At 43.9% G+C, this 243,793-nt stretch overlaps 1 protein-coding gene across 1 annotated transcript; it reads left to right on the plus strand.

Annotated features, from left to right (window-relative positions):
• The first annotated feature begins 20,886 nt into the window (after positions 1–20,886).
• BICD2 (BICD cargo adaptor 2) lies at positions 20,887–240,829 on the plus strand. Its single transcript, XM_030208392.1, is given in 9 exon segments — positions 20,887–21,383; positions 138,964–139,066; positions 139,069–139,175; positions 189,957–190,109; positions 193,313–193,765; positions 194,744–195,751; positions 197,366–197,517; positions 235,564–235,774; positions 238,488–240,829. Coding segments are annotated over 9 exon segments (2,433 nt in total). The 5' UTR covers positions 20,887–21,143; the 3' UTR covers positions 238,494–240,829.
• The last annotated feature ends 2,964 nt before the right edge of the window (positions 240,830–243,793 follow it).

Below are 243,793 nucleotides of genomic sequence, written 5' to 3' on the forward strand. Positions count from 1 at the left end.
GGGCCTAAGTTCCGGACGACTGGTAATGATATATTATGTGTTAAGAGAACTATTTTAGCAGTCTATATCACTAGGAAACATATCAAGATATCGGTATTTTGGGAAGGGAAGGCAGAGGGTAGGTCAGGGGATAGGCGATCTACACGTGACACTCTCTAGAAGAGAATGGGGTGGAAGGGGGGGTAAGGTGGGGGGAGGAAGGGGGAAGGGATGGGGGAGAGTATGTTCGGATGAGAGAATGGGGAGGAATTTAGGGGGAGATCTTTGGAGGAAAGAGAATGGTGATAATGCTGCATACATGGGAAAAGAGTTGACCTTGATGGAGAAGTGGGAGTTCCCGCAAGCGTGTTGGTGGCTCGGAAGACATGCTCAGAAACTTTGGAAATTTGATCATTCATTATTGGCACCTCAGAATGACATTACGTGATGACATGGAAGGTTTATTCATGGAATGTGGGAGGTATTAGTTCACCAATCAAGAGGAAAAAATATTGCATAACTTGAACTGTAAGGGTGCTACTATAGCACTTTTACAAGATACCCATTTAACCTCCATTGAACATCAGAAGTTATGTACTTAGTGGGTGGGTGACTATATTGAGGCTCCTACACAAGAGAAGTAAGCGGGGGTTCTTATGTTATTTCATAAGAAATTACATGTAGAGAAAAAAAGGGTGGAAGTGGACTCTGCAGGTCGCTATGTTTTGGCTGAGTTGGTAATTGATGGATCCCCATATGTGATAGGCAATATCTATGCTCCCAATGTGTATGATAAAAAGTTTTTTAGCAATATAATTCATCTTTTGCAACCATTTGCAGGATCCTTGATTATAATTGGTGGGGATTTTAATACTGTAGTGGATCCCGATTTGGTTAAATTGCACGCGCCCCAGGGAGCTCGGATTGATAGAACTGAGGGGATACCATTGCTCTGTGTGGCTTTGGGAGTGGTGGATGTATGGCGGGTTCTTCACCCAGGTGAAAGAGATTATACTCATCTGTCCAGAGCACATCAAACACAATCCCGCATAGATTATATACTGGTGGCGGAAGAGCTTTTTTCAAAAGTCCAGACAGCAAATATTGAACCCACACAAATATCAGATCATGCAGCGGTATGGGTGGAACTAGGAGGGGATAACAATGCTTCTTCCTTTAGCCGATGGAGTTTTCCCTTAAACTTGTATCAGGATACGGAGTTTTTGGAATATATTGGAGGAAAATGGCGAGATTATAGAAGTTTTAATGACCAACATAGCTCGAATATAGTATTGTATTGGGAAGCAGCCAAAGCGGTATTGAGGGGAGATATTATAGCATATTGTAGTTGGAGGAAAAAACGCAGGGACGCTGCAATATTGCGGTTAGAGAGACAAATTCCACATTACCAACAACAATATGGGAAGTTCCCAATGGCTGAAAATAAGGATAGGTTTTTAGCGGCCCAGAATACCCTCAATGAGCTACTTCATCAAAGAGCAAAAAAATTGGCTCTCTATTACCAATATCAACTTTATAAGCTTGGTAATAAAGGTGGGAAATTATTAGCGAGATTAGTGAAACAGAGGAAAGGGATACAGCGAGTTCTGGTCATGCATAACAATTCGGGACGATTGGTGCACTCTGATATGGAGATTGTGCAGGTGTTCTGGGCTTATTATGAGAAACTCTATACTCCTGATGGGACGCAAGAATTAGATCCCAAAACTTATTTACACTGTGTGGAGCTGCTGAAATTGTCGATGGCTCAATTAGAAGGACTTAACACACCAATAAGTTTGGATGAAGTGGTTTGGGCGGTGGGGAGAAGTTCTTTGTATAAAACTCCGGGGCTGGATGGGTATAGAGCTGAATTCTACAAATTAATGTTGCCAGATATACATTATATCTTGGTAGATTTGTTTGGGACAGTAATAGGAAATAGAGAATTACCGGAATCACTCCACATAGCTGAGATTGTGGTGATCCTTAAGCAGGGTAAAGATCCTAGTTATCCTGAATCTTACAGGCCCATAACCTTGATTAGCTATGAAGCGAAACGCTTGGCATCTATATTAGCAAATCATTTAGCACATGTATTACCACTGATTATTGCAGAACCCCAAGTGGGATTTATCCGGGTGAGACAAGCGGTCAAGAATATCCGTACTGTGTTAGCTACACTGGAAGAAGTACAGGAAGCCAAGTTACCTACACTTCTTATCAGCTTTGATGCTGAAAAGGCTTTCAACAGGGTTAAATGGAATTTTCTGTTTGCTCTGTTGCGTGCCTATGGAATAGAGGGTTTTTTTGAGCAGACAATTCGGACTTTATATGCGGAACCGAATGCTAGAATTCTAGTCAATGGATATGTATCAGAGAAGTTTTTGATACTGAGCGGAACTAGGCAGGGTTGCCCGTTGTCCCCACTGCTATTCGCACTTACCTTGGACCCTTTAATAAGGGAAGTTATGGGGAATCCTGAAATAATGGGGGTGTCGGTGGGAAATTATGAGTTTAAGATTTCGGCCTTTGCTGACGATTTATTAGTGCATTTGTCGTCACCGGCTAGCTCTCTCAGGGCTTTGCTGGAAAGTTTTGCAGAATATGGGTCTTTCTCTGGGTTCCGTTTGAATATGAATAAATCGGAGGGATTACCGACTGTTCTGGAGCTCAGAGAGCAATGGGAGGGAGAGTTCCCTTTAAAATGGGCCACAGGGAGTTTTCGGTATTTGGGAATTATACTACCGGCTAACCCTAGAAAGATATATAAAGTCAACATTGATAATTTATTAGGTGACACGCGGCAGCAATTGGTTGCTTGGCAGGCTGTTCCAGTAACGCTAAGTGGGAAAATCCGTTTATATCGAATGATTTTGTTTCCCCGTTGGCTATATGTGCTGAGGCAGTTACCTTTGTGTATTTTACAATGAGATCATAAACTCCTATGAAAGGCTCTTACTCAATTCTGTTGGGGAGGGAAAAAACAAAAGTTAAATTAGAACAATTATATGGTAACTGGGCACGGGGAGGAATGGGGCTTCTGAATATGAGACTTTATAATTTGGCATGTTTATGGAGACACTTGGCAGATTGGATTCTGGGGACGGAATACTATACTTGTTGGTCTTTGGAGAGAGACATATTTCTTCCGCTACACCCACATTACCTATTACACATGCCCCAAGAGAGGCTCCCCCCCACGATGGAAATCACATGCGTTGTTGAAGCCTATGCGTCACGCTTGGAAATGCTTGTTGAAATACTTAGGTAAGAGCCCTATACGTACTGATTTCCTACCGTTGGTGGGGAATTTAGATTTTGGACCAGGTCAGACAAAAGGAATATTTCATAAATGGGCACTTCAGGGGATATTTTATGTAGCTGATCTTTTGAGGGAGATGGAACAATAACGCCCTATGCATCCATTTCACAAGTTTTACAACCCCACCCATTGAACTACTATGCATACCTTCAGGTCTCTCATTATGTTAAATCAATTTTGGGTAACTGTTCTCACGGAGTGATTCCGGTGTTGGAGAATTGTTTTTCAACCACTATATCAACCCTGAACTTCGATTAATAGTATACATCAGAAGTTACTTTCGGGGGTTCCAGGCAAGAATTATGTAGCATTGATACACAGTTGGCGCAAGAATAATAGATTATGTATTCGAGAAGAAACACTGCAGAGATTGATTCAAGTGATCCCACGTTATATTCATAGTGCAATCTATAGAGAATGTTAATTTCGTATCCTCACCAGAGCGTACTTTTCTCCTAAGCAAGCTTTCTATGCCAGATGTCTGACTGTGGGAACGTGTGCTAAATGTGGAGGGACAGATGCAACATTACTTCATGCTTTGTGGTATTGCCCCCCCTATTTATCGTTTTTGGACTCAGCTGATTAAATACTAGGAACACTTATTTCATAAACCAATTAAAGCCTCCCCGGCAGGTATTATCCTAGGTCAAATGGGTCACTGTGGATTGCTTCTGCTGAAAGAGTGTATTTTTCTCTATAAAGCAGGGGTGGTGGGGAAAAAATGCATTCTCCAGTGCTGGACTCAGAATATGGCTCCTGATTTTTGGCAATGGAGGAATGCGCTTCATAATCTATTAATTATGGAAACACATGATGTGCATGTCACCATGAAAAGAAAGAAAATATTTTGGGCTATATGGGAACCCTATACATTGACACTATCTCCCAAGGTCCGTAGTCTTTTGTTGAATCAATTCTCGTTGTAAGATGTGGTAGGTGGTTGTTGGAGGGGAGTTGAGAGGGAATGGGGGGGAAGCAGGGAGGAGAGGAAAGGAGGTATATAGGGGGAAGGAGGAGAGGATGGAAGGGGGAGGGGCGGGGGGAAGGATTAGGGGATGACGGCTACCTTAATATGAGGAGGAGGGGATTGGTTGGGATTATTGATACTTTGACTATCAATGTTTGGTTGGAGATAATTCCTGTGTTTTGCAATCAATACGATGTTGTCTGTTACTAGTTAATTAGGGGAAGATGGGGGAAGGAGATGTCGAACTTGCTGATACTTATGTATGTACATTGATACCCCTTGGTTGGAAAATTTCAATGAACATATTTACAATAAAGATCACTGGAGTATGAATGAATGTGAAAGATGTGTGACTTGAAAATAGCCTGGTCTGAATCCTTGATGTCTCACAAATTTCAAGGCGGTGCTAATTTGACCCCTGCTTAGCCCATGTGCGTATGTATATCTCAATAAATAATAAGCAAATCAAGGCAACAATTTCTCTTTTCCTGCATTCAGTTTGGTGCCTCGTTTGGTTCTGTTTCCATTCGGATGTTTTATGCACTGCTATTTTTTGAGGTTTTTTTTTTGTTCTGTATTTAATTCTGGCCATGATGCCTGTGAATGGCAGTATACCAAACAATGCTGATGTTTATGTTTATTGCAGACTTGATATACCGCCTTTCACAAACAATCAAGGTGGTGTACAATACCTAGAAATAAAAGAAGTAAAAAGGAACACCGATATCAAAATAGGACAGAAGAAGTCTAGGAAAGAAAAGGAAAGAATAACAAGAAGGGATGGGGAAAAAGAGACAACCAATCGCCTACTAGCCATCCCACCTCCAATCAAAAATGAATAGATTAGGGAAATGACTGAGAAAACAGATGGGCTTTCAGAAGGGCACGAAAACACTGAAAAGAGAGCTCTGACTTCAGAGAGAGTGATGGAGCATTCCAGAGAGACAGAGCTAAACAGAAAAAAAGCAGAGGCACATATAGTGCTAAGTCGAGAACAATGAATAGAAGGCAGTGATAAGCGATAATCCAATGCGGAACGGAGCTCGCGGGTAGGACAGCAAGGTGTAATAAGATTGCCTAGGTACAGAAGTGAACCCAGACGTAATGCTTTGAAAACAATGGTAATATTCAAATAAATACATAAGACACAATAGAAAATTGTTCCCTATTCTGGCCTAAAAAAATATTTTCTACAGAAAACAGCAACCTGAAGGTAGGGGACGATGACTACCACCACCCCAAAATCTTTGGTAATGGGAAAACATAATAATGTGCTGGGAGCTTAGGGAAAGAAAGAGAACCAGCTGAGCTGTAGCTCAGAAATGTGGACTGATTTGTCAGAGGCACTGGTGTTCCTCAGCACATGGCTACCCCCGGGATGAATAGCAAACCTGATAATGACCTGGCTGATTTCCAGAGTGAGGAAATATGAAACAACTGGAGGCATGAATGGCTTCTGGCACACCATCTGCCAGGCATAGCACGATACAGACGCTTGATAGACTCCTTCTGTAGCATGCTGGACGCGCGTCCTCGGATCTGCTAGGGTGATCCTGGAAAGGTTTATCACTCCAGCTCATACTGCTCAGTTACCAGAGTAGTCCGTGATTTTTCAAAAGGTGAAGGAACTGCCTACTGGTTACAGCAGCAGATGAAGGACCAGCATAAACCAGGGTTCAGAGCCTGCTAACGCCCCCTGTGACCTTGGGCAAGTCACTTAGGGGCCCTTTTACTAAACTGCATTAAAAAGGGACCTGCGCTAGTGGCGGGGACTGATTTTGCCGCTTGCTGAGGACCTTTTTGCTGCAGCAGGTAAAAAGGCCAAAAAAAAAAAGACATGGCCATGCAGTAAGATTGATCTTGAGGTGGTGGTGAGGGCTCCCACACTAACCGGGTAGTGCATGGCGCTGCCCGATTACCACCGGGTAACCCCCTGCAGAAATATTTTTTCAGTATTTCCGCAGGTGCCGGAAATGCCGCACGCTGGGGTTGGAACTACTGCCGGTGCCAGCTCCAGATTGGTGCGCGGTAAGCCCATGGTCGGCTTACTGCCACTTAGTAAAAGAAGCCCTTAACTCTCTATTGTACAGGTAAAACTTAAGGGCCCTTTTACCAAACTCTTTTAAGTGCTAATACAAGTTTCACATGAGAAAAAAATGGCTTAAGGCAAAACGCATTAAAGCGTTTTGCTTAACGCTAACCACACGCTATTATTTTTCCTTCTCGCACTCTCTGACCTCCTTCTCTCACACACTAACGGGTCTTTTACTAAGGTGCACTAGCATTTTTAGCCCATGTTAAAGACACCCAAAGGAATATTATGGGAGTCTCAGCGTTTAGCGCCAGCTGATTTTTAGCGTGAGCTAAAAATGCTAGAACACCTTAGTTTAAAAAAAAAACTCCTTACGTGTGCGTCACACTCTTTTGAAGGTTTTCTCCATCTCAGACTCTCTGAGCCCCTATTCTGGCTCATTATGAATGTGTCACATTCATTTGAAGGCTGCCTCACTCTCACACTGTATGATCCCCTTGTCTCACTCATTAGAAGTTAGTGCCAGTGCACTGTTCCTAAGCACTGCTTTCATGAAAGGTAGTTTACAGTTATAATTTATTAAATTTAGTATACCACAGTACATAATAAAATATCAACGCAGTTTATAATTTAAAAATAGAAGTACAACATGGCTGGACCAACAACATGGAATGAATTGCCAAGATATCTGAAAAATGAACGACATGCACTGACATTTAAACGCCAGCTGAAAAGACAATTGTTATGTCTGGCATATTACACATCTGATGATGCTTCTTTTTGATTACCCAAGGGACCTGGATGATACCTTTTGTGTGGTCTGGTTTACTATGTATTTGATGATACGACTTCCTTAGATCACCTAAAGGGCCTGGATGTTATTGTGTGTTTACTAGATTTTATGTATGTGTTTACATGATTTTACATGTGCACTTTTGTAAGCCTCCTTGGACAAAGGCGGATTAAAAATAATAAATCCAAATGCAAATTACACATTTCCCCATAGCCACAAAGCAGAAAGCCAGGGTACACATGACCCTTAATGGCCAAAGAACACATGCAGGATGGGACCTCTCGGGAAATGCTGACCTTGCCATCTCCATAGGGCGTGGAAGCGTTGTTGCATTAAGGCCCCAAATGCATAAATTATTTATAAGAGATCTTGGGACATTTAGAAATTATACACCAGTAATTATCTGACTTTAAAATATTGTCGACAATGTTTACTATTCTTCAGCCCAGGGCAAGCTTGGGTAAAGATGAGAAACAGGGTGTTGCTACACGTTTCACATGATACGTCAGAGCCATGTCAATTAAGGGCTTTAAATAATAAAATACTTATTATGTTTACAGAAATGGAGTGAATATATAATTCTAGATGGAGTCTACCTACAGAGTGGTATCAACCAAACTATGATCCAATTTAAACCTGCGTAGGACAGATATAGAGGACAAAGGTGAGAGATGCCAAGTGGGTGAACGCTAGGTTAATATCACATTTAGATTACAGAAGAAGATATGAAGGGAAGGATTTTTCTCTAGCTGCCGTGACCCTCTGGAGTGCAGTAGGGATGGGGACCATATATTATCCATAGAGCGGTGCTATTTGGCTGCTGGAAGGATGACCTAGATGTTTCCTTTAGGTCTGCTGAATAGACTACTGACTAGCAATCCTACCTAGGCTCTCCGTGGAGTGGCTAAATATTGCTACCATGCAGATAGGGGACAATTCAATAAAAGGGCATCTCCATTTATGGGTACGGATCATGAATTTGATATCCTGCATTTCTGTGGTACAAACATTTATGCACCTGGAGTCCATGCTGTATGTGCCTATTTTATAATGGAACCTAGGCATCTAGATTCGGTTCCAGAATACATGCGTAACTTGGCGTAAGCACCTGCACTTACACTGGCCAAAGAGTTGGGCACCGAAATGCAGCAGGAATGCAGGTAACTTACAGCATTCTGTAAGTTACGCAGGAAAGCAGGGCCACCGAGAGACTTGGCCGGGCCCGGGGCAAGGCCGCCCCCCCCCCGTCGCTCCCCCCGCCACTGCAGTCCACGTTCTCACCCCCCTGCCTCCAGGCCCCCTGCATGCAAGGCAGCAGTCGCAGATCGCTTCTTTTCTGGCCTTCCCTCCCTGTGTCCCGCCCCTGGGTGGGACACAGGGAGGGAAGGCCGGAAGGGAGGCGATCTGTGACTGCCACTTCGAATGCAGGGGGCCCAGAGCCGAGGAGGCAGGCAGGTGAGACCGGGAACTGCAGCGCCGGTGGCCTGACCCCGGTGCCGCTGGGGAATTTTGTCCCCCCCCTCTCGGCGGCCCTGCAGGAAAGTGGGAACCCCGCCAGTGTCCTGCCCATTCTCCACCTCTGTATACCCTCCCCCTTGCAAATATGCATTATGCAGGTTAAACGGAAATGTCCACATTGGCAAGTGGATCACTTACCGCACAGCCATTTCTTTTCCAGAACAACAGACAACCTTTTACCCGCTGAGGTAAAAGGGGGTTTCAGCATGCATCAATAACATATGCTGATGCTAGTGCAAACTCCCTTTTATTGCAGCTTAGTAAAAGGACCTCCAAATCTCTGAACTTGTGGATCATCATGCACTGGAGATCACATTTCACTCAAATTTACTCACAAATCTAATCATCGGCCCATTAGCTTGATTTATCTTCCCGTATTTCATTATTTACTACTACTATTTATCATTTCTAAAGCGCTACTAGACTTACGCAACACTGTACACTTGAAGAGACAGTCCCTGTTTGACAGAGCTTACAATCTAATTAGGACAGACAAACAGGACAAATAAGAGATAAGGGAATATTAAAGTGAGGATGATAAAATCAGGGTTCTGAACAAGTGAATAAGGGTTAAGAGTTAAAAGCAGCATCAAAAAGGTGGGCTTTTAACTTAGATTTGAAGACGGTCAGAGATGGAGCTTGACGTACTGACTCAGGAAGTCTATTCCAGGCATATGGTGCAGCAAGATAAAAGGAAGAGTCTGGAGTTAGCAGTGGAGGAGAAGGGTGCAGATAAGAGAGATTTACCCAGTGAACTGAGTTCCCGGGGAGGAATGTAGGGAGAGATTGGAGGAGTGGCCTAGTGATTAGGGTAGTGGACTCTGGTCCTAGGGAACTGAGGAACTGAGTTCAATTCCCACTTCAGGCACAGGCAGCTCCTTGTGACTCTGGGCAAGTCACTTAACCCTTCATTGCCCCAGTTACAAATATAAGTACCTGTATATAATATGTAAGCTGCATTGAGCCTGCCATGAGTTGGAAAGCGGGGTACAAATGTAACAAAAATAAAATAAATAAATAAATTAGAGTGGAGAGGTACTGAGGAGCTGCAGAGTGAATGCACTTATAGGTCAATAAGAGGAGTTTGAACTGTATGCGGAAACGGATAGAAAGCCAGTGAAGTGACTTGAGGAGAGGGCTAATATGAGCATAATGACACTGGTGGAATATTAGTCATGCAGCAGAATTTTGAACAGATTGAAGAGGAGAGAGATGGCTAAGTGGGAGACCTGTGAGAAACAAGTTGCAATAGTCTAAGCGAGAGGTGATAAGAGTGTGGATGAGGGTTCTGGTAGTGTGCTCAGAAAGGAAAGGGTGAATTTTGCTGATATTATAGAGAAAGAAACGACAGGTTTTAGCAGTCTGCTGAATATGTGCAGAAAAGGAGAGGGAGGAGTCGAAGAAACTTCACTGAGAAAACCTACCACTCAGCAAAAATACCACTGCAGTGTCAATAATCCACTTCTTAACTGGTGTGACAGAAAATGGTGACAGTCCCTTCTGCTGATATTGCTCACTCGCAAAACATTATTACCATGACTGAGTTTAATAAAGAATGCATTTGACACATTTTCTGTCTCAACAGTTAAGAAGTGGATTATTGACACTGCAGTGATATTTTTGCTGAGTGGTAGGTTTTCTCAGTGAAGTTTTAAATAATGAAATAAGAGAAGATAAATCAAGTTACTGGGCCGATGATTAGATGCTTTTAGTTCACTTGAATGAAAGTATACTAACATTTTGGGGAAAACAATTTAGATAGATATATGTGGGGACTGTTACTGGTAAACAATGAATAAATTCAAAACAGGGACCTTCTATTCCACAACTTGCCCAGAATGAATTTAATAGAAAAGAGAGGGGACAATCTTCCCTGATTATTCACATCTTATATAATAATTCTCACCTCCAACGTTCTGTCTTGCTGCCTGGGACCGTGGCTCCTTCCAAGTTGGTCTGCTAGGCTCCGTAGATCAGGCTGACATCACTGTAGCCATTATGATGTCAACTTCAGAACCCGGGAAAAAAAAAACATGCCTCACAGCTGCAGGGGGGGCAGGGGAGAGAGGAGGTTCGCTGGACATGGGTGGCTGCAGGGGGAGAGGAGGGTCGCTGGACATGGGTGGCTGCAGGGGAGCCGAAGAAAACCTTGCTAGCGCCCGTTTAATTTGTGTCAGAAACGGGCCTTTTTTACTAGTTTTACATAAACAGACAGAGCTGCTTCGCTAGTTAAACTTAAGGTTTTAAAGTTTTTAAAATAAGTATCTAAGGGGCCTTTTTACTAAGCCTCGCTACAAGGTAGCCTGCGCTATTACTAGCATATGGATTTCTCCATGCGCTGACCCTACCTTTTAACGTGGGGGTAAAATGGCTGATTGTTTTATATCAGCAATAATGGCCACACGCTAATTTTTCCATTAGCGTGTGGCCATTAACGCATGAGCCTTTAACTACATTTATTTTCTAAGCAGTAAGTGTTCACATGTTAATCATGCGCCAATGGGTTAGAGCAAGGCAATGCCCACCTGCTAATTCATTAGTACTGAACATGCCCACTCTCCACCCCCAAACAGGCACAGCGCTAAAAAAAATACAAATGATTTTTTTAGCGCATGGGAAGCATTCGTAAATGTCAAACTACCATGTGAAGCCTCAGTGCACCCCTAAGTGGATGTTCTTGACCTGCAGTAAGCATACATTAGTGCTTTATCGCCAGGGGCGTAGCCAGACTTCGGCGGGAGGGGGGTCCAGAGCCCGAGGTGAGGGAGCACATTTTAGCCCCCCCCCCAGCGCCGCCGACACCACCCGCCCGCCAGTCATTGTTGACCCTGTCACTACCAACTTTGCCCCCCCTCCCGCCGCCAACCCGCCGTCGCCTACCTTTGCTGGCGGGGGACCCCAACCCCTCGCCAGCCGAGGTCCTCCTCGCAAAAGGCTTCCTTCTGTTTCTGACGTCCTGCGCGTTGTACGTGCAGGACGGCAGACTCACAGAATGAAGCCTTGCCCTAGGTCGATCTTCAGCCTTGAGGCTTAAAACTGATTTGGGGAGGGAAGTTCTACACCGCACCCCAAGATCGTGATTACTGAATTCATCAAAGCCTCATTTCAATGTCACCCTTCCCAAGACAATCCTGTAAAAATAAGTTATATCAAACATTTAAAATATTCAACTTTTAGTATATACCTAATGAGAGCAATTTTCCAAAGACATTTACCTGGATAAATGGGTTGTTTGAAAATTCCCACTACACCTACGAATAAAAGTACAAGTTTGTGTGGTTGTCGACATTTTTGCTTTGCTTTAACTGCAGCTCTTTGCAGAATACAGAGGGAGTTGGGTCGGCCCTGCTTCCAGTTCTCAGTCCCTCTGTGGTCTGTTTCTCACCTGATTTTCCACTTTGGGGTGCGTTCAATTGTACTTGACCCGGATTCTGTGATCCATTTCGCTGCACTTCAGTACGATATGATCCGGCCTTGAACTCGTGAAAACAAGGAATCTTTTCTACGTTCCTGCCTAAGTTTTTAGTAGTCCCATTCATACACCTCACGCCCAAAGGCTTTTTCTCCAAAAATACTTTAGGTTCTTCCACCAAGGAACAGGCAGTTTTGGGCTTTTGAGACAACTCTGCAGGTAGCGAACAACTGCGACCCAAGCCAACTACAGCCATAGAACAGAACACTAGCCTCAGAACGCTACACACTGTTCCAAACTTTCTCTTCTTCATACAAAGCCCCGGAGTATAGAACACACTAAAGCTAAGGCTGCTGCGCTGCTCCCTCTTTTTTGAATGGCGAGCCTCTTTTCTTATGTCAGAGCTAATAGGCATAGTACAGGAGGATCAATGGCTGAGGGCTTGGGCTTTCCCCGCTGATTGGCTTCAGTTTCTAGTTAATTCAGTTTGATTTTAGGAGTGCAGTGCAGTAGATGTGTAGCAGCCGATTTCTGTGAGTCTGACGTCCTGCACGTTGTACGTGCAGGACGTCAGAAACAGAAGGAAGCCTTTGCGAGGAGGACCTTGGTTGGCAGGGGGTTGGGGTCCCCCACCAGCAAAGGTAGGCGATGGTGGGTTGGCGGCGGGAGGGGGGGGGGTCGAGCGGGTCGTCGGCAGGGGGGTCCAGGGCAAAATCTACGGGGGCCCAGGCCCCACATAGTTACGCCACTGCTTATTGCAGCTTAGGAAAAGGGCCCTAAACCTCAAATAAGAGGGTTAAATTCTTAATAGCAAAGACAGAGAGTGCCAAAACTTTACCACTTGATAAGCAAAAGAAGCAACAAAAAAATTCTTTTAAATCATATTTTGTCGGTAGCAAATTATGTTTTAATCGAGGGCCTTTGGATAGAGAGAAAACAGGTAAGTAACTTGGAGCTAACCCATGTATTAATCTGAAAGTGATGGTGCATAGTTTAAATAGGCTACGAGCATGGACAAGAAGCCAATAAAGCTGAATTAAAAGAGGAGTTGCCCTTTCCACAAGGCATTTTGGCTGCAGCATTTGGAGATGATCAAAAAAGCCTTCAGAGCAGCCAATATACAAAAGGTTGCAATAGGGATGAGACCTTGAAACAGGTCTGACTGGGAAAATAATAAACTCAGTATTTTAACTAATGTGACTGGAAAGCCGGTGAAGTTGAAATGCTGCTTGAATTTAATAGCTTTTGAATATCAAAGATGAAGAGCACCACAGGACATCCAAATTACACAAATCACAGTTTCTTATGCTCTACCCAAGATACATTCAAGACGGGTTAACCCTCCAGGCCATCCTCTCAATGTGGCCAAAGGGGCATTGTCTGACTCATTATCTATACAACACAGTTGGGATTCCCCCCTTTTTTTATATACCTGAATTTAATAGGTGGCAGGATAGGCGTGTGAAAACATTTCTCCTTTCACATTTCTGGATATCTTCCACTGCAAAACCTCTTACTCATCCAGCTTTTCTCTCAGGTGTATCATCAATCCTACAGTTTGTTTTTTCCTCTTGTTGCTTCTTAAACGAGGTCAAACCTTCCTGTGGTGAAGAAAGTTGATAACAACTCACTCACAAGATATTACCATAGTTGAGTTTCATCTGCACCTTTCGAAATAGATAAATAAATGGGTAACCCCACTGACCTGAAACAGTTTTCTTGAATGTACCAGGCACAGGTGGGCAGCAGTTTTCACAATAATGCCTCTGCCACAGTGATTCACTATGTTCTTTGTTTTCAATTAACAGAACAATTCTGTGAAGGGTCCAAAACTGAGGCTTCACATCTGAGTGAAGGAGGCAGGAAAAAAATCTTGGGAGTCCTTTTACTAAGGCGTGCCGAAAAATGGCCTGCACTGGTGTAGACGTGTGTATTGGACGCGCGCAGGTCCATTTTTCAGCACACCTGCAAAAACGCTTTTTTTTTTGGCTGAAAATGGACATGCTGCAAAATGAAAATTGGCGTGCATCCATTTTGGGCCTGAGACCTTACCGATACCCTTTGACTTAGTGATAAGGTCTCACGTGTTAACTGGACGGTAATTGTCAGTGCACGTACAATGCTGGTTACCGCCCGGTTAGCGCGCGTGTAGCAGTGCACGTAAAAAATGAAATTACTGCCCGAGCCATGTGGTAGCCGGGCAGTAGTTCAAAATTGACGCACATAGGACGTGCGTATGCAGCTTAGTAAAAGGACCCCTTGGTTGGTAAGGCACCCTCCATGCCCCCTTTGTGTGGACCATCTTGCAGTTGCAACTTGGGAAGCAGGAATGATTTCTCATGCCCTTCCCTTTAAGCAAAATTACAACTCTTTTGTTTCAGGTTCAGGAAAAGGATGAAGCCATGAAGGATTTAAACAATACAATAATAATTCTTCACGAATAACATATGATGCATTTGCGTAGTGACTAGAGCAGTAGGCTGAGAACCATGGAAGATATGGTTCAAATCCCACTTATGCTCCTTGTGAGCTTGGGCAAGTAACTTCACCCACTGTTGTCTCTGGTACAAACAGATTGTAAGCCATCTGATGGGAGGCACACTTGAATGTTATAAAAAAATAAAAATAAAAACCCAAATAAACAAGCCTGCTGGACTCCCTGTCTCCTAACCCAGCCCCACAAGATTACCCTGGTGTTCCATCCCTGGGACCCCTCACCTTCTACTCACACCTCATTTATTTATTTAGATTTTGCTCACACCTTTTTTCAGTAGTAGCTCAAGGTGAGTTACATTCAGGTACACTGGATATTTCTCTGTCCTTGGAGGGCTCACAATCTAAGTTTGTACCTGAGGCAGTGGAGGGTTAAGTGACTTGCCCAAGATCACAAGGCGTAGCAGTGGGATTTGAACCAGCCACCTCTGGATTGCAAGACCAGTGCTCTAACCACTAGGTCACTCTTCCATTACCTTGCATCAACGTCAGTTAGCACTTTGCATGTCCACTGTGATTATTTTCTCTTTCAAAAAGTACAAAGACCAGGGGACACTCAATGAAGTTATATGGAAATACTTTTAAAACAAATAGGGGAAAATATTTTTTCACTCAATGAATAGTTAAGCACTGGAGCTCTTTGCCAGAAGATGTAGGAACAGTAGTTAACGAATCTGGGTTTCAAAAATGTTTGGACAAGTTCCTGGAGGAAATGTCCAAAGTCTGCTATTGAGACAGACATGGGGAAGCAACTGCTTGCCCTGGGATTACTATTTGGGTTTCTGCCAGGTACTTGGGACCTACATTGGCCACTGTTGGAAACAGGATAGTGGGCTAGATGGACCAACGGTCTGACCCAGTATGGTTATTCTTATGTTGATAGTGCAATGAATTTACACTCATTTTCCATACTAACATTTCTTGCTGCATTGGGAGTAAGATAAGAGTAGGAAAAGTTTGAATAGCACAGTTTACTGCATCTGGGCCAAAATGTTACAACTGGAAATAAATGTTACAAGGTCATTTCAGAGATGTACTAAATGTTAACACTTATGGTTTAGAGGAAGTGGAAATATTAAGAGGCAACACATCTAATTCCTTTTAAACTGCCATTGGATTTAAGTATTCAAAATAGTGAAACCCAGGACATATTCAGAAGAGGCAGAAACCAAAGTGATTTGCAGTATAAATAACACTCATTTTGTGCTTGATATCCTGCACATCACACAGCCTGTACTACCATTAGCACTACCCATTATGCAAGTGGTAAGGGGCTCATACGCTAAGCACGTGTTAATCAGTTAGGGCGTGGAAATACATCTGTGCAAACCAATTAGCACAGAATACGCCCACTTTCTGTCCTCAGACCCACCCAGTGCTAAAATCTTTTTTTTTTTTAATGCATGAGTAGCGTGTGGACACGCAAAAATTACTGCAAGATGTCTGAGCACACCCTGCAGTAAGGCATTTTTTTGCTGTGATATGCAAGTCTTGCCCCATCCTTGGCCACCTTTAAATCTAGACTGAAAGCCCACCTCTTTAACATTGCTTTTGACTCGTAACCACTCGCCTCCACCTACCCTCCTCTCCTCCTTCCTGTACACATTAATTGATTTGATTTGCTTACTTTATTTTTTGTCTATTAGATTGTAAGCTCTTTGAGCAGGGACTGTCTTTCTTCTATGTTTGTGCAGCGCTGTGTATGCCTTGTAGCGCTATAGAAATGCTAAATAGTAGTAGTAGTAGGGGTGCTTTTACAAGGTGCGCTAACATATTTAGCGGGGGGGGGGGGGTGGTCTTTTACTACGCCACACTAGTGTTTTAGCACGCACTGCCAAATGCTAAAGACGCCCATAGGAATATATGGACATCTCTAGCATTTAGCATACACTTATTTTTTGCTTGTGCCAAAAACGCTAGTGTGGCTTAATAAAAGATCCCCTTAGTTTTACACGTGTTAATCATTAGCATGCACTATTAGCACATCTTAGTAAAAGGTCCCCCAAAGGGGTCCTTTTAATAAGGTGCCCTAGAGGGGCATAATTGAACGCGAACACCCATCTCCATGGGCGACTATCTCCGAAGACGGGTACGCGAAGGGGCGGGACAGCCCGTATTTTTGAAAAAGATGGGTGTCCATCTTTTGTTTCGATAATACGGTTGGTGCCGGGCAAATGCATCGGATTTGGGCGGATTTGAGCTGGGCGGTATCGGTTTTCAGCAATAATGGAAACCGAAGGTGCCCAGCTCAAAAACAAACAACTCCAAGGCATTTGGTCGTGGGAGGGGCCAGGATTCATGAAAAAAAGGGTCCAAAAAAAGCGGCCCAAATTCTTGCTTCTGCCGCCCTTCTTTTTTCCATTATCGGCCGATAAACACGCCCCAGTCCTTTCACCATGCCTCCGACACCCCCCCCCCCCCCGTCAACTTTGTTCGTTCCCGCGACAGACTGCAGTTGGAGGCACCCAAAATCGGCTTTCGATTGTACCGATTTGGGTGCCCACGGGAGAAAGGCACCCATCTCCCGATTTGGGTTGAAATATGGGCGTCTTTCTCTTTCGAAAATAAGCCTGCTAGCGTTTTTAGCTCATTCTAAAAATCAGCTAGTGCTAAACATGCATCTCAGCATTTATCACCAGCTGATTAGCAACATGAGCAAAAAAAACGCTAGCGCACCTTAGTAAAAGATCCCCTTAGCGTTTACCACAGCTTAATAAAAGGACCCCTTAAATAATGGAAACATTTGTGGACCTTTTACCAAGCTGCAGGAAAAAGGGCCCTGAACAACCAACGGGGACTCTCTTTCTCGCGCGCCAGGACCCTTTTTACTGCAGCGGGTAAAAAGACGCCAGGCACACATGGTGATGCGGTAAGGGCTCCTACGCTAACCTGGCGGTAACTGAGCAGCAAGCAGCGATGCCCCATTACCACTGTACAAGCCATTTCCGGGGTTTTCTTTTTCCCCTGGAAATGGCGCACGCTCTGGGCTGGCTGCGTTGGGTCGGCAGTAGTTCCGGAAGAGCGAGTGAGAAACCCATGTTGGGATTACCGCCACTCTGTAAAACGGCCCCTGTATTTGCTTCCTCCTTCTAGAAATGCTAAATAGTAGTAGTAGTAGTAGTAATTATCCTTCCTAATCATAAATGCTGCAATAGAGAATATCATTTCAGCCACAGATACAAATATCTTCAGAAAATGTAAAGCAATGGCTAAAATATTATCAAAACGCAGCTGAATTAAAGGTGATAAAGCTGGGCTTTACATGCACTGAATCAGCCAATTTTACTTTTTAAGCTGTGCTTGTGGAGATGTCACTGGAAACTTCTGGCCTACACCTACTGGTCACATAAATTATTTAGGGATGCTGTCACTAAGCTGCATTAAAAAGTAGCCTTAGCATGCCCTTGAGCAGGTTTTTGCTGTGCACTAAGGCCATTTTTTACAGCAGTTGTAAAAATGGTATTTTTCTCATTTTCATATTAATGGCCATCTGCTAATGTTGCCCTTATTGTACTGTTATTTGAATATTTTTACCGCTGCAATTTATTCTTGCTGTACACCGCCTTGAGTGAATTCCTTCAAAAAGGTGGTAAATAAATCCTAATAAAGAAATTACATAAGTACATAAGCACCGCCATACTGGGAAAAGACCAAGGGTCTATCAAGCCCAGCATCCTGACTCCGACAGTGGCCAATCCAGGCTTCAAGAACCCGGCAACCCCCCCCCCAAAAAAAAAAAAAAAAAATTTAATAATGTTCAATGGACTTTTCCCTCAGGAATCTGTCCAAACCCCCTTTAAATTCTTTAAGGCCAGCTGCTGTTACTACATTCTCGGGCAACGAGTTCCAGAGTCTAACTACACGCTGAGTAAAGAAAAACTTTCTCCTATTTGTTTTAAATCTACCACATTCTAGCTTTCCACCACCCATTGTGTAGGTGTTCCAGGCTCATGTGCTAACCAGCTAGTGCACAGTAAGGGGTCATTTTTTCTAAGCTGGGGGGGCCTGTGCTAGCATCAGTGAGTGATTTTGACACACACTGAGGCAGAGGAGTAGCCTAGTGCTTAGTGCAGTGGACTTAGATCCTGGGGAACTGAGTTTAATTCCCACTGTAGCTCCTTGTGATGCTGGGCAAGTCACTTAACCCTCCATTGCCCCTGGTACAAAATAAGTACCTGAATATATGTAAACCGCTTTGACTGTAGTTGCAAAAACCTCAGAAAACTGGTATATCAAGTCCCATTTCCCTTTTCCTAGTTGAGATTCTGGAATGTTGCTACTATTTGAAGATTCTACAGGGCATGTTGCTAGTGGAGGAGTAGCCTAGTGGTTAATGCAATGCACTTTGATCCTGGGGAACTGAGTTCAATTCTCACTGCAGCTCCATGAGACTCTGGGCAAGTCACTTAACCCTCCATTGCCCCTGGTACAAAATAAATACCTGAATATATGTAAACCGCTTTGAATGTAGTTGCAAAAACTTCAGAAACACAGTATATCAAGTCCCTTTTTACTGCAGCAGGTGAAAGGCTGACCATTTCTGGGCAAAAGAAATGGCCATGTGGTAAGTGAACCACAGGACTACTTAATGGTGAACCACTTAATGCACGGCCATTTTGGTGGGGAGCCCTTACCACCACCCATTGAGAAGGAGGTAAGGGCTCCTGCACTAACCCGGTGGTAATCGGGCAGCACCGCCCAGTGCTACAAAAATCTAAAAACTTACTGTAGCACGGGAAATAGCGCACACTGGGCTCCTGTGGTACTTCTCGAGTGGCATGTGGAAAGCTCGTTGGCAAGCACCAATCCTTCAGTAAAAGGCCCACTAATGTAGTTGCACTAATTAGTGTAGAAACATTCACTCTCCACCTCCCAGACATGCCCCTCAAAACAAAAAAAATGTAGCATGTGATTACTGAATGCACATTTGGCACTTACCACAGTACACCATTTTATGCTGTATTAGGGGAGTAGCCTAGTGGTTAGTGCAGCAGCCTGAGAGCCTGGGGAACTGGATTCAATTCCCACTGCAGCTCCTTGTAACTCTGGGTAAGTCACGTAACCCTCCATTGCCCCAGGCACAAATAAGTAGCTGAATATACCATGTAAACTGCTTTGAATGTAGTTGCAAAAACCACAGAAAGGCAGTATATCAAGTCCCATTTCCCTTTCGAGATTCTAGATGGAACATTGCTAGTGGAGGAGTAGTCTAGTGGCTAGTGCAGCGGACTTTGATCCTGGGGAACTAGATTTAATTCCCACAGCAGCTCCTTGTGACTCTGGGTAAGTCACTTAACCCTCCATTGCCCCTGGTACAAAATAAGTACCTGAATATATGTAAACCACTTTGAATGTAGTTGCAAAAACCTCTGAAAAGCAGTATATCATTTCCCTTTCCCCTCATTTAAAAAAATAGTATTTTTAAATTAGAAATTTAGGGCCCCTTTTACAAAGCTGGGGTAATAGGGGCCCTGCAGTAGCATTGGTGTATGGATTTTGCCACATGCTGAGGCCCCCTTTAACTGCAGCAGGTAAAAGATTGTTTTTATTTTTTTTTTAAAGGAAATGGCCATGTAGTAAGTGAACCACTTGCCCTGTGGCCGTTTTCCGGGGGGGGGGGGGGGAGCCCTTACTGCACCTATTTGGCAGGCGTCAAAGGCTCCAGCACTAACCCAGTGGCAACCTGGCAGTGCGCAGGGCTGATCGATTACTGCCCAGGTAAGCCTTCACAGTGATAAGAAAATATTTTTTAAGCACTGGAAATAGCATGCGCTGGGGGCAGGCATTACCGCCGGGCTCCTGCGGTTCTATCGAAATGACGCACAGCAAAGGTTCCGGCTTTTGTAAAAGGGGGCCCTTTGAGTTATTTTATGATTCTGTGTTTATATTTTTGGATTTGACCAGAAGGGAATGTTTGGATATACAAGAAAACTATTTCTCTCTATTACGCATAGAACAGGGTATACATTTTTGATTTGGTTCACAGAAATCAGTGGGGCATTTTTATGGACCTATCTGTAACAACCTTAACATTTCCGTTTGAAGCAGTCCTTAAAACCAAACCGTCCTTGCACGATCCGGAAAGGATTCACTGTATAACTTTTCCTGCAGGCGTCAGTATAAGAAGTTAAAGTTGCAAACGAACGAAACATTGAATTAGCCACACAGCAGACTGCCAGACAGACTCTGCTTTGAATTCCTGCAGGAGGGTAGGGCTAGGTCCGCCCCGGCATGAGTGCATGTTGGGATTTGTAGTATCACTTCCGGTAGGCAAACCTGGCTAATTCCCTCGAGTAAACTACAACTCCCAGGTTGCCATCGGTGCGAGTTGTCACAGCCCTTGCAGGATTTCTCTGCGGTCTGCATTCCTAGCCAGTTTTTTTAGCTGCTGCTGCTGACAGTGAAGAGCAATGATGGTGAGGAGGCTGACTTGAAGTGAGGGACAGGGGCTCTCCGGATTTCATGGGCAGTAGAAAAGTCGCGGCAGGAGGCGCCGGTGGGAGGCTGTGAATAATGCAACTTCGGCGCCTCAGCTGTTTATAAGGTTGGGAAGGATTTGTGCCGCAGTGCTGCCCGGTCCTCTCCTCCTCCAGGCTGCAAGAAAGGACGGATTGCTCTCCCAAGATGTCCCTGGCGATGGAAGAGGAGGAGTACCATAAGCTGGTGATGCGGTCAGGTTCGGAATGGCTTCGGACCGAGATTAAACGGCTGTTCCAGGAACTAAGCGAGACTACCCGGGAGAAGATCCAGGCGGCCGAGTACGGACTGGTGGTACTGGATGAGAAGCAGCAGCTGAAGCAGCAGTACGATGAGCTGGAGTTGGAATACGAGACCATCCGGCAGGAAATGGAGCAGCTCAAAGAGGTAAGAACTAGAAGCAGCTGCAAGAAACAGTAACTCCGTCCCGGGATACCCGATCGCTGAGAGTAGCGTGGCACTGCAGCACATTGCAGTAATCTTTTAGCGCTGCCCTCAGGAAGTAACGCGGCACTGCCTGCAGTAAAGCTATGAACGTGTCTTAGCCTTGATGCAATTTCTGACAGCTCTGCCCAATCGGTCCCATGTCCTCTCAGATCACTTATTTTTGATGCTTTAGTAATCGTTAGCGTGGCACACACTTTGGCATGAGGGTCGTGCAGTGACTTTATTGTTAACTGTAATTGCTTTAGAGTTGTTTTGCTAAACACGAAGTTTGCAGTGAAAGGTGACCATTGTACATTGTGCAGTGTATTCTAATGAGTGCGGTGTAGCCACCAGCCCCTCCCCCGACGCAGTCTGCTGCTGCGGTGACTGTAAGTCATCTTCCCTTCTTCGCCCGGAAGCTGCAACCTCTGGGCTTCCAGCAGAAGTGAAGCGCATCAAGCGTACAGCACTCGCAGCAGCTTCGGTTGGAGAGTCCGCGCCGGCGCAGTAGGCGGCTGCTTAAAAGAGGCTGCGTTCCAGCCTTTCCCTCTTCTTCTCTGACTGGAGGTCTTTTATGTCATCACAGTGACGTGTGCATGCGTGGTGAAGGGTACTGAGGTCATAATTATAGAGGGACTCCAGTTCTGGAGAAGAGAAAAGACTTATTCAGGGAATTCAGATTGAAGACTGGGGGAATCTGAGTAGTAAAAAACCAAAATAAAACCAGCTGGGGCTAGTGGCGGTTTCTACCTACAAGTTACGCTGTAGTGGTGAAAGGAGACAAGTTCAGTAAGTTAGGTAGGGCTGGTGATAGACATGCTGATGCTCAGGCCAGAAATTGAGAAGAGGGTCCTAAACCCACCAGCAGGTTGTGTTTCCAGCTTTGGGCAAGTTTGAAAGGTTCCTGTGGCACCCGAGCACAGGTAGTTGCCCTGGGTGCACCAGAACCAGAGTTACAAATGCTGAAGCCCAAGGCAAAAATTTGGAAAGGTGTTTCCAAGTCTACTGGCAGGCAGGCAGTAGTCCTTCAGCCTCAGCAGGTTTGGAGCCCCGCAACATGGGGGCTCAGTGCAGTTGCCCCAGGTTTCCACTCTAATGTTGGTCTTGGTTCTGGACCAGTGATAAAATATTTCTAGCAGAATATCACTGTTGAAGTTAGACCTTTTAAAGTTAGGTGATTGAAGTTTCTTATGCACAGGCAAAGAGAATCTCGCAAGTCATTGTTGGCCTGTTTTGTTGATATTTTGGAGATACTCCTAAACAGAGCCTTTTTCTAACAGATTGCTGTGTTGCAAAATCAATAGGTAATTTTCAAATGGAAAATTCATAGTAATTTTCCGTATGAAAAGTGTTCAAAAGCAATGCACCAGCAAACTTTTCCACCTGCATTTTCTGAGAGCATTTTTTTTGTCTGTATAAGAGTGCTGATCAAGGTTATGGCAATTATCTTTTTGATCCTGTCAAAAACATGTTTCTGGGAATGCTTCCCCTTAATCAAGCTAAAGGTGTGCACTCCATGAAGCCCCCCCCCCCCGCATATTTTTAGTCTCAGCTGAACTGATTTAACCATTAATTAAATGAGAAAGATAAAATCGTCCTGCACTTAATATCTTAAAAAAATGTATTATAAGTTGAAAATATACGTGAAATCATCTTTATTATAATAGTGATGAAGGGGACTGCTTGCATTTTAAACAGCCCGGTGACTATAAAAAATATTTTCTCCTATGTTATGTCTGGAAGCATTTCATAAACTGAGTCCAGAGTATTTGGAGTAAATAACATTTACTAATTATGTGGAAGGGAGGTTCTAAAGGGTGATGTCCATTTAGTGTTTCTGGGAAAAATGTTTAGTGCTTAGGCCCCCATCCAGTTCCTCACTAGTTTGCCTTTTCTTCTGCTTGTGAATCATGATTTTGTTCATCCTCCCAAAGTGAGTAGTCTATGAGTCTATCTGTGACCATTGAGATTCCTCACATATTTTATGCCTTTGCTGTATATATGTTTGGTGTGAAGATGCACCCATGGCATTATGGGATGTATGGGTACTCCTTGCAGACAAAATGCCAGATTTGAATAAGTTACATATGGCCATGATAATACTAGAACTTATTGCTGAAGATTCTTTTTTTAATGAGCATTCTGTGCCTTTCTTGCATAAGGTTTATCTCTTCCTGCTGTATTGTAGAGTGGTTTTATCTAAATTTGTGCAGCTGAAGTAAATACCTTTGATAAGAATGTTAATTGTTTGTGCACATCACTTCAGTATTATGGGAAAATAGTTGGATCACTAATAGTGGATGTAGGAACTTGAGACTAATCATGGTTGATCCAGAGAAATATTTTAATAACGGTTAAACCTCATTTGTTCTTGTTGTTTCATGAAAAAGGGATATATATATACTGCATGGTAACAGAACACCTCTCCTGTTGCAAAAACACATTTTTTGCCATTTCTCAAGAATGCAGGCTTCCTGTGTGGGTCGTCAAAGGCCTGACACCATGTTCCTGCTTTCTTGTCTGCTCTGTTGGCATTGTACTGCTGCTTCCAAAGCCTGCCACCCTAGGTGGGTATTCAGTCTAACTAGTAAGAGGGCTATTTTTAATTCCTGTCAGTTTCAGGAAAGATCCTGCTATCTGGACATATCTGTTGGAGCCCCATTCCTTGTCAGAATTTGGCAGCCATACTGGTACATTGTGAGAGACTTTCTAGCTCGATTCAGGCACTCAGCAGAGTTTATTTCTAGAGAAAATACCTGCACCTGGAGTAATAATGGATGGAGAATGACAGTGAGAACAACAAATTTTGCATTTATGAAGCATGCTTAGAAGGTAGAAATAGAAAACAAAACAGGAATATTCTCTGTGTGGTCCCAGAATCTGGAATTTGCTAGATCAGCAGTTCCTTGTCAGTGTTCATTTCTGTGTGCTAGCCTTGCTGTCTGTTAACTGGCATTCAGCTCATCTTGTTCTACTAGTTCATATTTAAACAAAATATCTTTAGAATATCTGCTGAACAGAGTGCCACTTCAGAAAAGTACTTTGTTTTGAATGTTTCACTTGGCAGTGTGGTTTGTGAGTGCTAAGAAGGTCACACCATGAAACTCCCTGGTGTTTTGCTCCACAATCTCAGGAGCAAGTTGACTGTCTGGAGACTGATTAGATGATTAATATAAACCCTCATGGTTGCTGAAGTAGAAGGCAGCAGCATGATGAAACTACTTGGAAAATTTAAAGTTAGGGCTTCTTGACTTGGGGTTGCATAGGAGTAAATGGACTAGTCAGAAATGCTCCTTTCCTGTAATGGAAGCAGTGTCGTACATCATCCTAGGGAAATTCTGCATACACATTTTGAAAATTGTTTGCACAGTATTTTAAATTTCAGGAAAATGCTGCATATTTGTAAAAAAAAAAATTGTACAGAATTTCTCCTATTGTAAGGCCTGACAGTGTTAATTAAACTCTGGAATTCGTTGCCAGTGAATGTAGTAAAAGCAGTTCGCTTAGGGTTTAAAAAAGGTTTGGATGGCTTCCTAAAGGAAAAGTCCATAGACCATTGTTAAAATGGACTTGGGGAAAATCAACTGCTTAGATAAGCAGCATAAAATTTTGGGATCTTGCCAGATACTTGTAAACTGGATTGGCTACTGTTAGAAACAGATTGCTGAGCTTAATGGACCTTCAGTCTGTCCCAGTATGGCAACACTTAACGTACTTATGACAACTCCCGCCCCACACACCCTTTCCTTCTTCAGGCTTCATCCTCCTCAACATTCTTTTGCTCCAACCACAGTTCTCTGTCCCCCCACTCTTGAAGAGCCCCCTTCAGTTCTTTCTCCCTTTGATTTCCAATCCTGTGTTCCTAAGGTTCTCCCCAATGCATGTACCTCATGCCTTTTTCACCCTTCCCACTCCACATCTCTGTCTTTCTCTCCCCTAGCACATACTGTTATCTTGCCTTCTTCTTTCTCTTCGCATCACATGCACAAACCCACATATTTAGCTTGCTCCACTAACTTGTAGCCTCCTCCAGCTTTCTCCAGTGACCCCCCCCCCCCCCCACACACACACCATGTGATACAGATGCTCCTAGTTTGCTCCAGCAGCTTCCGACCCCCATGGCACACAGACTCCAGCTATCTCTTGCAAACCTATCCCTTTATGACATGTGCTCCTACCTTTTTCCAATGAGTCCTACCCATGTAGCACCCCTCCCCCACTTTGTACTAGCTGCTGCCACCTCCCTGTGGCATCTACCTCTGCTGGCTTCGTCTTTCCTCCCTGCCTGCATTGCTGAACAAGAGGAGGTGAACAGTTGGGCCTTGGGCTTTATCCTCCACTGCTGTTCTGGGCCTGACCAATTAAATTGTGTGACTGTACTGAGGCCCACATGGTTCAAATTTATTTATTTATTTATTGCATTTGTATCCCACATTTTCCCACCTTTTTGCGGGTTCAGTGTGGCTTACAATATGAGTTGAATGTTGGAAATACAACTTGTTACAGATTGGTTATGGATTACATTGTGCAGAGTTATGCGAAACAATTGAGGCGTCGTTAAGGAATGTAACAATGGAACATAAACATTGAAGCTTTGGAAATTAAAAGTGGAGCCTAGGACTTGGCCAATGTGTGCTGGTCTTGCTGCTGCAATCACTGCAGAGGAGGGAGAGTTGGAGGAGAGCTGCTGGTACTGGGGCCTGCATAGAATCCTGTACAAATTCTTCATTGTGCAGAACTAGAATTTTTTTTAAATGTGACAAGTAATACTAACCATCTTTATAAAATGTTTTCTAGATGTAAAAATTATCAAATCTATAGTCTTGCAGTTATTTCAGAGGCCTTCCCAGGGCCATCCTATTCCTAAGGGCTGTGTGAGCAATTCAGCCAAATAGGGCACAAGGGAGACTGGACCAAAAAAATCACTGCCTGTCCATTGTCTCCCCTGCACTGCCTGTGGTGCAGTGGGCAGGGGCATTAGGGGGTATGTTGCACGGGGTGTGATTCCAGCTTGGGATGCTCCTGGTGTACGTGTAAGAGCAAAGCACCATCTAGTGTGAAATATTCCAGTAACTGTATTGGTTCTGTAGGCTGTGGTGTACAGGAGGGTGACTGAAGGCTGATGACTGGGCTAATCCTTACCTTGATGCAGGAAAATGGTATTGCACCCTGCAGAGTGCAGTTCATGTATATTCACTTTGCCCTAGCAAGAAATCCAGAAAATAGAAAAGGGCTAACCACGTCCATGACAGCAAAGACCTTTATGTCCTCTGGGAGCCTATTGCTTGAAAATACATTTACTGTGTATAATGCAAGGCGGCTTTTTTTGAAGTGCTGATATCTGTGTCAGCATCTCCATTATTTTATTTATTTAGATTTTGCTCACACCTTTTTCAGTAATAGCTCAAGGTGAGTTACATTCAGGTACTCTGGATATTTGTCTGTCCCAGGAGGGCTCACAATCTAAGTTTGTAACTGAGGCAATGGAGGGTTAAATGACTTGCCGAAGATCACAAGGAGCAGCAGTGGGATTTGAACCTGCCACCTCTGGAGTGCAAGACCCGTGCTCTAACCACTAGGCCACTCCTCCACTCCATTATCACTGCCCCTCTCTCTCATATTCCCTTCTTTATATATCTTTCTATATCTCCCCTCCCCTGCTGGTTTCCCACGAAAGATTTTTTTAATATATTTTTAATGGAGGGGGGGCGGGGTAATGGATAGGGTTGCGGAACCCACCGGCTAGTCACTTGCTCCTGGGGGGAGCCTTGGTTGAAGCACGCTTAAAAAAAAAAAGTTTTACGATGAACCAGAGGCTGGAGCGGCTGCTCTCCAAAACACCATCATGGATTGACATTTATTTTTTAGGATTTATTTACCACCTTTTTGAAGGAATTCACTCAAGGCGGTGTACAGCAAGAATAAATCAAACATAGCAGCAGGGTTCAATGCACAGGTTAGCTCTGGCAATGATAACACAAAGGTTTCATACTTGTGTGCAAATAAAACAGGCTGCAAAATACTGGTATGATTTTCAGAATCATTTTCCATTATCGTTTATTCATTTTACTATACTGTTACTTATTGCGAATAAATCATAACAGTTTACATACAAATAATAAATGACAAACAAATGAATTAACTAACGCCTGTGTTTACTAAGGTGCGCTATGGGCATGTTAGCGTAAATGGTTTACACACTGGAGTGGAGGAGGAGTGGCCTAGTGGTTAGAGCACCAGTCTTGCAATCCAGAGGTGGCTGGTTCAAATCCCACTCCTGCTCCTTGTGATCTTGGGCAAGTCACTTAACCCTCCATTGCCTCAGGTACAGACTTAAATTGTGAGCCCTCCTGGGACAGAGAAATATCCAGAGTACCTGCATGTAACTCACCTTGAGCTACTACTGAAAAAGGTGTGAGCAAAATCTAAATAAATAAATGCTAACACACCCATAGAAATGTATAGGCACATTAGCATTTAATGCACCTTAAATTTAAGGGCGCTTTAGAAACGCTAACACACCTTAGTAAATATACCCCCTAAGGGGTCCTTTTACTAAGGTGCACTGAAAAATAGCTTGCGGTAGTGTAGGCGCAGGTTTTGGGCGCGCTCCAATCCATTTTTCAGCGCACCTGTAAAGACCTTTTTTTAAAATTTTTGCTGAAAGTGGACGTGCAGCAACATCAAAATTGCCGCAACTCCGTTTTGGGTCTGCGCTTTTGTTGCAGCACTAATTCAGCACAAGGGAGTTGGACCTTGATGCTTAGATGTGGGCAGATAGGCAGCCTTTTGTTATTCCAGGAATGTTTAACAGTTTACCTTGAGGGGTCAAATAAAGAGGCAGAGTGAAAACCATTACCTTCCTGCATTCTTGGTGCCAAAGGCAGGAGCAATGTGGTGAAGTAGTTTACTGTCACTTGAAACAAGATCAGGCTTAAGAGAATGAAAGTGCAGCTTTATTCCCGGTTCAGGTTATTTTCATAATGTGTGAGGGTATTTTCTCATGAATTTAGAATAGAGCGTGAGGCAGTGGTGCAGTTGAAGTGGGAATGAATAATTGAATATTGAATTGAATTGTCTGCTCTCAGCCCCTTGGTGAGAGAAGAGAATTGGGATCGCTTTTTGGGATGCCACCCTTGCTGTTCTCTCAGCCTCTTCACTATGGAGCAGTTAGACACATTTTTAGCCCAACATTCAGTCCACTTTTTCAAAATCTACAGTTATTGAAGTTTGTACATGTATTGGCCAGTGGTAAATGCATAATGTCCTTTGAAAATTGATCCCTAGGTGTCTCGTGATAGAATTTGATCATTTTATCAATAACACATGTTTAAAGGGTTTGTTTTTAAAAGGAACATCTTCATTGTTAAATATGTTTTTGTTAAACTCCTGGCAGTTTGCATTTTGAGAAGGAAGATCCTGTCTTACTCTTTGGCTTCATTATCATCTTCCTGGGTGCTGGAGGTGGAGCTTTGCTTTGAATTGAATGAGCTACAGAAATTACCTGCACTACCAGTGTTTTCTGGCTTCTGTTTTCCATTTTGTTTCCCCAAGCTCAAGGATTCTGACCTCTGATTGCCATAACATATCTCTTAATATTTTGCCTTTAGTACTGTCGATCTTGACATTTTAGTTTGGGTAATGGTTGTCCTTCTTGCACTTTTGGCTTTTTTTTTTTTGGTTACATTTTGTACGCCGCACTTTCCCACTCATGGCAGGCTCAATGCGGCTTAGGTACTTATTTGTACCTGGGGCAATGGAGGGTTAAGTGACTTGCCCAGAGTCACAAGGAGCTGCCTGTGCCTGAAGTGGGAATCGAACTCAGTTCCTCAGGACCAAAGTCCACCACCCTAACCACTAGGCCACTCCTCCACTCTTTTGCATTATAATGTCCTAGGTCAGTAGTTCCCAAGTCCTGTCCTGGAGGCACCCCAGCCAGTCAGGTTTTCAGGATACCTACAATGAATATTCATGAGACAAATTTGCATGCAGTGCATTCACGGCATTCAAATCTCCTCATAAATCAGTCAACTGGGGGGGGGGGGGGGCTCAATGGGCTGCTAAGGCCATAAAAGATTTTCATTACTTATGGCCCTATTTAAAGTGCTGCGGAAAGGGGAGAGCATTCCACATAAAGAAAGCATCAGTGCACACATATCACCTTCTGGAAAGTTAACATTACGCATTCTTTGGAGCGGCAGAATGCTTATTTGGGCTTCTCTTGCCATAATAAAATGTTTCAGATATCACCCTGCTCCATCCTAGATCACTTTGTTGCTTAGTTACAAGCACTGAGCAAACAATTCTGGATAGGCTGCCAAAGGAGAGAGCATAAATGCTTGGGAAATGAATCACATGCCGAAAGAGGGGAACGATGACCCAGTGGTATGGTGTAAAAGGAAATTCTGAACACATGATCCAGAGCTCACCATGTTTTAACTCACACTTTTCAAAATATAAAATGCTATCCAATGAGCTCAACACCCCAATACAGGCAGGATTATGGAAGTTTAAGTGATTTTAAAATGAGCCCTAGCTATCCTAAACAAACCTTCAGCCCAGCACCTCCCACCAGTTAACTCACTCCCCCCCCCCCCCCAATTTACTAATTAAACAATCGTGACCACCCTGACAGCACTCCTCCCAGAACAACCCTGCAAAAACACATAATACTTAACCATTACTTAACCTGTATGTGAAAGTAGTTTTCAGAAGTTATTTACCAAGGTAATGGATTATTTGTAAACTGCCCACCCTCCCTGAAGGGAAAAATGCGTATAGTGTGGTTCTTTAAGTTTGTGTGGTTGTCAGGACTTATTTTGCTTTGACTATAGCTGCTCTTTACCTAGTCTAATCAGGGGACTCACAATGAACATGCATGAGAAAAATATGCATACAACAGAGGCAATGAAGATATCTTAAAACCTAACTGGATGTGGGATCTGCAGAATAGAACACGCAGTCCCCTAGGGCTATCGTGATCTATTTATTAAATTGGTCCAATGAAGTATAACCTTATTTTATTTTTGTTTGTTTTTATTCAAGTAGACTTGCATGATAGCTACACTAATTTATCCAGTATAAGGTTTGGGAAACCTTGGCCTAATAAGTAGGTAGGTCTTTGATACAGAGACCATTGCACGTGTTTCTTTAAATCATTATTTGAAAGGAAATGATACGAAGCTGGATTCTCTACTCCTCATGATATCAAAATACCAAACCTCGAACTAAATTCTCAACTCTCTCCTGATTACAATGAATATGCATGAGATATATTTGCATACAATTTTTATTTTATTTTTGTTACATTTGTACCCCGCGCTTTCCCACTCATAGCAGGTTCAATGCAGCTTACATATTATATACAGGTACTTATTTGTACCTGGGGCAATGGAGGGTTAAGTGACTTGCCTGCAGTGGGAATCGAATCCAGTTCCCCAGGACCAAAGTCCACCACTCTAACCACTAGGCCACTCCTCCGATGGGTCTCCAGTCTCATATACACGTTCATCGTGGTAATTCTGAAAATCCAACTGCTTAGCTGTGTCATCAGGAGAGGGTTGGGAAACACTACTTTAGTTACCTTATATCATATCATCAATAGTCATATTCCGCAAATTTCTTAAAGATTCTAAGCAGATTGCAAAAGAAAAAAAACCTCAATAGGGGGAAATACAAAATATAGTTAACACTACCAGTAAGTGAACAGATCAATTTAATTTCAGTACATATATGCATTAAGAAATTTCTGAAAAAGGGAATAAGAAGATAATTCTGTAATCTGCCTTAGAAGAAGGCTCTGCTCATACCACAAATCGCAATAACAGATGAAAAACAGCAAAGATAAAAATTCATATTATATAATCTATATAAATAATTCTCACCTCAAACATTCTGAAGCTCACTCTGTGGCAGGGAAACACTGGAGCCCTGCACTTAGGCTGTCACCACTCACCACTCACTGTCACTCAGGCACCACTCACTCTCACGGATAGACCCGCCCCCGCAGCCACGCCCCTTCCGCACATAATTCGCTACCTCAACGTTCTAATGAAGCTGCAACTTCCAGTTTGTGAGGCGGCAGAGATTGGAATTTATCCCCACTTCACCAATCGCATCGCTGCGCCCTCGATGTCATCACGTTTGACGCGAGGGCGGGGCATACATCGATCTACTACGTGAGGACGAACGGAGGGAGTGTGAGGCAGGCAGGCTGTAGGTCACACGCAGCGAAGCCACTCTCTACATCGTGGGGCGAGGCGCCCACGACCACCCTCAAGCACGGAGGGGAAGTCCAGCAACAAGGGGAGGGGGATGGTAACGAAAGCGCCTTGCTACCACCCGTTTCATTGGCCTCAGAAATGGGCCTTTCTTACTAGTATAATATAAAAGATCTGCATGGTCATCTAAAGCACAACAGCAAGAAGGACAAACATTGCATCAACCTAGACCAGTGGTTCCCAAACGTGGTCCTGGAGGCACTCCAGCCACTCATGTTTTTAGGATATTCACAATGAATATTCGTACTGGGAATGTATTTTTTTTTTGTCTAAATGTTTTTGTTTATTTTCCCCAAAAGTTCCTTCTCCAATCCATCAGCTTCTGCATTGACAGTATCGTAACTCAAGGATTTGTCCTTTTATTTTCATTTCTTTTTTTCATATTTGGATCTGATCATTTCTTCCTGCTCCTTTGTATTTCTAGCTCAGTCAGAACCAACATTTGGATCTGGCACTATGAGCCTTTGTTCACAGCTATCGAGGGACTTTTCACTACCTTTTTAATATCCAGTCCCTTCCTCTGGCTCCAAATCCACCTAGACTGCTGACTGTGGTGATGGTCCTGGTCTGGAGCCATGCACCAGAGATCTTTCCAGGATGTAGCAAATCATGAGCCCTGAGTTTGGTAACCAGGAGTCGCCCTTAAGTGATGAACATGACTCCTTGTGCCAGGTTGGCTCTGATTGCTGGGGCCATACACCAGAGATCTTTCCAGGATGCAGCAAATCATGAACGTGCAGTGTTATAGAATAATGGGTCTCCACGCCCAACTTGGGTGCCAGGATGTACATGAGGTTTCAGCGGGCGTAAGTCTGGCACCTATAGTTGGGGGTGGGAACTGGCACTAATGCTATTCTATAAGGGACATACACCCTTTATAGAATAGCATTTATTGTCAAACTTTTCTGCTTCCCATTTTTAGTGCCATTATAGAGTTATCCCCATAGTGTTCTTTCTTCTCAGCCTCGTGGTAAGCTAGTTTAGACATCATAGCAAGGATCCAGGTATTGATGCATGTGCTGCCTCTTGGGTTTTTTTTTTTTTTGGTAGAAGGAGAGACTGATGTCTAAGGAGATGATTGTTTAATCAGGTGAGTGTGACGTATGGCAGTCATACACAGGGAAGCACTTATATTCTGCAAGGTGAAATTTTAATTTAGTTTTTTAAGCACTGTTCTAATGGCTGATGAAAAAGGTGATTCAAAGGTTTTGGTAAGTGTAAATCTACAGACTGAAAAACAGAAGGACCTCTGAAGCTGCCCAGTGGTAGAAACTGGACAGACAGTGAGAGAGAGAGAGGTTTTTTGATCGATTTTGAGCAACTAGTCTGAATGGGATTCTGATCAAATCTCCTCCTCCTCCTCCTCCTCCTCCTCCTCCTCCTCTTGTCTGCAGAGTGGCTGCATCACAGCTAAATCCATTTCTCAAGAGGAAGGATAGTCTGCTTCTGGGCCTCATGGTACAACATCCATCTGGTCTTCTCCGAGCAGAAAATGTTGCATCTTTAGATAAAGACAGTCCTAAGGGCCCTCTTCTTATGTTGCACATGTATGCAAACACATTAGTCATTGTTTTGTTTGTCATTCCTTTCTTTATGCTTAATGAGCCAATCTGACCCAGACAGTCAGAACCACATGGATACCTTTTGCAGATATCTCTTGTTCAGTAATAAAGAGGATGAGAGTATATATATGAAAATCACAGAAAATACTGGGATCAGTGGCATGAAGACGGTTTGTGCTCGAAGGAACTGATTGGTTGATCACGCCTTGAGACAGCTGATTATAGCAAAACTCAGTTGGTGTGGTTGACTTTATATACACTTTTGAATCTTCAGTTACGTTAAAATCGAAGTGTTTACTTTTTATGTTTTTTTCTTTTGTTTGCCATGTTTTTGGGTGGATCCATTTACATTGAATATTCTGTGGAGTTTTAACAATATTTTGTATGAAAGGGAGTTTTATGCAAATAAAGAGATCTGACCTTATTAAAGTCCTTTCCACCCACTAAGCGTTTTGTCGGGTGGAGGCGTGGGTGCTGTTTCCCTTTCGTACTTTTTTGTACTCCACAGGAATATGGTGATTAAATAGTACTTTGCACATTGTATGAGAGAGGTATTTACTGTGATTTACCTTGGGCAGATATGCCATTGGATCTTATGCTTATGGATAAGAGCCACAAATGCGAATGATCCAGTTTAACAATTAGGGAAGAAGTATTACTACTTTGAAATGGAGCACACCCTGAGGTGGAGACATGTAGAACTGAGCCCTTTAATCCTTCTGGCTCCGTACCTGTTCATTACCTGTACCAGTAAACAGCCTAAATAAAGTATTTTGTTTGTACTGCATGATGCATATTCCTGACTTAACCAACTTTTGGAAATCATTGAAGACCTTCCTCTTCATCAAAGCATACCGCAACAATCCATCATATAAATACTAATGCAATACCACTTTGTCTCTGGTCCCAAATTGTGATCACTTCATACTTGTTTGATTAATTTTACTGTTATTCATGTTCTCTATGTATCACCACTTGTATCTCTAATTCTGGAATGGCGATAGCCATGACGGAGCAATGTAAGCCACATTGAGCCTGCAAATAGGTGGGAAAATGTGGGATATAAATGCAGCAAATAAATAAATAAATATTGCATTTTCCTAAGTGGTGTGATCCTTGGAATGGCAAGTGTAGTGACTGTATTGGGTCCATAACTGACCACTTGCCCATTTCTGATGCCTAGCCTTTTTGGAATATTCTTCCTTAACCTCTAAGGGTTTTCTGTGGGACAATATTGGAAATTATTTACCTCAATAACAGCAGATTTGGTAGAAGTGTAAATGGGGGTTTAATTAAATTAAAGAAAAATACCTGTGTGGCCCATCAGGAACATTGGTGATTGGTGTTGGACCCTTTCCAGCAGTCTGGGGAGTGTCTGGGGCTGGAGTCGTGGCAACTGCAACCTGCCACAATATGGCTCTAGCAAAGAATGAGGCCCCCAGGCAGATGGCTGGTCTGGTCCTGGAACTTCAGATTGTGCACAGTTTTTTGCCCATGTGCAATTGAGCTCCAGAGCTGGGACTAAGCTGCTGTTGAAGCCAGGGCCTCAATTTTAAACAGTGCCAAACAGGCACAGAGAGATATTGAATAATGAAGGAAGATCTGTGTTCAGTGGAAAATAGATCTGTTGGCTCAGGCTGCCTGCTGTGTGAATATTCCATCATTGTGTCGTCATTTCTATCACGTATTACATATTATGGGAACTTGCTTTAAATGTTGATTGTTTTAATTTGTTTATCCAGACCTTACATGCACATGGTTTGGGTTTAAAAAGCAAAACCATGTGCATGTAAGGTCTGGATAAACAAATTAAAACAATCAACGTTTAAAGCAAGTTCCCATAAGGGTGGTTGAACAATTAGGTATAAACTGTGTTGTTTCTGACTTTACTTGTTTTGGGGTGCTTTGGGTCTTGCTGATCAGTACATCTGCTGTCTGGAATTTTGGAAGATGGAAATAAAATAAAAATTAAATTTTGGATGTAATCTTTCAATAACTGCCTATATTTATGGCTATGATTTCTGAACATGCAGCATCATTAAAGGACAGACTTTTAAATGACCAGTTGGGTATATATCCTAATCTCAACTTTGTTAAATGTTTCAGACATATCCATCTTCTTGCTGCCATGAGTAACTGAATTCTATTATTCTTTCTCACTGTATTTTCATATGTAAACCACATTGAACCCAAGTTTGCTTGGGATAATATGGGATATAGATGTAAAAAAAAAAATCCATTATCCTCCACCTTTAAGACACTTCCTATCCAGCTGGATGGTGATGGCACAGAAAGCAAGTTTGGTCCAGTGAAGACTAAATCAAAATAACCTGTTCCTTAGCTGGGCTCTAGTATTACCAAAGTGAAAATGCGACCATTCCATGCTTCTGTGGTTATGTTCCACTAATAACTTAAATGATTAACTGGCTTTCTTGAAAGGATTATATAAGCTTTGGATGCATGACTAGGAACGAAAACATATACACTTATTTATTCAATATCACAATCCGTAATGTATAGCCACAAAACAACCTTTTAGAGTGGACAGTCTTCACAGTGAGCTCCTTTTTATTATCGACCAGATAGAGATACAGTTTTCAGTTTTGGCACAGTATATAAGTCATCACAAGAACAAAATATAAGAAAACCAATGACCTGCATTAGGGGCTTGTAGCTGATTTAGTTATGTTTTTAAACAAAAGAGATCTGCATGAAACAAAATATTTATTTTTGTTTTGACTTATAAAACCACTTGTCCCTGAAACATGTTCAAAACAGAATAATCCATTTGTGCAGAATCAGATGTGATTCCATGCGCCCTAATGAAAGAAGAGTTTCATTTTACCCCCATTTAATTTTAGTATATTCCATCTTTATAACACCAGGCTTCCCAATGCAGATTACAACAGTTAAGATGAACCCGTCAGGAAACAGGATATCCTCATTGAAATTTGGCCATCTGTATTGTATAGAACAGTGTAGAAAAATGAGCACAAAATACAGGCTATTAATGCTGTTTCTACCAGCAGCAATAATTTTTTTAAGCTGTTTTAGGAGTCCTTTTACAACGGCACGCTAGAGATTTTAGCACGCGCTAAATGTTAGTCGCCCATATATTTCTGTGGGTGTTGCTAGCATTTAGCATGCCCTAAAACCACTAGTGCTCCTTTGTAGAAGGACCCTTTAGTGATATTCAATTGTTATTTTATGATATTTATATCTACACATGGGAAGCTTTCAAATAAATTAAAAAGCTGCCCAAATAAGTTAAAAAAAAAAATTAAAAATATATTTTGCTCTCCACCTTTTAAAGGCATTGCCTATCCAACTGGAACAGCTTTTGCCTTTTTGCAGATGGACCACACATAGGCAGTCCCTTCTTTTATTTATTTATTCATTCATTCATTCATTCATTCAGTTTATCATTACATTTATGTCATATACATTGGAATTAAAGAAATATACAATATTGAAATACACAGTCAGGTAAAATGTAAATTTTGTTAGTCCACATTAAAGTGATCCAAGAACTAGGAACTCAAATTAAAGTAATATGGCTGAGGCGACTTCCCACCTCAGTCTGCTCAAATTCAACAGGAAGGGCAAGAAATCAAGTCAGGGCAGCCGATTAGCGTACAATCCAAACAAACAGTACATTACTCTTTACTAACTATAAATTCTGCAAGTTTTCCCGGTTCAAAAAAATATAATTAGTGGATTCTAAAGAAATATAACATTTACAGGGAAATTTAAGTATAAAGGTCCCACCTAATTGTAGGACCCTTGCTTTCAATAATAAAAAGTCTTTTCTTTTTCTCTGTGCTGTTGTTTTGGGTGAACCAGTGTCTTGGCAATCTCCGCCTACTGGCTTCTTCAGCCCATGTAATGGGCTAGATAGCTTCACCCCATCTCCTATTTTATCTAACCTCCGTGGGTGTGTCCCAAGGATTGGGTTGAGTACCAATGGTCTAGTGGCTAGAGCAGCGGACTGAGAACCAGGAAAGCCAGGTCTTAAATCCCACGGTCACAAAGAGCTACTGTAGGAATTGAACCTGATTCGCCAGTTCTTAGCCCACTGCAAACCATTAGGCTACTTCATGGCAATATAAAATAGCCATTGGTAAACACAGTTGGGTAGTACAACTTTATCTTGCAGGTAGGTTTCTCTATGCTATATCCCTTTCCTGTAATACTGAAGTTGTCAACTGTGTATACCACAGCATCAATGAACCCTGAAAGTTAAGCAGTTCCTTTTCTTTTATAGAAGAATATTGAGAATAGGGTTACATTTCTGAAGTAGGCTGTGACAACTGAAAGACTATGCATAGCTATTCTGCATGCTGTTTTAGATTCTTTAATTTGTGATTTTGTAAATTTTGTACTTATGTTTTCATTACTTTTTGTTCTTTATTTAGGGCTGCATTTTAATTAAAACTAGTAAAAAAGGCCCGTTTCTGACACAAATGAAACGGGCGCTAGCAAGGTTTTCCTCGGAGTGTGTATGTTTGGGAGAGTGTATGTGAGAGTGAGTGTTGAGAGTCAGAGTGAAAGTGTGAGTCCAATCCATGCTCCTCTGTCACCTGGCCCCTCCATTCATCCCTATCCAGCAATTCCCCTCTCTCCCTGAGGCCTGCCCTGCAATCCATATGCATCCATGGCCATCTGTCCCCTCCATTCATCCCTATCCAGCAATTCCCCTCTCCCTGAGTCCTGCCCTTCCAATCCATGCCCATCCATGCTCCTTTGTCACCTGGCCCCTCTATTCATCCCTATCCAGCAATTCCCCTCTCTCCCTGAGGCCTGCCCTGCAATCCATATTCATCCATGCCCATCTGTCCCCTCCATTCATCCCTATCCAGCAATTCCCCTCTCTCCCTGAGTCCTGGCCTCCCAATCCATGCCTATCCATGCTCCTCTGTCCCCTGCCCCCTCCATTCATCCCTTTCCAGCAATTGCCCTCTCTCCCTGAGCCCTGCCCTCCCAATCCATGGCCATCCATGCTCCTCTGTCCCCTGCCGCCTCCATTCATCCTTTTCCAGCAAGTCCCCTCTCTCCCTTCCATGACCCCCCCTCGCATCCATGCTCTTCTCTCTCCCCTGTCCCAGCCTGGCCCGCCCTCTTCTTCCCCCCCCCTTCGCATCCATGCTGTCGTTTCTCCCCTGCCCTCCCGCTCCCATTGTTGTACTTTACTGGCCACCCTCTTCTCTCCCCCCAACATGCGTGTTTTTTTTTTTCTTCTTGTTTTTAAATTTACCTCCGTGGCGGTTCCGGCAGCGAAGCGTCAGGGAAGGAGGCGGTGCTCCCGACGTCTAGGTTTCCCTTCGCTGTGTTCCGCCTTCTTTTGACGTCATCCTTGACGTCAGAAGAAGGCGGAACACAGCGAAGGGAAGGCTAGACGTTGAGAGCGCCGCCTCCTTCCCTGACGCTTCGCTGCCGAGCGATGCGATTGGTTGAGTGTCATTGCTCCGCCCTCGACGTCATTACGTTTGACGCGTGGGCGGGGCAGACACAATGCGATCTCACCCCCTTCACTTTTAGAATGTTGGCTAAGAGAGGCTTCATTAGAACGTTGGAGGTGCGTTTTATATAGAGAGATTTGTAATTGTGATTAATCACACAGTTAAAGGTATGTTACTTATTTATGTTTTTCCTCACTGCATCTCCTTGTGACTCTGGGCCATAAAATTTGTAATTGTGATTAATCGCATGCTGTTAGTTTACGTTTTCTCCATTGTAGGTGCTTGCGACTCTGGGCAAGCCCACTGCAGCTCCTTGTGACTTTGGGCAATGGAGGGTTAAGTGACTTGCCTAGAGTCACAAAGAGCTGCAATGGTAAAATAAATAACAAATTTAATCATGTGATTAACCACAATTATTCTTGCCCAGAGTCACAAGGAGCTGCAGTGTGGAAAAATAAATAACACCTTTTATTCACACGATTAATCGCAGTTACAAATTTTAATCAAACTGGAGCCCTAATTGAGAAATCTCCTTTATTTTACCTTGCTCAAACCTGAGCAAAGAGAACAGCAGTGGGTAGAAGGGTGATTAATTTGGCCTTTGCCATTATCACACTGAAGTGTGTGTGCGTATATTTGCAGAGTTATATTTGCCGATCATTTTGAAAGACTATTCTGAGCCCGCTTCTCTTTATTAAACATCTATAAATATAGTTCTGTTCAGAGGCTGTGAGTACTAAATCTATAAAAAGTGCTTTGAAGGGTCCAGAATCTCTACATTCAAGAGAAATCCATTGAAGAATTGCCTAATTGCTATAAAAGTTTGTCCTTAAATCCACCCTGCTTAGTTTGTGGTACAATGTTGGTGATTAAGCAGAGAATAGATGAGCTTAACTAATTAGCTTGGCCATGTTGAACTGCATGTGGCAGTTTATTTGAATGGGTCAGAGGTAAGTGCCCTAAAGGGTGTTTCTTTTCCCTACCTTTCTCCCCAGGGGTTGACTTAAATAACAGCCATCCAATAACAGGCTCAACACGGCACCGAGATGTAACATAAATTTAGGAAGGTTAAACAAAAAAACAAGCAATCTTAAAAATGTTAAAAACATACCATAAATTTAAGATAGCATTCATTTCTTAAGACATTATGATCCCTATATGAAAACATTAGAAAAAAGTAAAATCTTATCTTGTCTTACTAATACATTACTGCAAAATATTTCAAATATAGCAGTCAAAACAAGAGGAGTGGGCCTAGTGGTTAGGGTGGTGGACTTTGGTCCTGGGGAGCTGAGGAACTGAGTTCGATTCCCACTTCAGGCACAGGCAGCTCCTTGTGACTCTGGGCAAGTCACTTAACCCTCCATTGCCCCATGTAAGCCGCATTGAGCCTGCCATCAGTGGGAAAGCGCGGGGTACAAATGTAACAAAAAAAAAAAAGCAGGCAATAAGAAGCACGGAGAGAATTCCCCTGAAGAATTGAGGGTGAAATGGGGTCTCCATTGGGATTGTCTGTACATATGTAAAAAAATAAATAAAAAATGAATACAAATTAATAATGAGATTACTCTGGGAGGTTTTTGGCTGATGATAGAGAGAACCTGGAAGCGATTCAAATCAAACATTGAAAGAGTTTCCGAATCAAAAGTGTGTAATTCCAGTTAAAACCGAGGTTTTTTCTTCCAATGTAGACAAATCAAATGGTTCTCATCATAACAGAGCAATACATATACCAAATAAGAAAAACAAATCTCAATGTCATCAGAAATCATATCTAGAAAATAGGGGATGGGGATCCAAGCTTCAAGAGTACAAACAAAACCCATCATCATCAATAAGTTGCAAACCGTGGAGGAGCAGCTAAATGGATGAAGTAGTGGTCTGAGAACCAGGGAAGAAGGTTCAAAATCCCACTGACAGTTCTTGTGACCTTGGGTCAGTCTTTTCAACTTCCATTGCCACAAACATAGGGCTAAATTTACTGAAAGGCATTTCGATGTGTTGTGTTATTTACTGCTGGTCCTATTTTATGCAGTGGGACCTATAGATTGTAAGCTCTTTGAGCAGGGACTGTCTTTCTTCTATGTTTGTGCAGTGCTGCGTACGCCTTGCAGCGCTATAGAAATGCTAAATAGTAGTAGTAGTCTAAGCATGCACTAATGTCATTCATTAGCATATGTTCTAATGTGGTAATGCATTAGTAAATCTAGCGCTTAGAATGTAAGCCCTTTGGGGATAGGGATAGGTGCAGCAGTTAAATTGCCTTGAACTACTGCTGAAAAGGGATGAGGTAAATCCAAAAGTTTTGTCATTCTAAGAACAGACAACTGAGATTCTTTTAGAGTATACTTAGATTTCTTTTTCAAAGTTAGTCCCATAAAGCATTCTCTGGTCATGAACCAAATATGATAACATTGTCCTTAAGCACATTTTAAGATCAGGTCTTATTCACCCTGCCCTTCTGTTTTCCCTTTAGTCAGAAAGAACCACTGAAAGTCTTGTGTGGAGAATGCCTGGAATATATATAGACCAAAAGTTGAAATTTTTTTTTAAAGCTGGTTACCACTTCCTGTATTTGTGTAGTGTTTTCCTGTCTGTGCCAGCACAGCGTGAACTGATGTCATCTTCCTTCCATACTTGATGCTGCTGTTAACGTTTTGCTTTTCATGTTGTAGATTAGTGTGGCTGTTTTCTGTTCCTTATAAAACAGCTGTGCTAGCTGGATTCCTTCAAATATCAGCGTGCCAATTTCTTGCCTTTGTCTGCCTATTCAAGTTTATTCCTTGGTCACCTTTTCAAGCGTTCTTTCTTGTACAAAATTTAGCAAGAACCACGTATGACAGGGTTTCCTAAACTGTTCCTGCGGACCTCAAAGTCAGTCTAGTTTTCAGTATGCCTATAATGAATATGCATGAGATCAGCTTATATGTACTGAGCCTCTAATGCATGCAAATTGATCTTTGGACAGGTTTGAGAAGCCCTATCGTATAGGGTGTTCATATCTTGTCTGTCTGTAATCTTGTATCACAGGCAAAACCATGGGAGGTAGGAGCTTAAGCTTTGGTGTGATTCAAGAGTGGGGCGTACTAGCTACCACTTCCACATTTCATGCTGGTCTGCTCAGTAACCATAGAATACCAAGAACACCATCATACGGTGTATGTGTCCTCAATACTGTTCTGCAGCTGTTCATGCAGTATTTGTATTGCCATGTCTCAGCTTGGATGCTCACTTAAGATTGCAATCCTCTTATTAGACTCAGATTATTAGGAGTGGTTCAGCAAAACTTTAACTACTAATTAGAAGTAAGTACTAATGTATTTTAAAATGAGTTTAAGTGCCTATGGAAAAGGCTAGGACATTTCTCATTTACTTATAAGCATTGGTGTCAGAAACTGGATAAGTATTTTCTTAAGAGTAAGTTAACTCCCTTCAATGATGGTGGCACTGATTGAATCCAAAAGGTTGTGCTGAGGTTCCTACTGGGAAGTACAGAATTTCAGGTTCTTGTCTCTCTTGAATTGTTGGCTTCCATCTTTGAGTTGATGCTGAATCTGAAGGCACTGATTAATCTGTTTTTGGGTATAAACAAAGGCATTGATTTCTCCCTTGTGTACTCATACTATCAGGGTATGCTTGGATTCCTTGGAACTAACAGGGAGAGTTTTGCCTCCATCCTTGGCGAGAATTGCTATAGATTAGTTTCCCATCATTACCATCTTGGCTCACTTCTGAGGTTGAGTCAAACATGATCTCATGTCCTTTGTGTGTAGGAAACTCTTTGCCAGAAACTTCCTTTATACTGACTTTGATTCTGCAATTCTGAATGCAGTCATGTATTTGTCTTTACAGTGTAGTGTGGTGTGAAAGGAAGGACATAACGACTACTATACTTAGGGTATTTGTAATGATATACATACCAGAGGTATTTACATCGTTTTGTGTCTCACTGGAGTTGCGGAGAAGTAGATGGCATGGATGAAGTTTCATTCTCCTAGATTCTAAATACTCTGGGTGAAATGATCCTAAGTAACAGGTGTTCAGGTCCTAAAGCAGGTGTGTTTTTATTTTTGTTTTACGCATGATACAAACTTTAGAAAAATTAATTCTCTGATTTTTTTATTTTTTTTATTTTTGTTACATTTGTAGCTCAATGCGGCTCAAATATTGTATACAGGTACTTATTTGTACCTGGGGCAATGGAGGGTTAAGTGACTTCAATTTGAAAAGTGAAATAATTTTTTCTGAAAGTTGGTCATCATTTACTTTTCATTTGTAGAAGTGAATCCCTCCCTACTCCCCTAACGTCAAATTTGAAGGCCATTGGCCCAAAGATTTGGATGTGGTATTTAATCATTCAAAGTCTTAACCAAATTTACATCCTAATTTTTGGTTACATCTCCATGGTGACAAAATATGTTTGTACTTGTAATTTGGCTCCCTTTAGCTGCATAAGGAGTCAGAAAAGGTACATGAAATTATCTCGGCTAAAGTAAGTCCTGCTACAGTAAATGCAGTTGGTGTTGGTTCTCGTGTCTGTGATTAGCTAGTTGCTTCTTCCATTAAAGGCTTGGGAGAAGAGGCAAAGACTTGACTGTTCTTGCTTCCTGAAGTAGAGATTGTCTTGCGTTAATCTAAGCTTTTCTGGCAGTGCATTTAATAGTGTGGGGTCTACTTCAGAGAAATATGTTGGTGGGCATCACATTGCATGATTTCCTTTGGAGAGAGTGTGGTTATGGCTATCTTGAGGGAAAGACTTAGTAACCTTGGAGGTGTTTTCTTACGTACTTGGCTTATTTCTTATAAAGGCCTTGAAGATCAGGCATAGTTTTAAATTTAGCCCTTTATTTTACTTTTTGCTGGAATGGTGTGATGTGATCATGTCACTTAACAACCTTCTATTAGTCATACTGCAGCATTTTGCATCAGTTGTCACCGTGCAGACTGTTTGTGATTTAAGGGGGGATTTGTAATTCCAGAAAAGGATTTTGATACCAGGTTAGGTGACTGCTTGGGTCAGGGACACACTGGAGCTTAGATTTACTTGGATTCTGGCAGAGTTTGTTGTTTTTTTAGCCCATTCTTGAATTGCTGTTAAAGCAGGCAGTCAGTTTATTCAGGGCTGTAAGTAAATCTGGTTCAACAGATATGAGTAACTGCACATCATCCATGTAGTTGTAGAACTAGCCATTGACCGAATCAGCTTGGCAAATGGCTGAGGTAGGTATTAAACAAAAATAGGTGACAGTATTGATGTTTGTGGTACCTCGCAGGTCAGCACCCACAGTGGCGATGAGGTACTCCCAAACACTATGGACTGTTGCTTATCAGATAGATAGGATCCGAACCAGGATAATACTGTGCCACTGATTTCTTGTTTCTGCTAGTTGTTCTGTCATGATATTATGGTCCTATAGTGTCAAACACAGCTGAGAAATCCAGTGGAATCCAGAGCAAATCCTCTGTTTTGGTTTCTGTGAAGATCTCTTTATAGTATTTACAAGTGTTTTAATATATGCCAAATCACACTGGGGTGTAGCAAGGAAGTTAACATAGTGATACAAAGACTGTCTCTGTTTCATAACCATTTCTGAATCATACTAACGAATTTAGCTGGTCTCTTCTAGCCAATCGTTGAGCTGAACAAACTGTTGTATACGTTTTCCTGCAAATGCTTCTGTTAGAGTTGAGATTGCTATTTTTGTGGCCCCTTCTATGAGACCCCCTACTTGACGGCTGCCCTATCTTGGATGGGCAGGGCGTGAGGGAGCAGGTGGTTGGTCAAAGGCCTCTTAGCATTTAATAAAACAAAAAAAGCAATTTTAATAATCTAGCATAAAAGTTCGTTGTACATCTGAGATAAGGAATGGCAATTGTGGCTCACAGACACGACATGGCCGTGTTCGGTGAAGATGCCTGTGTCAGGAGTCCCAATCCAATTGCTAGGACTAGTGCTAGGGCAGCTCCAGTAACAGCAACAGTCCACCACCACAGCGCGCCGGTGGTTGGAAGCTGGTTGAGAAAGAAACCTGAACCTGTGGATCTATTTTTTGACCCCTAGGCCTTAATGTCCCTTTTGTCTCATTCGGCTGTGTCCTAGCCATCTTTGATGCATGGCCTATCAAGCTTGTTTTGATTGTTACCTTTTATTTTCTTTTACTCCTTCTGATTACTGTCCTATCGATTTATTGTAATTCTTTTCTTATTCAGACTCATATACTGTGCACCGCTATGATTATACTCTCCTTAGCAGTATATCAAATACAGATAATCTTTGAGGACACCGATTCACGTCTGCTCTGAGCACATCTGGAACAACAACCTGGCCGTACCGGAGTGTCTGCAGGACATGAGTGAGAAGGCATCTTTGCCAAAACACAGGCATGTTGAGTCTTTGATTCACAATTGCTTTTCCTTATCTCAGATGCACAACTAACTTTTATGTGTTGTATTATTAAAACTGTTATTTTTTTGAAAGTGACCCTTGGCAATTTCTTCCTTTGCTCTTTTTTGTCATCCTCGCTGTTCTGCGGGTTTATCTGTGCCTTAAGGACCTTGCTCTTCCCCTTTTGTTTGACCTTTGTGTTGGATTATTAAGGTGGGTTATTATAACCACAGGAAAAAGGACAATATGTAACAAGAGATTTGGGCTCCCTGTGAAAGGTAAACCCGAATGCCAGGTTGAGGAATCGTATAATAAAACCAAATGTTGTTTGTGGACACAGACTGTTTTCTGTTGCTAGATGGAAAGGCCTGTCGTAAAATGATGGGCTAAAATAGCTTCCACTGTTCTATCACTTCCCTACTCTGTCTCTGTCCCCATTTATTGCCTGTGGTACTTTTCTTCATTTTTATCCTCAGGGCTCTCCCTCTTTCAGCAATATGGACAGCTGTGCTCTGCCATTCTCTTTAGCCCCACTGCCATCGACAATCACAAATAAAGCAGGTTCATTTTTCATGTAATTTTTCTCCACTCTGTATCATTAATGGGTGTCATAGGGTGCCATGCACTAAAGTGCTTTTATGCCTTCCCCAGCACACAGGGCAGCAAACCTCACTTGAACAGACAGGCTCCCTATAGAGTTAAAGATGCAGCTACTGGCTGTTAAGGTACCTTTTTGATGTTTTCTTGGGGCCTGAGGAGAGGTTAAACTGCAGGCATCTGTGTGATCACACGTCTGGATAAAATGAAAACATTGGATTTGGCAAGTTGCTGAGGTTTACAGCTGTTTCCAGTCTACCAGGGGCAATCCAAACTAGGTTGCAAAGAACAACTTAGCATGATCACCTGTCCTTAATATCTGCTTCTTAGTTTTACTTAGTGAAACTTTCAAGGCTGCTTTATTTATATCCAGCAAAAGATGAATTGAATTTACAATACCAATACCATTTTGGAAGTAGGAAGTTTCTTAGGTCGTCTGCCACAGGCCAGATGTTCTAACACACAAATGATTTATTGGAGTCTTCAGCAAATGGACTTTGTGTTACTGTGTCAAAAAGCCTGTGACCATAGAGATGGGTCTGGCATTCTCCTGACCTTGCTATTGTTCCCCTTAGCTGGAAACATAGTGAAAGCATTCATTCCTTCCATTGCCATCAGCCCATCCAGCTGCAGCTGGAGAATGGAGATTGGAATCTTGCCAATCTGCTTTTTCTCTTGGTAATATGCCTACATACATTATCGGCACAAATTCAAATTCTGTGAATTACGTATTGACCCTGTGGCATGCTGTTCTATTGTGGCATGGACAAAGTCCATTTGGCCTCTTTTTTATTTCTTTTAGTTTTTTCTTCCCACCATCTCCAGGTATATTTTCACGCACTAGTCTAGCGGATCCCGTACTGTTAGGGTTTACATTTATTTCAGTGTCTGTGTTTCTCCGATAAATGTATTTTCTATTGTTTCAGTTTGTACTTATTCTATAGCAAAATCAATTTCCAGGTTGCATGGAATTTGCAAATTCTGGACTAAGGAAATACATAGAAATAAAGGTCAACCAATTGGTTGTAGATCTTTTTTTTAAAATTGGATTAACATATGAATACATTTAAAAAAATAATCTTCGTGGTTGAAAAGTTATCTCTTGAACCATTGCATCCAGTATCTCAGTAATGATAGTATCACAGAGACCTGTAGCTTTATTCAGCTGCCCAAGTTCACCAAAAGAAGTCGATACGGCTTTCTTTCCTATACCACATAAACACAATTTTTGAAACCAGTAGAACTAGATCAAAAATGTCAGTTTAATACTGTTGGAAGACTTGAATTTCTTGGAACAGGCAGGGCTGGACATCCTAGGTGAATGGTCAGTGTTTTTCACCTTCAATTAACTTTCAGGCCACTAGGACCTTCTTGCCCCCCCCCCCCCCCCACAAAGATTATGGTAATTCAACTTAATGTCCATACTACTCTATACTACCCCTCCCAGAACAATCATGCACGAATAAATAATTGAACCTCATAAATTTCCAAAAACAAATTTTCTGGGTGAATGGACTTTCACCGAGTTTCCCGGTTGTTGGGAGCTGTTTTGCTGCTGCTCTGTTTCACTCTTCCTGAAGCTGCTGCTCTAGGCAACTGCCTGGTCTGCAGAATAGTTAATCTGGTTCTGTATACGATGATATCAGAATATTGTGTACTCTAATGCCACTGACATTTTGATTTTGTACATAGCACAGAGAGGAAGGCATTGAACTCCTTTTATCTGGGATAGGATACTCCCTTTATTTTTCTTATCCTCCACTATCTGATTTATTGAGGTATAGGTCATACCTACAGAGGATGGTCTGCTGCTGATTTTCCCAATACTGTATTTGGTTTCATTCCCAAAGAAAAATATGACTGTAGTAGATAGATGGATGTCCTCCTTATGTTCAGATTAGGCACTTTACTATTATGGATGATAGGAAAATTTATTTTTATATCAATATGTGGGAATCTTGCAATTTGGAATTTGGTTTCATGGTTATATAGTTTTGATTTGCTCTCGTATTTAAGAAGATGGGGTGGATGGTGAGCATGTCTGGGATGATCAGCATTGTATGTTGGATGTATTATGAAATTGTTTAATTTATATTTGTACATAAGTAATGCCACACTGGGAAAGACCAAGGGTCCATCGAGCCCAGCATCCTGTCCACAACAGCGGTCAATCCAGGCCAAGGGCACTTGGCAAGCTTCCTAAACGTACAAATATTCTATACATGTTATTCCTGGAATTGTGGATTTTTCCCAAGTCCATTTAGTAGTGGTTTATGGACTTGTCCTTTAGGAAACCGTCTAACCCCTTTTTAAACTCTGCTAAGCTAACTACCTTCACCACGTTCTCTGGCAACGAATTCCAGAGTTTAATTATGCATTGGGTGAAGAAATATTTTCTCCGATTTGTTTTAAATTTACTACACTATAGTTTCATCGCATGCCCCTTAGTCCTAGTATTTTTGGAAAGCGTGAACAGACGCTTCACATCCACCTGTTCCATTCCACTCATTATTTTATATGTGCTAACAAAGTTTTTTTATATATTGTACCTCACCTCAAAATTTGTTTTCTTTTTAGAGGCATGTAACTAGGTGCAGATACATAAATATACATGTATGTGCATACTGGGATACAGATAAGCTCCTCATTTACATCACTTAGGGGGTCTTTCACTTAAGATTAGTGCAAGATATTTGCAGCAGGGGAGAGAGGGCTCTGATAAATCAAGGGACCTGAAAAATCACCCTGTATGATGTCTGAGGGCCCCTCTGAAAGCCTTGTGGTCAACTTTTCTTCCCTGTGTACCCCCCCTCCCTTGTCCATTCCACGCCCCTTTTTAACTATGCAACCTAAAGGTTATATGCATGTTATAGAATACGCTAAGACAGTTCGTGTGAATTCTAATCAGTGTCAATTAGTGTCAATTGCTTGTTAAGTGGTAATTATCGGTGCTGATTGGCCTGTTAAGTTGCATGTGCAAATCTAGAATACGACTGGATTAGTGAGCGCCAGTTAAGTCTTGCTGTGTAGAATCTGGGGGTATATGTTCGTTTATAGGAAGCTAGTGTAATTTTGCCATATGGCTCAAAATGCTAGTGAACTAATTAACTCTAAATATTAATCTCGCTGCAGATTTCTGACTAAGTTGAAGCCTCCTAAGATATCTAGATCATAACCCTAAAGTACAGTAGTCCAAATGAGGAAGAGTCATCATCTGGACCAGAAGTGTAAATGCCTCCAAGATTAAAAAAAAAAATCATATTAACCGTAGCTGTCTCAGCTTAAAAATTGTTTTTTGCCACAACTGATTAACCTGACGACCATATGTCAATGAGGAATCAAGATAATCCCTAATACTTGAGATTCTACTCAAGATTTTATCTCAACTCCTTATCAGTGAATACTAGAGAACTAGAGAAGGTGACACTGTAATGTCTGGATTCTTGAAACAAAGATCCTTAGTCTTATTTGGATTCAGCTTCAACTTATTGACAAATGCCCAATCCTGAACCCTCTTGAGGAAACAATATCAGGTAAATCTATAATACTAAGAGAAACTGATAAAAGAAGCAGAATATCATCTGCATTGGACAGTAGCAGTTCTCCAGGGTTCAACCCTAATCTTTCCCAGTGAGGTCATAATTTTTTTTATTTATTGTGAACCCTGGGGAACACCACAGGTCGGGGTCCATTAATTAGAGCAATTTATTTTGCCGTACACAAGAGCTGCGATTTAACCAAAAATTAATGGAACCTATTGCGGACAAAACCTCAGTTCTCCGAGGACAAGCAGGCTGCTTGTTCTCACGACTGGGTGACGTCCGCGGCAGCCCCCACCAACCGGAAAAAAGCTTCGCGGGACGGTCGGCACGCAGGGCATGCCCACCGCGCATGCGCGGCCGTCTTCCCGCCCGTGCGCGACCGCTCCCGCCAGTTCCTTTTTTTCCGTGCCTGGAGAGAGTCGTGCTTTGCCGCTCTCTCTACTTCAGCCGCCGGATTCTTGCGATCGCGTATACGCGGATCGCGCTTCGTTAATTTAATTTAATTTCCTTTTATTATCTTTTCTTTTTACAAAAAAAAAAAAAAAAAAAAAGACTGCGCGTGTGGAGCACGCGCTCCCCTTTTCCCTCGCTTCCAGCGGGGACGCTACATTGCGGCCTAGTGGTCGCTCGGTCGTTTATTTTTTCGTGGTGTGATTTTAGCCACCATTGACGACTTTGACTTCGCGATTTTTCCGTCGATGTCCTCGAAGGTCCCGAGTGGATTTAAAAAGTGTGGTCGCTGCGGCCGGCCGATCTCGCAGACCGACACCCACGCTTGGTGCCTCCAGTGCCTCGGGCCGGAGCACAATCTCAAGTCGTGTGCTTTGTGTCTCGGTCTCCGGAAACGGACTCAGGTTGCGAGGCAAGTTCTGCGGGACCGTCTTTTTGGAACTTGCGCCGGCCCCTCGACGTCGACCTCGACGGCATCGGTATCGAAGGCCGGTTCTTCGGTACCGGTATCGATGCCCGAGACATCGGCACCGATGGCAGCGACCCCAGGAGAACAGGTCCCGTCGGCCCGCCGGTGAGAGTGGGGTTGAGAGGCCGCGTGGGCAGTCGGCCCCGGTCACTCCCTCAGCTCGTGAGCCACGGGACCGAACCCTGTCTGACCCGGTGCCTCGAGACCGAGGGGGATCGACCTCCTCCTCTTCCATGCCCTCCGGCGCCGGTGACGTGCATCGAAAGAAGGACAAAAAGCGTCGTCACCGGACGCCCTCGGTGCATCCTGAAGAGGAGTCGACGCCGAAGCGTCATCGTCGAGAGGAGAGGTCCCTGTCGGTTGTGGAGGTACCGACGCGTCGGGGTTCCGGCACCTCGGTGCCGTCTCCTGGCTCCCAGCAGCTTCCGGCACCGACACCCTTACCGGCCCCACCGCCTTTCCCGGCAGCGGGCCTGGACGAGTGCCTCAGAGCCATCCTTCCGGGGATCCTGGAAGGGCTGATGCGCCAGGCTGTGCCGGCGCCGGGGGTGCTTGCGCCCTCGGCGCCGATGACTGTGGCGCCGGCGAGCTGTAGCCCGGCGCCGGAGCTGTCGACACCGCCGCCGCTTGCGGTGCCGGTCTCGACTGCTACGCAGGTGGAGTCCCCGTCGACGTCGATGGAGGGAGCTCCGTCCCCGCCGGCGCGGGAGTCCACCGCTCGACGACACCGAGACCTCGGTGCCTCGACGTCGAGCCGGGCCCGGTACAGGACTCAGCTACATGAGCTAATGTCCGATACCGAGGATGAGGACTCGTGGGGGGAAGAGGAGGACCCTAGATATTTCTCCTCAGAGGAGTCTACGGGCCTTCCCTCGGACCCCACGCCTTCACCGGAGAGGAAGCTCTCACCTCCTGAGAGCCTCTCCTTTGCCTCCTTTGTGCGGGATATGTCGATCACCATTCCCTTCCCCGTGGTCTCTGTGGAAGAGCCGAGGGCCGAGATGCTCGAGGTCCTCGACTATCCATCACCACCTAGAGAGTCCTCCACGGTGCCGCTGCACAATGTCCTGAAGGAGACGCTGCTCCGGAACTGGGTGAGACCGTTAACTAACCCCACCATTCCCAAGAAAGCAGAGTCCCAGTACAGGATCCACTCCGACCCAGAGCTCATGCGGCCCCAATTGCCCCATGACTCAGCGGTCGTGGATTCTGCTCTCAAGAGGGCACGGAGTTCGAGGGATACCGCCTCGGCGCCCCCGGGGCGGGAGTCTCGCACTCTGGACTCGTTTGGGAGGAAGGCCTACCAATCCTCCATGCTCGTGACCCGCATCCAGTCATACCTGCTCTATATGAGCATCCACATGCGGACCAATGTGCAACAGCTGGCGGACCTGGTCGAGAAGCTCCCGCCGGAGCAGTCCAGGCCTTATCAGGAGGTGGTCAGGCAGCTGAAGGCATGCAGAAAGTTCCTGTCCAGGGGTATTTTTGACACCTGTGACGTGGCATCTCGTGCTGCGGCCCAAGGTATAGTGATGCGCAGGCTCTCATGGCTGCGCGCCTCTGACCTGGACAACCGCACCCAGCAGAGACTGGCCGACGTCCCTTGCCGGGGGGATAACATTTTCGGTGAGAAGGTCGAGCAGATGGTGGACCAACTGCATCAGCGGGAAACCGCTCTCGACAAGCTCTCCCACCGGGCGCCTTCAGCATCCGCCCCCACTGGTGGGCGTTTTTCCCGGGCACGGCAGGCTGCACCCTATTCTTTTGCAAAGCGTAGGTACAACCAGCCGGCCCGAAGGCCTCGTCAGGCACAGGGACAGCCCCAGCGCGCTCGTTCCCGTCAACAGCGTGCGCCTAAGCAGCCCCCTGCGCCTCCACAGCAAAAGCCGGGGACGGGCTTTTGACTGGATCCACGGGAACATAGCCGCCCTACAAGTGTCCGTACCGGACGATCTGCCGGTCGGAGGGAGGTTAAAATTTTTTCACCAAAGGTGGCCTCTCATAACCTCCGACCAGTGGGTTCTCCAAATAGTGCGGTGCGGATACGCCCTGAATTTGGCCTCCCTGCCTCCAAATTGTCCTCCGGGAGCTCAGTCTTTCAGCTCCCATCACAAGCAGGTACTTGCAGAGGAACTCTCCGCCCTTCTCAGCGCCAATGCGGTCGAGCCCGTACCACCCGGGCAGGAAGGGCAGGGATTCTATTCCAGGTACTTCCTTGTGGAAAAGAAAACAGGGGGGATGCGTCCCATCCTAGACCTGAGAGGCCTGAACAAATTCCTGGTCAAAGAAAAGTTCAGGATGCTTTCCTTGGGCACCCTTCTGCCAATGATTCAGAAAAACGATTGGCTATGTTCCCTGGATTTAAAGGACGCATATACTCACATACCGATACTGCCAGCTCACAGACAGTATCTCAGATTCCGCCTGGGCGCACGCCACTTTCAGTATTGTGTGCTGCCATTTGGGCTCGCCTCTGCCCCACGAGTGTTTACCAAGTGCCTCGTGGTGGTAGCGGCCTACCTACGCAAGCTGGGAGTGCACGTGTTCCCATATCTCGACGATTGGCTGGTCAAGAACACCTCGGAGGCAGGAGCCCTCCGGTCCATGCAGTGCACTATTCAACTTCTGGAGCTGCTGGGGTTTGTGATAAATTACCCAAAGTCCCATCTCCAACCGTCCCAGTCTCTGGAATTCATAGGAGCGCTGCTGAATACCCAGACGGCTCGGGCCTTTCTTCCCGAAGCGAGGGCCGCCAATCTCCTGGCCCTGGCTTCGCAGACCAGAGCGTCCCAGCAGATCACAGCTCGGCAGACGTTGAGACTTCTGGGTCATATGGCCTCCACAGTTCATGTGACTCCCATGGCTCGTCTTCACATGAGATCTGCTCAATGGACCCTAGCTTCCCAGTGGTTCCAAGCCACCGGGAATCTAGAAGATGTCATCCGCCTCTCCACCAGCTGCCGCACTTCACTGCTCTGGTGGACCATTCGGACCAATTTGACACTGGGACGTCCATTTCAAATTCCACAGCCCACGAAAGTGCTGACGACGGATGCCTCTCGCCTGGGGTGGGGAGCTCATGTCGATGGGCTGCACACCCAGGGTATGTGGTCCCTCCAGGAAAAGGATCTGCAGATCAACCTCCTGGAGCTCCGAGCGATCTGGAACGCACTGAAGGCTTTCAGAGATCGGCTGTCCTACCAAATTATCCAAATTCGGACAGACAATCAGGTTGCAATGTTTTACGTCAACAAGCAGGGGGGCACCGGATCTCGCCCCCTGTGTCAGGAAGCCGTCGGGATGTGGCGCTGGGCATGCCAGCACAGCATGCTTCTCCAAGCCACATACCTGGCAGGCGTAAACAACAGTCTGGCCGACAGACTGAGCAGAGTTATGCAACCGCACGAGTGGTCGCTCCATTCCAGAGTGGTACGCAAGATCTTCCGAGAGTGGGGCACCCCCTCGGTGGATCTTTTCGCCTCTCAGACCAACCACAAGCTGCCTCTGTTCTGTTCCAGACTTCAGACACACGGCAGGCTAGCGTCAGATGCCTTTCTCCTTCATTGGGGGACCGGCCTCCTGTATGCTTATCCTCCCATACCTTTGGTGGGGAAGACCTTACTGAAGCTCAAGCAAGACCGCGGCACCATGATTCTGATAGCGCCTTTTTGGCCCCGTCAGATCTGGTTCCCTCTTCTTCTGGAGTTGTCCTCAGAAGAACCGTGGAGATTGGAGTGTTTTCCGACTCTCATTTCGCAGAACGACGGAGCGTTGCTGCACCCCAACCTTCAATCCCTGGCTCTCACGGCCTGGATGTTGAGGGCGTAGACTTCGCTGCGTTGGGTCTGTCTGAGGGTGTCTCCCGGGTCTTGCTTGCCTCTAGGAAGGATTCCACTAAGAAGAGTTACTTTTTCAAGTGGAGGAGGTTTGTCGTTTGGTGTGAGAGCAAGGCCCTAGAACCTCGTTCTTGCCCTGCACAGAACCTGCTTGAATACCTTCTACACTTATCAGAGTCTGGCCTCAAGACCAACTCCGTAAGGAATCACCTTAGTGCGATTAGTGCTTACCATTATCGTGTGGAAGGTAAAGCCATCTCTGGAGAGCCTTTAGTCGTTCGATTCATGAGAGGCTTGCTTTTGTCAAAGCCCCCTATCAAGCCTCCTACAGTGTCATGGGATCTCAACGTCGTCCTCACCCAGCTGATGAAACCTCCTTTTGAGCCACTGAATACCTGCCATCTGAAGTACTTGACCTGGAAGGTCATTTTCTTGGTGGCAGTTACTTCCGCTCGTAGGGTCAGTGAGCTTCAAGCCCTAGTAGCTCATGCTCCATATACCAAATTTCATCACAACAGAGTAGTGCTCCGCACCCACCCAAAGTTCCTGCCGAAGGTGGTGTCGGAGTTCCATCTTAACCAGTCAATTGTCTTGCCAACATTCTTCCCCAGGCCGCATACCCGCCCTGCTGAACGTCAGTTGCACACATTGGACTGCAAGAGAGCATTGGCCTTCTACTTGGAGCGGACACAGCCCCACAGACAGTCCGCCCAATTGTTTGTTTCTTTCGACCCTAACAGGCTAGGGGTCGCTGTCGGGAAACGCACCATCTCCAATTGGCTAGCAGATTGCATTTCCTTCACTTACGCCCAGGCTGGGCTGACTCTTGAGGGTCATGTCACGGCTCATAGTGTTAGAGCCATGGCAGCGTCAGTGGCCCACTTGAAGTCAGCCACTATTGAAGAGATTTGCAAGGCTGCGACGTGGTCATCTGTCCACACATTCACATCACATTACTGCCTCCAGCAGGATACCCGACGCGACAGTCGGTTCGGGCAGTCGGTGCTGCAGAATCTGTTTGGGGTGTAAATCCAACTCCACCCTCCAGGACCCGAATTTATTCTGGTCAGGCTGCACTCTCAGTTAGTTGTTCTTCGTAGGTCAATTTCTGTTGTAAACTCGCCGTTGCGAGGTTCAATTGACCTGGGTTCTTGTTTTGAGTGAGCCTGAGAGCTAGGGATACCCCAGTCGTGAGAACAAGCAGCCTGCTTGTCCTCGGAGAAAGGGTATGATACATACCTGTAGCAGTTGTTCTCCGAGGACAGCAGGCTGATTGTTCTCACCTACCCTCCCTCCTCCCCTTTGGAGTTGTGTGTTTCATCTTTTGCTAGTTATTCAACTGGCGGGAGCGGTCGCGCACGGGCGGGAAGACGGCCGCGCATGCGCGGTGGGCGTGCCCTGCGTGCCGACCGTCCCGCGAAGCTTTTTTCCGGTTGGTGGGGGCTGCCGCGGACGTCACCCAGTCGTGAGAACAATCAGCCTGCTGTCCTCGGAGAACAACTGCTACAGGTATGTATCATACCCTATACCAGTATTGCATAGGCTAGAGGGCTGTTGTCCTGAAACTCAACCCCCAGACTCAACGTTTGGGCTCAATGAATAAAAAATTGTCCTGGTCAGTCCTCTCCCCACCTCCTTTAAAATTTAAGGTAGTGGATTCTGCTTCCCCTCTCCCTTTGAGCCTCAACTTAAAGAAGTACTAATGGTTGGAGGGTACAGAAGTGACCTCCCCTCATGCCTCCCCTAGGGCTGCCATCTTGCCTCTAGTGCAGGGGTTCTCAACTTATAAGGGGTTCCTTAGGACACACCTAGCTAGTCAGGTTTTCAGGATACCCGCAATGAATATACATGAGGTTGCATACAATAGAGGTAGTCATTTAAATAAAATTTATCTCATGCATATTCATTGTGGATATCCTAAAAAAACCTGACTGGGTTGAGAACCCCTGCTCTAGTGGTTTTGGAACCTCTTGTATTTTGTTAATGGTAATATCTGATGTTGTTGTCAATGAGCCATAACAGATATTTGAACAAAGAGTATGGGTCAGGGTATTAACCAATCAGGAATTCTCTCTTATCCTCTGTGTCCCTTGGTTTCATAATCTGTACCCACAGAAAAGTATTGGAGAAAGGCCTCATATTCCTAAACGTCAGTAACAGCAAACAACAACAGGAAATAGTTAAGCATTTCTGAATGAGTAAAAACTAGGCAAAATTATGAGAAATCACACTGACTTGTGATGTGCTGACTTTTGTCCTCTGTTCTGTTTCTGTATAGTACATCTGTGTATTGAATTATATTGTGAAGCAGGATTTGGTTTTTGATTCTTGTTACCCTTTCTGATACCTTTTAACATTTTTAGAGAGCTGGATTCAGGGAAGGAGAATGCTGATCTTCCTGCATGATTTCATGTTTGTTTGAATATATTTTTAGAAAGGCCAGAGAATAGCAGCTGCTAACCATAATGAATAGAGCTGTGCAGAAATTCCAGCTGTGAACGGTGTGAGCAGTCCTTAAATAGTCACATGGGGCAGCTTTCCCCTACAGCCAGGTTCCATGATTTTCTCCATCTGTTCATATGCTGAAGTCCTGCCCATAGGACAGTACGGCTCCTGACCAGGGACATTAATTCAGAGATTTAGTTACAACTTTCTAGTGCAGTGATCTTCACTGTTTTTCTAGCAGAATGAGAGCCATGATTGTTGCTGGACCCGTGTGTATGTGGGGGAGGGGGGACGTCCTCCATTGACATAGCTGTCCTCAAGGGTTTCCCTTTTGATATGGCCAGTCTCACATTCTGAGTCATTTGTGTAACTAAGAGAGTCTACCCACTCCCACACATTTTGCCTCTCCCTAAGCCGCATGTCGCACCACCCACCACATTTCCATATCCCTGTTCCTCACTTCTTTCCCCAAACCGTATCCCAGCTAATCTCAATCCTCATTCAGCCTTCTCTACTCCTGACACCTATAAACTGGCTCTCCTTCCAGTTTCTTAATCCTCTCTTTGTTCTAGAGGCCTGTTGGCAGTGCCACCTCTGGAACAGCTGGTACCACATGACTCTCGGTAAATTTGACCTGCTCTGTGCCCAATCTCCCCCACTGCTCTCAGTCTGAAAATAATGAAGGAGTTTGGGCACACATGACTCAACCTTAGAGAGCTGGTGGAAAATGGAGCAATTTATACGGCAGTTTATCGAATCCATGACCTTTATTCCTTACCCTTTAGTGCTGATAGCAAGACTTTGGTGGGGGGGGGGGGGGGGGGGGGGGAAGCAGGTGAGGGGACAGAGTCAAGAGGGCCACACTGAGAGTTGATGGGGTCTGCCACTGGTTTCTGGGCCTTGCAATGAAGAACACTGTCTTTAATGGGTCAGAATCACCATTTTGACATTATCTGGGAAAGAAAGAAGTTGTATATAATGAACATTATGAAAAGCAGATAAATACATTTTTTTCAGCTATATAATGTTTAAAAGATCAGCTCCATACCAGCAGATTTCTAGTGAAATAGTGGTCTTTTGCAGCTTGCAGCTTTCTCTTCCTCGTTTATACTCTTAATTCAGTCAGAACCAGGGATGGGCAACCACAGTCCTTGAAGGCCACAACCCAGTCAGGTTTTCAACATTTCCACAATTAATATTCATGAGATTGATTTGCATGTTCTGCTTCTGTTGTATGCAGATAGATCTTGTTCATGTTCATTGTAGAAATTTTGAAAACCCTGACTGGGTTGTGGCCCTGAAGGACCGCAGTTGCCCACCCCTGCCTTACACCATGAATCTTCCTTCACAGCTACCTAGGGATTTGTTCTCCTCTTTTTATAATACCCCTTCTTCCAGTCTGCATAGTTTCTGGCTCCAAATAGTGGCTTCCTCTAGAATCTGGCTAAGGTTTTCCTCTGCGTCTGTTGTAGTGTTGCCATTGAGCAATGGCCCTACATGGCTGTAAATGCTGCCTCTGCAGCAACTCTAGCCTGAGAAACTGAAGATCAGACCCAAGAAATGAACCACTGCTTGATAGGACACAGCGTAAAGCCACTGGATCTGTCCTGTTTATTTTTATAGTTTGCATTGATTCTATCATCCAGTACAGACATTGTTCAGTGAACACATGACTCAAACCAGCATTGTGATACACAGGGACTAGATCCCATCCATTGAAAGGGCAAAAGAGGGTTAAAAGTAGGTGAGATGTTTCTGAATGAGGCCTTGCAGTTAATGAACATAAGAAAAGGATGGAAGCTATAGAGGCTATGAAAACATAGACCATACAGAGCTTTTGAGACCACATGGGGTTTTGTACTCTCAAAAGGTTCTGTAGTCCATCATTGGATAGTCCTTAGGTTGGTCCCATATCAGATATTGAAGTCAGCAGAGATCCTGCCTTCCATTTACATATGAACCTTGTAGATGGTAAAGACCGGTTATCATTTTGGCTACTTCTCTTGCCTGCCTTATCTGATTTGCATTCTAATGAATGAGGCCTCTGTCTTTCCTTGATGTTGTGTTGGATATTCAAAGGAGCCAGCAGCTGAGTCTGAATTGCTTTTTCTTTTTTCCCTGCTCTTGAAATTCACACGTGAGAAGGGCTGTTGAGTGTGGAGGTCCATCAAAGCATCTGTTTTCAGCTGTCAGGTTCTGAGCTTAATTCAGTTGTTAACTTTGCATTTCTGGTCTGCAGTTGTTTCTCTGGTTATCCTGAGCTTTGCAGGACAATAGCTCACACTCTCTCCCCAAGTCTGCAGGCTTCTGTTGCAGTTAGGGTGTAAATTGTTCCTAAATGATGCTAAATTAAATTTAAATACCTTCTTCAGGCCACATAAGGTGAAACCCTGTTTTGTGGCAGTGTCCAATCCAACAATATTATGGCATAGTGGTTTGGGAAACATGTTCTGTAGTTCAACATCATGAGGGTAATTTTAGTCCAGGATGCCTAGGTTAATGGAGCTGGAAGGCAAATGTTGTGTATACATATAGGCATCTGTGTCTTTATAAAATACCAGTGTAAATCCTACAGAACTTGTGCTTAGATTGAATATGTGGACATTGTGCCTGCCTGAAAGCAGGTGCAAATGTATGCATGTACAATCTTTGTGATTATGCATATTTTTATAAAATAAACCCTAAAATTATGGCTTACTAGTAAAAAAGGCCTGTTTCTCACACAAATGAAATGGGCGATAGCAAGGTTATCATGTAATGGCGATTGTGTTTTTAAGGAAACCGTTAGGATAAATGTTCTGTCATGATAAGTAATAATTGTGAAGGGTGTATAATGAGTAATATACTCCAGGGGTATGAGATACGGATTATTTTATCTATGTTTTTTTTTGTTTTAATCTTTCTGTTTTTGTGATTTTTATTTATAGTATTTTTTAAAAGATAAAGAGTACGCAGACTCCATCCATGCCCAGCATGTCTCCTCCCCTCCATCCATCCATGTCCAGCATTTCTCCTCTCTTCCCTCCCCTCCCCTCCATCCATCCATGTCCAGCGATTCCCCCTGCCGTACCTCAGCTCCTCCCCCCCCCCCCCACGTTTAACCCTTTTTTACTTTCAGGTGCAGCAACGGCAGTGAAGAGGACAACACAGCTTCTCCCTTCCCTCACGCAGTGTACCACCCTCACGGAAACAGGAAATGCATCATCGCAGAAGGCGGGACACTGTGTGAGGGAAGGGAGAAGATGGAGGCGAGCCTGCTGTGTTGTCCTCTTCACTGCTGTCGCTGCGCCTGAAAGTAAAAGGGTTAAACATGCGCAAGGGGAGGAGGAACGGAGAAGGAGGGCTGTCGGTTAGGGAGCAGAGGGGACCGTCCGAGAGCTGCCTGGCTGCAGCGCTGCTGCACCAGGCAGCCCTGCGTTTGGGGGGGGCAGCAGCCAGGGGACGGTCACAGTTGGGCTGGGGAGGCTTAGCCTCCCTGCCTCTTATATGGGGTGCCCATGACTGTCCTCTCATCCCATCTATGTCCATCAATTCTCCCCTGCCCTCCCCTTCCCTTCCTCCCCTCGATGTCCCGCGATTCTCTTCTCCTGACATCTCGCCTCCAGTGTTCCCTTCCCCCTCCATTGTTCCACCCTCTGATGTCATTTTGTTTTGACGCGAGGGCGGGGCAGTGAGTGGGAATGGATGTTACAAACCCAGACATCCAGACATAGAATGTTGGAGGTGCAAATTATTATATAGGATAATTTTACTGTGTTTTTCCAACAATATAACTTATCCAATAAAGATCCACAGTATTTGAAACAGATCAGATGTTCTCAATGGTGTGACTTTACACTGGAAGATTTATGACAACCTTACTCAGCAATGGCATTGTATCACACTCGGAATATATCTTGGGCACCTCCTCAGTGGATCTCTTTGCCACTCAGTTCAATTGCAAAGTCCCTCAGTACTGTTCCAGGCTCCAGGCCTATGGCAGACTAGCGTCAGATGCCTTCCTCCTTCATCGGTGGACCGATCTTCTGTATGCGTATCCTTCCATCCCTCTTGTGGGGAAGACTTTGCTGAAGCTCACGCAAGACCGAGGAATCATGATCCTGATTGCTCCATACTGTGGCCCAGGCAGATCTGGTCCCCTCTTCTTCTGGAGTTGTCCTTCTAAGAACTTTGGAGATTGGAGTGTTTTCTGACCCCGCCTCATCACGCAGAATGAGGAATCTTTTCTACAGCTCAACCTCCAGTCTTTGGCTCTCACAGCCTGGATGTTGAGAACTTAGAATTTGCTTCCTTGCGTCTTCCCGAGGGTGTCTCCAAGGTCTTGCTGGCTTCCTGGAAAGATTCCACTAAGAGGTGTTACTCTTTCAAATGGAGGAGGTTTGCCGTCTGGTGTAAGGGCAAAGCCCTAGATCCCTTTCCTTGCCCTACATAGACCCTGCTTGAATACCTTCTACATCTTTATGAGTTTGGTCTCAAGACCATCTCTATATAAGGGTTCACGTTAGCGTGATTATCTCTCATCATTATCGTGGAGGGTAAGCCCATCTCTGGACAGTCTCTAGTTGTTCACTTCATGAGAGGTCCAATTGATCGATGGTGGTTGTTTTTGGTGAGCCTGATAGCTAGCGATTCCCATGTGTGAGAATATGGCCTGCTTGTCCTCAGAGAAAGTGAAGATACTTACTTGTAGCAGGTATTCTCAGAGCACAGCAGGCCATTCATTCTCACATACCCTTCCACCTCTCCTTGGAGTTGATTCCATGCTATAGTATTGTACTGCTGGTCCTGTGCTCTCACAGCGGGTGGGAAGGCACGTGTAGTGCACGGTAGGGGCGTTGCATGTGCTCTTACATGGATGATGTCACCCACATGTGAGAATGAATGGTCTGCTGTCCTCGGAGAATACCATTTTTGCTTTTTCTGGAATGGTTTTGGTCTTGAGCATTCTTTAGTGTATTTGTGTTTCTGTGTTACACATTTGGCTAAGGGGTTTTAAAAAATGATAATTATCATGGGTTGTTTCCTAATTTTACATACATTTTTTTCCATGGGTCACTGCTTTCAATAAATGCACCATGTAAAATGTAGGTTCTGTTTGTAGACATCTAGAGAGTGTCAGAGCTGCCATGTTAGTTTGCTGTTTGATTAAGCCACTGTATTGATCCCTGGATAAAGCAATGACATGGACCTTGCATAGTACATATGCATAAGTCTGACACAGGAGCAGTTACTTTTATTATAACCAAGGGACTTGGACCTGGCATTTTCCCCTTTTAGGACAGGGGTTCTCAATCCAGTCCTCGGGACACACTCAGCCAGTCAGGTTTTCAGGATACCCACAATGAACATGCATGAGATACATTTGCATACAGTTGAGGACTGGGTTGAGATCCCTTGCTTTTAGGATGATCTTTACTGACAAGTCAATACATATTTCTTATACATTGCTATAGTTTTTTATATTGTCTTCTACTCTGTTTTCCGGCTTAGGACAATATTTGATATTACTGTGATAAAATGACCTATGTACTGACTAGTGGTCAGTGAGTAGGTATTCATTTAGTTAGTCTGTCCCTGAGTCACTCTAAAGTGAGTTCCCAGTTCTCCACTTATTTTTTATTCTGCCAAGTGCATCGGATCAGTTCAAACTCTGATTCAAGCCTTCTTCCTTCCTGCCGAATTTCCTGCAGTCCCTCAATTTGTGGTTTCAACTATGTCTTCTATTCCATTGTTAAGCCAGTCCTGTTTTTCAGGATAACCATAATGAATGTGCCTAAAAGATTTGCATGCAGTATCGCCATTACATGTAAATCTTCATCTCCTATTTATTTGGATTCATTGTTCTCCTGAAAACCAAACTGGCTGGGTGTTTGAGGGGGGGGGGGGTACTCCTAGGACTGGCTTAAATGCTGCTCTAGTCCTTTCCTCTCCAGCCTCTGCTCTTCTTCCAGTAGCCTTATGGAATTTCTTCCCCATCCCATCCTCCCGTATACCTTAAACCTGATACTTCTGCTATTGATACAGAGTACCACGAGGAGCAGTAGACCTCTGGCAATGTCTGCATTCCATGAGCCAAAGGCGGTGCCTAGACAGAAACCAAGGTTTGGCAATTAAAATTCAATGCGAAGACATGCAAAGTGATGCACTTAGGGAGTAGAAATCCACGGGAGACGTATGTGTTAGGCGGTGAGAGTCTGATATGTATGGATGGGGAGAGAGACTTGGGGTGATAGTATCTGAGGATCTGAAGGCAGTGTGACAAGGCGGTGGCCGTAGCTAGAAAGCTGCTAGGCTGTATAGAGAGAGGTGTGACCAGCAGAAGAGGTTTTAATGCCCCTGTATAAGTCATTGGTGAGGCCCCACCTGGAGTATTGTGTTCAGTTTTGGAGGCTGTATCTTGCTAAGGATGTAAAAAGAATTGAAGCGGTGCAAAGAAAAGCTACAAAAATGGTATGGGATTTGCGTTACAAGACGTATGAGGAGAGACTTGCAGACCTGAACATGTATACCCTGGAGGAAAGGAGAAACATGGGTGATATGATACAGACGTTCAAATATTTGAAAGTTATTAATCCGCAAATGAACCTTTTCCGTAGATGGGAAGGCAGTAGAACTAGAGGACATGAAATGAGATTGAAGGGGGGCAGACTCAAGAAAAATGTCAGGAAGTATTTTTTCACCGAGAGAGAGGTGGATGCTTGGAATGCCCTCCAGCGGGAGGTGGTGGAGATGAAAACAGTAACAGAATTAAAAAATGTGTGGGATAAACATAAAGGAATCCTGTTCAGAAGGAATGGATCCTCAGAAGCTTAGCGGAGATTGGGTGGCAGATCTGATGGGGGAGGCGGGGCTAGTGCTGGGCACACTTCTACGGTCTTTGCCCTGAAAATGGGAGATACAAATCAAAGTCAGGTATACACATAAAGTAGCACATATGAATTTATCTTGTTGGGCAGACTGGATGGACTGTCTTAAAAAATATGAATGTATTAGTCTGCTGAGTGTTACTATCATTCTTTTGGATATTAGCCATTTCATTGTGTTTTCTGGAGGAAGATGTACACTTCATTGTGGCCTCTGAGCTTAATCTGGAAGTTGAGCTCATTGCACATGCCGCGGCTTCTTCCTGTATGCAAGGAGGTTGGACATTTTTATGGTTAGGTAACCCCAGACTGCATCAGCATTGTTTTAACATCTAGACTTTGTGCAGAGTAAAAAAAAATCTCGGTGTTTGTGGAAAGAAATTATTTCAGTAAGTAATATAATAATGTTTCTGGTAAAAACTGCATTTATAACTGGATACAGAACATGTCCTTACTAAGGTGGTATATGGATTCCAGAATACTGTGTCTGTGATTCTCAAGCGTTTCCTTTTCCCATTTTCAAGTTTTTTGCAAACTGGGACGTACTACAGAATAAAAAGTCCTCAAAGACCAAGTCGGAGTATGCTCTTTTGTCCTAGTGTGTAATGCTGTACACGTGTTGCTGTGATTTTGAGCTTGGTGGAGTTCTTTGCAATTTGCTCATCGAGTGACTGCGAAAGTACTTCATTGGCACTCCATATCCCCCCTATCGTTCAGTCAGGTATTTAAGAAATTCCTAATGAATATTTATGAGCTGTTTGTATTTATTTTTTAACATTTTAAAATTATTTGTACGTTGCTCTGTTTTATAATGAAGGGATGGTTAATCAAATTTTAATAAACCTTAAACCTATATTTGCATACGTTAGAGCAGGGGTTTTTAAACTTTTTGGTTCCTATACCACTTTAACCAATCAATGAAACCTTGTGTCCACTAGTGAGTACTGATAGTTATGTCACTAAGAGGCCCTTTTACAAAGGCGTGTAAGGGACTATAAAATAGTATAGAGCCTTTATTTATGGTGCACTGTGTCACTCCAGCACTGCTCAGGCATACATTCTTAATCCTATATAATAAAACGCACTTCCAACATTCTGAAGCTGACTGTATGGCTGAGGCATTCCTGCTCTCTGTATCCATCTCCTGAATTGACATCACGTACTTCCGGGTTCGTCACAAGCAGAAGTGACCAACCACACGAGGTTTCTTGGCTTCAGAATGTTGTAGGTGCATTCTATTAAATAGGATTGGTCAGTTCCTTGAAGCGCAGCCAGAGCTCAGCGTCCTGCACAGTAACGCTCAGACACCAGAGAGAGAGAGGGAGGGCCTGAGGGGAGGTATCTCTGTCACACACACACTCTCTCTCACAGTCAATGTCTTTCTCCCTCTCACTCTCACACACTCTATGTCTCACTCTGTATCACATTCACTCACTATGTGTGACACAGTCACTCACACACTCTCTTGGTCTCATACACTCAGTCTCACAGAGAGTCTGTGTCTCATACACACTCTCTCGCACACACACAATGTATCTGTGTGAAACACACTCTCTCTCACACTGTGTCTCACATACGCACTTGCACATACACTCATTCTCACACACACACTCTCTCTCTCACAGACACACTCGCACATTCACTCTCTCTCTCGCACACACACACAGTCACTCTCACATACACTCTCTCAAACATACACACTCCGAGGAAAACCTTGCTAGCGTCCATTTCATTTGTGTCAGAAACGGGCCTTTTTTACCAGTTTATTTGCTTTATTGGTTTTTGTCTCTATGCTATTCCTCCAGGTCATCCTGGATGCTCTGTTTTACTACCAGGGTTAAGTCTGGTCTGTCCCTGGTTATGTATGTCAATTTTGGTTTTATTTGAACACTAGTAAAAAAAGGCCCGTTTCTGTGAGAAATGAAACGGGCTCTAGCAAGGTTTTCCTCGGAGTGTATGTTTCAGAAAGACTGTGTGCGAGAGATGGAGTGTGTGTGTGTGAGAGAGAGAGAAAGAGTGTCAGTGTTTGTGTGTGAGAGAGAGTGTGTATGTAATGAAACAGGTGCTAGGAAGTGTGTGTGTTTGTGACACAGAGAGAGAGAGAGAGAGAGAGAGTGTGTGTGCCAGGTTGCCCCCTTCCCTCCCTCTTGCCTGCGTGCCAGATGCAAGTGTGTATTTGTGACAGACAGAGAGAGTTAGTGTGTGTGTGAGAGACAGTGTGTTTGTGAGAGAGAGTGGGTGTGTGTGTGTGGCAATGACTGCGTGCCTGCCTGGCTGCCTGCCAAGGGGCTTCCATCCCTCTGGCTCTCTCCCCACCTCTAGTTCTCCTGCAGCCCTCCCTGGCACTTGAGGCGTTATTTGGTACTCCTTCCCCTGGCTGCTAGCACTGACATGTTTTCCAGCGTGCCTGCCTGCCTGCCAAGGGGCCTCCCCCCTCTGCCTCTCTCCCCACCTCGTACTCCTCCTGCACCCCTGCCTGCCACTTGATCGGCGTGATTCCGAACTCCTCCCCCTGCCTGCTAGCAGTGACAGGTTTTACCTCCTGCTCCTCCAGGCTTCCGTGCCTCTTGATCTGCGATCGTGGTTATTTGTTCCCCTGCCTGCTACACATCCACCTTCTCCGACCCTTCCTGTGTGTGGATCGTTGAGCCTCGTTACTCCTCCCCCTGCCTGCTACACACTGACCTTTAGCTCCAGGCAGTTCATTTGTTTTTGGAGGGTGGCAGCTTCGGGATTGCGGCATTGTGGTGAGCTGTTTCCACGGCAGAGTCGGGAGGGCGGAGGATGGCAGCGTCGGGAGGGTGGAGGTGCCTTGTTGTTTTTTGGAGGGCGGGAGCTTCGGGGTCCCGGCGGATCAGCTTTTTGGACGGCACTCTACCCCCTGCGTTGGTCGCTGTTTGTCGCTGTGCGTCCAGGGAGGGTGGAGGCCCTGCGTAGGTCGCTGTTTCTCGTGCGTCAGGGGGGGAGCATTGGAGGGCGGTGGAAGTGGCGATTTGCTGAGTGTGATAGCCCCGCCCGCAACATCATCATGTTGTGACGCGAGGGCGGGGCAGACACTCATGAGATCTTGCAACTACAAATTTACATTTAGAATGTTGGGGTTGTGAATTATGTATGGATGGGGCGTGGCTGAGGGCGGGTCTATGAGTGAGAGTGAGTGGTGCTGACAGCCTGGACCACTACAGGGCTTCAGTGTTTCCCTGGCACACAGTGAGCTTCAGAACGTTGGAGGTGAGCTTCAGAACGTTGGAGGTGAGAATTATTTATATAGATATGTTTGATTTATGTTGCACTGGACACCTTTTACCTTTTTATATGTCATATATAAATGTTGTTTTTAATTAAGTTCCTTTTATTTATTAAAGATTCCTGATTCATTTAAGATTATTTTTATAGATGTTTTTACTCTGTAAACAAAAATTTGATATGTATGTTCTAATTGTTTTGTATATATATTTTTTGTTTTATATGTTCTACCCCTGTTGCAGCCTATTTGGCGAAACGTGGCCAGGTCAGGTTTGTTTGAATAAAGACCCTTTGGACTTTACAGTGTTTCTTGTCTCCATTGCTGCACGACACTCGGTGCCTCTTTTTTTGATCTGGCTTATACACTCTATGACTTACACAGGCTGTCACTTGCTGAAAACCTCCAGGCAACTATTTAATCCTCAGCTTACCTCCATCATTCTTCTTGATCCCAGATTGAAACAGCACTCTCATTCCTCCATTCATCCCTCCTATTATCCTATATAATAAAACTCACCCTCAACGTTCTGAGGACACTGACATCACTGTCAGGTCCTCCGAGCACTTCCTTCGGGTTCGAAGCCTTCGTTGTTGGTGACGCCACCAAAAACACTGTGTTGGGGCCCTGACGTCGAGGGCAGAGCAATGGTGTCAGTGGCTTCACAACCAACGAAACAGCAGATTGACGGTGGCGTGCCGAGGACTGCAACAATGGTGGACAGTGCCTTCAGAACGCCGAAGGGGTGAGTAGGGAGGGTGGGAGGTTCGGAAAGAAACCATGCTAGCGCCTGTTTCATTTCCGCAAGAAACGGGCATGTTTTACTAGTTTATTTATAAAAATCATATACCACTTCCTCACTGCAATAAGCTGTTTAAAGCATTTTACAATAAAAAGATGGAGATAAAAACTGATAAATACATATAAAAATAACCAAAGTAGAATACAAAGAAAAAGACTTCTCCAAATCTATTTCCTCCAAAATAAGAACTAATATTTCTCTATTCGACTATTCCTAGCATCCACTCAGGCAGATCTGACTCAACATCTCCCACCTACCTCTGGAGTGTCAGCCTTCTCCTCCTTGCTGCCGTGGTGAAAGACAGTCAGTTGTTTTGTCCAGCTGTGTGTGTTTTCTGCAACCCCATGGCTTTGTAATGTGTAGTGTGCCCCCTCATGGCCACTGAAGTAAGATTGGGACCCAGCAGAGATGCCACCGCCAAGAGCTATACTTGTTTTAAATATAGATTATTATGTTTATTAAAATTGTTATAGTGCCCTATCTGAACAGACAGATCAGGGAGGTTTGAGCAGTGAGGAGATAAGTGGAATTCCATTAAAATAGGAAAGCTATCGTACAAACAAGAGCAAACAAAACTAAAATTAATAACCACCAAACTGGAAACCCTAGTGAAGAAAAAAACATCAGTGATAATCAGTGCCAAAAGCAAAAGGAAAAATAAATCTGCTTTTGAGTGAAGTCTTAAATTTCTTACAAGAATATTCAGAGCGAATAGTGGGGCAGCAGATCATTCTAGAACTTAGGACTGAGAAAGTAGAAGGCAGAGTGACGTGTAGATTCCAAATGAGCCGATCTTGGTGCAGGGAGGACTAAATGGTGAGAGTCAAGTGAACGCAAAGATCTTGCAGGAGTGTAAGGAATAATTGGGGAAAGAAAGAAAAGAGGGGAAACCAGTTTGGTAAATTTTATGAGACTCTTAGACTGATACGGAAAGGGCAACCAGTGAAGTCGAATAATCAGGGAAGTGATGTGATCAGAGTGTTATTAAAAACTAGTGTATCCATTTTCAGTTTTGTAGCTAGTATGAGAGTCTAATGTTTAGTCAGTTATCTTTGTGCATCATCGGTGGAATTTGTTTCCAGGTGATTGGATGTTTTATAGTTTTCACTATTGACAAAACTTACATGCATTTCTGCTTATGGTTATGAGAATGAATCTTCCGTGTATCCTAGAACATAGAAAGATTAGACTCTGCAGTGAATGCAATGTCTGCCTTCAGTTGAGCATGGATTTTACATTGTATTCTTGTAGGTTCCTTTTGCAGACCATGTCCATTAGGCTCTGATTTCAGTCTGCATACAATTAACGTTTTTGGAATGAATCCAACTCTTTCTTCTGATTAATAAAATCCCAGTATACAAAAGTCCCTTTCCTAAAGACTGCATTGTTTAAAATGAATCTGTGAATATTGTGACAATTGCTTTTGAGAACATAAACACTTATCCATTGCGAACTGGATGGAGACCACCCACTTATTTCATGCAGGCCCTAGCACACCAATTAAGTGGTGATGACTGAGACGCTCTGGCATTCACGCTGCATTTACAGTTGGTGCCACATACTCAAGAGATTGCGCATTAGCTCTGAACAGTGGCAGAATCAAAAGATGATTTGGGACAAATCCACAGTTTTCAGGAGTTATTCAGTATGAGCAAATTCAAAATTCTGCCTAGTAGAGTGTTTCCAGGATGTGCTGTGAATAAAATGGAGTTGATGCTCAAAAACCTGTGTGTTTACACAAGTTGGTGCTTTTATCTGTGCAGAAGGCTAAACACTGTGTCTTTCCAGTGAAATAGAATCCTGTTGGGAAAGGGTCATTCAAGGACATATTGGCAATACCTCTTATAAGAAAGTTTATACTGTTGCTGCCTGGCTTGTTCCGGTTCAGATGCATGCAGGGCTTTAATATTCCAGAGTATTACCTAGCAGCATTGAGAAGCATGGCCACTAATTAACAAATCAGCTTAATAAATAGCATAGTGAATATATGGCAATTTTGCAAGCCTTGCATAAACTTGTTATGCTCAACTGAGTATTTAGTAAGCATTTTTGAAACCATTTATACACAGATTTCTTTTGTCTGGGCGAATAATATAGATACTTCATTCGGGTAACTCAAGAGGAGTCACATAAGTGAGCAAAGTGCAACTTAGAAGAAAGTAAGCATCTAAGTCATACTTGTCAGAGCAGGGGGGGCTCAGGGAAGGAGTGGGGCCATATAGCCACTCATTCCTATATCTTCTGAGATGGAAAGGACCCCAACAGCAGGAGAAGTCCAATATTTTTTGCAGTGGGCCATGGAGCTATAACAGCAAAGTGCTTTCTGGTTAAAAAAAAAATCTGTACTGTCTTGTTTTTCGCTGAACAACTTGATGTGGGGCCAAAATTTATCCACGTAAAACTGAGGTGAGGGGAAGGTCAGGGCATTCTGGGGCAAGACCACAATTTATCCTGAGCTGCTATCTGGATAAAATGTATTAATTTAGGTGGGCCACACAAATAGCAGCCCTGATTTAAGGTATCTATTCAGATTTAGGGCTACATATTTATAGGGTAGCTAAATAGCATAAATCATCTATTTTTATGTGGTAATATTCTTTCTAAACATGACTCCATCACTTCTGTGTATTTCAAATGTACATTCTGCTTTTCTGAAAGGGATGGCAACAATGTGTAAATCATGATAGAATATAATTTCTGTGAAAGTTAATAAATAACGAATACAATTAACATAATGTAGTAAAACTTTGAAGAATGCATTCCAGTTAAAATGTTATGTATTTATTGGGATTTTGTTTTTAGCTGCCTAATCCTAAATTCATAGAGAAGATATAAACCTTCCCTTGTTGGAAAGAGGGAGGAATCAATTACAACATTTAACACCCCGAATGCTGACACAGCCCACTCACACACATGATAGCAGCTGCTATCATGTGTGTGATACACTGAACACTAAAATTCACAGCTCAACAAAAATAAAATCCTGAATATTTCATTATTAAAAATTATGCAAGGAAAATGTAAACTATTCTTAAATAGAATGTATTTTTAATAAACTGCTAAAATTGTCAAATTGTATTTTTTCTTAAAGAAATACAGGTTGTGTGCTAACTTGGGCCTATATATGAATTTCAATATAGAGTTGAATGGTAGAATGGTGGTCTTTTACTAATGGTACTAAATGCCAGATTTTGTACAGTTACACAAAACCCTGCAAATATGCTATCCAGAAGCCACGTGAAAAACAGGACCTATGAACAGAAGATCCGCAACATTTCAAGTTGGGGCCCATAGCAGTAGTTGTCACTGGGGGTAGTGGGGAAGTAGAAATGGCGCGTGTTCGGCATGTAAATTCTAATTGGTACCAGTTATTCTCCGAGGACAAGCAGGCTGCTTGTTCTCACGACTGGGTGATGTCCGCGGCAGCCCCCACCAACCGGAAAAAAGCTTCGCGGGACGGTCGGCACGCAGGGCACGCCCACCGCGCATGCGCGGCCGTCTTCCCGCCCGTGCGCGACCGCTCCCGCCAGTTCCTTTTTTTCCGCGCCTGGAGAGAGTCGTGCCTTGCCGCTCTCTCTACTTCAGCCGCCGGATTCTTGCGATCGCGTATACGCGGATCGCGCTTCGTTAATTTAATTTAATTTCCTTTTATCTTTTCTTTTTACAAAAAAAAAAAAAGACTGCGCGTGTGGAGCACGCGCTCCCCTTTTCCCTCGCTTCCAGCGGGGACGCTACATTGCGGCCTAGTGGTCGCTCGGTCGTTTATTTTTTCGTGGTGTGATTTTAGCCACCATTGACGACTTTGACTTCGCCGACGCGATTTTTCCGTCGATGTCCTCGAAGGTCCCGAGTGGATTTAAAAAGTGTGGTCGCTGCGGCCGGCCGATCTCGCAGACCGACACCCACGCTTGGTGCCTCCAGTGCCTCGGGCCGGAGCACAATCTCAAGTCGTGTGCTTTGTGTCTCGGTCTCCGGAAACGGACTCAGGTTGCGAGGCAAGTTCTGCGGGACCGTCTTTTTGGAACTTGCGCTGGCCCCTCGACGTCGACCTCGACGGCATCGGTATCGAAGGCCGGTTCTTCGGTACCGGTATCGATGCCCGAGACATCGGCACCGATGGCAGCGACCCCAGGAGAACAGGTCCCGTCGGCCCGCCGGTCCGCCGGTGAGAGTGGGGTTGAGAGGCCGCGTGGGCAGTCGGCCCCGGTCACTCCCTCAGCTCGTGAGCCACGGGACCGAACCCTGTCTGACCCGGTGCCTCGAGACCGAGGGGGATCGACCTCCTCCTCCTCCATGCCCTCCGGCGCCGGTGACGTGCATCGAAAGAAGGACAAAAAGCGTCGTCACCGGACGCCCTCGGTGCATCCTGAAGAGGAGTCGACGCCGAAGCGTCATCGTCGAGAGGAGAGGTCCCCGTCGGTTGTGGAGGTACCGACGCGTCGGGGTTCCGGCACCTCGGTGCCGTCTCCTGGCTCCCAGCAGCTTCCGGCACCGACACCCTTACCGGCCCCACCGCCTTTCCCGGCAGCGGGCCTGGACGAGTGCCTCAGAGCCATCCTTCCGGGGATCCTGGAAGGGCTGATGCGCCAGGCTGTGCCGGCGCCGGGGGTGCTTGCGCCCTCGGCGCCGATGACTGTGGCGCCGGCGAGCTCTAGCCCGGCGCCGGAGCTGTCGACACCGCCGCCGCTTGCGGTGCCGGTCTCGACTGCTACGCAGGTGGAGTCCCCGTCGACGTCGATGGAGGGAGCTCCGTCCCCGCCGGCGCGGGAGTCCACCGCTCGACGACACCGAGACCTCGGTGCCTCGACGTCGAGCCGGGCCCGGTACAGGACTCAGCTACATGAGCTAATGTCCGATACCGAGGATGAGGACTCGTGGGGGGAAGAGGAGGACCCTAGATATTTCTCCTCAGAGGAGTCTACGGGCCTTCCCTCGGACCCCACGCCTTCACCGGAGAGGAAGCTCTCACCTCCTGAGAGCCTCTCCTTTGCCTCCTTTGTGCGGGATATGTCGATCACCATTCCCTTCCCCGTGGTCTCTGTGGAAGAGCCGAGGGCCGAGATGCTCGAGGTCCTCGACTATCCATCACCACCTAGAGAGTCCTCCACGGTGCCGCTGCACAATGTCCTGAAGGAGACGCTGCTCCGGAACTGGGTGAGACCGTTAACTAACCCCACCATTCCCAAGAAAGCAGAGTCCCAGTACAGGATCCACTCCGACCCAGAGCTCATGCGGCCCCAATTGCCCCATGACTCAGCGGTCGTGGATTCTGCTCTCAAGAGGGCACGGAGTTCGAGGGATACCGCCTCGGCGCCCCCGGGGTGGGAGTCTCGCACTCTGGACTCGTTTGGGAGGAAGGCCTACCAATCCTCCATGCTCGTGACCCGCATCCAGTCATACCTGCTCTATATGAGCATCCACATGCGGACCAATGTGCAACAGCTGGCGGACCTGGTCGAGAAGCTCCCGCCGGAGCAGTCCAGGCCTTATCAGGAGGTGGTCAGGCAGCTGAAGGCATGCAGAAAGTTCCTGTCCAGGGGTATTTTTGACACCTGTGACGTGGCATCTCGTGCTGCGGCCCAAGGTATAGTGATGCGCAGGCTCTCATGGCTGCGCGCCTCTGACCTGGACAACCGCACCCAGCAGAGACTGGCCGACGTCCCTTGCCGGGGGGATAACATTTTCGGTGAGAAGGTCGAGCAGATGGTGGACCAACTGCATCAGCGGGAAACCGCTCTCGACAAGCTCTCCCACCGGGCGCCTTCAGCATCCGCCCCCACTGGTGGGCGTTTTTCCCGGGCACGGCAGGCTGCACCCTATTCTTTTGCAAAGCGTAGGTACAACCAGCCGGCCCGAAGGCCTCGTCAGACACAGGGACAGCCCCAGCGCGCTCGTTCTCGTCAACAGCGTGCGCCTAAGCAGCCCCCTGCGCCTCCACAGCAAAAGCCGGGGACGGGCTTTTGACTGGATCCACGGGAACATAGCCGCCCTACAAGTGTCCGTACCGGACGATCTGCCGGTCGGAGGGAGGTTAAAATTTTTTCACCGAAGGTGGCCTCTCATAACCTCCGACCAGTGGGTTCTCCAAATAGTGCGGTGCGGATACGCCCTGAATTTGGCCTCCCTGCCTCCAAATTGTCCTCCGGGAGCTCAGTCTTTCAGCTCCCATCACAAGCAGGTACTTGCAGAGGAACTCTCCGCCCTTCTCAGCGCCAATGCGGTCGCGCCCGTACCACCCGGGCAGGAAGGGCAGGGATTCTATTCCAGGTACTTCCTTGTGGAAAAGAAAACAGGGGGGATGCGTCCCATCCTAGACCTGAGAGGCCTGAACAAATTCCTGGTCAAAGAAAAGTTCAGGATGCTTTCCTTGGGCACCCTTCTGCCAATGATTCAGAAAAACGATTGGCTATGTTCCCTGGATTTAAAGGACGCATATACTCACATACCGATACTGCCAGCTCACAGACAGTATCTCAGATTCCGCCTGGGCGCACGCCACTTTCAGTATTGTGTGCTGCCATTTGGGCTCGCCTCTGCCCCACGAGTGTTTACCAAGTGCCTCGTGGTGGTAGCGGCCTACCTACGCAAGCTGGGAGTGCACGTGTTCCCATATCTCGACGATTGGCTTGTCAAGAACACCTCGGAGGCAGGAGCCCTCCGGTCCATGCAGTGCACTATTCAACTTCTGGAGCTGCTGGGGTTTGTGATAAATTACCCAAAGTCCCATCTCCAACCGTCCCAGTCTCTGGAATTCATAGGAGCGCTGCTGAATACCCAGACGGCTCAGGCCTATCTTCCCGAAGCGAGGGCCGCCAATCTCCTGGCCCTGGCTTCGCAGACCAGAGCGTCCCAGCAGATCACAGCTCGGCAGACGTTGAGACTTCTGGGTCATATGGCCTCCACAGTTCATGTGACTCCCATGGCTCGTCTTCACATGAGATCTGCTCAATGGACCCTAGCTTCCCAGTGGTTCCAAGCCACCGGGAATCTAGAAGATGTCATCCGCCTCTCCACCAGCTGCCGCACTTCACTGCGCTGGTGGACCATTCGGACCAATTTGACACTGGGACGTCCATTTCAAATTCCACAGCCCACGAAAGTGCTGACGACGGATGCCTCTCGCCTGGGGTGGGGAGCTCATGTCGATGGGCTGCACACCCAGGGTATGTGGTCCCTCCAGGAAAAGGATCTGCAGATCAACCTCCTGGAGCTCCGAGCGATCTGGAACGCACTGAAGGCTTTCAGAGATCGGCTGTCCTACCAAATTATCCAAATTCGGACAGACAATCAGGTTGCAATGTTTTACGTCAACAAGCAGGGGGGCACCGGATCTCGCCCCCTGTGTCAGGAAGCCGTCGGGATGTGGCGCTGGGCATGCCAGCACAGCATGCTTCTCCAAGCCACATACCTGGCAGGCGTAAACAACAGTCTGGCCGACAGACTGAGCAGAGTCATGCAACCGCACGAGTGGTCGCTCCATTCCAGAGTGGTACGCAAGATCTTCCGAGAGTGGGGCACCCCCTCGGTGGATCTTTTCGCCTCTCAGACCAACCACAAGCTGCCTCTGTTCTGTTCCAGACTTCAGACACACGGCAGGCTAGCGTCAGATGCCTTTCTCCTTCATTGGGGGACCGGCCTCCTGTATGCTTATCCTCCCATACCTTTGGTGGGGAAGACCTTACTGAAGCTCAAGCAAGACCGCGGCACCATGATTCTGATAGCGCCCTTTTGGCCCCGTCAGATCTGGTTCCCTCTTCTTCTGGAGTTGTCCTCCGAAGAACCGTGGAGATTGGAGTGTTTTCCGACTCTCATTTCGCAGAACGACGGAGCGTTGCTGCACCCCAACCTTCAATCCCTGGCTCTCACGGCCTGGATGTTGAGGGCGTAGACTTCGCTGCGTTGGGTCTGTCTGAGGGTGTCTCCCGGGTCTTGCTTGCCTCTAGGAAGGATTCCACTAAGAAGAGTTACTTTTTCAAGTGGAGGAGGTTTGTCGTTTGGTGTGAGAGCAAGGCCCTAGAACCTCGTTCTTGTCCTGCACAAAACCTGCTTGAATACCTTCTGCACTTATCGGAGTCTGGCCTCAAGACCAACTCAGTAAGGAATCACCTTAGTGCGATTAGTGCTTACCATTATCGTGTGGAAGGTAAAGCCATCTCTGGAGAGCCTTTAGTCGTTCGATTCATGAGAGGTTTGCTTTTGTCAAAGCCCCCTATCAAGCCTCCTACTGTGTCGTGGGATCTCAACGTCGTCCTCACCCAGCTGATGAAACCTCCTTTTGAGCCACTGAATACCTGCCATCTGAAGTACTTGACCTGGAAGGTCATTTTCTTGGTGGCAGTTACTTCAGCTCGTAGGGTCAGTGAGCTTCAAGCCCTAGTAGCTCATGCTCCATATACCAAATTTCATCACAACAGAGTAGTGCTCCGCACTCACCCAAAGTTCCTGCCGAAGGTGGTGTCGGAGTTCCATCTTAACCAGTCAATTGTCTTGCCAACATTCTTCCCCAGGCCGCATACCCGCCCTGCTGAACGTCAGTTGCACACATTGGACTGCAAGAGAGCATTGGCCTTCTACTTGGAGCGGACACAGCCCCACAGACAGTCCGCCCAATTGTTTATTTCTTTCGACCCTAACAGGCTAGGGGTCGCTGTCGGGAAACGCACCATCTCCAATTGGCTAGCAGATTGCATTTCCTTCACTTACGCCCAGGCTGGGCTGGCTCTTGAGGGTCATGTCACGGCTCATAGTGTTAGAGCCATGGCAGCGTCAGTGGCCCACTTGAAGTCAGCCACTATTGAAGAGATTTGCAAGGCTGCGACGTGGTCATCTGTCCACACATTCACATCACATTACTGCCTCCAGCAGGATACCCGACGCGACAGTCGGTTCGGGCAGTCGGTGCTGCAGAATCTGTTTGGGGTGTAAATCCAACTCCACCCTCCAGGACCCGAATTTATTCTGGTCAGGCTGCACTCTCAGTTAGTTGTTCTTCGTAGGTCAATTTCTGTTGTACCCTCGCCGTTGCGAGCTTCAATTGACCTGGGTTCTTGTTTTGAGTGAGCCTGAGAGCTAGGGATACCCCAGTCGTGAGAACAAGCAGCCTGCTTGTCCTCGGAGAAAGGGTATGATACATACCTGTAGCAGTTGTTCTCCGAGGACAGCAGGCTGATTGTTCTCACCTACCCTCCCTCCTCCCCTTTGGAGTTGTGTGTTTCATCTTTTGCTAGTTATTCAACTGGCGGGAGCGGTCGCGCACGGGCGGGAAGACGGCCGCGCATGCGCGGTGGGCGTGCCCTGCGTGCCGACCGTCCCGCGAAGCTTTTTTCCGGTTGGTGGGGGCTGCCGCGGACGTCACCCAGTCGTGAGAACAATCAGCCTGCTGTCCTCGGAGAACAACTGCTACAGGTATGTATCATACCCTGTTTCATTATTGCTTGTTAAGAGCTGTTATCAACTCAGATTAACTTATTAAGCCAATTAAGTTATGTGCATTGTAGAATCCGTTCCGATTTCGGTGCAGAACTCTTGGCACACTATATAGAATCTGGGGGTGAGAGTTGTTAATTTCATTTATGTAAATATTGAGGAAGCACATTATTTTTGACCAATGTCTGCTTCAATCATTGAGGTTGCTCTAGACCTTTGGTTTGGGCGTATAAACTGAGTTCTCCCTTTCACACAAATAACTTCAATATATTGTAGTCAAGTTGGTTCCTCCCTCTTTCCAGTAAGGGCAGATTTATATCTTTATGTATTTTTTACCTCCCCTTTGGATTTGGGATTGGGAGTTGAAGGAAGTCCTAAATTCAGACGAAGAAAACCAAGTCCAGTGCCAAATATCCTGTACTTTATCAATATAAAACAAGGAAACACTAGAATAAGGAATTTTGTTTTATCTTTCCATATTCAAAGTCTCTGCTGCTGTGCTAACGTAATTACAAGGCGGTTAGTAGCATAATTGAAAATATATTGTGATATCTTTTTATGTAAACTTCCTTTAAATTACAGCTCATCCATGAGCTTAGAAGCCTTCTGAGGTACCAGGTGGACCATGGCTTTATTACTAAAACACCCACTGGGAGGGATGTGTGTGTAAAATCAAAGGGAAAGAAGGTTGTTTACAAAATGTAAAAAACAGATTGAGTGGCCCAGTTCAGCCAAAGGCTTTTCCGTTAGGCACAGAATGGAAGCTAAGGCTCAATAGGTTAGATCCAGTGAGTCAAGGCACAGCCCTTTCCTTTTCTTCTCTGATTCTACATTACTCTTACCGGTAACAAACTGTGGATGCTGCATCTGGATTTCATCATGCATAGTTAGTGATCTCCCACTTCCTTAAAACTGAAAGCAGCTGTGTTGGGCTTGAAGGGGACTGGATACTTTGTAGCTTGTGATACCTTTCAGTGGACCAATCTGGAGCAAGAGGTCATAGGGTGAAGGCGAAAGAAGGTAGACTTGGGAGTAATCAAAAGAAATGTTTCTCTACTGAAATGCTGGTCGGTACATGGAACAAACTCTGAGGAGGTGGTAGAAATGAGGACTATATCTGAATTCAAGAAGGCATGAGACAAGCACAGAGGACCACTAAGGGAAAGGGAGGGATTGCAGAGCTTTTAGTGGTTATGGATAGACAGACTGGATAGGCCATATGGTCTTTATCTGCTGTCATTTTCTCTTTCTGTGATCTAATTTTGCAGATTTTTTTTTTATATGTGAGCAGTTGCGACCTTTGAAGAAAGGACCTATGGGTTCTAAAAAGCTGATGTGCAAGAACATCTTTAGATAGTTTTTAAGGCTGCTTTAATCTTTGCAGGCTCTGGTGATTTTTATGTGTTTTTTTTTCTTCTTCATTAAAAGCGTTAAATGAAAGTTGGGGGATAACGGCCAGCTGCTTTTCCTTTCTCACCTGACATATTTCTTAGGTTAGCTTGATTTATACAGGCAACCATTTATCTAAGGTCGGGAAAATCATCCCCCTCAGAAGCTGTAAAAATAGCTGACAGCTTGTCTGTAGAGTCACATGACTCTGCTTTCTTCTCTCTTTGTATGAATGATATGTGGTGAAAACCTAGCCATGGAGGGAGGAGGATGGGAAACAAGCCTTTCTTCTTATTTTTCCCTGTGAGAATGTAATTTTAATGCCTGAAAATGTGTGTTCTAGGCTGTTTTATTTTATCCAGAACCTGTCCTGAAAGACTGGCAGTGGTCATGCTTCATTGAGTAACTAGCGGTGGGTGGGTGTGATAGTAGAAGCAGCAGAGCTGCAAGGGATGTTAGCCTAGAGAGTTAGTGAGTGACTCCCTCCCCCCCAGCCCCCCTTAGATTGGTGCCCTTATTTGAGCCTGCCATTTTTTTTTCCTGAAACCGAAAACAAAAGGAAATGTAAAACTAGCACAGAGTATTTTGGCCTTTTTCCTCTTTCCCCTGTCTTTGCAGCCCATCTGTTCCTTTATTTGTTTATTTATTTATTTAGATTTTGCTCACACCTTTTCCAGTAGTAGCTCAAGGTGAGTTACATTCAGGTACTCTGGATATTTCTCTGTCCCAGGAGGGCTCACAATCTAAGTTTGTACTTGAGGCAATGGAGGGTTAAATGACTTGCCCAAGATCACAAGGAGTAGCAGTGGGATTTGAACCGGCCACCTCTGGATTGCAAGACGGGTGCTCTAACCACTAGGCCACTTCTCCACTTATTTGGGAAGATATCTTTATGAACTGTTCAAAATATAAGTCCTTCACATCCCCACATTTCTGTCACCTGCTTGCCTCCCTGGTTATGTAAGAGCAGCAGAACTAATCTGGACCGTCACTTATTTATTAAAAAGCTCTTCTGTACCTTTACTGCAGATCAGTGTTCTCCAATTTCCTCAACATAGCAGGATAGTGCAGTGGCGTATTTACTCAAGGTGCGTTTGTTGTGTTTGCATCCCCATAAGACTGGGCCCCCTACTCTTCCCCCCCCCCCCCCCCCCCGCCCATGCCTTAAAATCATCTATGCTCAAGTCTGCCTGGTCAGCGAAAGTCATAGGCTGCCTGCCGCCTGCACTGGGACTTTCTGAACCATCCTACCCCTTCTGATGCAACTTCTGTTTTGTGAAGAGTGGGACGCTTCTGAGAGAAAATCCCAGTGCAGGCCGCAGGCAGCCTATGACTGCCAGTGCTGCTGCTGCCCGGGCAAAGACTGGTATGGAGGTGATTTTAGGAGGTGGTGGGGGGGGGGGGGGGGGGGAGATGAATCCCCTGTTTACAACTCCTAGCTATCCCACTGGGGAATAGTGACAGATCACAATTCCTCTTTCATAATAGTCTTGCTTCTGGGTTTTCCTCCTCTTTGGAGGCAGAGCAGGATTAACACTTGGGTTCTAGGTAGGTCCATACCATAAGCTCCCATTCACTCTCCCCTCCCCACATTCTACATCCTGTAGAGCCCCAGCCACTCTTTCCTTGGTACTCCCACCCTTCAGGACCCTCCCTTTGTGACCTTTCTCCCCAGATTTCTTCTATAACTCATCTCTCCTGAAGTGACTTGGGATGGAGGGAAGAGCCTTGTGGTTAGAACAGCAGCATGACAACCAAGGAAGTCGGACTGAAATGCCTGCTTCTCCAACTGCCACTTCTTGTACCCTTGGACAGTCATGGCCGGCTTAATCTGTGGATCAGGTGGTGCTCTGGCCCATAGATAAAGGGTGCCACTGGCCTGTGCTGGCCCAGAGCTTACTTTTTAAATCTGTATAATTATTGATTGTTTTTATTTTGTACACTGTTTCAATCTTTTTATATAAAAAGCCAAAATGTTATAACAAGTATAGTAAACTGTAACTTACCTGGCAGCGTTGTACGTGCAGGGAAAAAAAAAGAAGAGCTGGCAACCCTCTTTCTGTTTTAGGCCACCTTTACCGCCTGTCCCCTCCCAAACACAGTTTCACCTAACATCTTCCTTCTGCCATGCCCCAGCCACTCCTTTGACATAACTTCCTGTTTCCACAGGGGCGGCACAGGGGAGATGAAGGGGCCAATGCGGATGTTATGATTCTGCCGGTTTGGCTGAGGGGGAGGGGGGACGTCTCTTCTGATTGGCTGCCAGGGGTTGTGCTGACGTCAGGGGATAGTACTTTAGCCTGCAGCTGAAGAGTTTCTCTGCTTTTGCGTTACTTATGTGGTGGTAACAGGAAAGCCTGATAGGTTTCTCTCAGAACGTGCTCTAGGTTCTGACAGGGATCTGTGTTGATTTAGAGTATTCTTTTCCTTCCCTCTGGGTTAGCTGCTGCTGTGTGCGTAGCTCTGTAATCAGGGTCAGCTGCTCATTTGTTTAGTGGGGGCTGGGCATTGCTCAGTCTCCGGGGCTCTGGGCTGAGTGAGAGGTTCTCCTTTGTTTGTTTGTTTTAAGGATTTCTCTTCCCAGTGTCCTGGCCTGCTGGCTCAGTGAGTTTAACCCTTTGTGTACTGTGTGTATTGTATTCCTGCCTCTGCCAGTGTGTTTGTTTGGATGGGCCCCACTCCCTCTCGGGAGGGGAAGCATTCTCTCTGATTGTTTGTTGATTTATGGCACTCTCTCTCTGCTGGCTCTACAAGCTTAACCCTTTATGTTCTGTGTGCCTCTGTCTACAGTGGGTTTGAGGCAAAGGCTTTCTGCCTTCCTTTGTGTTTGGTTCCTCTGGCTTCTGCCTGGGGCTCCTACCCTGGTGGGGAGGGGGTTGCTGTGTTAGTTCCCCTGTCCTGCGCTAGTCCCCTGCGTGGGCGTGGCCCGCTCTGGTCCTTTGTTTCCCCCTCCGCCCTATTGCTGGTGTTCAGCGCGTGTCTGGCATCTTGGGGCCCTCTGGGTTCTTTCACCCCTCCCTGTGTGTGATTGGGTTCCAGTTCAGCCGTGAGGCTCGCACGAGTGGCTCTGTCTGCGTGGGTTCCGGTTCGGCCGCGAGGCCCGCCTGTATGCCTATTTCCCTTCTTCCTGAGGGACTGGGGGGAGGGGTAGCTTAGGGGGTATTGTGTAGCTGGGGTGTGCGGTGGTGGGTCGGTCTCCCCTTGGCCTGGGTCGGCGCCCTGCTGGCCTCGGCCAGGGCCCAAGGGCTCACGACCAACCCAACGGATTACAGCGGATAACATTCGGTGAAATGCTGTTGGTATTCAGGAGGGGGAAACTGCCTTTAAAGATAGACTGGGGGGGGTGGCGGCATACCAATGGATGGCGTACCAACCAAAAGTTGGCTCAGGTGCCACAGTCCCTTGAGCCTGCCCTGTTCGTTGTCCATTATCTGTAAAAACAAAAAAAACAAAATTAGGGGTTAAGCCCTGTGGGAATGTACCTACCAACTATAGCTGAGTTTGTTACTTGTCTTGAATATTTAAAAAGGCACAAATAATTTGAATACAGATAAATATTTCCAGGGCCCCACTATTTGCATAGGACCCAGGAGCAGGAGGGGCACCTAGGTGACCAGTGATGCATATTGATTGCCCTCCCACCCGCACATAACCTTCTGCCAAACTCAAGGAGCACCTGTATCTCCTCTGGGCTGCTTTTGAGGGGGGTGGTGGTTGGGGAGGCAGAGTAAATGCAGACAGGTAGAAAAGGAGATGTGGATTTAGGGGATCTGGGCAGGGATTGGAGCCATGCAGGGGAGTAGGGCATGTTTATGGTAGGGGATTCAAGCAGATTGCTGGGCGCCCTTAATTAAAACCACTGGTTGAAAATCCTGCTCTGGCCTCAGGTCTTCTGTGAAGAGTTTATTGCTTTCATGTGTGAGACTTGGCAGGTCTGTGCCCCACCCCCACCCCTACTTAACTGTGAGCTGTAGGTGTATGCCCTGTATGGAGTCTCTTGTTCTTAACAGCACTTTGATGTGATTTCAGCTTTAGTACACATGTTTTTAAAAGGCTAGTGTTTCCTTCATTTCCATGACAAACTTGGCAGAAGTCTCACATTTTTGGACATATGATCCAAAACTGGTTATTGTGTTGCCCAGGTGGAACATTTAATTCTTTGGCTGGCCTGAGGTTAGTGAGCAATAGTCTTCGGAGTTCTGCCAGATTGGACAGCAAAAGGTGTCTTGAGCCAGCCGATGACTCCTCTGATTCACTCTCCTTGGTGGCCCTGGAATTCAGCAAGGTTCTTGCCTTGGTTTCAGTTCTGGTTCTGTACTTTAGCCGTGCACAATTATGCTAGGTTGACAAGAACAGCAAGCAGTAGAAGTTATTGTCCTTTTCCAATTAGAAAAGGTGTAGAGAAGGGTGATGAAAATGATAAAGGGGATGGGACGACTTCTATGAGGAAAGTCTAAAGTGGCTAGGGCTCTTCAGCTTAGAGAAAAGACGGCTGAGGGGAGGATATGATAGAGGTCTATAAAATAATGAGTGGAGCAGAAAGGGGGTAGACATGAAGCATCTGTTTACTCTTTTAAAAAATACTAGGACTAGGGGGCATTCAATGAAGCTCAATGTGTAATTAAACTCTGGAATTATTTGCTAGAGAATGTGGTAAAGGCAGTTTAGCAGGGTTTAAAAAAAGGTTTGGACGGCTTCCTAAAGGAAAAGTCCATAGACCATTATTAAAATGGACTTGGGGAAAATCCACTGCTTATTTCTTGGATAAGCAGCTTAAAATGTTTTGTACTTTTTTGGGATCTTGCCAGGTATTTGTGACCTGGATTGGCCACTGTTGGGAACAGTATACTGATCTTTGGTCTGTCCCAGTATGGCAGTACTTATGTAATGTATGGTACCCTTGCTTCATAATGCTATCAGCAGTTGTAAAGTTCTTGCCAGGAAGAAACTGTTACTTGCTTTAGGGTACCACAATAAGTAATAAAATGGCATTTACATATGGGCAAGTATTGAAAATGGATGTTCTTACCATTAGCTCAAGTATTGAGTAGAAAAGTTGAGAACCAATATATTAGACACTAGTTGCAGAGTTCGGCAGATAGGATGTATGTACTGCTCATATCCCAGTACAAATAGTTTGAAAACCATTCCAAAGTGAAAGGAAACATAACTACAGAAAGTCTTGGTATTATTAGGAAAGGAATGGAACACAAAAATGAGGACTTTATAATGCCTTTGTATCGCTCCATGGTTCGACTGCACCTCGAATATTGTGCTCAATTCTGGTCATCGCATCTAAAAAAAAAAGCTATAGTGGAATTAGAAAAGGTACAGAGAAGTGCGATTAAAATGATAAAGGGGATGGGATGTCTTCTCTATGAGGAAAGGCTAAAGTGGCTAGGGCTCTTCAGCTTGGAGAAAAGACAGCTGAGGGGAGATATGATAAAGGTCTATTAAATAATGAGTGGAGTGGAACTGGTAGACATAAATTGTTTGTTTACTCTTTCCAAAAATACTAGGACTAGGGGGCACACAATGAAGCTAGAAAGTAGTAAATTTAAAATGAATCGGAGAAAATATTCTCAATTAAACTCTAGAATGTGTTGCCAGAGAATGTAGTAAATGCAGTTAGCTTAGTGGGGTTTAAAAAAGGGTTGGATGGCTTCCTAAAGGAAAAGTCCATAGATCATTATTAAAATGGACTTGGGGAAAATGTATTGCACTGTCTTGGGATCTTGCCAGGTACTTGTGACCTGGATTGGCCACTGTTGGAAACAGGATGCTGGGCTTGATGGGCCTTCGGTCTGTCCCAGTATGGCAATACTTATGTACTTGTCCATGTCAGTTTTATGTGCAGCTGTTAAAAATGAATGTAGTTTTTAACTGTATGCCAAAATAATAATGCAGTCGAGTGTGCGCTCAGTAAATGGAGTGTATAGTTAATAATGGGAAAAGCTTGTAAGAATTAACCTCCTAATAAAATGAATAATTAGTGGCAAGTAGGTTTCACTGTGCTCTCCCATCTTTCTAAAGTGCAGGGGAATAACCAATATACATGTACGAGTAGGGACAGAGGGGAAGAGTTGTTGTGCCACAGAGGACGGCTGAGGGGAGACATGATAGAGGTATATAAAATAATGAATGGAGTGGAACAGGTGGATGTGAAGCGTCTGTTCACGCTTTCCAAAAATACTAGGACTAGGGGGCATGCGATGAAACTACAGTGTAGTAAATTTAAAACAAATCGGAGAAAAGTTTTCTCCACCCAACGTATAAACTCTGGAATTCGTTGCCGGAGAAAGTTGTGAAGGCGGTTAGCTTAGCAGAGTTTAAAAAGGGGTTGGACGGTTTCCTAAAGGACAAGTCCATAAACCGCTGCTAAATGGACTTGGGAAAAATCCACAATTCCGGGAATAACATGTATAGAATGTTTGTACGTTGGGAAGCTTGCCAGGTGCCCTTGGCCTGGATTGGCCGCTGTCGTGGACAGGATGCTGGGCTCGATGGACCCTTGGTCTTTTCCCAGTATGGCATTACTTATGTACTTAAGCAATGGTGAATGTATTCCCTATGTCCTGTGGGCAGTGGGCCCAGTTTTGTTGGCAGTGTGCTACTAACACTGCACAGGCTCTCACAGGACGGTGCTCAGGTTTGTGACCTTACAGAAAAAAACAGTTCTGCTTCCACTCCTTTGTCTGACCAAGACATAGAGCTCAATTCATGTGCTTTTCCCAAGCGCTAAAAAAACAAACAAACAAACAAACAAAAAAAAACGGCAAAACAAAAAGAAAAAAAAATACTTTTTCCCTTGAAAGGCAGGATAACTTCTGTGTGAGTGCGCAACAGAGTAAATCTACGACTGCATCAGCTTGTTGACGGTGAGGATCTGGGGCTGGAGACCATTGCTGATCATATTGGCAACCAACTTACATAATTATCTAGAGCTCGTGTTGTACAGTATGTATTTGTACTGTGTGATTGTTCTTTCCACAATTGCTTTTTAGAATAACCCAGTAACCTAAGAGAATGCGGTCTTACAATTTAGTGAAAAAGATGTGGCATTAAGATTTCATATGGTATGAAAGTCCTCAGGTGAGATGGGAGGGAGCACATTACTTCAGACTAGGCTGAACTATGAATTATGGCAAATTACTTACCCCCCCCCCCCCCCCAATTAAGAGTGCATTGTCTTCTTCCTCAGCATGACTAGCCTAAGATACAGTTCACAACCCACTCAACAAATAGCTAATTTTCTTACCAACTGCAGTGCTGCTGTTTTATAGCTAGTTTTGAGATATATAATTATTTTAGAGGGGTTCATTCCTCCCTTCCATTTATGATAATGAACTTTGCACGTATTTCTCGGTGGCTGTCTGTCAAGAGGCTTGATGCTGTGTACATCAAGCAGGGCTCGTAGGACCCTAGTTCATTACATTCACCTGCTGTGTTCTCCTGTGCTGGAAATGTCCACATAAATGAGAGCGTACCACGTTCTTGCAAAATACATCAATTCTTGCTGTCTAATCTTGATGGCAAATTACAGACCCCAAGGCAAGCAAAAAAGGAGAAGCAAACCTCACGTAACCGTGAGCAGTAAACAAAATAGTGAGGTGGACCCAAAGAGGATAACAAGTCATAAGTTTTTTAAACAGCTTAAAGACGACCTGACATGGCTGTGTTTCAGCACATAGACCTGCCTCAGGGGTCAAGTAGATCTCTAATGTTATGACAAAACGTTTAACAAAAAAGTATTGTCAAAGTCCAGGCTGTAGAATCTTCAATTGGTAAAAACGCTGAAATGCAGTAGCCGCCGGCAAATGTTATTTGTGCTTTTTGGTATGCAGTGGCATGAGTCCTTTAAGGTAAATAGAGGCCAGTCCAAATTTTGGTTTCAGCTTCAGCTCTGAGTGGTTATTGCAGCTTAAAAGGCTTATTTTGGGACACACTGAGGCGTCCTGCAGTAAGTTTCAAATGTGCGTGTTCACAAACCATGCGCTGAAAATCATTTAGGGACCTTTTTACTAAGCTGCGGTAAAATGTGGCGTGTGGTAGTGTAGGCGCATGTATTGGGCGTGCGCTGGGCCAGTTTTTACCGAATCAACAAAAAAAGACTTTTTTTAATGGGATGGGAAAAGGGCCTGGGGTAAAAATGAAACCAGCGCTTGCCCAAAACTGGCCTGAGCCCTTAATGCTACCCATTGATCCAGCGGTAAAGGCTCATGCACTATATGCTTGGTGACCGGTCAGCATGCGCCAACTTTCAATTACCGCTAGAACCGGTGTGCGTAGGAGGAAATAAATAATTCATCCACGCGTTATGGGCGCACGCCAAATCTGAAATTATTACCAGGAGGGCACACTGGCCTGGTGGTAGTCTCATTTGGGCGTTCGCTGCACACGCATAGAGCCTTCCATGGCTTAGTAAAAGGGCCACTTAAATTTTTTTATGGAGGGGGCATGTCTGGGGGTGAAGAGTGGATGTTTCTGTGCTAATCAGTTAGCATGTGGTAATGCTAACACGCTAACTGATTAGCATGTGAGCCCTTACTGACTACAAAAAAAGGTGACTGTAAGGGCTCACATGCTAATCGTTTTTTTAATGGCCAATCGCAACATTAACACATGGCATTCGGTTCTGGTTGCCATATCTGAAAAAAAGATATATCGGAATTAGAAAAGGTTCAAAGAAGAGCGATCAAAATGATAAAGAGGATGGAACTCCTCTCATATGAGGAAAGGCTAGAGTTTAGGGCTCTTCAGCTTGGAAGAAAGACTGCTAAAGAGGGATATGATAAGAGGGCTACAAAATCCTGAGTGTGTTGTAGAATGAGTAGAAGTGAATCAAAAAAAAATTTTTTTTTTGTTTACTGTTTCAAAAAGTAGAAAGACCAGGGGGACACTCAAGGAAGTATAGAAATACTTTCGAAATGGAGGAACTCCAGGCAGTGCGTGCCTGCTCGCTGTCTAAATGGGAAGTGATATGGGCGCCCTTCTTGAAAAACTGCTCCTGTTAGTAGGGTTTTGGAAGGGGGGAGGGGGTTGGGTGAGGGGGTCTGGGGGGGGGGTAGGGGTGGAATTAGATAGTAGCTGGTAGGGGGGTTCGGATGGGGTGGAGGTTTTCATATAAAACTTAAAAAGTTGTTGTCGAGCTGCATGCAATCTTGAGCATTACAAATTAATGTGTTACAGGGAAACGTTCCTGATATATCTGTTTATTTGTTTAAATGGTCAATAAAGACATAAGTACATAAGTACATAAGTAGTGCCATACTGGGAAAGACCAAAGGTCCATCTAGCCCAGCATCCTGTCACCGACAGTGGCCAATCCAGGTCAAGGGCACCTGGCACGCTCCCCAAACGTAAAAACATTCCAGACAAGTTATACCTAAAAATGCGGAATTTTTCCAAGTCCATTTAATAGCGGTCTATGGACTTGTCCTTTAGGAATCTATCTAACCCCTTTTTAAACTCCGTCAAGCTAACCGCCCGTACCACGTTCTCCGGCAACGAATTCCAGAGTCTAATTACACGTTGGGTGAAGAAAAATTTTCTCCGATTCGTTTTAAATTTACCACACTGTAGCTTCAACTCATGCCCTCTAGTCCTAGTATTTTTGGATAGCGTGAACAGTCGCTTCACATCCACCCGATCCATTCCACTCATTATTTTATACACTTCTATCATATCTCCCCTCAGCCGTCTCTTCTCCAAGCTGAAAAGCCCTAGCCTTCTCAGCCTCTCTTCGTAGGAAAGTCGTCCCATCCCCACTATCATTTTCGTCGCCCTTCGCTGTACCTTTTCCAATTCTACTATATCTTTTTTGAGATGGGAGGAAATATTTTTTCACTCAATGAATAGTTAAGCTCTGGAACTTTGCTGGAGAATGTGGTAACAGCAGTTAACTTATCTGGGTTTAAAATAGTAGCAACATTCCATACAAACCTATTTGATTTTCTGCCAGGTACTTGTGACCTGGATTGGCCACTGTTGGAAACAGGATACTGTACTAGATGGACCATTGGTCTGACCCAGTATGGCTATTCTTATGTTCTTAGTGCTGCAATAAAAGTGGCTTTAGCGCGTGGGAAAGACCTGCCTAAGGCCATTTTTTAATGTAGCTTCATAAAAGGAGCTCTTCATTTTTATCTGTATTAATCATTCTGAGCAATGATTTTCTTAGTGAAGGCCTGCATTTGCACTAACAAGATGTTAACTATTGAATTTTTGAGAAGACATATTGGGGGGAGGGGGGATGTAATTCTATAAGAGGATACCAATGTGTAGACATGACCAGAATACTGTGTGGTTTGCAGGTGGGGCGTTCACATGGGTGGAGTCAGAGCAGAATGTGTGTAGGTTCTATATATCACACCTAAAAATCCATGCCAAAATGAAATACGCTTAAGTGTATTTCTATAAGTACGCATTAATTTAGGCATACTTAGACTTAAGATTAAATTTCTACGCAGTTTATAGAATACACTGAGCGTCCATCCAAACAACTAAATTTAGTCGCGGACAGTAATGCCAAATAAAACTTTAGTGTAAAACCAGATGCCAAAATTACGTGTGAACCAGGTATATTCTATAACAACGTGCATTGATTTTTGAAACACCCACAACCTGTCCATTCCATGCCCGTGACCACACCCGCTTTTCAACTCACATGTATCACGTTATAGAATACACTTACAGTTCTGTGGGTAAATTTTAATTGCCTATTAGTGTCAATTGCTTGTTAACTGTCAATTATCAGCACTGATTGGCTTGTTAACTAATTAAGTTGCTCGTCCAAATATAGACTACGACTGTAGTTGTGCGCAGGACCTAAGCTACGCAATATAGAATCTGGGGGACAGCATAGTATTTTGTATCTCCTGAATCTAGGTGCAAACATCTACTCCAGCTCTGTGGCTGGCCTAAGTGCTCACAGCAGGGGCGTAGCTATGGGTGGGCCTGGGTGGGCCCAGGCCCGCCCACCCAGCTGATCTCTCCAGACTAGCAGCAGTGGCGAACTGGCGGGCGGTGGCACTAAAAGCATAAAGCAGCGAAGCTCTTCGATTCCGTCCTTCGCTTTCCGTTTCCTGCCCTCTCAGCATCCCGCCCGAAAGGAAATGACATCAAAGGAAGGCGGGACGCTGAGAGGGCAGGAAACGGAAAGCAAAGGACGGAATCGAAGAGCTTCGCTGCTTTATGCTTTTAGTGCCGCTGCCCGCCAGTTCGCTGCTCTGACTACAGAAGGAAGCCATTTAAAATCTGTTTCTACTCCCCTGCGCATCCGTCGCCATTCACTTAAAGCACAGCAAGCAAACCTAGTGAGTTGTTGTGCTGCCTGCATCCACGTTGTCTTCTTTATTCAGCAGAGGGTGGTGAGCAGAGGGAAGGATGGGACTGGGAGGGGTGGTGAGCAGAAGGAAGGAGCAGGAGATAGATGGGACTGGGAGGGGTGGTAAGTACAGAGTATGGGGAATGGGGGACTAATGAACTGGGTGAAAAATGGGGGAGGAATTTAGGAGACTGGGTAAGGGAGAGACAGAGGGGGGAATGGGAGTGCTGGAGAGGGAATGAGAGGGAGATGGTCAAAGGGGAGAGAGGAGCATCGATGGACATGGATGGGAGGACAAGGACCAGGGAGAGAGGAGAAATTGCTGGACATGGAGGGGAGGGCAGGTGAGAGAGGAGGATTTCTGGATATGGATGGATGAGGCGGGCAGGGGAGAGAGGAGAATTGCTGGATATGGATGGATAGATGGATGGAGGGCAGGGGAGTTGCTGGACATAGGTGGATGGAGGGGAGGGTAGAAGAGAGTTGCTGGACATGGATGGAGGGAAGGGCAGTGGAGAGAGGATGGTTGCTGGACATGGGTGGGTGGATGGAGGGGAGGGCAGGGAGGGAATTGTTGGACATGGATGGAGGGGAAGGAAGGGAAGACAGGAAGGAGATAGAAGAAATTCTGGACATGGATGGAGAGGAGGCAAGACAGAGGAAGGAGATGCACATGGATGGAGGGGAAGGGAGAGAGAAGAAATGCTGACATGGATGGAGGGGAGGGAAGAGAGAGGAAGGATATATGAGGGAAAAGGAAGAGAGGAGAAAAACAGCACATGGATGGAGAAAATAGGCAGAAGCTGGATCCACTGGACAGTCAAGTCTGCAGAGGACCCAGCTTTTACTTACGGATGTAGAGCAAGAAATGAAGAAGAAAGGAGGAAAGTAAAGAAATAAATGGAAAGGAAGCCCTGGAAAAGGAGTTAAGAGGACAGATAGCAGCAGAATCAGATACTGGGCCAGCATGGTCAGAAAAACAAAGTCACCAGACAACAAAGGTAGAAAAAAATCATTTTATTTTCATTATAGTGTTTGGAATATGTCCACTTTGAGAATCAGGTGCTCAACATTAAAAGTTTATATTTATTTATTTACTTATTTATGGCATATTATCCCACATTAAACATGAATTAGATTGGAACCTGGGATCATTTAATTTATTTTTTTCCTGGAGAGAGTAATGCATTGCCTCCCCCCCCCCCCCCAGGCTCTCTCCCCGGCTATAGCCAGCTCTGCAATTTTGAGGGGAGGTGGACGGGGGGGGGGGGGGGGCGCAGAGGTGGACTGGGGAGAGAGCCTGTTGTTAAACATTTACCAGCAAACCACTGTCTAGTGCCCACCCATCCATCCTGTTGGCCCACTCAAAAATTGACTTCTGGCTACGCCACTGGCTCACACCTAACCTCATGTGGTTAATTGTCTGAACACTTTTGTTCTGGCTTCATCCAAAGGGGATCACAATAAAACACACATAGTAACACAATCACAGACATATACATATATACCTGGTTACACTAATAGTCTATAGATGAAAGTTGAATTTGCCTTCATTGAGGGTAGCTGGGTGTGTTTGGGTGTCTGACGATGCATGCGATTCACATTGTTTTCTCTCCGCCTTCCTTCTGTTGCGGTGATCACCAATCTTTTTGTGGTGCAGGACTATGATGTCCTCTGAGGGCATCACAAAAATCACAACCCTAAACATGGATTTCATGACCCCATTTGGATCTCTACTCACCGTTTGGGAAGCTCTGTCCTATATTTAATTTGATTTGTACACCGCTTTAAATTTTGAAACATAAACGTAATTTTCAAAACTTGTCAGGAGCTTGTAGTACTTTGAACCCATGGAGGCCGATTTTCAGCCTGCGGGAGGCAGCCTGCATAAGTGCCGTGATTGGCGCTGACCCCAGATATTCAGTGCCAGGCTGTTTGCAACATTTAATATATATCTGAGGTTTTTTGGCCAACTCAAACTTAACTGGCTACTAAACTTAGCTGGTCAGTGCTGAATATTGCTGGTTATCGCGCGATATAGCCGGTTATCTTTTCAGGGCTAACCCTTGATACTAGAACTTTCTGCTTGTAAGGCCATCACAAGTTGATTAAAAATGTTCTAATCAGAAGGGTTTATTAACATTTATGACTGTAAAAATACCATCATAATCATAAAAGTATAATTCTTCTTGATAATATTGACAATAGTAATCAGGTTTATTGTTTGTTCATGAGTTCCTAATTTCAATTTCTCTTTTATATCCTGACCATCTTAATGGAATTTGTTTATTTTTTTTATCAACTTTTGAAGATTACACAGAAACATAGAAACAGGCAGCAGATAAAGCCCATATGGCCTATCCTTTCTGCCCATCTACACCAGCTGCTCATCTCCAGTTATATCTCTTCATGCTACCTTGAGGTCCCAAATCTGGAACGGGGAAGGACTCCTACACATGCCTCATGTTGGTTAATCTGCTGGCCACAATTAGATTCATAGATCTTTTTACACAGTGGTGAAAAGGGCAGCTTGACATTTAAGACTCTTACCCCTTCCCCCTCCCCCTTGTTCCTTGACATTTTCAACACTGGAGGTCATGGAAAGACCCATAAGTGGTTTTTAAAAGACAATAAGCTGTGTTTTTGGGACCTGTCTTACTGAAAATTTGCTGAACTTCAAAGGAAAATATTAGGTGTATAACTGCTATAAAAAAATATTTTGTATCCTTTTTGGGTTTTGCTGATGTGAATTTTCCAAACAGGAAAACGGGGCTAGTAGCCAGCTAAACATGTTTAATTGTCAATGTTTAATTAGTACATGCCGTTAGGGGTCTGGCTGATTGGTGAGGTCTGAAATCAGCAGACAGTAGGTTGCTGGTACCCTGGACTGAAGCTGTCAACCTTTAAGTTTTGTTATGCTCGAACTGCTCTTTAAATGTGAATTTTTTTTTCTTCCAAAAAAACTAGAATTTGCTAACTTTAGAAAAATGGATTAATTGGTCTAATTTATTTTTTTCTCAAACTTTCTCACATTAAGGGGTCCTTTTACTAAACTGCGTTAGGTACTGAAATGTGCCGGGGATGTGCTCAGGCTTTCTGCAGTAACTTTGAAATGTACACATGCTAACTGTGTGCTAAAAATTAATATTTCCATTTATTTTTTGAGGGGGTGTGTTAGGGGCACAAAAATATACAAAAGTGGATCCAGGAAAACAATAAGGTTTACAGTCCACAAAAACAAAATAAAGTAATAGCAAAATGTATAAAACTTGCTCAAATTGTTTAACAGTCCTTGATGACCTCTGAGATGTTCTCTTTCTTCTCCTGCAACTCCTGAGCTCCATCACTGTTTGAAGGGATTTTGAAGCCTCTTTGTTCCTTGTAAGTGCCTTTTCACTTCAAGACTTTTAGGGCCCCTTTTACTAAGCCGCGTAAGCGTCTACGTGCACCCAACTTGCGCCAAAATAAACTTACCGCAAAATATTTTTTATTTTGGGACGCACGCCAAGTGGCATCTGACGCGTGTAGGTCGTTACCATGCAGATTCTTTACTGCTATGTCTATAGCTGGCGATAAGGTCAGACATCCAAAATAGACACGCGGCAATTTTGATTTTGCTGCACGTCCATTTTCTCAAAAATATTTTAAAAAGGTATTTTTGGTACATGTGCTGAAAAAAAATTCTGCGCGGGCCCAAAACCCGCGCCTACACTACCACAAGCCACTTTTTACTGCGGCTTAGTAAAAGGACCCCTTAGTAAGCATCAAGATATCCCATGCGTTAAAAACAGGACTATAACCTAGTCTCCAGTCTTTCGTTCCTTGCCCTCATTAATCTGACTGGCACTACTCTGGAGCAGAAACCCAGAATGTTCCTCCTGTTACTGCACATGACGACACATTGCGCCATTCTACTACACAAGGTTGAGCAAAGAAAATGAGGTTTCCTAGTTGACCATGATAATCATTGACTGGGCCAACATGTAAATAATAAAGTTGCAGTTCAGGAGCGTTCAAGGTCATGTGGGCCCCGTTTTTAGATTTGTTCCTGTTTATGATCTACATCATCTGTTGGTTAATCTTTGGTGGCCTAATTAAAAATTGAACAGAGAAGTAGGAGCAACAGCAGCAAATAAACAGTTACGTATCCTGAAGAAGGACCCGAAACTCTGGCCACAGTTGGCCGTGGACAGTACTAGACTGGATGACTGCTAAGATGACAAACAATTGAACTTACTGAAAACAGAGATAGTATACTCTGACAAGAAATGTAATTTCAAAATTGGATTTGTTAGGAAAACTCGCTGTGTGATTTCTGCTATTCAAAAAGACCCGACATGGCCACGTTTTGCCACTGTGGGAGAGAGGAGAGAAGCTGCTGCCCTGCCTCTAACTGCCTTCATGTTCTCCAAGAGCTGCTGATTGCAGTCTTAGATACACGTTCAACAACTGGGGAAGCACAGTTCTTGCCCCTGTTTAGTGTTTTACCCCCTGATGCAGACATTTTGGTGAAACGTGGCCACAAAGGGTCTTTTTGAATAAAGGATTTTGTGGATTCCTGGTCTGCTTTGTGTTTTACTTCTTGCTGTGTGCTGCAGACCTGAAAAAGCCTCTTCTTTGATATTGTTTTCTGCTCTGCAATTTGAAAAAGGTAATTTTTCAGTATGGAGAATTTCTCTGGGTATAATGAATAGTTGCGAGTTATTATTCAATTTGTGGCGATGTGCTGCAGTCTTTTGCTCATGTGTGTTCCCCTTGTACACAACAGTTATTCTGTCATAGACAGAGCTTTAATTCTAGAATCCTGCTAAATTTTATTTTTTGTTACATTTGTACCCCGCACTTTCCCACTCATGGCAGGCTAAATGAAAAAATTTTAAGGAAAAGAAATAATCGGAAGGTAATGGCAGATGATGATCTAAAGGCCCATCTAGCCTGCTCAGTCACATTTTCTGTTGTAGTACTGGTACCCTGCTCGATGGGTGGCTTTATGGTCTCCTGCATTCCCTTAAGGATTCCGTGTGCATGTCTCGCATGTTGTTCTATTTTGTTGTGTCTGCTACATTTGTAAGCTTGCTGTTTCCCCAAAGAATAGATCTGGCGTGTGCAGCCGCACCTTGAAATCTGGCATTTTCAGCCACAAGCGCTTAACCCTAGTCAGGCTTAATTTGATTTCCATCCGTGTTAACTGTTTACTACTTTCAAAAGTTCAGACAAATCAGATCAAGTGTGACTAGTCTTTTTACCCCTGCATTATAAATTGCTTGTTGGGACTGAAAGGGGGTCTGGCCATGCATTGAGTCCAGGCCTGGATACTCAGCAGAGTTCCAGAAAGCTTCATGAATGAGAAATGACTCCTTGTTGGTATTTGAACATATGTTTTTTTTTCTCCAGAGCTTGAGAGATGGACTACAGATGTCCAGATGTATGATTTAGGGGCCAATTAGTTTGAAATTCTTGTTGTGAAGCAGACAGGTTTTCTTGAGGACTCTTTGACGCGGTGAGCCTTACAGAAGGGCAACTTGAAATTATATTAGCATTTAGGGCGTGGGGGGTAGTTACTAAGCTATCTTAAGGGACTTGTGCATGATATTTACCTCTTAGCATGTGTTAAGTGGCAAATAATGCATTATTTTTACCATTATGCATGTTTGTCTAAGTCAACAGGAGCTACATAATGGGATGTGAAACATGCAAATACATGCAAAGTACTTAATTATGCAAATCAAGTAACACATCTTACAGAGTTCAACACAAGTCTTCCTAATTGTGAAGTTGAAATTATTTCTTAGGCCTGGGAGAATCGGACTGCTTAACATGCTGTTGGGTACCATCTTTTAGGAGCTGTAGCTATCAAACCTATAAATGGCAAGTGACCGACTCACCTGCAAATGCGCAGTAGAGACTTCCCTCTCTGTCCCGCCCCCGCGTCAAGACGTGATGACGGGGAAGGGGGGCGGGACAGAGAGGGAAACTGCGCTGAAGGGGAGGGAGGGAACCGCTGACGTCGCTACCGCTCCCCCCCCCCCCCAAGGTAGCCGCTACCGCCCCCCCACCCCCGGAGTCGCCACCACCCCCCCTTCACCCGGCCCGGGCCCTCTCTTCGTTATTGAACTTACAGCAGCGCCGAAACAGCAGCAAGCAGCCCAGCTTCAGCTCCCGTCGGCCTTCCTTCCCTGCCTGTGCCCCGCCCTCGCCGACGTGACGTCACACGAGGGCGAGGCACAGGCAGTGAAGGAAGGCCAACGGGAGCTACTGCTTGCTGCTGTTTCGGCGCTGCTGTAAGTTGAATAACGAAGAGAGGGCCCGGGCCGGGTGAAGGGGGGGGTGGTGGCGACTCCGGCGTGGGGGGGGGGGGCGGTAGCGGCTACCTTGGGGGGGGGAGGGGACATGGGACGTCTCAGAAGGAGGGGGGCCTTGGAGCTGGGAGGGAGGGAGGGAAGGAAGGGGGCCTGGGGAGCTGGGGGGGCCTGGGCCTTGGAACTGGGAGGGAGGGAAGGGGGCCTTGGGAGCTGGGGGGGCCTTGGGAGCTGGGGGGGCCTGGGGCCTTGGAACTGGGTGGGAGGGAGGGCGGGGGGACTTGCAGCTGGGAAGGGGGGAGGACTGGAGCCTTGGAGCTGGGAGGGAGGGCAGGGGGGCCCTTACAGTTGTGAGGGAGAGCAGGGGGCCTTGGAACTGGGAGGGAGGGAGGGAGCTGGGGGGGCCTGGGGCCTTGGAACTGGGAGGGAGGGCGGGGGGCCTTGCAGCTGAGAAGGGGGGAGGACTGGAGCCTTGGAGCTGGAGGGCAGGGGGGCTGTTACAGTTGTGAGGGAGAGCAGGGGGCCTTGGAACTGGGAGGGCGGGAGGGCAGGGGGCCTTGGGAGCTGGGGGGGAGGGCCGGGGGCCTTGGAACTGGGAGGGAGGGAGGGCAGGGGGCCTTGGGAGCTGGGGAGAGGGCCTGGGGCCTTGGAACTGGGAGGGAGGGCGGGCAGGCAGGGGGCCTTGCAGCTGGGAAGGGGGGAGGACTGGAGCCTTGGAGCTGGGAGGGAGGGCAGGGGGGCCCTTACAGTTGTGAGGGAATGGGGCCCCTTACAGTTGTGAGGGAGAGCAGGGGGCCTTGGAACTGGGAGGGAGGGAAGGGGGCCTTGGGAGCTGGGGGGGAGGGCCTTGGAACTGGGAGGGAGGGAGGGCAGGGGGCCTTGCAGCTGGGAAGGGGGGAGGACTGGAGCCTTGGAGCTGGGAGGGAGGGACAGAGGGGGCCTTGGAGCTGGCAGGGAAGGAGGATGGCAAGGGCTTTGCAGCTGCAACGGGAGGGGGGCCTTGGGGAAAAAAACATTCCAATACCCGCCCGTTTTTACGGGCTTAACGGCTAGTATAAATATAAAATATTGGACCCCCTTCTGAGAACCCATATCCCCAGGGACACTTTTTTAACCAAACCCACAGTCCAAGCCTGCTCCACTCTTCCCACCCCCTATAGGACCCCTCAGGCCTATGTTAAGGGAATCCCTGGTAGTTTGGTGGAATGAGGAGAGAGTGATCTCCAGGGGCTGACTGACCATACAGGCAACCAGGCAATACCCGAGGGCCCAGTGCCTTTCCCTCCTCCCCTGCACACTACAGCCCCCCTGAGCCTCAGTGGTCCATCCCTGGGCCTACTTTGAAGAGCCCTAGTGGTCTAGTGGTCTTTTCGGGGGCAGGGAAGAAGAACCCCAGTCTTCCCATTGCTGCTGCTCTGTCTGCTGCCACCGCATCTTCAAAATGGCTGCTGAGACTACCGAAACCCATGAGACTGCTGTAGGAAGTCTCAGCAGCTATTAAGAAGAAGCGGTGACACTGGGTAGAGCATCAGTGGGCAGGAAAGAGTGGTGCTCTTTTCTGCCCCTGAAGAGGCCGCAAGATCACCAGGGCTCTTCAAGGTAGACCCAGGGAGCTGTAGAGTGTAGGGGGAGTGCTGGAAACAAAGGTGGGGGTGGGTTCCAGGGATGTCCACAGTGACCTTTTCTGCTCAGGGGCCCAGTTCACTGTCATCCCGCCCCTGGTGATCCCCATGCAGTTCTGAGTTCAAAATGGCACCTCTCAACCCTAGCAGTAGCCTTGCAGTACTACCTCCAGAGTCAAGCTGTCGTATAAGGCCTTGATATTTATATAGCTCCGGCCCCTTCGGTCCATATGTTAGTGGCCCAATGTTCCCTGGGCTTACAAGGTTGGCTTCAAGTTGTGGTGTTCATTTACCCCAGGAGATTTTACTGTAGCTTAGAGTGGAGGAGTAGTCTAATGGTTAAGGCAGCGGGCTTTGATCCTGGCAACCTGGGTTCAATTCCCACTGCAGCTGCTTGTGATCTTGGGCAAGTCACTTAACCCTCCATTGCTCCAGGTACAAAAACTTAGATTGTGAGCCCTCTAGGGACAGAAAAAAATACCTGCATATAATGTGTACAGCGCTGCGTACATCTAGTAATGCCATAGAAATGATTAGTAGTAGTAGCTTAGTAACTAGTCCCCTTAGTGTGTGAAACAACACATCTCGCACTTAGCATGCTTCCTGTCTTAGAAGGGGAGACACTACTTTTCATAGCTTGGAATTGGTGTTAGATGCAAAATAGTGAAGACAAAACAGATTGAGGCAAAACGTTTTAACAGAAATAACTTTGAAATATGTGGATGATGCATATTTCAAACCAGATTTATCAGAAGTTATTCCTCCTCTCTCAAAATGTTTGTCCCTTTGTGATGCTCTTAACCAGCATTTAATCCTTAGGCTGGAATTAAATGATCTTCTGTGTGCACAATCTTTGTTTCCCCCAACGTAATCTATACTGTAACAAGACACTAAGCTCTAGCAAGATTAAATGAATCAAAAATAATTAAAAGCCAGAAATTAATTAAGGCATGCAGTGATCTATTTGAGTTAAGCTGAAAAAAATATGTATTGATCTGTAGCAGCCTCTCTGTAGGCTTTCTTAACTATAAATAGAAAAAAGAAAAATGTGAAGGAGTGTTGGGAATCTAAAATGAATTTGCATAGTTGCCTGCCTATGCAAGAACTTTGTCCTTGGCTAAGTTAATGTATCTTGCTAACCTAATAACTTCTATTACTGAGATTTGTTTATTTATTTTGGATTTAGCTCGCATCTTTTCAGTAGTAGCTCAAGTTATGCTCAGGTACATGAGGTATTTTTATGTCCCCCAGAAGGCTTACAATCTAAGTGGCCCTTTTATTAAAAGGCGTTAAGCCATTAACATATGGTTAATGTTCAGAAAGGGACTACTGTGTGACTGTGTTAAGGGGTTTTGTAGTACAGTCCATTCTCACTGTTCGTGTGTTCAGGTTCGCTTATTCACACAAAATAAAGTGTGACCCAGTTTCTCTATTCACGGGCATTTTCGCTTATTCACAGCCATGCACAGGGTAGTGCAAGTGCAAATGAAAGGGTGTTCCCATGAGAAGTGGAGGAGTGGCCTAGTGGTTAGGGTGGTGGACTTTGGTCCTGGGGAACTGAGGAACTGAGTTCGATTCCCACTTCAGGCACAGGCAGCTCCTTGTGACTCTGGGCAAGTCACTTAACCCTCCATTGCCCCATGTAAGCCGCATTGAGCCTGCCATGAGTGGGAAAGCGCGGGGTACAAATGTAACAAAAATAAAAAATGAAGATGTTCACAGGCTTAAAAAGTTACAACATCTAAGTGCTTTGAAAATATGCCTCATGCATTTTTACAAAAAAAAAAAAAAAGTATATAAATTACATTTATAAAATGCACAATACAATAAGGAAGCTGTTCTTTCTAAGAAGAGTACAAAAATGATGAGTTTATGGTGATAGCAACAGGGTCGCAAAGGAACTTAACCCCCGTTTTTCCCATTTGATCAGTGGTTCCATATTCACGTTTTCTATTTTCATGAGGTTTCTTAGAAACCCAACCCCAGCGAATAGCGAGAACAGATTGTAGTTTGCCTGTTTCTGCTTTTTACTGCATTTTTTCAGATTTCTTTTTTTTTTTCCCCTAAGGGGCATGGCATGGGCAGAGTGGGTGTGGAAGCATGAGCCAGCTATTGTATTACTCTTATGCACATTGACTGGCTAACGCTGGTTCGGCTACTGCTGCAGAGCCGCAAAGTTACCCAGCTTCAGGAGGGAGACTTATTTTTGGCCAGGCCTGTTTTTGAACTTGTATCTCAATTCAGTGCTCTATTTAATTTAATTTTGGCATTTATATTCCGCTTAGCCTTATAGTTAAAGTCGGAGTACAAAGCATTGTAAAAAGGAGTTCTATATTGAGATACCGAGTACATAATATCAAGTAAACAATTGTGGGTACAATGTAATGCGAGTAAAAAGTTATAATTATCCAAGAAATGTGAAGTTATGATATCCAAGAATGCAAAGTTTTATAATATATTCAGGAAATACATAGGTGCAAAGTTATATCATATCTAAGATGTAAATACAAAGGTATAACATATCCAAAATACAGTGAGAAATTTAGAACCGTATATTATATAAACAGGTGAGAGTGCAGTGAAGTAAGAGTAAGAGGTCTAACGTTTTCCTCATAAAAGGCCCAGTTAATGTTTTTAGCTCACCTACACTTAGCGTGCATGCTAACCATGTAGGCACCTATAGGGATATTGTAGACATGTACATTGTTAACGAGTGTTGAAAACGTTAACGCGCCTAAAACGCTGCTTAGTAATCGGAGCCCAAAGTTTGCTCAGCATAACTTGTCAACAGATGGGTGTATCTTATAGTGTGTTATAAGAGTCTGGCATATCTTATTGATTTATTTGTAGTACTTGATACCACCAATTGAAATCAGCACTTCCGGTCCCATAATGTACCAGGATAGGGTTGCAGCAATCCAGGACTGGCTCAGAATTTCCCTCCTGGAACTGGTTAACTTGGCAGCTCACTATCTCCAACCATGAAGCCGCTCCAGTCAAAGCATGTGCTTGCATAGCCCCCTTGCTCAACAAACTATTACCGCTAACATACCCACAGCTAGGCTCTGCAGTTTTCCCTGCTACTTCTGGAGAGGTGAAATGATGGTGAGGGAGGGGCCCTATTGTTACCATACGTCCGGATTTCCCCGGACATGTCCTCTTTTTGAGGGCATGTCCGGGGTGTCCGGCGGATTTTGCCCGCGCCCACGTTTGTCCGGATTTCTGGACAAACGTGGGCGCGGGTGCGGGCAGGCGCGTGCGTGCGGTGGGCGTGTGGGCGGGCAATCGGCGCCGTGGGTCTGGTCTCCCGTCCCCTCCCCTTCCTTACCATGTTCCCTGGTGGTCTAGTGACGTCTTCAGGGCAGGAAAGAGCCCCCTCTTTCCTGCCCGGAGCGCTGCCTCCCCTGTCTATCATCTTTCTCGGTCTGGCTGGGGATTCAAAATGGCCGCCGAGAGTTGAACTCTCGCGAGGCCGCTTCAACTCTCGGTGGCCATTTTGAATCCCCAGCCAGACCGAGGAGGATGCAGCAGGCAAGGGCAGGCAGCGCTCCGGGCAGGAAAGAGGGGGCTCTTTCCTGCCCCGAAGAGAAGACGCTACTAGACCACCAGGGCTAGATAGTAAGTGAGTGGGGGGTATGTGATGGGGGGGAGGGGACTATGTGACGGGGGGAGCGGCGAATAGGGGCGGAACGAGGACATGAAGGGGGCGTGGCGGGGGCGGGGTAGGGGCGTGACATGTGCCCTCTTTTTCAGAGGACACAAAATGTTAACCCTAAGGGGCCCCCACAAATATATGTTTGCCTAGGGCACAATATAGTGTTAATTTGGCCCTGGCTCCCATTCCTCCAGGATATTCTGCTACAACTTATTAGCATCTCGCCAGTAATATCAATTTAAGTTTCTTCAGTCCACCAAGTGACCGTTGCTTTCAGGAAACATTTTAAGAAAATGTTTATGCTCGATAACATTTTGTTTGTCTCAGAAATTTTATGTGCTTACCTTCTATTGAAAAATCCATGTCGACCAACTGTAAATAATATCAGAATTATATCATGATTTGCAAAACATATCACACTATATATTTGTTTCATGATCATTTTATGGCTCTATCATAAGCCTATTTGTGAGCCAAGTTCATAAGAACATAAGAATAGCCATCCTGGGTCAGACTAATGGTCCATCCAGCCCAGTATCCTGCTTCCAAAAGTGGCTAATCCAGGTCACAAGTACCTGGCAGAAACCCAGCAATTTATTATAGAGGAAAAATAGCAGAAGGAAACTACCCAGTTCACCCTGGTCCATTTCCTTATCCACAATTACTTTGTGACCTTCAGCAACTTATTTAACCTTCCTTTGCTTAGATTCGTCTGCTGTTAGAGAAGGAACTTTGTAAACAGGACCTTCCTTCTATAGAAATTTTGAGTTCTATAAATTATCATGCACATGTATAAATCTCCTTAGGACAGAGCTGGCCTGGGAACATTTGATGCAGTGTGAGAGAAAAACTGTTGGTCAGACAGCAGCAGATTTTTTTCTCATTTCATTTAATGTTTATAATTTGCTTATCCATATTTTAGTAATTTATTTAGCTCATAAAGGGGCCTTTTTACTAAGCAGTGTTAAAAAGTGGCCAGTGCTATCTCCAGCGTGGATCTTCCTATGCGCTGAGGCCACTTTTAGTGTGTCAGTAAAATGGCTCCATTTTCCATGTTTTTAAACTAATGGCCATATGCTAAATTCCCTATTAACATGTGGCCATTATTGTGTGTGTGTGTCACAAAACACCTAACCAACCGCCTGGGGCTACCCTGCTTACAAATCTAATACCCCTGATATTATATCTTGAAAAAAAAATGGTTCCTGATGAAGCCCTGTTGTGGGTGAAACGAATCGGGCCCCGTTGAAGAAACTTAGCAGTCATACTGTGGGGTTTTCAAGCCAGCATTTATTGAGCTAAGTGTAAACAGAGTATGCTGTTGCTTGAAATGTTTTTGACTCAGTTATTCTTTTGAAGTAATGCTTCAGCATTGAAAATTTGAATTTAAAACAATATATAACAATAAGGAATATATGCCCCATGAAAGAAATCAAATCACAGACACACAATCTTTTCTTAGATAATAGTGTTCTGTTGATTAGACCTCAGCGGGAGCCTTGGTTTCTGAGGGCTTTTTCTATTGTTTTATTTTGTATTCTTTCCATATGCTAAATTCCCTATTAACATGTGGCCATTATTGTGTGTGTGTCACAAAACACCTAACCAACCGCCTGGGGCTACCCTGTATCCACTTAGAGGGTCTGTCCCTAGTACAGCTGAGGTCCGCCTGCACCCTACCGCTTGTTCTCTACACTAGCACCCTCCTCCCACTGACTGGGTCCCAAACATCTCTGTGCGGTCAAATTATCTCCAGTGATTACTAGGTTACTGGAGGCCACACTCCCAGTGGTCCCACAGTTCCCAGAAAGCATTGACAGAGCCAACACACAGACCACCAGGATTCTTAATCAGTCCAGACAAGCAGAGTCAATAAACTAATAGTGTTTATTGTGTGAAAACTTGAACAGTGAAACAGAAAAAGTGCAATCAGTAAAACAATAACGGTAACTGAGACATGGATCAACTATAAAACTAACTAAACTTTTGTTTACTATCTAAATAGTACCTGGGAAAATCAGGACATATAGCTGCTTATAAGTTATCAAATATAACTTTTCACTTAGCCTCGGCAAAGAGATCCTGCTTTCTTTTCCTCCTGGCTAACACTGAAGGCAAAAGCCAGTAGCTCCTGGGTTACTTCAAACTCCAGGCCAATCAGAACCCAGAACAACAACATTTGAAAATAGCTGGCTACTTCACTGCAGGCAAACTTCCCCTTTCTCTCTGTTAACTAAAGTTGGAAAGATCAGTTCTCTGTAATAGTTTTAAGCATAAACATGCACCGCCTGCTGGCCAAACTAGAGAAATACATTGCAGGAAAATATCAAAATAATTATCACAGGCTTAATAAACACTGTTCTGTCACAGTGAGCACTTACTGACACTTTTTTTTTCTAGGTGCTAAGGGCTCTCACTAACTACGTGCAAATTGGTTAGTGTAAAACTTGCCAACTGTCCGCTCCCATACGTGCCCCCAGCGCTAAAAAAATAAATTCTGTTTTTTTAGGTCACGCTGATCCCCAAACTACCAAGTGACGCCTGAGCACACCCCACAGTAGTGCTTTTTAACCTGCGGTAAGCACGCATTAGTGCTTACCACAGCTTAGTAAAAGGAGCCCTTAGTGTCGCGAAGAACCAGCCCAGGGAAGTTATTCTGTGCATTGCTGTGCCACTCGTATCACAATAAACATAAAAATGAATAAAACCTATAAAGTCTGTGTACTAGCTGGGTCTATTTATTTTTCTCAAGCACCAATTTCCACTAAAAACAATCAAGTGTTAAGTTCTACAGTGTGAAACCTTATCTTATATTTATAGAGAAGCAAAAAGCCTCAGACCCCCAGTCCAAAATGTATAGCTATTAGACTTCCACGGGTAATAACCTTATTGGCTAAAAAAACAAACAAACCTTCCCTTAATCTCTGTGTGTAACAAAGATTATAACAAAGCTTGTGCAAAACAACTATTCCTTAGCGTCCCTCTGGACCGGCCCAGGATTGGAGTGATGGGTTGTGCAAATTAGCAGGTAAGGTCTAATTTCCCCTTTGTATCAAAATTCAAAAAAGCTTATCTGTATTCTTAGAAATATTATGAACAGCGAGGTCCCCACCCACTGTGGCCAGTGTTTTTGCTAAAAAAGCTGCATCAGGGTAAACAGGAACAAGCATTGATTCTGGTAGTAGTAAATATGTTTACATCAGAGATAGGTTGAATGGATAGAAGCTTGATTTATTCAGCCAAGGCGATGTGCCGCATGTATAACTTGATCTGAGAATGTATCTTAACCTTCTTCCTGCACCAATTTTAAACTAAGGGTTCTTCTACCAGCTAGAAACGGATCAAAATCCTCTCAAACATATCTCAATCTACACCTTTCCAACTGCAAAGGTCTCAAGTACAAAACGTACTACGCATCCAACTTCTCCGTTATAGGCAGCCAACTCTGGAATGCCTTACCAAGACCCATTCGAACAGTTAGCGACCATCTACCCATCCGGAAGTTGCTAAAAACTTACCTCTTCAAGCAAGCCTACCCAAATGACCAGACTTAACCTATGAACCCACTCTACACCACTCCTACCTCTCCTACCCCTACATCCCCTGCCGATTTCACCTATCTCAACCTATTTCCTAACAACCACATCATACCTCTACTATTGCTACAGCTGTGTTGTTTCTGTGATACTATGAAGTTCCATACTATGTAAGCCGCACTGAGCCTGCTACCGAGCGGGAAAGAGCGGGGTATAAATGCAACAAATACATTTATTTTTACTAAAGTATGTTAAGCTGTAATGCACTCTTAATGCAGGAAAATGGCTTAACGCAGGATGCACTAAAGCAGTCTACATTAGTTTTGCTAGTTGAGTGTGCTAAGCATATTCCCCCCTCCCCCCTCCGATTTTGTAAAGGTTGCCAAAAATCGTGTGTGCAAATTTAGGCACGTTTCCAATTTACATGCATAATTTAATTAAATAGCCAATTAGTGCCAATTGGCTTTTTAACAAGCAATTATTGGCACTAATTAAGTTTAACTGGGAGCAGCGTTTGTAAAGTTAGGCACGGGATCCGTGCGTAAAATTTACATGCGTTCCAAGAAAAGGGGTGCAGAAATGGGAGGGTCATGGGTGTTATGGGGTAGAATGGGGGCGTGTGTTTCAGTTACACGCGTAATTACAGAAAAATGGTGCTCCACATGTAAATTGAGTTGCAGGCGTTTGCACCACGTCTTTGTTGGTGCAAATGGCTGCGCCTAAATTTACACGTGACTCTCCACCTAAGCGTGTTTTCTGTAAACCGTTCTGAACTGTAGGCACGGTTTATAGAATACCGCTTAAGCGGGGTTTTTTTTATTGTTTAAGAGCCATTTATAGAATTTTATTTTGGAAGGGGCATGCCAGGGACAGAGAACAGGCATGGAAGGTCTGTTCAACTAGCGCGCTGATGTTACTGCCACACTCAGGGGGTCTTTTACTAAGCCGTGGCAACATTTTTAGCTCACAGTAGAAATCAGCTGGCAGTAAACGCGGAGACACCCATTATATTCCTATGGGCGTCTTGGCGTTTACCACCAGCTAATTTGTACCTTGAGCTAAAAACGCTACCCAGCTTAGTAAAAGACCCCCTTACTGTTTAGCACGTCTATTTCAACTTGGGAGCCCTTAGTGCTAATTAGAGAATGACATGGGAACAAAATTTGTCCCCATCCCTGCGGGTTCTGTCCCCGTCTCGTCTTGTCCCTGCAGGCCCTGTCTCTGTCCCCACAGGTTCTGTCCCTGCCCTATCCCCGTGAGCTCTGTTCACATCTGCAGAAGCCTCAAACACTTATTTTATATTTAAATCCTTTTATTAAAGTATAAAAAGGAACAAGATGCTGTGCAACTGTTGTGTATAAATTACAAACAGAAAACAATAATAACAACTAGCAGCTATAATAATCCTCCAACTACCATCACCCTCTACCTTTCCAACCCCAACAATAGCTGACTTCTACTACCCCAAGGAATCTTAATCCACCCTGTTAAATTGTCCAGGGGTACAAAATACAACTTGTTCTGTATGCCTTAGAGGGGAGATTTTTAAATTTGTGGACAAATAAGAAGTCATCAACAATCTCATGATTCAGTCTAGCTCTCCTGTCTTCCACAGTCCCTCCTGCAATAGAAGATGTCTTTTTAGAAGATGTGCTGGTAGCAGGATGTACAGGATCTCCCCATGCAAATTTTGCTGTGGCTTGCATGTTTGCTTGTTTTTCCAAAAAATAAAAATATTGTCGTCTGCATCAATCAAACATAAATAACAGTCCACTTCATTAACAGCTTCAAAGTAGAAAGTGACACGGGGACAAAGTTTATCCACGTCCTCATGGGCTCTGTCCCCGCCCTGTCCCTGTGAACTCTGTCCCCATCCCCGGGTTACTGGAGGTGCCCGTCCCCGTGTCATTCTCTACTGCTAATAGGAGGTGGTAAGTGCTCCTGTGTTAACTTTATTAAAGAATATAAGTTGAATAAGTTTCTAAAATTAAAAAAAATACATTAAAAATGAAATGAGGAGGTTTTTATGACCAGTGATGAACACCACGCCTCCAGTTAAAGCTGCCGAAAATTGAAAGTAAGCGGTAGGGCGTTTTGAGGTCTTTTCCTCGTCTTCTTTAAGATAAACAATACATAAGAGAATTATATATTACCAGAGCACTGGACTCTTCAACATTAGCGCACAGGCAGAAATTCCATAAATAGCCTAGTTCACAGCCACACTAGAAATGGTGTTAGTGTGTGGGAAAGTCCCACGTTAGGACTTGCTAAATGTGGCTTAGTGAAAGGGCTCCTAAAAGCTTGTCTAATGAAACTGTTTTTTTTTTCCAGTTGCTAGTCTTAATTGATGATCTCTTAGATTCTAGTGGTTGATATGCTCCCTGATGTACCTGTGTATTGATCTGTCATGTATCTGTACTGAGCAGTGGTGTTATTTTCCTGGTGCTATGGACACTTCCTCCAACCAGTTAATGTTTCTTAGACTTCAGTTCTTCACGCTTATAATTGATTTGCTGGTTCTAATTTTGTTTTCTCTTTAACATATGTTGAGGCCATGGTGAAAACCATCTGTTTAGAAGGCAGATTGCGACATCATCTGATTTTTAAACTTTGATGATTTTTTAGCAAACTCCAGGTCAAAAGAGGGGCTAAAATTAGCAGAGGAAAAAAACCCCCTGCATCATAGTTTAAAAGAGGGGTTACAGACACAAAGCTTTGTGTTGAATTGGGGTAAACGTCACTCATCTTCCTGCATAAACTGGGAAGTAAATGCATAAGCGAAAACCATTTTCTTTAAAATCCTAGTCTTGTGTAAAGGCACTTAGGGGCTTTTTTTTAATGAAAGTACATTAAATGCAAAACTTAAGGTGTGATAAATGTAAATACAGAGGAGTGCCAAGCATTTGTCCTGCATTTATGTTTCAATGATTTTTATTGAAGACTACAAGGACAAAAAAATATATAATGAACAAACTCAATAAACATCATATGGGTTAGTATTACAACACAATATTTCAGTTTCAATAAGTCTTCATGGTTTTATGATTTAACCCCTCCACCCCTTCCCCCCCTTTTCCCACCCTCACTACTCCTCAGTAACATCCATCCAGATCATATTATTAGCAGCTGAAAGTTCACATGTTTAATAAGTAGCTTCTTGCTGTAGGGGTTAAGCTGGCCCAAAGCAGTGTCCATCTCCGTTTAAATTTCCAAAGTTATTTGTCTCTAGTCGTTCAAAACGCATTAGTTCTAGCATTCCTCCCCACCAACAGTGGGCCGTGGGGCCTCCAGAGGACAACCATGCACTATAATGGTCCTGAGTGCAAACTCCCGCAGGCCTAGTGGTATAGGGGATCTAATTTGTAACTTTCCGAATAAGAGCTCCGGCTCAGGTCTCCACGATGTTCACCAAATCGTTGATATCCACTGTAACAAATGAGTCCAAAAATTCCGGATTATTGGGCATTTCCAAAACGTGGCCCAGATCAGCTCCCTCTGCCCCACACTTTGGGCAAGCCCCATCTAGCGACAATCCCATGTGATGCCCTGCATTTATTACACAAGGCAGACACTCACTGCATGAACACCACATTATATGCATTGGCCCCCTCACTATCTGCTAATGCATTTATAGTGATGCCAGCCTAAAATTAATATAAGAAAATGATGTGCTGCAGTGGCTCACCAACCCCACCCCATTTTGATCAAGGCCTTCCTCTAGTCAAAACCTCCCTCAAAATCTGCCCCCCCCCCCCACTTATCCGCACTTTCCCTGGTGTCTAGTATAAGGTGATGAGCTCCGGGTCCAAAATGGCTGATCCGATCCACAGTGGTAGTCTCGCAATACTATCTCTAGGGGGTCAATCTGCTATATAAGGATAGATTGAGATTGGGGGACTATGGGGCGTCATCCTTTCCCAGGGATGTGGCCATGCTATTGGGCTGCTGGTAGTGAAACTGAACTTAATGTCCCCTCAAGGGTGGCCTTGGGTGCAGCTGCACTATCGGCAGTACTGACAACTAGCATGCACCACCAATTAGCGTGCTGTCGCAGCCATTTACACCTCCGCTCTGCCCACATCAGCTTTTTTTTTTTTTTTACTGCGCTGGCTGGTTTTTAATGTACTGTAGCCCGGTGTTTCCCAAGTCTGTCCTGGAGTACCCCCTTGTCAGTCAGGTTTTCAGAATATCCACAATGAATGATTTGCATACAGTAGAGGCAGTATATGCAAATCAATCTCATGCATATTCATTGTGGATATCCTGAAAACCTGACTGGCAAGGGGGTACTCCAGGACAGACTTGGGAAACACTGCTGTAGCTATTAGTCACTAACGTCCACCATGCAGCGAAACTCATGCTAGTTGCCTGCTTAATAAATGGGTCCCTTAGTTTTGAGACTCAGAATACTGATCTTTAATTCCAAAAGTCTTTTTCTGCAGAATAATTCAGATTTCACTGGGTTGAGCCCTGTTTTTCTAACCATCTGGATTATGCAGGGTGAGGGGGAGAGTTCCTTTTTTTTTTTTTTTTTGCAGTATTGTGGAGATGTGTAAATCAGTAGCAAGCAGCATTTTGATCATCATGACTTCACCAGAATGCTCCTTGCCGGTAGTGTGAGCTGTTATTCCCAGGAAGTCACAGCGAAGTGCCTATGAATTATGTATGTTGGACAGACCCATTTGCAAACAGATCTGTTCTGGATGTAAAGGCAGGTCACGTGCGGTCTGTGGGGCCGTTTCTGGGCAGCTGAAAGGCCTGCTGTACTCATGAATGGTTCAACCACCCCGAGACAGTCTCACTAATGTTTGGTGATGTCAGGAATGCCAAGAGAGATGCTATAATACTGAAGTGAAGAAGCTTTCCTATGAGGCTTTGATTGATTGTGTGCAGGATTCCCTATAACCTAGTTTGAGTATAAAATTACCTTTTTATTATGGGATGATGCTCAAAGAGTAGACTGGTAACCAGTTCAAACCATGTGTGTTGAAGGCCAAATTGCTATGACTGACTGGTAGAGAGATTCTTTTTCCCTTCACTTATTCTGGCATTGCAGGATTAATTGTTTTGCATTGCTTTTCAGAGTAATTAAAATCTGCATTTGACTCTGGGAATGCTTCTAGAATTGTTTTCTTTTGAAGACCATCAAGATACTTTTTTTTCTCTCTAGTTTCTTCAGGTATTAATTTTAGAGCTGGTTTCACAGTTTGTAGTACAGCGGCTCTGAAAGTCAGTGCCTAGGATCCTTGACCAGGTTTAGTTTTTTCAGGCTGGCCAGGGTAAATATTCAGGGAATTCATTTGCATGCGTTTGCAAGACAAGTTCACATGTTCTTGGTTACCCTGAAAACCAGACCTGTTTGGGGATAAAATGTGGGAACTAGTGATGGTGCTGAATGGATTTCAAGGGAGCTGCTGCCTATTAAAGATGCAATGTCTGCACTGTGTCTGTATTTGAATTTGTAAAAAGGAGTTTTACAGTATTAATCAGATCAGTTCAAGGAAAATAAGGCTTTTGGTGATAGCTTTGTCAGACAGTCCAGAGCAATGAAAATTACTGAAAAATATGGAATGTCTCTTCCACGGTTTTCTTCAGTTTCTATGGGAGATATTTGCAGGCGGTACACATATGAGGGAATGCAGAAAAGTCACAGAAACAAAATCTTATTGACCTGCTGTTCTCCAGTTTATAAATAAGCAACTTCTGTTTTTAAAGACGTTAGTGTGTGGTGCAAAGTTTGTTGCTTGTGGTTTGTTGGGAGATGATTTCTGACTTCCTCTTGTTTTTCCTTCCTCACATGTTGGGTACACTATGGCTTAACTCCATGCATATGATCTGCATGGCTGCTTGCTTTGCTCTGGGTCAGGTCTCTTATACATAGTAACATAGTAGATGACGGCAGAAAAAGACCTGCACGGTCCACACAGTCTGCCCAACAAGATAAACTCACATGTGCCATTTTTTTTTGTGTATACCTTACCTTGATTTGTTATGTAAGCATCTGTGCAGCTGAACTCCTAATTGGACATTTTTTTGGGCATGCAATGAAGCTACAAGGTAATAAATTTAAAACGATTCAGAGAAAAGTTTTCTTCACTCAACATGTAATTAAACTCTGGAATTCATTGCCAGAGAATGTGGTAAAGGTGGTTAGCTTAGCAGGGTTTAAAAAAGGTTTGGGCGGCTTCCTAAAGGAAAAGTCCAAAGACCATTATTAATTGGACTTGGGGAAAATCCACTGCTTATTTCTGGGATAAGCAGCTTGAAATGCTTTGTACGTTTTTGGGATCTTGCCAGGTATTTTTGACCTGGATTGGCCACTGTTGGAAACAGGATGCTGGACTTGATGGACCTTTTGTCTGTCCCAGTATGGCAATACTTATGTACTTATGGCTTTTTTTAAAAACCTTTGGTCAATAACATTCTGCAGGACAATGAAGCTAAATGGACCCAGAAACAAGCAAAGAAAAAAAAGCAGCAGCAGGGTATTTACCTTTAAAAACAAACACTTCCAAACAACCAGGGTCTATATAGACTGCTGTTTACATTGGTAGCAGTCTATCACTGTTTACCTGTGCATTGACTGACAGCTAAATTGGGGTATAATAGAAAATTTAAAAAAGCATTTCTTTTGCTTTGAGGTTTATGAAAAATGGTCTGTATTTTAAATGGGGGGGGGAATACCTCTTAATTGCATAACTCATTTCATAAACAGTAAATGAAGGAAAAAGTAAATTAAAAAGTTGGACAGAGAGGGGAAATAGTTTTAAGGAAAAACTGACATGGGTACTGAGCAAGTGATTATGGGTTAGGAGTTAAAAGTTGCATCAAAAAGGTGGGCTTTTAGCCTAGATTTGAAGACGGCCAGAGATGGAGCTTGACACAGTAGATCAGGAAGTCTATTCCAGACATATGATGCAGCAAGATAAAAGGAACAGAGTCTGGAGTTAGTGGTGGAGGAGAAGGGTAAAGATAAGAGAGATTTACCTGATGAACAGAGTTCCCTGGGAGGGGTGTAGAGAGAGATAAGAGTGGAGAGGTACTGAGGAGCTGCAGAGTGAATGCACTAGTAAGTCAATAAGAGGAATTTGAATTGTATGCAGAAACGGATAGGGATCGGGCTAATGTGAGCATAGTGACACTGGCGGAATATCCATCGTGCCACAAAAATAAGGAGAGGCTCAAAAAAAACACTGTATATAACATAAAACAGTACACAAATCTATAAATACATAAAAGGTACACATCTAAAACAAGAAAGTACAAACTGACCAGAAACCAACCATTTAGAGGATCAAAGTAGTAGAATAAAAGTAGGAAAACCCTTATGGTTAGTCTGCTCAGCACAAGCCATTAGGATGGGCAAACTACAAATGATTTTAAATAAAAAGGTAGTATCAAATGAAGACTAATTGTAGCCCTGTGAGCCAAAGGAAACCTCCAGCTCCAAAAGAAGATAGACATTAATTTACCCATTTCTCTACCTACTGCCATATCACTTTATATTTGCTTTCTTACCCCCTAAGGATATCCAGTCTGGAATTTCAATGCAGCGTTTACTGCTGTCTCTTCTTCTATTTGATGGTCTATCCATCCATCATGTTCTTATGCTGTGCTTCTGTGTACTCTCTTCCATTTTTCTGTGATTGCTCCCTTGTCCCAGAGACCTTTTGAAAGATAAATCTGTTGCTGCTTTCATTATAATCCCAGTTGATCATTTTTGTAAAGGTGCACAGTTTAGCAATTTTTGATTTGGCATGCTGACCCATAACATTTTGACTGAATGATCTTCAGACTTCTGTGGCGAAAAGCCCAGACAATAAAACCTTAAAAAGCACCTTCATGTGCAGAGCCAAGAAATATTTTGTCAGAATTCTCTCCGCAGTTGTAATCATTAGTTCAGATAACAAAGAGAAATTAGTGGTGCTGTGGGAAGTATATGGACCTCATTGAATCTTGGAGGACATGTTGGGTTGACTGTTTTCTTCTCGGCAGTTTATCAACTTGGACTTTTCTGTGAAATTTAGTTCACTTGCATTTCATAAATACATATAAACATGTTTAAAACATTTTTTATCCCTTCATTGAAGAGTGACTGGACTTGTAATCAAAATTCCCTCTATTGTAATTATAAGCTAATTGTTGATACCGCATATATGAAGATACGTTTGGCGAAATCTTTAATACATCAAGAAAATCATCCCCTACTAATATTTAATAACTAGTAAAACATGCCCGTTTCTGGAGCAAATGAAACGGGTGCTAGCAAGGTTTTCCTCCCGAACCCCCCCTCCCTACCCACCCCTTCGGCGTTGTGAAGCCACTGACCGCCATTGCTCCGCACCTCGTCAACGCACGCCACCTTCATCTCCTGAGTCGTGAAGCCACTGACTTCATTGCTCCGCCCTCGCTCTGTGATGCCATTGCTCCGCCCTCGACGTCATCACGTTTGACGCGAGGGCGGGGCCCAGAGACAGTGATTTCGTTGGCTTCACCACCACGAACCCTTCGAGCCCGAAGGAAGTGACACTGACGTCAGTGTCCTCAGAACGTTGAGGGTGAGTTTTATTATATAGGATTTCTTCCCTTGTTGAATCAGTTTTGGGATTTTTATTTTTTATAGATTAATCTTGAGACCTGCCGCAATAAAATCTGGTAAACAGGGCATGCAGTGTCAAGCTGGTGAGGTCTGGGTCCTACAGTTGTACCATATGATTTGAGCCTGGTTGGCATAGAATCAGCAAGAAGGTGGAATAAATTGCATTCAAACTATGGTAATCTGATGCTAACGGGGATTTATAACTGGAGTTGAGAGCTCTAGAATCTTGTAAGGACCAATTGAGGCATATTTTCAAAGCACTTAGCCTTCCAAAGTTCCATAGAAACCTATGGAACTTTGGAAGGCTAAGTGCTTTGAAAGTATGCCTATTAGTGTAATAGTAGTTGTGACAAATACATTTCATCCAGATGAAGCAATGATATTTATGCAAGTTGGTTTTTCTCATTAAGGGACCCTTTTGTTAAACTACGTTAAGAAATGGGTTTAGCGCAGCCTTACACTGGACTGTCCTGTGTGCTAAGCCCATTTTTAACGTAGCTGTCAAGAAGGGAGTTTTTTTTCCATTTATTGAATATATTGCAGTGTGGTAATGTTCTTCAAATCCTAAATTTTGGGCTTGTGGTATATGAATCTCAATTTTTGTTTAGAAGACCTCAACTTGTCGGAGTCATGGGGCATTTACCGATTTTTAGCCACCATTTTCCTGTCGTCACCGGTCTTTGTGTATTTTTTTCTTTTATTTTTTTGTTTTATGTGTAATCTTATATTGTATTTAAATACACCGCTTAACACAAGTCCAAAAGGCAATAACTCTTCAAACCCTAAATTTTAGGTTTGTGGTATATGAATCTTAGTTTTGTTTAGAAGACCTCGGCTTGTCGGAGTCATAGGGCATTTACCGATTTTAGCCACCACTTTCCTATTGTCACTGGTCTTCATGTGTATTTTTTGATTTTTGGGGGTTTTTATATGTAATCTTATATTGTATTTAAATACAATATTTGTTTTATTTTATGTGTAATCAGTAGTGTGTTGTTAATGAAAAAATTACTGTGGGAGCACTTAACTTGGGGGCAGACTCAGGACTAATGTCAGGAAGTATTTTTTCACGGAAAGGGTGGTGGATATGTGAAATGCCCTCCCACAGGAGGTGGTGGAGATGAAAACGGTAATGGAATTCAAACGTGCGTGGGATAAACACAAAGGAATCCTGTTTAGTAGGAGTGGTTCCGTGGAATCTTAGCGGAGATTGGGTGGCGATGCCGGTAATTGGGAAACAAAACGGGAGCTGGGCAGACTTCTACGGTCTATACCCTGATTATGACTGAATAGATAGGGATGGGCTGGAGTGTAAATTTTAAGGGGCTTTGACGTTAGCTTCAGAACTTAGTACAAGAACAGTGCTGGTTAGACTTCTACGGTCTGTGCCTTGAGAAAGGCAAGGACAAATCAAACTCTGGTATACGTATAAAGTATCTTGTTGGGCAGACTGGATGGACCATACAGGTCTTTATCTGTCGTCATTTACTATATGCTAATTAGGAGGCTCCCACATTATGCATCCATGCACAATCTCTGCCCCCAACATGCCTCCTCCCCCAAAATTTAAAAACCAAATGCACACTTGGAGGTAAATTCTATAAGTGGCGCCTAAACGTCAGCACAGAATATTTTACGTGCTGAGCGCTAGTCTTTAAAGAGTATGCATCCTTTATAGAATAGCACTTAAGGTATAAACCGCACTTAACTTTAGGCACCATCAATTATGCCTGCTAAAAGCAGGCGTAAATGCCGACACCTAAATTAAGCGCCGTTCAGCTGAAATTCTGTATTTTTGAGTGTGAAATTTTGGAATGTCCCCATAACATGCCTGAAATGCCCCTAGCCCCCCCCCCCCCCCAAATGTACGTGCGTTAGGATTTATGCGAGGATCGTTATAGAATACGATCAGCATGTAAATCCTAATTAAGGCCAATTATTGGTGCTGATTGGCTTGTTAAGCAATTATGTGCACAAATAAGCTGTACATTCAACTTTAGTCGCTGTTTATACAATCTGGGGGTTAGTGTGCACCGGTGGCAATACTAATGTGAAGTGGAGGAGTGGCCTAGTGGTTAGAGCACCAGTCTTGCAATCCAGAGGTGGCCGGTTCAAATCCCACTGCTGCTCCTTGTGATCTCGGACAAGTCACTTAACGCTCCACTGCCTCAGGTCCAAACTTAGATTGTGAGCCCTCCTGGAATAGAGAAATATCCAGAGTACCTGAATATAACTCATCTTGAGCTACCACTAAAAAAGCTGTGAGCAAAATCTAAATAAATAAATAATACAGAATGCTTTAGCACATCCTGCATCAGGCCATTTTTGCTGCATTAGATTACTGTTAGCGCATAATGGGGCCCTTTTACTAAGGCACATAGGTACCTATGTGCGTCCAACATGTGCCAAATTGTAACTACCGCCCTGCTACCTGGGCAGTAATTCCATTTTTGACACGTGCCCAAAACAAGCGGTGGAAAACATTTTCTATTTTCTACCGCATGGCGTTTACCCGGTGGTAATCGGCTGTTTACATGCGCTGGCTGCTTAGTGTCCAGTTAGCGCATGAGACCTTACCGCTAAGTCAGTGGGTGGCAGTAAGGTCTCAGGCTGAAAATGGACATTCGCTGGTTTAATTTTGCCACATGTCCGTTTTCGGCCACAAAACAAAAATGCCTTTTTTCCAGGCGTGCTGAGAAAACGGACCTGCGCACATCCAAAACACATGCCTACACCAGCACAGGCCACTTTTAGGCGCACATTAGTAAAAGGGGCCTTTAATTCCACATTTGGGCATATAAAACTTTTGACACTGAAATTAAGGTTATCATTCTTGTCTTCAATACAATCTGTGTGATCACAGTGAATGTTCTTAGTAAGGTGAATATACTGATATGACAGAACAGCAGTTAGTGACTGAAAGGTTGTATTGTGTCTCTTCTGTTGGACGCATGATTTATTTAGTTATTTATTTTATTAGGATTTATTTACCGCCTTTTTGAAGGAATTCACTCAAGTCGGTGTACAGTAAGAATAGATCAAACATGAGCAGGAGGCAATGATGAATTTTAAAGGTTTCCTGTGGTGCAGTAAAGAGTTTGCAGATGATTTAGGTGATTAATACATGAATTACTGCAATCAAGGAACAAATAAATTCCAGTGTTCAATCCAGAAAAAAAAATTCATGTACAAACATGACACAATGAAAACCTGAGAAGAAAGATGTATTGATAGAATTTTATTAAATCTGGAAGCCTGACAGTATTTAAATCTTGGAGGTGCAATAAAAATTCCAGTATGGTTTAGTGCTAATTAGCCTTCCAGCAGTTATTATCACATCCTAATTCATATAGTAACGCTGATGAGCCAAGTTGATAATTAAAATGCAGTGGTATTAAGGCAGCTGCAGAGAGAGAGAGAGAGAGAGAGAGAGACATTGTTTAAAAAAAAAACAATAAGCCATTGAAGTCATCCTAAATTCAGATACTCTTGTTAAAACGTCAGCCTTGAATGGAAAGTCTTTCCCATTTTTGCATCTATGGTCTACTGTACTATTTTTCATAGATTGCATCTTTATTCAAGCAGCTTAGACAGTGCTGTTAAGTATTCAAGAAAAATAGTGAATGGCAAAAAAAGAAACGTGCTTTCTCATGTAGGTCAGCTTATTTAAGGATCAGATCTAAAAGTCATTCCTGAAAGAGCAATTTCAGACCTGGATTAAAATGAATAAAAGCTGGAAACAAACCAATTTGAGTACTATTCTTTTCAAGAACAGCTGCTTGGCGCAGCCTCTCATTTTCTATGATTTATATAAATAAGGTAGGCAGCAGTTTTTAAAATTTGATCCATAAACTGAATTTGCACTGGTTTCACTCACCTGGCTTTTATATATTTGGGAAAATATAAAAATTCAAGTGGATCTGCTCATTTTATATCGGATCTAGCGGTTCTTGAGTAGACCTAAGGAGTGGTTTAAAAAAAAAAAAGTACCCTGTTGTGGACAGCAGGGAGGTTCCACCTTTCCCTCCAATTGCAGTGGAGAAGGGAAGGGCAGCTCGAAGGTTTCCGAATGTTGACATGGAAGAAAATCTCTCCTGGTTCCAGGTCATTGAAGGCAGACCTGATTCTTCCCCCATTGCACTTCACGAAGAGGAGAAGACATAGAGGGGCATAATTGAACGTCGCCAGCGAAATAGGTCGCCGGCGATCTATTTTGGCGGCGGCGCAACAGCTGGCCGGAACCGTATTTTTGAAAAAGATGACCGGCCATCTTTTTTTTTTGATAATACGGTTTAGCACGGCCAAATGCCAGAGTTCGCTGGGTTTGTTTTTCAGCGATAATGGAAAAAAACTGCCAGCCATCTCAAACTCGGCGAAATCCAAGGCATGTGGTCATGGGAGGAGCCAGCATTTGTAGTGCACTGGTCCCCCTGACATGCCAGGACACCAACCGGGCACCCTAGGGGGCACTTCTAAAAATGTTCAAAAAATATACAAATAGCTCCCAGGTGCATAGCTCCCTTCCCTTGGGTGCTGAGCCCCCCCAATCCCCCCCAAACCCACTCCCCACAACTCTACACCATTACCATAGCCCTTATGGGTGAAGGGGAGCACCTACATGTGGGTACAGTGGGTTTTGGGGGGGTTTGGAGGGCTCAACACTTAGCACCACAAGTGTAACAGGTAGGGAGGGGATGGACCTGGGTCTGCCTGCCTGAAGTGCACTGCACCCATTAAAAACTGCTCCAGGGACTTGCATACTGCTGTTAGGGAGCTGGGTATGACATTTGAGGCTGGCATACAAGCTGGTAAAAAAAGGTTTTTATTTGTATTTTTTTAGTGTGGGAGGGGGTTGGTGACCACTGGGGGACTATGGGGAGGTCATCCCCCATTCCCTCCAGTGGTCATCTGGTCAGTTGGGGCACCTTTTTGAGGCTTGGTCATGAAAGTAAAAGGACCAAGTAAACCTGGCGAAATACTGATGAATGCCGCTTTTTTTCCATTATGCGCTGAAGCCGGCCATCCGGTAGCTACGCCCATGCCCGCCCATGTCCCGCCTTCACTACGCCGACGACACGCCCCCTTGAACTTTCGCCGGCGCGGCAACGGGAAAGCGGCGATGGTGTAATAAACGCCGCTTTCGATTATACCGATTTCGCCGCTTTTGAGAGATCACTGGCGATCTCCTGATTTATGTCGGAAGATCGTCGGCGATCACTTTCAAAAATAAGCCTGATAGACTCCATGAGCAGGGCATGGAATTGATTGGCTAATGGGTTGACTCCTGAAGAAGCTGATACTGAAACGGAGGCTCTCTGTAGAGTGAGCCAAGACGTATGAGCCACATCTGAGATAAGTGCCCTCTTATAAACTACACCAAAATTGTATATGAGCACTAGTATTGCACTAAATATGAGACATAGTTGCTACTGCTTCTACTAGCTCATATCTATACCAAAGGTTTTTTGACTAGTGAGGAAGCTTACACAGCGTTCATCTCGAAAACATTCAAAGGGTGAAAGCCGAGCATCTGAAATCTTTCCTCCGGTTATACTTGCTCATATATAGAATTGAATGTACTCAGCAAGTACCATTAAACTTCACGAAGAAAGCAAGAGTAGAAATTTGTACATGCTGTAGCACGAAGCCAGGACTCTGTTAGCACAACTCTGATGACTTGGCCTCATCTGTCAAGTGCCTCTGTATAAACTGTAAGCACCTTGAGCTTGGCACAAGGTCTTAAGTACAGAAGAAATATGGCTGCTCTTTGTCAGCTTCAGTCTATCATCAGGTTTCTGCCAAGCTGATGCTGAGCTACTACTGGTGCCTCCACATTGTATTTGCAGATGTGTTTTCCACTTTCCCTAAACAACACAGAAATAGAATACAGAAGGTTATAGAGAAGGTGAAAAAATGATAAAGGGGATGGGACGACTTCCCTATGATGAACAGCTGAAGAGGGCTAGGACTCTTTAGTTTGAAGAGGAGATAATAGGGGAAATGTGATAGAGGTCTATAAAATACTGAATGGGGTGGAATGGATAGACGTGAATTGCTTGTTTGCTCTTTTCAAAAATACAAGGATTTGGAGACACACAATAAAGTCACTAAGTAGTGAATTTAAAACAAAATGGAGAAAATATTTCTTCCCTCAACATGTAATTAAGCTTTGGAATTCATTGGTTACCAGTCAGTTTTCAAGTGCGGTATATGATTCTCGTTTTAACTTTTATTATTATTAGGATTTATTTACTGCCTTTTGAAGGAATTCACTCAAGGTGGCATACAGTAAGAATAGATCCAAAATGAGCAATAGGGAATTATAGCAGTAAAAATATTCAACTAACAATACAAAGTATGGCATGGTATACTACTTGCAATGTCAACACAATACGTAATGGAACATTATAATTGATAGTGAAGGGTAAGGCAAAGTTGTAACATACAGATAGATGGGTAAGAAAGTAGGAAGAGTTAGAAAGTAAGGTGATTGATTTGAAGAAAGCTCTATGCTTTGGCACCCCCACTTACCTAGCTACTTTAACCATTCCGTATATCTCTTATGAGATCCTTCAGTCATTGAACGATCATAGACTAGTCCAATCTGGCCCTAGAATGGCACATCAAGAACAAACCAGGAAGTATGTGCTCTTCTTTATTGCTCCTGCTGTTTGGAACAATCTTCCTCTCTTAATTCGCAGTGAATCTTCGTTCCCCAAATTTAAATCGTTCATCAAAACCTGGCTTTTCTCCCAGTCATTCGATGCCCTCTCTTGATAAGGTCTGGGTTCAATACCTTCCTTAGGTTTCTCCTTCCTTTCTACCCCATCTCCTGACCTTCCCTGTTGCTTCCAGTTACTTCTACATCTGGTATATCTTTTTTATTTTAATATCAAAAATTGTAGTTCCTTTCTTATTTGTGTTTTAATCTGTACACTACCTTGTATTTCTTGTCAGATTTGTACGGTATAGCAAATGCCAATAAAGAATTGTCAGAGAATATGTAAAAGCACATAGCTTAGCATAGTAACATAGTAGATGACGGCAGAAAAAGACCTGCACGGTTCATCCAGTCTGCCCAACAAGACAACTCATGTGTGCTACTTTTTGTGTATACCCTACTTTGATTTGTACCTGTGCTCTTCAGGGCACAGACCGTATAAGTCTGCCCAGCACTATCCCTGCCTCCCAACCACCAGCCCCGCCTCCCAACCACCAGCCCCGCCTCCCAACCACCGGCTCTGGCACAGACCGTATAAGTCTGCCCAGCACTATCCCCGCCTCCCAACCTCTAGCCCCGCCTCTCACTAATGGCTCTGCTATCCAATCTCGGTTAAGCTCCTGAGGATCCTTTCCTTCTGAACAGGATTCCTTTATGTTTATCCCACGCATGTTTGAATTCCATTACCGTTTTCATCTCCACCACCTCCCGCAGGAGGGCATTCCAAGCATCCACCATTTTTCTTGAGTCTGCCCTCTTCAATCTCATTTCTACCGCCTTCGTTCTACCGCCTTCGTATCTCCAGAAAAGGTTCGTTTGCGGATTAATACCTTTCAAATATTTGAACGTCTGTATCATATCACCCCTGTTTCTCCTTTCCTCCAGGGTATACATGTTCAGCAGGGTTTAGAAAAGATTTGAACTGGTTCCTATAAGAAAAGTCCATAAACCATTATTAAAATGGGAAAAATCCACTGCTTATTCCTTGGATCTTTTTTTTTTTTTTTTTTTTATTCTGCCAAGTTCTTGTGACCAGCACTGACCACAATTGGAAACAGGATGCTGGGCTTGGTGGACTTCAGTTTATCCCAGTATGATGATACTTAAGTACTTAAATCTTTCTGTTGGACTAAATACTAGCTTCTGAATGCTTTTTATTCCCTTCATCAGGTCAGTGCAGAATGATGGTGTTGTGATGTAGTGAAATGAGATTACTTTCACTGTCAAGACTAATGAAGGTGCTACATGGTGATGCAGGAAGGAGCATTTTTCCATTGCAAGTCCTTACAATGGAATAAGTTACTGGAACATTCTGAGATTTTGATCTGAGATTTTTAACAGTTTTAAAAAGCAATTGAAAAACACTTTTTGTGATCAGGCATGTTGCAGTTGATGTGGAAAACTACTACTACTACTACTAAACATTTCTAAAGCGCTACTAGGGTTACGCAGCGCTGTACAATTTAACATAGAGGGACAGTCCCTGCTCAAAGAGCTTACACTCTAAAAGACAAGTGAACAGTCAGTCCGATAGGGGCAGTCAAATTGGGGCAGTCTGGATTTACTGAACAGTAAGAGTTAGGTGCCGAACGCAGCATTGAAGAGGTGGGCTTTAAGCAAAGACTTGAAGATGGGCAGAGAGGGGGCTTGGCGTAAGGGCTCAGGAAGGTTATTCCAAGCATAGGGTGAGGCGAGGCAGAATGAGCGGAGCCTGGAGTTGGCGGTGGTGGAGAAGGGTACTGAGAGGAGGGATTTGTCCTGTGAACGGAGGTTTCGGGCGGGAACGTAAGGGGAGATGAGGGTAGAAAGGTAGTGAGGGGCAGCAGACTGAGTGCATTTGTAGGTAAGAAGGAGAAGCTCGAATTGAATGCGGTATCTGATTGGAAGCCAGTAAAGTGACCTGAGGAGAGGGGTGATATGAGTATATCGGTTCTGGCGGAATATAAGAGGTGCAGCAGAGTTCTGAACAGATTGAAGGGGGGATAGATGGCTAAGTGGGAGGCCGGTGAGGAGTAAGTTGCAGTAGTCAAGGCGAGCGGTAATGAGAGCGTGGACGAGAGTTCGGGTGGTGTGTTCAGAGAGGAAACATTTTAGAGATTAGACTAGTGCAGGTAGAGCAGATTGTTTATCTCTGATATTATGTGTGTTTTTCCTGTAACCTGCCTACGTAATAAATGCTGGCGTCATTTTATATGCAAATATTTAGTGCTGCTATCCAGGTACAGCTCAGTACTGACAGCTGTATGCTAAATATTGGGGAGGGGGAGTTTAAAAATCTGCTAGGTTCTTGTGTCCTGGATTGGTAACTGTTGGAAGCAAGATACTGGGCTGGATGGACCATCGGTTTGACCCAGTATGGCAGTTCTTATATTCTTACCTTAAATTATCTATACGCTTTCAGCTTTATATGAAATCGGTTTTCTGGTAGAATTCAATAAATACATTTCACATCACTAGTGCATATATTTAAGTAAATCTGTACTATTATATGGCTTACTGCATTTTGTTTTATTTTTTTATTTTTATAAATATCTATCCATGATCTAAAATAGGAAACGTAGAATCTGTCAGGAAATTGGAATTGACATTCCCCCGTGGCTAGATAATTACAGCAGGCTTTCAGGCAGCTGCAGGGAGAATAAAAGTCAGATATCATGACATTTTGTGCTGCATTATACACCCCTGGCACTTCCTGCCACTCCCCTCCCCTCCCCCCTCTTCTGTCTAGCAGTGTCAATTTACTAGAGTCTGCAGTACTAGCCTGCCACACAGAGAACCAGCTGAGTCCCTGGAGTCCAGTCATCTGGTAATGCAGCAAAGAAGCCTGTCTGGGTCATCTCACTGGAGCTACTTGTAACCTTAGTCTGACAGAGAGAAAGGGCTAGTGGGTTACAAACTGGGAAGATGAAACTATTTTGCTATCTAGGCTCATACCAAAAGAGCATTGTAACGTGAGCAAACAAAATCAAACTCCCTGAAGTAGAAGGTGTATTATCCATTATGACTGTATGTGTACCAGTGGCGTAGCTACGTGGGGCCTGGGCCCCTGTAGATTGGGCCCTGGACCCCCCTGCTGACGACCCTCCCCTGCCGCCGCCGTCGCCTACCTTTGCTGTCGGGGGACCCCAACCCCCGCCAGCCGAGGTCCTCTTCTTCTGGCGCAAGGCTTTGTTCTGTTTCTGTGAGTCTGACATCCTGCACGTACAACATCTACACGGCTAGTGAGCCCTAATTTTTAGCACGCGCTAAAACCGCTCTTAGTAAACAGGGCCCTAAATTTGTTTAAAGATTGCTCCACTTAGGCAACTTAGCCAAATGTAGAACTTTGAGCTTTTTGTGAAAGTGAATCCTGAAATGTATTACATTAATCCAATAAAAGATTTGATCTTCATTTTTTTTTTAGCTTTGTTTTTCTATCTATTCATCCAATGAAAAGAAAATTAAAATAAAAATTACAGGGACCCTAGTCTTCCACAATACCATGGTGAGGGCCACAAAGTCTGGTCCTTTCTATGTAATTTCCCCAGTTCCCAAGGAATTGCTTTGGAAATAGCATCGGCTGCAAATACCGATACTGGCTTGGTGGTAGGGGACGAGCCACAGAGAACTCTTTAGAAAGGGGCTTAAATCATATTTCTTTCAGTTGGCCTGTGCTGTATAGGTTCATTAAATGATTTAAGATTTTATTGGTCTAAGTTTTTTTTCTTTTGTTTTTGTATTGGTACCATATTAATTTTTAGTTTGTTAGCTGTGAATCGCTAGCAACAGCGTGATTAATGGTATATAAAATTTTTAAATAAATTCAGGCCATGTCTCCTGCCTCTCCTCTGCAGTTTGGGGCCTGAATGTTGGGACACTGTTCTGACACCTGGTTGAAAACACATTTTTCTGGCCCTGACCTACCTAGGCCTAGGCAGCACTGCTGTCTGTCCCTTCTGCAGTGGACGAGTATCCTAATGGTTAGTGTAGTGGCCTGAGAACCAGGGGACCCAGTTTAAATTCCCATTGCAGCTCCTTGTGACTCTGAGCAGGTCACTTAACCCTTCATTGCCCCAGGTACAAATTAAGTACCTGTATGTAACCGCAGAAAGGAGGGGGAGGGACCACAGGAGGAGGTGGTGTACAAGTGAGGTATTTTGGAGATGTAATATGTGAAGGAGGGGACTGGAGAGGCTTTGTGGAAGGGGGACTGGAGAGTATGAGGAGAGTTGACAGATTAAAAAGGGATCAGCACTGGAAGGAGGGTTGTGCAACTGCAGGAAACTGGGGGCTGTACTAATACTGTATTTTGGCATGCCTGCCATCTCCATTATATATGGTTTTCTGTCATGCATATTCATTAGGAATATCTTGAAAACTTAACTAGTTGGTGGTCCCCCAGGACTGGTTTGACAACCACTGCTCTAGAGCATTCCTCAAGCTTCACTAGATACCTCCTCGTGTTCTCCACACCTTCCCTGTTGCAGATTTTGATATCTTCCACAAAAGGTCAAACAATTTAAGACTCATAATTCTGAGAAAAGCTGCTGCCTTTTCTTCTTATGAAAAAGAGCACTTCAAAATATGCCAAAACTCATTAAAATAGCAACAGCCACCCACAGCTGAGCAGTTGAAGACGTACTTCTGGCCAGCTTGTGCTGAAATGTTATTTTCAAGTGTTCTGGTAACTATTAGGGCTGTTTACATGGGAACGGCAACAAATATTGAATAAAAAGTGTAATCTGGCCTATGGAGTCCAGAAAGTGGTGCGCATACGAATGCTGGTTCTTTATCTGAATGTGAAAGCTTTTAGGAATTCTGAGAGCAGTTGAGAGCTGCAAGATGTGCTTCTCCTGAATGAGAAACACACTTAAAGCAAGGCCGATGCTGACTGAATGTCTCAGTAGTCTGCTGAGGCCCTGTCCAAACTGCAGACTCTTCCATGGGGGCAAGTTGAAGCTTGATTTTTTTTTTTTTTTAACAGTATCTCTTAAGGGATAAATTAGCAACAGGCAGGAAAGTTTGAAATGTAAACTTAGTGCTGTTATTTGTCAAATCTTCTTTTCCGTTATACAACATGTAAAATATCAGGGTGGGGCTGTTAACATACTTGAAGGGGCATTTTCAATATAACAGACGTTTATTGAACATTTTGCTCAAAACGTGTAGAAACTGAATAGGAATATAGCGATCTTCGAAACAGCAAAACATCAATTTTTTTTTGATAATGGCCACTTGCTAGATGTTTTTGTGTTCTGTGCATATCTCTTTTTGGTTCATTTTTGAAAAAGAAAAAAAAAATCCAAATGAGAAATGCACAAAATCAAGCCATTGATGTAGGAGGAGCCAGCATTCTTAGTAGACTGGCCACATAGACATCCCAGCAGAGCAGTGAGGCACCCTAGGGAGGGCACTCCAGTGGACTTCACCTAAAAGCTCCTAGGTAACAGCTCACCGTTATGCCCTTATATAGTGATCCCTCCAAAACACACCAAAAAAACCTATTGTACCCAGCTGTACACTGCTACAGTAGCCCTTGTAGAATTGTAAAAGGTGCAGCGAAGGGCGACTAAAATGATAGCGGGGATGGGACGACTTCCCTATGAAGAAAGACTAAGGAGGCTAGGGCTATACAGCTTGGAGAAGAGACGGCTGAGGGGAGACATGATAGAGGTATATAAAATAATGAGTGGAGTGGAACAGGTGGATGTGAAGCTTCTGTTCACGCTTTCCAAAAATACTAGGACTAGGGGGCATGCGATGAAACTACAGTGTAGTAAATTTAAAACAAATCGGAGAAAATTTTTCTTCACCCAACGTGTAATTAAACTCTGGAATTCGTTGCCGGAGAAAGTGGTGAAGGCGGTTAGCTTAGCAGAGTTTAAAAAGTGGTTGGATGGTTTCCTAAAGGACAAGTCCATAAACCGCTACTAAACGGACTTGGAAAAATCCAAAATTCCAGGAATAACATGTATAGAATGTTTGTACGTTTGGGAAACTTGCCAGGTGCCCTTGGCCTGGATTGGCCGCTGTCGTGGACAGGATGCTGGGCTCGATGGACCCTTGGTCTTTTCCCAGTATGGCATTACTTATGTACTTATGTACTTATGTACTTATATGTGGGTACTATAGGTTTTTGGTGGGTTTTGGAGGACTCACACTTTCCACCACAAGTGTATCAGAGTGGATTGTCCTGTTTGTCCTAATTAGATTGTAAGCTGTATCAAGCAGGGACTGTCTCTTTATGTCCAGTGTATAGTGCTGTGTACATCTAGTAGCGCTATAAAAACGATAAGTAGTAGTAGTAGGATTATTAGCCTGGGTCCCCTTCTCTACAGTGCACTGCACCGACCACTAGGCTACTCCAGGGACCTGTTTGCAGCTGTAATAACATCTGAGGCTGTCATAGGGGGGGTCAGTGGTTATCTGATCATTTAGGACTCTCCTTTGTGGCTTAGTCATTATTAAAATAGGCCTAGACCATGAGGTCTTAGTTTTAGTCCTGGACATTTTTGTTTTGTTTCATTATGGCTGAAAAACATCTAAGTCTTGGGGAGATAAGATGGCAACGGGGTGGGAGTGTTGAAGAGATGCTCCAAACCACGTACCTTACATTTCCTTTGAAGCAGTTTATTTTTCTCTCTCTGATGCCTAAGAGAAGGGGAAGGCAGAGAACCAGTCCTGTGGTCTCTGCTACACCGGCACCTGGTACTCTGTAGCATTTCTTCGGTCCGGGAATGGCATCGGGTGCGGGAACTCTATTGACGGAGAGTGCGTGGAAAGGTGAGATGCTCTCGCGTCCAGAGAATGAAACATCGCTAAGCCCCGAACAGCGGTTAGCTCCTCCCACGCTGGCAGACAAGCCGAGGAGGGACCGGGAAACCCCTAGTTCCCAAGAGATGAAGGGACCCCCTGGCGCGGGACCTAACTTGGAGGAAAGTCTGCCGAAGGTAACCGCACGAGGAGTGCTGGAATCAGAGGATGGAGGAGAAGTCTTGACTGGGGACCAACTAATGCAGGAAGCGAAGCCGGCAGGAACAATATTAAAAGCACATTTAGCAAGTAAGTCTGTTTTGGGGCAAAAACCAGACAATATTACCTTGGAAGCTATCTGAGAAGCCTTATAGAACCTAGAAACCTCATTATCTCAAAAAATTTCCTTATTGGTGGACCAAACTCAAACTTCCTTGAATAAAATACCAGTAATAGAAACTAAAGTACAAACTTTGGATAAATCTATGGAAAACAACTTGAAGGAAGTACAAAAGCTTCAACAGGTTCGAGTCAATTTAATCAAAGAAAACTTATATCTTCAGAATAAAATAGAAACACTGGAGAACGCTCAGCGCTCAAATACATTAAGATTGATTAACTTTCCAAAGCAGGTTTCGATACCTCCAGTAATAACTTTAAAAAAAATATTTGAATGAGGTTTTGAAAATACCAGAAAATGCATACCCTCCGATATAAAACATTTACTGTCTATTACCATATAAAAAAAAAAAGGAGAAGGAACAGTTGGAGGGTCAAAGAACTGAACTATCATTTGATGTTTTGAACTTCAACCTAACACAAACTCTAGAAGATGACAATATAGGATTAGTACCATTGACTTTAATAGTTTCTTTTGTCCTACAGCTGGATAGAGATTGGATCCTCAAGCAATTTTTCCTTCATAGAGACCAGCTCTTAATGAACTATAAAATAAGAATGTTTCCAGATGTCTCTAGAGCAACCCAGAGAAGGCGAAAAGAATTTCTTAAATTACGTCCCAAGGTGTCTTAATTGGGAGCACTTTTCTGGTTAAATTTCCCGTGCAAATGTGTAGTAAAATTGAATTCTGTTAAATATGTTTTTTTTTTACTCCAAACAATTTAATCTCTTTTTGGATTCCAAAATAGCTTTGTTACCTTCAGATCAATCAAGACTAATTGTAACATCTAGTCTGTGAGAAAATTATAAATTCCTGGATCTTCCCCACCCCCCCCCCCCCTCCCCATAACCTTAATTTTTCCTTTTTTTTTTGAAAATTTGTATCTGTTTCCTGGATATTGTGATAGGCCTCCTAAGTTGTGGACTATAGATGAATAATATGGATATATTTTCATTATCATACTGTTAAGGATTAGTATAATTGATTTGAATCTTTTTTTCCTTTTATTATTGCCTATGACATGTTATCTTTAAATGCGGGATGGAAAAATGTTTAAAATTATTATTAATCCTTTTCTTTTCCTGTAAATCATCTTTACCAATTCAAGATGTTCTTGAAATTATTGTAAAACTTTAAAAAATAAAAAACAAACAAACATCTAAGTCTTAAGAATGCCGAAATCCTGCCCTTAACACATCCCAACACGTCCCCTTGAGATTTGGATGAACTGCAGATGAACAGCACAGAAAAACATCGGGAAAACTGGTTTCAAAAATACCGATTTGGACATTTTGGCAAGAAAAACATCCATCTGCCGGTTTATGCCACCTTTTAAAGTTTTACTCTTTTGAAAATGAGCCCCAGAGCATACAGTATCATTCAGAGTACATGTAAAGGTCTGCTTGATGCTGGTATTGCGTCTGACCAGCCTTTGGTTAAAAAAATAATTGTTGCCCCAAATCATTTTAGCTTCTAGAAATTGCATTAGTTGAAAGCAAACTTTCAGTTGTGTAGAATTGATGTGATGGGTTGTTTCACAATGTGCATGTGTTTCGCTGTAGTTGTGGGCAGGCATTCCCAGGGACATGTTTAGGTTGGAGAAATATAAGGGCTGACCCGACCACTAGGCAGTCACCTAGGGCGTCATAATTTGCAGGTAGGGAAGAATGGAGGTAGCAGAACAAGAGAGTAAAGCCAGCTGGGTGGAGCAGCATGGCTGAAAGGGATCTTCACACCCCGCCGGCTGAACAGAGACTCAAATTAGCCAGGTGTGGCAAGGGGAACTTGTGCTGCAACTCCTCTCCCCCCCCCCCCCCCCGGTTCTTCCTTTAACATTAACAACACTACTTGTATTCCGCGATATACCTTGTGATTCAATGTGGATCACACAATGATGAAACTGGACATTTCCAGGAAATACATCATAATGGGGTCCTTTTATAAAGGCGCACTTGCGTTTTTAGTGCACACTAAAAATAAGGATGCACTAAACGCTAGAGACACCCATAGGAAAATATGGGTGTGTCTAGCATTTAGCACCCGCTAAAACTTAGTTTGCACTAAAAACACTAGCGTAGCTTTGTAAAAGACCCCCTTAGTTGCCTGTACATTTTCTATCTTAAACTGACAGATATATAAACCACTATCTTAATCAGAAGAATTCAAGACCTACTTCCTGAATAAATAGGTTTTAACTTGTTTTCGAAAAGATAATAAATTTGTAGCGGAAAGTAGAGAAGATTGAACCTCTTTATCAAGACAAGCAGCTTGAAATGAAAAAAGATTATCTAATAACCTTAGTCTTTTCAAAGTCTTAAAAAAAAAAGGGTAGCTAAATAAAAGTCATGGTTCTAGTATTCCTAGATTTTTGTGAAAAAATAAAATAATAAAATATTGTCGGGCTAATCCAAAAAGAACCATATAAGATAAGGCAAAAATGAAACAAAACTTAAAACATAACTCTGGCATATACTGGAAGCCAGTGGCTTTTTCTGAAATATAATGTAATACTGATATCTCTTCAATGAGTCTATCAGACGGAGCGTAGTATTCTGGATGGACAGTAACTTTTTCAATAATTATTTAGAAGACCCCAAATGAATGATGTTACAACAGTCTAACAAAATAACAGAGATTGAACTATAAGACAAAAGTAGTCTTGCTCGAAGTATTTGCGCACCCTCCGGAGATAGTACATAATAAAAAACGCCTTTTTTGAATGAGGGTATTTACCTGAGTTTCAAAAGATAACCTAGTATCCAATAAAACTCCCAACACTCTAATAGTGGATGAAAATTGATATATAACCTGATTGATCCTTACACTATTTTCCTCTTCACCTGCAGAGTGACTAATCAAAAGAAATTGTGTTTTTCTGAATTCAGTTTAAGCTTATGTATTTTCACCATGATTCCAAAGTATTATGAAGGTTATGAAGTAAAACTGCACTGTTATGTCATCTGCATAACTATAGAAATACCCAACTTTTCTAGAGCATGTCCTAATAAATACATATAAGCATTAAAGAGTAGTGGAGGTAATGGTGAACCTTGTGGGACACAGATAGAGTTACTCTGTCTGATAGTTTACCATCCATCTTTACACTATAGGTACGATATTTTAGGAATCCAGTTACACTTAGCTCTCCCAATATCCGAAGAAGAATATTATGATCTACCGAATCAGAAGCACTAGATAGGTCAAATTGTTTTGGGCTTTCTTCCCTTCACAAAGAAGTTTGGGGATGTTATCAATAAGTGACCCAATTACCATCTCAGTGCTCAAGTTTGACCTAAATCCTGATTGTATGGGATGCCCAGGCACAATCCTCCCACTTTACTTCCTAATGCTCAAAGCTAATAGCATATATCTTTTGCATACTATTAGCTTTGAGCACGAGGAAGTTGTTCCAGTGGTAAACTCTGGCGTTGTTCCGTACAGTGCCGGAGTTTTGAGCATCGGTGCTGAACTGCACTTTGCAACTGCAACCAGGCAAAACACTTTGAGTCTGGCAGAGCAAACACCTCCTGCAGCATTTGAAAGGTTTTAAAATTCTCATAATAATTGTCCCAAGAGCCATATCTGCTGCCTCTGCCAAACCGGCCAATGAACTGGATTACCCTGTATCTTTGGATTATTCCAAATAACCAACGTAGAATTCCCATCAGCATTTCCCCCTTCCTCCCCTCCTCCTCAAGCCTCTGGAAAGCAGTCACAGTAGCCATAATCACTTTCCCTTAGAATAGGTGCTCATCCCTGCCAGATAGGACAAAAGAGTGGGTGACACTATGGAGTCTTCCATCACTAGCCAAATTGGCTTCTTCTGCAGGCAGTGCTCTAAAAACCAATATCCAACCTGCTGTCAACCCTACGCCAGCCCAAACGCATGACCCTGTATTTTTTAGCATTAAACCTTAGTTGCCAAATTCTGGATCACTCTTTGAGTTTAGCTATGTCCCTTCTCATGTTATCCACACCGTCAAGGGTGGCTACCCTGTTGCAGATTTTGGCATCTAGTTATGTTTTCTTGCTGCAGGAAAAGTGGGAATGCATGGTACTGCCCCTTATTGTGATGTAGTATTTCAAGTTATTGGTCCAGTATATGCTAATTTTCTTTGCACAGTTCAAAACAAATATTCCCTGGAGCCTCAGATGCTAATTAGATTTTCCATTTAATGGCAGTTTAATTAGAATAAAACTTCTCGTTTGTCATTGTCTGTTATCATCATTTAAATTGTTTGGTTTGGCATGACCATCTGGGGCTTACAGAACTGACAGAAGGAAGACTGTGTCCATTGTGTTCTTATGTTCTACATCTTAAGTGTTGTGTGCTGTTCTGGTCACCCTATCTGAAAAGAGGTACTAGAAAGGGGGGAAGGGAAGAGATTTTCAGTTTTGCGTGTGCCTTTTTTCAGCAGTAGCTCAGTGAGTTTTGTTCAAGTTCACTAGGTATTTTCCTGTCCTTACAAGGCTTAAATCTGTTAGTGAACAGTTAAGTGACTTGCCCAAGGTCATAAGATGCTGCAGTGGGATTTGAACTTGGCTTCCCCTGGTTCTCTCTGCCCGCTGTTCTAACCATTAGGCTTTTCTTCCACTCAGAGGAGAGTAACAGAAATTATGATGAAAGAGAAACAGATTAGGGCTCGTCAGCATAGTGAAAGACAATTGAGATGGGATATAATAGTTTTTTTAAATCATGAGTGGGGCAGAATAGTTACGTTGGGAATAGTTGTTTTAACCTTTCAAATAACTCAAAGGGGGAGGCAAAAATGATCAAGGGGATGAAACTCCTCTCATATGAGGAAAGGCTTAAGAGGTTCAGACCCTTCATCTTGGAGAAGAGAAGGCTGAGGAGGCGGGGGGGGGGGGGGGTATGATAGCGGTTACAAAATCTTGAGTGGAATAGAAAGGGATAGTTATCTGGATACTGGCACTGGAGGAGTGGCCTAGTGGTTAGGGTGGTGGACTTTGGTCCTGGGGAACTGAGGAACCGAGTTCAATTCCCACTTCAGGCACAGGCAGCTCCTTGTGACTCTGGGCAAGTCATTTAACCCTCCATTGCCCCATGTAAGCCGCATTGAGCCTGCCATGAGTGGGAAAGCGCGGGGTACAAATGTAACCAAAAAAAAAAACCCTCCAGCTCCACCCCTGAACCACTGTGACAGTATCTGGATAGCGCCAAGGCAATCAGTAACGATTTTTAGTAGAATTATCCGAGTAATGTTGCTGAAAACCAGTGGTTGCCCCAGTGAGTATCACTTAATATCGGTAGGAGCTGCCTCTACCTGGATAAGCCCCCCCTAATATCAGACACTAAATTTTTAGGAGTAATTAAGTTCGTGCAGTTTTCTGTCCCCCCCCCCCCCCCCCCCGATTAACCTGCTGAAATCTTCCTATGCCCCTCATTTTATGTAGTCTGTGGAATGAATTAAACATGTGCTCATCGTTGGGTTAAGCTCATCTTCCTAGGCTTTGGATGGCCTATTGTCTAAACTTTAATACTTAACCTACTTAACCCAAGTCTCTTGTGTTGCATTTAAGGTTTGAAAACAGAGGAAAACATTCAAAATGCTGAACAATGAAAGTTTGAGGCCAGGTTTACGGATTTTTGCAAGATGTTAAATATTGTTAGGAATTGAATCTGATTGTGTTCAGCTGAAACTCCTTCGCTGGAGACTTGCTTGCACAGATGGTGCTTTCCTTTCTGTCTGAAATGTGATGCTTTTTAATTTCCCTGGGGTGGGCTTAGTGAATGTAGTCAGGGCTTTCTTTGTGGGCATTTGTCTTCTGTTAGTCTGATTTTGCTTATCTGAAATTGAGTTCGAATGGATAAGAGCAGTAAGTGACCACCTTTAATACCAGATGGGAGCAAGCACGTTCAATCATAGGTGTCAGTCACTCTGTAGCAGGTAATTGCAGTATTGTTGGATATTTCTCGTCTAATAGACAGAAATAATGAAAGCTAATCAGGGATGCTGGGGGGGGGGGGGGGGTTGGAAATAATGGGGAGTTTTTAGAAATAAATGAGTTTCCGGAAGGTAGAGATGGAACGATAGCCTTTGTTTGACCCTTGTGCTTTCTTGAAACTAATCTTCATCAGACATTGAGTTTGGATAGAAGAAACCTAGAGGTGCACTGATTTGCCCTTGACATAGCTTTCAGTGTGGCATTGGCCACTATCCGTCCTCCTTCTTAGCTTCACAAAACACAGCTGTGGAAACTTTTTCATAGCAATACTTCCAACCATTTTGTAAGCAATTAAACTAAAACAAATTAAGAACATAAGAATAGCCATCCTGATTCAGACCAATGGTCCGTCTAGCTCAGTATCCTGTTCCCAACAGTGGCCAATCCGTTCACAGGTACCTAGCAGAGATGTGTGGTAGCCGTGTTAGTCCACTCTTAAAGGTTATCAATAGAAATCAAACAAAATAAAACATGGAAAAGAAAATAAGATGATACCTTTTTTATTGGACATAACTTACCGTATTTATCGGACTATAAGACGCACTTTTTTCCCCCAAAATTTGGGAGGAAAATGGGGGGTGCGTCTTATAGTCCGAATGTAGCGATTTCCCTCCCTCCCGCCCTCCCCCCGATTTCGGGATCGCCCGCCCGCCCTCCCCCCGAGTTCGGGATCGCCCTCCCCCCGGCCCTGTCACCACTTCTCCCTACTCACGTCACGCGATCTTCCCTGGTGGTCTAGTGACGTCGGGGCAGGAAAGTGCCCCCTCTTTCCTGCCCAGCGCGCAGCTCTCCGTCCTCCTGTATGCAGCCTGATGGTCTCGGCGAGATTCAAAATGGCCGCCGAGACTTCAATTCTCGGCGGCCATTTTGAATCTCGCCGAGACCGTCAGGCAGCATATAGGAGGACAGAGAGCAGCGCGCTGGGCAGGAAAGAGGGGGCTCTTTCCTGCCCCGACGTCACTAGACCACCAGGGAAGATCGCGTGATGTGAGTAGGGAGAAATGGTGACAGGGCCGGGGGGAGGGTGATCCCGAACTCGGACAAGACGCACCGGAGCACCTAGGTTTTAGAGGAGGGAAAAAGGAACATTTTTTTTCCCTATTTCCCTCCTCTAAAACCTAGGTGCATCTTATGGTCCGGTGCGTCTTATAGTCCGAAAAATACGGTAATACATTTCTTGATTAGCTTTCGAAGGTTGCCCTTCTTCCTCAGATCGGAAATAAGCAAATGTGGTAGCAGATAGTATATATGAGAGAAACATCAAAGCATTACTTTGACAGTCTGACAGAGTCCTGTTTGTTGGGTGTCAAAATATTCAATCATTCTTATTTCAAAGGTCTTACGTTCCTGTATTGTTTTAAAATTACCTTTCAGTATTCTTACTGTGAAATCACTGGTGCAGTGTTCTAGTCTTGTGAAGTGTTGGCCCACAGAGGTGGGGGCCTGACTGGCACCGGCTATTTTCATGTGATGTCTGTGCAGATTGAATCTTGTCTTAAGCATCTGGCCTGTTTCTCCAATATAGCATCCTTCGTTACATATCTTACACTGAATGATATATACCACATTGGAAGATGAGCATGTAAAATAGTCCTTTATATTGAATATTTTTCCTTTGTGAATGACTGTGGGGTCTTGTGAAATGTTTTGGCATAGTTTGCAGCTGGCCAACACTTTACAAGACCAGAACACTGCACCAGTGATTTCACAGTAAGAATACTGAAAGGTAATTTTAAAACAATACAGGAACGTAAGACCTTTGAAATAAGAATGATTGAATATTTTGACACCCAACAAACAGGACTTAATAAGGATCTGGGTTTTCTAACTCATTATAAAACATAAAGCTGTATTTCTCTGTTTATTACCCTCCTTTCACCTACCAACACCCATTCTGTTAGAATATCAATGAAATGCTTTGATGTCCCCATGCATACCCTCACCCTCCCACTCTGTCAGACTGTCAAAGTAATGCTTTGATGTTTCTCTCATATATACTATCTGCTACCACATTTGCTTATTTCTGATCTGAGGAAGAAGGGCAACCTTCGAAAGCTAATCAAGAAATGTATTAAGTTATGTCCAATAAAAAAAGGTATCATCTTATTTTCTTTTCCATGTTTTATTTTGTTTGATTTCTATTGAGGTACCTAGCACAAACCCAAATAGTAGCGATATTCCATGCTACCAATTCCAGGGCAAAAAGTGGCTTCCCCATGTCTGTCTCAGCAGACTATGGACTTTTTCTTCAGGAAGTTGTCCAAACCTTTTTTAAACCCAGATACGCTAACCGCTGTTACCACATCTTCTGGCAACGAGTTCCAGAGCTTAACTATTCATTGAGTGATAAAACAGCAGCTGCCTTTAGATTGCTCATAGTTTCAGCTTCTCTCTGTTTCTTTTTAGATTTTCTTTCTTTTATCTTTGTCCCAATGTCATATAATTTTCTATGCTTTCTTTTTAATAAATGCAAGGGAGGAATCCCCTCAGTGTAGCATGGCAGGCAGTGTAGTACATGTTTGTTTTCCACTTGATACACGGCCATTTCTAGCTTGATACACAGCGGTTTACAGCAATAACATCATGATAGAAAAGAACGCTGTTACATCATAGGACAGAATAACATTCAGACAAGACTATTTGTACAAAGGGTTTCTAACCATAGAAACAGTGGTTATTTTCATTTGTCGAGATTGGAGCCTCAAGCTGGAGCACTAGGAGGGGGAAATATTAGAAGCTGACGAAAAATAATATATTTTCAGTAGAACTTTAAACTGACAGAAAGAAAGTTCTGACCTTAATGGGGGGGGGGGGGGGGGTTGGTTTGAGAAGGTGCAAATAAGGGAATTGGAGAAGGAATGGGGCAGGGGGGGTTGGTTTGAGAAGGTACAAATAAGGGAATTGGAGAAGGAGTGGGGCAAGAGTGGGTGACAGAATCAGTGGATGGAAGAGAGTGAGTGGCAGGAGGTACCTAAGTAAATGACAGAGAGAAGGAATCAGTTTTGGAAGGAGTGTACACAAGTCTTGCATCTCCTTTCCTCTCCTCATCCTGGATACCTTCTTTCTCCCTCCTCTCCTCAATTCTGCTCTCTCTCTGTTTACTTCAAATCTCCCTTCTCCATCTCCTACCTTCTTTCACAGCATTAATCACAGTCTTCTCCCTTTCTACTCTCAAAAACAAGAACCAAATTGGGCATGTAATAAGTGCAAGAAAATGACTTTATATAAAGTGAAATACAAATTTGTTCTTTAAATATGCAAGTTTTTATGCAAATGTACCACAGAATCTTCTAATTCTTACCACAAAATCTACCTTTGAGCTGCCTCAGGAAACTGGCAGATAATGGTAATGGTTGGTGGATTTTCTTGTTCTGAAGAAAGAAAGATCTGAAGTTTTAGTACAACTAAACAGAATAGTCTGAGTACATTGTGAAGCATAATGTGTTGTTGTTTTTTTTTTTTAATCATAATGGATTAATTCAGTAAAATCTCTGTCTCTCTCTCAAAACCATGCTATATGGCCAGAGCATGCTTAATCGCTGGTTGTCAAGTCTCTACCATGCCAACATATAGGCAGTAAACATGATGGAGTCTTTGGTTATAACCATATATCAACTCTTACTGACAGTATTCAATTTACCAGTCAAGATGTCTTTCCCTCTCCCCTGAGCTTCACAGCACTCTCACTCACAAGTGACAAACAGGCTCATTTTCATAAGAGAAGGACACCCATCTTTCTACACAAATTTGAATATGGGCATCCTTCTCACAGGGTTGCCCAAATCGGTATAATCGAAAGCCAATTTTGGCCGTCTCCATTGTGGGGATGACCAAAGTTCACGGGGGCCTGTTGGAGGCGTAGCGAAGGCGGGACTTGGGCGTGCCTAACACATGGAGTCCTCGACCCATAATGGAAAAAAAAGGGCGTCCCTGATGAGCATTTGGACGACTTTACCTAGTCCTGTTTTTTTAACGACCAAGGCACAAAAAGGTGCCCGAACTGACCAGATGACCACCAGAAAGAATCAGGGTGATCTCCCCTTATTCCCCCAGTGGTCACTAACCCCCTCCCACCCTCAAAAAAGATCTTTAATAGTATTTTTTGCCAGCCTCAAATGTCATACTCAGGTCCATTACAGAAGTATGCAGGTCCCTGGAGCAATTTTAGTGGGTGCAGTGTACTTCAGGCAGGCATACCCAGCCCCCCCCCCCCCCCCACCTGTTGCACTTGTGGTGGTAAATGTGAGCCCTCCAAAACCCACCACAAACTCACTGTATCCACATCTAGGTGCCCCCTTCAACTGTAAGGGCTATGGTAGTGGTGTACAGTTGTGGTAGTGGGTTTTGTGGGGGATTTGGGGGGCTCAGCGCACAAGGTAAGGGAGCTATGTACCTGGGAGCAATTTCTGAAGTCCGCTGCAGTGCCCCCTAGGGTGTCCAGTTGATGTCCTGGCATGCAAGGGGGACCAGTGCACTACAAATACTGGCTCCTCCCACGACCAAAAGACTTGCATTTGGTCGTTTCTGAGATGGGCGTCCTTGGTTTCCATTATCGCTGAAAATCAGAAACGACCAAGTCTAGGGACGACCATCTCTAAGGATGACCTAAATTTCAGGATTTGGGCGTCCCCGACCGTATTATGGAAATGAAAGGTGCATGTCCATCTTGTTTCGATAATACGGGTTTCCCCGCCCCTCCACCAGGACGTTTTGCGAGTCCATCCTCAGCAAAACTTGGCCGTCCCTTTCGATTATGCCCCTCCACGTGATCTATAACGGTGCAGTTGCCGAAGCTTCACCTCTGTTTTGCCATTTGCGGGACAAAGACCATAGAAGTCTGTTTGGCTTTGGCCATAGTTACCGAAGCACAAAATAACATACAATCCCATACATTTTTTTAATTCACTCACTGTTTTTTTGACTCTACCTTATCTCCCTCCTGGATGTGTTTTCACAAACTGAGAAGTTGGTGCTTCTGTAACAGTGGGTCTTCAGCCCCAAACTCCACCCAGCCTCCAAGGAGGGCAGATGGCCTTGTTGGTCTGATCTTTGGGGAGATTTTTGGTTTGGGATTGGAAAGCTCATCGTGGTTTCATGTGGGAAGGTGCTTGGGATTATCTTGAGTTTATTGGGGGGGGGGGGGGGGGGATGGGTTGAAATCTCAGAAGGGCCATTCATGTTTGTTTTTTGGTTCCTGGAAGGTCAGTTGTGTTTGTTTTTTAATTTTTAACATCAAAACCATTTAGCCAAAGACATTAGGATTGTACATTCTTTAGCACACATTTGGCCTTAAATTTAGTGCATGCTAAATTGATTTAGTGTGTGTTAACCTACAATTTAGAGTGCAATAAGTTGATATCGTGCTTTAAAGCTTTTTAATTCATTGTAAAAAAAAATGTTTGAAAAGATGCCATAAAAAGGTCTTAAAATTGGGAGGACTGCCAAATTTAAAAAACGAACCATAAATTTGTATTCTGCACATATCCATAACTTAGTGTAACTTTTTCCACCCTCTTCCCCCCCCCCCCCCCCCCCCACACAGGTATCCAGTGTTCTCCCTAAGACCGTTTGATGGGCATACCAGTACTCCCCTGCCCCCACCTAGCTTCTCCTTCCTGCTACCCAGATTGCAAAAATTTCTGGGGAGAACACTAATATCTATCCTGTTTTAGAAAATCTGAATTTAATAAATCCCGGAAAATTCCAGATGAATATGAATTTTTGCAATTCTGTTCAATTTGCCATTTCCGGATTTTATGCCACCTGGTCACTTCCTAACAAATGTACTTGAGAAAGTCAAAGTAATAACAGGTCATTGTTCTTGGCTGGGTTGATATGAAGGGGAAGGGAAGTACAGCTGCCTGTGTTTATTTATAGCTACTGCTTGTAGTGATTCCAGCCTTTTTTAAAGCAAGTTCTATTTGTAATGTTTTAGGCTTTCGGACAGGCTCATACCAACCACAAGAAAGTTGCAGCTGATGGGGAGAGCCGAGAGGAGACCCTGATTCAAGAGTCTGCCACCAAGGAAGAGTACTACATGAAAAGGTGCTGGAACTGCAGACAGAGCTGAAACAGTCACGGAACGTCCTTACCAACACTTTGTCTGAGAACGAACGCTTGAATTCTGTAGCGCAAGAACTGAGAGAGGTAAGGGGACGATAGATGCATGAGCAAGAAGTTCTTCTGCTGCCCAGACTTGTGCCTCTAGAAAGCTAAATAGTAATGTGTTTCCAATAGCTGTCAACCCTAATCCCCTAACAAGGCAGTATTAGTGCTTGCACTCAGCAAGTAATACTAGATAGGAATTGCAAGCAGAAGAAGTAGCCTTGAAGTACCTATGTTCCCGTTATCTTCCAGCACCATGCGATAGCTGTTCTTCCTTACAATGGCATCTAGCAGTCATCATGTTCCAATGATTAGTCATCAGCAGGTAGGGGCAGAATGACCATATGGGTAGCTGGGCAGTACCTGAGGGGCCCAGTGCCTCCCCCTCTGCACACTAGGGCTCTTCTCACTGGGCCTACTTTGAAGGGCTCTGGTGGTCTAGTGGCCTCTTCAGGGAGGGGGACAGGAAAGAACCCCACTCTTTCCTGCCCACTGTGCTGCTCTGTCCAGCACCACAGCATCTTCAAAATGGCTGCCGAGAATTCCTGTGGTAGTTTTACGAGACTACTGAGACCCGCAAGACTACTGCAGGAAGTCTCAGCAGCCATTAAGAAGAAGCAGTAGTGGCAGGAAGGAGTGGGGCAGGAAATGACCCCACTCCTTCCTACCATTAAGAAGAAGCAGTAGCGGCAGGAAGGAATGGGGTCCTTTTCTGCCCCACCTCAAAGCGGTCGCTAGACCACCAGGGTTCTTCAAGGTAGGCCTGGGGGGCTGTAGTATGCAAGTGGGGTGCTGGAAACAAAGGGGGATGGTGGGGGGGCCCAATGACCTTTTCTGCCTGGGGACCCAATGACCCTTTCTGCCTGGGGGCCCAGATCACTGTCAGTCTGGCCCAGTCAGCAGGAGTGGTATTGCCAAGCTGAAAGAGTTCATGGTAGGGGGGAGGTGGGTGGCAAGTTGGCTGTGTACTTGAGCAATACTGAGGGAGTGAAATGGTAAGTGTTTTGGTTAGTGGTAAGGCGAACACATATCTGTACGTAAATATACAGATGTGTTTGCTTTAGTTGTACATAAGTAATGCCACACTGGGAAAGACCAAGGGTCCATCGAGCCCAGCATCCTGTCCACGACAGCGGCCAATCCAGGCCAAGGGCACCTGGCAAGCTTCCCAAACGTACAAACATTCTATACATGTTATTCCTGGAATTGTGGATTTTTCCCCAAGTCCATTTAGTAGTGGTTTATGGACTTGTCCTATAGGAAACTGTCTAACCCCGTTTTAAACTCTGCTAAGCTAACTGCCTTCACCACGTTCTCCGGCAACAAATTCCAGAGTTTAATTATGCGTTGAGTGAAGAAATATTTTCTCCGATTTGTTTTAAATTTACTACACTGTAGTTTCATCGCATGCCCCCTAGTCCTAGTATTTTTGGAAAGCGTGAACAGACGCTTCACATCCACCTGTTCCATTACACTCATTATTTTATATACCTCTATCATGTCTCCCCTCAGCCGTCTCTTCTCCAAGCTGAAAAGCCCTAGCCTCCTTAGTCTTTCTTCATAGGGAAGTCGTCCCATCCCCGCTATCATTTTAGTCGCCCTTCGCTGCACCTTTTTCAATTCTACTATATCTTTCTTGAGATGCGGTGAGAATTGAACACAATACTCAAGGTGCGGTCACACCATGGAGCGATACAACGGCATTATAGCATCCTCACACCTGTTTTCCATACCTTTCCTAATAATCCCCAACATTCTATTCGCTTTCCTAGCCGCAGCAGCACACTGAGCAGAAGGTTTCAGTGTATTATCGACGACGACGACACCCAGATCCCTTTCTTGGTCCGTAACTCCTAACGTGGAACCTTGCATGACGTAGCTATAATTCGGGTTCTTTTTTCCCCATATGCATCACCTTGCACTTGCTCACATTAAACGTCATCTGCCATTTAGCCTCCCAGTCTCGTAAGGTCCTTCTGTAATTTTTCACAATCCTGTCGCGAGTTAACAACTTTGAATAACTTTGTGTCATCAGCAAATTTAATTACCTCGCTAGTTACTCCCATCTCTAAATCATTTATAAATATATTAAAAAGCAGCGGTCCTAGCACAGACCCCTGAGGAACCCCACTAACTACCTTTCTCCATTGTGAATACTGCCCATTTAACCCCACTCTCTGTTTCCTATCCTTCAACCAGTTTTTAATCCACAATAGGACATTTCCTCCTATCCCATGACCCTCCAATTTCCTCTGTAGCCTTTCATGATGTACCTTGTCAAATGCCTTTTGAAAATCCAGATACACAATATCAACCGGCTCCCCTTTGTCCACATGTTTGTTTACTCCTTCAAAGAATTGAAGTAAATTGGTCAGGCAAGATTTCCCCACACATAAGCCGTGCTTATTTCTATTTGTTTTGAGTGCGTGTTTCTGTTGGTTCTACTTGTATGCCACCTAGAATGCTTTTATTGATAAATAGGCATGAGTAAAACTTCATTTAAACAAATAAAATACAGTGAGTGTGATGGACCGTTCTTCTCTACCTTGGCATATGGTCTGTCAGCAAACCTAACAATAGCATACGTATATCCTTGGAGCTATGGAATGAAAATTTTGAACCAAAAGACTTGTCTTGCACTCAGAGAGCATAATGCAGCTTAAAAAAAAACAAACAAACTATTAAAACTGCCAGTTCTTCACTGAACAGATTTTTTTATTTTTTTTTTGTAAGAACCAGTTTTATTGCACTTGAAACATTTTGGTAGAAAACACAGTAGTCAGAAACACTAATTGTGACCAGCCTTGCACAGCTTTATCTGGTCGGGCAGTGGCCATAGAGGACCGGCCACGGTCATCCTTTTCATTACACCCTGTTTCAATGCTACTTGGAGTTAATTTTGCATCATGTTAGCTTTCACTCAGAGATACAGCATGCAAATGCAATCATCATCAATACAGCGAGGAAAGGGGAAAACCGAGAGGTTACATCATTTTTTCCTCTCAGTAGAAAAGTAGAAACACTTCTGCAATTGGCAGTCATGCACTGGTGTAGTTGTGTATCCTGTTGGACAACTGAGAAAAAGATTAGCCCAACGTATTAACTGAATGGAAGTTTGCATGGCAATGCTTTACAAATGGGAAACATCAGGAAAACATGAGAACATATTTTGCTCTTCTTCCTCCCTTCTCTCTCTCTCTCGCACTCTCTCTCGCACTCTTTCTCTCTCGCTCTCTCATTTTAGAATTCTTGTTTACTTGCCCTGTTCTTTTAAAATCTAAATTGAAGGCCAGCTGTTGACATGGTTTGAAACTTACATAATGGGTGTGTTTTAATGTTGTTTTCTTCTGTTGTGTCTTTTTTTTTTCTCTGCTCTCTATTGGCTGAGTCACAGTTGTTTCTGTATAAGATCCAGCATTAAAATAAAAACATCTGGGCTGACTCCATCTTGAAGAACTAGTTTGCAAGTAAAGGTACACTGCCGGGGTTGTCAAGATGAAAATTTGAAAGGTTCTAAAAAGAGGTGGGAATTGGTTTGTTTTGTTTTTTTTCATTCAGTGCATAATTAAGCTCTGGATTTTTGTGGTAAGAAGGTTTGATAAGAGTTAACATAGCTAGGTTTTGAAAGGTTTTAGACAAGTTCCTGGAGGAAAGGTCCATAAACTATTAATGGCCAAGTAGACTTGGAAAGCCAGTGCTTATTCCTGGGCATAAGCAGTGTGCTTTTTGTTTTCTAGCAAAAGAGGTGCCGGTACTCGAATGCTAGGCAACCCTTCAGGAGTGGGGTGATCACTGAGGGACCCACTCCATAATAGCCAGGCCCCCTGCAACCAGTCACAGAATCTATTACAAGACAGAATTGGTATATAGATCCTGAGCTCTATCATTAAAACTTGGGATCCAACCCTTACAGTGGGCACAGGAGGAGGTGACTTACTTGGGGGTAAGGATTCCTGTGGATTTGCACTCATTATATTCACGAAATATGGTACACCTGAAGAGGCGGGTGGCCCGGTCCCTCCAGGGTTGGCAGGACCTTCCAGTCTCATTGATGGGCAGAGTAGCACTCTATAACATGGTCCTATTCCCTGTGTGGATATATGCTTTCCAAACCTTGCCTATGTTTCTGACCGCTAGGGATGAAAAATGGTTGAAGGCAAAGTTAAACTTATTTTTGTGGCAGGGGAAACGGGCGCGCATGACCATAAACAGAGCCATCCTCCCAAGAGTTAAGGGGGGACTGGGATTGTTGGATCTTCGCTTGTTCTCTGTGGCAAGTAACATGCGCCACATATCGGACTGGTTTAGATCCACTGACCACTTCTCCCTCGCAACGGCAGAGACTAGCTGGTTGGGTTCCCTACATTTTTCAAATTGGCTACATCAGGGTCAGAGACCATCCTCGAGTTTGGGAATGGCGGGCCCAGTGCTTTGTCCATTACGACAGGCTTGGAGATGGTTATGTAAGTTTTTTAGTCTTAACAAATCGACCTCTCCCTTGCTATCGCTACGGGGCAACCCGGAGTTCCCAGTGGGAGACACCTCTAGAACATTCCTTGAATGGGAGGCCAAGGGAATTTCCTTTCTGCATCAGGTGCTAACAGATAAGGGCGAGATTAAACTGCTTCCTGAAATCAGTAGAGAGTTTCATTTACACAGGCAAGATACATTTGCATTTTTACAACTCCAACACTACGTGCACTCTTTGCCCAAGAAAGACTTATCCATGGAAGTGTATGAATGCTTTAATTTAATGTTTGGACTTGACGCACGACTACGGATCCCCTTGAAATACTTTCATGCGCACTTGAGAGACCATCTGCACTCTTCGGATTTCGACCGGGTGGCACAGCAGTGGACAGTGGAATTGTCTACACAAATAACCCCGGAGATCATTAAGACTATCTTGGCTGGAACATATAAATTGACTGAAAATGTAAGCTGGTGGGAAATTCAGTACAAGTTTATTTTTCGCCTGCACATCTCTCCCAGGAGAGCATTCCGGGCCACTTTGTGTGAATCAGATTGCTGTCGCAAATGTGGGAAAGAAAATGCCCATTTAGGTCACATGTTCTGGTCTTGCCCTGTTATTCAACAATTCTGGATAGCCTTGGCGTCACACGTCTCGTCTATGTGGCAGGTGAGATGGCGACATACTCCCACTCAATTATTTGGAGACTATACTATACAAGGACAATCTAAGCCAGGCTTGCGTGCCTTCTTACATAGATCTCTATTGATGGGGAAAAAAACAATCTTACAGCACTGGATGACATCGGACACCCCCAATATAGCCCAATGGCGTTCATTCATGATTTATATGTGCTCATTCGAACGCAGTGGGATTGCAGACTTGGCAGGGACTAAGGGAGACCTTTTTTGTACAGCCTGGGCACCCTTTTGGGACACATTGACTTCAGTAGCCCGCAGCAGAATCTTAAATTCCTGAAGATGAAGATGGGGAGGGGGGAGGATGGGGTAGAAATGGGAGGGGGGGGGAGAAAATGTTGAAAATGTTGAAATCTTGGTACTTGTATAAGAAAAGACGGGCCAATTTCGTACTTGTAATTTTTCTTTTTTCATGACTTGTGTCCTGTTATTGAACTTTATGTTAATAAAGATGAGTTATAAAAAACTTGGGATCCATGGGTCAATTTTAGCAGACAAGTAGAAAAGGTGCCGGTACTCAGTAGCCCCAAGTACCCCCTCAAAAAATGCCCTGGGCATAAGTAACCAGAAATAGATTTGTGACTGATCTCATTAGTAGAAGGGACCCAAAGACAGTACGAAGGCCAAGGTTGCAGGTCAAGTGAATTATACTAAGCAATTATGGGCCTAGGAAGGTAGAAGCATGAGCTTTTCCTGTAGTAGCTCCCTTCCCTTTTGGCTTGAGCCCTAGGATGGGGTGCTGGATACATAAAAGAAACTGGTAAGAAGACAGAAACAGAACACTCTGACCGAGACCTCCCAACACAGGAGCAAGGCTGATTGACAGCAGGGAACTTGGCTCAGAACTGAGGAAAATGTGACAGCCAAAATCAAGATGAGGAACACAGTAGAATTGCAGCAAGGAATGAAATAGCACAAGGCATCACTAGACCCAAGACCAAGCTGTAGCAAGGAAGCCAGGCGAATTTGATATGTGTATATATTCAGTCAAGAGCAAGATAGCTACCAAGAGAAAGCAGTAATCATAAATTGAATAGTAGTGGCCAAACCAACTAGGTAGAACACATTGACACCTACTGGTAGGAGGACAGAAAATCACCCCAGTTAGGTTTACTTAGTCTGAGCCACCCATAATATCTGCTCTTTGGGATCCTGCTGGGTACTGGTTATCTGCATTGTCCACTATTGGAAACAGGGTACTGGACTTGATGGACATTTTGGTCTGATCCTTTATGGCATTCAAAGGTTCTTTTTTTGTTTTGTTTTAATTTTTTACGCCATGTAATTAGTAATAGCTTGTGTCTTTTAGCTTCCTCTTAATGAAAATTGCAAAAACTTTAGCACCAGTGTGTGCCTCCTGCAGGAACATGCGTGTCTTGATTCCAGTGGTGCAACAGCAAAAAGATGCAGAACAGGCTTTGCCCCCGATACAGGAGCAGACGAATTACAGCAACATCTGTCACTTCATCTATGAATTTGGCAATGTCAGGAGTAAGCATAAAGACTGATGACTTTGAATTAGTCGTGTGCATTTTGTGAGATTCATTTTAGTGCGCCTTATTTCATTCAGCATGCACTAAGTATGTGCTAAGAGACAGCAGGCTAGTAGTTAAAGTAGTAGTTGAGAACCAGGGCAGCCAGAATTTGGATAATTTTGGCATCATTGTCTGAATACAACTTAGACTGTAAGCCCCATGTAGCTGACTGTAACTTACCTTGAGCTTGGATTTGGGGGCTGTGAGTAACTAACTGTTAAAACACCAAATCCCAAACAAAATAAATCATGCTAACCAATTGGAAAACATCTTCAGTGTTAAATGAACATTTTTGGTGGCAATCTGTTTTAATTGATCACAAGCTTGAGCTGGCTTCTACCACTTTCACAGGATCAATAATTAAAACAAATATTATATTACTACTACTACTACTATTTAGCATTTCTATAGCGCTACAAAGCTTACGCAGCGCTGCACAAACATAACACAGTAACATAGTAGATGACGGCAGAAAAAGACCTGCACGGTCCATCCAGTCTGCCCAACAAGATAAACTCATATGTGCTACTTTTTGTGTATATCTTACCTTGATTTGTAACTGTCATTTTCAGGGCACAGACCGTACAAGTCTGCCCAGCACTATCCCCGCCTCCCAACCACCAGCCCTGCCTCCCACCACCATAGAAGAAAGACAGTCCCTGCTCAAAGAGCTTACAATCTAGTAGACAAAAAATAAAGCAAACAAATCAATTAATGTGTAGAGGAAAGAGGAGAGGAGGGTAGGTGGAGGCAAGTGGATACAAGTGGTTATGAGTCAAAAGCAATGTTAAAGAGGTGGGCTTTCAATCTAGATTTAAAGATGGTCAAGGATGGGGCAAGATGTAGGGGCTTCCTATCTTGCATCCAATACCTATGAAACTACATAAATGATAATAAATATATGTTTTGAAAATATAATTATAACTAAACCTGTATAATACCTTGGTACAGCTTACTCTATTTGTATTTCCATAAGTAGTCTTTTTTTGGTTATTGTTATGTACTATATACATTTCACTAAAACCAATAAAAAAATTAAAAAAAAACACCAAATCCCAACCAAAATAAATCATGCTAAAATGAAATAGTTTAGTTTATTCTTGATATTTCAAAGTTGCTTTTCTTTTTGTAAGGAAGGGGGTGGAAGTACAGAAGGCTTTGAGAAGGTTCAGAACGGTTTCAGTGGGCCAAGTTCCATGTCCCTAAGGGAGGGTGGGAGTTCATTTCAAGCAAAGACACTCGCAGCTAAAGGCAGGGTCCGAATTGCAACCCAACCAACCGGACAACGGAGAAGGCAAAGTTAGTTGATTCATGTATTTTGAGCTCTGAGGGTGACTCAAGTGAGGAGGAACAAGAAGATTTGCTAAGTAAGCAGGAATACCAAGGAAAAAAAAAAAGGATTCAGAAAGAAATTGGGAGTCAGTGTAGTGGTTTCAGGACAGGAGTGAGCAATCTGGCAGCTGTATTTAAGATTAACAGGTATTGTTTTTCTTCATTTCAATTTGTGCTATTTCATGTAAGCACACACTAAAAGCTTAAAAAAAAAAGCCCACAAAAGCAAATGTAAATACTACTACTACTACTATTTAACATATCTAAAGCGCTACTAGGGTTACACAGCGCTGTACAATGTAACATAGAAGGACAGTCCCTGCTCAAAGAGCTTACAATCTAATGGACAAATGTACAGTCAGTCAAGTAGGGGCAGTCAAATTGGGGCAGTATAGATTTCCTGCAAGGTATAAAGGTTAGGTGCCGAAGGCAACATTGAAGAGGTGGGCTTTGAGCAAGGATTTGAAGATGGGTAGGGAGGGGGCTTGGCGTAGGGGCTCAGGAAGTTGATTCCACCTTCCTATACTCTTACTTTGCTTATGGTAAGTGGATACTCATAAGTCATATGTGCATTGGGGATCACATTGACTCATCCACCTACTCAGTATCAGAAGTTGGCTGGAAAAGGAGAACTGTTTTGTTTTTCTCGTCATTGAGAAAATAGAAACTTCCAAGTTTGAGGATGTCATGAAGGGCATTGAACACCCACCCAGAGCAATACATTCTTCTGCTGTGTAATCAGCACATCCTGTTGGAAACCAACAGAAGCTGTGTCCAGATGAAGACCTTTTGAAAGTGCTGGGTTTATATTCTGTAATGGTCAGTAGGTTTTATAATTAGCAAAATGAACTGCAGTAACCTGGTGTGCCTAAGAGTGAGGAGATGAACTTAGCAGTTTGCTCATGCCTGTTCAGACAGGTTGGTAGGGTGGCTACCACTTACAGATATACTTAATTGCAGCAATTAGCTGTCTCAGCAAATCCAGCAGTCTGTGGATGCTATCGGGGTAGCAATTGCTCATAGTTGCTTTCTTTCATCTTACCTCTAGCAGGATTTTACATCTCTTAGAAGAATTGCCACACTAACTAGAAACAGAAGAACCAAAGATATATCCTTATTTTCTTCCCATGTACAATGCAAAGCAAAGGGCTCATAAGAAATGCACATAACCCCATATTCTACCCAGCCAAGATTCAGTGCAATTTTAATTCATATGGTATCTTTTTTTTTAATGCAGAAATTTATTTTATTTTATTACATTTGTACCCTGCGCTTTCCCACTCATGGCAGGCTCAATGCAGCTTACATGGGGCAACGGAGGGTTAAGTGACTTGCCCAGAGTCACAAGGAACTGCCTGTGCCTGAAGCGGGAATCAAACTCAGTTCCCCAGGACCAAAGTCCACCACCCTAACCACTAGGCCACTCCTCCACTGTTCTAAAATCCTGAAATCTAATAGGTAAGATAGTACAAACTCACAATACAAGAAACTCTTAGAAGCAGTATTTTAATGAAGGCAGCAAAATGAGAGTGGATTTGAAGAGACAATAGTATTATAAGATGAGACGCTTCATAATATGAGAGGGAGAGCTCTACTAGTGATATGCAGGCATTGCCTTGTGTAAATAACAGTATCTTGGGGTATTGACATTAAGACAACTTGCTACTATTGGTGGTGAAGTCAGTTTTATATTAAATATTTAAATACCAACGCTGCTGTTATTGAATTAATCTTGAGAAGCAGAAAAAGCACAGAGGTGAACCCCCCCCCCCCCCCTGCTTCAGACGGCAGCTACTTTCCAAGGTTGCCTCACAAGGAAGGTGCTTTGTTCTGCCCTATCAATCATCTCTTCTGTGCTATTATGTGCAGAGAAAATGCTGGAGAAACCACAGGCTATTCTTTCAGATGTAGTTCTGCAATGCCTGCAGGGTCCAACTCATCATCCTTTATTTTTACATGATTAACACTAGGGGCCATTCTCTTGATGTAATTATCTGGGGGAGGCTGTCAGTTAATTTCCAGGATGTATTAGCAAAAAGGCAACTCTTTGCCCCCAACCTCTTGTCTGTAAAGAGAAATATGTCTAAGAATGCATACTGTAATGGCAGTAGCACTCCATGAGAATCACTATTTTCCGTCGGCTCTTAAAACCCTGGCTCTGAATGAAGAGCATAAGTCTACACCTTGGTTACATATGGGAACAGTTGGTACAGGTACACCATCTTAGATCAGAGTCATTTGAAGAATTTTCTGTCTGATAAGTCTGTTGTATCAAACGTTGAACTACAAGGTAATGTTAGCTGAAATTCACGTAGTGGGGACAGTTAGTTAATTTTGGGTTCTAAAGTTAAGTATCTGCATTTAGACCTTCTATTTTTAGTTATTAACGTTTGTTTGTTTTTCAGCCAGTGTTGCTTGTTACCCATAATGTGGATTTGAGGCAGTTTTTTAATGTATTTGTTTTTTGTTTCACAATTGTAATTCATAAGATAATTTACATGAGGATATGTTGCCTTTGAAAGAGATTTTCTGGTAATAGTCCAGAGGCTCGATCTTCTTCTGGAGGTGCAGCTAACCAGTCAGGTTTTCAGGATTACCGCTATGAATATGTATGAGATGTATTAGTATAAAGTAGGTCTCCAGTATGTGTAATTCCATCTGCACTTCATGGCTGTGCTCTAGAACACCAGGGGTCAATATTCAATGTAATTTAATCAGCCAGAAATGGCTTCTGGCTGGTTAAATTGTCCATTTGGGGCTAACTGGTCATTTTCCGCAGAACTTCACTGGTTAGCGCTACTAAAAAATAACTGGTTAGCACTGAACTTAAAACTGGCTATTTTGAGGGCATTCTGGGGGGGACAGAATCAATACTTGGTACTATGTAAGTCACATTGAGTCTGCAATTAGGTGGGAAAATGTGGGATACAAATGTAATAAATAAAATAAATAAATACTCAGAACATAACCGGCCAGGTTAAACGCATAAATAGGACCTCAAAAAAGTTAGTTACCTGATTCTGCTATGTGTTAGCTGGCTGCTTAAACCCAGGATTGAATTTCTGGGTTTAGTGCCAGCAATGGTCAGCAGAACGCTGATTACCGCCAGTTGCATATCGGAGGAGTGGCCTAGTGGTTAGAGCACCGGTCTTGCAATCCAGAGGTGGCCGGTTCAAATCCCACTGCTGCTCCTTGTGATCTTGGGCAAGTCACTTAACCCTCCACTGCCTCAGGTACAAACTTAGATTGTGAGCCCTCATGGGACAGGGAAATATCCAGAGTACCTGAATGTAACTCACCTTCAGCTACTACTGAAAAACGTGTGAGCAAAATCTAAATAAATATTGGAGATTCAACATGGAATGTTGAGGAGTGGCCTAGTGGTTAGAGCACAGGTTTTATAATCCAGAGGTGGCCGGTTCAAATCCCACTGCTGCTCCTTGTGATCTTGGGCAGGTCACTTAACCCTCCATTGCCTCAGGTATAAACTTAGGTTGTGAGCCCTCCTGGAACAGAGACATATCCAGTGTACCTGAATGTAACTCACCTTGAGCTACTACTGAAAAAGGTGTGAACAAAATCTAAATAAATAAAATAAACCCCAAGTTACTGCTGAAACTGTTAAAGAATACTTTTGCCGTACCACAGAGGATGCATGGAAGCAAGCTTTCTAATTGCAGTCAAAGTATCTCATTCACAGTGTACTGCTCTGTTTTAGTACAGTATATCCTAGGGGAGCAGCACCACCGGCTTATTGTGTGTCAGCTTGAACTGGACATTAGGGAAAGAAAATAGCAGACTGAACATTTTATAGGTTTTCATGTTCTCATTTTATTAGATTGCTTGATTTTAGTGCTAAACAATTCCTTTCAGCAACCCATTCTAGTCATGTGGATAACTTGACTTCTCTTGCATGGCTCCAGCAGCATAATGGAAGTCATTGTATAAAGCTTGATTTACATATAGAAAATAGATCTTAAAATGCACAACCGCGCACATAGTAAAAAGTGGGCGCACAGGGCGTACTACCTTTTGAGCCTGGGTGCAAGACATAGTATAGAACTAGCGGAGGCAAATAACATAGATATGATGCTAATGCTTTTTACAACACAGCTTACCATGTAGCCGAGGGGCCAAGTGCAGATGTATAGATGGGGACAAGATGCGTGTCCATACATATTTTATGAAATACACAGGAACATTCGTAGAGTACACACACATTTACACCTTTTGAGGGGAATTTGTGCACGGGTATTTACATGCTATTGGGGCTGGTTCTGGAATACCACTTTAGAAAGGCGCCAGTGTTTGCTTTTTAAAATAGGTGCCTTTTTGAACTTCTCACTTAGACATCCAGTTATAAAATTACCCTCTCCACTCCACCACCACTCTTTGTTTGTTCCCTGAGCATAGTATTGCAATTTCATTTCTTACACTTCTAATCCACCTAACTACTAATTTCAGGTGGTTTACAGTTTAAATACATGCACCACTAAATTCTATAAAGTCGGGTGCTGAAATTTACACTTAGTGTGCAAATTTGCATGTGCAAGTTATAGAATAAGATCAGTTGCATGTTAATTTAGTAATGAACTAATTGGTGTTAACAAGCAATAGTCCATAAATGGCCGAATTGGCATCAATTATTAGTTAGGTGTGCAACTGCCTTACTCTGTATTATAGAGGTTACGCATGCAAAATCTGTTGCATGGGACTTCTAATAGGTGTGATCATAGGAGGGGTATGGGCAGGTCAAGGGCATGAGCAGGTTATAGAATACTATCATGCGCGTAACTGACATCAGTTAGGCTCGCACACTCAGGGCCGCCGAGAGACTGGGCTGGGCCCGGGGCCCCGCCCCCCGAGGTTGCTGCCGCCGCTCCTCCCTCCACCCCCCCCCCCCGAGGTCGCCACCGCCGCCGCTCCCCCCTCCGTCCGCCACCGGGCCGGGCCCCCTGCATTGAAATCGCAGTCTCACCTCCTTGAAAGCAGCGCCGCAGGCAGCAGAACACCTCCCTTCGGCCCTCCTTCCCTCCTTGTGTCCCGCCCTCGCGGAAGTTACTTCAAACGTGGGCGGGACACAGGGAGGGAAGGAGGGCCGAAGGGAGGTGTTCTGCTGCCTGCGGCGCTGCTTTCATGGAGGTGAGACTGCGATTTTAATGCAGGGGGCAGAGGGTCGCCGAGGGAGGGTGGATGTGACTGTGGCGCCGGGCCCCCCTTGGAGGCCCAGGCAATTTTGTCCCCCCTGCCTCCCCTCTCGGCGGCTATGCGCACACTTAGGCCAACCATTGAGTTGGTGTTAAGTGCTCGCACCTAATCAAGTGGCATCAGGTGGCTTATTATTATTATTATTAACAGGACAAAGAATCCAGTAGAACAGTGTCAATTCACAATTACAACTCCTTCTTTGAAGTTGAGCTCAACTTACACTGCCCTCCTAGGAAGGAAAATCTAGAGCGGTTCATTGTATCTTGACAAGTTGGCCAGATATTTTGGTCTTCTGTTTTGCCACAGGACTGAGTTTTGCAGTTCAACCTCCGTAGAGTTTATGTGCACATTAAGGTGCATCGCTCATTTGCCTTGATTACAACTAGGTTGATATGATGCAGGAGTCACTTTATTCAGCATTTTCTTTGGAAGCAGACATGACTCCACAGCTCTTGATATTCACAGACTGCCGTAATGCTGCATGAGGCTTTTACAGTTTCTACAAAGTGAGGATAGAACTGGGGCTGATGATCAGTGTTCAGCAAGTCTATTTATATGCTAGGTACTGTGATCGATTTGCATAGTACAAATTGCAGAAGGATTGTTTTTCCAGACTGTTTGGTCCTGACTAATACCCAAGCTATTATTTTTCCCTATACACCTAGCCAGGAAGGACGCTTCTATTTTCAGTAACAATATACATAGTAACATAGTAGATGACGGCAGAAAAAGACCTGCACGGTCCATCCAGTCTGCCCAACAAAGTACTCACACATCTAGTAGCACTTTGTAAAAAAGATGATTGTGTCTTTCTACTACTTATATTCAGTGCAATCTCACAGAATCCTGTGTTGAATGGATGAACATGTTTTCTGCAAAACAGTTGAACAACAAAATGTTATGAATTTTAAACAGACAAAATAGGCTAACAACTGCCCTTAAAACAGACGTCTGAAGATAACAGGCAGAAGCAGAGTTTATATAATGCAGGAAGTTCATTGTCCCATGTGCTTTCGAAAACATTCCAACTGTTGACAATGCTGACATTTTAAAACGTTTTCTAAGCAGACGCTCATCCTGACTGAAATGCTGAGTTGATTTCAAAGTAAACTGGATGATGGCTTAGAGGAAGAAAGCTTCAAGAAGTTAGTCAGGACATTCTGAATTTTATCTTCTGCATCAAGACCTCAGGGTCTTGGATTGGCTTGTGTATCTGAAAGGAAGTCCTCTTGTTCATTAACACTGGCATTCTTTACCACCTTTCTTTTGTTTTTTTTGTTGTATGCAATTCCCAGTTCCTTCAATTTCTTGCACACAATCATATTCAAGTGGGTTTCTTGCAGAAAAGCAATATCCAGGAATTACAGGCCTCATTTACTAAAGTGTACTAAGATGCTAGTGTGCGATATTAGTAAATAGGTCCCATTAAATAAAATTGCATAGCACGCGTAGTAAATAAGGCCTTAAGGGGTCCGTCCTTTTACTCAGCTGTGCTAAAAGATGGTCTTAATACACCCTTACACAAGTCTTTCCCACATGCTAAGGCCATTTTTAGCATAGCCCATTTTCCAAATTAATGGGCATGTGTAGATATCACATGATTTATAAAATGAGTCAATGAAATAAAATAAATGTTACAGAAAAGAAGGATAAGGGCACTAACAAGAGATAAAAATATAAATCTGAAAGGTACTTTCATTTTTGGCCCAGCACAATTGACCTGCTCAATTGAGATTCCAACTCAATTTTTATATTTAGATTTTGCTCACACCTTTTTCAGTAGTAGCTCAAGGTGAGTTACATTCAGGTACTCTGGCTATTTCTCTGTCCCAGGAGGGCTCACAATCTAAGTTTTTACCTGAGGCAATGGAGGGTTAAGTGACTTGGCCAAGATCACAAGGAGCAGCAGCGGGATTTGAACCGGCCACCTCTGGATTGCAAGACCCGTGCTCAAACCACTAGGCCACTCCATGATGAAGCTACAGTGTAGTAAATTTAAAAAGAATCGGAGAAAAATTTTCCTTCACTCAACATGTAATTAAACTCTGGAATTTGTTGCCAGAGAATGTGGTAAAAGCGGTTAGCTTAGTGGAGTTTAAAAATGGTTTGGACGGCTTCCTAAAGGAAAAGTCCATAGACCGTTATTAAATGGACTTGGGGAAAATCCACTATTTCTGGGATAAGCAGTATAAAATGTTTTGTACATTTTTGGGATCTTGCCAGGTATTTGTGACCTGGATTGGCCACTGTTGGAAACAGGATTAATTTATTTATTTGTAGCATTTGTATCCCACATTTTCCCACCAATTTGCAGGCTCAATGTGGCTTACTTTTGCCATAATGGCGATTGCCATTTCCAGGTAACAGAATTACAAATGGTATTGCATTAAGGTGCATACATACATGGTAAAGAAGAATACATAATGGTATTGCATATAGGTTCCTGAGTGATAGATTGGATTGTAACATACGTTAGGTCAGCAACTATAGAGAAATTGTTTTCAACCTAAGGATTAAAATGGTAGTGCTTGTTCATTAATAGCAATGAGGTTAGGCAGTCAAGTGATAAGAGTTCGGTTTTGTCTAGTTCATGTTCAGTCTTATTATTTAGTATTTAGGATGGATGTTTATGGTATGCCTTCTTGAACAGGTCAGTTTTCAGTAGCCTTCGGAAGATAGTTAGGTCTTGCGTTGTTTTTTATGGCCTTCGGTAGTGCGTTCCATAGTTGTGTGCATATGTAGGAGAAACTGGTTGCATATGTGGATTTGTATTTTAGGATGCTGGGCTTGATGGACCTTTGGGTTTTCCCAGTATGGCAATACTTATGTACTTATGGACAAGCACAAGACTTGGCTTCTATGACAATTCCATCCCAATTCAACACATAATCTTCCACCAGGGGCCATAAGCCAAAGGTCCCTCTAGAACCCAGCTAAAGTAGACCTACCATAAATCTGGCCACTACATGGTACTACTAAGGGATGGACGAGACTTTCTACCCCCGGGGTCCATGAACGTTGTCTCCATGGCATCCCCAGCTAGCCAAAGAGGCAGAATCTTGACCTGGGAACCAAACCAAGGCATAGCAGTACACTGCTATTACCATTGAGGCACTAAGTCAGCCCTGCTTTGTATATTTAATGGCACTGGATGCTGAATAAGAGCCAACGGTGGACCATAGCACCTTCTGCTCTGTTCCCTTGGACTTACTTGCCAGACACTAAGCATAAACTGGATGCTGCTTTAGAAGCTCCCAAAGAGGGAGGCGAGAGGGGCTTGCTCTCCGAGGAGCTAAAGATGCTCAGGTAGTAGAAGATGCTTAGTCCAGTTGTGCAACATCCCAGCACTTTCTAATCCCTGATAATTGTGCACCGACATGAAAGCAGATAATGAGCATAGAGTTTGATTCCTTCCATACTAATTAGATATATAAATAAGCAGCTCCAACAGGCCAGAATATAATCGCTCTTGTAGGGATACAGAAGTGCTTAAGTTCAGTACTACAGTGTTTATAGGTAGAAGTGAAGGCCTAAAAAAAAAGAAGACGACTTATGTTCCTTGTTATACCAAAGAGATAGGAAGGTTCAGGTGGAAGTTATGAGGATTAGAAAGAAGGCATAAGCAATAGAGAATTATAGAACTGTCATACATGCTCCAAACAACTTTTTTCTGGAAAAATACATATAGATATTACTAGGCCAACAGAACTGGTCTAATTTGTGTATGATTTTGCTAAATTTTCTTTATGACCAAAATGGAGGAATTATCAATAGATGGTAACACAAATCCAGGGACAGGTGGATTTGCAATTCTGTGGAACACTTCCAGTCTTGTTGATTTTACCGATATTGTTGCTGGCATCCAAAGAATGCGAGATACCACCTGTGCATTTGATAGGGTAATGGTACCTGAAGTCAAAATAAGTAAGAAAACAATTACTATCTTCCAGAAGGAGCTGGTAATCAATTTCTCGAGGGAAGGAGAAATGCAATTACTGTAAATAAATAAATGTGTAAAATGGGCATCCATTTGCCCTTAACTGACTTGATGAGCGATTGTCCAATTTCAAGTTTGTTTTTGGTTTGGTTTTTTGGGGTTTTTTTGCAGTATGTTTGCTGCGACTTTGGATGTAGGCGCTCCTGTAATTGATACACCTTGACTAGGTCATTACCTTCAATACCCGTACAGCGCTGAGAAGCTATATATTTACACTTCACAGGGACTCCTGAAGCTGGCCTCTGTGGCCGAAACACGATTTGTGTCATCCATTATACACTTTGAATAAAGCTTCTGATGTGAACTCTGAGTCCACTGGATGTTTTATTTTGCATCGTCTTTGCTGTCACCTTCGCTGTGTTTGCCTGCTTGTAGTGACCTGTGCGAGAGTCCTTTGTTCTGTGCTTGTCAATTCCAATTTCAAGTTGACCATTTCTCGGTACAACAATTGTATACAATGATAGACTTCTAGCATATTGGAAAAAATGCAGCACGAATTCTCGTATATAACATACCACAGAAAACCTGCTGATTTCAGGATTCAATTCTGCTTTGTAAGGACGGGAAAAGCAACAGACCACTTATCTCTTCCTATCTGTTGATATTACAGATGCTTTTTATATTGCAGAAGTGGACATTAAGTTTGCTTTACTACCTGAAATATGAATAGGAGGGCTGTTTTGCAACATGTCACCTCATTCCTTACAGGTTACCAACAGAAAGTGAAAGTAGAAGATGGTTTCAGACTGGTGTTACCTGAAGTCTGGTCTCCCACAAGGTTATGCGTTCTCTTCAAAATTACTCAATACTGATACTGTTCAATTATGTAAGAAACTGCATGCACTAGATATTGAACTAAACACAGACAATGGCCCAATTTCTATCATGCCCGATGTTTCCTTATCTAGGCTTGTTACTAATTTTCCTAATATAGTCAACTGTTTTGTGGCGAATGAGCTGTCAATTTTAAAAAGAAAGAGGCAACGACTACCACTGGACGCACTTTAGGAAATTGTACAATTGCAGTCTGAAAGCTCTCTGGGGACAGGAAAATGACTACTGTACCTGAATGTAGCTTGCCTTGTACTATAGAGAAAGACATGATCTAAATTCTAATTACAATTCAAAGGAAGTGAAATTGAAATATCTGGGCATTACTCAGGATAATAAGTTACCTTTTAGAAATTAAATATCTAAAGGGATCTGTGGTACAAGCTTATACGTTCAGATGAGCCAGTGCATACTCTCCAACCAGCACAAGCTCTTAAGTGCTCCCACATGAGATGAGGCCAGAAAGACGCTTACACATTTGTGTGCCTTCTCAGTAATAGGCTCGTGATGGTGGAATTTGGTTCCATCCCAACTACGGCAAGAAACAGATCTACTCACCTTTTCCAAAGGACTGAAGAAATATTTAATAGGGCATCTACCTAAGATTGTTAGATGGGGATGATAAATTATTATATAAATTCTGTAACAGAAATTATGTGCATAATTGCAGTTATGCTATTATTGAATAAATGTCCATTTACATGTGTAACTTAGGTGCAAGCACTTAACACCAACTCAATGGTTGGCCTAAGTGTGCGCATAGCCACCGAGAGGGGGGGCAAAATTCCCCGAGCCCTGGCCTCATAGGGGGCACTGCAGTGGACTTCATAAATTGCTCCCAGGTGCATAGCTCCCTTACCTTCGGTGCTGAGCCCCACAACCCCCCCCCCCCCAAAACCCACTCCCCACAACTGTACACCACTACCATAGCCCTAAGGAGTGAAGGGGGGCACCTACGTGTGGGTACAGTGGGTTTCGGGTGGGGTTTGATAGACTCACATTTACCAGCACAAGTGTAACAGGTGGAGGGGGGGATGGGCCTGGGTCCGCCTGCCTGAAGTGCACTGCACACATTAAAACTGCTGTCATGGAGCTGGGTATGACATTTGAGGCTGGCAAAAATTTATTTATTTATTTATTTTAGGGTGGGGTGGGGGTTGGTGATCACTGGGGGAGTAAGAGGAGGTCATCCCCGATTCTCTCCGGTGGTCATCTGGTCAGTTTGGGCACCTTTTTGAGGCTTGGCCGTGAAAAAAAAAATGGACCAAGTAAAGTTGACCAAATGCTCGTCAGGGTCGCCCTTATTTTTTCCATTATTGGCCGAGGATGCCCATCTCTTAAGCACGCCCCAGTCCTGCCATCGCTACGCCTCCGACGCGCCCCCGTGAACTTTGGTCATCCCCGCAACGGACTGCAGTTGAGGATGCCCAAAACCGGCTTTCGATTATTCCAATTTGGGCGACCCTGAGAGAAGGACGCCCATCTCCCGATTTGTGTTGGAAGATGGGCGCCTTTCTCTTTCGAAAATGCCCCTGTAGGACCAAGGAGTCCTTTTCCGCCAACAACTTCTTGTACTGTGAGAATCGCAGGCTTGCAAGCTGTTCCTATGCAGGCCATGAAACTCTTTTGGCCTGCTCCAGAGCAGTGTAGCGTAACTTTGACTATTGCGAGTTGCTGCTTAGCACTTAATGTTGCTCCCATTGGCAGTGCAGTTCCACAATTACTACTTGTAGATTGTTCTGGGAGCTTTTCAGGCTTCCTGACCATAAACACTCCAGACACAAGCTGAGCTTTCAAACAGAGCGTTATCCTTGGCGTGCTTGAGTGAAATCTTTTGTTTTCCAACTTGCTGACAGAATAATCGGGAGTCGCAGCACGATACATATAGATCCCTGTTTTACTTTGACCATTGAAATTGAAGTCCAGATAAAAGGGGCCTTGGTAATTGCCTGGTTTTTGTTCATCTAAGAAAGTTGCAGCATGATGGCAATGCTGTGGTCTTGACATGCTGCCGAGTGCTGTCTCAGCACATCATACTTAGGGATAGCAGATGTTTCTTTTTTCCTTTTTCTTTTTTTATTCCTAATCAGCTGAGTTTTCCATGGATGTCATTCTCTCTTTATTTTGTTTTTGTTGGATAATTTGCATTTTTTAAGCAAACAAGTGCTTGCATCTGCAACTTATTTAGAAAGACCACAAATCGCATTCTATTTTGATAAGTCGATTTAAGTATTTAAAAAAAAGAAAAGCAAATTGTAATGGAAATGCAGATAGATTCCTTTGCATATATTTAGATACAACATGTCAAGAGTGATTTTCCTCTGATCGCTAATCTGGGCAGATGTTCCAAATATAGTCATTACACACATGGGAGCAGTAATCAGTGGGAGCATTCTGAACTGCTATTTTAATTAAACTGCTAAGAAAAAGAGCTTAAGATGTTCTTTTGTCTCCCTTTTCCTAATGATTTTCCTTTGGCTATAAATGGGCTTGGACATTTTGCTCCTTTGGGTTTCTGCCCCCCAAATGCATCACTTTGCATTTTTTTCATTAAATTTTAATTGCCGAACATTAGATCATTCTTCTAACTTTTGCAGATCCCTTTTCATGTTTTCCACTCCCTCTGGGTAGTTAACTCTGTTACAAACCTTGGTATCATTCGCAAAAAGGTATGCCTTGCCTTTTAATCCTTCGGCAATGTCATTCACAAATACATCAAACAGAATCGGACCCAGCACAGATAGTAACATAGTAACATAGTAAATGACGGCAGAAAAAGACCTGCATGGTCCATCCACTCTGCCCAACAAGATAAACTCATATGTGCTACTTTTTGTGTATACCCTACCTTGATTTGTATCTGTCATTTTCAGGGCACAGACCGTATAAGTCTGCCCAGCACTATCCCCGCCTCCCACCACCGGCTCTGCCACCCAATCTCAGCTAAGCTTCTGAGGATCCATTCCCTCTGAACAGGATTCCTTTATGTTTATCCCACGCATGTTTGAATTTCGTTACATAACAGCACTGTCTACCTTGAGAAGGGATTGATAGTGTTAAAATCCCATTTTAATAAAGCTGCAGCTACTAAAGTTTAACATGGGGGTGAACTGCGTTCTTAAAGTATGTATAGCTGAGATGGCAATACCTGTTCTTATTAATCTGATATCTGACCATCAGTTCTGCCGAAGCCTGCTTGACTTCTGCAGTGGCTTTCACCTTCATTTTGACATTTCCAAGCTGAAGAGTCTCCAGCACTAAGCAAAAACTGTTGGAAAAGAGATGCTTGGATGCTTTAGTCTATTTTTTTTTCTCCTGATAGAAAAATATATCTGCTGAGTAAAGACCTAGGGGGCAGTGTGAGGATTAACCTGCTTGCAATAATAATGCATGACTGAACTTGCAAATTTGTGCTTAGAAGAAAAAGCAGAGAGGTGCAGCTGGTTACACTTTACAGTTTATTCAGTATTTGATATACACCAAATGGGATTACTGACACAGTGGTTTAGGAAAAAGGTGAAAAGAGCAGAGCTCTGAGTGGTTTGCATGAGTTATGCATTTTCTTGATGATGATCTCAAGATTGGACATGCTATCACTGTGTCCAAAATGCTCAAGATTTCCCTAGATAAACTTAACGCAGGTGATTTGGTAGAAAGTGAAAATGAACTGTATCGTTATTTATCAGTTCAGAATATTCAATGGAAATTGACACCCCTTACTGGTTGGTAGTATTGAACCTAAGCCGGCTGATGATTACCTAGTTTAGCAACTTGTCATTGCAACTTATTTTTATAAACCTTGGAGGCAAATTTCTATACTGCAGAATACTAATGGCTGATGATCTGTCAGCATCCCCCCCCCCCCCTCCCCATGATTCTCTTGATTGTTCCCCACTTCCCCTTGTCTTCCTGGTCTCATCTATGTGGATTTCTCTTGGTGTGTCTGCGGTGCTTTCCTGTCATGATTTGTAGTTCCATTTCCTATAATGTTTGTGTGTTGGTTTTAATTTATTTTGTAAACCGCTTGGTTCTGCCAGTTAGGCCAGGCAGTATAGTAAATCTAAAGAAACCTAAACATAAGCATTCTCAAAATAAGAAAGGGCATCATGGGGGCAATACCAGCCACCAAAGAGCAAGAGAAGTCCTTAAATCATGCTGCTGGCCCCATGCCAATTGGTTCCTTCCTGGCCATCTCACCAACCAATCACGTGTGTCAGTGCAAACAGCTATTTCACAACAGCATTTATCTATCTGCTTAAAGCCTGATTCTAGAAAGGAACATCCAATTTGGGACGTTCATCGTTGACAGGCTTTCTGACCATGGAGTCTTTTATAAATATAGGGCAGCCAGGAAATACATAGATCTGCTGCACGTTTAGGGAAACATATTTTTGTACGTATCTGTTTTTCTGAAATGTTTGCGGCTGCACATTTAGGAGAATACACATGCAATTTCCCATTATCCTAACCTATTTTACAAAAACTCGACCTTCAAGGGCAGGTTTACAGCTTATCCAGAGACCTCCATGTTTGAGAGGTTTAATGCCAGTTTGTTTTCCACCAACCTTGTTGAACAACTAATATCCTTCTGCATATATTAATTTCTAACTGTTCTGTAACCGGACTGTTCAGCAAGTAAACTACGCAGCCCAAATGGAATCACCAAACTCCAGCAGGCTGAGAGTCCTTACGTCAATATCAGCAGGCCTATTTGGCAGCCTTGAAGAAGGGAAAGCGGAAAATTATCAATATGGGAAAGATTCATGACATAATACAAAAGAAGCATGAAAGCCCAGATGATTTTCTGGAGCGGCTTATGGATGCATATCGAAAATATAGCCCGATAGACCCTGAGGACCCAGCCCAACCGTCTGATGATAGTAATGAGTTTTGTTACCCAAGCAGCCCCAGACATTAGAAAGAAGTTGCAGAAGACCGAGGGGTTTGAGGGCATGAATATAAGTCAATTGAAGGCGATGGCTGATCGTGTTTTGGATATCGAGATCAGGAGGAGAAAAGTGAGGCCCGAAGAGAAGCAAGCAGACAGATGCGTGAGAATGCTACTTTGTTAGCTGCTGCACTGGAAGAACACCGGCGACAAAGCAGAGGAGCGGCCGCACTGGAAGAACGCAGGAGACAGTACAGGGGCAGGGGTCGGAAGTTTCCCCTAGGGAGGAAACAGTGTGCATACTGCAGGCAAGAAGGCCATTGGTAAGCGGAGAGTGGAGAAAGAGGGCGAGGCCGGGGACGCTCGGAGCAGCAGGAGTGGCAGATGGCTGTGGATGCTGTTCAGGCACATACAGCATGAAGACACCAGGAGGGGAGAGTCCCCATTGACCCTCTGGTGGAAATTCGGGTGGGGACGCAACAAATGAGAGCCCTGTTAGACACAGGGGCCCAAAGATCTGTCATCACTGCAGCAATAGCCCCCGAGACCAAGGAAACCATACCGATAGTGGGGCTTTGGGGAAATCCCTCACTGCGCCTCTGTTGAAGGAACGTCAAGTCCAGATTGGAGGGAAAACAGTCTCTCACCAGTTCACACATATACCTGGGTGTCCCGTTCCTCTCATTGGACAGGACTTGCTATGTAAATTGCAGGCCACTCTGAAATATAAACCCACTGGGGAAGTTCAGGCCAACAGTTCCACCCACATTCATTGGCATATGTAGCTGAAAGTCATCAGTGAAAATCACAACTGTACACATACTGTAGCTGGGACTGATGACTGAAGATAAATATTAATAGGGTAGCTGATAAAGTGGAACCCTGAGGTACACCCAACTCCACAGAGCTCCTTATTGCACTATTACAGATCCACATCTTTTGAGGCCTGTAATTTACGTGTAATAGAAGTCATCTGAGAAGTAGGTTGAATCTAACTCTGGATATCCCTTCAGTTAAAGGAATGGCTCTTAAGGTATGCTGGGAACATTCATCGGCTTTCAAACCAGTAAAATTTGGAATAGTATCTCAACTGAAATGCAAACTATGACTTCTTGTAGTCTCTTTCGAAAGATGCTTAAGACATATCAATCTATCTATCAAAATGTTATGTAAATTCCTTCCAATTGAGAAGTTTCTTATTCTGTTCTCCACTTTGCACTTTAGGGCTTAAAAGTGGTTTATAAATCTTCATATAGAATAGAACCATTTCACAAGGGATTTCCAATGTCTGAGCAGGATGTGATAGCTCACGGTATCAAAAGCTGCAGCGATATTGAGAAATACCATAAACAAGGGGAGAGTTGGGGGGGGGGGGGAATTCATTTAATTGTTGTAATAATTGAGAAAGGCGATCAGTGTATAACAGTTATGATTTTGCTTTTTGCAAGAAGGAAGCATTTATTTGTAATTTGTTTATAATGAATAAAAAGAAATTAAAAAAAAAATAAAGAAATACCATAAACACAGCATAACTCCCATCAAGTATCGGTCAGTAATCTTCCTCTGCTCTGGCTTGGTTGAAACCCACACTAAAATTTTTCTAGGCAATTAGTCGCCTAAAAAGTTAATAAGTTGATCTAGATTTGCCTTTTCGGTTATCTTCTTCAAGATAAGATTGTTGGGAAGTAAGATAATGATTAGTATCATCTTCAGGATTTGGGGCTTGGGGTTTTAAACATCGGACAATTACCTTCTTTGCATAGATAGATAGAATTAACACCTTTTGAGAATCTTTCAATGAACCTCTCAACTATTGGGTCCTCCAAACCCATTGAGCATAGGTCTAGTACATACTTGAAACTTCCCTGTGGGAAACCATATTAAACCCTCTTTATATAATATAATCGGGACCATCAGGAAGTACATCCATAGGCTGCAATAGAAAAGTGGGTATATTACAGACTTTAATTATCCAAATAAGAACTATAGAATTACAATGAATAGCTAACTCAGCTTTTCCAACATATTTCTTAGAATCCCAAAACAGTTTGCTTGGCTTATTTTTAAACATTCCTAGCTGTTGCAACCCCCCCCCCCCCCCCAAAAAAAAAAAAAAACCTTGCCTAGCTTCAACAAATGTGGCGGCAGCTAAGAAAGCAAATAGAATGTTAGGTATTATTAGGAAAGGAATGGAAAACAAAAATGAGGACGTTATAATGTCTTTGCACCTTGAATATTGTATGCAATTCTGGTCACTGCATCTCAAAAAAGATGTAGTGGAATTGGAAAAGGTACAGAGAAGGGTGACAAAAATGATAAAGGGGATGGTCCTCCCTATGAGGAAAGACTAAAGCAGCTAGGGATCTTCAGCTTAGAGAAAGATGGCTGAGGGGAGATACGATAGAGGTCTATAAAATAATGAATGGAATGGGTAGACGTGAATCGCTTGTTTACTCTTTCCAAAAATACTAGGACTAGGGGGCATGCAATGAAGCTAGAAAGTATTAAATTTAAAATGAATCTGAGAAAATATTTCTTCACTCAGTGTGTAATTAAACTCTGGAATTCATTGCCAGAGAATGTGGTAAAAGCAGTTAGCTTAGCGGGGTTTAAAAAAGGTTTGGATAGCTTAAGTCCATAAGCATAGTAACATATACATAGTAACATAGTAGATGACAGCAGAAAAAGACCTGCACGGTCCATCTAGTCTGCCCAACAAGATAAACTCATATGTGCTACTTCTTTTGTATACCTTACCGTGATTTGTATCTGCCATTTTAAGGACACAGACCGTAGAAGTCTTGCCCAGAACTAGCCCCATTTTCAGGACACAGACCATAGAAGTCTTGCCCAGAACTAGCCCCACCACCCAAACACCAGCGGCTAAGCTTCTGAGGATCCATTCCTTCTGCGCAGGATTCCTTTACGTTTATCCCACGCATGCTTGAATTCCGCTACTGTTTTCATCTCCACCACCTCCCGCGGGAGGGAATTCCAAATATCTACCACTCTCTCCGTGAAAAAATACTTCCTGACATTTTTCTTGAGTCTGCCCCCCTTCACTCTCATATCATGTCCTACCGCCCTCCCATCTCTGGAAAAGGTTCGTTTACGGATTAATACCTTTCAAATATTTGAACGTCTGTATCATATCACCCCTGTTTCTCCTTTCCTCCAGGGTATACATGTTCAGGTCTGCAAGTCTCTCCTCATACGTCTTGTAATGTAAATCCCATACCATTCTCGTACCTTTTCTTTGCACCGCTTCCATTTTTTTTACATCCTTAGCAAGGTACGGCCTCCAGAACTGAACACAATACTCCAGGTGGGGCCTCACCAACGACTTATACAGGGGCATCAACACCTCTTTTCTTCTGCTAGTCACACCTCTCTCTATACAGCCTAGCAACCGTCTGGCTACGGCCACCGCCTTCAGATCCTCAGATACTATCACCCCAAGATCCCTCTCCCCATCCGTTATTATCAGACTCTCCCCGCCTAACACATACTGCTCCCGTGGACCATTATTAAAATAGACTGGGGGAAAATCCACTGCTTTATTTCTAGGTTAAACACCATAAAATGTATTGTACTGTTTTGTGATCTTGCCAGGTACTTGTAACCTGGATTGGCCAGTATTGGAAACAGGATGCAGGGCTTGATGAACCTTCAGTCTGTCCCAGTATGGCAATATTTATGTACATATACATATACTTTCTTTGTGAAAATTCATTAATACCTGCATGAGGAAAAGCGTGTACACATTACCTTCATAATATTCAATTGACTTTATTTACCAGTCCCGCCTTTGCTATGCTTCCGACATGCCCCTGTGAACTTTGGTCGTCCCTGTGACGGAAAGCAGTTGAGGACGCCCAAAATCGGCTTTCGATTATGCCGATTTGGGCGACCCTGGGAGAAGGACGTCCTTCTCCCGATTTGTGTCGAAAGATCGGCACCCTTCTCTTTCGAAAATAAGCCTGTTTGTCTTCTCTGCTTACAGACAGCAGGAGAGATCTGTATTTGTTGGCCCATAAATGCATCTTGCTTTTGCCAGTTTCAAAAGATGCCAAGAAAGAGCACATTCTCACGGGTCCTTAACTGAAGTTTTCAAGAATGGTGTTAAATACTACTACTACTACTTAACATTTCTAAAGCGGTACTAGGGTTACGCAGCGCTGTACAAATTTAACATAGAGGGACAGTCCCTGCTCAAGGAGCTTACAATCTAAAAGACAAGTGAACAGTCAGTCCGAAAGAGGCAGTCAAATTGGGGCAGTCTGGATTACTGAACGGTAAGAGTTAGGTGCCGAACGCAGCATTGAAGAGGTGGGCTTTAAGCAAAGACTTGAAGATGGGCAGGGAGGGGGCTTGGCGTAAGGGCTCAGGAAGGTTGTTCCAAGCATAGGGTGAGGCGAGGCAGAATGAGCGGAGCCTGGAGTTGGCGGTGGTGGAGAGAAGGGTACTGAGAGGAGGGATTTGTCCTGTGAATGGAGGTTTTGGGGGGGAACGTAAGGGGAGATGAGGGTAGAAAGGTAGTGAGGGGCGGCAGACTGAGTGCATTTGTAGGTAAGAAGGAGAAGCTTGAATTGAATGCGGTATTTGATTGGAAGCCAGTGAAGTGACCTGAGGAGAGGGGTGATATGAGTATATTGGTTCTGGTGGAATATAAGACGTGCAGCAGAGTTCTGAACAGATTGAAGGGGGGATAGATGGCTAAGTGGGAGGCCGGTGAGGAGTAAGTTGCAGTAGTCAAGGCGAGAGGTAATGAGAGCGTGGACAAGAGTTCGGATGGTGTATTCAGAGAGAAAAGGGCGCATTTTGCTGATGTTAAAGAGGAAGAAGCGACAGGTCTTGGCTATCTGCTGGATATGCGCAGAGAAGGAGAGGGAGGAGTCAAAGATGACTCCGAGGTTGCGGACAGATGAGACGAGGAGGATGAGGGTGTTATCAACTGAGATAGAAAGTGGAGGAAGAGGAAAAGTGGGTTTTGGTGGAAAGACGATGAGCTCGGTCTTGGACATGTTCAGTTTCAGGTGGCGGTTGGACATCCAGGCAGCAGTGTCGGATAAGCAGGCTGATACCTTTGCCTGGGTCTCCGCGGTGATGTCTGGTGTGGAGAGATACAGCTGGGTGTCATCAGCATAGAGATGATACTGGAAACCATGAGATGAGATCAGGGAGCCCAGGGAAGAGGTGTAGATTGAGAAGAGAAGGGGGTCCAAGGATGAACACCAACAGATCCCTGGGGAACACCAACAGATAGCGGGATGGGGGTGGAGGAAGATCCATGAGAGTGAACTCTGAAGGTGCGGTGGGAGAGATAGGAGGAGAACCAGGAGAGGACAGAGCCCTAGAACCCAAATGAGGACAGTGTGGCAAGAAGTAAGTCATAATTGACCGTGTCAAAAGCGGCGGATAGATCGAGGAGGATGAGGATGGAGTAGTGGCCTCTGGATTTGGCAAGGAACAGGTCATTACAGACTTTAGCGAGTGCTGTTTCTGTCAAGTGTAGAGGGCGAAAACTGGATTGAAGCGGATCGAGGATGGCATGACAGGAGAGAAAATCAAGGCAGCGGCTGTGAACAGCACGCTCAAGTATTTTGGAGAGGAAGGGTAGGAGGGAGATGCGGCGGTAGTTGGAGGGACAGGTAGGGTCAAGTGATGGTTTTTTGAGGAGAGGTGTGACTACGGCGTGCTTGAAGGTGTCAGGGACAGTTGCAGTGGAGAGAGAGAGGTTGAGGATATGACAGATGGAGGGGGTGACAGTATGAGAGATGATGTTAAGTAAGTTGTGGTGGGGATGGGATCAGAAGAGCAGGTGGTGCATTTCGAGGAGGAATAGGGACAGGGAAGGTGTGGCAGAAGTAGAAGCCTTACAGAAAGGGATCTACACTGGTAGTAATGCTCTGGGTCTCTTCCCCTCCATGTACCTCTTATAGGGCAAATAAAACAGCTTTTGCAGTAGACTGGTCCTTTCTGAATTCTAAGAGACTCGAGAACTTATTGAATAACTCCCTTTGGGTTATAGAGCACAGTTGTGGAAAGTTCAAAATTTGCAGACTGATATATCACTTTATTTTTCAACATCTCCAATTTAACGTGTATGGAAGGCCATTGTTATGTTTAAAAAAAAAAACTTGCAGGACCCCAAGTCTGATCCTCCAACACCCTCTGTCCATGGTTCTCAATATAGATTTGCATATCAAGGAGGCACTGTGTGCAAATCTGTATTATGTATATTCATTTTGGATATCCCTGACTGGCTGGGTGTGCCCCAAGAACTGGGTTGAAAACCCCTGCTCCATATTAGAAATTCTGGTACTCGGTTTTTCCAGTGCGGCCTATACAGTACAGATAGTCTCAAGAGATATGGTCGCAGGGTTAAGCAAGACTGACTTCTGCTGTAATTCAGAGGTACCAACTGGACTAGAGTGAAATGTTCCAGCTTCCCCTCCTTTCAAACCCAGAGCACCAGATCAGATGGAGCCCCGTACCGGTGAAACTTACTGATTCCTGCAGTTGCGTCCAGGAACAGGCAAGGGTACAGATATTCTACTCCTGCCTGATACAGCCACAACATTCTCAGCGGTGCCTTCACTTGAATCACCTGCCAAGACTGTTAGTCTAGAAGTGCTCCCTCTTGGGGCTGCCGGTATAATGCAGCATTCGGGGTTCAAAGATGCCTCGAGCTGAGGGACAGGGTGTTCTCTCCAGCTCAGCAGCGAGGACCATGACTTGGAAAGGAGCCCACATCTTCCCCCTGTCCTCTTAACCTTTTTGCTCCATAAGATGGTTAACTCTGAAAAGGAAAACAACTTTGGCTCTGGACTCTGTCGCTGTGTCCTGCTTTGCTGACACAATCTTGAGTCACCATTGTGGAGTGTTTAGAGGATGGTTGAGTAATGGAATGGACCACTTCAAATCCCCTAATATATCTGAAAATAATGCCTGCATTCTGGATTAGGCTATTGTTCATTGTTGTACAGAATGTTATAGTCTGGCACCTTTCCCTTTCAGCTGCAGTAATCTGGTTTTAGATGGTAAAGTGTGAGGGGGGGGGGGGGGGAGGTGAGGACAGATTTAGCAGAAGGAACTATGAAGAAGTCTTTTCTTTGACGAGAAAGCTTGGCTCCTGTTCTGGGGACAGGGAAGGTGTGGCAGAAGTAGAAGCCTTACAGAAAGGGATCTACAGCTTGGGTTTTCCCCTTGCTACAAAGGGAAACTAAATCCAGATGGAAATCCCCACACAGAATTAAACTGCTGTTTGAGAAAGAATAGAGAAAATAAATGAAGAGCTGGAGCTTGTCATAGCAGTGGAAAGTTCAGTCCTTGCATTTTCCAGTGAGAAGATGATCTGTCCCCATTTCCTAGCTTACATTCAATTTGTTTAACTTAAAGCCTAACACTGAGAGGAAGAAACTTGAACAGTACAGATGTTTTTAATTATTGTGTCAGTAATGTCCACAGAAAATCTCTCTTGTGAGGACTGTTCTTTTTAGAGGAAACTAACTTGGGGTTAGTAAACATTTTCCATGTGGGGGATATAGGTTGACTGAAAATTCACACCTGGCAGAGCCTGGGGCTACTTAATTGCACAGGATAAAGTATGCACAAAAATTTCAAAATGAAATTTCTTCACTTGTTAAACCTTCCCTGCCCCATCCCTATGCCTGGCCCCGCCCCCCCCCCCCCCTTTTTTCCCCATGGGCACAAGTATGCTGTGAAAGATTGCATATAGTTTTGTATGCTGAGGTGTAGATGGTTGCCAGATTGGGGAATTTATTAACTGTTAAGTTATCTGGAAAAATTCCTCTGACAATTGCCTTCATCATTTATTTTATTTATTAGGGTTTATTTACTGCCTTTTTGAAGGAATTCATTCATGGTGGTATACAGTAAGAATAAATCAAACATGAGCAATAGACAATTATAGCAGTAAAAATATTCAAATAATACAAAGTATGGCATAATATACTACACACAATGTCAACACAGTACTTAATAGAACATTTTAATAGACAGCGTAGGGTATAAGCAAAGATGGAGCATACAGATAGGTAAGAGAGTGAGAGGAGTTAGAAAGTAAGGTGACTAATTTAAAGAAAGGTGCACATGAGGTCAGAGAGATGGTCATATTATCACCCTTAGCAGTTCGTGGAAAGCTATATAATAATTCAAACTGCTAAATTTTTAAATTCAGCTAATTCACATTCTCTTCCTCAGGAAAGCAAGTCTGGCTCCACTGGTTGTCATGACTTTATTATAACCCTAGGGAACGTCAAGCCATAAGGTTCATGGTGCGTAGTTTCGAACATGCAGTAGCTGTGATTACCTTGCCTGGTCTGGTTAATGAAGATATCCCGGTACATTGGTTTATGCCTTCTTAATGCTTAAAGGTTGACATGTGACTAGTTAAGGCAGCTTTTATGTGGATTTCTTTTGCATGCATTGTTTCTATAGGGTATATTGTTTATCTGATTTTCAAGTTTTACGCACAACATAAAGAAACTCCATAGAGGACCTCTGCCCTGTATTTATGCAGGTTTTATTTCTCTCCCCACCCATTTTCTCACCCTGTGAACACGTTGATTCATGTTCTGAGGAGGCCAGTGTGTTATATATAGAACAAATTTGTCCAAGTTTAGTCTTTATTTGCATAATACTACCTCCATTGTATGCAAATCTCTCTCTCATGTATGTTGATTAGGGATATCCTCAAAATCTGGCCTGTTTGCAGCCCTCAAGGACTGTACTCGGAGAAGTCTAATATAAAATAATGTCTCATCCTGTTCAACACAAGCATACCTAATCTGAACTGCTTCCCTTCTAGTATATCGTCGTGTATCATTTCCAAAGGAAATGGTGTAAATGAGTTAGGGGTCAGAGTTAGGCGCCATGTATCCTGCAGCCCCCTCCCCTCCCTTTCACCAGCTGCTGAGGTCTGTCGGCACTTTTGTGATAGCGCCCAGTAGGGACTAGAGCAACATTGGAGGGCAGAAAACTTACAAAGTGCACAGCATGTTGTCCTTTTTAAGACCTTGATATGCTATGGAGTGGAGAAGTAGCCTAGTGGTGAGTGCAGCGGACTCTGATCCTGGGGAACTGGGTTCGCTTCCCACTGCAGCTCCTTGTGACTGGGCAGGTCACTTAACCCTCCATTGTCCCAGGTACAAATAAGTACCTGTATATAATATGTAAACCGCTTTGAATGCAGTTGGAAAAACCACAGAAAGGCGGTATATAAGTCCCATTCCCTTTCCCCTTTGCTGGCTCCGACCAGAGCTTCATCAAGCCCAGCAGCATGTCTCTGGCAGTAGCCAATCTGAATCACTGGGAAATACTTGACTGATCCCAAAGAACAGATCCATCCCTTGCAGCTCCCTCCTATTGATGAGTGGGTAGTCTTTCAAGGTTTACCTGGCTAATAGTTGTCCAAATCCCTTTTAAACACACCTGTGTGAGATGCCTTTGACTATATGCTCTGCCAACGAACTCCACAGATTTTTTTGTTGATAGAGTGAAAAACCAAATACCTTATCCAGATTGTTTTAAATCTGCTTTAGTGGATGGAGCAGAAGTAATCCCCTTCCTCTCCTGCCCTGTTGCTGTCCAGGTTCAAAATGGCACCTCTGACCGCTAATGTTAGTCTGACATCTAGTGGTAGTACTGCAAATCTGATAAATACCACTAGGGGTCATAGCCACCATCTTGAATTAGATGGATTCTTTTTTCTTTTGGGCTGTGGCTATCCTAACTGCCTGCGGATTAAGTGTGCTTAATGCCATCTCTTAAGGTGCTGTTGGCAGCCATGACAGTTACTCTGCAGTTATGTACTACGCCCTAACTGTCCGTGCTGTTTTCGTCCGTTCTCTGCCCATCTCCCCCACCCAGTTTCTGCTCCACAATGCATGAAGCAGTTAATGTATGTGTGTGTTTTTAAATACGGGGCTATATTAAATGCACAGTAGCTATTAATGCAGGCCCTTGATTCACTTTAAAAAATATCTCCCTTAATAAGGATTCTGCGATGATACCGCTGGTGTTTTGTCATGATTACTGCACTTCTGCCTGTGGAAAGTACCTGGAAGATCACAGAATAGTGGAATTGTTTTCTTTTATAATCATGCCATTATGACAAAGGCGGTCTCACTACCAGGAGAAATGGTGAACAAAATGCATGTGCACACATCAGCCGATTGGGGCAGCTGAGCATTCCCAGAAATAAGCAAACTCCTTTTTACTGTGCCCAGGAAGGGGGTAATTTGAGTGAGCTGAATACACTCAATCTTGAAATGTCAGTTCCTATGTTTGTGTACATAGAAGAGGGAGTAAAGACCCTGGATTGTAAGAGCCCCTATTTCTGCACTTAATGGAAAGGTGATAGTCGGAGGCAGGATGTGGGAACTGCCTGGAAGCCATTTGGGAACTGTGCTGTCATCTCTCCTTACAGTGAAGGACTGAGCAGCAGAGTCGGTGCATTAATGCATTTCTGACAAAGGCATATAAGCCACAGAGAATTCAGTGAAACAGTCTAGACAAAAGGAGAGAGAATCGGGTCAAAACATAAAACTGCAGATCATCAGACAGACAGAAATATCTGGGTGCCTTAAGTTTTTGAAGCTACTTCTGGCCTCAGGGCTGATATCCACTTCAGCAACACTGACAGACATCAGAATGATTGCAGCTTATTGCTGTTTTGTTCCTCATGGTGAAATAAATGACTAGACTTCTTTTTAACACATTTTGTGGTACTAATTTTCCTTGTGCGGGAGCTCCATAAGAATTGTTGTAAGGCAGACAGAAGCTTTGATTTCTTAATGGGGCTTCAAGGCCCTTTGAAAATTGATGTGATTGTGCTGCCAAAGTGCAAATTAAACCCAAGGGCTTTTTACAATTTGGGCGTCCCTAAGATGTTCTCCAGGTAGGCTGCTGCGTTGCCTTTCTCATGGGGTTGCATGCTGCTCTTTCATTTACAAGCCACACTTTCATGATTTGCACCATGTCCCCTCATTAAGTATAAAGTAACAGGCAGGATGAGGCTTATCACAAGAGAGGTTTGCCAAGGAAGAGTGCCCAGCTACCTTCTACAAGTCAGACTCAGATGAGACAGGTATAAAGGTCGATGTAATAACATTACGAGCTGTGTGCTGAACCTCTGTGCATAATTCCCCAGTGTGTGCATAAAAAAAGGTTGTACCTGATGCAGTAAACAAATTTTATATGTGCACAGAAATTTGTGAAAATACAGGAGAGTGCACCAATGTCCATAGAAACATACATACATTATTTATTTATTGGGATTTCTTTACCGTCTTTATGAAGAGATTCACCCAGCAGGTACAGTCTAACATAAAACAATTTTGTGAACAGCATAAAAATAATATAATGACCAAGAATAAACATAAATAGAATAAATGAAGTAAAAATTGAAAACAGTAAATTGAAACCTAATAATAAAACTATTGTGAAACATTATCAAAAATATACACATTTAACAGCATTGGAATTCATATATCAGAGAGACAATACAATATTAGCATAATACTAATGATACGCATAATAAGCATGTATTAGTACAGTCAACTAACATAGATATGATGTTAAAGATTTCCTACAATACGGCTTATCAAATAGCTGAGGGACCAAGAGCAGATATATGATGGGAACAAGATGTGTGGGACAGAGTCAGTTGGGATAATTTGATGGTTAGTTAAACTCAAGGCAAGTTCGTTGTATAGTTAAGCAAGAGATAAGGAACTGATCTAAGTAACAGTGTGTGTAGCAAGCTAGTCCAGGTGCAGAATGGGTGTATAGTATTAAAGGCTTTCACTTGATTCCTGAAGTAGAGGTAGTCTCTAGTTATCCGTAGCCCCTCTGGGCGTAAATTCCAGAGTGTGGGGGCTACTCCTGAGAAGACTCACTGGAGGGTATCACATTGTACAATTTCTTTTGACGAAGGTACAGATAGTGATGATCCTTGAGAGGACATACAGGCCTCAAAAGTGTGTAAAGGGATAACTTATTCTTTAAGTACTCTGGCCCATTTTGTCTGAGGACCTTGAAAACCAAACAGAGAGTTTTAAATTTAGCACTGTAAGGTACTGGTAACCAGTGTGTAGCTTTTGCAGGAAGTGCATGATGTGGTCATACCACTTGCAGCCTTCTATCAGTCGTGCTGCAACATTCTGAATTAATTGGAGCCTGATACAAACTCTTTTTGCTTTGGCCAGTGTACAAGGTATTACAGTAGTCTAGTCGTGATGTTATCATGGCATGGACCACTGTGGTCAGACTTGTCTTTTCAATATATGGAGAGAGATTTCTTAGCTGTGATAGGTGATAGAGACAATTTTTGAAGGTTCAGTGTGATTGATTCTAGCAGTATCCCAAGATTCCTGACCAGTGATTTTTAGGGGACATTCATACTTCCCAAAAGGTATTTTGAAGTCAGGTATTTGTCCACTTGTGTTAGGTACCCAAAGAATCTCTGTTTTGATTGGGTTCATGCAGAGTTTGTTGTTGTTTGCCCATTCCTGAGTTGCGGTTAGGCAGGCAGTCAGTTTACTCAGAGCTGTGGGTAGGTCTGGTTCAGTGGGTATGAGTAGTTGCACATCATCAGCATAGGTGTAGAATGTTCTGTCCATTGACCAAAGCAGCTCAGCCAGAGGCTTGAGGTAGATACTAAATAAAATGAGAGACAGTATGGATCCCTGTAGCACCCCAGAGTCCAGTGCCCAAGGTGATGATGTGCTGATGCTGAACAAAACTGATTGTTGTCTATCTGACAAATAGAATCTGAACCAAGTAAATACTATGCCGCTGATACCTGTTGCTGCCAGTCTTGTAATCATGATATTATGATCCATGGCGTTGAAGGCTGCCGAGAAATCGAGCAACACTAGTATCAATGCAGATCCCCTGTCATAGTTTCTGTGCAGATCATCAAGAAGGGACACAAGAACTGTCTCTGTTCCATACAAAAACTGTCTCTATACCGTACTGAGGTCTGAGGCCAGATTGACATGGGTCTAGGAAATAATATTCAATTAGCCAGTTGTTGAGTTGACTGCAGACTGTCCGTTCTATAAGTTTTTTTTTGCCAGGAAAGGAATGTTAGAGACTGGTTGGTAGTTTTCGAGCTTGTCCTGGTCCAGTGAGCTCTTTTTCAGTAGGGGGTGCACCACATCTCTTTTTAGGCATGCAGAAGCAGTATTTTGTGCAGAGGTTCTATGGAGGAGCAGGTGCCCCTGGATTCTATAAAGTTACATGCCCCAATTTTCAAATTGTGCGCAAAATTGGGCATACGCGTTATAGAATAGTGTCAGTAGCACACCTGACTTCTTAAATTAGACATCAATTGGCCTTAAGTACCAATAATAGCCTTTAAGTGGCATTAATTGGAACTAACTTGTACTAATTTGTAGCTACGCTCATAAATGCACTTAGGCGCTATTCCATAGACCCTTTAATAAAGCAAGAAAAAAGTTATGGGTATATTATGCGCACAAAAAAGTCATAGCCACAGGAGAACAAATTAACTTTTTACTCCTGAGATGGTGCGATAAAGCCTCCGCACTAGGAAACCATGCACTCGGCTTTCAAGTCTTCTGTACGCTTCTTAGCATCTGGTTTTACTATCTAATACCTGTATTAGCATTGGATTTAAATGAGTTGTGCACTGATGTCTATGCAAGTTTGCACACAATTTTCATTGTTTGCTAAATTCCTTTCTGCATAGGCGGTTGTAATGCACCAGGCTGCCTGCACTTTATTGTGTTGGCCTTGTGAACAGATTAACAGCTGGGAAATAGCATGACACATATATGTCTTCAAACACAGGGGATTTGTGTTGTAAATATTAGCACAGCGTTTACCAGGTTTGAAGAGGTTTCAGGTTAGCCCAGTGGAAATTAAGGTTAGATTCAATATATTATCCAGACCTCTATGGTTTCATTCTCAGTATCTGATGTCAGGTTGCTGGTACTGTACGTGTTCTCCAATACAGAAATGTCTTTTTAACATTGTTCCTACGTACCAAAATAAGAGCGTCTGTATTTGGTTCATTCATCATGTTTTGTCCCAAACTCAACACTGTGATTGTGAATGCAGGGCATGTGGGGTGCTCGATGTACCCCTTCTCCCGTGTTGGTGCCCCCTAACTCTTTTCCAATTGCACTCGGGCACATGGAGTGTGATGAATCCCAGAGAAGTATTAGAGCAGGCCAAGGCCGGAGCCTGCTGCATTTTATCAGAATGAATTCCAAGAACTGAAGCTTTTATCAGTTTTCCTGAAGGACCAAAGAAACCTTGTGATCTTCTGTGTCTCCTTAATGTCCTGTTTGCTACAATTGTGTCTGTTTTGCAGTTCATGGCTTCAGCAGAACCCTTCAGTTCTCATTTATCAGTTGAGAGGTAAAACGTTTGTTTCACAAGAAAGTCTCTCCAGTGATTTATGTGCCTTGTTCCAGGTTGTTATATCAGTGATTTTTAAGGCCAGATTTGTATAAAACGTAATGTTCTGGAGTTTCTAAAAACAAAACCTTTTTCCTGGAGAAAACATTAGGGGCAATTGGTGATATCCTGGGCTCAGCTGCATGTGCATAGATACCAGGCTTCTTATGATCCGTGGCATTTCTGGACAGTTGTATTTGGGGTGGCACTTTTATAAGCAACCATCTAGTTGTATGCAGTGGGAAGGCATGAAAATGGCAGTATTTTAGTCATTTATGCATATAAATGGCCTCATACCAACTATCGGAAAAAATATTTATTTATAGCATTTGTATCCCACATTTTCCCACCTATTTGCAGGCGCAATGTGGCTTACATTTTCCGCAATAGTGATCACTAATTCCGGAAGAGAAATACATATTTAAGGTGAAGGAGACAGAGTACATAAGTAATGCCATACTGGGAAAAGACCAAGGGTCCATCGAGCCCAGCATCCTGTCCACGACAGCGGCCAATCCAGGCCAGGGGCACCTGGCAAGCTTCCCAAACGTACAAACATTCTATACACGTTATTCCTGGAATTTTGGATTTTTCCTAGTCCGTTTAGTAGCGGTTTATGGACTTGTCCTTTAGGAAACCGTCCAACCCCTTTTTAAACTCTGCTAAGCTAACCGCCTTCACCACTTTCTCCGGCAACGAATTCCAGAGTTTAATTACGCGTTGGGTGAAGAAAAATTTTCTCCGATTTGTTTTAAATTTACTACACTGTAGTTTCATCGCATGCCCCCTAGTCCTAGTATTTTTGGAAAGCATGAACAGACGCTTCACATCCACCTGTTCCACTCCACTCATTATTTTATATACCTCTATCATGTCTCCCCTCAGCCGTCTCTTCTCCAAGCTGTATAGCCCTAGCCTCCTTAGTCTTTCTTCATAGGGAAGTCGTCCCATCCCCGCTATCATTTTAGTCGCCCTTCGCTGCACCTTTTCCAATTCTACTATATCTTTCTTGAGATGCGGCGACCAGAATTGAACACAATACTCAAGGTGCGGTCGCACCATGGAGCGATACAACGGCATTATAACATCCTCACACCTGTTTTCCATATCTTTCCTAATAATACCCAACATTCTATTTGCTTTCTTAGCCGCAGCAGCACACTGAGCAGAAGGTTTCAGTGTGTTATCGACGACGACACCCAGATCCCTTTCTTGGTCCGTAACTCCTAACGTGGAACCTTGCATGACGTAGCTATAATTCGGGTTCTTTTTTCCCACATGCATCACCTTGCACTTGCTCACATTAAACATCATCTGCCATTTAGCCGCCCAGTCTCCCAGTCTCGTAAGGTCCTCTTGTAATTTTTCACAATCCTGTCGTGATTTAACGACTTTGAATAACTTTGTGTCATCAGCAAATTTAATTACCTTGCTAGTTACTCCCATCTCTAAATCATTTATAAATATATTAAAAAGCAGCGGTCCTAGCACGGACCCCTGAGGAACCCCACTAACTACCCTTCTCCATTGTGAATACTGCCCATTTAACCCCACTCTCTGTTTCCTATCCTTCAACCTTCAGAGAGGATTAGGTATACAGATACAGAAAGTACATTTTCATAATCAGAAATAAAAGGTGTTGGATTAACTTCGATCGTGATAGATTAACTTGAACAATCAGGAATATTAAAAAAACTTTAACTTTGTTAATTAGTATGGACAATCGGGAAGTACAGAATTATGTTTAGTGACGATACAGTGTAAATTTTATTAACTGGTATTTAGGATGGATTCTTGTAGTATGCTTTATTGAATAGGTTAGTTTTTAATAATTTACGGAAATTATTTATGTCGTGTGTTGCTTTTATTGATTTAGGTAATTTGTTCCAAATTTGCGTACCTATATAGGAGAAACTGGATGCATATGTTAATTTATATTTCACTCCTTTTCAGCTGGGGTAGTGAAGGTTCAGGGATATGCACTAAATCCTACTGAAATAAATACTTGATCTCTGATTTCATGTTCTTTTATTATTTGTTATGTTAAATCTCAGTGCCCATTATTCTTATTTGCATTTGGCCGAATAATATTTTTCATTATTCATATTTGGCCGAATAGTAAAATCTGCTGTTCAATATAGCTCTAGTTATGGCGTGTCCTTTACTAATGGCCGTGCACTTGAATGGGAGTGAACTGTAGAATTTTTATCATTTCTTTGCATTCATAGTAGCATCTAGGTGCAGCCATTTATGCTAATCATAGGGCTGGTGAAAGTGATGGCACCTTAAATGTAGGTACGTTGTCTGCCACTTAGTAGACTACATTTAACACAGCTGTTCTAGAATTACTCTCATCATGCTCACCATTTCTTCCCTTCCCCTACCTTTAAATTGGGTACAAAAGGTGGTACAAGAAAGTCTCAAGAACCTTCTGTACATAAAGAAAACCCTCCAGCAAGTCTGAGCCACCCAATAAAAACTACCACTATAATTGAAGGCCTCTTGTAATGAGTTCTGTATGGGCATGAAGTCTGGATTCTATACAGCATTAGACAGAAGAGCCATATACATGCTACGCCCTTTGGTTTTGTAATATACTCACCACGTTCCCTAGCAGTGGAAAGAGTATGTTTACTTTTACAGCTCGGCATTCAAAGAAATAATACTCAGATTGTGTTGTCGTCAACCACCTTCCACTTTCAGATAACTCCAGTCAAGCCTTTAGTGGCCAACTGGCAGATGGTTGCCTGGTGACCACCAAAGAAATAGCCTATAAGTGTGTTGGGTCCCCCGTCATAATAAATGCATAGTTAAGCCCACATAAATGTATTAACCATCAATATGTTAGCCTGTGGAAAAATCACATCACCTTTTCCTCATCCCCCCAGTCCTCTGGCTATAATAATCTCCCCTACCTGGTTCTTCCAGCCAACAGAAGTCGATCAACACAGCCTTCCTTTTCTGCTGCTGTGTCCTCTACCGGCTTTCCTCTGCAGGTTGGACTGACAGCTAAAGGGATTCTCCAATATTTTATTAAACCTAATCCCCACATATGATTGAAATAGAAGAAGAAAAGGGTCTCTGGATATAGAAGACCTTATAACAAGAGGAAAAACAACCAGATTTAACAGATAAACGGGGGATAATCTGTTAAAACATTTTAAACACAAAACAGGCAAGTTTAAAGTAATTTCAGGCCTGTTTAGAAAGCCAGTGTAAAGAAATCATGTCAGGGGTCACTATCAAACTTTTTCACACTTTTTCAACTATTTGACTCTTTTTTTCTGGAACAATTTTATCCTGTTGTATTATGTAATTTTCTAGTAACTTTGTTAGCCACATTGACCCTGCATAAGCTGGGAAAATGTGGGATACAAGTGAACCAAATAAATAATAAATAAATATGAAAAATAGGTTTCACGGCATTATTTTGAAGGATCTAGAGCTTGGCGTGTAATTTTACTGTAATAGTAGAATACAAACTATAATAATCCCTGCTAGTCATCTCTCCCTACTGCTCTATCCCCATGGCTTCCCCAGTGCTTTTCCTCATGCCTCATTCATGATCCTTCCCTAGTTCTTTGCTTCCTGTTCTTATTCCCTCCCCCAATAGTGCTTTCTCCTCAACAAGGCCTTTCTGTGCTTCCTACCTTCTGTATCAACCCCCCCCCCCTCACCCATGTCCTCTTCCTCAGTGCTGACTCCATGGTGCTATTTTCAGTACCATTCCCTCCACCCTGCTTCCCCTCACTTATGACATCTTCCTAACCACATGGCCCATCTCTGCTGCGGACCCTTCCTCAGTTCTTTCCCTACTATCCTTACCTCGTGACCCTTTTCCAAGTGTATTCCATTCTTTCTCCTACTATCTGCTATTGCAGTTCCTTCCCCCCACTACCACAGCCCTGCAACTCATTCAGTGCAGCTTTTCTCCCCAACTGGTTGACTGTCGACAGAGCATGTGCAGCAGTGCCTGGAAATGCATCTCAGGACTGTCACCCTGCTTGCCTTCATCAGCCATATAGAGCATCTCCTAATGAAGGTAGCATGGTTTTCCTCCTGCCCCTTGTGAGGCTTCTGGCTCCTGGCTTCAAGTGATCAGCCTGCTCTCTGTTCTGTTTAGGGTCAGTGTGTTGGCAATCACTCATGCCTCCTCTCCATTATGATGCGGGCTCCTCATGGTACCACATCTGCTTCTCTCAGATGCTTCAGATTCCCTGTTCAGGCTGCAACAATCATCTGTCCTTTTCCCTCTTCTTCTGTTAGCATGGATTTGGGTTCCCTGAGGCTCTCTTCTTCCTCTCTGCAGGCATGGCCAGTGTGAGATTAGGCAGCAGAGCTCCTCAGAGGTGAGGTCAGGCTGTGATGGTCTCATGGATCTCCGCAGACTCATAGATACCGTTGGGAGGTAACTGGTGTAAATATTATCCAAAAATATTGTACATAAGCTGTCAGGACCACATAGGATCTTCTTCAGATGTAAATAATGTCTGATATGTCCAGGCTGATGTGCCCAGGCCTGGAGTTTGGCATAGGCAATGAAGAGAAAAATCAGATTTGGGCCTGTCAGTTGATGCACACCAAGGGTGGAGAAGAAGGAAGAGGACGAGGGATAAATTTGCTTGGAGTGGGGAAGCTGAGGGTTGTTTTTCCTGGAGGGCAGTGGGGAGGGAGGAGTTGCTCCAGGGGTTTGTGTGCAAGTTGGTAAGGGAGTAAGTGGGTATCAGTTGCTCTAGGGGGACATATGTATTTTTCATGAATGATTGGGAAAGGAGGCCCAGAGGATGTGATGGGTGTTTGTACGTACACTAAAAGACTGTCTTAAAAATTGCTTCCCCCTTCACAATTATGGGCAGTGTGCCTTCTGATTATCCCCCCCACATACAAAATGCTTTTATGAGCATCCATGTTTTAGTGCTGTATGTCTGTGTATGTAGTACGATGCACACCTTTTATAGATTTAAAAAAAAGAAAACACTCTGATCCAGTGAGATAGCTTTGTTTTGTCAGCTGTTTTCTTTCCAAACAGGAAGCGGGAGAAGAGGAAGAGCCAGGTTCGGCTATTGTTATGAGTGCGTGTGTGCGGGGGGGGGGGGGGGGGGGCGGCGGCACAGAATTTGTTCATATTCATATGATATTCTGCCTTTTCTTATGCTGAGGCACAAAGCAGATAAACTAAGATATGAAATACACTGGGAAACAATATGATGGAAATGGAGGGGAGCATAGGTATGGTTCTCAGAAATATCCTAGCTTGGCACAATATATTGTTTAACATGTTTCTGTATTATTCAACATGCAAAGCAGCAAGGATTGAGGGGAAATCAGGGGCACAGCCACAGGTGGACACAGATCGGCCTGAGCCCTTCCACTTTTGCCTCAGGCCCACTCAGCAGCTGGGTGCATCATTCATGTAACTGACAGAGATTCCTAATCCCCACCATCTGAAGAAATCCGGAGTCAACTTTACAGTGCTGTAAGTGTGGCAGTCGGTGGCAGCATTTTGAATTGCTGATGCTGGTGCCGTGAGCATGCTCAGTTCTCAGGAAGCACTTCTGAGCATGATCACAATGCTGGCATCAGCAGCTCAGTGTTGCCACTGACTGCCATGCTTTTTCACAACACTATACAGCTGACTCGGGGGCGTGCTCTGGATTTCTTCAGATGATGAGTCTTGGGGATCCCTGCCAGCTACTACTACTACTACTTCTACTTAACATTTCTAAAGCACTACTAGGGTTACGCAGCGCTGTACAGTTTAACATAGAAGGACAGTCCCTGCTCAAGGAGCTTACAATCTAAAGGACAAATGTACAGTCAGTCAAATTGGGGCAGACTAGATTACCTGAATAGGTATAAAGGTTAGGTGCCGAAAGCAACATTGAAGAGGTGGGCTTTGAGCAAGGATATGAAGATGGGTAGGGAGGGGGCTTTGTCGTAAGGGCTCAGGAAGTTTATTCCAAGCATAGGGTGAGGCGAGGCAGAAAGGGCGGAGCCTGGAGTTGGCGGTGGTGGAGAATGGTACTGAGAGGAGGGATTTGTCCTGTGAGCGGAGTTTTCGGGTGGGAACGTAAGGGGAGATGAGGGTAGAGAGGTAATGAGGGGCTGCAGACTGAGTGCATTTGTAGGTAAGAAAGAGAAGCTTGAACTGTATGTGGTATCTGATCGGGAGCCAGTGAAGTGACCTGAGGAGAGGGGTAATATGAGCATATCGGTCCAGGCGGAATATAAGACGTGCATCAGAGTTCTGAACGGATTGAAGGGGGGATAGATGGTTAAGTGGGAGGCCAGCGAGGAGTAGGTTGCAGTAGTCAAGGCGAGAGGTAATGAGAGAGTGGATGAGAGTTCGGGTGGTGTGCTCAGAGAGGAAAGGGCGAATTTTGCTGATGTTAAAGAGAAAGAAGTGACAGGTCTTGGCTATCTGCTGGATATGCGTGGAGAAGGAGAGGGAGGAGTCGAAGATGACTCCGAGGTTGCGGGCAGATGAGACGGGGAGGATGAGGGTGTTATCGACTGAGATAGAGAGTGGAGGAAGAGGTGAAGTGGGTTTTGGTGGAAAGACGATAAGCTCGGTCTTGGTCATGTTTAGTTTCAGGTATTTCAGCTAAGGTAATTTTAGTTTGGGGGGGGGGGGGGTGAAGGAGGAAATGAGGTGCTGCCAGAGGGTGGTGCTGCATTTACAAAGCAGTGGATTATAACTTCTGAGAATCTGCATAAGTATTTTAGTGACTTGTCTGTAATATAGCAGTGCATTATTGTTTTGAATTACCAACTTGTGAGGGTTTTTTTCCTCTGTGAAGTAAGCTCTTGCATGAAAGTTGAGGAAACTGGAACTGCAATATGTATAGTTTATATTTGTGAATTAAGCTATCTAAATGGAGTTTTTTTCTGATTGATGACTGGGATAGCTGTTACCCATAGCACGTAGTACAATAGGGATTGAGAGAGCGCTATTTTTCTAAGGTCTTTTTTTCTCCGCTAGTTTGGCGCTTCAGCTGCATTGGCACAGTTTACTCTTAGAGCAGTGTATGGTGAGTTTTGCATTCTAGTGCCCAACCATGTCAATGCTCGCCCCTCCTCCTGAAAATAAATTCATTTCTAGTTACACCACTGAGGGAAATGGAATATTACACTGAGCCTGTGACTTAAAGCTTGGTTTTATGTCCAAGAACAAACTCAGTGTTTACTGTGCTGGGGGCAGGTTTCACTTTCAACAGCCAACACCAGCCACAGGCTCCCAAGCTGGAGTCCTCGAGATGAATTCTGCCTTTCAGTACAAAATGATGCAATGTCAGGCAAGTGGAGATACAGTGCTATTCTTTTGTCTTCCGTGAACTTACATTCTACACCAGACCACTAGAAGCACTTCAGTTTCTCCAGCTCAGAATGCTTCCCATGAGTATAAGAAAGCTAGGATCCGGCACCAGAATCCAGAAAAGGAAAATCATCTTTCATATTAAAGCTATTTATAGCTCAGAGACCTTCCTGTCTCTTTTTTTTTTTTTTTTGTTACATTTGTACCCCGCGCTTTCTCACTCATGGCAGGCTCAATGCGGCTTACATGGAGCAATGGAGGGTTAAGTGACTTGCCCAGAGTCACAAGGAGCTGCCTGTGCCTGAAGTGGGCCAAGCCTGTCGCTGGGGGTGTAGACTGGCTCTAGAAGGGGGCAAATGGCCAGCTCGCTGAAAAGTAATTTTATAGTAAAAGTTTTGTCACCATTTGGAATGGAGAGCTCCAGATATATCTCAAAAGAACAGAGTCAAAAGCTGATAGAAATGCTTCTTTACACTAAGGGGTCCTTTTACTAAGGTGCGCTAACAGATTTAGCATGTGCTAAATGCCAAGATGCCCATAGGAACGAAATGGGCTTCTTAGCATTTAGCGCATGCTAAATCTGTTAGCGCACCTTAGAAAAAGGACTTAATTAACAAACTCTGGCTCGAATACCTTCCTTTCCGTTTTATAAAATCTTGCTTGTAGTGGTAAAAGTAACGTAGTAGATGACGGCAGATAAAGACCTATATTGTCCATCCAGTCTGCCCAACAAGATAAATTTATAGTATAAGATATGATGTGATACTACTTAATCTTGATTAAATTACTGAAAATATTGAGCAAAAAACTGTTTCTAAATAAAACGTAACTAGATTCAAACCAGACCTCCAAAGGACTTCCATTCCGTTAAACTGGAGCAAATATCATAAACACTTTGGAATAACCAGATTCTCTGGGAAGACCTCAAAATATTAGAAGATATGTATGTGGCAGTAGGCACGCCCAATATTCAGGACCCAGATCATAACGTGAATTAAAAATGATAGGCACAATTTTAACATTTCCATCTGCAATCTACAGGGAGCCAATGCAATTTTAGTCTGGCATTGGATGGTGTCCAGAATGGGGTGTAGCCAACAATCTCGCAGCAGGGTTTGAGAAGTTGTAACCAGTCCAAAGATTTTTTTTTTTTTTGGTGCAAGCCAACAATATAAAGAGTTACATTAATCAAGCTAATTTGTAACTAAAGTATGCAAAATAAATGCTAAAGGTTTTTTTTTTAATTATTCAAATAGGCCTGAGTCTGTCTGATCAGTCCCAGATGCATAAAGGGAGCTCTCATTACCTCAGTTATTTGAGATTCAAAAGATTAAAAGGAGTCAATTAAGATTCCCACTGACCTGATTATCTCTCTCAACTCCAGCTTCATTCCCTGAATAATTCTAGGAGTCCGTGCTGTCTACTGATCTAAAGGCCTTCTGCTTTGTCCAAATTTAATTTCAGTCTGAATAGGGCCAACCCCTCAGCCTAACCAAACAATTATTCGGATTCGAGATGGGCAAAATTTGATCTCCCCTACCATCTGCAAATATGAGACACTGAATCCCAAAACGTTTCAACTAAAACTATTAAAGGACATAGATATATGAAAAAGATCGGTACAGCATGGATCTCTGTGGTAGCCCATATAAGAGGGGATGAAAACTTGAACATTGATCTCTGTACATTTTCTGTTGCATCCTATCACTTAAAAATGACTGCACCATCTAGGCCTATAACTCCCTTTTACTAAGCTGCAGGAAAAGGAGCCCGGCACTAATAGCGACAGCCCCTTTTAACGCAGTGGGTAAAAAGGCAAAAAAAATGGCCGTGCGGTAAGTTCGTATTGGCTGCGTGGCCATTTCAGGGTGAGCACTTACTGCCGTCTATTGAGGTGGCAGTAAGGGACCTGGAGGTAAGCCCTTGCGGTATTAATTTTACAAAAATTCTGGCAGTGCCAGAAATGCTGCATGGGGCTACACTAGAATATTTGTCCTCCCTTTTCTCCTCATTATAATTATTTAGGAGCCAAATTTACATTATGTAACTAACCAGATGTTAAATTTAGAATGCACATTAGATACTATGACGTAGGCCGCGTGGAACTTCCCCGTGGGATGCATGTTTGATACGCTTGCTCTAAGTTGATGCAGTAATGGTATTAAAAGTTGATGATAGATGAGTGGAACAAGGCACAATTCAGTGCCCCGATCTGCGTGGACTGCCACCATTCATCACAGCCAACAACAGAGCTTCTGAACTATGTCCTTTCCTAAAACTGGAGATATGAGAGGTAAATGCAGAAGTGATGGTTTACTGTCTCCTGGAAAGAATGTTACTTCAGGAGATAGAGGCTCCATGGTGAAAGCTGTAATTACTTTTCATTTGCATTGATAATTAATTTATTGTTACCAGTCAAAATTAATTCAGCCTCTCACTGTGATTTTTACTTCTAGCGCATAAGGAGAACAGCCCTGAATTATGCAGCTTTGCCCAGCCACCCTTAACTTTATGAGCTGTGAGTCTCACACATGCTACTTTGCTTTTGAGAGTTTGACAATCTGGGCTCCTGGTATCATCTGCAGGAACAGACCCGTTTGCTTTGTACCATGTCATTTTTATAATTGCCCTTTCAGCAATTGCCCATCCTGACAAGATGATGGAGAGTCTGTTGCTTGGTACACAGATAATTTCTCAGTTCTATGCTGAAGTTGTATTGACATTCTGTCTTGAAATTGGTTTTCTAAGGTGTCTGCATTCTTCTGTGGCACTTCTATTACATGTTTGTACATTGGCTTAGAATGTTGAGAAGGTCTTAGTTGGTATATTTATTATTTAGACTGTAAGTTCCCCAGGAGCAGGGAGGGACTGTCTCGCATATGAATATGCCTGAGGTACATACGTATATAGTACCTCCATTGTATGCAGATCTGTCTCATGCATATTCATTATGGGTATCCAGAAAACTTGACTGGCTAGGAGTATCCCAAGGACTGGGTTGAGAACCACTGTTGTAGACTATCGATGCCATTGTATTTATCTTGGTCTATTTTGCCTATATTTCAAGTAGCAATTATTTTTTTCCTACAGAGGATGTTCTGTTGTTTGAAATGTCATAAATACAAAATTTTAAAATTCCTCTCTGCCACTTACTCTGTTTAAACTTTCCACTTTGAGGCCAATGTAGAAAAGACATAAGTATTAACACTATAATAAATGGGGGGCCTTAATTAAAAAGGGAGACAAAATGAGACTAGACAACTTCATAAAGTGAAACGAATGTGGAAAGACTGGGTTGTAGATGATGCACCACCAAGAGAAGAACAAATGAGAACAAACTCAGTCTTGAATACCTTCAGTAGCTGCTTCTAGTTATTGGAATGTCTGCCCTGTCCAGATTACTGGTAGATTAAATGAGGAAACAGGCTAATTTAAGGACTGCTCAAAACTTGTCGATTTAGGAAACTTTTGGACAATCAGAATGATATTTGATACCTGTGATATGAGGTGAGCTCTGCTAAGGTTTTATTACAGATATTTATTTTCAGTTAATATTGGTTGATGATGTTCTGATGGTTTTTTATGTTGATGATTGATTGTTGAATTGCAAGCCACCTAGGTTATTGGTGGCATATAAATCTTTAATAAATGTGAAAACAGGGGGTCAAAACTGAGCATAACTTGAAATTCAGCAGCAGCTGGTGAATTGCTGTGTGTCTGTAAGAGGATTGTGGGGGGGGGGGGGGAGAGAATCCATTTTTTTTTCACTCCAACTCTTGCTGAGTACTTTCACTTGGTGACCCCTTTGTATAACATCTATACCATATGTCAGCAGGGCGCCAGTACAATTGAAATATGATAAAAAGGAAGAATTTATACTGGCCTTATGTCACCCAGGATAAAAGGAGCCCGACTGTAGATTGTGCATTAGGGCTAAGGGTGGGGGTAGCAATAGCACAGACATGGCAGATGAAGGTAACATCCCTGCTGCAGATATAAATCAGGGTGAACTTTTTCATGGTTCCATTGCAGCAGGCTATAGACCACAGAACATAACATAGTAACATAGTAGATGACGGCAGAAAAAGACCTGCATGGTCCATCCAGTCTGCCCAACAAGATAAATTTATATGTGCTACTTTTTATTTGTACCTGGCCTCTTTAGCCTTTATTTTCTCAACCACTTGCTTGGAGAACCATATCAGTTTCCTTTTTCTCTTGCTTTTATTTACTTTCCTTACATAAAGGTTCGTAAGAAGGTAGTTAAAATATTCAGAGGATTAACTACAATTACGTGGACTCCTGCACACAAAGAGGACATAATGTACTGCTGCCTTTATGCTAAAACATCAGCAGTACATTTGAGAGTACATACCTTATCTTAGGAATTATGTTCATTAATATCATGGTATATGCAAAACGGACCACACAAAAGTAATCTCATGGAGGACTGTTAATAGTGAACATTGTCTGCCAAAAGCTGTGAAAACAACCTACGACCATCTAAACTTCAGGAAATCACTAAACACCAACCTGTTCAAAAAGGCATACCCTACCGACCCAACATAAATGCCTACACTCTGCAACACAGCAAAACCAAAGCTCGTAATGGACACTATATAACCTCTCCTCTCTTCGATCCCCATTGTGCCTGAACCTTAATCGAGCACAACATCACCATGTATTTGTTTCTCTACCGGACTTGGCGAACGCCTTTACGGTGCTATGTAAGCCACATTGAGTCTGCAAATAGGTGGGAAAATGTGGGATACAAATGTAACAAATAAATAAATATCGCGCCTAGCATGCCTAAATCTAAGCATATTCCATAACAATGCATGTAACTTTATTGGCTTAACAAGCCAATCAGCGTTGTTAACAGCACTTAAGCAATAATGAGCACTAATTGGCAATAATTAGAATTTACGTGCATAACTCGCTAAGCATATGCTGTAATTCACTGCGTCTCAATTCTAATGTGCACATCCAAAAGTGGCATGGTTATAGGTGGGGAAATGGTGTTTTGTGGGCATTCTCAAATTTACACACATTGTTATAGAAAATGGCCCAGTCTGCGTAAATCTATGCGCAGGGATTTATGCCATGTTTTCTTTGGTGTAAATGAATGCACATAGCTTTAGGCACTGGGATATCAATTTAAGCATATTCTATATACTGCGCCTAAATATTATAGAATATGCTTAGGTGAAAATGATTGCCATGTGGATTTTCCAGGCGCCATATATAGAATCTCCCCTGTATGTGTTTAACTGTGGTTCCTATACAATCTTTGGCACCAGATGGAGTTTTTTTTTATGCTGATGGTAAGGTTGAAGGTAGTTAGTAAAGCTGTATATGCATTTACTGCCGCTTAAGTTTGAGGCTTTTTTTTCTCCATCTGATTTGTGATTTATTTGGAGGGGTCACAGTGACACATGTTGACAGGATTGAGACAGTTTCTGTGGAGATATCCAAAATGGATCCATTTGGACCAACTGCCCTGAATGAAAATGGTGTTTTGTTAGCCATCAAAATTAAAATACAAGCTCAATTCTAAGCTCAAAAAAGCATAAGGACTAATTTTTAGCATTTTTCAACTCTTTTAAAAAAAAAAAAAAAACACCAACCCATTGCTTAGAAGCTGGTTTAAGTCCGTCTATCAGCATAACAATTTCTCCCAAATTTGCTGCGTTTAAAACTTAATGGTAATGTAGAGCATGGGCCCAATATTTTTCCTACTGAAAGTATCCTCAGTCCGGTATGATCATTTTCAACTGTCAAGGTTGACAAACACTAGAAAAACATTCCTTATTTACTTGATTCGATCCTAGACAATAATTGCCACAAAGATACTCATGGCACTGTACCACATCTCACAAAAATATAAACAATAAAAACAAAAGAAACTAGGATTTCAAAAATGGTTTACAGCAACCTACTCATGACGTCATTGTTTAAGTGGTTTTCACTCTCTCCCATGTCTTTACTGTAAGCCCACCCAAAATATTTGTAAAATATCTTTTTGCACGTGTGTGTGCGAGTCATTAATGTGGAAGAAATTAATGTACTGTGATTTATTATCTTTACAATGTAGCTCAATCAGAATGTTGAGGCCCAACGAGCCCGCCTGCGTGATGACATCAAAGAGTACAAGTTCAGAGAAGCCCGTTTGCTACAAGACTACACTGAGCTTGAGGAAGAGAACATCTGCCTCCAGAAGCAAGTGTCTGTTCTCAAGCAAAACCAGGTGAGTGCTCAGCACAGCTTCCAAAGGTCAGTAATTTGGGACACATACAGAAACCACCATTACGATTGTGTAACGGGAGCACATTGTTCATGTGGAGTTTGATTACATCTGAATATTTTGGTTCATTGATCTTGCAGACTCTTCAATGTGAATTATACCTTGTGCATCTAGGAGGTCAGTTTAGCTTTGATGTTTAGATCTCAAAATGTTTCCAAACACCAGCCCCCCCCCCCCCCCCCCCCCCAAAAAAAAAAATCAACAAAATAAGTGGGAAGACCCTCATAAGAATGTTGATAGATCAATGCAATGTTTTTGTTAACCAAAGCATACAGTGGCTAAAGAGTCCTATGCCCTCTTCCAAAATGTTCAACTTTGGTTGCTCTATACTGTATCTGGCAGTAAAGTGCATTATAACAGTATTTGTTCCATATATGCACACATCCTATTCCACAACTCTCAAGTGAAAAATATGTTCACAAATATTTAGAACGTGAAATAGAAAATACCCAACCAAGCTTTTGCTTGTTTTATGTGTTCCCCTTGTTCTTCAGCAGCAGTCCTCGGCTCTTTAAGGTCTGTTGTAACCATAACGCATACTATATGAATTGGCACCATCTGTGTTAACTTGTAATGATTCTCATGACAACAGAGTAAACTAAACTATTCTCGTTGGTTCCCTCTGCTGAGTGGTGCATTTTCAATCAAAGACTCAACTATCAGCAGCAAGGAGCGGGCAAAAGAATTCCTGGAAAAAGTAGTGAAAAGCAGGGCCACCGAGAGACTAGGCCGGGCACGGGGCAAGGCCGCCCTGCCGCCCCCCGTCACTCCCCCCGCCGCTGCAGTTCGCGGTCTCACCTGCCTGCCTCCTCGGCTCCGGGCCCCCTTCATTCAAAGTGGCAGTCGCAGATCGCGTCTCCTGGCCTTCCCTCACTGTGTCCCGCCCTCGTCTGATGTAACTTCCGCTTTCCGCAAGGGTGGGACACAGGGAGGGAAGGCCAGAAGAGACGCGGTCTGCGCCTGCCGCTTTGAATGAAGGGGGCCCAGAGCCAAGGAGGCAGGCAGGTGAGACCGGGGACTGCAGCGCCAGTGGCCTGACCCCAGCGCCGGGCCCCCCTTGGAAGCCTGGGCCCGGGGAATTTTGCTTCCCCTGCCCCCCCCCCCCCTCTCGGCAGCCCTGGTGAAAACGCACAGATCACAGGATAGTTGAGTATGTACAGAACATCACCAAGGCCTTGCCTTGCGCAGGCCATACCTGCAAATTGGATCACTGAGAGAGACTGTATAGGGAAGCAACTAAGAGGCTAATAGCAACTTTGAAAACATCTATAGACCAAGTCTGGTCAAAGTGTGCATGTGACAACAAGCCAAGCACACTGCAGATCTGGTCTGTCTGGCAAGATGGAAGCCATTACACAAAAAGCCCACGGTTTGTAAAAAGAGGGTACAGGGATGAATGATATATGCCAGTCTCTTCTATACTTGAGATGGTTCATAAATAAGCATAAAATTCAATTTATTAAAATGTTTTGGTTAACAAACTTCTTTTGGAGTGATCTTATGTAGTCTTATTAATAGATCTCAAAAATACCTTTCATTGCCTTGTAAGTATTGCTGTATTTTTTTTTAAGGAAAAGTAATAGCTCCGTTATTGAGAGGACAACTTTCAAAGCCATTTAGTGGATTCCCAATTGTTCCTACCCTGATGGTGCCTTCATCCAAAATGGCACCGGTGACCAAAACATGACACCATGAGACTACCGCTAGAGCCGCCTGTCCTATTTTGGATGAGGCACTAGCAGGACAGGAGTGACTGGGGATCACTCCCACCCAGACCACTAGACACCAGAGATTTTATTAATGTAGGTCAGGGTTGTGGGGATGCCTGGGATAGAGTTACTGCTGTTACTTCCTTGGGTAGGGGTGGGCTTTGGTTGGGGGATGGTACACTTCCAGGTATGGGGTTGACTATTACGAGCCTTTTTGGTTTGGGGCTGTGCTATTGGGGGGGGGGGGGCAAGAGCGACTTTCTTCTGGGGGTGGGGGTTCTCTGCCACTGCTATTGCTGAAGGGTGCCAGCCCCTTTAATATGTGGCCTGGCAGCATTGGGCTGTGGCTTGGCAGCCCGATGCTCCCAGACAATAAAATAACTCCAGCTATAATACGACTTGAGGTGTGCAACCGGTGCACACCACAAGCCACATTATTGTGTGTACATAGTAACAAGCTGCTTTACATACATTTGCATGTTTTGCATCTTATTACTGTGTAACACGGTGTGACCTAATGCTGTGATAGGGCACCGCAGCCAGCTTTACAGCCCTGTAACATACATTAAGGAGCAAATAACATGGGTTAATGCCCTAATACAGCTTGATAACTACCCCACTTACTTGGGTATTATATATTCAGTTAGAAAATGTTTGCTCTGTACAGCTGAAATCCATGTGAGTTTCCATAGCAAGCACACCACACTTTTATCTAAATTATATAAAGGCATTTCTGAGGGCATGTTGAGGTTCGGAGGGTGCAACTGCAGACATGCATTTAGTTTTCAAATGTCTGCTTGCTGTTTTGTCCCCAGATCAGGGGCCTGCCCAGGTGGCACTTGGACAGTACTAGTGTATGCAATTTGCAGCTACTAATTTTCAGTGGGAAACTACAAGAGTGGCTTTTCCTTTGAAGAATAGCTGCAGAAGGCCACTAATTCTAGATTCATATTTTTAGCTTTTAAACTGCAGTGTCAAGCTACAGTACTAACATCAATTATTTTGCCCTTGTGTCCAGTACTTCCTTTTCTGACAACAGTGCCCTGTCTGTAAAATTTGATGTTATTTTGTGTTCCATTAACCATTAAAATGCCACTGTTGACTTTTGAGCACAAACCTAGTATAAGGGTAGTTTCCATTGAATATATCGGTATAGCATAGCGTGGTAGAAAACCTACTGTGCTGGGGAGCCAAGATACTTCTTTTAACCACCCCAAAAAAGATTTTTGAAAAGGACAGAGTTTGAACATTCTTGTGTATTCAGTACCAATGTTCAAATTCCTACAAGTTTTACAAAGGATCAGCACTGATCCCAGCACTAAGCTTTTCTTATCCTGCAAGTACTAGGCTGTAAGGATGTTGTGCGAGGGCAGGCTGAGCTCTTACAAGACAGTATGCAAGTTTTATTTACAGATATGCCATTGATCATTTCCCCAGGTGGAATTTGAAGGCCTCAAACATGAAATCAAAAGGCTTGAGGAAGAAGCAGAATTTCTCAACAGCCAGTTGGAAGATGCCATCAGGCTGAAAGAGATCTCAGAGCGCCAGCTGGAGGAGGCCCTGGAAACGTTGAAGACAGAACGAGAGCAAAAGAATAGCCTGCGGAAAGAGCTCTCACACTACATGAACATCAATGATTCCATGTACACCAACCACCTGAACTTCTCCTTGGATGGCCTGAAATTTAGCGATGAAACCACAGAACCCAACAATGATGACATCATAAATGGCTTTGAGCAGAACTGCCTCAGCAAAATGAACGGTGACAACAAGATGTCATCCACACCCAAGAAAAATGACACCACCAGCCCTGCACCAAGCTTGGTCTCCGATCTTTTAAGTGAGCTAAATATATCGGAAATCCAGAAGCTGAAGCAGCAGCTCATGCAGGTACTGTGTTAGTTTTATTTTGCTGAATTGAATCTCTTCCCTGTACTTTGTGATATTTCTGAGACGTTTTGCAGGAGTCCTTAGAAATGGGGAGGATGTTTGTTATTCTATCAAAGAAAGCGGAAGTGAGAGAGAGCAAAGCATACACATGAAGACCAGCTCTGTTTGGAAGGAGAAATTATTTCACAGATGATACAGAATTTTTTGTCTGTGGAACTGTTCCTTTCCAAAAATGGTAGGAAATTAAATCCTTATACAGGACCTTCAGACTTTCTCTGCTTTTATTGTTTTACTTTTGTCGGAAACACTGATTTCGGCCCTCAATTGGAAATCAAATAAGATCAAAATGGAAACCATGTAAAGTAGTAGTTGTGTTTCCTGAGTGCACAAAGAGGGCAGCTTTTGAAAGATTTTACCCAGGTAACTGAGCAATTAGCTGGGTAAAATAAGGGTTTAAAATCCCCCCCCCCCCAACCAGGTGCAGCACAGTGTGAATGCTTTAACCTGTGATGTGAATGGGTTTGGGAAAGGGGGTAGTTGAGAATGGGGGTAAATCTAGAAGACAAGACACGAAAATTTAATTTTGAAGTCACTTGTGATTTGTGGTGTGGACTTTGCATTTGCTTTACGAGTTCATTCCTGAAGTACCCACAGTTCCACTGGCCCTTGAAATTTCAAGGGAAGCACCGCAGGATAATTTTTTAGGTTAAGGAAATAAATGGTTCTTGTTTATTAACTCTTTAAAATGTGCATGTCAATGTTCAACTGCAAATAATCATGCCAATGTATGCATAAACTGTTCAGAGAGAAATTACCCAGATATTTTCTTTTTGAAAATTAGTTACAAAGTACATATGTTCTAATATATATGCATACCTTAGGCAGGCTACTCAGAATTGCCCTGTTATGTTTTTTGTGCTTGTGGCAAAGTAATGGTGGTCATAGATGAGAAATAAAACTTGGACATGTGCTTTACAGGTGGAACGGGAAAAGGTTGGTTTGTTGTCTACACTCCAGGAGTCCCAAAAACAGCTGGAGAACACCAAAGGAGCCCTATCTGAACAACATGAAAAAGTAAACCGCCTCACAGAAAATCTTACTGCCATGAAGAAACTCCAGGCCAGCAAGGAGCGTCAGTCAGCCCTGGATAACGAGAAAGACCGTGATAGCCACGAGGATGGTGAATATTATGACGTTGACATCAATGGGCCAGAGATCCTGGAATGCAAATACAAAGTGGCAGTGGCAGAAATCGGTGACCTGAAAGAAGAGCTTAAGAGTTTAAAGGCAAAGTATGAAGAATGTGAGTCTAAGTACGAAGAAGAGAAGAGTAGATATGAAAGTGAAACCCAGGCACTGACAGAGAAGATCAGCTTGCTGGAGAAATCTAGCCGGCAAGATTGTGAGCAAGTAGCCAGGCTGGAGAAAGAATTAAGAAAAGTAAGTGATGTGGCTGGAGAAACACAGGGTAGTCTCAGTGTGGCTCAAGATGAATTAGTTACATTCAGTGAGGAACTGGCCAACTTATACCACCATGTTTGCATCTGCAACAATGAAACACCCAACAGAGTAATGCTTGACTACTACAAGGAAGGCAAAGGAGGACGCAGTAGCCCAGAGGGCAAAGGTCGAAGGTCACCAATTTTGCTTTCTAAAGGGCTCTTGGCCATGGAGAATGGAAATGGTGATAGCATTGGCGGGTCTCCAGTGTCATCCCTTCCATCACCAGTGTCTGATCCTCGAAAGGAGCCTATGAATATATACAATCTGATTGCTATCATCAGAGATCAGATCAAGCACCTGCAGGCTGCTGTTGATAGAACAACTGAGCTATCTAGGCAGCAAGTTGCTAGTCAGGAGTTTGGGCCAGCGGTGGACAAGGATAAGGAGGCTTTCATGGAGGAAATCCTGAAGCTGAAGTCTCTGCTCAGCACCAAGAGAGAACAAATAGCAACTCTGAGGACTGTCTTAAAGGCCAACAAACAGGTGAGCAAAGGTTCCATTTTATGTTCAAAGCAGTGTTAGAAATACAAGGTACACCAAAATTCCTTAAAGATTTAGTGAATTTACATTCAGCCTTTTTGTTGTGCCCAATCATAGTTCCACAAAAGTCATAATTTTCAGACCTCCTTGGCTTATAAATTATCTAGTGTAAATGTAGTGCTCGTATTCACAGCAGGTGCTCTAGCACTGCCCCACGGGTGGGAATGAATATCCCCTTCCTGGTGCTTTGGACCACTGAAGTGCACAAATAGAAGTAACCTTAATGTTATCTTTGTCTAGATATTGTTCTGTTGGGTGAATTTTCACCAAAACTAATAAGAAATAACAAAAGAATAATTTTTCAGAATGAGTTGGTGTGTTGTATCTAGAGTCAATAGTTGAACATTTACTCAATTATTTCTTCAGAAAAAACAATTTTTGAAGTAGTGAAAGGAAAGCCAGTAACACATATATCTCATTCTCTATAACATTACTTTGTATTTGTTTCATCACTGGAGGTGGCTAATGCCTCACGGTACTATGTAAGCCACATTGAGCCTGCAAATACGTGGGAAAATGTGGGGTACAAACGCAATAAATAAATAAAATAAAATAAACTATGGTTGGTGGCATTATACAAGAAAGTAAATTTGACACAACTTGGTGAATTTTGCCACTATCTATGATTCAGTGTTTGTTACAGCTTTCAAAATCCTTCTGACATGAGTAAAATTCAAGTCAGGATCTAGAGGTTGAAATAACTAGGCAACAAGTTAAGTTCTGTCTCGTAGAATCTAGCCATTTAGGAAGGAGCATATAATTAATGTTTTCAATTGCATTCAAAATGAAGATGTTTTATGGTTATTGCAAATCCAAGAAGACAGGAGAAGCCTCCACGGAAGGTCAAAGCAAAACAGCAAAAGTAGAGGCTGACAAATGCGCAAACCAATAGGGAGATAATATAAAAAACCAGTTTATTCAGAATATTCATGTCACATGGTGTTTGCTGATCGGTTGGCTGTTCTTTTGTTCTCTCTGTGGATTAACTTGCATACATAAAGGAATTATTCAAGCCTATCAGCTTCTTCTCAGAGAAAGTTGATTGTGACCCCTGAGGCAGGCGCTTTGGCGCCAAAACACGGACCGTGTCGGGTCCTTGATATGAATATTCTGAATAAACTGGTTTTTGATATTATCTCCCTATTGGTTTGCGCATTTGTCAGCCTCTACTTTTGCTGTTTTGTTATGGTTATTGCAAACATGTTGTTATCATAGATTAGAATGGCTGTTCTTTTAAGTCTGATCCAGATGGAATTCTCAAACTATGCATACAGTGTACAGAAACCCATCCAGCCAATAATGTTCCACATTCAGGGCATGTGCCTATAGAGAGCCCTTTGTCTAGCTTCGACTATCTGGCCCAAATGTAAAATGCATCTCTAACAACTGAGTCTGGTTATAAAGTTTGAAAACGTCTGATTATGCTGCAAAATGAAGATTCCAGAGAGTGTAGGAGGAAAGTGTTGAGTAAATAATGCCTATATGTTGCTCATAAAAAAGCCTCATATTTAGATGGGCCTCACTTACTCCTATCAATGTTCTCCTGTTGAGTAACAGACTGCAGAGGTAGCTCTGGCCAACTTGAAGAGCAAGTATGAGAATGAGAAGGCGATGGTGACGGAGACCATGATGAAGCTGCGCAATGAACTGAAGGCCTTGAAAGAAGATGCTGCTACATTCTCTTCACTCAGAGCCATGTTTGCTACAAGGTAACTACCATCTTTTTCATTTGTTTCCACTGTGCTCTTGAGCCCTAAAAGAACATGCTTAAAATATTTAACATCTTATTCTCCATGTTGATGAAGCAAAAAATAAATAGCTATAGTAAAGGAGCTCAAGAAATGTTACAGTATGCATGGATGTTTCCCATCATGAGTTGTACAGCAGTGAACTGAAGTGTTAGATTTGTTGGGGTGGGGGGGGGGGGGGGGGGGGGGGGATTGATGCTGAACATGGTGCTAACGATGCTTTTAGAATGAATGCTGGCCATACACCTAAATAAAAAAATTTAAGAAAAGGTTTTAGATGAGAAAGGACTCTGAAGACTTGGAATACCTGTTAATGTATTAAATAGTCACCCATGAAGAGAGTAGAGCAGCAGCAGGGGCATACACAAGGGATGGCAGAGATGCTGCTGTGACAGGGAATGAGAAAGGTAAACCTGTAAACTATGGAGTGGTAGGATAACATCAACAGGGAAGTTCAGAGTTTGGAGTAAACTATTTGGAGGCACCTCTTCCACCTTTCCCCTCCAAAGATTAATGAGCAGTTGGGCAGGAGAGAGTGCTAGGACCATCTGATTTTGCATTCAAGGTAGATATTCTGATTTCTGCCCTTCACCTCAGCTTACCTGTGGTAGGGGTCTCTTACGGAATTGGCGGCTCCCTTCTCCCCCAGCCCTTGAGCAGTAGCACCCTCTTGCTTTGTCTGTCCCAAACCATGTGCCCAGCAGCATTCCCCCCTTTTTCTCTCGGTATCATCTCCCCTCTTTACTGCCTTTCTCAGCCCAGCAGCCCTGTCCCACTTTCTTTCCTTCTTATTTTATTGCATTTGTATCCCACATTCCCCCACCTATTTGTTAATATTGTCATTTCATGATATCAGCTCTAGCTCCCTTTTCACTGCTCCAGTACCTTGGCTGGCGCCTGAAATTCAGTGTGGGGTCTGTGAGCGAGTACACATTGCAGATCTTGTGTTGACTCTGCCCTACCCTCCTGCTTGGATTTTCTATTACTAAGGAAACCTGGCAAACTGTTGAGCTACAATAGGCCACAGCAGGATAGGAGGGGGGTTTTACCCATTGATGTTTCTTCTGCTGTGTGGGCACACCAACTTCTGGCCTTGAACTTATGTCTGACATCAGGGGGAGGTGGGACAGCTTTGGCAGTGCATAGTCTAGGGCAGCCATTTTGGTTTGCTCTCTCCTATCCACCCCAAAAGATATGTCCCCTGGCATCAGTACTGTCAACCAGTGAGATGCAATTCATGAGCAGCATTCAAAGTAGGACCGGAACTGACAGAGTCCCTACAGATTGTCAGGTTACAAAAACCTATCTCTAAACAGATAGTTAGAGGCCCCTAGAGAATACCCATTCACTTTTAGCTTCAACCCTGCTTCCTAATCTATAAACCTCACTTTGTTTCTTACTCACTGTGGAATAAAACTATTGTATAAATGAATGAATTGCTCCCTTAACGTCACTCAATGGCAAGATAATTACTTGTGTTTCTTTTTTTAATCGGTGTTGAATCCTAGAATAAACAGTCTAGAGGTAGAATAAGGAATTAAGGTGGGATTACTTAGAAGAAAACCAGGATTTCCTGATATCAGAGTGCAGTGATGTAGTTTTAGACACACAAGCAGAAATGTAAACAGCTTGGTTTCTCTGAAGTCAATCAGTGATGCTGAATTATCTACAGCATTAATGTTTCCAGTCAAGGAATATCGGAGGGGGAAATGGCAACTAATTATTTCACTCAGTAACCAAACAATAGAGAGGGTCAAAGAGATAAATTCAATTCAAAATACAAACTGTTATCTAATACGATGATTTAGCAATGTATATTTATTTGTACCCAATGAATCAACTTGCGGAGTATGATCTAACCTCAGATTCCCTGCCTCCACCTCTCATAACTTGTTTTGTTTTATTTATTTTAACACATTTATACCCCACATTTCCCCACTAGTAGTAGGCTCAATGTGACGTACTCAAGACCATAGGGCAAACTACAGTTCAGTAAAATACAATTAAACAGTGTAATAGTAAATAGTAAATGTATAGGTAACGTGTAGAAAAACAGAGATAATAAGAGTGAATAAAAAATAAGGTCCATGGATTGGAGGTAAATTAGGTTGAGTCAGGAAGGTAGGCCTTCTTGAACAGGGTGGTCTTCAGTAATTTCCTGAAATTTAGATGGTTCTGAGTTGATTTTAATATTTTGGGTAGTGCATTCCATAACTGTGTTCCTATGAAGGAGAAGCTGGATGCCTAGGTAGACTTGTATTTGAGGCCTTTGCAGTCTGGATAATGTAAATTTAGGAAGGATCGGGAATGACTGGAACTCTTTGTGGGTGTTTTCAGGTGGCAGGACTTCAAATGGGGTATTTGGTTTATGTCATCAGCATAATAAACCCCTGGTTTATAAATCATTAGAACTCTGCAAAATTGAGTATCCTCGTAACCTTAAACAAGTGACTCTTCAATAAATAAAAAGATGTGCAAAAAAAAAATTTAACTTTCAGTACTTTAGGTGTCCCACTATTCCAAATACCTCAATGCTTTCCCGATATTTCAAACATGGTTTATAAATCCAAATGATTTATAAACCGGAGGTTTTTCATGCTGATGATGGAAACTGAATACCCCATTCCATATCATCAAGCTGATCAATCCATAGACTGGTGGGTTGTGTCCATCTACCAGCAGGTGGAGATAGAGAGCAAACTTTTGCCTCCCTATATGTGGTCATGTGCTGCCGGAAACTCCTCAGTATGTTCTCTATCTCAGCAGGTGGTGGTCACACACAGCAGCAGCTCTGGCTAGGCCTCCAAGCCTAATTTTTAGGTTTTGTTGAGTGCCTGGGGTTGAGGGCTCTTTTGAGCAAGTGCAAACCTGGTGGTGCCAGGTCCCTCCTTTTCTCCCCCCTCCCGCTGGCTCCGTTAAAAAAAAAAAAAAAAAATTTTGAACGTCCTTAAAGGCGTTTATTTCGACGTTTATTTAAACGTTTATTGCAGCTACTCACTGGGACACCAGGTCGTTACAGCTTGGAGCGGACAGCAGGTAATTTTTACCTTTTTATAGCGGGCAGGGGGTTCCCCGATTTATCTCCACGTGGCATATGGCGTCGGAGGGCGAGGGCGTAAAGAGTCGCTCCCCGGATCGCTTGGGCGCTTCTAGAGGGGATGTGGAGGTCTTAAAGCCTGATTCGCCCTTGTTGGGTGACAGTTTCGTGGCCGATGAATGTCCCGGTCCTTCCTCCGGCGTGGCGATTTTTCCCGCCATAAACGCCCATCCCCCGCTCCTCGCCTCCGCCATCTTGGCCGACCACGCGGCTCGGACGGCTTCTTCTTGGGCCGCCCTTGAGGTTGGAGACATTAATGCCATAAACGCCCTTAATTTGGGCGACGGCACAAAAGCGGCTAAAGTTAAGCGCCGTTCTTCCCGCGTGGCTCCTTCGTGGAGTGTCGCGCCGGACGCCATTTTGGATGCGCAGCATGTCTCTCCCCCGCTCTTGTGAGCGCCAGTTGAGGGTGCGTCTAGGGCTGTTGCCCAGGCTGCGGAAGTACACAGTCTGGGGGGTTTCTCCCCCGAGTTTGTTTTGCTGCTGCATCAGGCCTTCCTTATGCAAAACGCTGCCCCTGCTCCCTCGTCTGGTAAAGAGGTTGAGGTTCCCAGAGGTAAACGCCCTCGGGTTGATTCACAGGCCTTGGAGGACTTTGTCTCCTCCGATGTAGATGAGGGCAGCGTATCTGAGGTCTCCCAACGGTCCTTTGCGGATTCCTTGGAGGAGACGGATCCCCGCTCGGATGGAGCGGATGACCCCTCTGCAGCGCGGCTTTTTAGCTCAGAGGATTTGTCCAACCTGTTGGTACAGGCCATGGACACTTGAAGATTTTCTCTCCGGAGGACGTCTCTCCCTCAGCCCCTGTTGGCTCTGCCATTATGCTGGGGACGAAGCGCCCGCCTAGAACCTTCCACGTGCATGATGCCATGCACACCTTAATTGCGGCTCAATGGGATGTCCCGGAAGCGAGCCTTAAAGTGGCTAGGGCTATGTCCCGCCTCTATCCTTTGACTGAAAGTGAACGTGAGGCCTATCTGTGGCCTACCGTGGATTCTTTAATCACTGCGGTGACTAAGAAAACGGCGTTGCCAGTGGAAGGTGGCACGGCCCTAGAGGACGCCCAAGACAGAAGATTGGAGGCGGCCTTACGGTCGTCCTTTGAGGCAGCTGCTTTAAGTTTGCAGGCCTCAATTTGCGGCTCCTATGTGGCCAGGGCGTGCCTGACTATGGTGCAGCGGGCTTTCCCCTCGGATCTTTCCTTGAGGGCTGATTGGCCGGCCCTGGAATCGGGCTTAGCCTATTTGGCAGACTTGCTGTATGATGTCTTGAGGGCCTCAGCGAAAGGCATGGCTCAGACAATCTCTGCGCGGCGGTGGCTTTGGCTGAAACATTGGTCTGCTGACCACGCCTCTAAATCCCGCCTGGCTAGATTGCCTTTTAAAGGCAAGCTGCTCTTTGGGGTCGAGCTGGACAAAATCGTGACCGATCTCGGCACGTCTAAGGGCAAGAAGTTACCAGAGGTCAGGGCTCGGGCTAGTACTCGCCCTGGTACCTCCAGAGGACGGTTTCAGGAAACCCGTCGGTACCGCCCGGGCAGGTCGGGCTCCTCTGCCCCCTCTTCCTTCAAGAGGAACTTCTCCCCCAAGCAGCATTCCTTTCGCAGAGACCGCCGTCCCGGAGGTGCTCCCTCCGGTCCTCCCCCAGGGTCTCGTACCCAATGACGGGGCCTTGGTCCACGCCCCAGTGCAGATTGGAGGACAGCTGTCCTCGTTTATGGGCGAGTGGACCACAATAACTTCAGACGCTTGGGCGCTGGAAGTCATCAGAGACGGCTACAAGCTAGAGTTCTGCCGACCCTTAAAAGACGGGTTTGTACTCTCTCCCTGCAAGTCTCCGGTCAAAGCTGTGGTAGTGCAGCAGACCTTGAACAATCTGATCCGCCTGGGGGCGGTCGTTCCGGTGCCAGAAAATCAGCTTGGCAAGGGATGTTACTCCTTTTTTCTTTGTGATTCCAAAGAAAGGAGGTTCTGTACGGCCTATCCTCGACCTCAAAGGGGTCAATTGGGCCTTGAAAGTTCGGCACTTTCGCATGGAGACCCTCCGCTCTGTTATAGCGGCAGTGAAGGCAGGAGAGTTCCTGGCATCCTTGGACATCAAGGAAGCGTACTTGCATATTCCCATCTGGCCTCCTCATCAACGCTTTCTGCGTTTTGCAGTAATGGGCCGACACTTCCAGTTCAGAGCCCTCCCGTTCGGGTTGGCTACTGCTCCGCGGACCTTCTCCAAAGTAATGGTGGTCTTCGCGGCCTTCCTGAGGAAGGAAGGAGTTCAAGTCCATCCTTATCTGGATGACTGGTTGATCCAAGCCCCCTCTTATGCAGAGTGCGGCAAAGCTGTGAACCGGGTGGTTGCTCTTTTGAGCTCCCTGGGGTGGATCATCAACTGGGAGTAAAGCCAGCTGCGCCCGACTCAGTCCCTGGAGTATCTGGGAGTTCGATTCGACACCCAAGTGGGCGGAGTGTTCCTGCCAGACAATCGGATTGTCAAGTTTCAGGCTCAGGTGGACTAGTTCCTAGTAGCCTCTTCTATTCGGGCTTGGGACTACGTGCAGCTGTTGGGCTCTATGACGGCCACGATGGAAGTAGTGCCCTGGGCCAGGGCTCATATGAGACCACTACAACAATCTCTGCTGCTGCGCTGGACTCCGATGTCGGAGGATTATGCTGTGCGCCTTCCCTTGGACCCAGCAGTGCGCAAGGCGCTGAGCTGGTGTACGCAGACAGACAAGTTGTCTGCAGGAATGCCTCTGGTGACCCCGGAGTGGATTGTCGTCACGACAGACGCCTCTTTGATGGGCTGGGGAGCCCACTGCTTGGGAAGGACAGCGCAGGGGCTCTGGTCTCCTGCAGAGGCAAGTGGTCTATCAACCTCCTGGAACTCAGAGCCATTCGGTTGGTGTTGTTGGAGTTCATCCCGGTACTGGTGTTGAAGCCTGTACGGGTCCTGTCGGACAATGCCACGGCTGTGGCCTATGTCAACCGCCAGGGAGGTACCAAGAGCGCCCCTCTAGCCAAGGAGGCCATGAATCTATGCCAGTGGGCGGAAGCGAACCTGGAACAGCTGTCAGCGGCCCACATTGCCGGAGTCATGAATGTCAAGGCGGACTTTCTCAGTCGTCATACCTTGGAGCCCGGAGAGTGGCAGCTATCTGCTCAGGCGTTCTTGGGCATCACGAAGCGCTGGGGCCAGCCGAGCCTAGATCTGATGGCGTCATCGGCCTATTGCCAAGTGCCGCGCTTTTTCAGCAGAGGACGGGACCCTCGATCCCTGGGAGTAGATGCTCTTCTCCAACGGTGGCCGACACAAGAGCTTCTCTATGTGTTCCCGCCCTGGCCCATGTTGGGCAGGGTGCTAGACCGGGTGGCAAAGCATCCCGGCAGGGTAATCCTGGTGGGTCCGGATTGGCCCAGACGTCCCTGGTATGCGGACTTGATCAGGCTCTCAGTCGGCGATCCTCTGCGGCTGCCAGCGGAGCAGGGCCTGTTACATCAGGGTCCCGTGGTGATGGAGGATCCCTCCCCCTTTGGTCTTACGGCCTGGATATTGAGCGGCAGCGTCTGAGAAAGAAGGACTTCTCAGACAAGGTCATCGCCACTATGCTGAGAGCGAGGAAGCGCTCTACTTCTACTGCTTACGCCAGGGTTTGGCGTATCTTTGCAGCGTGGTGTGAAGCAGGCTCACTTTCTCCCTTCACTGCTCCAATTTCTTCAGTGTTGGCGTTCCTGCAAGAAGGTCTGGACAAAGGCCTGTCGCTCAGTTCCCTGAAAGTTCAGGGTAGCGGCTCTGGCTTGCTTCAGGGGCCGCCTGAAGGGTGCTTCCCTGGCTTCGCAGCCAGATGTGGTGCGCTTTCTCAAGGGAGTTAATCACCTGCACCCTCCTCTGCACTCAGTGGTGCCTGCGTGGAATCTCAACCTGGTGCTAAGAGCATTGCAGAAGCCGCCTTTTGAACCCTTGTCGAGGGCATCTCTGAAAGACCTGACGTTGAAAGCAGTCTTTTTGGTGGCTACCTCTTCAGCCAGAAGAGTTTCCGAGCTCCAGGCACTCTCATGTCGAGAGCTTTTTCTGCAGTTCACTGAGGCAGGAGTGACTATTCGCACAGTGCCTTCCTTCCTGCCCAAGATTGTTTTCGCTTCCATGTGATTCAGCAGCTCTGTCTCCCTTCCTTTCGTAGGGAGGTCTACCCAGAGGAATACTCTGCTCTCAATTTCTGGATGTGAGACGAGTCATCATCAGATACTTGGAAGTGACCAATGATTTCCGGAAATCGGATCATCTGTTTGTCCTGTTTACAGGTCCTCGTAAGGGTCTGCAGGATTCTAAGCCTACAGTGGCAAGATGGGCAAGGAAGCCATTGCAGCGGCTTAGGTGGCCGCGGGGAAGGCCCATACCTTTGACAGGCATTACCGCTTGACTGTGGCTGCTCGGGCGGAGGCCCGGTTTGGAGCTTCAGTGTTGCGGTCAGGGATTTCTATGTCCCGCCCTGGGTGAGTACTGCTTCGGTACATCCCACCAGTCTATGGATTGATCAGCTTGATGATATGGAAGGTAAAATTATGTATCATACCTGATAATTTTCTTTCCATTAATCATAGCTGATCAATCCATAGCCCCTCCCAGATATCTGTACTGTTTATATTCTGGTTGAATTTTAGGTTCAAGTTTAGCCTTCAGTTACTTCAGGAGAACTTCGTGTTCAAGTTCTTCTTTCACTTGGATTCTTCAAGAGTTGAGACGAGTTTGTGTTACAGTGAGCTGCTGCATTCCTCTCCCCTCCGTTTTACGGGGCTGGATTGAGATTTAAATTCTGCCGGCACTCCCTCCCGCTTCGTGCGGCTGTAGGGCAGCTTTGTACCCCTCCCGCTTCGGCGGTGTTAGGGTCAGTCAGCTCCTCCCGCGGTTGCGGTTGCAGGATAAGCCAGATCCCCCCGCATCGGCGGGTGTGGTGTCCCTCCCCCGCTCCGCGGGGATGAGCTGGACGGATTCCCCTCCCCCACTTGTGTGGGGATGAGCTGGGTTAATTCCCCTCCCCCGTTTCGGCGGTGGTGAGCTGGGCAGAGTGTCCCTTCGTGGGTGTAATTCTCTAAGTGCTGAGTCCTGCGGATGGAGCTTTGATATCGACATACTGAGGAGTTTCCGGCAGCACATGACCACATATAGGGAGGCAAAAGTTTGCTCTCTATCTCCACCTGCTGGTAGATGGACACAACCCACCAGTCTATGGATTGATCAGCTATGATTAATGGAAAGAAAATTATCAGATATGATACATAATTTTACCTTTGAAGTCCTGCCACGTGAAAACAAGTTGAGAGGTGGAGGCAGGGGATCTGAGGCTTTTTTTTCTCCAGGTTAGATCATACTTCGCAAGTTGATTCATTGGTTACAAATAAGTATACGTTGCTGGATCATCGTAATAGATAAGAGGTTTGTATTTTGAAACCAATTATTTCAGCAATTGTTTTTTTCTTTCCCCTATTGGATGGTACACTTGATTCAGTGACTCTAAGAAAAAGAAAATAAACATTTAATGGTTCTTGCATAGATCCAACATTTCTGGCCCAAGCAGTGAATGAGAATTAGAAGTCATATGAAAGACTATTTGGCCGAGTCACAAAGGAGTGTGAACATGCGATAGACATGCACATGCTAAAAAGCACACACACATGATAGGGAAGAGAAGAGGTAAGAGGTTTGGGATTTAGCTCACATTTGTTTTTCAGTTGTAACACAAATCAATTTACATTCAGGTGCTGTAGGTATTTTCCTGTCCCAGGGGAACTACAGTCCAAGATTTGTTTCTGAGGCAATGGAGAGATTTGTACTAGGGAAGGGATTTGGGATTTAGTCATGTCTTTTTCCACTTGTAGCTCAAAGTGAGTTACATTCAGGTACAGTAGGTATTTCACTGTACCCAGAGGGATCACAATTTAGGGTGTATATCTGAGGCAATGGAGGATTAAGTGAGTTGCACAAGATGGCAAAGTGCCACAGTGGATTTGGACCAGGCTTCTCTGTTCTCTGCCCACTGCTCTAACCATTAGGCTGCTCCTCCACTCTAATAATGAACTAATGAGCAATTATTACCTTATTCATGAGTTAATGCTAAATTTATGAAGGCCATGGGGCCACAGTAAATTAGCAGTTCCTCCAAGGTGGTGGTTAAGGGTTGAATCTGAGCAATAAGCACATCTTTTTGTACTTCTTGTTGAGAATGAGCAATTAGTATAATTCCTTGCATGCAATGCAGCCCCTCGTTACCCTTTGGTTTCTTTTTTTAATTTGCAGAGGTCTTTATTAAATTATTAAATTAGAATATAATGAATGTATACCCATATTATAGGCAGTATCTCTATGAAAGAGAAAGGTAGAGTAAAACAGCCTGCAAACCAAACCCTCTAAGATTGTGTAAAGAACTAGGACCCCAGCCCCCTACCCTCCCCCTTCCCCAACCAACAGAGCTTAAAATGACAGATCTACCAGGACCCTTTTAAACAATATGAAAAAAGACTGAACAAACCAACACAGTCACTTCAATCATTGAATGTGCCTCAAGGAGATATTTTCCAAAATTACATAAGTACATAAGTATTGCCATACTGGGAAAGACCAAAGGTCCATCGAGCCCAGCATCCTGTTTCCAACAGTGGCCAATCCAGGTCACAAATACCCGGCAAGATCCCCAAAATGTACAAAACATTTTATACTGCTTATCCCAGAAATAGTTGATTTTCCCCAAGTCCATTTAATAACGGTCTATGAACTTTTCCTTTAGGAAGCCGTCCAAACCTTTTTTTAAACTCAGCTAAGCTAACCGCCTTTACCACATTCTCTGGCAAAGAATTCCAGAGTTTAATTACACATTGAGTGAAGAAAACATTTCTATGATTCATTTTAAATTTACTACATTGTAGCTTCATTGCATGCCCCCTCATGCTAGTATTTTTGGAAAGCGTGAACAGATGCTTCACATCTACCCGTTCAACTCCACTCATTATTTTATAAACCTCTATCATATCTCCCCTCAGCCGCCTTTTCTCCAAGCTGAAGAGCCCTAGCCACTTTAGCCTTTCCTCATAGGGAAGTCATCCCATCCCGTTTATCATTTTCGTCACTGTTCTCTGCACCTTTCAATATTTTCCCCCATTTCCCAGTGATGTTTCTAGTCTCTTCTGTAATATGCTTCATTTCACAGATGTAGTGCAGTTTGTTCAACTGTTTAGCTATAGGTCTTGTCAGTCTTCCAACTTTAAGTTATGGTAAGTTTAGCCACAATCACCATATGATGAAGCTGTGACTGTTTGACCTGGGGAAGGTCTGGAACTATTTTGTTCAATAAAAATATTCCCAGGTCCCATGGAATAATTGCATTCAACTAAAATGGTAGCCTACTAGATATGTCCTCTAGAAATGGCCCATATTCCCCTGTGCCCCATGATGATACCAACAGAGTGGGGAAGTTGCAGAGAACATCCAGTTTAAGCAGGTAGGAATAGAGGGCCATCTGTACTCCCTTTGTTACCTGTTTTGTCACTTAAAATCTGATTCATTGCTAGCATAGTGTTTGAGAAATGGAAGAGAGAAGTGAGGATGAAAGAAAAGGGAGAATTAAAAAAATATATATATTTCAATTTATTTTATTCAAACCAGCATATATTATAAAACCAGAAATACATAACATAGGATGTAAACAATATGGTTTAAATGGTGAATGTAAACAAATTAACAGTTTAATGCTAGTATAAAGTCCACCTCCCCCTCCCCCAACCTTCTAGAATAGTATACTATAAGAAATCAGGAGGATTCGTTCTTAATTCTCCTGATAACAAGCTTCCCAATCTCAGTTATGAATACAAAGAATTAAAAATAAAACTCTGTGCTCTAGGAACTACAGTCTGTATATAAACTTCCCAAATATTTATTTTATTTATTTATTTAGATTTTGCTCACACCTTTTTCAGTAGTAGCTGAAAGTGAGTTACAGTCAGGTACTCTGGATATTTCTCTGTCCCAGGAGGGCTCACAATCTAAGTTTGCACCTGAGGCAATGGAGGGTTAAGTGACTTGCCCAAGATCACAAGGAGGTGTACAGCAGATACAGTTTAACATAAAACTTATAATTTTGTTAACAGCATAACAATAGTAAAATGACCAAGTATAGACATAAATAGAATAAATGATGTAAACTTGAAAACAGAAAACTGAAGCCTAATAATAGGACTACCATGAAACTGGATCAAAAATATACACCTTTAATAGCACTGAAATCCAAATAACAGAGATATAATATAATGTCAGCATAATAAACATCTAATAATCACACATTAGAATATTCAAATAACATAGCTATGATACTAATGCCTTTCTACAATACAGCTTACCATATAGCTGAGGGGCCAAGTGCAGATATATAGATGGGGACAAAATGTGGTAGAGTCAGTTGGGATATATAGATGGGTGGCTAAAATTAAAAGTGTGGCTAGTGCCTCTCAACTTCAGCAACATTAAATTATGAAACTGAATTCTCCACTGCCGAAAGGATGGAGGCCTAGTCCCAACCCAGTGTTGCATGACACACTTTTTCCCTTCAATACCCACTTTCCTTACAAATAAAACATGTACCCGTCCCCTTTAGATTACACACTGAAAGTTTTATCAAGAGTCGCTCCCAAAGACAAGCAAAGTATATGTTGGCCAGCAATTTTTGCCAAGTAACTAAAAATTTGCTTCCAATAATTATATAAAGGGGGGGGGGGAGCAGCTCCATAAGCCATGAAGAAATGTAATGTTTGTACTTTGAAACTTCAAACAAGCAATACAATTTAGATTACCCATAGATAAGCCCTTTTTTGAGTGGCGTAACCCCAAAGCAATACCCTAAATTGATACACCCTTAAATCAGCATTGTGAATTGTTGTTGGAATATTGGCAATAATACTTTTGAAATTGATATTTAACCTAAAACCCAGATCATTTTTCCATCTAGCAGCTATAGGACGATGGTCGACCCTCCCACTGCGTTCAGTTAACCTGATATTTAATTTAGAAACTGATAGCCTATCCATTGGCAGAGGAGTCTATCCAAAAGTTTAATTTTAAAACAAAACCAAACCAGGATAAAGGAGGCAGAAAAAGACCAATAATGGCTTTTATAATCCCTTAGCTCCTAAAACTTTGGCTGGTGCTTGAGATTTCTGAACAGTTTTCTCGACTGGTAATGGCATGCCAAAAATATTGCAGGAGTTCAAGGAGCAGATAGTAAAAAGCCCAGCAGGATGTCATAGAGTGCTCCCAGCATCTGCAGAGAAAACCCTTCCAATAGACCTTTCACCAGTACACCAGTGCAATCCTTAGTAGTCACAGAGAGCTGCTTTGATGTACCATTCTAGACAGAATGATTTTTAAATTGTTTTCAGATATGTCAGTAATTTGAGCTGCTGGTCTTGAATCGATTTCTGTTCTATCTGTCTCCTACACCAATGACTGTGGATTCAAGGCACAGTAATATAGTCACTGAGGGCAGGTTGTCTACAGCTGTGAATAGATGAGCGTATAAATTTCTTTACTAAGCAGTAAATCTGAGAGATTGCGATCTAAGCTAGGGCATGATAAGTATGGATTGAGGTGCATGGTGTGTGCATATTGCTCCCAAGACAATCCAACATCTCACTACCAGCATTGTCTTTGGGGCTGTCTTGAAACTGTTGACTTTTGGACAAAATCGGCCAATACATTGTGCCAAGTTTCAAAGTAAAGCACGTATGTCTTAACAACTCCAGATCTTCCACAGGTACAAAGTACTTGCACTCTCTGCACAAGTAGATCTGTCTATAGAAAATAATGCACATAAGCCTGAAAATACAATCCACGTGTCCTCTTTCAATTCCCCCTCCCAAGAATACCGCCTGTAAGTGCAGCTTAGACACCGTGTGAAATTCTACATGTGGTTTGAGCTGTATTGAAGGGTCATTGTCAGAACAGTTAGATGACTGTCATACATTGAACTTGCTTACATGGCTTAGGAAATTGTCCTGTGAACCTTTGGGCTAGTGCTGGCTACGCCATGCTTTTTGATTCTTGCAAATCTCACACTTAATCCAGTTCTCAGGATTACCAGCGAGCTTTGTAATAATCCAGACAGACAGCAAATCTAGGAGATCTTTTACAAAGGCACATTAGCGTTTTTAGACTGCGCTAAACACTAGAGACGGAATATATGGGCGACTTTATCATTTAGTGCGTGCTTATTTTTAGCGCGCGCTAAAAACGCTAGCTTGCCTTTGTAAAAGGGCCCCCTTAATGTGGAAATTCATGACATTGTAACTGTAGCCTCTCTGTGCAGGTTACCCAATGTGTAGGGTGCTCAAGGCATCACTCCTTACCCCCTTGTGGGAGCCCCCTGGCACTTTTCCAGAGGAGTTAAACATGGAGAAGGCAAAGCTGGAACCAGAGCTGTTGCATTTTATCAGAATTCTAAGAACTGCTTCTTTCTTATCGGCTTTCCTGAAGAGCCAGTTCAGTCTCTCTTTTGAGATAAGGATGAAGGAAACATTGTTATTTTCTGTACTTCCTTTAATGTCCTATTTGCCACAAATGTGACTGTTTTTCAGTGAATAGGAGGAACTGTAGCTTTCTCTATGAATATTATAGAACCCTTCTCTCCTCATTAGAGAGGAGGTGGAAGGTTTCTTTAATGAGCATGTCTGTCTAGTGACTTATTTGCCTTGTTGATTTTTTAAGGTCAGAGTGAATATCAAGGCTCATGCTCTGGTATTTAAGAATAGCCATACTGGGTCAGACCAGTGGTCCATGTAGCCCAGTAACCTGTTTCCAACAGTGGCCAATACCAATGCAGGTTACAAGTACCTAGTAGCAACATTCCATGTAGATCCCCAAAGAGTAGCAAGATTCCATTCAGAATCTCAAATAGTAGCAACATTCCATGCTACTAACCCCACAGCAAGCAATGGTTTCCCCTTCATCTATATAAGAACATAAGAATAGCCATACTGGGTCAGACCAATGGTCCATCTAGCCCAGTATCCTGTTTCCAACAGTGGCCAATCTAGGTCACAATTACCTTTTGTAGACCTCAATCATACCCCCCCCCCCCCTTAGCAGTCTCTTTTCCAAGCTGAAGAGGCCTAACCTTTTTTAACCGTTCCTCATAAGGGAGGAGTTCCATCACCTTTATCATTTTGGTTGCTCTTCTTTGAACATTTTCTAATTCCACTATATCAATACGGCAACCAGAAATGAATGCAATACTCAAGGTGATGTCGCACCATGGAGTGATACAGAGGCATTATAATAATCTTGGTCTTATTTTGCATCCCTTTCCTAATACTAACTAGCATCCTGTTTGCTCATGAATTCCCCCCCCCCCCCAATTACCATTTGTTTGTGAGCGTTATTCAGTAGGAGTTTCTGTAGGCACAGAATGAGGAAAAGACCTTTTTTTTTTAATTAAGAAAACCCTTTCCCTGCAATTGGACAAGACAGTCTGAATAGTCCAAAAAAAAAAAAAAAAACATTAGTTCAAGGGTGGACTTCTGAAATGAGGATTATAAGAACACAGAAGTGGAGACCAGGTGGCAAGGGGTGATATCTTGGGCCCAGCAGTGTGTGCACAGGTGTCTGACTTCTTGTGAGGCCTAGCAAACTCTTCTCTTGCACATTAAATTCAATCTCAGAAAAACACCATTCCTGGACCATTCAATTTCTAAACTACGTTTATGTTCTCATGCAGTTGACCCAGACTTACTGTAACCTCAGCTATTTTCACACTTTTGTGCTAAGCCTGCATAGCATAAGTGCTGTAGGCCTCCCCCAGCTTGGCCCACCTGAATCCTTCTCCCTTTCTTTTTCTCTTTTCCCCCACACACTGAGACGCAAGGCAGGCATGGTGGAAATAAATGGCTGCAGCTTTATTGGGGTTCAACGCAAACAAGATAATGTGCAGGCATATGAAAATACCTGTTGCACTGCTCTGCAACGTTCCGCCTTCTCCGATTGCCCCGTGCACCTCTTTCTTTACTCCGTTTGACTTATGAATATCATCTGTCAGTTCCCGCAGTGTCGTGTGCAAGGCTGGATTCCACATGTCACAATGTATTTGTTGCTTCATTCCTGTAGAATGCATTGCCTTCTTCCCCACAATTTACCACCACTAGCCGGCTCATTGTGGCTTACAACATTTGGTTAACAAACAGGAAAGTACAATAAATGGAAAGTGATACGAGGGGCGGAAAGGTACAGGGTTAAGAGAAAGTAGTTAAGTCCACAAGATCTTTAGAGGAGTTGGAGTCCAGGAATCACAGAGGCAGGACGGGATCTTTAGGGATCTTTAGGGTAAGCTTGCCCAAATAAGTAGGTCTTGAGAGACTTCCGGAAAGTCAGATGATCTTGAACCGTTTTCACAGATTTAGGTAATGTATTCCACAAATGAGTGCTGATATAGGAAAAGGTGGAAGCATAAGTGGTTTTATACTTGAGACCAGAACATGCAGGGTAATAGAGGTTTAAGTATGAACGAGAAGATCGAAGCGAATTCCTTGGTGGTATCATCAGCAAAGAGGGACTGAACACTGGGCCCTTGTATAAGAGGTGTAGTAGGGGCTAAGATGGAGCCTTGTAGGACCCCACAATGCAAGGGATGTTTGGTTGACTCTTGATCATCGATTTTTACCCTAAAGGTTTGATTGGTGAGATAAAATTGGAATCAATCAAGAGTTGGACAGTAATGTGTAAATGAAGATTGTGAAGCTGAATCAGCAAAACATTTTTGAAAATTTTTTGGGTGGCCTATATAAAATTATTCCCCATCCCCTTCACATGTACAGGTTGTGCTTGCCCTCACTTTTTGTCAGAGCTGCTGCCCCAGCACAGTGTATAATAGCTCAACATCCTGACTGTGAGCAGGTGAGACAGTAAAGTAGGCGTGGCCAATCCCAAGAGTATGCTACACCCTAGACAACCCTTCAGCTATGTGCCCTCTCCCCAGGGGTTGCTCAAGCTATTCATCCCCCTTTCCCTCTCTAACTCTTTCTCCAAGGTAGCCAGCATCTTTCTTTACTCTCTATTCTCCCACCTCTCAGGTGGCCAGCATCTCGTATCCCCTTTCTTCCCCGTTCCTGGGTTGCTACCAGTGCTGCCGTACCTCCTCGGGCCGGGCCAAAGGTTAAAGAAGACTGATGAGCATTGTTGTGTAGGTTCAGTAAGTACGGGCCTATGTTCGGCCATTGCTATATCCTTCCCCCACCTTCAACAGGAAATATACCTTGGGGGGGGAGGGCAGGATACAGCAGTGCCCGAGTGGGCCTGTGCTTATGGGGCCCATGCAGTGCTCAGTCTTATTTTAAGCTTGGGCCAGCCCAGAAAGAGGTGGAGGGGGGGCGGCAGCAGGCCCAGCAGGGAGAAGGCACTCTCACATGCTATAGCTGTGCTGCCACCTTAACTGGATGCCTAATCTACCCAGTGACGGGGCTGGTCCTGAAAATAAATCATGGCTGCCCCTTATATTCCTCTTTCTCACTCCCTGCTTAGAAAGGAAAACGGCTGACTAAACAAAGCTGAGGCGTCTGCAGTAGGAATGTACTCTTTAATAAGATGTTTACACTGCACTGAGCACTAGACACATCCTGTGAAATGTGCATGCTCAAAAAAATCACTTTGCACATGGGGAAGAGGTAGGGGAGGATTCCTAGGGCAGCACAGGCAAAGACTCTTTCTAGGCATAGTCGGAGACCCACCTGACCTCCATGACACGATTATGTGCTTTGAGCCGCATTTTCCTCTATAGGTAATGAACTTAACTGAGAACATTTCTGGTGAAAAGTAGTGACAGAAGGGGAGAATACATTCTGGCACTCGCTGCCTCATTAGCAGACTCCATAAAAATCCATTTTACCGAACTGTATAGTGACATCTTCAATTGCAGGGCTGTAAGTGGAGCGCATTCACATCTTTGCAAGAAGTCCACAGTAATTATTGCTTTAATTTATTTCCTGGGATGAAAAGCGAGATTTGAATTTATAGAGCCATATGAAAACACATTCATGTTTAATGTCCTCTGTAACAAGGATAAAATCATGTTCTATAGTAAATGGGAATCTTAAAACAAGACCCTGAATGTTGAATTGCTATGATATGATTTTAACTTTAGTTAATTATTACTGAAGCTGCTTCATTTTTCCAGTATTTCCATTTAAAAAAATCACAGGCTCACATACAGGCGTTATTTTCAAAGCACTTAAGACTTACAAAATTCCATAGTAACCTATGGAATTTTGTAAATCTAACTGCTTTGAAAATGGGCCTCATAGTATCTCATAGTTATGACGCTGCTAATGCAGCTGTTTGATGGGAGGAGTTTTGCATAGAGATGCAATACAATAAACACTGAATTACAGAGAAGTGGGGAAGGGGACCAAAAACTGCATTATTTAAAAATAAAATATGCATAGCTCAGCCCTCCTGCAAATCAGATTTCCAGTCCCTTGAAATACTCTTCATTGTCTCCCAGTATGTTTCTACTGAATAGATCCAGGAACTAGCTCTGGGCAAAGGGTATCCGGGCATGATACTGTAATAACTGGCTGTTGTGATAGAAAGCTGACTGTGGCTTAACTGCTTTTGGATGGACAGCTGCTGGTATATAGGCAAAGACACCTTCGGGTGTCATTTAAGGAACCTGAATAAGCAGAACACCACCTAAAATTGCCCAAGTGTATTTGTACATGAAACTAAATGCTCAGAAAATATGGCTCCTGTTTTAATGCGATGAGCACATAGGAACTGAATGGGTTTCCTCATATTTGCCGCTCCGGGAATCACGACCACAGTTTTTTAAAAGGAGTTCTATATGCATAGGTATTCCCAGGATAGGGAACGGATGGAGGAGTAGCCTAATGGCTAGCAGAGTGGGCTAAGAACCAGGGTAAACAATTTTTCTGTTATGATTGGGCCTTCTGCAGCACGGGGGGAACTTTTCCTGCTTAAATATCCAAAATTGTTTCTCAGAAATATGTTGTCTTTGCTCCCCTCTCAGTTGTCTGCCTTGATGAACACTAAGGGGCCCCTTTTACTAACCTGCAGTAAAAAGTGGACTGCGCTAGTGTGGGCACAGGAAGGGCCATTTTTTTACCACGGTGGGTAAAAAGACCTTTTTTAATGGGAGCGGTAAATGGTCGTGCACTAAAATTAAAATAGCGCCACGGTAGAAAATAGAAAAATAATATTTACCACGGGAAACGGCGTGTGCCAAATTTGGAATTAGCACCGGCTGCCTGCACTACCCCTGTGGTAGTGACGATTTGGCGCATGTTACGCAGCGTGTTGGCCCTACCGAAGCTTAGTAAAAGGGCCCCTAATGGAGTAGCTGATTTGGCCCCATTTGTGGTCACCACTTGAGTAAAGTGGTGTGGTAGCCATGTTAGTCCACTTTTAAAGGTAATAGAAACGAAATAAAACATAGAAAAGTTGACATCTTTTCTTTTGGAGTAACTTAATACATTTTTTGATTAGCTTTCGAAGGTAACCCTTCTTCTTCAGATCAGAAAAAAGCAAATGTTGACAAATATCAGAACGGCCACAACTTAAAAGGCTCTTTGTATAAGTATAGGATTGGCTGGGAAGTACATGGTTTCCCCTGGATTCTGGAAAGGGCACCCAAAGTTGTGCATGATCCCGCATTGCATGTGCAACTAAAATTGACTAATGAGGCTAATAATTCTTGGCATTAATTGGCAACATTTTGGATTTGCACTCGCATCTTGTTAAGCGCTATTCTATACAGATCCATGGAAAATCTTATGGCGTGCAACTCAAAAGGGGATGTGGCCATGGGTGGGTCAGGGGCATTCCCTTAAGGTGCAGTATTACAGAATTCCTGGAATCTGCCAGGCCCAACTTGGGCATCAGCATTTACACCAGGTTTCAGCAGGCGTAACCGTGGCGCCCAAAGTTAGGTGCAAGATCCGCGCTTAAGCGAGTGCGGCCATTATAAAATGGTGCTTGGTGCTGATTTTTTTTTCCCAGCCCAAATTTGGGTGTCATTTACTGAATCTACCCCTTTGTGTCTATTTTTTATCCTTATAAAATGTTTCCTTTATTTCTCCTTTAATATCCTTGGATTCCTCACCTATTGTGGTCTGTATGGAGTTAATGAGACTTTATTTTTCCTAATAAACCCTATTTACTAAGCGTAAGACATAAGCATCGCCATGCTGGGACAGACCAAGGGTCCATCGAGCCCAGCACCCTGTCTCCGACAGCGGCCAAAAGAACAAGCATTTCGTCCCGCCCATCCCAGAAATAGTGGATTATTCCTATGTCCATTCAATAACATTCTATGTCCTTTTCCTCCAGGAAGCCGCCTAACCTTTCTTTTAAACTCCGCTAAGCCAACCGCCCCAACCACCTTATCCGGCAACGAATTCCAGAGTCTAACCACGCGTTGAGTGAAGAAAAACTTCCTCCGATTCGTTTTAAATTTACTACACTGCAGCTTCATTGCATGCCCCCATGTCCTAGTATTTTTGGAAAGTGTAAACAGACCCTCCACATCAACCCGTTCCATTCCACTCATTATCTTATAGACCTCTAACATATCTCCCCTCAGCCACCTTTTCTCTAAGCCGAAGAGCCCCAGTCTCTTCAGCCTTTCCTCATAGGGAAGTTGCCCCATCCCCTGAATCATCTTTGTCGCCCTTCTCTGCACCTTTTCCAATTCCACTATATCTTTCTTGAGGTGCGGCGACCAGAATTGAACACAATACTCGAGGTGCGGTCGCACCATGGAGCAATAAAATGGCGTAATAATATCCTCATTTTTGTTTTCCATCCCTTTCCTAATAATACCCAACATTATTGGCTCTCTTTCTGTATAAGTTATACTTGATATATTATGTTGAAAATTTCATAAATAAATCCATTTTTAAAAAGTCTTTCTAATGTATACATTCAAAAGACCCTTTTCAGTTAACTGAACCTTTTGGGAAATAAAGGCTGTTTAGTAAAAGAGGTTCCTTTTCTAACTGCTTTTGGCATTGTCCGAGTACCAGCAAAGAAGCAGATTCTTTTGTCCATAGTGGGGGTTGGGTGATAGTGTTATTCCCTCCCTCCTCCCCCCATATTGTATGTTTTGAGTCCTTGGCCCAAATTGCAAGAAAGGGCCATCTCCAAGCATGGTTCAGTGCTTATACATGGACTTTGCTATAAAGCCATATTATTGGATGTACTATGATGCTACCACAAGGCAGTCTGCTGTTTTGAAGAGAAGAATGCAGAAGTTTTGCTCATTGTATGGTCATGTGGTGGAACATTATGCTGTGCTGCAGGTCAGTTTAGAAGGGTTGCATGTCATCTATGTGTGTAAACAGCAGCAATTATAGATGTAAACAGGGTTACTTGTGCAAATGCCAGTTTTACAATAGCATTGTTTTACTTGTAGATGCTGCAGTACACACAGATTTGCAAGGATGTGTTGTGGGCATGGTTTCGCTGGTTAAAAAAATATACATGTATTTCCCATTTTACAGTGGCAAGATGTATATATTTTAAACAGTTCCTTTGTCAGCATTTACATCTGCACATTTGAATTGAAGGGGCAATTGTGTTAGACACCTGGAGGAGTAGCCTAGTGCTTAGTGCAGTGGAATTTGATCATGGGGAACTGAATTCAATTCCCACTGCAGCTCCCTGTGACTCAGGGCAAGTCACTTAACCCTCCATTGCCCCTGGTACAAAATAAGTACCTGAATATATGTAAACCGCTTTGAATGTAGTTGCAAAAACCTCAGAAAGGCGGTATATTAAGTCCCATTCCCCTTCCCCCCCCTTTCCCTTAATGATGTCTAACGCCACCTTAAAATTTAAAAGAAAACTTTTATTGCAGATAAGTATTAATATAAAGGGTAAAGGACAGGGTCATGTATTTGATATACATGAACTTATATTTCACTCTGGGGCCGAGGCAGAAAGCACACAGTTTCTACTATGAGACTGAGAAAATATTCCACAGCCGTGCAGTAACTAATGAGATGCAAATTCAAAGTACACAGAACTTGCACATTAATCAGGGAAAGCCTGCCAGACACATGCACACAAAATGAAAAGTGCCAGCCTGTGTCTGTGGTGAACCGTATATATTAGCCTCCCAAAAATGTCTTGCACAGAAAATTTGTACAAGACTTATATTTCTGTACAGAATATTCCAGTTCATGTGCAGATCTGTGTTTTCTTTGGACACATGCTCAGAGCTCTTATCTCTTATTGTCAGGCTTATTTTCGAAAGAGAAGGATGCCCATCTTTCGACACAAATCGCAAGATGGGCGTCCTCACAGGGTTGCCCAAATCGGTATAAGGGAAAGCCGATTTTGGGCGTCCCCAACTGCTTTCTGTCATGGGGGCGTGTCGAAGGCGTAGCGAAGGTGGGACTTGGGTGTGCCTAACACATGGGCGGCCTCAAACCATAATGGGAAAAAAAGGGCGTCCCTGACAAACACTTGGACGACTTTACCTGCTCCTTTTTTTTTTCTTAGAATCAAGCCACAAAAAGGTGCTCGAACTGACCAGATGACCACCAGAGGGAATCGGGGATGACCTCCCCTTACTCCCCCAGTGGTCACTAACCCCCTCTCACCCTCAAAAAAACATTTTTTAAATATTTTTTGCCAGCCTCTAATATCATACCCAGCTCCATGACAGCAGTATGCAGGTCCCTGGAGCAGTTTTAGTGGGTGCAGTGCACTTCAGGCAGGCAGACCCAGGCCCATCCACCCCCTACCTGTTACACTTGTGGTGGTAAATGTGAGCCCTCCAAAACCCACCACAAACCCACTGTATCCACATCTAGGTGCCCCCCTTCACCCGTAAGGGCTATGGTAGTGGTGTACAGTTGTGGGTTTTGGGGGGGGGGGATTTGGGGGGCTCAGCACACAAGGTAAGGGAGCTATATACCTGGGAGCAATTTATGAAGTCCTCTGCAGTGCCCCCTAGGGTGCCCAGTTGGTGTCCTGTCATGTCAGGGGGACCAGTGCACTACAAATGCTGGCTCCTCCCACGACCAAAGGACTTGCATTTGGTCGTTTCTGAGATGGGTGTCCTTGGTTTCCATTATCGCCGAAAATCAGAAACGACCAAGTCTAGGGACGACCATCTCTAAGGATGACCTAAATTTAAGGATTTGGGCGTCCCCGACCGTATTACGAAACGAAAGATGGACGTCCATCTTGTTTCGATAATACGGGTTTCCCCGCCCCTCCACCGGGAAGTTTTGCAAGGACGTCCTCAGCAAAACTTGGGCATCCCTTTCGGTTATGCCCCTCCACATCTTTTAAAATTGCAGGCAATTCATAAAATCCTCTTGAACTAACCTTTCTACTCTACCTTGGACCTAGTAGTGAATTTCTTGCGTTGTGCATCTGTTAAAATCTCGTGTTTGCTTCTGTGAACTGCAGCAGAATACCATGAATTTAAATATACTGTGTGTTCATGTGGACCACGAGAGTTAACTTTTGACTAAACCTCTTTGCACATGGTGTGCACAGTAAAATGCGCTTCTGTTTGTGGTAGCTTTCTTCTTTAGGTCTCTGTTTCTTATATGGTTCCTCTTGTACGAAGAGGTTTGTAAAAATCCAGCACTTACACACATAGTTTTCAGGCATAAATCTGAATACTGACCCATTTTGAATGTTTTTGTTTTACTGTGTTTTTTTTGGTGAAATGGCTGTCACCACTGGACTTGCAGGCAAATACATATTTTTACAAAAGGCTCTGTGTTCATGTCTTGGGAATTCTGAACATCCTGACCTGGACATGTGAATTCGTTCCTGATGTCCTGTGCAAAATATTGCTTTGTGTGTCTGTATATGCTGCAGTACAACAAGCTTTCCTGTTGAGGGTTCAAAAAGTTAGCTACCCCACATTACTATAACCTGCAGTACCACTCCAGGCAAATTGTTCTCTAAAATACTTCCTCTTCTAATGAAGGGAGACACCACGTGCTGGATTCATCACAGCCCCATAACAATGTCTATGGATGCCCCATGCTGAAAGCTGTAATTACTTTTCATTTGCATTGATAATTAATTTATTGCTTCTAGTCAGAATTAATTCAGCCACTCACTGTGCTGGGTATCTCTCTGTGCTTTTTACATCTAGTGCATGAGGAGAAAAGCTAGGATTATGCTGTTTAAGCTGTGCCTGACTGCAAGGCTCGCACACTTTCTTTGTGAGAGTGTAACAATCCAGGTTCCTGGTATGATCTGCTGGAACAGACCTGTTTGCTTTGTACCATGTTATTTTTATAATGGTCCTTTCAGCAACCGCATAGCCTGACAAGATGATGGAGAGTCTGCTGCTTGGTACTTGGACAATTTCTCTGTTCCATGCTGAAGTTGTATTGACTTTCTGTCTTTAGACTGATCCTGTAAGGTGTCTGCATTCTTCCGTGGCACTTCTATTACCTGTTGGCACATTTTTGCAGAATGAAGAGAAGGTTTCTATCTGCTTCATTTTCCTTATCTGTAGTGGAGATGTACTGCGATGAAACTGAGCCTGCGTAACTGGATTAATCAGTCCTTCATTTTTCTGTGAGAGATTATTGATTTTAAGTCTTCCGGTAGGAAGCAGCCGAGGAAGGAAATGTAGTGTCTGCTTTTCCTTAGGGAACTTTTTTTTTGCTGCAGCAGTTTCTTCCCTCTTCTTTGGGCTTCCAGCTCAATCGGAACTGGTCTGTACTGAGGCTAAGACATTATATGGACCATTTACCTATTCCCCCTCCCCTTCCATACAGCCTAGCATTCATAGCATCAATCGCAGGGTGTGCATGCTGAATGTGGCCAGTACGTGTCACTGCTGATTGATGGATGGGATGTCCCACCCGTGGTTGAGCTGAGAACAAATCCAGGTCTTCCATACTACCCAGTGCCAGTGAATACTGCAACTTGGCAAACAGGCTGGCCACATGTGTAAGGAATTTTAATGTTCTCCTTGAAGAAATAACCTGTGGGCTGCTGCAGCTGAGAAAGGCAGTCAGCTGGGTCCCACAGTATATTAGCAGTGGTGTGCCACCTTTTAGAAAAATCCATGTTCCGCTAATTAGTTAATACTGGGCAGAACAAAACTTTAATGGAACATGAATTGTTTACAAGGTTGCTGGGATGTTCTTCTAGTTTTCTAAACTTGGCACCCATTTAGCTTCTAAAAGTTGCTTACCTTACTGCTGTAACTGGAAAAACAGCAACAAAAACAAAACAAAACAGTGTTTGCCAAATGAGTTTGAAGGGATGAGCTGAAAATTTGTGGGGCACAAGCAATAAATAATAAAAAAAAAAAACCAGGAAAAGGCTAGTCCTGGGATAGCAATAGCAGTTTATCTTTATTCTGCAGAGTAAGCAGGCGTGTATCTCACTGCCTGCAGCACCTCATTTCCTGATAAATAAATTTCATCTAAAGAAAAGCTGCTGGTGGGATGTGGTGGCACATATGGGCAGATGTTTGGGGATTTTAATTCCACAGAACAGAGTATTAAAATGTCAGCAGTTGTTTGATGGCCCCAGACATCCCCAGGATCTTTTGTCAGCAGTTTTCATTTACAGTGTGGGCGCACACTAATTGTAAAACTTAATTTATATAGTCACATTTTAGCATAAGGCTAAACTTCACAACATTCAAAGCTGTGTACACTAAAGTGTTACCAAGGATATCCCCGTTGTCATGCTCTATGAAAAATGGTACAGTCATGTGGCCCGTGCTGCCTTTGCAATGACTCCTGAATATGCTAATGAACAAGAGCGGTGGGGGGGGGGGGCAGAGCAGAGCCCTAATAATTTGCTTTGAGTTTCTTTCTCTTTAGAATAAGTTAAGTGACTTGCCTAAGGCCACAAGGTCCCACAGTAGGATTTGAACCTGAGCCTTCGGGTCCCCAGTTCTTCTAACCTTTAGGCCATGTTTCAGGGGAAGGCAATGGCAAACACCTCTATATCATGCCAAGAAAACCATGGGGCGGAGGGGTCCCTCGTGTAGTTGCCAGGAGTCAACATTGACTCGAGGGCACATGTGACCCATGCCATAGAGCAAACTGAAGTTACAAGGCATTGCTTGCAGAAATGCAAACCGATACCACCATCCACTGCTTACTGACGCGTAAGCCGAAATCTGAACACTGCTTGCCGAAATACAAGCCGAATCCACCATCCACCAAAGTGTAAGCCGACATTCAGAGTACTGTTTGCCAAACTGCAAACTGAATCCACCATCCACTGCTTACCAAAGTGTAAGCTGAAATCCAGACCTCGGAAGAGGTTAAACTCAATTTTCCTGGGCCTCCTGGGTTGCTAGGTTCTCGTAAAAAGGACCCTTTCTCCCTCAGGGTGAAATGGTTCCACGTCAACCACCCCTCATCCAGGTCACCCCCAGATAAGTCTAGGGCATCAGTTCAGAACTGAAAACCAATGGGTCTAACTCCCATTCTGGGGATTTTAAATCAGTCCACGTATGCAAATATGCGTTCAGATCACTATTCCAGTCAATGTTATTTCTTTCACGGATTCTTCTCACGCTACTAGTCCACTCAACGCCTTTCAGGACTGGGTTAATCTGTCCCTGCACCTCCCACATAGTCTCAACCCTGGACTACAACCACCCCAGCATTGTCCCGGGGGTCTACGCTGAGTAGAATGGGAATGGACTACACCTAGGTGGTTTTCCTATGTTTGGCTTGTCTAGGGGATCTGTTGCCCAGTGACCAGACATATACCCTGTCACAGCACATATGAATCTCTTAGCATAAAAGGTCTTGCCGGAGAAAAAATTTCAGCCTCTGGAAGTTTCTGTATCAGTGAAGCCATTTTGGTTCATTTTCACAAGAGCTGAAGCACTAGGTAGGTAGAGATTGTTCCAGTGCCGTAGAGGACATGAGTTTTCCTTCTGAGCTATTTCAGAGGTGTTTGTAATCCTATCAAAGTTTTGGAAGCCTGATTTTCACTATTACATAAGAGAAACCAAAAAGAAGCATAGTTATTTGTCAAATTTCTTATGGCATCAACTTTTATGTCAATATAGATAAGGGAGAGATCTTTGGTGGGAGGAGTCATTTTACCTCTCCTTATACCATTGTGATTTGAATGCAGTAGTTGCGGGGACGACCAAAGTTCCCGGGGGCGTGTCAGAGGCATAGCAAAGGCGGGACTTGGCCGTGCCTAACACATGGGCGTCCTCGACCTATAATCAAAAAAAAAAAGGGCGTCCCTGACAAGCACTTGGATGACTTTACTTGGTCCTTTTTTTGTTACGACCAAGCCACAAAAAGGTGCCCGAACTGACCAGATGACCACCGGAGGGAATCAGGGATGACCTCCCCTTACTCCCCCAGTGGTCACTAACCCCCTCCCACCCTCAAATAAATTCTTTAAAAATATTTTTTGCCAGACTTAAATGTCATACTCGGGTCCATCACAGCAGTAGACAGGTCCCTGGAGCAGTTTTAGTGGATGCAGTGTACTTCAGGCAGGCGGACCCAAGCCCATCCCCCCCTACCTGTTACACTTGTGGTGGTAAATGTGAGCCCTCCAAAACCCACCACAAACCCACTGTACCCACATCTAGGTGCCCCCCTTCACCCATAAGGGCTATGGTAGTGGTGTACAGTTGTGGGTAGTGGGGTTTGGGGGGCTCAGCACATACGGTAAGGGAGCTTTGCACCTGGGAGCAATTTGTGAAGTCCACTGCAGTGCCCCCTAGGGTGCCCAGTTGGTGTCCTGGCATGTGAGGGGGACCAGTGTACTACGAATGCTGGATCCTCCAATGACCAAAGGGCTTGGATTTGGTCGTTTCTGAGATGGGCATCCTCAGTTTCCATTATCGCCGAAAATCAGAAACGACCAAGTCTAAGGACGACCGTCTCTAAGGTTGACCTAAATTTCCAGATTTGGGCGTCCCCGACTGTATTATCGAAACGAAAGATGGACGTCCATCTTGTTTTGATAATACGGATTTCCCCGCCCCTCACGGGGACATCCTGCGAGGACATCCTCAGAAAAACTTGGGCGTCCCTTTCAATTATGCCCCTCCACGTGACACATAACACACCTTGAACGTCAACACGATTGCTTAAACCCGATTAAGACGTTTTATAACTTAATCTGTGCTTTGCCCCTGTGCACACCCACTGGCAAAGTACATGCTATCGTGCTAAAGCGCATACTTGTACGCTGGTTGGTAGATTATAGGAGGTGGTTTAGTTGTATATGTGGTCACATACAAACAGGAATGATTTTATAAAACTACCTCAATAAAAGCAGTGTGGCAGTCATTTTTCACCAGTCTGTGGCCTCATAACCACCAAGCTTGAAAGGACTCCCAACAGCCTTCCAGAGCTGATGTGCAGTTCAAATGACACAAGTGCCTTGGCCTCCATGTAGCTGTCATGTACATTTATCCACAGCATAAAACCCTTTTCCTGATAGGTGCCCTTTAAGAGAAGGGTAGCCCTATTCACACCATGGGTACAGAATGTCTTCTGGAACTGAAGCAGTGCTTGGTAGACTCAGGAGATTGTCCAGCTCTTCACATGCTCTCTGCCAACGGTATTATTTTTATGAATGTTAATATAATCCCTGCCTCATTGCCAAGTACATAGCTTAATTATTAGGCTTTATTTACATCCTGTTCTTAATGCTTAAGGTAGAAATTGGCAAAAATATGTTTCAGCTTTCAGGTACACCTAAGCCGAGACGTGCTATTTTCGTCCTTCCAGTACAAAGAAATGGGCCAGTTCATAAAAGGCTGTGTCCTTCCCTGCTGTTTTGGAGACAGAGGTCTGACCTTTCCGGCTGTGCAGTTAGACTGATGCAGCTGCTGGTCCCAGAGCTTTGCCCATAAGGAGAGTGCTTTGCGTTCTCACTATGAGCCAGTCGACCCTCTAGAAACATACGGGGGCTCTTCATTTTTCCATACCAAGTTCTCCATTTTCAGGCGCATTCCTAGCAGCTTCTTGAGGCCTCGGGTGCTTTAGAAGAAAAATGGCAACACTGCAAAGTTTGAGAAACTCAGCGGGAGAGGATGCTGCTTATGTGGTGCTTGAGAAGCTTCACCTGGACTCTTGTCTAGGGTTCCATTTTGGCCCAGATGTGAATTAACACTCTCAGGCCCCAGCCTGTATACTCCCCATCTTATCTCGGCAAGCTATCACTGGTCTGCATTTCTGTTAATATAGGTTGTATGCAAGGACTGTGAGTTCCCAGGGATTTGGAAATACTACATTTCCGCATTTAATTGCTTAAAGGGGGGGGATGTCCAATTAACACTCTAGTAAGTACACTGAACAGTTAATTGGGCAGAGGGAAAAGGGTTACTTGCCAGTTTACAATAATGGTAATAAGTAGGTTCAGGGCAGTTGATGCATGAAACCTTACATCAGCACACCCCTTCCCTTCCAGGACTGAATTAAAAGTGAACTTGATGCCGCAGCTGGTCACCCTACATCCCCACCCTTTCTGACAGCCCTGGTAGAATCATTAAATTATGCAAGTATTCTGTAATGTAACCAAGGAGCCTAAGTTCATTCACAGAATAGGCTCCTACCACGCACCCTCAGCTACAAAATTACTCCCAAAGTGCAGATATCTGAATTTTACCGATCAGGACAATACAGCTTGTGTCTGTCATTAGCAGAGGTGTGGAATCCTGTCCTTTGGAAAACAGTCTTTTTGATTTGCAAGTCCCAAGCTGAACAGGCAGATACCATAGACCCCAAAGCAAAAATCAAAGCACAGGTCAGCCCACTGTCCTGTTTGTGTGAGTGAGTAGAATCCTCCAGAAAATCTGCCTGTCCCTAGTGATTGAAGATACAGTATTCAAACACCGCCCTCTACTGGCAGCAGTGCAGTTGGAGGACTCCCACACAGCTTAGAAGGAACATTTGCCAACTGGCATAAAAGTACATGCCATGACAAGTGTTTCAGAGAGTTTGAGTTAACCCTGTCCGCAAACTGCGACATGATGGTACATACATTGCCAGTAAGCATGTAGCATGGGCAGAGTTCACAAATGCACATGCAGATTATAAATGATTCTAATTTTGCTGCAGCTTTATCAAGAGCTTTCTTTATTGTCTCACCGGTCAGCCCTCAAGTTAAAAACATATAGTGGCTCACTTACTGTTCTTCAGAAGAAGAGCTTAAACATACTATACTGAAACCTTGCTCAAGAGTACCATCAATGGGCTGCGAATGTATTTTGTTTTCATTGAACCAAAAGAAAAAAATGGTGCAAGCAGGGTTTTAGACATGGACACATACACCTGCCTGTGCTTTTACAGTAGGTTCCAATCCATAAAAATACCGCACTAGGTGTGGAGGTACCACACAGAGTGTGGAGGTGCACTTAATCCCCACAAAACAAAGTAAAGGGAAACAGAGGAGGGGTGGGGAAGATAGGCTCTTTCCAAACAATGGAGAAGACGTATGATTGTAAGTAAAAAGTAATGTTTATTACAAAAACTTGACTCAACACAGCTGTGTTTCGGCACTGTAGCACCTTCTTCAGGAGTCTTCCAGAGGTTTTGACCGGTGCTATGATAGTTAACACACCAAAAGTTTAAACGGTGCTTGAACAGTTAAAACATCAAAAGGCTATGCACTGAAGAGTACACAATTCCTTCTCTCCAAAGAACATAACAGTACCACATATGAGCAAACGTTTGCTCATATGTTGTACTGTTATGTTCTTTGGAGAGAAGGAATTGTGTACTCTTCAGTGCATAGCCTTTTGATGTTTTAACTGTTCAAGCACCGTTTAAACTTTTGTGTGAAGTTGTTGTAATAAACATTACTTTTTACTTACAATCATACGTCTTCTCCATTGTTTGGAAAGAGCCTATCTTCCCCACCCCTCCTCTGTTTTCCTTTTACAGTAGGTGCAATTTCTGTCATTAAATTGGTTGCAGTCCTCCTTAGAATCTGGTGTTTTTCCTTCTTCTATGGGAGAGATTATTATTACTCCCATAATTAAGAACATTAAGGAACCCAATCATTTGATAAATTATAGACTTAACGATTCCATCCCTTTGTTTTTTTTTTAACTCATGGAGGGAGTTCTGGCTTCCCAGCTTGGTGATTACTTGGATCAGCATAATGTACTTCACTTTTCTCAGTCGGGGTTTAGATCAAATTTTAGCACCAAGACTGTTATTGGCTCACTTGTTGATAATGTACGAATATTGCTGTCTGAAGAAAGCCTTGTTGCTTCAATTTGACCTCTCTAGCACATTTCATATGGTCGATCATGATGTGCTTCTTCAAATGCTGGATAGTATAGGAATAACCGGAAATGTTTATAAATGGTTCTCAGGTTTTTTTTTGAAAGATCGTTCTTACAGAGTTAAATTAGATGGGTAACTATTCAGATAAGTGGAGTAATTCAAGTGGTGTACCATAGGGCTCTCTGCTTTCTCCTATCCTTTTCAATATAATACATGCATTCTTTGGGCTATGCTTTGGAGAAGTTGGGTGTTTATTTCTATAGTTACGCAGATGATATAATGGTCATGGTTCCCATTACTTCTATGATTTCATCTCATTTAAATTTACTTCAGAATATTCTTAACACCTTAGAACTATGGATAAAAAAAAGCATAAACCTGAAAAACAAAATTTCTGTTGGTTAGTCATTCCATAGATGAGAATGAAACTAGGGTAATGTTAAGTCAGACGCTGTATCAATTTTCTTCCTCTATAAGAGTACTAGGAGTTTTGTTAGACAATAAGCTATCTTTAGATTATCAGATTAATAAACTTAAAAAAATCTTTTTTAATGATGCGTAATTTACGACGCATATGGAAATATTTTGACCAAGATCACTTTTGGCTTGTGGTGCAGTCTGTAGTCTTGAGTCTATTGGACTATTGTAATGTAACTTATCTAGGAACCCCTAAACCAGTGGTTTCCAAACCTGGTCCTGGAGGCACCTCAGCTAGTCAGGTTTTCAGGGTACCCATAATGAATATTCATGAGAACGATTTGCATGTACTGCCTCCACTGCATGCAAATTTATCTCATGAATATTCATTGTGGATATCCTGCAAACCTGACTGGCTGGGGTGCCTCCAGGATCAGGTTTGGGAACCACTGCCCTAAACAAATGTTGAAGCTGCATATGGCGTTACGTCTGATTTATTGATTGAAAATTGTTGATAGTGTTTCTGTGGGTTTTTTTTTTTTTTTAAATATATAAAGCTCCATTCCATATCATCAAGCTGATCAATCCATAGACTGGTGGGTTGTGTCCATCTACCAGCAGGTGGAGATAGAGAGCAATCCTTTTGCCTCCCTATATGTGGTCATGTGCTGCCGGAAACTCCTCAGTATGTTCTCTATCTCAGCAGGTGGTGGTCACACACAGCAGCAGCTCTGGCTAGGCCTCCAAGCCTAATTTTTAGGTTTTGTTGAGTGCCTGGGGTTGAGGGCTCTTCTTGAGCAAGTGCAAACCTGGTGGCGCCAGGTCCCTCCTTTTCTCCCCCCTCCCGCTGGCTCCGTTAAAAAAAAAAAAAAAAAATTTTGAACGTCCTTAAAGGCGTTTATTTCGATGTTTATTTAAACGTTTATTGCAGCTACTCACTGGGACACCAGGTCGTTACAGCTCGGAGCGGAAAGCAGGTAATTTTTACCTTTTTATAGCGGGCAGGGGGTTCCCCGATTGATCTCCACGTGGCATATGGCGTCGGAGGGCGAGGGCGCAAAGAGTTGCTCCCCGGATCGCTTAAGCGCTTCTAGAGGGGATGCGGGGGTCTTAAAGTCTGATTCGCCCTTGTTGGGTGACAGCTTCGTGACCGATGAGTGTCCCGGTCCTTCCTCCGGCGTGGCGGTTTTTCCCGCCATAAACGCCCATCCCCCGCTGCTCGCCTCCGCCATCTTGGCCGGCCACGCGGCTCAGACGGCTTCTTCATGGGCCGCCCTTGAGGGAGACATTAATGCCATGGACGCCCTTAATTTGGGCGACGGCACCAAAGCGGCTAAAGTTAAGCGCCGTTTTTCCCGCGCGGCTCCTTCGCGGAGTGTCGCACCGGACGCCATTTTGGATGCGCAGCATGTCTCTCCCCCGCTCTTGCGAGCGCCGGTTGAGGGTGCGTCTAGGGCTGTAGCCCAGGCTGCGGAAGTGCACGGTCTGGGGGGTTTCTCCCCCGAGTTTGTTTTGCTGCTGCATCAGGCCTTCCTTATGCAAAACGCTGCCCCTGCTCCCTCGTTTGGTAAAGAGGTTGAGGTCCCCGGAGGTAAACGCCCTCGGGTTGATTCCCAGGCCTTGGAGGACCTTGTCTCCTCCGATGTAGATGAGGGCAGCGTATCTGAGTTCTCCCAACGGTCCTTTGTGGATTCCTTGGAGGAGACGGATCCCCGCTCGGTTGGAGCGGATGACCCCTCTGCAGCGCGGCTTTTTAGCTCAGAGGATTTGCCCAACCTGTTAGTGCAGGCCATGGGCATTTTGAAGATTTCCTCTCCGGAGGACGTCTCTCCCTCAGCCCCTGTTGGCTCTGTCATTATGCTGGGGACGAAACGCCCGCCTAGAACCTTCCACGTGCATGATGCCATGCACACTTTAATTTCGGCTCAATGGGATGTCCCGGAAGCGAGCCTCAAAGTGGCTAGGGCTATGTCCCGCCTCTATCCTTTGCCTGAAAGTGAACGTGAGGCCTATCTGTGGCCTACCGTGGATTCTTTAATCACTGCGGTGACTAAGAAAACGGCTTTGCCGGTGGAAGGTGGCACGGCCCTAAAGGACGCCCAAGACAGAAGATTGGAGGCGGCCTTAAGGTCGTCCTTTGAGGCGACTGCTTTAAGTTTGCAGGCCTCGGTTTGCGGTTCCTATGTGGCCAGGGCGTGCCTGACTATGGTGCAGCGGGCTTCCCCCTCGGATCATTCCTTGAGGGCTGATTGGCCGGCCCTGGAATCGGGCTTAGCCTATTTGGCAGACTTGCTGTATGATGTCTTGAGAGCCTCAGCTAAAGGCATGGCTCAGACAGTCTCTGTGCGGCGGTGGCTTTGGCTGAAACATTGGTCTGCTGACCACGCCTCTAAATCACGCCTGGCTAGATTGCCTTTTAAAGGCAAGCTGCTCTTTGGGGTCGAGCTGGACAAAATCGTGACCGATCTCGGCACGTCTAAGGGCAAGAAGTTACCAGAGGTCAGGGCTCGGGCTAGTACTCGTTCCGGTACCTCCAGAGGATGGTTTCAGGAAGCCCGTCGGTACTGCCCGGGCAGGTCGGGCTCCTCTGCCCCCTCTTCCTTCAAGAGGAACTTCTCCCCCAAGCAGCATTCCTTTCGCAGAGACCGCCGTCCTGGAGGTGCTCCCTCCGGTCCTCCCCCAGGGTCTCGTACCCAATGACGGGGCCTTGGTCCACGCCCCAGTGCAGATTGGAGGACGGCTGTCCTCGTTTCTGGGCGAGTGGACCACAATAACGTCAGACGCTTGGGTGCTGGAAGTCATCAGAGACGGCTACAAGCTAGAGTTCTGCCGACCCTTAAGAGACGGGTTTGTACTCTCTCCCTGCAAGTCTCCGGTCAAAGCTGTGGCAGTGCAGCAGACCTTGGACAACCTGATCCGCCTGGGTGCGGTCGTTCCGGTGCCAGAAAATCAGATTGGCAAGGGACGTTACTCCATTTACTTTGTGGTACCAAAGAAAGGAGGTTCTGTCCGGCCTATCCTCGACCTCAAAGGGGTCAATCGGGCCTTGAAAGTGCGGCACTTTCGCATGGAGACTCTCCGCTCTGTTATAGCGGCAGTGAAGGCAGGAGAGTTCTTGGTTTCCTTGGACATCAAGGAAGCGTACCTGCATATTCCCATCTGGCCTCCTCATCAACGCTTCCTGCGTTTTGCAGTCCTGGGACGACACTTCCAGTTCAGAGCCCTCCCTTTCGGGTTGGCTACTGCTCCGCGGACCTTTTCCAAAGTAATGGTGGTCATCGCGGCCTTCCTGCGAAAGGAAGGAGTACAAGTCCATCCTTATCTGGACGACTGGTTGATCCGAGCCCCCTCTTATGCAGAGTGCGGCAAAGCTGTGAACCGGGTGGTTGCTCTTTTGAGCTCCCTGGGGTGGATCATCAACTGGGAGAAGAGCCAGCTGCGCCCGACTCAGTCCCTGGAGTATCTGGGAGTTCGATTCGACACCCAAGTGGGCAGAGTGTTCCTGCCAGACAATCGGATTGTCAAACTTCAGGCTCAGGTGGACCAGTTCCGAGTAGCCTCTCCTCTTCGGGCTTGGGACTATGTGCAGCTGTTGGGCTCTATGACGGCCACGATGGAAGTAGTGCCCTGGGCCAGGGCTCATATGAGACCACTACAACACTCTCTGTTGCAGCGCTGGACTCCGATGTCGGAGGATTATGCTGTGCGCCTTCCCTTGGACCCAGCAGTGCGCAAGGCGCTGAGCTGGTGGCTGCAGACAGACAAGTTGTCTGCAGGAATGCCTCTGGTGACCCCAGAGTGGATTGTCGTCACGACGGACGCCTCTTTGACGGGCTGGGGAGCCCACTGCTTGGGAAGGACAGCGCAGGGGCTCTGGTCTCCTGCAGAGGCAAAGTGGTCTATCAACCTCCTGGAACTCAGAGCCATTCGGTTGGCGCTTTTGGAGTTCATCCCGGTACTGGCGTTGAAGCCAGTACGGGTCCTGTCGGACAATGCCACTGCTGTGGCCTATGTCAACCGCCAGGGAGGTACCAAGAGCGCCCCTCTAGCCAAGGAGGCTATGAGTCTATGCCAGTGGGCGGAAGCGAACCTGGAACAGCTGTCAGCGGCCCACATTGCCGGAGTCATGAATGTCAAGGCGGACTTTCTCAGTCGCCATACCTTGGAGCCCGGAGAGTGGCAGCTATCTGCTCAGGCGTTCTTGGACATCACGAAGCGCTGGGGCCAGCCGAGCCTAGATCTGATGGCGTCATCGGCCAATTGCCAAGTGCCGCGCTTTTTCAGCAGAGGACGGGACCCTCGATCCCTGGGAGTAGATGCTCTTCTCCAACAGTGGCCGACATAAGAGCTTCTCTATGTGTTCCCGCCCTGGCCCATGCTGGGCAGGGTGCTAGACCGGGTGGCAAAGCATCCAGGCCGGATAATCCTGGTGGGTCCGGATTGGCCCAGACGTCCCTGGTATGCGGACTTGATCAGGCTCTCAGTCGACGATCCTCTGCGGCTGCCAGTGGAGCAGGGCTTGTTGCATCAGGGTCCCGTGGTGATGGAGGATCCCTCCCCCTTTGGTCTTACGGCCTGGCTATTGAGCGGCAGCGTCTGAGGAAGAAGGGCTTCTCAGACAAGGTCATCGCCACTATGCTGAGAGCGAGGAAGCGCTCTACTTCTACTGCTTACGCCAGGGTTTGGCGTACCTTTGCAGCGTGGTGTGAAGCAGGCTCATTTTCTCCATTCACTGCTCCAATTTCTTCAGTGTTGGCATTCCTGCAAGAAGGTCTGGAGAAAGGCCTGTCGCTCAGTTCCCTTAAAGTCCAGGTAGCGGCCCTGGCTTGCTTCAGGGGCCGCCTGAAGGGTGCTTCCCTGGCTTCGCAGCCAGATGTGGTGCGTTTTCTCAAGGGAGTTAATCACCTGCGCCCTCCTCTGCACTCGGTGGTGCCTGCGTGGAATCTCAATCTGGTGCTAAGAGCATTACAGAAGCCGCCTTTTGAACCCTTGTCGAGGGCATCTCTGAAAGACCTGACGTTGAAAGCAGTCTTTTTGGTGGCTATCACTTCAGCCAGAAGAGTTTCCGAGCTCCAGGCGCTCTCTTGTCGAGAGCCTTTTCTGCAGTTCACTGAGGCAGGAGTGACTATTCGCATAGTGCCTTCCTTCCTGCCCAAGATTGTTTCTCGCTTCCATGTGAATCAGCAGCTCTGTCTCCCTTCCTTTCGTAGGGAGGACTACCCAGAGGAATACTCTGCTCTTAAATATCTGGATGTGAGACGAGTCATCATCAGATACTTGGAAGTGACCAATGATTTCCGGAAATCGGATCATCTGTTTGTCCTGTTTGCAGGTCCTCGTAAGGGTCTGCAGGCTGCTAAGCCTACAGTGGCAAGATGGGTCAAGGAAGCCATTGCAGCGGCTTATGTGGCCGCGGGGAAGGTGCCGCCTATCCAGCTGAAGGCTCATTCCACTAGAGCTCAGGCGGCCTCGATGGCAGAGGCCGGGTCCGTCTCCTTGGCAGAGATATGCAAGGCGGCAACTTGGGCATCGGCCCATACATTCTCCAAGCATTACCGCTTGACTGTGGCTGCTCGGGCGGAGGCCCGGTTTGGAGCTTCAGTGTTGCGGTCAGGGATTTCTATGTCCCGCCCTGGGTGAGTACTGCTTCGGTACATCCCACCAGTCTATGGATTGATCAGCTTGATGATATGGAAGGTAAAATTATGTATCATACCTGATAATTTTCTTTCCATTAATCATAGCTGATCAATCCATAGCCCCTCCCAGATATCTGTACTGTTTTATTCTGGTTGAATTTTAGGTTCAAGTTTAGTCTACAGTTACTTCAGGAGGACTTCGTGTTCAAGTTTTTTCACTTGGATTCTTCAAGAGTTGAGACGAGTTTGTGTTACAGTGAGCTGCTGCATTCCTCTCCCCTCCGTTTTACGGGGCTGGATTGAGACTTAAATTCTGCCGGCACTCCCTCCCGCTTCGTGCGGCTGTAGGGCAGCTTTGTACCCCTCCCGCTTCGGCGGTGTTAGGGTCAGTCAGCTCCTCCCGCGGTTGCGGTTGCAGGATAAGCCAGATCCCCCCGCATCGGCGGGTGTGGTGTCCCTCCCCCGCTCCGCGGGGATGAGCTGGACGGATTCCCCTCCCCCACTTGTGTGGGGATGAGCTGGGTTAATTCCCCTCCCCCGTTTCGGCGGTGGTGAGCTGGGCAGAGTGTCCCTTTGTGGGTGTAATTCTCTAAGTGCTGAGTCCTGCGGATGGAGCTTTGATATCGACATACTGAGGAGTTTCCGGCAGCACATGACCACATATAGGGAGGCAAAAGGATTGCTCTCTATCTCCACCTGCTGGTAGATGGACACAACCCACCAGTCTATGGATTGATCAGCTATGATTAATGGAAAGAAAATTATCAGGTATGATACATAATTTTACCTTGGCTTCTTGTGCATGCTAGGGTGCTGTTTACATTGTTTTTTTTTTTAATTTTATTTTTAAGCTACTGCTTGGCCTTGCTCCTCTTTATCTGTTGGATCTTTTTTTTTTTTTTTTACAAAAGCTTACAATTTCAAGAACAGTGGCTGTTCTCACTTATCCTCTCCTGAAGACTTCAAAAAGAGCTAGGTTATTAGATATTCTTTTCTCATTTCAGGCAGCTCGTTTGGATAAGCATGTTCAGGATTTGCTTTGCTGCAATTACGTTCAGTTTCATAAGGATATAAAAACTTATTTATTTAGGAAAGTTGTTTTGGATGGTAATGGTTAGTAAGACTGTTATTTTGTCAGCATACAGTATATTATTATTTTATTATATTGATTAGTGTTGCGTGTTTTCTTGGAAATGTCCAGCTTCTTTGCTAATGTGATCCACATTGAACCAATAGGTATATGGCGGAAAATAAGTGTTAATGTTAAAGTGATATTTTATAATGACATGTGTCCATTTGCCCCTTTAAACCAGGCACCCTGTTTTAAAATTACCCTCCACACACAGTTAATTACTTCATACTTTCGCTGGGGTTAACTGTTTCTTTCAGGTTTCCCTTTCCTGTTTCTGAGGGAAGAAATTCCTGATGATCACTGGCCCACATACTTGTCGCATAGCACTTTGCCTCACTGCGTGAAAAAGCATCTCACCAAGAGTAGCTATATTAGCAATCGGCAAGATCTTATGAAATCCCTTCTTTGTGATAATATCTTTACAGAAATAACACATTTTTTTGAATTAAATTGCAGATGTGATGAGTACGTCACACAACTGGATGAAATGCAGCGACAGCTGGCGGCAGCTGAAGACGAGAAGAAGACCCTCAACTCTTTGCTCCGCATGGCCATCCAACAGAAACTGGCGCTAACCCAGCGCCTGGAGCATTTGGAGCTGGACCATGAGCAGACGAAAAGGGTGCGCACAAAATCCACTTCCAAAGCCAAGACCAGTAACCCCAGTGTAAGTCATGTGCGTTCCTGTGCAGACAGAGCAGAGGACACAGTTCTCAGCAATCAGGTCTTCTGCAGTGAAAAATACAAAATCTATTGTGACTAGAGAATCGCTGTAGGAAGCCATCTTCTGTCTAGTTATTCTGCTGCGACAGGTGGCCTAAAGATCCGCTGCTTGTAAATCTCACAGTGAGTTGGCTTGTGTTGGTATGTTAAACCAGATAATACAAAAGGTATTAGAATGGGTTTTAACAGTAACTACTTCATATGTATTGGGTGACTAATTAGTTAATAATGGAAGGGAGCTTGTTACTTCCACAATTAGCGCATGTGGGGTTTGCTGTTAAGGGGTAAATGTCAGACATATATAACTGTAGAGGGGATGTTTTGACTCCAGTGTATTACACCTAGTGTTGCTAAGTGTGGTTTGTACAGTACAACTGTAATCCCTCCCTCTGGGATTGCAGCTTACTTCAAGTTAAAGAATGCCTTCAGAAGCAGAGGTAGGACTCAACTCCTCACTGAGGTGATTTGGGAAATGGTGACCTGCCACACAATGGAACTTAGATCTGGAACACAGAAGTGGGGAAGATTTTTCAAAATTAGAATCAACTTTCCCTCTATCTGCTTGGGCCAGGGACAGAAAAGTTTTGTCATGTCATCACTCACCAAAGCCCAAACGCTTCCCTGCAGGATAAAAATCAGGAGGATTTCTTAGTCCTCTTTCATCTTAAGCTCCAATGTCGAGGAAGATGGTTCATCAGATAAACAAAACTTGCACATGTCATGTAAAAAAAGAAAAAATATATATATATGCAATCCTATCACCATTTTGATGTAAAATTTGACAATATTAGGATCAAGCCGATAATGCAGTTTCACTTTTTTTTTAAAAAACCATGCATGGGATGGGGAAGATGCGGTCATGACATTTTACAGAAACGTAATGTTCTGAAAATAAGTGGGTAACGTCAGATATCCGCATGGCGTTCACGTTCACAGGTTGTTCTAGTATTGTCCTGAGCACAATGCGTTTCTTCTTAGCTCTCAGTATTAACGACAGTGTATTTCTCAGAGCTTGGAATCAACCCCATCTGCAAACCACGTAGCAAAAGAAAACTTGTGTTACTTATGCAGGCACACTGTTACAGGGCTCTACATTACAGGCATGGAAAACACTGCATTCAGTCTGAATGGCTAATCATTTCAGAAGCTGAGCAGCTGCTGTGTTAGTCCCAATCTCTGCTCATTTCTTATTGGATTTTTAAACTGCCCTCTCGGCATTTAGCATGTCGGACAACTTTAAAAACAAAAAAAGTGTACTTCATAATCTGTGCCTATACAAATGGTAAAAGAGTATGTGATTAAAAATGTTGCATTACAAATTGTGGTTAATCAGTTCAGAGCACAATGAGGTACATTTGACAAAATAAGTGCCTACCACTGAAACTTTATTTTAATGTAAAGCCCTGTTCATTTTGTACTTATTTGAAGTGATTTTCTATGTGTAGAGAAAGTGCCATAAGGGACGATGCACTAAGGACACGCTAGTGTTTTTAGCACACGCTAAATGCTAAGTCACCCATAGGAACATATGGGCAACTCTAGCATTTAGCAAGCACTAAAAATGCTAGCGCACCTTAGTAAACAGGGCGTGTAATGTTAATTTGCTACATTTCAAGAGCTTCTCTCCATCCAGAGGCAGAGGTGATAAAAGAATTGTAATGGTTAAAAAAATAATAATAATAAAAGGCTAAAATTGGATTGGATCCGTTGACAATTGTCATGTCAGCTGAAACATACAGAATGCTTTTAGTGTTCTAGAGCAATTACCATTAAAATCATAACGATTTGGGCAATTAAGACCTCTGATGCTTTTTCCTTAATAGCATAAGAGTAGCGGTGATTCTTCTGCTATTTGTGTTGGAAGCTCTTAAAATGAAAGCATCCAAATAAACCCTTGAGGTTGTTCACTTTTCTGTCTTTCACACTGAATTCGGCTTATCTTGGTTATAAGCCTGGTAGATTGGGGGAAGCAGTGGACACTGCAAAAAAAAAAAAAAAAAAGCTAACTTGATTGTTGTAGGCCTTTAGATTGTGCTTGTATTTCAGGCAGTGTGCGCTTTGTAACATGTTTTCTCCATTTCCATGATAACTGCTCCGTCCTATGTAATAGCCATCTTTCATTCTGCCGTCAGTGCTTGGACTACAGCATGGGAAAATAATGTAAGCCACCAGCTACCTCCACAAGCAGGCTGCTGCTGCTGCTCCCTCCTCTCCGCTCTGACCCGCATGAACTTCTGGCTTGCATGTCTCCGGGACAAGCTTCACTGAGAAATATTTCTCTCCTGTGCATTTGCTAGCCTGCTTCTCCAGCAGGAGCTTTGTTTGACACTCCTAAGATGTCTGCCTCCTGGAAACCTACTACTTCCTGGTAATCTGCCTGCAGAATCATTGACAGCCCGCCTCTCCCACCTACCAACTGCTTGGAAAGCACCTGCCATCGCCACAGGCTGCCTCTGCTTTTCTTTACTTAACTGCCTGAGACTTTTTTTTTTAATTCTTTTCCGGCTGACTAACGTGCTTTTCAAGATATTGAAATGCGCTGTGTTATGAGTTGGGGGGACGGGGAAGGAGATGATGGGTGGGAAATTTTGTTTTTGTTTTGAAAAAAAAAATTAGCAGGTTTGTCTAATTTTCCTTTTTTCATTTCCGTTTTCCAGCTGTAGAGTAGTTCATGGAGAAGGACCCTCCCCCGTTGCCCGTCACGTGGCAACTCGCTGCTCTTTCCTCCCCATCCCTTCCCGGTTGAGGGCGCTTGAGAAAATGGAAACCATTTATCTAGCCCCCAGTCCAGGGGCCCGTCCCCAACAAGCTGCTTGCTGTTTCAACAACTGTGGTTCTGATTTTTATGGAAATAGCAAACCAACTTCTTTGAAAATTTTTCCCCCTTCCCCGCGGGTTATAAAAGATGCATAAGAGAGAACGTTGTTACCAGTAAGTGGTGCTGCAGGAAGAAATCTTACAAATGCTGAGAAATCCAGCGACTCGTGTAACACTCCGACTTTATTGCCTTGATCTACTCAACAATCTTCATATGGGGAAGAGAAGGGATATTTCTGGTGTTCTTTTGTTCAGATGTTCATCTTTTATTTTCTCTTCTGTGATGGTTAAAACCTGTGCACTTTTGATATTTTGTTTGTTAGCCTCCTAATTCCTTACCTAGAAGTTGTCATATAAATGCAGAGATTTGTCTAACAGTGTTTATTGTTGAGGTTTTTTTTTTTTTTTTTAAATGTTTTTTGTACTTAATTTATCTCGGCATGTAGCGCAGAGATTTTTTTTTTGTTGTTGTTGGACTTTGTTTTGTAACGAGAGTTTCAACTCAAACCGGGGCTCTGCTGAAATACATTTATGTATGTGTGCTGTGAATCAACAGCTTTTGTTAAGTATAAAATATTAAGCTTTATGTTTTTAAATTACTGATTTTTAACTGCCATGTTCGGTAAGAAATCCAGGGTATTCAAATTCTGGGGTTTTTGCATATTGTATTATTATTCTTAGGAATAGTTCAATGTAACAAGAAGAAAACTTGACGTTGCTCTGGTTAAAACAGTAACAGGCACTTGAAAAAAAAATATGGACTAAGTAGTATTACCTAGAAATTCCAGAGTTGTCTGGATTTTAGGAGACTTACCAAGCATTGCTGATTTAACAGAATTTTCTGCAACTGTACCTCTTAAATTCCAAATTGGAATTGTTTTGTTATTTCTTTGTCTGTTGTGCCAAATTTATGGTACATTTAGGAAGAAAAACCCTAATGTCAACCACTGGTGTCCAATTCCAGCGGCTCTATTTGATTTTTTTTTTTAAACTGTTATTACCTGTTACCAGTAGTGCCTTTAATAAGTTAAGAGGTTCTTAGCAGGACTGAGTTTGCATGAACGAGTAGGGAGAGGGTGGGGAAAAAAGAGGGAGAACAAACAGAAGATTTTGAAATGGGAGTTTAAAAAAGGAACGACAGAGCCCAACAGGCGGAGCAATAAAGTGCAAAGAGGGGTTTCCTCCTTTTTGTACATTTTTCAAATAGATAGTCTTAATATATAGATATTTAACGAGAAAATTGTAAAGAATTCTGTTGATCAGTGATGCTTTAAGCTGCAGATCATTGCAAATTCAGGGGTATAGAAAATAAAAATGCAAATATAGTTTGGGAACCAAATGTAATGACTTTGTATCTTCATTGAACAAAAAGCAAGCTGTATGAACACATTTGTGGTTGAAGGTGTGGGAGACATAATGGGGAATATTGCTGTTCTCTTAGCTTCATGTGGTGGTGGACACAGTTTAACCATAGTATTATTTGCAAATGTGAAAGATAAGAAATCGCTTCTCTTTTCTCGCATGTTGTATCTAACCATCGTTAACTTCAGGAAACAGAAACTGACAAGCGCATCAACAAAAAAATATCACCGCACCTGATTATTTAAGGTGCTGTTTGTTGAGGCTGGGATGAACAATTCAATTGGTATTTAAGAAAACAAAGAGACCCTTATTTTGTTTAAAAAAAAAGTGTAAATTTATGGACGATAATTTTTTTGCAGGGAAAATAAAGATTTCTGTTTGCTGGAAAAAAAAAAGCATAAACCCACATAATGCTTCCTGTTGATGTGTGGGTCTTTTATATTTTCATCTTCTGTTTCAGTATTGAATCATAAAATATTATTACATTAAAAAGTTACTTCATCTTTGTGGGTATTTATTTGAAATGAGTACTGTATTCTGTTTTATATGCATTACCTTTTAGTGGTGAATTGGTCTCCATTTAATGTTATATGCATGTGCTTTTTGCCAAGTAACCTTTACACAGATCAGGGTGAGGGAGGAAAGCAGAAGTGTGGAAGCTGGTATTTCAGGTATAAGTTTGCATTTAACTGATAAACCTAGGTGGTATAATGGATGAAGTGTGTTAATTCCAAATTAATACAAACATGTATGTAGGAAGAAGTGTGCCTGTGTAAAGGTAGTCATTTTGGCAGTTATCAATAAACAGGATAAAAAGGCATTCTGCTTCCTTGAGTGAATTTGTTTTGTTTTGTTTTTTTTGCTTGGGGGTGGGTGGGGAGGGAGGGAAGATGTAGATATAGTTCTCCTTTTTCAAGTAGACATACCCAACTGAAAGAAAACATAGAGTGGTCAGGGGCAGAAGAACAGTGATCTAGGCCCCCTAACCACTTACCAAAAATGATTAAAATAGATGGAAGCTAGGAGAAGGTGGGCCCCCTACTGCTGTAGGCCCTTGGGTGCTGCCCTATTATCCCTATTATTAGTTGGCCCCTGAGAGCAGCCTATTAGAAAGGGCGTCTGACTCAGCCAAATCAGTACAAATAGATGTCCATCTCACATGTATTTTAGAACAGTAAGTATATAATTGAAAAGGGTTGAATTTATGGCTGTACTAGAAATGGGTTTAGTGTGCTGGAAAGTCCTATGTTAGGACATGACATGCTATGCCCATTAAGTACACCAGCGTACCAAAAGAGCCATTGGTAGTTATGAAGGGTCCTGGGTTAACAAACCAGGAAAAGGAAGCTCCTCATTTATCCCAGAAAGGTAGAGCGTAGAAGGTGATTAGTGTAGGTTTCTAGATTGCCAGTGGAAACTAAACAGACCACCCACTCTATTGATGGGCAGCCCAGACCCTGGCATAGATCTCTTCCTATTGACATAGCACCACTGTTCCTTCTAAGCTGAGCAGGAGTCCTCCATCTACATTGGTGTCGGTGGAGTGGTGGTGCTTTAATATTGTGTTTTCAATGGCTACAGATAGGCAGGCTCCCTGGACTCCTGCAGAGCTTGCCTGTCCCTCATTATTGACAGTGATAGTGAAACAGCACCCCCTACTGGCAAGACTGTACATGGAGGACTCCTGCTCAGCTTAGAGGAAAGCATGGCACCCCATTTGTTTAGAAAAAAAATTTTTTTTTCCTTTTCCAGTTATCTTGAGTTTTTATTCTAATGGAAGAAAATTGTTAGCTATGTAAACTTGTTCAGGTTAAAAAAAAAAATCATATCCTGCAAGGTATCTATGAAACATTTCTTGTCATGTTTTAATAATACAGGAGAGACAAAGATGTGCCACAGACCTTTCAAAAATGACCCAAGTAAAAGAAAGTGATACAGGGTTGATAGTAACCGTTGGGACCTTCATCCGTTCTGTCCAGTTTCCCTGCCTACAATGGTACATCCTGCTAGACACTAACTTTGTTCTTGCTTTCACTTGCAGAACTAATGTCCATGGGAATGAACCTGGTATTTCAGGTATAAGTTTGCATTTAACTGATAAACCTAAGTGGTATAATGGATGAAGTGTGTTAATTCCAAATTAATACAAGCATGTATGTAGGAAGAAGTATATGTAAATCCTTCTAAAAATACACCTGCCAGATCGTCTTGGACTCCCTGATACCATCTGAAACCGTGGAGTAGATAGAACCAAACACAAATTAATAGGACACCATCTACCCCAAATCTCATAAGCCAACTTCCCTTTAGAAGGTAGGCTACAATACATAGAACATGCAAACAAGTAAGGTTCCCAAAAGCCCATCTCTAGATCTTGTCAGACAAATATGGTTAACTTCTTTGAGTGGGTGACCAGAGAATTGAACATTGAGGTGTGGAGAGCACTGGATGTGGTATACATAGATATCATCAAAGACATCTGATGCAGTTTGCATAGGCAGCTCATAAAAAGAGTACCCAACTAGAAGATGTGGATAATATGCCAGCGCTGGTGGTGGGAGGCGGGGCTGGTGGTTGGGAGGCGGGGATAGTGCTGGCCAGACTTATACGGTCTGTGCCCTGAAGAGGACAGGTACAAATAAAAAGTAGCACATATGAATTTATTTTGTTGGGCAGACTGGATGGACCGTGCAGGTCTTTTTCTGCCATCATCTACTATGTTATGTTACTATGACTGATGTAGAATTTGGCAAATAAGATTTAATGCTTAAAAAATGCAAGGTTACGATTTGGGATGCAAAATCCCAAGGAAGCATTACAGGACAGTAACGTATTTTGTGCACAAAAGAGCCTCATGACCCAGGGGTGATCATATCTGACATTCTTAAGGTGGTCAGGTAGAAGAGGCAATGGCAAAGCCTAGATGAAAGTTTGGTGCCCAGGGAGAGGAATGACCAGCTAGTAAAAGGAGAGGTGATAGTATCTCTGTATGTCTCTGTTGAGATCTCAGTTGGAGTAACATGTATGGTTTTGGAGACCACACCTTCAAAAGGATATTAGAAGAACAGTCACTCTAGAGGATAGCTACTATATCAATATATCTACTTTGGAGGAAAGGCAGGGGACGAGAGAGAAATTTAAATACCTCTTTGGCATAAATGTATAGGAGGTGAGTTTCTTTCAAATGAAAGGAAGCTGAAAGGGGAAAGAAGGGTTAATAGAGATTAGTAGTTGTATTGATGGAGACACTAAATAGTCCAGATGATCTTGATCTGCCATTGTTTTCTTTTCCCATTCCTGAGGCAATTGCATCCCTACTCTCTTTTCTCCTCTAGGGAATAATTTTATAAAGTTCATAAGCTTATTACATGCACAAAATGGCTTTTATACAATTGCATGAGTGCATATAAATGTAAAAGGTTCACACACAGGTGTGTCTACTTTCATGCAGTCTGTACACAGGCAGTCTCAACGGCATAGCTCAGGCTTGAAGGCAGAGTGATGCACACCAGCATTTTATATAATACATATGGAAATGAATAGAGGACATGCACACATTTATACACCTTTGGAGCTGGTGTAAATCTGAGCGTCAGCTTTTGTACACTATTGGGGCTGGATCTAGGAAATTATAGTCTTTTGGGACTTCTCAAATTAGCAGCTAATTATAAAATTACTCTCCTAATGTGTACCTGACTAGAGGCCCTTTTACTAAAATGTGAGTCTTTCAATTGAAAGAAAGCACTGGAACAAGGGGGCACAGGATGAAGGTAGACTCACAAGT

Source organism: Microcaecilia unicolor, chromosome 6 (assembly GCF_901765095.1).
Source record: "Microcaecilia unicolor chromosome 6, aMicUni1.1, whole genome shotgun sequence".
Taxonomy (NCBI): domain Eukaryota; kingdom Metazoa; phylum Chordata; class Amphibia; order Gymnophiona; family Siphonopidae; genus Microcaecilia; species Microcaecilia unicolor.